The sequence below is a fragment of the Heterodontus francisci genome, chromosome 15 (genome assembly GCF_036365525.1).
Source record: "Heterodontus francisci isolate sHetFra1 chromosome 15, sHetFra1.hap1, whole genome shotgun sequence".
Lineage (NCBI taxonomy): Eukaryota > Metazoa > Chordata > Chondrichthyes > Heterodontiformes > Heterodontidae > Heterodontus > Heterodontus francisci.
Genome location: NC_090385.1, coordinates 103187789 through 103476146, shown reverse-complemented (window position 1 = coordinate 103476146; position 288358 = coordinate 103187789).

Sequence of the window (288358 nt, the reverse complement as noted above, 5' to 3'; positions counted from 1 at the left end):
CTCTTTTACCGTGGCCTGGGTAGCATCTTCTTCCGTGGTAAATATAGCATTCATTGAATACCTCAGCTATTCTCCTTGCCTCCATGTGTAAATCCCCTTTTCGGTCCCGAATCAGCCCTACTCCTCCTTTCACCACCTTTTTACTATTTAAATGCCTATAGAAGACTTTGGGATTCCCTTTGATGTTAGGTGCCAGTCTCTTTTCATAATCCCTCTTTACTTCTCTTATTTGCTTTTTCACTTCCCCTCTGAACCTTCTATATCAGCCTGGTTGTCCATCGTATTATCTATCTGACATCTTTTCTTCTTCTTAATCTCTATCTCTTTTGTCATCCAGGGAATTCTGGTTTTGTTTGCCCAACCTTTCCCCTTCGAGGGAATATACCTTGAATGTGCCCGAACTATCTATCAGAGTCATAGAGTCGTACAGCATAGAAACAGGCCCTTCGGCCCACTGCGTCCATGCCGACCATAATGCCTATCTATACTAATCCCACCTGCCTGCATTAATTCCATATCCCTCTATGCCTTGCTCATTCAAGTACCTGTCCAGATGCCTCTTAAATGTCGCTACTGTTCCCTCCTCCACCACCTCCTCAGGCAGCTCATTCCAGATACTCATTATTCTTTGTGTGAAAAATTTACCCCTTTGATCCCCTTTAAACCTCCTCCCTCTCACCTTAAATCTATGCCCTCTAGTTTTAGTCCCCCCTACCATGGGAAACAGACTCTGCCTATCTACCCTATCTATGCCTCTCATAATTTTATATACCTCTATCATGTCCCCTCTCAGCCTCCTTCGCTCCGGGGAAAACAGACCCAGCCTATCCAATCTCTCTTTATAACTCAAGCCCTCCAAACCAGGCAACATCTTTCTGAATCTTTTCTGCACCCTCTCTAGCTTAATCACATCTTTCCTGTAGTGCGACGACCAGAACTGCACACAGTACTCCAAATGCGGCCTAACCAACGTTATGTACAACTGTAACATGACGTCCCAACTCTTGTACTCAATGCCTCGGCCGATGAAGGCAAGCATGCCATACGCCTTCTTCACCACCCTGTCTACCTGTGTTGCCTCTTTCAGGGAACTATGTTCTTGCACCCCAAGGTCTCTCTGCTCAACAACACTCCCCAGGGCCCTGCCATTCACTGTATCTGTCCTGCCCTGGTTTAACTTCCCAAAATGCATCACTTCACACTTGTCTGCATTAAATTCCATTTGCCAATCCCTTGCCCACTTTCCCAGTTGATCTATAGCCTGTTGTAACCTTAGACAACCTTCTTCACTGTCCACTATACCACCAATTTTGGTGTCATCTGCAAAGTTAATAATCATGCCCCTTACATTCACATCCAAGTCATGAATATATATATATGACAAACAACAGAGGGCCCAGCACCGATCCCTGCAGCACACCACTGTTCACTGGCCTCCAATCTGAAAAACAACCCTCCACTACCACCCTCTGCCTCCTATCACCAAGCCAATTTTGTATCCAATTTGCTAGCTCACTCTGGATCCCATGTGTTTGAACCTTCTGGACCAGCCTACCATGCGGGACCTTGTCAAAGGCCTTGCTAAAGTCCATGTGGACAACGTCCATCGCCCTGCCCTCGTCAATCCTCTTGGTCACCTCCGCGAAAAACTCAATCAAATTCGTGAGACATGATTTCCCATGCACAAAGCCATGCCTTTCCAAATGCATATAAATCCTGTCTCTCAGAATCCCTTCCAATAACTTTCCCACCACTGATGTAAGGCTCACCGGCCTGTAGTTCCCTGGCTTATTCCTGCTGCCATTCTTAAATAAAGGCACAACATTGGGTATCCTCCAGTCTTCCAGTACCTCACCCATGGCTAACGATGATACAAAAATCTCTGCCAGGGCCGCAGCAATCTCCTCCCTTGCTTCCCAGAGCATCCAAGGATACACCTGGTCAGGCCCTGGGGATTTATCCACATTAATGCGCTTCAAGACCTCCAACACCACCTCCTTTGTAATGTTGATATGCTCCAGGATATCTGTGTTCCCTCCCTTGAACTCACTAGCTTCCATGACCTTCTCTGCGGTAAATACGGACGAGAAATATTCATTTAAGACCCCACCCATTTCCCGTGGCTCCACACATAGATTGCTACACTGATCCTTAAGGGGACCTACTCTGTCCCTAGCTACCCTTTTACTCTTAATATACTTATAGAATCTTTTAGGATTCTCCTTTATCCTATTTGCCAGGGAAATCTCATGGCCCCTTTTCACCTTCCTAATTTCCTTCTTAAGTGTATTCCTACATCCCCTATACTCCGCGAGGGACTCACTCGATCCCAGCAGCCGATACCTGACATATGCCTCCTTCTTTGTCCTGACCAGACCCTCAATATCCCTCGTCAACCAAGGTTCCCTAAACTTGCCAGCCTTGCACTTCAACCTAACAGGAACATGCCGGCCCTGAACTCTTCCTATATCACTTTTAAAAGCCTCCCACTTGCCAGACGTCCCTTTACCTGTAAACAGCCTCTCCCATTCAACTTTTGAGAGTTCCTGTCTGATGCTATCGAAATTAGCCTTCCCCCAATTTAGGACTTCAACCTGAGGACCAGTCCTATCCTTTTCCATAACTATCTTGAAGCCAATAGAGTTATGGTCGCTGGTCCCAAAGTGCTCCGCCACTGACACATCTACCACCTGCCCATCCTCATTTCCTAAGAGGAGGTCGAGTGTAGCCCCTTCTCTAGTAGGGCCATCCACATACTGCTTCAGAAAACTATCCTGGACACACTTAACAAATTCTTCCCCATCTAATCCCTTAGCACTAAGGCAGTCCCAGTCAATATTAGGGAAGTTAAAATCACCTACTATTACAACCCTATAATTCCTACACCTATCTGTGATTTCCCTACATATATGCTCCTCCAATTCCCTCTGACTATTGGGGGGCCTGTAGTATAATCCCATCAAAGTGATCACCCCTTTCTTATTTCCAAGTTCTACCCATATGGCCTCGCTGGACATTCCCCCCGGGATATCCTCTCTAAGTACTGACGTGATATCCTCCCTAATCAATAGTGCAACTCCCCCTCCTCTCTTACCTCCAGCTCTGTCACGCCGGAAGGATCGGAACCCCGGAACATTGAGCTGCCAGTCCTGCCCATCCCTCAACCCCGTTTCCGTAATAGCTATATCACAATCCCATGTACCAATCCATGCTCTGAGTTCATCTGCCCTACCTGTAAGGCTTCTTGCATTAAAGTAAATGACGTTAAGCCTACCAGACCTTCCACGCTCCCTGTCCTGCCCCTGCCCGGCCTGTCTACTGGACTTGCTTACTTTAACCTCTACATTTGCCTCAACTATCTCATCGGAGATACTACTACTTTGGGTTCCAACACCCTGCAAGACTAGTTTAAACCCTCCCGAGTAGTCCTAGCAAACCTCCCTGCAAGGATATTGGTCCCCCTCCAGCTTAGATACAACCCGTCCTTCTTGTACAGGTCACCTCTGCACCAGAAGTGATCCCAATGATCCAAGTAGCTGAAGCCCTCCCGCCTACACCAGCTCTTCAGCCACGCATTCATTTGCGTTATCCTCCTATTCCTACCCTCACTAGCACGTGGCACAGGAAGTAATCCTGAGATTACAACCCTAGAGGTCCTGCTTTTTAACCTTCTGCCTAACTCCCTATATTCACTTTGCACGACCTCATCTCTCTTCCTGCCTATGTCGTTAGTACCAATATGGACCACGACCTCTGGCTGCTCACCCTTCCCTTTCAGAATGTCCTGCAGCCGCTCCGAGACATCTTTGACTCTAGCACCAGGGAGGCAACATACCATCCTGGAGTCTCGTTTGTGACCACAGAAACACCTATTTGCACCCCTTACGATAGAATCCCCTATCACTATAGCTCTTCCACCCCTTTTCTTCCCCTGCTGTGCAGCAGAGCCCTCCTTGGTGCCTTGAACTCGGCTGTTGCTGCTTTCCCCTGGGAGGTCATCCCCCCCAATAGTATCCAAAGCGGTATATCTGTTTGAGAGGGGGATGGCCACAGGGGACTCCTGCACTACCTGCCTGCGCCTACTACTCCGTCTGGTGGTCACCCATCTCTTTTCTGCCTGTGCAGCTATTACCTGCGGTGTGACCACCTCACTAAACATGCTATCCACGGCTTCCTCAGCATCACGGATGCTCCACAGTGAATCCACCCGCAGCTCCAGCTCTGTAATGTGGGTAGCCAGTAGCTGCAGATGGATACACTTCCTCAAACATGGTCGTCAGGGACACTGGAAGCGTCCCTGATTTCCCAGATAGAGCAGGAGGAGGATATCACGGGGCTGAGCTCTCCTGCCATGACTTGTCCTTAGGTTAATTAGTTACTCCCTTAATTAAAAAATACTAATTATACTTGGGACCTTGTTCTACCCACTTCAAAGTCCTTAAAAAAAAACTTTAGTAGTACTCACCTTATCACCAGAGATTTTCTCCAACAAAAAAAACAACTTTCCCCTTTTTTTAAGATATTCTAACAGCTGCTACTCACCAACCAATCAGCAGTCAGCTCTTCTCTGACGTCACTGTTTGCCTTTTTTTTCAAAACGCTGGTGCGCTGGAAGAGGTTCGACTGCTCTCTGCTCCCAGAAGGACCTTCTTTGAAGGTAGCCCATTGCTCAGTTACCATTTTTCCTGCCAACATTTGATTCCAATTTATTCAGCCCAGATCCATTTTTACTCCTTTGAAGTTGGCTTTACCCCAGTTAATTATTCTTAATGGTGCCACAGGGATCAGTGCTGGGCCTCAACTTTTTATAATTTATATAAATGACTTGGATGAAGGGACCAAAGGTATGGTTGCTAAATTTGCTGATGACACAGAGATAGGTAGGAAAGTAAGTTCTGAAGAGGACAAAGGGATATAGATCGGTTAAGTGAGTGTGCAAATATCTGGCAAATGGAGTATAATGTGGGAAAATGTGAAATTGTCCATTTTGGCAGGAAGAATAAAAAAGAAGCATATTATCTAAATGGTGAGAGATTGCCGAGCTCTGAGATGCAGAGGGATCTGGGTGTCCTGGTGCATGAATCACAAAAGGTTAGTATGCAGGAAAGCTTACAGAATGTTATAATTTATTGCGAGGGGAATTGAATACAAAAGTAGGGAAGTTATACTTCAGTTATACAGGGCATTGGTGAGACTACATCTGGAATACTGTGTAAAGTATTGGTCTCCTTATTTAAGGAAGGTGTAAATGTGTTGGAAGCAGTTCAGAGAAGGTTTACAAGACTATTACCTGGAATGGGTGGGTTGTCTTATGAGGAAAAGTTGGACAGGCTGGGCTGGTATCAGTTCAGAAGGGTAAGAGGTGACTTTATTGAAACATATCAGATTCTGAGGGGTTTTGACAGGGTGGATGTGGAAAGGATGTTTCCTCTTGTGGGAGAATCTAGAACTAGGGGTCAGCATTTAAAAATAAGGGGTTGCCCATTTAAGGCAGAGATTAGGAGATTTTTTTTCTCTCAGAGGGTTGTGAGTCTTTGGAACTCTCCTCAAAAGGCGGTGGAAGCAGAGTCTTTGAATATCTAGCAATGCAAAACTGGGCATCCATGAGGTGCTGTGGGCCATCAGCAGCAGCAGAATTGTACTCAACCACAATCTGTAACCTCATGACCCGGCATATCCCTCACTGTACCATTACCATCAAGCCAGGAGACCAACCCTGCTTCAATGAAGAGTGCAGGAGGGCATGCCAGGAGCAGCATCAGTCAAATCTCAAAATGAGGTGTCAGCCTGGTGAAGCTACAGCCCAGGACTACTTGCATGCCAAACTGCATAAACAGCATGCAATAGACAGAGCTAAGCAATCCCATAACCAACGGATCAGATCTAAGCTCTCCAGTCCTGCCACATCCAGTCGTGAATGGTGGTGGACAATTAAACAACTAACTGGAGGAGGTGGCTCCACAAATATCCCCATCCTCAATGATGGGAGAGCCCAGCACATCAGTGCAAAAGATAAGGCAGAAGCATTTGCAACAATCTTCAGCCAGAAGTGCCGAGTTGATGATCCATCTCGGCCCCCTCTTGAAGTCCCCAGCAATACAGATGCCAGACTTCAGCCAATTCGATTCACACCGCATGATATCAAGAAACGACTGAAGGCACTGGATACTGCAAAGTTGATGGGTCCTGAAAATATTCCGGCAATAGTACTGAAGACCTATGCTCCAGAACTTGTCACGCCCCGAGCCAAGCTGTTCCAGTATAACTACAACACTGGCATCTAACCTGCAATGTGGAAAATTGCCCAGCTATGTCCTGTACACAAAAAGCAGGACAAGTCCAACCCGGCCAATTACCGCCCCATCAGTCTACTCTCAATCATCAGTAAAGTGATGGAAGGTGTCATCAACAGTGCCATCAAGCAGCACTTGCTTAGCAATAACCTGCTCAGTGATGCTCAGTTTGGGTTCCACCAGGGCCACTCAGCTCCTGACCTCATTACAGCCTTGGTTCAAACATGGACAAAAGAGCTGAACTCAAGAGGTGAGGTGAGAGTGACTGCCCTTGACATCAAGGCAGCATTTGATCGAGTATGGCATCAAGGAGCCCTAGCAAAACTGGAGTCAATGGGAATCAGGGGAAAACTCTCGGCTGGTTGGAGTCATACCTAGTGCAAAGGAAGATGGCTGTGGTTGTTGGAGGTCAATCATCTGAGCTCCAGGACATCACTGCGGGAGTTCCTCAGGGTAGTGTCCTAGGCCCAACCATCTTCAGCTGCTTCATCAATCCTTCTATCATAAGATCAGAAGTGGGGATGTTCGCTGATGATTGTACAATGTTCAGCACCATTCGCGACTCCCCAAATACTGAAGCAGTCCGTGTAGAAATGCAGCAAGACCTGAACAATATCCAGGCTTAGGCTGATAAGTGGCAAGTAACATTTGCACCACACAAGTGCCAGGCAATGACCCTCTCCAACAAGAGAGAATCTAACCATCTCCCCTTGACATTCAATGGCCTTACCATCGCTGAATCCCCCACTATAAACATCCTGGGGTTACCATTGACCAGAAACTGAACTGGAGTAGCCAATAAATACTGTGGCTACAAGAGCAGGTCAGAGGCGAGGAATCCTGAGGCGAGTAACACACCTCCTGACTCCCCAAAGCCTGTCCACCATCGACAAGGCACAAGTCAGGAGTGTGATGGAATACTCTCCACTTGCCGGGATGGGTGCAACTCCAACAACACTCAAGAAGCTTGTCACCATCCAGGACAAAGCAGCCGGCTTGATTGGCACCCCATCCACAAACATTCACTCCACGACCGACACACAGTGGTAGCAGTGTGTACCATCTACAAGATGCACTGCAGCAACGCACCAAGGCTCCTTAGACAGCACCTTCCGAACCCGCGACCTCTACTAACTAGAAGGACAAGAGCAGCAAATATATGGGAACACCACCACCTGCAAGTTCCTGTCCAAGTCACACACCATCCTGACTTGGAACTATAATCACCGTTCCTTCACTGTCGCTGGGTCAAAATCCTGGAACTCCCTTCCTAACAGCACTGTGGGTATACCTACCCCAAATGGACTGCAGTGGTTCAAGAAGGCAGCTCACTACCACCTTCTCAAGGGCAATTAGGGATGGACAAAAATGCTGGCCTGGCCAGTGATGCCTACATCCCATGAATAAATTTAAAAAAAAATTATGGCAGAGGTAGATAGATTCTTGATAAGCAAGGGGGTGAAAGGTTATTGGGAGTATGCGGAAATGTGGAGTTGAGGTTTCAATTAGATCAGCCATGATTTTATTGAATGGCGGAACAGGCTCAAGCGGCCGAGTGACCTACTCCTGCTCCTAATTCCTATGTTCGTCTGTACTCTAGATTGTTCTTTGTTTTTTTCCATAGCCGACCTAAACCTTTTGATACAATGATCACTGTTCCCTAAATTTTCTGCTGGTATTTGATCCAATTGGCCTACCTCATTCCCAAGAATCAGATCCAGCAGTGCCTCCCCTCTCGTTGGACTGGAAACATACTGCTCTAGAAAATTTTCCTGAACACACCTAGTAACTCTTGCCCTTTCTTTCTTCTTTCTTTCCTTTTGGGCCTCCTTATCTCGAGAGACAATGGATACGCGCCTGCAGGTGGTCAGTGGTTTGTGAAGCAGCGCCTGGAGTGGCTATAAAGGCCAATTCTAGAGTGACAGACTCTTCCACAGGTGCTGCAGAGAAATTTGTTTGTCGGGGCTGTTGCACAGTTGGCTCTCCCCTTGCGCCTCTGTCTTTTTTCCTGCCAACTACTAAGTCTCTTCGACTCGCCACATTTTAGCCCCGTCTTTATGACTGCCCGCCAGCTCTGGCGAACGCTGGCAACTGACTCCCACGACTTGTGATCAATGTCACAGGATTTCATGTCGCGTTTGCAGACGTCTTTAAAGCGGAGACGTGGACGGCCGGTGGCGAGCTCGCTGTACAATGTGTCTTTGGGGATCCTGCCATCTTCCATGCGGCTCACATGGCCAAGCCATCTCAAGCGCCGCTGACTCAGTAGTGTGTACAAGCTGGAGATGTTGGCCGCCTCGAGGACTTCTGTGTTGGAGATACGGTCCTGCCACCTGATGCCAAGTATTCTCCAGAGGCAGCGAAGATGGAATGAATTGAGATGTCGCTCTTGGCTGACATACGTTGTCCAGGCCTCGCTGCCGTAGAGCAAGGTACTAAGGACACAGGCCTGATACACTCGGACCTTTGTGTTCCGTGTCAGTGCGCCATTTTCCCACATTTTCTTGGCCAGTCTGGACATAGCAGTGGAAGCCTTTCCCATGCGCTTGTTGATTTCTGCATCTAGAGACAGGTTACTGGTGATAGTTGAGCCTAGGTAGGTGAACTCTTGAACCACTTCCAGAGCGTGGTCGCCAATATTGATGGATGGAACATTTCTGACATCCTGCCCCATGATGTTTGTTTTCTTGAGGCTGATGGTTAGGCCAAATTCATTGCAGGCAGCTGCAAACCTGTCGATGAGACTCATCAGTGTGAGATGTTAAAGCAGCATCGTCAGCAAAGAGGAGTTCCCTGATGAGGACTTTCCGTACTCTTGCCCTTTACACCACAACTATCCCAGTCTATATTCAGATAATTAAAGTTCCTCATTATAATTACTCTATAATTCTTGCACCTCTCTGTAATTTCCTTGAAAATTTGTTCCACTACATATTTTCCCCGGTTGGTGGCCTACAGACTACACCGAGTGATGTAATTGCACCTTTTTTAATCCTTAGCTCTCGCTGAATAGATTCTCTCATTGACCCATTTGAGATATACTCACTCTCAAGCACTGTATTGCTCTCCTTAATCATTCATGCCACTCCTGCCCCTTTTCTTCCTTTTCTATCTTTCCTGGACTCCTTGTATCCAGGGATATTTAACACCCAGTCCTGCTCTTCTTTGAGCCAGGTCTCTGCAATAGCCACAACATCATTTTTTCACATGTCAATCTGCACCTGTAACTCATCAATCTTATTAACCAAACTCCATGCATTCGCATATGTGCACACTAACCCTGATAAAGACTTTATTACTTTATCCCTTACCCTGACCCCACATAATAACTTACTATACCCTACTCGAGAGTGCTATCTATCTCTCCCAGTATTCTGTGCACCTTGGTATTCCTGTCTTATATTTTCACCTGGTTCCCACACCCCTGCCAAGTTAGTTCAAACCCTCCCCAATTGCACTAGTAAATTACCCTGCAAGGAAGTCAGTCCTGCCACTATTATGGTGCAACATGTCCGGACTGTACAGGTCCCATCTCCCCCAGAGCTGGTCCCAATGTTCCAAGAATCTCTGAACACGGGAGTGTCAGTGCTGGACACTGGCTGAACACGGGAGTGTCAGCGCTTGGCACTCTCTGAACACGGGAATGTCAGCGTTGGGCACTGCTGAACACGGGAGTGTCAGCATTGGGCATTCTGAACACGGGAGTGTCAGCATTGGGCATTCTGAACACGGGAGTGTCAGCGCTTGGCACTCGGAACACGGGTGTGTCAGCGTTGGGCACTGTCTGAACACGGGAGTGTCAGCGCTGGGCATTCTGAACACGGGAATGTCAGCGCTTGGCACTCTCTGAACACGGGAATGTCAGCGCTTGGCACTCTCTGAACACGGGAATGTCAGCATTGGGCATTCTGAACACAGGAGTGTCAGCATTGGGCATTCTGAACACGGGAGTGTCAGCGCTTGGCACTCGGAACACGGGAGTGTCAGCGTTGGGCACTGTCTGAACACGGGAGTGTCAGCGCTGGGCATTCTGAACACGGGAGTGTCAGCGCTTGGCACTCTCTGAACACGGGAATGTCAGCGCTTGGCACTCTCTGAACACGGAAATGTCAGCATTGGGCATTCTGAACACAGGAGTGTCAGCATTGGGCATTCTGAACACGGGAGTGTCAGCGCTTGGCACTCGGAACACGGGAGTGTCAGCATTGGGCACTGTCTGAACACAGGAGTGTCAGCGCTGGGCATTCTGAAAACGGGAGTGTCAGCGCTGGGCATTCTGAACACGGGAGTGTCAGCGTTGGGCACTGTCTGAACACGGGAGTGTCAGCGCTGGGCATTCTGAACACGGGAGTGTCAGCGCTGGGCATTCTGAACACGGGAGTGTCAGCGCTGGGCACTCTCTGAACACGGGAATGTCAGCGTTGGGCACTGCTGAACACGGGAGTGTCAGCATTGGGCATTCTGAACACAGGAGTGTCAGCGCTGGGCATTCTGAACATGGGAGTGTCAGCGCTTGGCACTCGGAACACGGGAGTGTCAGCGTTGGGCACTGTCTGAACACGGGAGTGTCAGCGCTGGGCATTCTGAACACGGGAGTGTCAGCGTTGGGCACTCTCTGAACACGGGAGTGTCAGCCCTGGGCACTCTCTGAACATGGGAGTGTCAGCCCTGGGCATTCTGAACACGGGAGTGTCAGCGCTGGGCATTCTGAACACGGGAGTGTCAGCCCTGGGCACTCTGAACACGGGAGTGTCAGCGCTGGGCATTCTGAACACGGGAGTGTCAGCGCTGGGCACTCTGAACACGGGAGTGTCAGCGTTGGGCAATCTCTGAACATGGGAGTGTCAGCCCTGGGCACTCTCTGAACACGGGAGTGTCAGCACTGGGCATTCTGAACACGGGAGTGTCAGCGCTTGGCACTCGGAACACGGGAGTGTCAGCGTTGGGCACTGTCTGAACACAGGAGTGTCAGCGCTGGGCATTCAGAACACGGGAGTGTCAGCGTTGGGCACTCTCTGAACACGGGAGTGTCAGCCCTGGGCACTCTCTGAACATGGGAGTGTCAGCCCTGGGCATTCTGAACACGGGAGTGTCAGCGCTGGGCATTCTGAACACGGGAGTGTCAGCGTTGGGCACTCTGAACACAGGAGTGTCAGCGCTGGGCATTCTGAACACAGGAGTGTCAGCGCTGGGCACTCTCTGAACACGGAAGTGTCAGCGCTGGGCATTCTGAACACCGGAGTGTCAGCGCTTGGCACTCGGAACACGGGAGTGTCAGCGCTGGGCATTCTGAACACGGGAGTGTCAGCGCTGGGCACTCTGAACACGGGAGTGTCAGCGTTGGGCACTCTCTGAACACGGGAGTGTCAGCCCTGGGCACACTCTGAGCACGGGGGTGTCAGCATTTTGGGAGTGACCTTGCTGTGCACTCTCTGAACACGGCGTGTCAGCACTGGGCACTCTCTGGACACTGGAGTCTCAGTGCTGGGCACTCTCTGAACACGGGAGTGTCAGCACTGGGCACTCTCTGGACACTGGAGTCTCAGTGCTGGGCACTCTCTGAACACGGGAGTGTCAGCACTGGGCACTCTCTGGACACTGGAGTCTCAGTGCTGGGCACTCTCTGATCACTGGAGTGTCAGCGCTGGGCACTCTCTGAACACGGGATTCTCAGCGCTGGGCACTCTCTGATCACTGGAGTGTCAGTGCTGGGCACTCTCTGATCACGGGATTGTCAGCACTGGGCACTCTTGAACACGGGATTGTCAGCACTGGGCACTCTCTGAACATGGGAGTCTCAGTGCTGGGCACTCTCTGAACACAGGAGTCTCACCGCTGGGCACTCTCTGAACACAGGAGTCTCAGCGCTGGGCACTCTCTGATCACTGGAGTGTCAGCGCTGGGCACTCTGATCACTGGAGTCTCAGCGCTGGGCACTCTCTGATCACTGGAGTCTCAGCGCTGGGCACTCTCTGATCACTGGAGTGTCAGCGCTGGGCACTCTCTGATCACTGGAGTGTCAGCGCTGGGCACTCTCTGATCACTGGAGTCTCAGCGCTGGGCACTCTCTGATCACTGGAGTGTCAGCGCTGGGCACTCTCTGATCACTGGAGTCTCAGCGCTGGGCACTCTCTGAACAAGGAATTGTCAATGCTGGGCAGCCTCTGAACATGGGATTGTCAGAGTTGTGAACTCTCAACAGGGGAGTATCAGTGTTGAGCTTTTCTGAACACAGGAGTGTCAGCACTGGGCACTCTCTGAACTCGGGAATGTCAGTGTTGTGCACTCTCTGAGCACTGGAGCGTCAGCGCTGTGCACTCTCTGATCACTGGAGTCTCAGCGCTGGGCACTCTCTGAACAAGGAATTGTCAATGCTGGGCAGCCTCTGAACATGGGATTGTCAGAGTTGTGAACTCTCAACAGGGGAGTATCAGTGTTGAGCTTTTCTGAACACAGGAGTGTCAGCGCCAGGCACTCTCTGAACATGGGGGTGTCAGCGCTGGGCAATTTCTGCAGACGGGACTGTCAGCACTGGGCACTCTCTGATCACTGGAGTCTCAGTGCTGGGCACTGTCTGTTCACTGGAGTCTCAGCACTGGGCACTCTTTGAACACGGGAGTCTCAGTGCTGGGCACTGTCTGTTCACTGGAGTCTCAGCACTGGGCACTCTTTGAACACGGGACTCTCAGCACTTTAGGATTAACCGCGCTGTGCACTCTCTGAACACGGCGTGTCAGCGCTGGACATTCTTGGAAGACGGGACTGCCACTGCTGGGCACTTAACACTGAAGTGTCAGCGCCAGGCACTCTCTGATCACTGGAGTGTCAGCGCCAGGCACTCTCTGATCACTGGAGTGTCAGCGCTGGGCAGTCTCTGATCACTGGAGTGTTAGCGCTGGGCATTCTGAACACGGGAGTGTCAGCGCTTGGCACTCGGAACACGGGAGTGTCAGCGTTGGGCACTGTCTGAACACAGGAGTGTCAGCGCTGGGCATTCTGAACACGGGAGTGTCAGCGTTGGGCACTCTCTGAACACGGGAGTGTCAGCCCTGGGTACTCTCTGAACACGGGAGTGTCAGCCCTGGGCACTCTCTGAACATGGGAGTGTCAGCGCTGGGCATTCTGAACACGGGAGTGTCAGCGCTTGGCACTCGGAACACGGGAGTGTCAGCGTTGGGCAATCTCTGAACATGGGAGATCAGCCCTGGGCACTCTCTGAACATGGGAGTGTCAGCGTTGGGCACTGTCTGAACACGGGAGTGTCAGCGCTGGGCATTCTGAACACGGGAGTGTCAGCGCTGGGCATTCTGAACACGGGAGTGTCAGCGCTGGGCACTCTCTGAACACGGGAATGTCAGCGTTGGGCACTGCTGAACACGGGAGTGTCAGCATTGGGCATTCTGAACACAGGAGTGTCAGCGCTGGGCATTCTGAACATGGGAGTGTCAGCGCTTGGCACTCGGAACACGGGAGTGTCAGCGTTGGGCACTGTCTGAACACGGGAGTGTCAGCGCTGGGCATTCTGAACACGGGAGTGTCAGCATTGGGCACTCTCTGAACACGGGAGTGTCAGCCCTGGGCACTCTCTGAACATGGGAGTGTCAGCCCTGGGCATTCTGAACACGGGAGTGTCAGCGCTGGGCATTCTGAACACGGGAGTGTCAGCCCTGGGCACTCTGAACACGGGAGTGTCAGCGCTGGGCATTCTGACCACGGGAGTGTCAGCGCTGGGCACTCTGAACACGGGAGTGTCAGCGTTGGGCAATCTCTGAACATGGGAGTGTCAGCCCTGGGCACTCTCTGAACACGGGAGTGTCAGCACTGGGCATTCTGAACACGGGAGTGTCAGCGCTTGGCACTCGGAACACGGGAGTGTCAGCGTTGGGCACTGTCTGAACACAGGAGTGTCAGCGCTGGGCATTCAGAACACGGGAGTGTCAGCGTTGGGCACTCTCTGAACACGGGAGTGTCAGCCCTGGGCACTCTCTGAACATGGGAGTGTCAGCCCTGGGCATTCTGAACACGGGAGTGTCAGCGCTGGGCATTCTGAACACGGGAGTGTCAGCGTTGGGCACTCTGAACACGGGAGTGTCAGCGCTGGGCATTCTGAACACAGGAGTGTCAGCGCTGGGCACTCTCTGAACACGGAAGTGTCAGCGCTGGGCATTCTGAACACCGGAGTGTCAGCGCTTGGCACTCGGAACACGGGAGTGTCAGCGCTGGGCATTCTGAACACGGGAGTGTCAGCGCTGGGCACTCTGAACACGGGAGTGTCAGCGTTGGGCACTCTCTGAACACGGGAGTGTCAGCCCTGGGCACACTCTGAGCACGGGGGTGTCAGCATTTTGGGAGTGACCTTGCTGTGCACTCTCTGAACACGGCGTGTCAGCACTGGGCACTCTCTGGACACTGGAGTCTCAGTGCTGGGCACTCTCTGAACACGGGAGTGTCAGCACTGGGCACTCTCTGGACACTGGAGTCTCAGTGCTGGGCACTCTCTGAACACGGGAGTGTCAGCACTGGGCACTCTCTGGACACTGGAGTCTCAGTGCTGGGCACTCTCTGATCACTGGAGTGTCAGCGCTGGGCACTCTCTGAACACGGGATTCTCAGCGCTGGGCACTCTCTGATCACTGGAGTGTCAGTGCTGGGCACTCTCTGATCACGGGATTGTCAGCACTGGGCACTCTTGAACACGGGATTGTCAGCACTGGGCACTCTCTGAACATGGGAGTCTCAGTGCTGGGCACTCTCTGAACACAGGAGTCTCACCGCTGGGCACTCTCTGAACACAGGAGTCTCAGCGCTGGGCACTCTCTGATCACTGGAGTGTCAGCGCTGGGCACTCTGATCACTGGAGTCTCAGCGCTGGGCACTCTCTGATCACTGGAGTCTCAGCGCTGGGCACTCTCTGATCACTGGAGTGTCAGCGCTGGGCACTCTCTGATCACTGGAGTGTCAGCGCTGGGCACTCTCTGATCACTGGAGTCTCAGCGCTGGGCACTCTCTGATCACTGGAGTGTCAGCGCTGGGCACTCTCTGATCACTGGAGTCTCAGCGCTGGGCACTCTCTGAACAAGGAATTGTCAATGCTGGGCAGCCTCTGAACATGGGATTGTCAGAGTTGTGAACTCTCAACAGGGGAGTATCAGTGTTGAGCTTTTCTGAACACAGGAGTGTCAGCACTGGGCACTCTCTGAACTCGGGAATGTCAGTGTTGTGCACTCTCTGAGCACTGGAGCGTCAGCGCTGTGCACTCTCTGATCACTGGAGTCTCAGCGCTGGGCACTCTCTGAACAAGGAATTGTCAATGCTGGGCAGCCTCTGAACATGGGATTGTCAGAGTTGTGAACTCTCAACAGGGGAGTATCAGTGTTGAGCTTTTCTGAACACAGGAGTGTCAGCGCCAGGCACTCTCTGAACATGGGGGTGTCAGCGCTGGGCAATTTCTGCAGACGGGACTGTCAGCACTGGGCACTCTCTGATCACTGGAGTCTCAGTGCTGGGCACTGTCTGTTCACTGGAGTCTCAGCACTGGGCACTCTTTGAACACGGGAGTCTCAGTGCTGGGCACTGTCTGTTCACTGGAGTCTCAGCACTGGGCACTCTTTGAACACGGGACTCTCAGCACTTTAGGATTAACCGCGCTGTGCACTCTCTGAACACGGCGTGTCAGCGCTGGACATTCTTGGAAGACGGGACTGCCACTGCTGGGCACTTAACACTGAAGTGTCAGCGCCAGGCACTCTCTGATCACTGGAGTGTCAGCGCCAGGCACTCTCTGATCACTGGAGTGTCAGCGCTGGGCAGTCTCTGATCACTGGAGTGTTAGTGCTGGGCATTCTGAACACGGGAGTGTCAGCGCTTGGCACTCGGAACACGGGAGTGTCAGCGTTGGGCACTGTCTGAACACAGGAGTGTCAGCGCTGGGCATTCTGAACACGGGAGTGTCAGCGTTGGGCACTCTCTGAACACGGGAGTGTCAGCCCTGGGTACTCTCTGAACACGGGAGTGTCAGCCCTGGGCACTCTCTGAACATGGGAGTGTCAGCGCTGGGCATTCTGAACACGGGAGTGTCAGCGCTTGGCACTCGGAACACGGGAGTGTCAGCGCTGGGCAATCTCTGAACACGGGAGTGTCAGCCCTGGGCACTCTCTGAACATGGGAGTGTCAGCCCTGGGCATTCTGAACACGGGAGTGTCAGCGCTGGGCATTCTGAACACGGGAGTGTCAGCGTTGGGCACTCTGAACACGGGAGTGTCAGCGCTGGGCATTCTGAACACAGGAGTGTCAGCGCTGGGCACTCTCTGAACACGGAAGTGTCAGCGCTGGGCATTCTGAACACCGGAGTGTCAGCGCTTGGCACTCGGAACACGGGAGTGTCAGCGCTGGGCATTCTGAACACGGGAGTGTCAGCGCTGGGCACTCTGAACACGGGAGTGTCAGCGTTGGGCACTCTCTGAACACGGGAGTGTCAGCCCTGGGCACACTCTGAGCACGGGGGTGTCAGCATTTTGGGAGTGACCTTGCTGTGCACTCTCTGAACACGGCGTGTCAGCACTGGGCACTCTCTGGACACTGGAGTCTCAGTGCTGGGCACTCTCTGAACAAGGAATTGTCAATGCTGGGCAGCCTCTGAACATGGGATTGTCAGAGTTGTGAACTCTCAACAGGGGAGTATCAGTGTTGAGCTTTTCTGAACACAGGAATGTCAGCGCCAGGCACTCTCTGAACATGGGGGTGTCAGCGCTGGGCAATTTCTGCAGACGGGACTGTCAGCACTGGGCACTCTCTGATCACTGGAGTCTCAGTGCTGGGCACTGTCTGTTCACTGGAGTCTCAGCACTGGGCACTCTTTGAACACGGGAGTCTCAGTGCTGGGCACTGTCTGTTCACTGGAGTCTCAGCACTGGGCACTCTTTGAACACGGGACTCTCAGCACTTTAGGATTAACCGCGCTGTGCACTCTCTGAACACGGCGTGTCAGCGCTGGACATTCTTAGAAGACGGGACTGCCACTGCTGGGCACTTAACACTGAAGTGTCAGCGCCAGGCACTCTCTGATCACTGGAGTGTCAGCGCCAGGCACTCTCTGATCGCTGGAGTGTCAGCGCTGGGCAGTCTCTGATCACTGGAGTGTTAGCGCTGGGCATTCTGAACACGGGAGTGTCAGCGCTTGGCACTCGGAACACGGGAGTGTCAGCGTTGGGCACTGTCTGAACACAGGAGTGTCAGCGCTGGGCATTCTGAACACGGGAGTGTCAGCGTTGGGCACTCTCTGAACACGGGAGTGTCAGCCCTGGGCACTCTCTGAACACGGGAGTGTCAGCCCTGAGCACTCTCTGAACATGGGAGTGTCAGCGCTGGGCATTCTGAACACGGGAGTGTCAGCGCTTGGCACTCGGAACACGGGAGTGTCAGCGTTGGGCAATCTCTGAACATGGGAGTGTCAGCCCTGGGCACTCTCTGAACATGGGAGTGTCAGCCCTGGGCATTCTGAACACGGGAGTGTCCGCGCTGGGCATTCTGAACACGGGAGTGTCAGCGTTGGGCACTCTGAACACGGGAGTGTCAGCGCTGGGCATTCTGAACACAGGAGTGTCAGCGCTGGGCACTCTCTGAACACGGAAGTGTCAGCGCTGGGCATTCTGAACACCGGAGTGTCAGCGCTTGGCACTCGGAACACGGGAGTGTCAGCGCTGGGCATTCTGAACACGGGAGTGTCAGCGCTGGGCACTCTGAACACGGGAGTGTCAGCGTTGGGCACTCTCTGAACACGGGAGTGTCAGCCCTGGGCACACTCTGAGCACGGGGGTGTCAGCATTTTGGGAGTGACCTTGCTGTGCACTCTCTGAACACGGCGTGTCAGCACTGGGCACTCTCTGGACACTGGAGTCTCAGTGCTGGGCACTCTCTGAACACGGGAGTGACAGCACTGGGCACTCTCTGGACACTGGAGTCTCAGTGCTGGGCACTCTCTGAACACGGGAGTGTCAGCACTGGGCACTCTCTGGACACTGGAGTCTCAGTGCTGGGCACTCTCTGAACACGGGAGTGTCAGCACTGGGCACTCTCTGGACACTGGAGTCTCAGTGCTGGGCACTCTCTGAACACGGGAGTGTCAGCACTGGGCACTCTCTGGACACTGGAGTCTCAGTGCTGGGCACTCTCTGGAGTGTCAGCACTGGGCACTCTCTGAACACGGGAGTCTCAGCGCTGGGCACTCTCTGATCACTGGAGTGTCAGTGCTGGGCACTCTCTGATCACTGGATTGTCAGCACTGGGCACTCTTGAACACGGGATTGTCAGCACTGGGCACTCTCTGAACATGGGAGTCTCAGTGCTGGGCACTCTCTGAACACAGGAGTCTCAGCGCTGGGCACTCTCTGAACACAGGAGTCTCAGCGCTGGGCACTCTCTGATCACTGGAGTGTCAGCGCTGGGCACTCTCTGATCACTGGATTCTCAGCGCTGGGCACTCTCTGATCACTGGAGTCTCAGCGCTGGGCACTCTCTGATCACTGGAGTGTCAGCGCTGGGCACTCTCTGATCACTGGAGTGTCAGCGCTGGGCACTCTCTGATCACTGGAGTCTCAGCGCTGGGCACTCTCTGATCACTGGAGTGTCAGCGCTGGGCACTCTCTGATCACTGGAGTCTCAGCGCTGGGCACTCTCTGAACAAGGAATTGTCAATGCTGGGCAGCCTCTGAACATGGGATTGTCAGAGTTGTGAACTCTCAACAGGGGAGTATCAGTGTTGAGCTTTTCTGAACACAGGAGTGTCAGCACTGGGCACTCTCTGAACTCGGGAATGTCAGTGTTGTGCACTCTCTGAGCACTGGAGCGTCAGCGCTGTGCACTCTCTGATCACTGGAGTCTCAGCGCTGGGCACTCTCTGAACAAGGAATTGTCAATGCTGGGCAGCCTCTGAACATGGGATTGTCAGAGTTGTGAACTCTCAACAGGGGAGTATCAGTGTTGAGCTTTTCTGAACACAGGAGTGTCAGCGCCAGGCACTCTCTGAACATGGGGGTGTCAGCGCTGGGCAATTTCTGCAGACGGGACTGTCAGCACTGGGCACTCTCTGATCACTGGAGTCTCAGTGCTGGGCACTGTCTGTTCACTGGAGTCTCAGCACTGGGCACTCTTTGAACACGGGAGTCTCAGTGCTGGGCACTGTCTGTTCACTGGAGTCTCAGCACTGGGCACTCTTTGAACACGGGACTCTCAGCACTTTAGGATTAACCGCGCTGTGCACTCTCTGAACACGGCGTGTCAGCGCTGGACATTCTTAGAAGACGGGACTGCCACTGCTGGGCACTTAACACTGGAGTGTCAGCGCCAGGCACTCTCTGATCACTGGAGTGTCAGCGCCAGGCACTCTCTGATCGCTGGAGTGTCAGCGCTGGGCAGTCTCTGATCACTGGAGTGTCAGTGCTGGGCACTCTGATCACTGGAGTATCACCGCTGGGCACTCTTGAACACGGGATTGTCAGCAGTGGGCACTCTCTGAACATGGGAGTCTCAGTGCTGGGCACTCTCTGAACACAGGAGTCTCAGCGCTGGGCACTCTCTGATCACTGGAGTCTCAGTGCTGGGCACTCTCAGATCACTGGAGTCTCAGCGCTGGGCACTCTCTGATCACTGGAGTCTCAGCGCTGGGCACTCTCTGAACAAGGAATTATCAATGCTGGGCAGCCTCTGAACATGGGATTGTCAGAGTTGTGAACTCTCAACAGGGGAGTATCAGTGTTGAGCTTTTCTGAACACTGGAGTGTCAGCGCCAGGCACTCTCTGATCACTGGAGTGTCAGCACTGGGCACTCTTGAACACGGGATTGTCAGCACTGGGCACTCTCTGAACATGGGAGTCTCAGTGCTGGGCACTCTCTGAACACGGGAGTCTCAGCGCTGGGCACTCTCTGAACACAGGAGTCTCAGCGCTGGGCACTCTCTGATCACTGGAGTGTCACCGCTGGGCACTCTCTGATCACTGGAGTATCACCGCTGGGCACTCTCTGATCACGGGATTGTCAGCACTGGGCACTCTTGAACACGGGATTGTCAGCACTGGGCACTCTCTGAACATGGGAGTCTCACTGCTGGGCACTCTCTGAACACAGGAGTCTCAGCGCTGGGCACTCTCTGATCACTGGAGTGTCAGCGCTGGGCACTCTCTGAACATGGGAGTGTCAACACTGGGCACTCTCTGAACACCGAGTGTCAGCGCTGGGCACTCTCTCAACACCGGCGTGTCAGCCCTGGGCACACTGTTAACATGGGAGTGTCAGCGCTGTGTACACGCTGAACACAGGAGTGACAGCACTGTGCACTCTCTGAACACAGGAGTGTCAACACTGGACACTCTCTGAACATGGGAGTGTCTGCGCTTTGTACATCTGAACACGAGACTGTCAGCACAGTGCACTCTCTGAATATGAGAGTGTCAGAGTGGGGCACGCTCTGAACACGTGTGTCTACACTGAGCACTCTCTGAACAAGGAGTGTCAATGCAGTGCACTCTCTAAACATGGTTGTGTCAACGCTGGACACACCCTGAACACGGGAGTGTGAGCGCGGCATATTCAGAACTCGGAGTGTCAGCATTGTACACTCTCTGAACACGGGAGTGACAGTGCTGGGCACTCTCTGAACACTAAGTGTCATCTCTGGACACTCTCTGAACACGACACTGTCAGCACTGTGCACTCTCTGAGTATGAGAGTGTCAGTGCTGGGCAGTCTCTGAACAAGGATTGTCAGTGCTGTGCACTTTCTGAACACGGGAGTGTCAGCGCTGGAGACCCTGAATATGAGAGTGTCAGCACCGAGCACTCTCTGAACACGGAGTGTCAGCACCGAGCACACTCTGAACACGGGAGTGTCAGCACCGAGCACTCTCTGAACACGGGAGTGTCAGCACCGAGCACTCTCTGAACACGGAGTGTCAGCACCGAGCACACTCTGAACACGGGAGTGTCAGCACCGAGCACTCTCTGAACACGGGAGTGTCAGCGCCGAGCACTCTCTGAACACGGAGTGTCAGCGCCGAGCACTCTCTGAACACGGAGTGTCAGCACCGAGCACTCTATGCACACGGAGTGTCAGCACCGAGCACTCTCTGAACACGGAGTGTCAGCGCCGAGCACTCTCTGAACACGGGAGTGTCAGCGCTGGACATTCTTAGAAGACGGGACTGCCACTGCTGGGCACTTAACACTGAAGTGTCAGCGCCAGGCACTCTCTGATCACTGGAGTGTCAGCGCCAGGCACTCTCTGATCGCTGGAGTGTCAGCGCTGGGCACTCTCTGAACACGGAGTGTCAGCGCCGAGCACTCTCTGAACACGGGAGTGTCAGCACCGAGCACTCTCTGAACACGGGAGTGTCAGCACCGAGCACTCACTGAACACGGAGTGTCTGCGCCGAGCACTCTCTGAACACGGAGTGTCAGCGCCGAGCACTCTCTGAACATGGGAGTGTCAGCGCCGAGCACTCTCTGAACACGGAGTGTCAGCGCCGAGCACTCTCTGAACACGGGAGTGTCAGCACCGAGCACTCTCTGAACACGGGAGTGTCAGCACCGAGCACTCACTGAACACGGGAATGTCAGCGCCGAGCACTGTATGAACACGGAGTGTCAGCGCCGAGCACTCACTGAACACGGGATTGTCAGCACCGAGCACTCTCTGAACACGGAGTGTCAGCACCGAGCACTCTATGCACACGGAGTGTCAGCACCGAGCACTCTCTGAACACGGAGTGTCAGCGCCGAGCACTCTCTGAACACGGGAGTGTCAGCACCGAGCACTCTATGCACTCGGAGTGTCAGCACCGAGCACTCTCTGAACACGGAGTGTCAGCGCCGAGCACTCTCTGAACACGGAGTGTCAGCGCCGAGCACTCTCTGAACACGGGAGTGTCAGCGCCGAGCACTCTCTGAACACGGAGTGTCAGCGCCGGGCACTCTCTGAACACGGAGTGTCAGCACCGAGCACTGTATGAACACGGGAGTGTCAGCACCGAGCACTGTATGAACACGGAGTGTCAGCGCCGAGCACTCACTGAAAACAGGAGTGTCAGCACCGAGCACTCTCTGAACACGGAGTGTCAGCGCCGAGCACTCTCTGAACACGGAGTGTCAGCACCGAGCACTCTCTGAACACGGGAGTGTCAGCGCCGAGCACTCTCTGAACACAGGAGTGTCAGCGCCGAGCACTCTATGAACACGGGAGTGTCAGCACCGAGCACTCTCTGAACACAGGAGTGTCAGCACCGAGCACTGTATGAACACGGGAGTGTCAGCGCCGGGCACTCTCTGAACACGGAGTGTCAGCACCGAGCACTGTATGAACACGGGAGTGTCAGCACCGAGCACTGTATGAACACGGAGTGTCAGCGCCGAGCACCCACTGAAAACAGGAGTGTCAGCACCGAGCACTCTCTGAACACGGAGTGTCAGCGCTGAGCACTCTCTGAACACGGAGTGTCAGCACCGAGCACTCTCTGAACACGGGAGTGTCAGCGCCGAGCACTCTCTGAACACAGGAGTGTCAGCGCCGATCACTCTATGAACACGGGAGTGTCAGCACCGAGCACTCTCTGAACACAGGAGTGTCAGCACCGAGCACTGTATGAACACGGGAGTGTCAGCGCCGAGCACTCTCTGAACACGGAGTGTCAGCGCCGAGCACTCTCTGAACACGGGAGTGTCTGCGCCGGGCACTCTCTGAACACGGAGTGTCAGCACCGAGCAATGTATGAACACGGGAGTGTCAGCACCGAGCACTGTATGAACACGGAGTGTCAGCGCCGAGCACTCACTGAACACGGGAGTGTCAGCACCGAGCACTCTCTGAACACGGAGTGTCAGCGCCGAGCACTCTCTGAACACGGGAGTGTCAGTGCCGAGCACTCTCTGAACACAGGAGTGTCAGCGCCGAGCACTCTCTGAACACGGGAGTGTCAGCGCCGAGCACTCTATGAACACGGGAGTGTCAGCGCCGAGCACTCTCTGAACACGGGAGTGTCAGCGCCGAGCACTCTCTGAACATGGGAGTGTCAGCGCCGAGCACTCTCTGAACACGGGCGTGTCAGCGCCGAGCACTCTCTGAACACAGGAGTGTCAGCGCCGAGCACTCTCTGAGCACGGGAGTGTCAGCACCGAGCACTCTCTGAACACGGGAGTGTCAGCGCCGAGCACTCTCTGAACATGGGAGTGTCAGCGTCGAGCACTCTCTGAACACGGGAGTGTCAGCGCCGAGCACTCTCTGAACACAGGAGTGTCAGCGCCGAGCACTCTCTGAACACAGGAGTGTCAGCGCCGAGCACTCTCTGAACATGGGAGTGTCAGCGCCGAGCACTCTCTGAACACGGGAGTGTCAGCGCCGAGCACTCTCTGAACACAGGAGTGTCAGCGCCGAGCACTCTCTGAACATGGGATGTCAGCGCCGAGCACTCTATGAACACGGAGTGTCAGCGCCGAGCACTCTCTGAACATGGGATGTCAGCGCCGAGCACTCTCTGAACACAGGAGTGTCAGCGCCGAGCACTCTCTGAGCACGGGAGTGTCAGCACCGAGCACTCTCTGAACACAGGAGTGTCAGCGCCGAGCACTCTCTGAACATGGGATGTCAGCGCCGAGCACTCTATGAACACGGAGTGTCAGCGCCGAGCACTCTCTGAACATGGGATGTCAGCGCCGAGCACTCTCTGAACACAGGAGTGTCAGCGCCGAGCACTCTCTGAACACGGGACTGTCAGCGCCGAGCACTCTCTGAGCACGGGAGTGTCAGCGCCGAGCACTCTATGAACACGGGAGTGTCAGCGCCAGCACTCTCTGAGCACAGGAGTGTCAGCGCCGAGCACTCGATGAACACGGGAGTGTCAGCGCCTGGCACTCTCTGAACATGGGAGTGTCAGCGCCAGTACTCTCTGAACACGGGAGTGTCAGCGCCGAGCACTCTCTGAACACGGGAGTGTCAGCGCCAGCACTCTCTGAACACAGGAGTGTCAGCGCCAGCGCTCTCTGAACACGGGAGTGTCAGCGCCGAGCACTCTCTGAACACGGGAGTGTCAGCGCCAGCACTCTCTGAACACAGGAGTGTCAGCGCCAGCGCTCTCTGAACACGGGAGTGTCAGCGCCGAGCACTCTCTGAACACGGGAGTGTCAGCGCCAGCACTCTCTGAACACAGGAGTGTCAGCGCCAGCGCTCTCTGAACACGGGAGTGTCAGCGCCAGCACTCTCTGAACACGGAGTGTCAGCGCTGAGCACTCTCTGAACATGGGATGTCAGCGCCGAGCACTCTCTGAACACGGGAGTGTCTGCGCCAGCACTCTCTGAAGACGGAGTGTCAGCGCCGAGCACTCTCTGAACACGGAGTGTCAGCTCCGAGCACTCTCTGAACACGGAGTGTCAGCACCGAGCACTCTCTGAACACGGGAGTGTCAGCGCCGAGCACTCTCTGAACACAGGAGTGTCAGCGCAGAGCACTCTATGAACACGGGAGTGTCAGCACCGAGCACTCTCTGAACACAGGAGTGTCAGCACCGAGCACTGTATGAACACGGGAGTGTCAGCGCCGGGCACTCTCTGAACACGGAGTGTCAGCACCGAGCACTGTATGAACACGGGAGTGTCAGCACCGAGCACTGTATGAACACGGAGTGTCAGCGCCGAGCACTCACTGAAAACAGGAGTGTCAGCACCGAGCACTCTCTGAACACGGAGTGTCAGCGCTGAGCACTCTCTGAACACGGAGTGTCAGCACCGAGCACTCTCTGAACACGGGAGTGTCAGCGCCGAGCACTCTCTGAACACAGGAGTGTCAGCGCCGATCACTCTATGAACACGGGAGTGTCAGCACCGAGCACTCTCTGAACACAGGAGTGTCAGCACCGAGCACTGTATGAACACGGGAGTGTCAGCGCCGAGCACTCTCTGAACACGGAGTGTCAGCGCCGAGCACTCTCTGAACACGGGAGTGTCTGCGCCGGGCACTCTCTGAACACGGAGTGTCAGCACCGAGCAATGTATGAACACGGGAGTGTCAGCACCGAGCACTGTATGAACACGGAGTGTCAGCGCCGAGCACTCACTGAACACGGGAGTGTCAGCACCGAGCACTCTCTGAACACGGAGTGTCAGCGCCGAGCACTCTCTGAACACGGGAGTGTCAGTGCCGAGCACTCTCTGAACACAGGAGTGTCAGCGCCGAGCACTCTCTGAACACGGGAGTGTCAGCGCCGAGCACTCTATGAACACGGGAGTGTCAGCGCCGAGCACTCTCTGAACACGGGAGTGTCAGCGCCGAGCACTCTCTGAACATGGGAGTGTCAGCGCCGAGCACTCTCTGAACACGGGAGTGTCAGCGCCGAGCACTCTCTGAACACAGGAGTGTCAGCGCCGAGCACTCTCTGAGCACGGGAGTGTCAGCACCGAGCACTCTCTGAACACGGGAGTGTCAGCGCCGAGCACTCTCTGAACATGGGAGTGTCAGCGCCGAGCACTCTCTGAACACGGGAGTGTCAGCGCCGAGCACTCTCTGAACACAGGAGTGTCAGCGCCGAGCACTCTCTGAACACAGGAGTGTCAGCGCCGAGCACTCTCTGAACATGGGAGTGTCAGCGCCGAGCACTCTCTGAACACGGGAGTGTCAGCGCCGAGCACTCTCTGAACACAGGAGTGTCAGCGCCGAGCACTCTCTGAACATGGGATGTCAGCGCCGAGCACTCTATGAACACGGAGTGTCAGCGCCGAGCACTCTCTGAACATGGGATGTCAGCGCCGAGCACTCTCTGAACACAGGAGTGTCAGCGCCGAGCACTCTCTGAGCACGGGAGTGTCAGCACCGAGCACTCTCTGAACACAGGAGTGTCAGCGCCGAGCACTCTCTGAACATGGGATGTCAGCGCCGAGCACTCTATGAACACGGAGTGTCAGCGCCGAGCACTCTCTGAACATGGGATGTCAGCGCCGAGCACTCTCTGAACACAGGAGTGTCAGCGCCAGCACTCTCTGAACACGGGACTGTCAGCGCCGAGCACTCTCTGAGCACGGGAGTGTCAGCGCCGAGCACTCGTTGAACACGGGAGTGTCAGCGCCAGCACTCTCTGAGCACAGGAGTGTCAGCGCCGAGCACTCGATGAACACGGGAGTGTCAGCGCCGAGCACTCTATGAACACGGGAGTGTCAGCGCCAGCACTCTCTGAACACAGGAGTGTCAGCGCCAGCGCTCTCTGAACACGGGAGTGTCAGCGCCGAGCACTCTCTGAACACGGGAGTGTCAGCGCCAGCACTCTCTGAACACAGGAGTGTCAGCGCCAGCGCTCTCTGAACACGGGAGTGTCAGCGCCAGCACTCTCTGAACATGGGATGTCAGCGCCGAGCACTCTCTGAACACGGGAGTGTCAGCGCCAGCACTCTCTGAAGACGGAGTGTCAGCGCCGAGCACTCTCTGAACACGGAGTGTCAGCTCCGAGCACTCTCTGAACACGGAGTGTCAGCACCGAGCACTCTCTGAACACGGGAGTGTCAGCGCCGAGCACTCTCTGAACACAGGAGTGTCAGCGCAGAGCACTCTATGAACACGGGAGTGTCAGCACCGAGCACTCTCTGAACACAGGAGTGTCAGCACCGAGCACTGTATGAACACGGGAGTGTCAGCGCCGGGCACTCTCTGAACACGGAGTGTCAGCACCGAGCACTGTATGAACACGGGAGTGTCAGCACCGAGCACTGTATGAACACGGAGTGTCAGCGCCGAGCACTCACTGAAAACAGGAGTGTCAGCACCGAGCACTCTCTGAACACGGAGTGTCAGCGCTGAGCACTCTCTGAACACGGAGTGTCAGCACCGAGCACTCTCTGAACACGGGAGTGTCAGCGCCGAGCACTCTCTGAACACAGGAGTGTCAGCGCCGATCACTCTATGAACACGGGAGTGTCAGCACCGAGCACTCTCTGAACACAGGAGTGTCAGCACCGAGCACTGTATGAACACGGGAGTGTCAGCGCCGAGCACTCTCTGAACACGGAGTGTCAGCGCCGAGCACTCTCTGAACACGGGAGTGTCTGCGCCGGGCACTCTCTGAACACGGAGTGTCAGCACCGAGCAATGTATGAACACGGGAGTGTCAGCACCGAGCACTGTATGAACACGGAGTGTCAGCGCCGAGCACTCACTGAACACGGGAGTGTCAGCACCGAGCACTCTCTGAACACGGAGTGTCAGCGCCGAGCACTCTCTGAACACGGGAGTGTCAGTGCCGAGCACTCTCTGAACACAGGAGTGTCAGCGCCGAGCACTCTCTGAACACGGGAGTGTCAGCGCCGAGCACTCTATGAACACGGGAGTGTCAGCGCCGAGCACTCTCTGAACACGGGAGTGTCAGCGCCGAGCACTCTCTGAACATGGGAGTGTCAGCGCCGAGCACTCTCTGAACACGGGAGTGTCAGCGCCGAGCACTCTCTGAACACAGGAGTGTCAGCGCCGAGCACTCTCTGAGCACGGGAGTGTCAGCACCGAGCACTCTCTGAACACGGGAGTGTCAGCGCCGAGCACTCTCTGAACACGGGAGTGTCAGCGCCGAGCACTCTCTGAACACGGGAGTGTCAGCGCCGAGCACTCTCTGAACACAGGAGTGTCAGCGCCGAGCACTCTCTGAACACAGGAGTGTCAGCGCCGAGCACTCTCTGAACATGGGAGTGTCAGCGCCGAGCACTCTCTGAACACGGGAGTGTCAGCGCCGAGCACTCTCTGAACACAGGAGTGTCAGCGCCGAGCACTCTCTGAACATGGGATGTCAGCGCCGAGCACTCTATGAACACGGAGTGTCAGCGCCGAGCACTCTCTGAACATGGGATGTCAGCGCCGAGCACTCTCTGAACACAGGAGTGTCAGCGCCGAGCACTCTCTGAGCACGGGAGTGTCAGCACCGAGCACTCTCTGAACACAGGAGTGTCAGCGCCGAGCACTCTCTGAACATGGGATGTCAGCGCCGAGCACTCTATGAACACGGAGTGTCAGCGCCGAGCACTCTCTGAACATGGGATGTCAGCGCCGAGCACTCTCTGAACACAGGAGTGTCAGCGCCAGCACTCTCTGAACACGGGACTGTCAGCGCCGAGCACTCTCTGAGCACGGGAGTGTCAGCGCCGAGCACTCGTTGAACACGGGAGTGTCAGCGCCAGCACTCTCTGAGCACAGGAGTGTCAGCGCCGAGCACTCGATGAACACGGGAGTGTCAGCGCCTGGCACTCTCTGAACATGGGAGTGTCAGCGCCAGTACTCTCTGAACACGGGAGTGTCAGCGCCGAGCACTCTCTGAACACGGGAGTGTCAGCGCCAGCACTCTCTGAACACAGGAGTGTCAGCGCCAGCGCTCTCTGAACACGGGAGTGTCAGCGCCGAGCACTCTCTGAACACGGGAGTGTCAGCGCCAGCACTCTCTGAACACAGGAGTGTCAGCGCCAGCGCTCTCTGAACACGGGAGTGTCAGCGCCGAGCACTCTCTGAACACGGGAGTGTCAGCGCCAGCACTCTCTGAACACAGGAGTGTCAGCGCCAGCGCTCTCTGAACACGGGAGTGTCAGCGCCAGCACTCTCTGAACATGGGATGTCAGCGCCGAGCACTCTCTGAACACGGGAGTGTCAGCGCCGAGCACTCTCTGAACATGGGATGTCAGCGCCGAGCACTCTCTGAACACGGAGTGTCAGCGCCGAGCACTCTCTGAACATGGGATGTCAGCGCCGAGCACTCTCTGAACACGGGAGTGTCAGCGCCAGCACTCTCTGAAGACGGAGTGTCAGCGCCGAGCACTCTCTGAACATGGGATGTCAGCGCCGAGCACTCTCTGAACACGGGAGTGTCAGTGCCGGGCACTCTCTGAACACGGGAGTGTCAGCGCCGAGCACTCTCTGAAGACGGAGTGTCAGCGCCGAGCACTCTCTGAACATGGGATGTCAGCGCCGAGCACTCTCTGAACACGGGAGTGTCAGTGCCGGGCACTCTCTGAACACGGGAGTGTCAGCGCCAGCACTCTCTGAAGACGGAGTGTCAGCGCCGAGCACTCTCTGAACATGGGATGTCAGCGCCGAGCACTCTCTGAACACGGGAGTGTCAGTGCCGGGCACTCTCTGAACACGGGAGTGTCAGCGCCAGCACTCTCTGAAGACGGAGTGTCAGCGCCGGGCACTCTCTGAACACGGGAGTGTCAGCGCCGAGCACTCTATGAACACGGGAGTGTCAGCGCCGAGCACTCTCTGAACACGGGAGTGTCAGCGCCGAGCACTCGATGAACACGGGAGTGTCAGCGCCGAGCACTCTCTGAACACGGGAGTGTCAGCACCGAGCACTCTATGAACACGGGAGTGTCAGCGCCGGGCACTCTCTGAACACGGGAGTGTCAGCGCCGAGCACTCTCTGAACACAGGTGTGTCAGCGCCGAGCACTCGATGAACTCGGGAGTGTCAGCACCGAGCACTCTATGAACACGGGAGTGTCAGCGCCAAGCACTCTCTGAACATGGGAGTGTCAGCGCCAGCACTCTCTGAACATGGGAGTGTCAGCGCCAGCACTCTCTGAACACAGGAGTGTCAGCGCCGAGCACTCTCTGAACATGGGATGTCAGCGCCGAGCACTCTCTGAACACGGAGTGTCAGCGCCGAGCACTCTCTCAACACGGGAGTGTCAGCACCGAGCACTCTCTGAACACGGAGTGTCAGCGCCGAGCACTCTCTGAACACGGGAGTGTCAGCGCCGAGCACTCTCTGAACACAGGAGTGTCAGCGCCGAGCACTCTCTGAACACAGGAGTGTCAGCGCCGAGCACTCTCTGAACATGGGAGTGTCAGCGCCGAGCACTCTCTGAACACGGGAGTGTCAGCGCCGAGCACTCTCTGAACACAGGAGTGTCAGCGCCGAGCACTCTCTGAACATGGGATGTCAGCGCCGAGCACTCTATGAACACGGAGTGTCAGCGCCGAGCACTCTCTGAACATGGGATGTCAGCGCCGAGCACTCTCTGAACACAGGAGTGTCAGCGCCGAGCACTCTCTGAGCACGGGAGTGTCAGCACCGAGCACTCTCTGAACACAGGAGTGTCAGCGCCGAGCACTCTCTGAACATGGGATGTCAGCGCCGAGCACTCTATGAACACGGAGTGTCAGCGCCGAGCACTCTCTGAACATGGGATGTCAGCGCCGAGCACTCTCTGAACACAGGAGTGTCAGCGCCAGCACTCTCTGAACACGGGACTGTCAGCGCCGAGCACTCTCTGAGCACGGGAGTGTCAGCGCCGAGCACTCGTTGAACACGGGAGTGTCAGCGCCAGCACTCTCTGAGCACAGGAGTGTCAGCGCCGAGCACTCGATGAACACGGGAGTGTCAGCGCCTGGCACTCTCTGAACATGGGAGTGTCAGCGCCAGTACTCTCTGAACACGGGAGTGTCAGCGCCGAGCACTCTCTGAACACGGGAGTGTCAGCGCCAGCACTCTCTGAACACAGGAGTGTCAGCGCCAGCGCTCTCTGAACACGGGAGTGTCAGCGCCGAGCACTCTCTGAACACGGGAGTGTCAGCGCCAGCACTCTCTGAACACAGGAGTGTCAGCGCCAGCGCTCTCTGAACACGGGAGTGTCAGCGCCGAGCACTCTCTGAACACGGGAGTGTCAGCGCCAGCACTCTCTGAACACAGGAGTGTCAGCGCCAGCGCTCTCTGAACACGGGAGTGTCAGCGCCAGCACTCTCTGAACATGGGATGTCAGCGCCGAGCACTCTCTGAACACGGGAGTGTCAGCGCCGAGCACTCTCTGAACATGGGATGTCAGCGCCGAGCACTCTCTGAACACGGAGTGTCAGCGCCGAGCACTCTCTGAACATGGGATGTCAGCGCCGAGCACTCTCTGAACACGGGAGTGTCAGCGCCAGCACTCTCTGAAGACGGAGTGTCAGCGCCGAGCACTCTCTGAACATGGGATGTCAGCGCCGAGCACTCTCTGAACACGGGAGTGTCAGTGCCGGGCACTCTCTGAACACGGGAGTGTCAGCGCCGAGCACTCTCTGAAGACGGAGTGTCAGCGCCGAGCACTCTCTGAACATGGGATGTCAGCGCCGAGCACTCTCTGAACACGGGAGTGTCAGTGCCGGGCACTCTCTGAACACGGGAGTGTCAGCGCCAGCACTCTCTGAAGACGGAGTGTCAGCGCCGAGCACTCTCTGAACATGGGATGTCAGCGCCGAGCACTCTCTGAACACGGGAGTGTCAGTGCCGGGCACTCTCTGAACACGGGAGTGTCAGCGCCAGCACTCTCTGAAGACGGAGTGTCAGCGCCGGGCACTCTCTGAACACGGGAGTGTCAGCGCCGAGCACTCTATGAACACGGGAGTGTCAGCGCCGAGCACTCTCTGAACACGGGAGTGTCAGCGCCGAGCACTCGATGAACACGGGAGTGTCAGCGCCGAGCACTCTCTGAACACGGGAGTGTCAGCACCGAGCACTCTATGAACACGGGAGTGTCAGCGCCGGGCACTCTCTGAACACGGGAGTGTCAGCGCCGAGCACTCTCTGAACACAGGTGTGTCAGCGCCGAGCACTCGATGAACTCGGGAGTGTCAGCACCGAGCACTCTATGAACACGGGAGTGTCAGCGCCAAGCACTCTCTGAACATGGGAGTGTCAGCGCCAGCACTCTCTGAACATGGGAGTGTCAGCGCCAGCACTCTCTGAACACAGGAGTGTCAGCGCCGAGCACTCTCTGAACATGGGATGTCAGCGCCAGCACTCTCTGAACACGGAGTGTCAGCGCTGAGCACTCTCTGAACATGGGATGTCAGCGCCGAGCACTCTCTGAACACGGGAGTGTCAGCGCCAGCACTCTCTGAAGACGGAGTGTCAGCGCCGAGCACTCTCTGAACACGGAGTGTCAGCTCCGAGCACTCTCTGAACACGGAGTGTCAGCACCGAGCACTCTCTGAACACGGGAGTGTCAGCGCCGAGCACTCTCTGAACACAGGAGTGTCAGCGCAGAGCACTCTATGAACACGGGAGTGTCAGCACCGAGCACTCTCTGAACACAGGAGTGTCAGCACCGAGCACTGTATGAACACGGGAGTGTCAGCGCCGGGCACTCTCTGAACACGGAGTGTCAGCACCGAGCACTGTATGAACACGGGAGTGTCAGCACCGAGCACTGTATGAACACGGAGTGTCAGCGCCGAGCACTCACTGAAAACAGGAGTGTCAGCACCGAGCACTCTCTGAACACGGAGTGTCAGCGCTGAGCACTCTCTGAACACGGAGTGTCAGCACCGAGCACTCTCTGAACACGGGAGTGTCAGCGCCGAGCACTCTCTGAACACAGGAGTGTCAGCGCCGATCACTCTATGAACACGGGAGTGTCAGCACCGAGCACTCTCTGAACACAGGAGTGTCAGCACCGAGCACTGTATGAACACGGGAGTGTCAGCGCCGAGCACTCTCTGAACACGGAGTGTCAGCGCCGAGCACTCTCTGAACACGGGAGTGTCTGCGCCGGGCACTCTCTGAACACGGAGTGTCAGCACCGAGCAATGTATGAACACGGGAGTGTCAGCACCGAGCACTGTATGAACACGGAGTGTCAGCGCCGAGCACTCACTGAACACGGGAGTGTCAGCACCGAGCACTCTCTGAACACGGAGTGTCAGCGCCGAGCACTCTCTGAACACGGGAGTGTCAGTGCCGAGCACTCTCTGAACACAGGAGTGTCAGCGCCGAGCACTCTCTGAACACGGGAGTGTCAGCGCCGAGCACTCTATGAACACGGGAGTGTCAGCGCCGAGCACTCTCTGAACACGGGAGTGTCAGCGCCGAGCACTCTCTGAACATGGGAGTGTCAGCGCCGAGCACTCTCTGAACACGGGAGTGTCAGCGCCGAGCACTCTCTGAACACAGGAGTGTCAGCGCCGAGCACTCTCTGAGCACGGGAGTGTCAGCACCGAGCACTCTCTGAACACGGGAGTGTCAGCGCCGAGCACTCTCTGAACATGGGAGTGTCAGCGCCGAGCACTCTCTGAACACGGGAGTGTCAGCGCCGAGCACTCTCTGAACACAGGAGTGTCAGCGCCGAGCACTCTCTGAACACAGGAGTGTCAGCGCCGAGCACTCTCTGAACATGGGAGTGTCAGCGCCGAGCACTCTCTGAACACGGGAGTGTCAGCGCCGAGCACTCTCTGAACACAGGAGTGTCAGCGCCGAGCACTCTCTGAACATGGGATGTCAGCGCCGAGCACTCTATGAACACGGAGTGTCAGCGCCGAGCACTCTCTGAACATGGGATGTCAGCGCCGAGCACTCTCTGAACACAGGAGTGTCAGCGCCGAGCACTCTCTGAGCACGGGAGTGTCAGCACCGAGCACTCTCTGAACACAGGAGTGTCAGCGCCGAGCACTCTCTGAACATGGGATGTCAGCGCCGAGCACTCTATGAACACGGAGTGTCAGCGCCGAGCACTCTCTGAACATGGGATGTCAGCGCCGAGCACTCTCTGAACACAGGAGTGTCAGCGCCAGCACTCTCTGAACACGGGACTGTCAGCGCCGAGCACTCTCTGAGCACGGGAGTGTCAGCGCCGAGCACTCGTTGAACACGGGAGTGTCAGCGCCAGCACTCTCTGAGCACAGGAGTGTCAGCGCCGAGCACTCGATGAACACGGGAGTGTCAGCGCCTGGCACTCTCTGAACATGGGAGTGTCAGCGCCAGTACTCTCTGAACACGGGAGTGTCAGCGCCGAGCACTCTCTGAACACGGGAGTGTCAGCGCCAGCACTCTCTGAACACAGGAGTGTCAGCGCCAGCGCTCTCTGAACACGGGAGTGTCAGCGCCGAGCACTCTCTGAACACGGGAGTGTCAGCGCCAGCACTCTCTGAACACAGGAGTGTCAGCGCCAGCGCTCTCTGAACACGGGAGTGTCAGCGCCGAGCACTCTCTGAACACGGGAGTGTCAGCGCCAGCACTCTCTGAACACAGGAGTGTCAGCGCCAGCGCTCTCTGAACACGGGAGTGTCAGCGCCAGCACTCTCTGAACATGGGATGTCAGCGCCGAGCACTCTCTGAACACGGGAGTGTCAGCGCCGAGCACTCTCTGAACATGGGATGTCAGCGCCGAGCACTCTCTGAACACGGAGTGTCAGCGCCGAGCACTCTCTGAACATGGGATGTCAGCGCCGAGCACTCTCTGAACACGGGAGTGTCAGCGCCAGCACTCTCTGAAGACGGAGTGTCAGCGCCGAGCACTCTCTGAACATGGGATGTCAGCGCCGAGCACTCTCTGAACACGGGAGTGTCAGTGCCGGGCACTCTCTGAACACGGGAGTGTCAGCGCCGAGCACTCTCTGAAGACGGAGTGTCAGCGCCGAGCACTCTCTGAACATGGGATGTCAGCGCCGAGCACTCTCTGAACACGGGAGTGTCAGTGCCGGGCACTCTCTGAACACGGGAGTGTCAGCGCCAGCACTCTCTGAAGACGGAGTGTCAGCGCCGAGCACTCTCTGAACATGGGATGTCAGCGCCGAGCACTCTCTGAACACGGGAGTGTCAGTGCCGGGCACTCTCTGAACACGGGAGTGTCAGCGCCAGCACTCTCTGAAGACGGAGTGTCAGCGCCGGGCACTCTCTGAACACGGGAGTGTCAGCGCCGAGCACTCTATGAACACGGGAGTGTCAGCGCCGAGCACTCTCTGAACACGGGAGTGTCAGCGCCGAGCACTCGATGAACACGGGAGTGTCAGCGCCGAGCACTCTCTGAACACGGGAGTGTCAGCACCGAGCACTCTATGAACACGGGAGTGTCAGCGCCGGGCACTCTCTGAACACGGGAGTGTCAGCGCCGAGCACTCTCTGAACACAGGTGTGTCAGCGCCGAGCACTCGATGAACTCGGGAGTGTCAGCACCGAGCACTCTATGAACACGGGAGTGTCAGCGCCAAGCACACTCTGAACATGGGAGTGTCAGCGCCAGCACTCTCTGAACATGGGAGTGTCAGCGCCAGCACTCTCTGAACACAGGAGTGTCAGCGCCGAGCACTCTCTGAACATGGGATGTCAGCGCCGAGCACTCTCTGAACACGGAGTGTCAGCGCCGAGCACTCTCTCAACACGGGAGTGTCAGCACCGAGCACTCTCTGAACACGGAGTGTCAGCGCCGAGCACTCTCTGAACACGGGAGTGTCAGCGCCGAGCACTCTCTGAACACAGGAGTGTCAGCGCCGAGCACTCTCTGAACACAGGAGTGTCAGCGCCGAGCACTCTCTGAACATGGGAGTGTCAGCGCCGAGCACTCTCTGAACACGGGAGTGTCAGCGCCGAGCACTCTCTGAACACAGGAGTGTCAGCGCCGAGCACTCTCTGAACATGGGATGTCAGCGCCGAGCACTCTATGAACACGGAGTGTCAGCGCCGAGCACTCTCTGAACATGGGATGTCAGCGCCGAGCACTCTCTGAACACAGGAGTGTCAGCGCCGAGCACTCTCTGAGCACGGGAGTGTCAGCACCGAGCACTCTCTGAACACAGGAGTGTCAGCGCCGAGCACTCTCTGAACATGGGATGTCAGCGCCGAGCACTCTATGAACACGGAGTGTCAGCGCCGAGCACTCTCTGAACATGGGATGTCAGCGCCGAGCACTCTCTGAACACAGGAGTGTCAGCGCCAGCACTCTCTGAACACGGGACTGTCAGCGCCGAGCACTCTCTGAGCACGGGAGTGTCAGCGCCGAGCACTCGTTGAACACGGGAGTGTCAGCGCCAGCACTCTCTGAGCACAGGAGTGTCAGCGCCGAGCACTCGATGAACACGGGAGTGTCAGCGCCTGGCACTCTCTGAACATGGGAGTGTCAGCGCCAGTACTCTCTGAACACGGGAGTGTCAGCGCCGAGCACTCTCTGAACACGGGAGTGTCAGCGCCAGCACTCTCTGAACACAGGAGTGTCAGCGCCAGCGCTCTCTGAACACGGGAGTGTCAGCGCCGAGCACTCTCTGAACACGGGAGTGTCAGCGCCAGCACTCTCTGAACACAGGAGTGTCAGCGCCAGCGCTCTCTGAACACGGGAGTGTCAGCGCCGAGCACTCTCTGAACACGGGAGTGTCAGCGCCAGCACTCTCTGAACACAGGAGTGTCAGCGCCAGCGCTCTCTGAACACGGGAGTGTCAGCGCCAGCACTCTCTGAACATGGGATGTCAGCGCCGAGCACTCTCTGAACACGGGAGTGTCAGCGCCGAGCACTCTCTGAACATGGGATGTCAGCGCCGAGCACTCTCTGAACACGGAGTGTCAGCGCCGAGCACTCTCTGAACATGGGATGTCAGCGCCGAGCACTCTCTGAACACGGGAGTGTCAGCGCCAGCACTCTCTGAAGACGGAGTGTCAGCGCCGAGCACTCTCTGAACATGGGATGTCAGCGCCGAGCACTCTCTGAACACGGGAGTGTCAGTGCCGGGCACTCTCTGAACACGGGAGTGTCAGCGCCGAGCACTCTCTGAAGACGGAGTGTCAGCGCCGAGCACTCTCTGAACATGGGATGTCAGCGCCGAGCACTCTCTGAACACGGGAGTGTCAGTGCCGGGCACTCTCTGAACACGGGAGTGTCAGCGCCAGCACTCTCTGAAGACGGAGTGTCAGCGCCGAGCACTCTCTGAACATGGGATGTCAGCGCCGAGCACTCTCTGAACACGGGAGTGTCAGTGCCGGGCACTCTCTGAACACGGGAGTGTCAGCGCCAGCACTCTCTGAAGACGGAGTGTCAGCGCCGGGCACTCTCTGAACACGGGAGTGTCAGCGCCGAGCACTCTATGAACACGGGAGTGTCAGCGCCGAGCACTCTCTGAACACGGGAGTGTCAGCGCCGAGCACTCGATGAACACGGGAGTGTCAGCGCCGAGCACTCTCTGAACACGGGAGTGTCAGCACCGAGCACTCTATGAACACGGGAGTGTCAGCGCCGGGCACTCTCTGAACACGGGAGTGTCAGCGCCGAGCACTCTCTGAACACAGGTGTGTCAGCGCCGAGCACTCGATGAACTCGGGAGTGTCAGCACCGAGCACTCTATGAACACGGGAGTGTCAGCGCCAAGCACTCTCTGAACATGGGAGTGTCAGCGCCAGCACTCTCTGAACATGGGAGTGTCAGCGCCAGCACTCTCTGAACACAGGAGTGTCAGCGCCGAGCACTCTCTCAACACGGGAGTGTCAGCACCGAGCACTCTCTGAACACGGAGTGTCAGCGCCGAGCACTCTCTGAACACGGGAGTGTCAGCGCCGAGCACTCTCTGAACACGGGACTGTCAACGCCGAGCACTCTCTGAACACGGAGTGTCAGTGCCAGCACTCTCTGAGCACAGGAGTGTCAGCGCCGAGCACTCGATGAACACGGGAGTGTCAGCGCCTGGCACTCTCTGAACATGGGAGTGTCAGCGCCAGTACTCTCTGAACACGGGAGTGTCAGCGCCGAGCACTCTCTGAACACGGGAGTGTCAGCGCCAGCACTCTCTGAACACATGAGTGTCAGCGCCAGCGCTCTCTGAACACGGGAGTGTCAGCGCCGAGCACTCTCTGAACACGGGAGTGTCAGCGCCAGCACTCTCTGAACACGGAGTGTCAGCGCCGAGCACTCTCTGAACATGGGATGTCAGCGCCGAGCACTCTCTGAACACGGGAGTGTCAGCGCCAGCACTCTCTGAAGACGGAGTGTCAGCGCCGAGCACTCTCTGAACATGGGATGTCAGCGCCGAGCACTCTCTGAACACGGGAGTGTCAGTGCCGGGCACTCTCTGAACACGGAGTGTCAGCGCCGAGCACTCTCTGAACACGGGAGTGTCTGCGCCGGGCACTCTCTGAACACGGAGTGTCAGCACCGAGCAATGTATGAACACGGGAGTGTCAGCACCGAGCACTGTATGAACACGGAGTGTCAGCACCGAGCACTCACTGAACACGGGAGTGTCAGCACCGAGCACTCTCTGAACACGGAGTGTCAGCGCCGAGCACTCTCTGAACACGGAGTGTCAGCGCCGAGCACTCTCTGAACACGGGAGTGTCAGTGCCGAGCACTCTCTGAACACAGGAGTGTCAGCACCGAGCACTCTCTGAACACGGGAGTGTCAGCGCCGAGCACTCTATGAACACGGGAGTGTCAGCGCCGAGCACTCTCTGAACACGGGAGTGTCAGCGCCGAGCACTCTCTGAACACGGGAGTGTCAGCGCCGAGCACTCTCTGAACACAGGAGTGTCAGCGCCGAGCACTCTCTGAGCACGGGAGTGTCAGCACCGAGCACTCTCTGAACACAGGAGTGTCAGCGCCGAGCACTCTCTGAACATGGGATGTCAGCGCCGAGCACTCTATGAACACGGAGTGTCAGCGCCGAGCACTCTCTGAACATGGGATGTCAGCGCCGAGCACTCTCTGAACACAGGAGTGTCAGCGCCAGCACTCTCTGAACACGGGACTGTCAGCGCCGAGCACTCTCTGAGCACGGGAGTGTCAGCGCCGAGCACTCGATGAACACGGGAGTGTCAGCGCCAGCACTCTCTGAGCACAGGAGTGTCAGCGCCGAGCACTCGATGAACACGGGAGTGTCAGCGCCTGGCACTCTCTGAACATGGGAGTGTCAGCGCCAGTACTCTCTGAACACGGGAGTGTCAGCGCCAGCACTCTCTGAACACAGGAGTGTCAGCGCCAGCGCTCTCTGAACACGGGAGTGTCAGCGCCGAGCACTCTCTGAACACGGAGTGTCAGCGCCGAGCACTCTCTGAACATGGGATGTCAGAGCCGAGCACTCTCTGAACACGGGAGTGTCAGCGCCAGCACTCTCTGAAGACGGAGTGTCAGCGCCGAGCACTCTCTGAACATGGGATGTCAGCGCCGAGCACTCTCTGAACACGGGAGTGTCAGTGCCGGGCACTCTCTGAACACGGGAGTGTCAGCGCCGAGCACTCTCTGAAGACGGAGTGTCAGCGCCGAGCACTCTCTGAACATGGGATGTCAGCGCCGAGCACTCTCTGAACACGGGAGTGTCAGTGCCGGGCACTCTCTGAACACGGGAGTGTCAGCGCCAGCACTCTCTGAAGACGGAGTGTCAGCGCCGAGCACTCTCTGAACACGGGAGTGTCAGCGCCGAGCACTCTATGAACACGGGAGTGTCAGCGCTGAGCACTCTCTGAACACGGGAGTGTCAGCGCCGAGCACTCGATGAACCCGGGAGTGTCAGCGCCGAGCACTCTCTGAACACGGGAGTGTCAGCACCGAGCACTCTATGAACACGGGAGTGTCAGCGCCGGGCACGCTCTGAACACGGGAGTGTCAGCGCCGAGCACTCTCTGAACACGGGAGTGTCAGCACCGAGCACTCTATGAACACGGGAGTGTCAGCGCCGGGCACTCTCTGAACACGGGAGTGTCAGCGCCGAGCACTCTCTGAACACAGGTGTGTCAGCGCCGAGCACTCGATGAACTCGGGAGTGTCAGCACCGAGCACTCTATGAACACGGGAGTGTCAGCGCCGAGCACTCTCTGAACACGGGAGTGTCAGCGCCGAGCACTCTCTGAACACAGGAGTGTCAGCGCCGAGCACTCTCTGAGCACGGGAGTGTCAGCACCGAGCACTCTCTGAACACGGGAGTGTCAGCGCCGAGCACTCTCTGAACATGGGAGTGTCAGCGCCGAGCACTCTCTGAACACGGGAGTGTCAGCGCCGAGCACTCTCTGAACACAGGAGTGTCAGCGCCGAGCACTCTCTGAACACAGGAGTGTCAGCGCCGAGCACTCTCTGAACATGGGAGTGTCAGCGCCGAGCACTCTCTGAACACGGGAGTGTCAGCGCCGAGCACTCTCTGAACACAGGAGTGTCAGCGCCGAGCACTCTCTGAACATGGGATGTCAGCGCCGAGCACTCTATGAACACGGAGTGTCAGCGCCGAGCACTCTCTGAACATGGGATGTCAGCGCCGAGCACTCTCTGAACACAGGAGTGTCAGCGCCGAGCACTCTCTGAGCACGGGAGTGTCAGCACCGAGCACTCTCTGAACACAGGAGTGTCAGCGCCGAGCACTCTCTGAACATGGGATGTCAGCGCCGAGCACTCTATGAACACGGAGTGTCAGCGCCGAGCACTCTCTGAACATGGGATGTCAGCGCCGAGCACTCTCTGAACACAGGAGTGTCAGCGCCAGCACTCTCTGAACACGGGACTGTCAGCGCCGAGCACTCTCTGAGCACAGGAGTGTCAGCGCCGAGCACTCGATGAACACGGGAGTGTCAGCGCCTGGCACTCTCTGAACATGGGAGTGTCAGCGCCAGTACTCTCTGAACACGGGAGTGTCAGCGCCGAGCACTCTCTGAACACGGGAGTGTCAGCGCCAGCACTCTCTGAACACAGGACTGTCAGCGCCAGCGCTCTCTGAACACGGGAGTGTCAGCGCCGAGCACTCTCTGAACACGGGAGTGTCAGCGCCAGCACTCTCTGAACACAGGAGTGTCAGCGCCAGCGCTCTCTGAACACGGGAGTGTCAGCGCCGAGCACTCTCTGAACACAGGAGTGTCAGCGCCAGCGCTCTCTGAACACGGGAGTGTCAGCGCCAGCACTCTCTGAACACGGAGTGTCAGCGCCGAGCACTCTCTGAACATGGGATGTCAGCGCCGAGCACTCTCTGAACACGGGAGTGTCAGCGCCAGCACTCTCTGAAGACGGAGTGTCAGCGCCGAGCACTCTCTGAACATGGGATGTCAGCGCCAGCACTCTCTGAGCACAGGAGTGTCAGCGCCGAGCACTCGATGAACACGGGAGTGTCAGCGCCTGGCACTCTCTGAACATGGGAGTGTCAGCGCCAGTACTCTCTGAACACGGGAGTGTCAGCGCCAGCGCTCTCTGAACACAGGAGTGTCAGCGCCAGCGCTCTCTGAACACGGGAGTGTCAGCGCCGAGCACTCTCTGAACACGGAGTGTCAGCGCCGAGCACTCTCTGAACATGGGATGTCAGAGCCGAGCACTCTCTGAACACGGGAGTGTCAGCGCCAGCACTCTCTGAAGACGGAGTGTCAGCGCCGAGCACTCTCTGAACATGGGATGTCAGCGCCGAGCACTCTCTGAACACGGGAGTGTCAGTGCCGGGCACTCTCTGAACACGGGAGTGTCAGCGCCGAGCACTCTCTGAAGACGGAGTGTCAGCGCCGAGCACTCTCTGAACATGGGATGTCAGCGCCGAGCACTCTCTGAACACGGGAGTGTCAGTGCCGGGCACTCTCTGAACACGGGAGTGTCAGCGCCAGCACTCTCTGAAGACGGAGTGTCAGCGCCGAGCACTCTCTGAACACGGGAGTGTCAGCGCCGAGCACTCTATGAACACGGGAGTGTCAGCGCTGAGCACTCTCTGAACACGGGAGTGTCAGCGCCGAGCACTCGATGAACCCGGGAGTGTCAGCGCCGAGCACTCTCTGAACACGGGAGTGTCAGCACCGAGCACTCTATGAACACGGGAGTGTCAGCGCCGGGCACGCTCTGAACACGGGAGTGTCAGCGCCGAGCACTCTCTGAACACGGGAGTGTCAGCACCGAGCACTCTATGAACACGGGAGTGTCAGCGCCGGGCACTCTCTGAACACGGGAGTGTCAGCGCCGAGCACTCTCTGAACACAGGTGTGTCAGCGCCGAGCACTCGATGAACTCGGGAGTGTCAGCACCGAGCACTCTATGAACACGGGAGTGTCAGCGCCGAGCACTCTCTGAACACGGGAGTGTCAGCGCCGAGCACTCTCTGAACACAGGAGTGTCAGCGCCGAGCACTCTCTGAGCACGGGAGTGTCAGCACCGAGCACTCTCTGAACACGGGAGTGTCAGCGCCGAGCACTCTCTGAACATGGGAGTGTCAGCGCCGAGCACTCTCTGAACACGGGAGTGTCAGCGCCGAGCACTCTCTGAACACAGGAGTGTCAGCGCCGAGCACTCTCTGAACACAGGAGTGTCAGCGCCGAGCACTCTCTGAACATGGGAGTGTCAGCGCCGAGCACTCTCTGAACACGGGAGTGTCAGCGCCGAGCACTCTCTGAACACAGGAGTGTCAGCGCCGAGCACTCTCTGAACATGGGATGTCAGCGCCGAGCACTCTATGAACACGGAGTGTCAGCGCCGAGCACTCTCTGAACATGGGATGTCAGCGCCGAGCACTCTCTGAACACAGGAGTGTCAGCGCCGAGCACTCTCTGAGCACGGGAGTGTCAGCACCGAGCACTCTCTGAACACAGGAGTGTCAGCGCCGAGCACTCTCTGAACATGGGATGTCAGCGCCGAGCACTCTATGAACACGGAGTGTCAGCGCCGAGCACTCTCTGAACATGGGATGTCAGCGCCGAGCACTCTCTGAACACAGGAGTGTCAGCGCCAGCACTCTCTGAACACGGGACTGTCAGCGCCGAGCACTCTCTGAGCACGGGAGTGTCAGCGCCGAGCACTCGATGAACACGGGAGTGTCAGCGCCAGCACTCTCTGAGCACAGGAGTGTCAGCGCCGAGCACTCGATGAACACGGGAGTGTCAGCGCCTGGCACTCTCTGAACATGGGAGTGTCAGCGCCAGTACTCTCTGAACACGGGAGTGTCAGCGCCGAGCACTCTCTGAACACGGGAGTGTCAGCGCCAGCACTCTCTGAACACAGGAGTGTCAGCGCCAGCGCTCTCTGAACACGGGAGTGTCAGCGCCGAGCACTCTCTGAACACGGGAGTGTCAGCGCCAGCACTCTCTGAACACAGGAGTGTCAGCGCCAGCGCTCTCTGAACACGGGAGTGTCAGCGCCGAGCACTCTCTGAACACAGGAGTGTCAGCGCCAGCGCTCTCTGAACACGGGAGTGTCAGCGCCAGCACTCTCTGAACACGGAGTGTCAGCGCCGAGCACTCTCTGAACATGGGATGTCAGCGCCGAGCACTCTCTGAACACGGGAGTGTCAGCGCCAGCACTCTCTGAAGACGGAGTGTCAGCGCCGAGCACTCTCTGAACATGGGATGTCAGCGCCGAGCACTCTCTGAACACGGGAGTGTCAGTGCCGGGCACTCTCTGAACACGGGAGTGTCAGCGCCGAGCACTCTCTGAAGACGGAGTGTCAGCGCCGAGCACTCTCTGAACATGGGATGTCAGCGCCGAGCACTCTCTGAACACGGGAGTGTCAGTGCCGGGCACTCTCTGAACACGGGAGTGTCAGCGCCAGCACTCTCTGAAGACGGAGTGTCAGCGCCGAGCACTCTCTGAACATGGGATGTCAGCGCCGAGCACTCTCTGAACACGGGAGTGTCAGTGCCGGGCACTCTCTGAACACGGGAGTGTCAGCGCCAGCACTCTCTGAAGACGGAGTGTCAGCGCCGGGCACTCTCTGAACACGGGAGTGTCAGCGCCGAGCACTCTATGAACACGGGAGTGTCAGCGCCGAGCACTCTCTGAACACGGGAGTGTCAGCGCCGAGCACTCGATGAACACGGGAGTGTCAGCGCCGAGCACTCTCTGAACACGGGAGTGTCAGCACCGAGCACTCTATGAACACGGGAGTGTCAGCGCCGGGCACTCTCTGAACACGGGAGTGTCAGCGCCGAGCACTCTCTGAACACAGGTGTGTCAGCGCCGAGCACTCGATGAACTCGGGAGTGTCAGCACCGAGCACTCTATGAACACGGGAGTGTCAGCGCCGAGCACTCTCTGAACATGGGAGTGTCAGCGCCAGCACTCTCTGAACATGGGAGTGTCAGCGCCAGCACTCTCTGAACACAGGAGTGTCAGCGCCGAGCACTCTCTGAACATGGGATGTCAGCGCCGAGCATTCTCTGAACACGGAGTGTCAGCGCCGAGCACTCTCTCAACACGGGAGTGTCAGCACCGAGCACTCTCTGAACACGGAGTGTCAGCGCCGAGCACTCTCTGAACACGGGAGTGTCAGCGCCGAGCACTCTCTGAACACGGGACTGTCAACGCCGAGCACTCTCTGAACACGGAGTGTCAGTGCCAGCACTCTCTGAGCACAGGAGTGTCAGCGCCGAGCACTCGATGAACACGGGAGTGTCAGCGCCTGGCACTCTCTGAACATGGGAGTGTCAGCGCCAGTACTCTCTGAACACGGGAGTGTCAGCGCCGAGCACTCTCTGAACACGGGAGTGTCAGCGCCAGCACTCTCTGAACACATGAGTGTCAGCGCCAGCGCTCTCTGAACACGGGAGTGTCAGCGCCGAGCACTCTCTGAACACGGGAGTGTCAGCGCCAGCACTCTCTGAACACGGAGTGTCAGCGCCGAGCACTCTCTGAACATGGGATGTCAGCGCCGAGCACTCTCTGAACACGGGAGTGTCAGCGCCAGCACTCTCTGAAGACGGAGTGTCAGCGCCGAGCACTCTCTGAACATGGGATGTCAGCGCCGAGCACTCTCTGAACACGGGAGTGTCAGTGCCGGGCACTCTCTGAACACGGAGTGTCAGCGCCGAGCACTCTCTGAACACGGGAGTGTCTGCGCCGGGCACTCTCTGAACACGGAGTGTCAGCACCGAGCAATGTATGAACACGGGAGTGTCAGCACCGAGCACTGTATGAACACGGAGTGTCAGCACCGAGCACTCACTGAACACGGGAGTGTCAGCACCGAGCACTCTCTGAACACGGAGTGTCAGCGCCGAGCACTCTCTGAACACGGAGTGTCAGCGCCGAGCACTCTCTGAACAGGGGAGTGTCAGTGCCGAGCACTCTCTGAACACAGGAGTGTCAGCGCCGAGCACTCTCTGAACACGGGAGTGTCAGCGCCGAGCACTCTATGAACACGGGAGTGTCAGCGCCGAGCACTCTCTGAACACGGGAGTGTCAGCGCCGAGCACTCTCTGAACACGGGAGTGTCAGCGCCGAGCACTCTCTGAACACAGGAGTGTCAGCGCCGAGCACTCTCTGAGCACGGGAGTGTCAGCACCGAGCACTCTCTGAACACAGGAGTGTCAGCGCCGAGCACTCTCTGAACATGGGATGTCAGCGCCGAGCACTCTATGAACACGGAGTGTCAGCGCCGAGCACTCTCTGAACATGGGATGTCAGCGCCGAGCACTCTCTGAACACAGGAGTGTCAGCGCCAGCACTCTCTGAACACGGGACTGTCAGCGCCGAGCACTCTCTGAGCACGGGAGTGTCAGCGCCGAGCACTCGATGAACACGGGAGTGTCAGCGCCAGCACTCTCTGAGCACAGGAGTGTCAGCGCCGAGCACTCGATGAACACGGGAGTGTCAGCGCCTGGCACTCTCTGAACATGGGAGTGTCAGCGCCAGTACTCTCTGAACACGGGAGTGTCAGCGCCAGCACTCTCTGAACACAGGAGTGTCAGCGCCAGCGCTCTCTGAACACGGGAGTGTCAGCGCCGAGCACTCTCTGAACACGGAGTGTCAGCGCCGAGCACTCTCTGAACATGGGATGTCAGAGCCGAGCACTCTCTGAACACGGGAGTGTCAGCGCCAGCACTCTCTGAAGACGGAGTGTCAGCGCCGAGCACTCTCTGAACATGGGATGTCAGCGCCGAGCACTCTCTGAACACGGGAGTGTCAGTGCCGGGCACTCTCTGAACACGGGAGTGTCAGCGCCGAGCACTCTCTGAAGACGGAGTGTCAGCGCCGAGCACTCTCTGAACATGGGATGTCAGCGCCGAGCACTCTCTGAACACGGGAGTGTCAGTGCCGGGCACTCTCTGAACACGGGAGTGTCAGCGCCAGCACTCTCTGAAGACGGAGTGTCAGCGCCGAGCACTCTCTGAACACGGGAGTGTCAGCGCCGAGCACTCTATGAACACGGGAGTGTCAGCGCTGAGCACTCTCTGAACACGGGAGTGTCAGCGCCGAGCACTCGATGAACCCGGGAGTGTCAGCGCCGAGCACTCTCTGAACACGGGAGTGTCAGCACCGAGCACTCTATGAACACGGGAGTGTCAGCGCCGGGCACGCTCTGAACACGGGAGTGTCAGCGCCGAGCACTCTCTGAACACGGGAGTGTCAGCACCGAGCACTCTATGAACACGGGAGTGTCAGCGCCGGGCACTCTCTGAACACGGGAGTGTCAGCGCCGAGCACTCTCTGAACACAGGTGTGTCAGCGCCGAGCACTCGATGAACTCGGGAGTGTCAGCACCGAGCACTCTATGAACACGGGAGTGTCAGCGCCGAGCACTCTCTGAACATGGGAGTGTCAGCGCCAGCACTCTCTGAACATGGGAGTGTCAGCGCCAGCACTCTCTGAACACAGGAGTGTCAGCGCCGAGCACTCTCTGAACATGGGATGTCAGCGCCGAGCACTCTCTGAACACGGAGTGTCAGCGCCGAGCACTCTCTCAACACGGGAGTGTCAGCACCGAGCACTCTCTGAACACGGAGTGTCAGCGCCGAGCACTCTCTGAACACGGGAGTGTCAGCGCCGAGCACTCTCTGAACACGGGACTGTCAACGCCGAGCACTCTCTGAACACGGAGTGTCAGTGCCAGCACTCTCTGAGCACAGGAGTGTCAGCGCCGAGCACTCGATGAACACGGGAGTGTCAGCGCCTGGCACTCTCTGAACATGGGAGTGTCAGCGCCAGTACTCTCTGAACACGGGAGTGTCAGCGCCGAGCACTCTCTGAACACGGGAGTGTCAGCGCCAGCACTCTCTGAACACATGAGTGTCAGCGCCAGCGCTCTCTGAACACGGGAGTGTCAGCGCCGAGCACTCTCTGAACACGGGAGTGTCAGCGCCAGCACTCTCTGAACACGGAGTGTCAGCGCCGAGCACTCTCTGAACATGGGATGTCAGCGCCGAGCACTCTCTGAACACGGGAGTGTCAGCGCCAGCACTCTCTGAAGACGGAGTGTCAGCGCCGAGCACTCTCTGAACATGGGATGTCAGCGCCGAGCACTCTCTGAACACGGGAGTGTCAGTGCCGGGCACTCTCTGAACACGGAGTGTCAGCGCCGAGCACTCTCTGAACACGGGAGTGTCTGCGCCGGGCACTCTCTGAACACGGAGTGTCAGCACCGAGCAATGTATGAACACGGGAGTGTCAGCACCGAGCACTGTATGAACACGGAGTGTCAGCGCCGAGCACTCACTGAACACGGGAGTGTAAGCACCGAGCACTCTCTGAACACGGAGTGTCAGCGCCGAGCACTCTCTGAACACGGAGTGTCAGCGCCGAGCACTCTCTGAACACGGGAGTGTCAGTGCCGAGCACTCTCTGAACACAGGAGTGTCAGCGCCGAGCACTCTCTGAACACGGGAGTGTCAGCGCCGAGCACTCTATGAACACGGGAGTGTCAGCGCCGAGCACTCTCTGAACACGGGAGTGTCAGCGCCGAGCACTCTCTGAACACGGGAGTGTCAGCGCCGAGCACTCTCTGAACACAGGAGTGTCAGCGCCGAGCACTCTCTGAGCACGGGAGTGTCAGCACCGAGCACTCTCTGAACACAGGAGTGTCAGCGCCGAGCACTCTCTGAACATGGGATGTCAGCGCCGAGCACTCTATGAACACGGAGTGTCAGCGCCGAGCACTCTCTGAACATGGGATGTCAGCGCCGAGCACTCTCTGAACACAGGAGTGTCAGCGCCAGCACTCTCTGAACACGGGACTGTCAGCGCCGAGCACTCTCTGAGCACGGGAGTGTCAGCGCCGAGCACTCGATGAACACGGGAGTGTCAGCGCCAGCACTCTCTGAGCACAGGAGTGTCAGCGCCGAGCACTCGATGAACACGGGAGTGTCAGCGCCTGGCACTCTCTGAACATGGGAGTGTCAGCGCCAGTACTCTCTGAACACGGGAGTGTCAGCGCCAGCACTCTCTGAACACAGGAGTGTCAGCGCCAGCGCTCTCTGAACACGGGAGTGTCAGCGCCGAGCACTCTCTGAACACGGGAGTGTCAGCGCCAGCACTCTCTGAACACGGAGTGTCAGCGCCGAGCACTCTCTGAACATGGGATGTCAGAGCCGAGCACTCTCTGAACACGGGAGTGTCAGCGCCAGCACTCTCTGAAGACGGAGTGTCAGCGCCGAGCACTCTCTGAACATGGGATGTCAGCGCCGAGCACTCTCTGAACACGGGAGTGTCAGTGCCGGGCACTCTCTGAACACGGGAGTGTCAGCGCCGAGCACTCTCTGAAGACGGAGTGTCAGCGCCGAGCACTCTCTGAACATGGGATGTCAGCGCCGAGCACTCTCTGAACACGGGAGTGTCAGTGCCGGGCACTCTCTGAACACGGGAGTGTCAGCGCCAGCACTCTCTGAAGACGGAGTGTCAGCGCCGAGCACTCTCTGAACACGGGAGTGTCAGTGCCGGGCACTCTCTGAACACGGGAGTGTCAGCGCCGAGCACTCTATGAACACGGGAGTGTCAGCGCTGAGCACTCTCTGAACACGGGAGTGTCAGCGCCGAGCACACGATGAACCCGGGAGTGTCAGCGCCGAGCACTCTCTGAACACGGGAGTGTCAGCACCGAGCACTCTATGAACACGGGAGTGTCAGCGCCGGGCACTCTCTGAACACGGGAGTGTCAGCGCCGAGCACTCTCTGAACACAGGAGTGTCAGCGCCGAGCACTCGATGAACACGGGAGTGTCAGCACCGAGCACTCTATGAACACGGGAGTGTCAGCGCCGAGCACTCTCTGAACATGGGAGTGTCAGCGCCAGCACTCTCTGAACATGGGAGTGTCAGCGCCAGCACTCTCTGAACACAGGAGTGTCAGCGCCGAGCACTCTCTGAACATGGGATGTCAGCGCCGAGCACTCTCTGAACACGGAGTGTCAGCGCCGAGCACTCTCTCAACACGGGAGTGTCAGCACCGAGCACTCTCTGAACACGGAGTGTCAGCGCCGAGCACTCTCTGAACACGGGAGTGTCAGCGCCGAGCACTCTCTGAACACGGGACTGTCAACGCCGAGCACTCTCTGAACACGGAGTGTCAGCGCCAGCACTCTCTGAGCACAGGAGTGTCAGCGCCGAGCACTCGATGAACACGGGAGTGTCAGCGCCTGGCACTCTCTGAACATGGGAGTGTCAGCGCCAGTACTCTCTGAACACGGGTGTGTCAGCGCCAGCACTCTCTGAACACATGAGTGTCAGCGCCAGCGCTCTCTCAACACGGGAGTGTCAGCGCCGAGCACTCTCTGAACACGGGAGTGTCAGCGCCAGCACTCTCTGAACACGGAGTGTCAGCGCCGAGCACTCTCTGAACACGGGAGTGTCAGTGCCGAGCACTCTCTGAACACGGGAGTGTCAGCGCCAACACTCTCTGAAGACGGAGTGTCAGCGCCGAGCACTCTCTGAACATGGGATGTCAGCGCCGAGCACTCTCTGAACACGGGAGTGTCAGTGCCGGGCACTCTCTGAACACGGAGTGTCAGCGCCGAGCACTCTCTGAACACGGGAGTGTCAGCGCCGAGCACTCTATGAACACGGCGTGTCAGCGCTGGACATTCTTAGAAGACGGGACTGCCACTGCTGGGCACTTAACACTGAAGTGTCAGCGCCAGGCACTCTCTGATCACTGGAGTGTCAGCGCCAGGCACTCTCTGATCGCTGGAGTGTCAGCGCTGGGCATTCTGAACACGGGAGTGTCAGCGCTTGGGCACTCTCTGAACACGGGAGTGTCAGCCCTGGGCACTGTCTGAACACAGGTGTGTCAGCGCTGGGCATTCTGAACACGGGAGTGTCAGCGTTGGGCACTCTCTGAACACGGGAGTGTCAGCCCTGGGCACTCTCTGAACACGGGAGTGTCAGCGCCGAGCACTCTCTGAACACGGGAGTGTCAGCGCCGAGCACTCTCTGAACACGGGAGTGTCAGCGCCGAGCACTCTCTGAACACGGAGTGTCAGCGCCGAGCACTCTCTGAACACGGAGTGTCAGCGCCGAGCACTCTCTGAACACGGAGTGTCAGCGCCGAGCACTCTATGAACACGGGAGTGTCAGCGCCGAGCACTCTCTGAACACGGAGTGTCAGCGCCGAGCACTCTCTGAACACGGGAGTGTCAGCGCCGAGCACTCTCTGAACACGGAGTGTCAGCGCCGAGCACTCTCTGAACACGGGAGTGTCAGCGCCGAGCACTCTCTGAACATGGGAGTGTCAGCGCCGAGCACTCTCTGAACACGGGAGTGTCAGCGCCGAGCACTCTCTGAACACGGAGTGTCAGCGCCGAGCACTCTCTGAACACGGAGTGTCAGCGCCGAGCACTCTATGAACACGGGAGTGTCAGCGCCGAGCACTCTCTGAACACGGAGTGTCAGCACCGAGCACTCTCTGAACACAGGAGTGTCAGCACCGAGCACTGTATGAACACGGGAGTGTCAGCGCCGGGCACTCTCTGAACACGGAGTGTCAGCACCGAGCACTGTATGAACACGGGAGTGTCAGCACCGAGCACTGTATGAACACGGAGTGTCAGCGCCGAGCACTCACTGAAAACAGGAGTGTCAGCACCGAGCACTCTCTGAACACGGAGTGTCAGCGCTGAGCACTCTCTGAACACGGAGTGTCAGCACCGAGCACTCTCTGAACACGGGAGTGTCAGCGCCGAGCACTCTCTGAACACAGGAGTGTCAGCGCCGATCACTCTATGAACACGGGAGTGTCAGCACCGAGCACTCTCTGAACACAGGAGTGTCAGCACCGAGCACTGTATGAACACGGGAGTGTCAGCGCCGAGCACTCTCTGAACACGGAGTGTCAGCGCCGAGCACTCTCTGAACACGGGAGTGTCTGCGCCGGGCACTCTCTGAACACGGAGTGTCAGCACCGAGCAATGTATGAACACGGGAGTGTCAGCACCGAGCACTGTATGAACACGGAGTGTCAGCGCCGAGCACTCACTGAACACGGGAGTGTCAGCACCGAGCACTCTCTGAACACGGAGTGTCAGCGCCGAGCACTCTCTGAACACGGAGTGTCAGCGCCGAGCACTCTCTGAACACGGGAGTGTCAGTGCCGAGCACTCTCTGAACACAGGAGTGTCAGCGCCGAGCACTCTCTGAACACGGGAGTGTCAGCGCCGAGCACTCTCTGAACACGGGAGTGTCAGTGCCGAGCACTCTCTGAACACAGGAGTGTCAGCGCCGAGCACTCTCTGAACACGGGAGTGTCAGCGCCGAGCACTCTATGAACACGGGAGTGTCAGCGCCGAGCACTCTCTGAACACGGGAGTGTCAGCGCCGAGCACTCTCTGAACATGGGAGTGTCAGCGCCGAGCACTCTCTGAACACGGGAGTGTCAGCGCCGAGCACTCTCTGAACACAGGAGTGTCAGCGCCGAGCACTCTCTGAGCACGGGAGTGTCAGCACCGAGCACTCTCTGAACATGGGAGTGTCAGCGCCGAGCACTCTCTGAACACGGGAGTGTCAGCGCCGAGCACTCTCTGAACACAGGAGTGTCAGCGCCGAGCACTCTCTGAACACAGGAGTGTCAGCGCCGAGCACTCTCTGAACATGGGAGTGTCAGCGCCGAGCACTCTCTGAACACGGGAGTGTCAGCGCCGAGCACTCTCTGAACACAGGAGTGTCAGCGCCGAGCACTCTCTGAACATGGGATGTCAGCGCCGAGCACTCTATGAACACGGAGTGTCAGCGCCGAGCACTCTCTGAACATGGGATGTCAGCGCCGAGCACTCTCTGAACACAGGAGTGTCAGCGCCAGCACTCTCTGAACACGGGACTGTCAGCGCCGAGCACTCTCTGAGCACGGGAGTGTCAGCGCCGAGCACTCGATGAACACGGGAGTGTCAGCGCCAGCACTCTCTGAGCACAGGAGTGTCAGCGCCGAGCACTCGATGAACACGGGAGTGTCAGCGCCTGGCACTCTCTGAACATGGGAGTGTCAGCGCCAGTACTCTCTGAACACGGGAGTGTCAGCGCCGAGCACTCTCTGAACACGGGAGTGTCAGCGCCAGCACTCTCTGAACACAGGAGTGTCAGCGCCAGCGCTCTCTGAACACGGGAGTGTCAGCGCCGAGCACTCTCTGAACACGGGAGTGTCAGCGCCAGCACTCTCTGAACACGGAGTGTCAGCGCCGAGCACTCTCTGAACATGGGATGTCAGCGCCAGCACTCTCTGAACACGGAGTGTCAGCGCCGAGCACTCTCTGAACACGGGAGTGTCAGCGCCAGCAGTCTCTGAACACGGGAGTGTCAGCGCCGAGCACTCTCTGAACACGGGAGTGTCAGCGCCGAGCACTCTCTGAACACGGAGTGTCAGCGCCGAGCACTCTCTGAACACGGGAGTGTCAGTGCCGGGCACTCTCTGAACACGGGAGTGTCAGCGCCAGCACTCTCTGAAGACGGAGTGTCAGCGCCGAGCACTCTCTGAACATGGGATGTCAGCGCCGAGCACTCTCTGAACACGGGAGTGTCAGTGCCAGCACTCTCTGAAGACGGAGTGTCAGCGCCGGGCACTCTCTGAACACGGGAGTGTCAGCGCCAGCACTCTCTGAAGACGGAGTGTCAGCGCCGAGCACTCTCTGAACACGGGAGTGTCAGTGCCGGGCACTCTCTGAACACGGGAGTGTCAGCGCCGAGCACTCTATGAACACGGGAGTGTCAGCGCCGAGCACTCTCTGAACACGGGAGTGTCAGCGCCGAGCACTCGATGAACACGGGAGTGTCAGCGCCGAGCACTCTCTGAACACGGGAGTGTCAGCACCGAGCACTCTCTGAACACGGAGTGTCAGCGCCGAGCACTCTCTGAACACGGAGTGTCAGCGCCGAGCACTCTCTGAACACGGAGTGTCAGCGCCGAGCACTCTATGAACACGGGAGTGTCAGCGCCGAGCACTCTCTGAACACGGAGTGTCAGCGCCGAGCACTCTCTGAACACGGGAGTGTCAGCGCCGAGCACTCTCTGAACACGGAGTGTCAGCGCCGAGCACTCTCTGAACACGGGAGTGTCAGCGCCGAGCACTCTCTGAACATGGGAGTGTCAGCGCCGAGCACTCTCTGAACACGGGAGTGTCAGCGCCGAGCACTCTCTGAACACGGAGTGTCAGCGCCGAGCACTCTCTGAACACGGAGTGTCAGCGCCGAGCACTCTATGAACACGGGAGTGTCAGCGCCGAGCACTCTCTGAACACGGAGTGTCAGCACCGAGCACTCTCTGAACACAGGAGTGTCAGCACCGAGCACTGTATGAACACGGGAGTGTCAGCGCCGGGCACTCTCTGAACACGGAGTGTCAGCACCGAGCACTGTATGAACACGGGAGTGTCAGCACCGAGCACTGTATGAACACGGAGTGTCAGCGCCGAGCACTCACTGAAAACAGGAGTGTCAGCACCGAGCACTCTCTGAACACGGAGTGTCAGCGCTGAGCACTCTCTGAACACGGAGTGTCAGCACCGAGCACTCTCTGAACACGGGAGTGTCAGCGCCGAGCACTCTCTGAACACAGGAGTGTCAGCGCCGATCACTCTATGAACACGGGAGTGTCAGCACCGAGCACTCTCTGAACACAGGAGTGTCAGCACCGAGCACTGTATGAACACGGGAGTGTCAGCGCCGAGCACTCTCTGAACACGGAGTGTCAGCGCCGAGCACTCTCTGAACACGGGAGTGTCTGCGCCGGGCACTCTCTGAACACGGAGTGTCAGCACCGAGCAATGTATGAACACGGGAGTGTCAGCACCGAGCACTGTATGAACACGGAGTGTCAGCGCCGAGCACTCACTGAACACGGGAGTGTCAGCACCGAGCACTCTCTGAACACGGAGTGTCAGCGCCGAGCACTCTCTGAACACGGAGTGTCAGCGCCGAGCACTCTCTGAACACGGGAGTGTCAGTGCCGAGCACTCTCTGAACACAGGAGTGTCAGCGCCGAGCACTCTCTGAACACGGGAGTGTCAGCGCCGAGCACTCTCTGAACACGGGAGTGTCAGTGCCGAGCACTCTCTGAACACAGGAGTGTCAGCGCCGAGCACTCTCTGAACACGGGAGTGTCAGCGCCGAGCACTCTATGAACACGGGAGTGTCAGCGCCGAGCACTCTCTGAACACGGGAGTGTCAGCGCCGAGCACTCTCTGAACATGGGAGTGTCAGCGCCGAGCACTCTCTGAACACGGGAGTGTCAGCGCCGAGCACTCTCTGAACACAGGAGTGTCAGCGCCGAGCACTCTCTGAGCACGGGAGTGTCAGCACCGAGCACTCTCTGAACATGGGAGTGTCAGCGCCGAGCACTCTCTGAACACGGGAGTGTCAGCGCCGAGCACTCTCTGAACACAGGAGTGTCAGCGCCGAGCACTCTCTGAACACAGGAGTGTCAGCGCCGAGCACTCTCTGAACATGGGAGTGTCAGCGCCGAGCACTCTCTGAACACGGGAGTGTCAGCGCCGAGCACTCTCTGAACACAGGAGTGTCAGCGCCGAGCACTCTCTGAACATGGGATGTCAGCGCCGAGCACTCTATGAACACGGAGTGTCAGCGCCGAGCACTCTCTGAACATGGGATGTCAGCGCCGAGCACTCTCTGAACACAGGAGTGTCAGCGCCAGCACTCTCTGAACACGGGACTGTCAGCGCCGAGCACTCTCTGAGCACGGGAGTGTCAGCGCCGAGCACTCGATGAACACGGGAGTGTCAGCGCCAGCACTCTCTGAGCACAGGAGTGTCAGCGCCGAGCACTCGATGAACACGGGAGTGTCAGCGCCTGGCACTCTCTGAACATGGGAGTGTCAGCGCCAGTACTCTCTGAACACGGGAGTGTCAGCGCCGAGCACTCTCTGAACACGGGAGTGTCAGCGCCAGCACTCTCTGAACACAGGAGTGTCAGCGCCAGCGCTCTCTGAACACGGGAGTGTCAGCGCCGAGCACTCTCTGAACACGGGAGTGTCAGCGCCAGCACTCTCTGAACACGGAGTGTCAGCGCCGAGCACTCTCTGAACATGGGATGTCAGCGCCAGCACTCTCTGAACACGGAGTGTCAGCGCCGAGCACTCTCTGAACACGGGAGTGTCAGCGCCAGCAGTCTCTGAACACGGGAGTGTCAGCGCCGAGCACTCTCTGAACACGGGAGTGTCAGCGCCGAGCACTCTCTGAACACGGAGTGTCAGCGCCGAGCACTCTCTGAACACGGGAGTGTCAGTGCCGGGCACTCTCTGAACACGGGAGTGTCAGCGCCAGCACTCTCTGAAGACGGAGTGTCAGCGCCGAGCACTCTCTGAACATGGGATGTCAGCGCCGAGCACTCTCTGAACACGGGAGTGTCAGTGCCAGCACTCTCTGAAGACGGAGTGTCAGCGCCGGGCACTCTCTGAACACGGGAGTGTCAGCGCCAGCACTCTCTGAAGACGGCGTGTCAGCGCCGAGCACTCTCTGAACACGGGAGTGTCAGTGCCGGGCACTCTCTGAACACGGGAGTGTCAGCGCCGAGCACTCTATGAACACGGGAGTGTCAGCGCCGAGCACTCTCTGAACACGGGAGTGTCAGCGCCGAGCACTCGATGAACACGGGAGTGTCAGCGCCGAGCACTCTCTGAACACGGGAGTGTCAGCACCGAGCACTCTATGAACACGGGAGTGTCAGCGCCGGGCACTCTCTGAACACGGGAGTGTCAGCGCCGAGCACTCTCTGAACACAGGTGTGTCAGCGCCGAGCACTCGATGAACTCGGGAGTGTCAGCACCGAGCACTCTATGAACACGGGAGTGTCAGCGCCGAGCACTCTCTGAACATGGGAGTGTCAGCGCCAGCACTCTCTGAACATGGGAGTGTCAGCGCCAGCACTCTCTGAACACAGGAGTGTCAGCGCCGAGCACTCTCTGAACATGGGATGTCAGCGCCGAGCACTCTCTGAACACGGAGTGTCAGCGCCGAGCACTCTCTCAACACGGGAGTGTCAGCACCGAGCACTCTCTGAACACGGAGTGTCAGCGCCGAGCACTCTCTGAACACGGGAGTGTCAGCGCCGAGCACTCTCTGAACACGGGACTGTCAACGCCGAGCACTCTCTGAACACGGAGTGTCAGTGCCAGCACTCTCTGAGCACAGGAGTGTCAGCGCCGAGCACTCGATGAACACGGGAGTGTCAGCGCCTGGCACTCTCTGAACACGGGAGTGTCAGCACCGAGCACTCTCTGAACACGGAGTGTCAGCACCGAGCACTCTATGCACACGGAGTGTCAGCACCGAGCACTCTCTGAACACGGAGTGTCAGCGCCGAGCACTCTCTGAACACGGGAGTGTCAGCACCGAGCACACTATGCACACGGAGTGTCAGCACCGAGCACTCTCTGAACACGGAGTGTCAGCGCCGAGCACTCTCTGAACACGGAGTGTCAGCGCCGAGCACTCTCTGAACACGGGAGTGTCAGCGCCGAGCACTCTCTGAACACGGAGTGTCAGCGCCGGGCACTCTCTGAACACGGAGTGTCAGCACCGAGCACTGTATGAACACGGGAGTGTCAGCACCGAGCACTGTATGAACACGGAGTGTCAGCACCGAGCACTCACTGAAAACAGGAGTGTCAGCACCGAGCACTCTCTGAACACGGAGTGTCAGCGCCGAGCACTCTCTGAACACGGAGTGTCAGCACCGAGCACTCTCTGAACACGGGAGTGTCAGCGCCGAGCACTCTCTGAACACAGGAGTGTCAGCGCAGAGCACTCTATGAACACGGGAGTGTCAGCACCGAGCACTCTCTGAACACAGGAGTGTCAGCACCGAGCACTGTATGAACACGGGAGTGTCAGCGCCGGGCACTCTCTGAACACGGAGTGTCAGCACCGAGCACTGTATGAACACGGGAGTGTCAGCACCGAGCACTGTATGAACACGGAGTGTCAGCGCCGAGCACTCACTGAAAACAGGAGTGTCAGCACCGAGCACTCTCTGAACACGGAGTGTCAGCGCTGAGCACTCTCTGAACACGGAGTGTCAGCACCGAGCACTCTCTGAACACGGGAGTGTCAGCGCCGAGCACTCTCTGAACACAGGAGTGTCAGCGCCGATCACTCTATGAACACGGGAGTGTCAGCACCGAGCACTCTCTGAACACAGGAGTGTCAGCACCGAGCACTGTATGAACACGGGAGTGTCAGCGCCGAGCACTCTCTGAACACGGAGTGTCAGCGCCGAGCACTCTCTGAACACGGGAGTGTCTGCGCCGGGCACTCTCTGAACACGGAGTGTCAGCACCGAGCAATGTATGAACACGGGAGTGTCAGCACCGAGCACTGTATGAACACGGAGTGTCAGCGCCGAGCACTCACTGAACACGGGAGTGTCAGCACCGAGCACTCTCTGAACACGGAGTGTCAGCGCCGAGCACTCTCTGAACACGGGAGTGTCAGTGCCGAGCACTCTCTGAACACAGGAGTGTCAGCGCCGAGCACTCTCTGAACACGGGAGTGTCAGCGCCGAGCACTCTATGAACACGGGAGTGTCAGCGCCGAGCACTCTCTGAACATGGGAGTGTCAGCGCCGAGCACTCTCTGAACACGGGAGTGTCAGCGCCGAGCACTCTCTGAACACAGGAGTGTCAGCGCCGAGCACTCTCTGAGCACGGGAGTGTCAGCACCGAGCACTCTCTGAACACAGGAGTGTCAGCGCCGAGCACTCTCTGAACATGGGATGTCAGCGCCGAGCACTCTATGAACACGGAGTGTCAGCGCCGAGCACTCTCTGAACATGGGATGTCAGCGCCGAGCACTCTCTGAACACAGGAGTGTCAGCGCCGAGCACTCGATGAACACGGGAGTGTCAGCGCCTGGCACTCTCTGAACATGGGAGTGTCAGCGCCGAGCACTCTCTGAACACGGGAGTGTCAGCGCCAGCACTCTCTGAACACAGGAGTGTCAGCGCCAGCGCTCTCTGAACACGGGAGTGTCAGCGCCGAGCACTCTCTGAACACGGGAGTGTCAGCGCCAGCACTCTCTGAACACGGAGTGTCAGCGCCGAGCACTCTCTGAACATGGGATGTCAGCGCCGAGCACTCTCTGAACACGGGAGTGTCAGCGCCAGCACTCTCTGAAGACGGAGTGTCAGCGCCGAGCACTCTCTGAACATGGGATGTCAGCGCCGAGCACTCTCTGAACACGGGAGTGTCAGTGCCGGGCACTCTCTGAACACGGGAGTGTCAGCGCCGAGCACTCTCTGAAGACGGAGTGTCAGCGCCGAGCACTCTCTGAACATGGGATGTCAGCGCCGAGCACTCTCTGAACACGGGAGTGTCAGTGCCGGGCACTCTCTGAACACGGGAGTGTCAGCGCCAGCACTCTCTGAAGACGGAGTGTCAGCGCCGAGCACTCTCTGAACATGGGATGTCAGCGCCGAGCACTCTCTGAACACGGGAGTGTCAGTGCCGGGCACTCTCTGAACACGGGAGTGTCAGCGCCAGCACTCTCTGAAGACGGAGTGTCAGCGCCGAGCACTCTCTGAACACGGGAGTGTCAGTGCCGGGCACTCTCTGAACACGGGAGTGTCAGCGCCGAGCACTCTATGAACACGGGAGTGTCAGCGCCGAGCACTCTCTGAACACGGGAGTGTCAGCGCCGAGCACTCGATGAACACGGGAGTGTCAGCGCCGAGCACTCTCTGAACACGGGAGTGTCAGCACCGAGCACTCTATGAACACGGGAGTGTCAGCGCCGGGCACTCTCTGAACACGGGAGTGTCAGCGCCGAGCACTCTCTGAACACAGGTGTGTCAGCGCCGAGCACTCGATGAACTCGGGAGTGTCAGCACCGAGCACTCTATGAACACGGGAGTGTCAGCGCCGAGCACTCTCTGAACATGGGAGTGTCAGCGCCAGCACTCTCTGAACATGGGAGTGTCAGCGCCAGCACTCTCTGAACACAGGAGTGTCAGCGCCGAGCACTCTCTGAACATGGGATGTCAGCGCCGAGCACTCTCTGAACACGGAGTGTCAACGCCGAGCACTCTCTCAACACGGGACTGTCAGCACCGAGCACTCTCTGAACACGGAGTGTCAGCGCCGAGCACTCTCTGAACACGGGAGTGTCAGCGCCGAGCACTCGATGAACACGGGAGTGTCAGTGCCAGCACTCTCTGAGCACAGGAGTGTCAGCGCCGAGCACTCGATGAACACGGGAGTGTCAGCGCCTGGCACTCTCTGAACATGGGAGTGTCAGCGCCAGTACTCTCTGAACACGGGAGTGTCAGCGCCGAGCACTCTCTGAACACGGGAGTGTCAGCGCCAGCACTCTCTGAACACATGAGTGTCAGCGCCAGCGCTCTCTGAACACGGGAGTGTCAGCGCCGAGCACTCTCTGAACACGGGAGTGTCAGCGCCAGCACTCTCTGAACACGGAGTGTCAGCGCCGAGCACTCTCTGAACATGGGATGTCAGCGCCGAGCACTCTCTGAACACGGGAGTGTCAGCGCCAGCACTCTCTGAAGACGGAGTGTCAGCGCCGAGCACTCTCTGAACATGGGATGTCAGCGCCGAGCACTCTCTGAACACGGGAGTGTCAGCGCCGAGCACTCTCTGAACACGGGAGTGTCTGCGCCGGCCACTCTCTAAACACGGAGTGTCAGCGCCGAGCACTCTCTGAACACGGGAGTGTCTGCGCCGGGCACTCTCTGAACACGGAATGTCAGCACCGAGCAATGTATGAACACGGGAGTGTCAGCACCGAGCACTGTATGAACACGGAGTGTCAGCGCCGAGCACTCACTGAACACGGGAGTGTCAGCACCGAGCACTCTCTGAACACGGAGTGTCAGCGCCGAGCACTCTCTGAACACGGAGTGTCAGCGCCGAGCACTCTCTGAACACGGGAGTGTCAGTGCCGAGCACTCTCTGAACACAGGAGTGTCAGCGCCGAGCACTCTCTGAACACGGGAGTGTCAGCGCCGAGCACTCTATGAACACAGGAGTGTCAGCGCCGAGCACTCTCTGAACACGGGAGTGTCAGCGCCGAGCACTCTCTGAACACGGGAGTGTCAGCGCCGAGCACTCTCTGAACACAGGAGTGTCAGCGCCGAGCACTCTCTGAGCACGGGAGTGTCAGCACCGAGCACTCTCTGAACACAGGAGTGTCAGCGCCGAGCACTCTCTGAACATGGGATGTCAGCGCCGAGCACTCTATGAACACGGAGTGTCAGCGCCGAGCACTCTCTGAACACGGGAGTGTCAGCGCCAGCACTCTCTGAACACGGGAGTGTCAGCGCTGAGCACTCTCTGAACATGGGATGTCAGCGCCGAGCACTCTCTGAACACAGGAGTGTCAGCGCCGAGCACTCTCTGAACATGGGATGTCAGCGCCGAGCACTCTCTGAACACAGGAGTGTCAGCGCCAGCACTCTCTGAACACGGGACTGTCAGCGCCGAGCACTCTCTGAGCACAGGAGTGTCAGCGCCGAGCACTCGATGAACACGGGAGTGTCAGCGCCAGCACTCTCTGAGCACAGGAGTGTCAGCGCCGAGCACTCGATGAACACGGGAGTGTCAGCGCCTGGCACTCTCTGAACATGGGAGTGTCAGCGCCAGTACTCTCTGAACACGGGAGTGTCAGCGCCGAGCACTCTCTGAACACGGAGTGTCAGCGCCGAGCACTCTCTGAACACGGGAGTGTCAGCGCCAGTACTCTCTGAACACGGGAGTGTCAGCGCCAGCACTCTCTGAACACAGGAGTGTCAGCGCCAGCGCTCTCTGAACACGGGAGTGTCAGCGCCAGCACTCTCTGAACACAGGAGTGTCAGCGCCAGCACTCTCTGAACACAGGAGTGTCAGCGCCTGGCACTCTCTGAACATGGGAGTGTCAGCGCCAGTACTCTCTGAACACGGGAGTGTCAGCGCCAGCACTCTCTGAACACAGGAGTGTCAGCGCCAGCGCTCTCTGAACACGGGAGTGTCAGCGCCGAGCACTCTCTGAACACGGGAGTGTCAGCGCCAGCACTCTCTGAACACGGAGTGTCAGCGCCGAGCACTCTCTGAACATGGGATGTCAGAGCCGAGCACTCTCTGAACACGGGAGTGTCAGCGCCAGCACTCTCTGAAGACGGAGTGTCAGCGCCGAGCACTCTCTGAACATGGGATGTCAGCGCCGAGCACTCTCTGAACACGGGAGTGTCAGTGCCGGGCACTCTCTGAACACGGGAGTGTCAGCGCCGAGCACTCTCTGAAGACGGAGTGTCAGCGCCGAGCACTCTCTGAACATGGGATGTCAGCGCCGAGCACTCTCTGAACACGGGAGTGTCAGTGCCGGGCACTCTCTGAACACGGGAGTGTCAGCGCCAGCACTCTTTGAAGACGGAGTGTCAGCGCCGAGCACTCTCTGAACATGGGATGTCAGCGCCGAGCACTCTCTGAACACGGGAGTGTCAGTGCCGGGCACTCTCTGAACACGGGAGTGTCAGCGCCAGCACTCTCTGAAGACGGAGTGTCAGCGCCGAGCACTCTCTGAACACGGGAGTGTCAGTGCCGGGCACTCTCTGAACACGGGAGTGTCAGCGCCGAGCACTCTATGAACACGGGAGTGTCAGCGCTGAGCACTCTCTGAACACGGGAGTGTCAGCGCCGAGCACTCGATGAACCCGGGAGTGTCAGCGCCGAGCACTCTCTGAACACGGGAGTGTCAGCGCCGGGCACTCTCTGAACACGGGAGTGTCAGCGCCGAGCACTCTCTGAACACGGGAGTGTCAGCGCCGAGCACTCTCTGAACACAGGAGTGTCAGCGCCGAGCACTCGATGAACACGGGAGTGTCAGCACCGAGCACTCTATGAACACGGGAGTGTCAGCGCCGAGCACTCTCTGAACATGGGAGTGTCAGCGCCAGCACTCTCTGAACATGGGAGTGTCAGCGCCAGCACTCTCTGAACACAGGAGTGTCAGCGCCGAGCACTCTCTGAACATGGGATGTCAGCGCCGAGCACTCTCAGAACACGGAGTGTCAGCGCCGAGCACTCTCTCAACACGGGAGTGTCAGCACCGAGCACTCTCTGAACACGGAGTGTCAGCGCCGAGCACTCTCTGAACACGGGAGTGTCAGCGCCGAGCACTCTCTGAACACGGGACTGTCAACGCCGAGCACTCTCTGAACACGGAGTGTCAGCGCCAGCACTCTCTGAGCACAGGAGTGTCAGCGCCGAGCACTCGATGAACACGGGAGTGTCAGCGCCTGGCACTCTCTGAACATGGGAGTGTCAGCGCCAGTACTCTCTGAACACGGGTGTGTCAGCGCCAGCACTCTCTGAACACATGAGTGCCAGCGCCAGCGCTCTCTGAACACGGGAGTGTCAGCGCCGAGCACTCTCTGAACACGGGAGTGTCAGCGCCAGCACTCTCTGAACACGGAGTGTCAGCGCCGAGCACTCTCTGAACACGGGAGTGTCAGTGCCGAGCACTCTCTGAACACGGGAGTGTCAGCGCCAACACTCTCTGAAGACGGAGTGTCAGCGCCGAGCACTCTCTGAACATGGGATGTCAGCGCCGAGCACTCTCTGAACACGGGAGTGTCAGTGCCGGGCACTCTCTGAACACGGGAGTGTCAGCGCCAGCACTCTCTGAAGACGGAGTGTCAGCGCCGAGCACCCTCTGAACACGGGAGTGTCAGCGCCGAGCACTCGATGAACACGGGAGTGTCAGCGCCGAGCACTCTCTGAACACGGGAGTGTCAGCACCGAGCACTCTATGAACACGGGAGTGTCAGCGCCGGGCACTCTCTGAACACGAGAGTGTCAGCGCCGAGCACTCTCTGAACACAGGAGTGTCAGCGCCGAGCACTCGATGAACACGGGAGTGTCAGCACCGAGCACTCTATGAACACGGGAGTGTCAGCGCCGAGCACTCTCTGAACATGGGAGTGTCAGCGCCAGCACTCTCTGAACATGGGAGTGTCAGCGCCAGCACTCTCTCAACACAGGAGTGTCAGCGCCGAGCACTCTCTGAACATGGGATGTCAGCGCCGAGCACTCTCTGAACAAGGAGTATCAGCGCCGAGCACTCTCTCAACACGGGAGTGTCAGCACCGAGCACTCTCTGAACACGGAGTGTCAGCGCCGAGCACTCTCTGAACACGGGAGTGTCAGCGCCGAGCACTCTCTGAACACGGGACTGTCAACGCCGAGCACTCTCTGAACACGGAGTGTCAGCACCGAGCACTCTCTGAACACGGAGTGTCCGCACCGTGCACTCTCTGAATACGGAGTGTCAGCGCCGAGCACTCTCTGAACACGGGAGTGTCAGCGCCGAGCACTCTCTGAACACGGGAGTGTCAGCGCCAGCACTCTCTGAACACGGAGTGTCAGCACCGAGCACTCTCTGAACACGGAGTGTCAGCACTGTGCACTCTCTGAACACGGAGTGTCAGCGCCGAGCACTCTCTGAACACGGGAGTGTCAGCGCCGAGCACTCTCTGAACACGGGAGTGTCAGCGCCGAGCACTCTATGAACACGGGAGTGTCAGCGCAGAGCACTCTCTGAACACGGGAGTGTCAGCGCCGAGCACTCTATGAACACGGGAGTGTCAGCGCTGAGCACTCTCTGAACACGGGAGTGTCAGCGCCGGGCACTCTCTGAACATGGGAGTGTCAGCGCCGAGCACTCTCTGAACATGGGAGTGTCAGCGCCGAGCACTCTCTGAACACGTTGTGTCAGCGCCGAGCACTCTCTGAACATGGGAGTGTCAGCGCCGAGCACTCTATGAACACGGAGTGTCAGCGCCGAGCACTCTCTGAACACGGAGTGTCAGCGCCGAGCACTCTATGAACACGGAGTGTCAGCGCGGAGCACTCTCTGAACACGGGAGTGTCAGCGCCGAGCACTCTCTGAACACGGAGTGTCAGCGCCGAGCACTGTCTAAACACGGGAGTGTCAGCGCAGAGCGCTCTCTGAATACGGGAGTGTCAGCGCCGGGCACTCTCTGAACACGGGAGTGTCAGCGCCGGGCACTCTCTGAACACGGGTGTGTCAGCGCCGGGCACTCTCTGAACACGGGAGTGTCAGCGCCGGGCACTCTCTGAACACAGGAGTGTCAGCGCCGAGCACTCTCTGAACACGGGAGTGTCAGCGCCGAGCACTCGATGAACACGGGAGTGTCAGCGCCGAGCACTCTCTGAACACGGGAGTGTCAGCACCGAGCACTCTATGAACACGGGAGTGTCAGCGCCGGGCACTCTCTGAACACGGGAGTGTCAGCGCCGAGCACTCTCTGAACACAGGAGTGTCAGCGCCGAGCACTCGATGAACACGGGAGTGTCAGCACCGAGCACTCTATGAACACGGGAGTGTCAGCGCCGAGCACTCTCTGAACATGGGAGTGTCAGCGCCAGCACTCTCTGAACATGGGAGTGTCAGCGCCAGCACTCTCTGAACACAGGAGTGTCAGCGCCGAGCACTCTCTGAACATGGGATGTCAGCGCCGAGCACTCTCTGAACACAGAGTGTCAGCGCCGAGCACACTCTCAACACGGGAGTGTCAGCACCGAGCACTCTCTGAACACGGAGTGTCAGCGCCGAGCACTCTCTGAACACGGGAGTGTCAGCGCCTAGCACTCTCTGAACACGGGACTGTCAACGCCGAGCACTCTCTGAACACGGAGTGTCAGCGCCAGCACTCTCTGAGCACAGGAGTGTCAGCGCCGAGCACTCGATGAACACGGGAGTGTCAGCGCCTGGCACTCTCTGAACATGGGAGTGTCAGCGCCAGTACTCTCTGAACACGGGAGTGTCAGCGCCGAGCACTCTCTGAACACGGGAGTGTCAGCGCCAGCACTCTCTGAACACATGAGTGTCAGCGCCAGCGCTCTCTGAACACGGGAGTGTCAGCGCCGAGCACTCTCTGAACTCGGGAGTGTCAGCGCCAGCACTCTCTGAACACGGAGTGTCAGCGCCGAGCACTCTCTGAACATGGGATGTCAGCGCCGAGCACTCTCTGAACACGGGAGTGTCAGCGCCAGCACTCTCTGAAGACGGAGTGTCAGCGCCGAGCACTCTCTGAACACGGGAGTGTCTGCGCCGGGCACTCTCTGAACACGGAATGTCAGCACCGAGCAATGTATGAACACGGGAGTGTCAGCACCGAGCACTGTATGAACACGGAGTGTCAGCGCCGAGCACTCACTGAACACGGGAGTGTCAGCACCGAGCACTCTCTGAACACGGAGTGTCAGCGCCGAGCACTCTCTGAACACGGAGTGTCAGCGCCGAGCACTCTCTGAACACGGGAGTGTCAGTGCCGAGCACTCTCTGAACACAGGAGTGTCAGCGCCGAGCACTCTCTGAACACGGGAGTGTCAGCGCCGAGCACTCTATGAACACAGGAGTGTCAGCGCCGAGCACTCTCTGAACACGGGAGTGTCAGCGCCGAGCACTCTCTGAACACGGGAGTGTCAGCGCCGAGCACTCTCTGAACACAGGAGTGTCAGCGCCGAGCACTCTCTGAGCACGGGAGTGTCAGCACCGAGCACTCTCTGAACACAGGAGTGTCAGCGCCGAGCACTCTCTGAACATGGGATGTCAGCGCCGAGCACTCTATGAACACGGAGTGTCAGCGCCGAGCACTCTCTGAACACGGGAGTGTCAGCGCCAGCACTCTCTGAACACGGGAGTGTCAGCGCTGAGCACTCTCTGAACATGGGATGTCAGCGCCGAGCACTCTCTGAACACAGGAGTGTCAGCGCCGAGCACTCTCTGAACATGGGATGTCAGCGCCGAGCACTCTCTGAACACAGGAGTGTCAGCGCCAGCACTCTCTGAACACGGGACTGTCAGCGCCGAGCACTCTCTGAGCACGGGAGTGTCAGCGCCGAGCACTCGATGAACACGGGAGTGTCAGCGCCAGCACTCTCTGAGCACAGGAGTGTCAGCGCCGAGCACTCGATGAACACGGGAGTGTCAGCGCCTGGCACTCTCTGAACATGGGAGTGTCAGCGCCAGTACTCTCTGAACACGGGAGTGTCAGCGCCGAGCACTCTCTGAACACGGAGTGTCAGCGCCGAGCACTCTCTGAACACGGGAGTGTCAGCGCCAGTACTCTCTGAACACGGGAGTGTCAGCGCCAGCACTCTCTGAACACAGGAGTGTCAGCGCCAGCGCTCTCTGAACACGGGAGTGTCAGCGCCAGCACTCTCTGAACACAGGAGTGTCAGCGCCAGCACTCTCTGAACACAGGAGTGTCAGCGCCTGGCACTCTCTGAACATGGGAGTGTCAGCGCCAGTACTCTCTGAACACGGGAGTGTCTGCGCCAGCACTCTCTGAACACAGGAGTGTCAGCGCCAGCGCACTCTGAACACGGGAGTGTCAGCGCCGAGCACTCTCTGAACACGGGAGTGTCAGCGCCAGCACTCTCTGAACACGGAGTGTCAGCGCCGAGCACTCTCTGAACATGGGATGTCAGAGCCGAGCACTCTCTGAACACGGGAGTGTCAGCGCCAGCACTCTCTGAAGACGGAGTGTCAGCGCCGAGCACTCTCTGAACATGGGATGTCAGCGCCGAGCACTCTCTGAACACGGGAGTGTCAGTGCCGGGCACTCTCTGAACACGGGAGTGTCAGCGCCGAGCACTCTCTGAAGACGGAGTGTCAGCGCCGAGCACTCTCTGAACATGGGATGTCAGCGCCGAGCACTCTCTGAACACGGGAGTGTCAGTGCCGGGCACTCTCTGAACACGGGAGTGTCAGCGCCAGCACTCTCTGAAGACGGAGTGTCAGCGCCGAGCACTCTCTGAACATGGGATGTCAGCGCCGAGCACTCTCTGAACACGGGAGTGTCAGTGCCGGGCACTCTCTGAACACGGGAGTGTCAGCGCCAGCACTCTCTGAAGACGGAGTGTCAGCGCCGAGCACTCTCTGAACACGGGAGTGTCAGTGCCGGGCACTCTCTGAACACGGGAGTGTCAGCGCCGAGCACTCTATGAACACGGGAGTGTCAGCGCTGAGCACTCTCTGAACACGGGAGTGTCAGCGCCGAGCACTCGATGAACCCGGGGGTGTCAGCGCCGAGCACTCTCTGAACACGGGAGTGTCAGCGCCGGGCACTCTCTGAACACGGGAGTGTCAGCGCCGAGCACTCTCTGAACACGGGAGTGTCAGCGCCGAGCACTCTCTGAACACAGGAGTGTCAGCGCCGAGCACTCGATGAACACGGGAGTGTCAGCACCGAGCACTCTCTGAACACGGGAGTGTCAGCGCCGAGCACTCTCTGAACACGGGAGTGTCAGCGCCAGCACTCTCTGAACACGGAGTGTCAGCGCCGAGCACTCTCTGAACACGGGAGTGTCAGTGCCGAGCACTCTCTGAACACGGGAGTGTCAGCGCCAACACTCTCTGAAGACGGAGTGTCAGCGCCGAGCACTCTCTGAACATGGGATGTCAGCGCCGAGCACTCTCTGAACACGGGAGTGTCAGTGCCGGGCACTCTCTGAACACGGGAGTGTCAGCGCCAGCACTCTCTGAAGACGGAGTGTCAGCGCCGAGCACCCTCTGAACACGGGAGTGTCAGCGCCGAGCACTCGATGAACACGGGAGTGTCAGCGCCGAGCACTCTCTGAACACGGGAGTGTCAGCACCGAGCACTCTATGAACACGGGAGTGTCAGCGCCGGGCACTCTCTGAACACGAGAGTGTCAGCGCCGAGCACTCTCTGAACACAGGAGTGTCAGCGCCGAGCACTCGATGAACACGGGAGTGTCAGCACCGAGCACTCTATGAACACGGGAGTGTCAGCGCCGAGCACTCTCTGAACATGGGAGTGTCAGCGCCAGCACTCTCTGAACATGGGAGTGTCAGCGCCAGCACTCTCTCAACACAGGAGTGTCAGCGCCGAGCACTCTCTGAACATGGGATGTCAGCGCCGAGCACTCTCTGAACAAGGAGTATCAGCGCCGAGCACTCTCTCAACACGGGAGTGTCAGCACCGAGCACTCTCTGAACACGGAGTGTCAGCGCCGAGCACTCTCTGAACACGGGAGTGTCAGCGCCGAGCACTCTCTGAACACGGGACTGTCAACGCCGAGCACTCTCTGAACACGGAGTGTCAGCACCGAGCACTCTCTGAACACGGAGTGTCCGCACCGTGCACTCTCTGAATACGGAGTGTCAGCGCCGAGCACTCTCTGAACACGGGAGTGTCAGCGCCGAGCACTCTCTGAACACGGGAGTGTCAGCGCCAGCACTCTCTGAACACGGAGTGTCAGCACCGAGCACTCTCTGAACACGGAGTGTCAGCACTGTGCACTCTCTGAACACGGAGTGTCAGCGCCGAGCACTCTCTGAACACGGGAGTGTCAGCGCCGAGCACTCTCTGAACACGGGAGTGTCAGCGCCGAGCACTCTATGAACACGGGAGTGTCAGCGCAGAGCACTCTCTGAACACGGGAGTGTCAGCGCCGAGCACTCTATGAACACGGGAGTGTCAGCGCTGAGCACTCTCTGAACACGGGAGTGTCAGCGCCGGGCACTCTCTGAACATGGGAGTGTCAGCGCCGAGCACTCTCTGAACATGGGAGTGTCAGCGCCGAGCACTCTCTGAACACGTTGTGTCAGCGCCGAGCACTCTCTGAACATGGGAGTGTCAGCGCCGAGCACTCTATGAACACGGAGTGTCAGCGCCGAGCACTCTCTGAACACGGAGTGTCAGCGCCGAGCACTCTATGAACACGGAGTGTCAGCGCGGAGCACTCTCTGAACACGGGAGTGTCAGCGCCGAGCACTCTCTGAACACGGAGTGTCAGCGCCGAGCACTGTCTAAACACGGGAGTGTCAGCGCAGAGCGCTCTCTGAATACGGGAGTGTCAGCGCCGGGCACTCTCTGAACACGGGAGTGTCAGCGCCGGGCACTCTCTGAACACGGGTGTGTCAGCGCCGGGCACTCTCTGAACACGGGAGTGTCAGCGCCGGGCACTCTCTGAACACAGGAGTGTCAGCGCCGAGCACTCTCTGAACACGGGAGTGTCAGCGCCGAGCACTCGATGAACACGGGAGTGTCAGCGCCGAGCACTCTCTGAACACGGGAGTGTCAGCACCGAGCACTCTATGAACACGGGAGTGTCAGCGCCGGGCACTCTCTGAACACGGGAGTGTCAGCGCCGAGCACTCTCTGAACACAGGAGTGTCAGCGCCGAGCACTCGATGAACACGGGAGTGTCAGCACCGAGCACTCTATGAACACGGGAGTGTCAGCGCCGAGCACTCTCTGAACATGGGAGTGTCAGCGCCAGCACTCTCTGAACATGGGAGTGTCAGCGCCAGCACTCTCTGAACACAGGAGTGTCAGCGCCGAGCACTCTCTGAACATGGGATGTCAGCGCCGAGCACTCTCTGAACACAGAGTGTCAGCGCCGAGCACACTCTCAACACGGGAGTGTCAGCACCGAGCACTCTCTGAACACGGAGTGTCAGCGCCGAGCACTCTCTGAACACGGGAGTGTCAGCGCCTAGCACTCTCTGAACACGGGACTGTCAACGCCGAGCACTCTCTGAACACGGAGTGTCAGCGCCAGCACTCTCTGAGCACAGGAGTGTCAGCGCCGAGCACTCGATGAACACGGGAGTGTCAGCGCCTGGCACTCTCTGAACATGGGAGTGTCAGCGCCAGTACTCTCTGAACACGGGAGTGTCAGCGCCGAGCACTCTCTGAACACGGGAGTGTCAGCGCCAGCACTCTCTGAACACATGAGTGTCAGCGCCAGCGCTCTCTGAACACGGGAGTGTCAGCGCCGAGCACTCTCTGAACTCGGGAGTGTCAGCGCCAGCACTCTCTGAACACGGAGTGTCAGCGCCGAGCACTCTCTGAACATGGGATGTCAGCGCCGAGCACTCTCTGAACACGGGAGTGTCAGCGCCAGCACTCTCTGAAGACGGAGTGTCAGCGCCGAGCACTCTCTGAACACGGGAGTGTCTGCGCCGGGCACTCTCTGAACACGGAATGTCAGCACCGAGCAATGTATGAACACGGGAGTGTCAGCACCGAGCACTGTATGAACACGGAGTGTCAGCGCCGAGCACTCACTGAACACGGGAGTGTCAGCACCGAGCACTCTCTGAACACGGAGTGTCAGCGCCGAGCACTCTCTGAACACGGAGTGTCAGCGCCGAGCACTCTCTGAACACGGGAGTGTCAGTGCCGAGCACTCTCTGAACACAGGAGTGTCAGCGCCGAGCACTCTCTGAACACGGGAGTGTCAGCGCCGAGCACTCTATGAACACAGGAGTGTCAGCGCCGAGCACTCTCTGAACACGGGAGTGTCAGCGCCGAGCACTCTCTGAACACGGGAGTGTCAGCGCCGAGCACTCTCTGAACACAGGAGTGTCAGCGCCGAGCACTCTCTGAGCACGGGAGTGTCAGCACCGAGCACTCTCTGAACACAGGAGTGTCAGCGCCGAGCACTCTCTGAACATGGGATGTCAGCGCCGAGCACTCTATGAACACGGAGTGTCAGCGCCGAGCACTCTCTGAACACGGGAGTGTCAGCGCCAGCACTCTCTGAACACGGGAGTGTCAGCGCTGAGCACTCTCTGAACATGGGATGTCAGCGCCGAGCACTCTCTGAACACAGGAGTGTCAGCGCCGAGCACTCTCTGAACATGGGATGTCAGCGCCGAGCACTCTCTGAACACAGGAGTGTCAGCGCCAGCACTCTCTGAACACGGGACTGTCAGCGCCGAGCACTCTCTGAGCACGGGAGTGTCAGCGCCGAGCACTCGATGAACACGGGAGTGTCAGCGCCAGCACTCTCTGAGCACAGGAGTGTCAGCGCCGAGCACTCGATGAACACGGGAGTGTCAGCGCCTGGCACTCTCTGAACATGGGAGTGTCAGCGCCAGTACTCTCTGAACACGGGAGTGTCAGCGCCGAGCACTCTCTGAACACGGAGTGTCAGCGCCGAGCACTCTCTGAACACGGGAGTGTCAGCGCCAGTACTCTCTGAACACGGGAGTGTCAGCGCCAGCACTCTCTGAACACAGGAGTGTCAGCGCCAGCGCTCTCTGAACACGGGAGTGTCAGCGCCAGCACTCTCTGAACACAGGAGTGTCAGCGCCAGCACTCTCTGAACACAGGAGTGTCAGCGCCTGGCACTCTCTGAACATGGGAGTGTCAGCGCCAGTACTCTCTGAACACGGGAGTGTCTGCGCCAGCACTCTCTGAACACAGGAGTGTCAGCGCCAGCGCACTCTGAACACGGGAGTGTCAGCGCCGAGCACTCTCTGAACACGGGAGTGTCAGCGCCAGCACTCTCTGAACACGGAGTGTCAGCGCCGAGCACTCTCTGAACATGGGATGTCAGAGCCGAGCACTCTCTGAACACGGGAGTGTCAGCGCCAGCACTCTCTGAAGACGGAGTGTCAGCGCCGAGCACTCTCTGAACATGGGATGTCAGCGCCGAGCACTCTCTGAACACGGGAGTGTCAGTGCCGGGCACTCTCTGAACACGGGAGTGTCAGCGCCGAGCACTCTCTGAAGACGGAGTGTCAGCGCCGAGCACTCTCTGAACATGGGATGTCAGCGCCGAGCACTCTCTGAACACGGGAGTGTCAGTGCCGGGCACTCTCTGAACACGGGAGTGTCAGCGCCAGCACTCTCTGAAGACGGAGTGTCAGCGCCGAGCACTCTCTGAACATGGGATGTCAGCGCCGAGCACTCTCTGAACACGGGAGTGTCAGTGCCGGGCACTCTCTGAACACGGGAGTGTCAGCGCCAGCACTCTCTGAAGACGGAGTGTCAGCGCCGAGCACTCTCTGAACACGGGAGTGTCAGTGCCGGGCACTCTCTGAACACGGGAGTGTCAGCGCCGAGCACTCTATGAACACGGGAGTGTCAGCGCTGAGCACTCTCTGAACACGGGAGTGTCAGCGCCGAGCACTCGATGAACCCGGGGGTGTCAGCGCCGAGCACTCTCTGAACACGGGAGTGTCAGCGCCGGGCACTCTCTGAACACGGGAGTGTCAGCGCCGAGCACTCTCTGAACACGGGAGTGTCAGCGCCGAGCACTCTCTGAACACAGGAGTGTCAGCGCCGAGCACTCGATGAACACGGGAGTGTCAGCACCGAGCACTCTATGAACACGGGAGTGTCAGCGCCGAGCACTCTCTGAACATGGGAGTGTCAGCGCCAGCACTCTCTGAACATGGGAGTGTCAGCGCCAGCACTCTCTGAACACAGGAGTGTCAGCGCCGAGCACTCTCTGAACATGGGATGTCAGCGCCGAGCACTCTCTGAACACGGAGTGTCAGCGCCGAGCACTCTCTCAACACGGGAGTGTCAGCACCGAGCACTCTCTGAACACGGAGTGTCAGCGCCGAGCACTCTCTGAACACGGGAGTGTCAGCGCCGAGCACTCTCTGAACACGGGACTGTCAACGCCGAGCACTCTCTGAACACGGAGTGTCAGCGCCAGCACTCTCTGAGCACAGGAGTGTCAGCGCCGAGCACTCGATGAACACGGGAGTGTCAGCGCCTGGCACTCTCTGAACATGGGAGTGTCAGCGCCAGTACTCTCTGAACACGGGTGTGTCAGCGCCAGCACTCTCTGAACACATGAGTGCCAGCGCCAGCGCTCTCTGAACACGGGAGTGTCAGCGCCGAGCACTCTCTGAACACGGGAGTGTCAGCGCCAGCACTCTCTGAACACGGAGTGTCAGCGCCGAGCACTCTCTGAACACGGGAGTGTCAGTGCCGAGCACTCTCTGAACACGGGAGTGTCAGCGCCAACACTCTCTGAAGACGGAGTGTCAGCGCCGAGCACTCTCTGAACATGGGATGTCAGCGCCGAGCACTCTCTGAACACGGGAGTGTCAGTGCCGGGCACTCTCTGAACACGGGAGTGTCAGCGCCAGCACTCTCTGAAGACGGAGTGTCAGCGCCGTGCACTCTCTGAACATGGGATGTCAGCGCCGAGCACTCTCTGAACACGGGAGTGTCAGTGCCGGGCACTCTCTGAACACGGGAGTGTCAGCGCCGAGCACTCTCTGAACACGGGAGTGTCAGCGCCGAGCACCCTCTGAACACGGGAGTGTCAGCGCCGAGCACTCGATGAACACGGGAGTGTCAGCGCCGAGCACTCTCTGAACACGGGAGAGTCAGCGCCGGGCACTCTCTGAACACGAGAGTGTCAGCGCCGAGCACTCTCTGAACACAGGAGTGTCAGCGCCGAGCACTCGATGAACACGGGAGTGTCAGCACCGAGCACTCTATGAACACGGGAGTGTCAGCGCCGAGCACTCTCTGAACATGGGAGTGTCAGCGCCAGCACTCTCTGAACATGGGAGTGTCAGCGCCAGCACTCTCTCAACACAGGAGTGTCAGCGCCGAGCACTCTCTGAACATGGGATGTCAGCGCCGAGCACTCTCTGAACAAGGAGTATCAGCGCCGAGCACTCTCTCAACACGGGAGTGTCAGCACCGAGCACTCTCTGAACACGGAGTGTCAGCGCCGAGCACTCTCTGAACACGGGAGTGTCAGCGCCGAGCACTCTCTGAACACGGGACTGTCAACGCCGAGCACTCTCTGAACACGGAGTGTCAGCACCGAGCACTCTCTGAACACGGAGTGTCCGCACCGTGCACTCTCTGAATACGGAGTGTCAGCGCCGAGCACTCTCTGAACACGGGAGTGTCAGCGCCGAGCACTCTCTGAACACGGGAGTGTCAGCGCCAGCACTCTCTGAACACGGAGTGTCAGCACCGAGCACTCTCTGAACACGGAGTGTCAGCACTGTGCACTCTCTGAACACGGAGTGTCAGCGCCGAGCACTCTCTGAACACGGGAGTGTCAGCGCCGAGCACTCTCTGAACACGGGAGTGTCAGCGCCGAGCACTCTATGAACACGGGAGTGTCAGCGCAGAGCACTCTCTGAACACGGGAGTGTCAGCGCCGAGCACTCTATGAACACGGGAGTGTCAGCGCTGAGCACTCTCTGAACACGGGAGTGTCAGCGCCGGGCACTCTCTGAACATGGGAGTGTCAGCGCCGAGCACTCTCTGAACATGGGAGTGTCAGCGCCGAGCACTCTCTGAACACGTTGTGTCAGCGCCGAGCACTCTCTGAACATGGGAGTGTCAGCGCCGAGCACTCTATGAACACGGAGTGTCAGCGCCGAGCACTCTCTGAACACGGAGTGTCAGCGCCGAGCACTCTATGAACACGGAGTGTCAGCGCGGAGCACTCTCTGAACACGGGAGTGTCAGCGCCGAGCACTCTCTGAACACGGAGTGTCAGCGCCGAGCACTGTCTAAACACGGGAGTGTCAGCGCAGAGCGCTCTCTGAATACGGGAGTGTCAGCGCCGGGCACTCTCTGAACACGGGAGTGTCAGCGCCGGGCACTCTCTGAACACGGGTGTGTCAGCGCCGGGCACTCTCTGAACACGGGAGTGTCAGCGCCGGGCACTCTCTGAACACAGGAGTGTCAGCGCCGAGCACTCTCTGAACACGGGAGTGTCAGCGCCGAGCACTCGATGAACACGGGAGTGTCAGCGCCGAGCACTCTCTGAACACGGGAGTGTCAGCACCGAGCACTCTATGAACACGGGAGTGTCAGCGCCGGGCACTCTCTGAACACGGGAGTGTCAGCGCCGAGCACTCTCTGAACACAGGAGTGTCAGCGCCGAGCACTCGATGAACACGGGAGTGTCAGCACCGAGCACTCTATGAACACGGGAGTGTCAGCGCCGAGCACTCTCTGAACATGGGAGTGTCAGCGCCAGCACTCTCTGAACATGGGAGTGTCAGCGCCAGCACTCTCTGAACACAGGAGTGTCAGCGCCGAGCACTCTCTGAACATGGGATGTCAGCGCCGAGCACTCTCTGAACACGGAGTGTCAGCGCCGAGCACACTCTCAACACGGGAGTGTCAGCACCGAGCACTCTCTGAACACGGAGTGTCAGCGCCGAGCACTCTCTGAACACGGGAGTGTCAGCGCCTAGCACTCTCTGAACACGGGACTGTCAACGCCGAGCACTCGATGAACACGGAGTGTCAGCGCCAGCACTCTCTGAGCACAGGAGTGTCAGCGCCGAGCACTCGATGAACACGGGAGTGTCAGCGCCTGGCACTCTCTGAACATGGGAGTGTCACCGCCAGTACTCTCTGAACACGGGAGTGTCAGCGCCGAGCACTCTCTGAACACGGGAGTGTCAGCGCCAGCACTCTCTGAACACATGAGTGTCAGCGCCAGCGCTCTCTGAACACGGGAGTGTCAGCGCCGAGCACTCTCTGAACTCGGGAGTGTCAGCGCCAGCACTCTCTGAACACGGAGTGTCAGCGCCGAGCACTCTCTGAACATGGGATGTCAGCGCCGAGCACTCTCTGAACACGGGAGTGTCAGCGCCAGCACTCTCTGAAGACGGAGTGTCAGCGCCGAGCACTCTCTGAACATGGGATGTCAGCGCCGAGCACTCTCTGAACACGGGAGTGTCAGTGCCGGGCACTCTCTGAACACGGAGTGTCAGCGCCGAGCACTCTCTGAACACGGGAGTGTCTGCGCCGGGCACTCTCTGAACACGGAGTGTCAGCACCGAGCAATGTATGAACACGGGAGTGTCAGCACCGAGCACTGTATGAACACGGAGTGTCAGCGCCGAGCACTCACTGAACACGGGAGTGTCAGCACCGAGCACTCTCTGAACACGGAGTGTCAGCGCCGAGCACTCTCTGAACACGGAGTGTCAGCGCCGAGCACTCTCTGAACACGGGAGTGTCAGTGCCGAGCACTCTCTGAACACAGGAGTGTCAGCGCCGAGCACTCTCTGAACACGGGAGTGTCAGCGCCGAGCACTCTATGAACACGGGAGTGTCAGCGCCGAGCACTCTCTGAACACGGGAGTGTCAGCGCCGAGCACTCTCTGAACATGGGAGTGTCAGCGCCGAGCACTCTCTGAACACGGGAGTGTCAGCGCCGAGCACTCTCTGAACACAGGAGTGTCAGCGCCGAGCACTCTCTGAGCACGGGAGTGTCAGCACCGAGCACTCTCTGAACACAGGAGTGTCAGCGCCGAGCACTCTCTGAACATGGGATGTCAGCGCCGAGCACTCTATGAACACGGAGTGTCAGCGCCGAGCACTCTCTGAACATGGGATGTCAGCGCCGAGCACTCTCTGAACACAGGAGTGTCAGCGCCAGCACTCTCTGAACACGGGACTGTCAGCGCCGAGCACTCTCTGAGCACGGGAGTGTCAGCGCCGAGCACTCGATGAACACGGGAGTGTCAGCGCCAGCACTCTCTGAGCACAGGAGTGTCAGCGCCGAGCACTCGATGAACACGGGAGTGTCAGCGCCTGGCACTCTCTGAACATGGGAGTGTCAGCGCCAGTACTCTCTGAACACGGGAGTGTCAGCGCCGAGCACTCTCTGAACACGGGAGTGTCAGCGCCAGCACTCTCTGAACACAGGAGTGTCAGCGCCAGCGCTCTCTGAACACGGGAGTGTCAGCGCCGAGCACTCTCTGAACACGGGAGTGTCAGCGCCAGCACTCTCTGAACACGGAGTGTCAGCGCCGAGCACTCTCTGAACATGGGATGTCAGCGCCGAGCACTCTCTGAACACGGGAGTGTCAGCGCCAGCACTCTCTGAAGACGGAGTGTCAGCGCCGAGCACTCTCTGAACATGGGATGTCAGCGCCGAGCACTCTCTGAACACGGGAGTGTCAGTGCCGGGCACTCTCTGAACACGGGAGTGTCAGCGCCGAGCACTCTCTGAAGACGGAGTGTCAGCGCCGAGCACTCTCTGAACATGGGATGTCAGCACCGAGCACTCTCTGAACACGGGAGTGTCAGTGCCGGGCACTCTCTGAACACGGGAGTGTCAGCGCCAGCACTCTCTGAAGACGGAGTGTCAGCGCCGAGCACTGTCTAAACACGGGAGTGTCAGCGCAGAGCGCTCTCTGAACACGGGAGTGTCAGCGCCGGGCACTCTCTGAACACGGGAGTGTCAGCGCCGGGCACTCTCTGAACACGGGTGTGTCAGCGCCGGGCACTCTCTGAACACGGGAGTGTCAGCGCCGGGCACTCTCTGAACACGGGAGTGTCAGCGCCGAGCACTCACTGAACACGGGAGTGTCAGCGCCGAGCACTCGATGAACACGGGAGTGTCAGCGCCGAGCACTCTCTGAACACGGGAGTGTCAGCACCGAGCACTCTATGAACACGGGAGTGTCAGCGCCGGGCACTCTCTGAACACGGGAGTGTCAGCGCCGAGCACTCTCTGAACACAGGAGTGTCAGCGCCGAGCACTCGATGAACACGGGAGTGTCAGCACCGAGCACTCTATGAACACGGGAGTGTCAGCGCCGAGCACTCTCTGAACATGGGAGTGTCAGCGCCAGCACTCTCTGAACATGGGAGTGTCAGCGCCAGCACTCTCTGAACACAGGAGTGTCAGCGCCGAGCACTCTCTGAACATGGGATGTCAGCGCCGAGCACTCTCTGAACACGGAGTGTCAGCGCCGAGCACTCTCTCAACACGGGAGTGTCAGCACCGAGCACTCTCTGAACACGGAGTGTCAGCGCCGAGCACTCTCTGAACACGGGAGTGTCAGCGCCGAGCACTCTCTGAACACGGGACTGTCAACGCCGAGCACTCTCTGAACACGGAGTGTCAGCGCCAGCACTGTCTGAGCACAGGAGTGTCAGCGCCGAGCACTCGATGAACACGGGAGTGTCAGCGCCTGGCACTCTCTGAACATGGGAGTGTCAGCGCCAGTACTCTCTGAACACGGGAGTGTCAGCGCCGAGCACTCTCTGAACACGGGAGTGTCAGCGCCAGCACTCTCTGAACACATGAGTGTCAGCGCCAGCGCTCTCTGAACACGGGAGTGTCAGCGCCGAGCACTCTCTGAACACGGGAGTGTCAGCGCCAGCACTCTCTGAACACGGAGTGTCAGCGCCGAGCACTCTCTGAACATGGGATGTCAGCGCCGAGCACTCTCTGAACACGGGAGTGTCAGCGCCAGCACTCTCTGAAGACGGAGTGTCAGCGCCGAGCACTCTCTGAACATGGGATGTCAGCGCCGAGCACTCTCTGAACACGGGAGTGTCAGTGCCGGGCACTCTCTGAACACGGAGTGTCAGCGCCGAGCACTCTCTGAACACGGGAGTGTCTGCGCCGGGCACTCTCTGAACACGGAGTGTCAGCACCGAGCAATGTATGAACACGGGAGTGTCAGCACCGAGCACTGTATGAACACGGAGTGTCAGCGCCGAGCACTCACTGAACACGGGAGTGTCAGCACCGAGCACTCTCTGAACACGGAGTGTCAGCGCCGAGCACTCTCTGAACACGGAGTGTCAGCGCCGAGCACTCTCTGAACACGGGAGTGTCAGCGCCGAGCACTCTATGAACACGGGAGTGTCAGCGCCGAGCACTCTCTGAACACGGGAGTGTCAGCGCCGAGCACTCTCTGAACATGGGAGTGTCAGCGCCGAGCACTCTCTGAACACGGGAGTGTCAGCGCCGAGCACTCTCTGAACACAGGAGTGTCAGCGCCGAGCACTCTCTGAGCACGGGAGTGTCAGCACCGAGCACTCTCTGAACACAGGAGTGTCAGCGCTGAGCCCTCTCTGAACATGGGATGTCAGCGCCGAGCACTCTATGAACACGGAGTGTCAGCGCCGAGCACTCTCTGAACATGGGATGTCAGCGCCGAGCACTCTCTGAACACAGGAGTGTCAGCGCCAGCACTCTCTGAACACGGGACTGTCAGCGCCGAGCACTCTCTGAGCACGGGAGTGTCAGCGCCGAGCACTCGATGAACACGGGAGTGTCAGCGCCTGGCACTCTCTGAACATGGGAGTGTCAGCGCCAGTACTCTCTGAACACGGGAGTGTCAGCGCCGAGCACTCTCTGAACACGGGAGTGTCAGCGCCAGCACTCTCTGAACACAGGAGTGTCAGCGCCAGCGCTCTCTGAACACGGGAGTGTCAGCGCCGAGCACTCTCTGAACACGGGAGTGTCAGCGCCAGCACTCTCTGAACACGGAGTGTCAGCGCCGAGCACTCTCTGAACATGGGATGTCAGCGCCGAGCACTCTCTGAACACGGGAGTGTCAGCGCCAGCACTCTCTGAAGACGGAGTGTCAGCGCCGAGCACTCTCTGAACATGGGATGTCAGCGCCGAGCACTCTCTGAACACGGGAGTGTCAGTGCCGGGCACTCTCTGAACACGGGAGTGTCAGCGCCGAGCACTCTCTGAAGATGGAGTGTCAGCGCCGAGCACTCTCTGAACATGGGATGTCAGCGCCGAGCACTCTCTGAACACGGGAGTGTCAGTGCCGGGCACTCTCTGAACACGGGAGTGTCAGCGCCAGCACTCTCTGAAGACGGAGTGTCAGCGCCGAGCACTCTCTGAACATGGGATGTCAGCGCCGAGCACTCTCTGAACACGGGAGTGTCAGTGCCGGGCACTCTCTGAACACGGGAGTGTCAGCGCCAGCACTCTCTGAAGACGGAGTGTCAGCGCCGAGCACTCTCTGAACACGGGAGTGTCAGTGCCGGGCACTCTCTGAACACGGGAGTGTCAGCGCCGAGCACTCTATGAACACGGGAGTGTCAGCGCCGAGCACTCTCTGAACACGGGAGTGTCAGCGCCGAGCACTCGATGAACACGGGAGTGTCAGCGCCGAGCACTCTCTGAACACAGGAGTGTCAGCACCGAGCACTCTATGAACACGGGAGTGTCAGCGCCGGGCACTCTCTGAACACGGGAGTGTCAGCGCCGAGCACTCTCTGAACACAGGAGTGTCAGCGCCGAGCACTCGATGAACACGGGAGTGTCAGCACCGAGCACTCTATGAACGCGGGAGTGTCAGCGCCGAGCACTCTCTGAACATGGGAGTGTCAGCGCCAGCACTCTCTGAACATGGGAGTGTCAGCGCCAGCACTCTCTGAACACAGGAGTGTCAGCGCCGAGCACTCTCTGAACATGGGATGTCAGCGCCGAGCACTCTCTGAACACGGAGTGTCAGCGCCGAGCACTCTCTCAACACGGGAGTGTCAGCACCGAGCACTCTCTGAACACGGAGTGTCGGCGCCGAGCACTCTCTGAACACGGGAGTGTCAGCGCCGAGCACTCTCTGAACACGGGACTGTCAACGCCGAGCACTCTCTGAACACGGAGTGTCAGCGCCAGCACTCTCTGAGCACAGGAGTGTCAGCGCCGAGGACTCGATGAACACGGGAGTGTCAACGCCTGGCACTCTCTGAACATGGGAGTGTCAGCGCCAGTAATCTCTGAACACGGGTGTGTCAGCGCCGAGCACTCTCTGAACACGGGAGTGTCAGCGCCAGCACTCTCTGAACACATGAGTGTCAGCGCCAGCGCTCTCTGAACACGGGAGTGTCAGCGCCGAGCACTCTCTGAACACGGGAGTGTCAGCGCCAGCACTCTCTGAACACGGAGTGTCAGCGCCGAGCACTCTCTGAACATGGGATGTCAGCGCCAGCACTCTCTGAACATGGGAGTGTCAGCGCCAGCACTCTCTGAACACAGGAGTGTCAGCGCCGAGCACTCTCTGAACATGGGATGTCAGCGCCGAGCACTCTCTGAACACGGAGTGTCAGCGCCGAGCACTCTCTCAACACGGGAGTGTCAGCACCGAGCACTCTCTGAACACGGAGTGTCGGCGCCGAGCACTCTCTGAACACGGGAGTGTCAGCGCCGAGCACTCTCTGAACACGGGACTGTCAACGCCGAGCACTCTCTGAACACGGAGTGTCAGCGCCAGCACTCTCTGAGCACAGGAGTGTCAGCGCCGAGGACTCGATGAACACGGGAGTGTCAACGCCTGGCACTCTCTGAACATGGGAGTGTCAGCGCCAGTAATCTCTGAACACGGGTGTGTCAGCGCCGAGCACTCTCTGAACACGGGAGTGTCAGCGCCAGCACTCTCTGAACACATGAGTGTCAGCGCCAGCGCTCTCTGAACACGGGAGTGTCAGCGCCGAGCACTCTCTGAACACGTGAGTGTCAGCGCCAGCACTCTCTGAACACGGAGTGTCAGCGCCGAGCACTCTCTGAACATGGGATGTCAGCGCCGAGCACTCTCTGAACACGGGAGTGTCAGCGCCAGCACTCTCCGAAGACGGAGTGTCAGCGCCGAGCACTCTCTGAACATGGGATGTCAGCGCCGAGCTCTCTCTGAACACGGGAGTGTCAGTGCCGGGCACTCTCTGAACACGGGAGTGTCAGCGCCGAGCACTCTCTGAAGACGGAGTGTCAGCGCCGAGCACTCTCTGAACATGGGATGTCAGCGCCGAGCACTCTCTGAACACGGGAGTGTCAGTGCCGGGCACTCTCTGAACACGGGAGTGTCAGCGCCAGCACTCTCTGAAGACGGAGTGTCAGCGCCGAGCACTCTCTGAACATGGGATGTCAGCGCCGAGCACTCTCTGAACACGGGAGTGTCAGTGCCGGGCACTCTCTGAACACGGGAGTGTCAGCGCCGAGCACTCTATGAACACGGGAGTGTCAGCGCCGAGCACCCTCTGAACACGGGAGTGTCAGCGCCGAGCACTCGATGAACACGGGACTGTCAGCGCCGAGCACTCTCTGAGCACGGGAGTGTCAGCGCCGAGCACTCGATGAACACGGGAGTGTCAGCGCCAGCACTCTCTGAGCACAGGAGTGTCAGCGCCGAGCACTCTCTGAACATGGGAGTGTCAGCGCCAGTACTCTCTGAACACGGGAGTGTCAGCGCCGAGCACTCTCTGAACACGGGAGTGTCAGCGCCGAGCACTCGATGAACACGGGAGTGTCAGCACCTGGCACTCTCTGAACATGGGAGTGTCAGCGCCAGTACTCTCTGAACACGGGAGTGTCAGCGCCGAGCACTCTCTGAACACGGGAGTGTCAGCGCCAGCACTCTCTGAACACAGGAGTGTCAGCGCCAGCGCTCTCTGAACACGGGAGTGTCAGCGCCGAGCACTCTCTGAACACGGGAGTGTCAGCGCCAGCACTCTCTGAACACGGAGTGTCAGCGCCGAGCACTCTCTGAACACGGGAGTGTCAGCGCCAGCACTCTCTGAAGACGGAGTGTCAGCGCCGAGCACTCTCTGAACATGGGATGTCAGCGCCGAGCACTCTCTGAAGACGGAGTGTCAGCGCCGAGCACTCTCTGAACATGGGATGTCAGCGCCGAGCACTCTCTGAACACGGGAGTGTCAGTGCCGGGCACTCTCTGAACACGGGAGTGTCAGCGCCAGCACTCTCTGAAGACGGAGTGTCAGCGCCGAGCACTCTCTGAACATGGGATGTCAGCGCCGAGCACTCTCTGAACACGGGAGTGTCAGTGCCGGGCACTCTCTGAACACGGGAGTGTCAGCGCCAGCACTCTCTGAAGACGGAGTGTCAGCGCCGAGCACTCTCTGAACACGGGAGTGTCAGTGCCGGGCACTCTCTGAACACGGGAGTGTCAGCGCCGAGCACTCTATGAACACGGGAGTGTCAGCGCCGAGCACTCTCTGAACACGGGAGTGTCAGCGCCGAGCACTCGATGAACACGGGAGTGTCAGCGCCGAGCACTCTCTGAACACGGGAGTGTCAGCACCGAGCACTCTATGAACACGGGAGTGTCAGTGCCGGGCACTCTCTGAACACGGGAGTGTCAGCGCCGGGCACTCTCTGAACACGGGTGTGTCAGCGCCGGGCACTCTCTGAACACGGGAGTGTCAGCGCCGGGCACTCTCTGAACACAGGAGTGTCAGCGCCGAGCACTCTCTGAACACGGGAGTGTCAGCGCCGAGCACTCGATGAACACGGGAGTGTCAGCGCCGAGCACTCTCTGAACACGGGAGTGTCAGCACCGAGCACTCTATGAACACGGGAGTGTCAGCGCCGGGCACTCTCTGAACACGGGAGTGTCAGCGCCGAGCACTCTCTGAACACAGGAGTGTCAGCGCCGAGCACTCGATGAACACGGGAGTGTCAGCACCGAGCACTCTATGAACACGGGAGTGTCAGCGCCGAGCACTCTCTGAACATGGGAGTGTCAGCGCCAGCACTCTCTGAACATGGGAGTGTCAGCGCCAGCACTCTCTGAACACAGGAGTGTCAGCGCCGAGCACTCTCTGAACATGGGATGTCAGCGCCGAGCACTCTCTGAACACGGAGTGTCAGCGCCGAGCACACTCTCAACACGGGAGTGTCAGCACCGAGCACTCTCTGAACACGGAGTGTCAGCGCCGAGCACTCTCTGAACACGGGAGTGTCAGCGCCTAGCACTCTCTGAACACGGGACTGTCAACGCCGAGCACTCTCTGAGCACAGGAGTGTCAGCGCCAGCACTCTCTGAGCACAGGAGTGTCAGCGCCGAGCACTCGATGAACACGGGAGTGTCAGCGCCTGGCACTCTCTGAACATGGGAGTGTCAGCGCCAGTACTCTCTGAACACGGGAGTGTCAGCGCCGAGCACTCTCTGAACACGGGAGTGTCAGCGCCAGCACTCTCTGAACACATGAGTGTCAGCGCCAGCGCTCTCTGAACACGGGAGTGTCAGCGCCGAGCACTCTCTGAACTCGGGAGTGTCAGCGCCAGCACTCTCTGAACACGGAGTGTCAGCGCCGAGCACTCTCTGAACATGGGATGTCAGCGCCGAGCACTCTCTGAACACGGGAGTGTCAGCGCCAGCACTCTCTGAAGACGGAGTGTCAGCGCCGAGCACTCTCTGAACATGGGATGTCAGCGCCGAGCACTCTCTGAACACGGGAGTGTCAGTGCCGGGCACTCTCTGAACACGGAGTGTCAGCGCCGAGCACTCTCTGAACACGGGAGTGTCTGCGCCGGGCACTCTCTGAACACGGAGTGTCAGCACCGAGCAATGTATGAACACGGGAGTGTCAGCACCGAGCACTGTATGAACACGGAGTGTCAGCGCCGAGCACTCACTGAACACGGGAGTGTCAGCACCGAGCACTCTCTGAACACGGAGTGTCAGCGCCGAGCACTCTCTGAACACGGAGTGTCAGCGCCGAGCACTCTCTGAACACGGGAGTGTCAGTGCCGAGCACTCTCTGAACACAGGAGTGTCAGCGCCGAGCACTCTCTGAACACGGGAGTGTCAGCGCCGAGCACTCTATGAACACGGGAGTGTCAGCGCCGAGCACTCTCTGAACACGGGAGTGTCAGCGCCGAGCACTCTCTGAACATGGGAGTGTCAGCGCCGAGCACTCTCTGAACACGGGAGTGTCAGCGCCGAGCACTCTCTGAACACAGGAGTGTCAGCGCCGAGCACTCTCTGAGCACGGGAGTGTCAGCACCGAGCACTCTCTGAACACAGGAGTGTCAGCGCCGAGCACTCTCTGAACATGGGATGTCAGCGCCGAGCACTCTATGAACACGGAGTGTCAGCGCCGAGCACTCTCTGAACATGGGATGTCAGCGCCGAGCACTCTCTGAACACAGGAGTGTCAGCGCCAGCACTCTCTGAACACGGGACTGTCAGCGCCGAGCACTCTCTGAGCACGGGAGTGTCAGCGCCGAGCACTCGATGAACACGGGAGTGTCAGCGCCAGCACTCTCTGAGCACAGGAGTGTCAGCGCCGAGCACTCGATGAACACGGGAGTGTCAGCGCCTGGCACTCTCTGAACATGGGAGTGTCAGCGCCAGTACTCTCTGAACACGGGAGTGTCAGCGCCGAGCACTCTCTGAACACGGGAGTGTCAGCGCCAGCACTCTCTGAACACAGGAGTGTCAGCGCCAGCGCTCTCTGAACACGTGAGTGTCAGCGCCGAGCACTCTCTGAACACGGGAGTGTCAGCGCCAGCACTCTCTGAACACGGAGTGTCAGCGCCGAGCACTCTCTGAACATGGGATGTCAGCGCCGAGCACTCTCTGAACACGGGAGTGTCAGCGCCAGCACTCTCTGAAGACGGAGTGTCAGCGCCGAGCACTCTCTGAACATGGGATGTCAGCGCCGAGCACACTCTGAACACGGGAGTGTCAGTGCCGGGCACTCTCTGAACACGGGAGTGTCAGCGCCGAGCACTCTCTGAAGACGGAGTGTCAGCGCCGAGCACTCTCTGAACATGGGATGTCAGCGCCGAGCACTCTCTGAACACGGGAGTGTCAGTGCCGGGCACTCTCTGAACACGGGAGTGTCAGCGCCAGCACTCTCTGAAGACGGAGTGTCAGCGCCGAGCACTGTCTAAACACGGGAGTGTCAGCGCAGAGCGCTCTCTGAACACGGGAGTGTCAGCGCCGGGCACTCTCTGAACACGGGAGTGTCAGCGCCGGGCACTCTCTGAACACGGGTGTGTCAGCGCCGGGCACTCTCTGAACACGGGAGTGTCAGCGCCGGGCACTCTCTGAACACGGGAGTGTCAGCGCCGAGCACTCACTGAACACGGGAGTGTCAGCGCCGAGCACTCGATGAACACGGGAGTGTCAGCGCCGAGCACTCTCTGAACACGGGAGTGTCAGCACCGAGCACTCTATGAACACGGGAGTGTCAGCGCCGGGCACTCTCTGAACACGGGAGTGTCAGCGCCGAGCACTCTCTGAACACAGGAGTGTCAGCGCCGAGCACTCGATGAACACGGGAGTGTCAGCACCGAGCACTCTATGAACACGGGAGTGTCAGCGCCGAGCACTCTCTGAACATGGGAGTGTCAGCGCCAGCACTCTCTGAACATGGGAGTGTCAGCGCCAGCACTCTCTGAACACAGGAGTGTCAGCGCCGAGCACTCTCTGAACATGGGATGTCAGCGCCGAGCACTCTCTGAACACGGAGTGTCAGCGCCGAGCACTCTCTCAACACGGGAGTGTCAGCACCGAGCACTCTCTGAACACGGAGTGTCAGCGCCGAGCACTCTCTGAACACGGGAGTGTCAGCGCCGAGCACTCTCTGAACACGGGACTGTCAACGCCGAGCACTCTCTGAACACGGAGTGTCAGCGCCAGCACTCTCTGAGCACAGGAGTGTCAGCGCCGAGCACTCGATGAACACGGGAGTGTCAGCGCCTGGCACTCTCTGAACATGGGAGTGTCAGCGCCGAGCACTCGATGAACACGGGACTGTCAGCGCCGAGCACTCTCTGAGCACGGGAGTGTCAGCGCCGAGCACTCGATGAACACGGGAGTGTCAGCGCCAGCACTCTCTGAGCACAGGAGTGTCAGCGCCGAGCACTCTCTGAACATGGGAGTGTCAGCGCCAGTACTCTCTGAACACGGGAGTGTCAGCGCCGAGCACTCTCTGAACACGGGAGTGTCAGCGCCGAGCACTCGATGAACACGGGAGTGTCAGCACCTGGCACTCTCTGAACATGGGAGTGTCAGCGCCAGTACTCTCTGAACACGGGAGTGTCAGCGCCGAGCACTCTCTGAACACGGGAGTGTCAGCGCCAGCACTCTCTGAACACAGGAGTGTCAGCGCCAGCGCTCTCTGAACACGGGAGTGTCAGCGCCGAGCACTCTCTGAACACGGGAGTGTCAGCGCCAGCACTCTCTGAACACGGAGTGTCAGCGCCGAGCACTCTCTGAACACGGGAGTGTCAGCGCCAGCACTCTCTGAAGACGGAGTGTCAGCGCCGAGCACTCTCTGAACATGGGATGTCAGCGCCGAGCACTCTCTGAAGACGGAGTGTCAGCGCCGAGCACTCTCTGAACATGGGATGTCAGCGCCGAGCACTCTCTGAACACGGGAGTGTCAGTGCCGGGCACTCTCTGAACACGGGAGTGTCAGCGCCAGCACTCTCTGAAGACGGAGTGTCAGCGCCGAGCACTCTCTGAACATGGGATGTCAGCGCCGAGCACTCTCTGAACACGGGAGTGTCAGTGCCGGGCACTCTCTGAACACGGGAGTGTCAGCGCCAGCACTCTCTGAAGACGGAGTGTCAGCGCCGAGCACTCTCTGAACACGGGAGTGTCAGTGCCGGGCACTCTCTGAACACGGGAGTGTCAGCGCCGAGCACTCTATGAACACGGGAGTGTCAGCGCCGAGCACTCTCTGAACACGGGAGTGTCAGCGCCGAGCACTCGATGAACACGGGAGTGTCAGCGCCGAGCACTCTCTGAACACGGGAGTGTCAGCACCGAGCACTCTATGAACACGGGAGTGTCAGTGCCGGGCACTCTCTGAACACGGGAGTGTCAGCGCCGGGCACTCTCTGAACACGGGTGTGTCAGCGCCGGGCACTCTCTGAACACGGGAGTGTCAGCGCCGGGCACTCTCTGAACACAGGAGTGTCAGCGCCGAGCACTCTCTGAACACGGGAGTGTCAGCGCCGAGCACTCGATGAACACGGGAGTGTCAGCGCCGAGCACTCTCTGAACACGGGAGTGTCAGCACCGAGCACTCTATGAACACGGGAGTGTCAGCGCCGGGCACTCTCTGAACACGGGAGTGTCAGCGCCGAGCACTCTCTGAACACAGGAGTGTCAGCGCCGAGCACTCGATGAACACGGGAGTGTCAGCACCGAGCACTCTATGAACACGGGAGTGTCAGCGCCGAGCACTCTCTGAACATGGGAGTGTCAGCGCCAGCACTCTCTGAACATGGGAGTGTCAGCGCCAGCACTCTCTGAACACAGGAGTGTCAGCGCCGAGCACTCTCTGAACATGGGATGTCAGCGCCGAGCACTCTCTGAACACGGAGTGTCAGCGCCGAGCACACTCTCAACACGGGAGTGTCAGCACCGAGCACTCTCTGAACACGGAGTGTCAGCGCCGAGCACTCTCTGAACACGGGAGTGTCAGCGCCTAGCACTCTCTGAACACGGGACTGTCAACGCCGAGCACTCTCTGAACACGGAGTGTCAGCGCCAGCACTCTCTGAGCACAGGAGTGTCAGCGCCGAGCACTCGATGAACACGGGAGTGTCAGCGCCTGGCACTCTCTGAACATGGGAGTGTCAGCGCCAGTACTCTCTGAACACGGGAGTGTCAGCGCCGAGCACTCTCTGAACACGGGAGTGTCAGCGCCAGCACTCTCTGAACACATGAGTGTCAGCGCCAGCGCTCTCTGAACACGGGAGTGTCAGCGCCGAGCACTCTCTGAACTCGGGAGTGTCAGCGCCAGCACTCTCTGAACACGGAGTGTCAGCGCCGAGCACTCTCTGAACATGGGATGTCAGCGCCGAGCACTCTCTGAACACGGGAGTGTCAGCGCCAGCACTCTCTGAAGACGGAGTGTCAGCGCCGAGCACTCTCTGAACATGGGATGTCAGCGCCGAGCACTCTCTGAACACGGGAGTGTCAGTGCCGGGCACTCTCTGAACACGGAGTGTCAGCGCCGAGCACTCTCTGAACACGGGAGTGTCTGCGCCGGGCACTCTCTGAACACGGAGTGTCAGCACCGAGCAATGTATGAACACGGGAGTGTCAGCACCGAGCACTGTATGAACACGGAGTGTCAGCGCCGAGCACTCACTGAACACGGGAGTGTCAGCACCGAGCACTCTCTGAACACGGAGTGTCAGCGCCGAGCACTCTCTGAACACGGAGTGTCAGCGCCGAGCACTCTCTGAACACGGGAGTGTCAGTGCCGAGCACTCTCTGAACACAGGAGTGTCAGCGCCGAGCACTCTCTGAACACGGGAGTGTCAGCGCCGAGCACTCTATGAACACGGGAGTGTCAGCGCCGAGCACTCTCTGAACACGGGAGTGTCAGCGCCGAGCACTCTCTGAACATGGGAGTGTCAGCGCCGAGCACTCTCTGAACACGGGAGTGTCAGCGCCGAGCACTCTCTGAACACAGGAGTGTCAGCGCCGAGCACTCTCTGAGCACGGGAGTGTCAGCACCGAGCACTCTCTGAACACAGGAGTGTCAGCGCCGAGCACTCTCTGAACATGGGATGTCAGCGCCGAGCACTCTATGAACACGGAGTGTCAGCGCCGAGCACTCTCTGAACATGGGATGTCAGCGCCGAGCACTCTCTGAACACAGGAGTGTCAGCGCCAGCACTCTCTGAACACGGGACTGTCAGCGCCGAGCACTCTCTGAGCACGGGAGTGTCAGCGCCGAGCACTCGATGAACACGGGAGTGTCAGCGCCAGCACTCTCTGAGCACAGGAGTGTCAGCGCCGAGCACTCGATGAACACGGGAGTGTCAGCGCCTGGCACTCTCTGAACATGGGAGTGTCAGCGCCAGTACTCTCTGAACACGGGAGTGTCAGCGCCGAGCACTCTCTGAACACGGGAGTGTCAGCGCCAGCACTCTCTGAACACAGGAGTGTCAGCGCCAGCGCTCTCTGAACACGTGAGTGTCAGCGCCGAGCACTCTCTGAACACGGGAGTGTCAGCGCCAGCACTCTCTGAACACGGAGTGTCAGCGCCGAGCACTCTCTGAACATGGGATGTCAGCGCCGAGCACTCTCTGAACACGGGAGTGTCAGCGCCAGCACTCTCTGAAGACGGAGTGTCAGCGCCGAGCACTCTCTGAACATGGGATGTCAGCGCCGAGCACACTCTGAACACGGGAGTGTCAGTGCCGGGCACTCTCTGAACACGGGAGTGTCAGCGCCGAGCACTCTCTGAAGACGGAGTGTCAGCGCCGAGCACTCTCTGAACATGGGATGTCAGCGCCGAGCACTCTCTGAACACGGGAGTGTCAGTGCCGGGCACTCTCTGAACACGGGAGTGTCAGCGCCAGCACTCTCTGAAGACGGAGTGTCAGCGCCGAGCACTGTCTAAACACGGGAGTGTCAGCGCAGAGCGCTCTCTGAACACGGGAGTGTCAGCGCCGGGCACTCTCTGAACACGGGAGTGTCAGCGCCGGGCACTCTCTGAACACGGGTGTGTCAGCGCCGGGCACTCTCTGAACACGGGAGTGTCAGCGCCGGGCACTCTCTGAACACGGGAGTGTCAGCGCCGAGCACTCACTGAACACGGGAGTGTCAGCGCCGAGCACTCGATGAACACGGGAGTGTCAGCGCCGAGCACTCTCTGAACACGGGAGTGTCAGCACCGAGCACTCTATGAACACGGGAGTGTCAGCGCCGGGCACTCTCTGAACACGGGAGTGTCAGCGCCGAGCACTCTCTGAACACAGGAGTGTCAGCGCCGAGCACTCGATGAACACGGGAGTGTCAGCACCGAGCACTCTATGAACACGGGAGTGTCAGCGCCGAGCACTCTCTGAACATGGGAGTGTCAGCGCCAGCACTCTCTGAACATGGGAGTGTCAGCGCCAGCACTCTCTGAACACAGGAGTGTCAGCGCCGAGCACTCTCTGAACATGGGATGTCAGCGCCGAGCACTCTCTGAACACGGAGTGTCAGCGCCGAGCACTCTCTCAACACGGGAGTGTCAGCACCGAGCACTCTCTGAACACGGAGTGTCAGCGCCGAGCACTCTCTGAACACGGGAGTGTCAGCGCCGAGCACTCTCTGAACACGGGACTGTCAACGCCGAGCACTCTCTGAACACGGAGTGTCAGCGCCAGCACTCTCTGAGCACAGGAGTGTCAGCGCCGAGCACTCGATGAACACGGGAGTGTCAGCGCCTGGCACTCTCTGAACATGGGAGTGTCAGCGCCAGTACTCTCTGAACACGGGAGTGTCAGCGCCGAGCACTCTCTGAACACGGGAGTGTCAGCGCCAGCACTCTCTGAACACATGAGTGTCAGCGCCAGCGCTCTCTGAACACGGGAGTGTCAGCGCCGAGCACTCTCTGAACACGGGAGTGTCAGCGCCAGCACTCTCTGAACACGGAGTGTCAGCGCCGAGCACTCTCTGAACATGGGATGTCAGCGCCGAGCACTCTCTGAACACGGGAGTGTCAGCGCCAGCACTCTCTGAAGACGGAGTGTCAGCGCCGAGCACTCTCTGAACATGGGATGTCAGCGCCGAGCACTCTCTGAACACGGGAGTGTCAGTGCCGGGCACTCTCTGAACACGGAGTGTCAGCGCCGAGCACTCTCTGAACACGGGAGTGTCTGCGCCGGGCACTCTCTGAACACGGAGTGTCAGCACCGAGCAATGTATGAACACGGGAGTGTCAGCACCGAGCACTGTATGAACACGGAGTGTCAGCGCCGAGCACTCACTGAACACGGGAGTGTCAGCACCGAGCACTCTCTGAACACGGAGTGTCAGCGCCGAGCACTCTCTGAACACGGAGTGTCAGCGCCGAGCACTCTCTGAACACGGGAGTGTCAGTGCCGAGCACTCTCTGAACACAGGAGTGTCAGCGCCGAGCACTCTCTGAACACGGGAGTGTCAGCGCCGAGCACTCTATGAACACGGGAGTGTCAGCGCCGAGCACTCTCTGAACACGGGAGTGTCAGCGCCGAGCACTCTCTGAACATGGGAGTGTCAGCGCCGAGCACTCTCTGAACACGGGAGTGTCAGCGCCGAGCACTCTCTGAACACAGGAGTGTCAGCGCCGAGCACTCTCTGAGCACGGGAGTGTCAGCACCGAGCACTCTCTGAACACAGGAGTGTCAGCGCTGAGCCCTCTCTGAACATGGGATGTCAGCGCCGAGCACTCTATGAACACGGAGTGTCAGCGCCGAGCACTCTCTGAACATGGGATGTCAGCGCCGAGCACTCTCTGAACACAGGAGTGTCAGCGCCAGCACTCTCTGAACACGGGACTGTCAGCGCCGAGCACTCTCTGAGCACGGGAGTGTCAGCGCCGAGCACTCGATGAACACGGGAGTGTCAGCGCCTGGCACTCTCTGAACATGGGAGTGTCAGCGCCAGTACTCTCTGAACACGGGAGTGTCAGCGCCGAGCACTCTCTGAACACGGGAGTGTCAGCGCCAGCACTCTCTGAACACAGGAGTGTCAGCGCCAGCGCTCTCTGAACACGGGAGTGTCAGCGCCGAGCACTCTCTGAACACGGGAGTGTCAGCGCCAGCACTCTCTGAACACGGAGTGTCAGCGCCGAGCACTCTCTGAACATGGGATGTCAGCGCCGAGCACTCTCTGAACACGGGAGTGTCAGCGCCAGCACTCTCTGAAGACGGAGTGTCAGCGCCGAGCACTCTCTGAACATGGGATGTCAGCGCCGAGCACTCTCTGAACACGGGAGTGTCAGTGCCGGGCACTCTCTGAACACGGGAGTGTCAGCGCCGAGCACTCTCTGAAGACGGAGTGTCAGCGCCGAGCACTCTCTGAACATGGGATGTCAGCGCCGAGCACTCTCTGAACATGGGATGTCAGAGCCGAGCACTCTCTGAACACGGGAGTGTCAGCGCCAGCACTCTCTGAAGACGGAGTGTCAGCGCCGAGCACTCTCTGAACATGGGATGTCAGCGCCGAGCACTCTCTGAACACGGGAGTGTCAGTGCCGGGCACTCTCTGAACACGGGAGTGTCAGCGCCAGCACTCTCTGAAGACGGAGTGTCAGCGCCGAGCACTCTCTGAACACGGGAGTGTCAGTGCCGGGCACTCTCTGAACACGGGAGTGTCAGCGCCGAGCACTCTATGAACACGGGAGTGTCAGCGCCGAGCACTCTCTGAACACGGGAGTGTCAGCGCCGAGCACTCGATGAACACGGGAGTGTCAGCGCCGAGCACTCTCTGAACACAGGAGTGTCAGCACCGAGCACTCTATGAACACGGGAGTGTCAGCGCCGGGCACTCTCTGAACACGGGAGTGTCAGCGCCGAGCACTCTCTGAACACAGGAGTGTCAGCGCCGAGCACTCGATGAACACGGGAGTGTCAGCACCGAGCACTCTATGAACGCGGGAGTGTCAGCGCCGAGCACTCTCTGAACATGGGAGTGTCAGCGCCAGCACTCTCTGAACATGGGAGTGTCAGCGCCAGCACTCTCTGAACACAGGAGTGTCAGCGCCGAGCACTCTCTGAACATGGGATGTCAGCGCCGAGCACTCTCTGAACACGGAGTGTCAGCGCCGAGCACTCTCTCAACACGGGAGTGTCAGCACCGAGCACTCTCTGAACACGGAGTGTCGGCGCCGAGCACTCTCTGAACACGGGAGTGTCAGCGCCGAGCACTCTCTGAACACGGGACTGTCAACGCCGAGCACTCTCTGAACACGGAGTGTCAGCGCCAGCACTCTCTGAGCACAGGAGTGTCAGCGCCGAGGACTCGATGAACACGGGAGTGTCAACGCCTGGCACTCTCTGAACATGGGAGTGTCAGCGCCAGTACTCTCTGAACACGGGTGTGTCAGCGCCGAGCACTCTCTGAACACGGGAGTGTCAGCGCCAGCACTCTCTGAACACATGAGTGTCAGCGCCAGCGCTCTCTGAACACGGGAGTGTCAGCGCCGAGCACTCTCTGAACACGGGAGTGTCAGCGCCAGCACTCTCTGAACACGGAGTGTCAGCGCCGAGCACTCTCTGAACATGGGATGTCAGCGCCGAGCACTCTCTGAACACGGGAGTGTCAGCGCCAGCACTCTCCGAAGACGGAGTGTCAGCGCCGAGCACTCTCTGAACATGGGATGTCAGCGCCGAGCTCTCTCTGAACACGGGAGTGTCAGTGCCGGGCACTCTCTGAACACGGGAGTGTCAGCGCCGAGCACTCTCTGAAGACGGAGTGTCAGCGCCGAGCACTCTCTGAACATGGGATGTCAGCGCCGAGCACTCTCTGAACACGGGAGTGTCAGTGCCGGGCACTCTCTGAACACGGGAGTGTCAGCGCCAGCACTCTCTGAAGACGGAGTGTCAGCGCCGAGCACTCTCTGAACATGGGATGTCAGCGCCGAGCACTCTCTGAACACGGGAGTGTCAGTGCCGGGCACTCTCTGAACACGGGAGTGTCAGCGCCGAGCACTCTATGAACACGGGAGTGTCAGCGCCGAGCACACTCTCAACACGGGAGTGTCAGCACCGAGCACTCTCTGAACACGGAGTGTCAGCGCCGAGCACTCTCTGAACACGGGAGTGTCAGCGCCTAGCACTCTCTGAACACGGGACTGTCAACGCCGAGCACTCTCTGAACACGGAGTGTCAGCGCCAGCACTCTCTGAGCACAGGAGTGTCAGCGCCGAGCACTCGATGAACACGGGAGTGTCAGCGCCTGGCACTCTCTGAACATGGGAGTGTCAGCGCCAGTACTCTCTGAACACGGGAGTGTCAGCGCCGAGCACTCTCTGAACACGGGAGTGTCAGCGCCAGCACTCTCTGAACACATGAGTGTCAGCGCCAGCGCTCTCTGAACACGGGAGTGTCAGCGCCGAGCACTCTCTGAACTCGGGAGTGTCAGCGCCAGCACTCTCTGAACACGGAGTGTCAGCGCCGAGCACTCTCTGAACATGGGATGTCAGCGCCGAGCACTCTCTGAACACGGGAGTGTCAGCGCCAGCACTCTCTGAAGACGGAGTGTCAGCGCCGAGCACTCTCTGAACATGGGATGTCAGCGCCGAGCACTCTCTGAACACGGGAGTGTCAGTGCCGGGCACTCTCTGAACACGGAGTGTCAGCGCCGAGCACTCTCTGAACACGGGAGTGTCTGCGCCGGGCACTCTCTGAACACGGAGTGTCAGCACCGAGCAATGTATGAACACGGGAGTGTCAGCACCGAGCACTGTATGAACACGGAGTGTCAGCGCCGAGCACTCACTGAACACGGGAGTGTCAGCACCGAGCACTCTCTGAACACGGAGTGTCAGCGCCGAGCACTCTCTGAACACGGAGTGTCAGCGCCGAGCACTCTCTGAACACGGGAGTGTCAGTGCCGAGCACTCTCTGAACACAGGAGTGTCAGCGCCGAGCACTCTCTGAACACGGGAGTGTCAGCGCCGAGCACTCTATGAACACGGGAGTGTCAGCGCCGAGCACTCTCTGAACACGGGAGTGTCAGCGCCGAGCACTCTCTGAACATGGGAGTGTCAGCGCCGAGCACTCTCTGAACACGGGAGTGTCAGCGCCGAGCACTCTCTGAACACAGGAGTGTCAGCGCCGAGCACTCTCTGAGCACGGGAGTGTCAGCACCGAGCACTCTCTGAACACAGGAGTGTCAGCGCCGAGCACTCTCTGAACATGGGATGTCAGCGCCGAGCACTCTATGAACACGGAGTGTCAGCGCCGAGCACTCTCTGAACATGGGATGTCAGCGCCGAGCACTCTCTGAACACAGGAGTGTCAGCGCCAGCACTCTCTGAACACGGGACTGTCAGCGCCGAGCACTCTCTGAGCACGGGAGTGTCAGCGCCGAGCACTCGATGAACACGGGAGTGTCAGCGCCAGCACTCTCTGAGCACAGGAGTGTCAGCGCCGAGCACTCGATGAACACGGGAGTGTCAGCGCCTGGCACTCTCTGAACATGGGAGTGTCAGCGCCAGTACTCTCTGAACACGGGAGTGTCAGCGCCGAGCACTCTCTGAACACGGGAGTGTCAGCGCCAGCACTCTCTGAACACAGGAGTGTCAGCGCCAGCGCTCTCTGAACACGTGAGTGTCAGCGCCGAGCACTCTCTGAACACGGGAGTGTCAGCGCCAGCACTCTCTGAACACGGAGTGTCAGCGCCGAGCACTCTCTGAACATGGGATGTCAGCGCCGAGCACTCTCTGAACACGGGAGTGTCAGCGCCAGCACTCTCTGAAGACGGAGTGTCAGCGCCGAGCACTCTCTGAACATGGGATGTCAGCGCCGAGCACACTCTGAACACGGGAGTGTCAGTGCCGGGCACTCTCTGAACACGGGAGTGTCAGCGCCGAGCACTCTCTGAAGACGGAGTGTCAGCGCCGAGCACTCTCTGAACATGGGATGTCAGCGCCGAGCACTCTCTGAACACGGGAGTGTCAGTGCCGGGCACTCTCTGAACACGGGAGTGTCAGCGCCAGCACTCTCTGAAGACGGAGTGTCAGCGCCGAGCACTGTCTAAACACGGGAGTGTCAGCGCAGAGCGCTCTCTGAACACGGGAGTGTCAGCGCCGGGCACTCTCTGAACACGGGAGTGTCAGCGCCGGGCACTCTCTGAACACGGGTGTGTCAGCGCCGGGCACTCTCTGAACACGGGAGTGTCAGCGCCGGGCACTCTCTGAACACGGGAGTGTCAGCGCCGAGCACTCACTGAACACGGGAGTGTCAGCGCCGAGCACTCGATGAACACGGGAGTGTCAGCGCCGAGCACTCTCTGAACACGGGAGTGTCAGCACCGAGCACTCTATGAACACGGGAGTGTCAGCGCCGGGCACTCTCTGAACACGGGAGTGTCAGCGCCGAGCACTCTCTGAACACAGGAGTGTCAGCGCCGAGCACTCGATGAACACGGGAGTGTCAGCACCGAGCACTCTATGAACACGGGAGTGTCAGCGCCGAGCACTCTCTGAACATGGGAGTGTCAGCGCCAGCACTCTCTGAACATGGGAGTGTCAGCGCCAGCACTCTCTGAACACAGGAGTGTCAGCGCCGAGCACTCTCTGAACATGGGATGTCAGCGCCGAGCACTCTCTGAACACGGAGTGTCAGCGCCGAGCACTCTCTCAACACGGGAGTGTCAGCACCGAGCACTCTCTGAACACGGAGTGTCAGCGCCGAGCACTCTCTGAACACGGGAGTGTCAGCGCCGAGCACTCTCTGAACACGGGACTGTCAACGCCGAGCACTCTCTGAACACGGAGTGTCAGCGCCAGCACTCTCTGAGCACAGGAGTGTCAGCGCCGAGCACTCGATGAACACGGGAGTGTCAGCGCCTGGCACTCTCTGAACATGGGAGTGTCAGCGCCAGTACTCTCTGAACACGGGAGTGTCAGCGCCGAGCACTCTCTGAACACGGGAGTGTCAGCGCCAGCACTCTCTGAACACATGAGTGTCAGCGCCAGCGCTCTCTGAACACGGGAGTGTCAGCGCCGAGCACTCTCTGAACACGGGAGTGTCAGCGCCAGCACTCTCTGAACACGGAGTGTCAGCGCCGAGCACTCTCTGAACATGGGATGTCAGCGCCGAGCACTCTCTGAACACGGGAGTGTCAGCGCCAGCACTCTCTGAAGACGGAGTGTCAGCGCCGAGCACTCTCTGAACATGGGATGTCAGCGCCGAGCACTCTCTGAACACGGGAGTGTCAGTGCCGGGCACTCTCTGAACACGGAGTGTCAGCGCCGAGCACTCTCTGAACACGGGAGTGTCTGCGCCGGGCACTCTCTGAACACGGAGTGTCAGCACCGAGCAATGTATGAACACGGGAGTGTCAGCACCGAGCACTGTATGAACACGGAGTGTCAGCGCCGAGCACTCACTGAACACGGGAGTGTCAGCACCGAGCACTCTCTGAACACGGAGTGTCAGCGCCGAGCACTCTCTGAACACGGAGTGTCAGCGCCGAGCACTCTCTGAACACGGGAGTGTCAGTGCCGAGCACTCTCTGAACACAGGAGTGTCAGCGCCGAGCACTCTCTGAACACGGGAGTGTCAGCGCCGAGCACTCTATGAACACGGGAGTGTCAGCGCCGAGCACTCTCTGAACACGGGAGTGTCAGCGCCGAGCACTCTCTGAACATGGGAGTGTCAGCGCCGAGCACTCTCTGAACACGGGAGTGTCAGCGCCGAGCACTCTCTGAACACAGGAGTGTCAGCGCCGAGCACTCTCTGAGCACGGGAGTGTCAGCACCGAGCACTCTCTGAACACAGGAGTGTCAGCGCTGAGCCCTCTCTGAACATGGGATGTCAGCGCCGAGCACTCTATGAACACGGAGTGTCAGCGCCGAGCACTCTCTGAACATGGGATGTCAGCGCCGAGCACTCTCTGAACACAGGAGTGTCAGCGCCAGCACTCTCTGAACACGGGACTGTCAGCGCCGAGCACTCTCTGAGCACGGGAGTGTCAGCGCCGAGCACTCGATGAACACGGGAGTGTCAGCGCCTGGCACTCTCTGAACATGGGAGTGTCAGCGCCAGTACTCTCTGAACACGGGAGTGTCAGCGCCGAGCACTCTCTGAACACGGGAGTGTCAGCGCCAGCACTCTCTGAACACAGGAGTGTCAGCGCCAGCGCTCTCTGAACACGGGAGTGTCAGCGCCGAGCACTCTCTGAACACGGGAGTGTCAGCGCCAGCACTCTCTGAACACGGAGTGTCAGCGCCGAGCACTCTCTGAACATGGGATGTCAGCGCCGAGCACTCTCTGAACACGGGAGTGTCAGCGCCAGCACTCTCTGAAGACGGAGTGTCAGCGCCGAGCACTCTCTGAACATGGGATGTCAGCGCCGAGCACTCTCTGAACACGGGAGTGTCAGTGCCGGGCACTCTCTGAACACGGGAGTGTCAGCGCCGAGCACTCTCTGAAGACGGAGTGTCAGCGCCGAGCACTCTCTGAACATGGGATGTCAGCGCCGAGCACTCTCTGAACACGGGAGTGTCAGTGCCGGGCACTCTCTGAACACGGGAGTGTCAGCGCCAGCACTCTCTGAAGACGGAGTGTCAGCGCCGAGCACTCTCTGAACATGGGATGTCAGCGCCGAGCACTCTCTGAACACGGGAGTGTCAGTGCCGGGCACTCTCTGAACACGGGAGTGTCAGCGCCAGCACTCTCTGAAGACGGAGTGTCAGCGCCGAGCACTCTCTGAACACGGGAGTGTCAGTGCCGGGCACTCTCTGAACACGGGAGTGTCAGCGCCGAGCACTCTATGAACACGGGAGTGTCAGCGCCGAGCACTCTCTGAACACGGGAGTGTCAGCGCCGAGCACTCGATGAACACGGGAGTGTCAGCGCCGAGCACTCTCTGAACACAGGAGTGTCAGCACCGAGCACTCTATGAACACGGGAGTGTCAGCGCCGGGCACTCTCTGAACACGGGAGTGTCAGCGCCGAGCACTCTCTGAACACAGGAGTGTCAGCGCCGAGCACTCGATGAACACGGGAGTGTCAGCACCGAGCACTCTATGAACGCGGGAGTGTCAGCGCCGAGCACTCTCTGAACATGGGAGTGTCAGCGCCAGCACTCTCTGAACATGGGAGTGTCAGCGCCAGCACTCTCTGAACACAGGAGTGTCAGCGCCGAGCACTCTCTGAACATGGGATGTCAGCGCCGAGCACTCTCTGAACACGGAGTGTCAGCGCCGAGCACTCTCTCAACACGGGAGTGTCAGCACCGAGCACTCTCTGAACACGGAGTGTCGGCGCCGAGCACTCTCTGAACACGGGAGTGTCAGCGCCGAGCACTCTCTGAACACGGGACTGTCAACGCCGAGCACTCTCTGAACACGGAGTGTCAGCGCCAGCACTCTCTGAGCACAGGAGTGTCAGCGCCGAGGACTCGATGAACACGGGAGTGTCAACGCCTGGCACTCTCTGAACATGGGAGTGTCAGCGCCAGTACTCTCTGAACACGGGTGTGTCAGCGCCGAGCACTCTCTGAACACGGGAGTGTCAGCGCCAGCACTCTCTGAACACATGAGTGTCAGCGCCAGCGCTCTCTGAACACGGGAGTGTCAGCGCCGAGCACTCTCTGAACACGGGAGTGTCAGCGCCAGCACTCTCTGAACACGGAGTGTCAGCGCCGAGCACTCTCTGAACATGGGATGTCAGCGCCGAGCACTCTCTGAACACGGGAGTGTCAGCGCCAGCACTCTCCGAAGACGGAGTGTCAGCGCCGAGCACTCTCTGAACATGGGATGTCAGCGCCGAGCTCTCTCTGAACACGGGAGTGTCAGTGCCGGGCACTCTCTGAACACGGGAGTGTCAGCGCCGAGCACTCTCTGAAGACGGAGTGTCAGCGCCGAGCACTCTCTGAACATGGGATGTCAGCGCCGAGCACTCTCTGAACACGGGAGTGTCAGTGCCGGGCACTCTCTGAACACGGGAGTGTCAGCGCCAGCACTCTCTGAAGACGGAGTGTCAGCGCCGAGCACTCTCTGAACATGGGATGTCAGCGCCGAGCACTCTCTGAACACGGGAGTGTCAGTGCCGGGCACTCTCTGAACACGGGAGTGTCAGCGCCGAGCACTCTATGAACACGGGAGTGTCAGCGCCGAGCACCCTCTGAACACGGGAGTGTCAGCGCCGAGCACTCGATGAACACGGGACTGTCAGCGCCGAGCACTCTCTGAGCACGGGAGTGTCAGCGCCGAGCAGTCGATGAACACGGGAGTGTCAGCGCCAGCACTCTCTGAGCACAGGAGTGTCAGCGCCGAGCACTCTCTGAACATGGGAGTGTCAGCGCCAGTACTCTCTGAACACGGGAGTGTCAGCGCCGAGCACTCTCTGAACACGGGAGTGTCAGCGCCGAGCACTCGATGAACACGGGAGTGTCAGCACCTGGCACTCTCTGAACATGGGAGTGTCAGCGCCAGTACTCTCTGAACACGGGAGTGTCAGCGCCGAGCACTCTCTGAACACGGGAGTGTCAGCGCCAGCACTCTCTGAACACAGGAGTGTCAGCGCCAGCGCTCTCTGAACACGGGAGTGTCAGCGCCGAGCACTCTCTGAACACGGGAGTGTCAGCGCCAGCACTCTCTGAACACGGAGTGTCAGCGCCGAGCACTCTCTGAACACGGGAGTGTCAGCGCCAGCACTCTCTGAAGACGGAGTGTCAGCGCCGAGCACTCTCTGAACATGGGATGTCAGCGCCGAGCACTCTCTGAAGACGGAGTGTCAGCGCCGAGCACTCTCTGAACATGGGATGTCAGCGCCGAGCACTCTCTGAACACGGGAGTGTCAGTGCCGGGCACTCTCTGAACACGGGAGTGTCAGCGCCAGCACTCTCTGAAGACGGAGTGTCAGCGCCGAGCACTCTCTGAACATGGGATGTCAGCGCCGAGCACTCTCTGAACACGGGAGTGTCAGTGCCGGGCACTCTCTGAACACGGGAGTGTCAGCGCCAGCACTCTCTGAAGACGGAGTGTCAGCGCCGAGCACTCTCTGAACACGGGAGTGTCAGTGCCGGGCACTCTCTGAACACGGCAGTGTCAGCGCCGAGCACTCTATGAACACGGGAGTGTCAGCGCCGAGCACTCTCTGAACACGGGAGTGTCAGCGCCGAGCACTCGATGAACACGGGAGTGTCAGCGCCGAGCACTCTCTGAACACGGGAGTGTCAGCACCGAGCACTCTATGAACACGGGAGTGTCAGTGCCGGGCACTCTCTGAACACGGGAGTGTCAGCGCCGAGCACTCTCTGAACACAGGAGTGTCAGCGCCGAGCACTCGATGAACACGGGAGTGTCAGCACCGAGCACTCTATGAACACGGGAGTGTCAGCGCCGAGCACTCTCTGAACATGGGAGTGTCAGCGCCAGCACTCTCTGAACATGGGAGTGTCAGCGCCAGCACTCTCTGAACACAGGAGTGTCAGCGCCGAGCACTCTCTGAACATGGGATGTCAGCGCCAAGCACTCTCTGAACACGGAGTGTCAGCGCCGAGCACTCTCTCAACACGGGAGTGTCAGCACCGAGCACTCTCTGAACACGGAGTGTCAGCGCCGAGCACTCTCTGAACACGGGAGTGTCAGCGCCGAGCACTCTCTGAACACGGGACTGTCAACGCCGAGCACTCTCTGAACACGGAGTGTCAGCGCCAGCACTCTCTGAGCACAGGAGTGTCAGCGCCGAGCACTCGATGAACACGGGAGTGTCAGCGCCTGGCACTCTCTGAACATGGGAGTGTCAGCGCCAGTACTCTCTGAACACGGGTCTGTCAGCGCCGAGCACTCTCTGAACACGGGAGTGTCAGCGCCAGCACTCTCTGAACACATGAGTGTCAGCGCCAGCGCTCTCTGAACACGGGAGTGTCAGCGCCGAGCACTCTCTGAACACGGGAGTGTCAGCGCCAGCACTCTCTGAACACGGAGTGTCAGCGCCGAGCACTCTCTGAACATGGGATGTCAGCGCCGAGCACTCTCTGAACACGGGAGTGTCAGCGCCAGCACTCTCTGAAGACGGAGTGTCAGCGCCGAGCACTCTCTGAACATGGGATGTCAGCGCCGAGCACTCTCTGAACACGGGAGTGTCAGTGCCGGGCACTCTCTGAACACGGGAGTGTCAGCGCCGAGCACTCTCTGAAGACGGAGTGTCAGCGCCGAGCACTCTCTGAACATGGGATGTCAGCGCCGAGCACTCTCTGAACACGGGAGTGTCAGTGCCGGGCACTCTCTGAACACGGGAGTGTCAGCGCCAGCACTCTCTGAAGACGGAGTGTCAGCGCCGAGCACTCTCTGAACATGGGATGTCAGCGCCGAGCACTCTCTGAACACGGGAGTGTCAGTGCCGGGCACTCTCTGAACACGGGAGTGTCAGCGCCGAGCACTCTATGAACACGGGAGTGTCAGCGCCGAGCACCCTCTGAACACGGGAGTGTCAGCGCCGAGCACTCTCTGAACACGGGAGTGTCAGCACCGAGCACTCTATGAACTCGGGAGTGTCAGCGCCGGGCACTCTCTGAACACGAGAGTGTCAGCGCCGAGCACTCTCTGAACACAGGAGTGTCAGCGCCGAGCACTCGATGAACACGGGAGTGTCAGCACCGAGCACTCTATGAACACGGGAGTGTCAGCGCCGAGCACTCTCTGAACATGGGAGTGTCAGCGCCAGCACTCTCTGAACATGGGAGTGTCAGCGCCAGCACTCTCTGAACACAGGAGTGTCAGCGCCGAGCACTCTCTGAACATGGGATGTCAGCGCCGAGCACTCTCTGAACAAGGAGTGTCAGCGCCGAGCACTCTCTCAACACGGGAGTGTCAGCACCGAGCACTCTCTGAACACGGAGTGTCAGCGCCGAGCACTCTCTGAACACGGGAGTGTCAGCGCCGAGCACTCTCTGAACACGGGACTGTCAATGCCGAGCACTCTCTGAACACGGAGTGTCAGCACCGAGCACTCTCTGAACACGGAGTGTCCGCACCGTGCACTCTCTGAATACGGAGTGTCAGCGCCGAGCACTCTCTGAACACGGGAGTGTCAGCGCCGAGCACTCTCTGAACACGGGAGTGTCAGCGCCAGCACTCTCTGAACACGGAGTGTCAGCACCGAGCACTCTCTGAACACGGAGTGTCAGCACTGTGCACTCTCTGAACACGGAGTGTCAGCGCCGAGCACTCTCTGAACACGGGAGTGTCAGCGCCGAGCACTCTCTGAACACGGGAGTGTCAGCGCCGAGCACTCTATGAACACGGGAGTGTCAGCGCCGAGCACTCTCTGAACACGGGAGTGTCAGCGCCGAGCACTCTATGAACACGGGAGTGTCAGCGCTGAGCACTCTCTGAACACGGGAGTGTCAGCGCCGGGCACTCTCTGAACATGGGAGTCAGCGCCGAGCACTCTCTGAACATGGGAGTGTCAGCGCCGAGCACTCTCTGAACACGTTGTGTCAGCGCCGAGCACTCTCTGAACATGGGAGTGTCAGCGCCGAGCACTCTATGAACACGGAGTGTCAGCGCCGAGCACTCTCTGAACACGGAGTGTCAGCGCCGAGCACTCTATGAACACGGAGTGTCAGCGCCGAGCACTCTCTGAACACGGGAGTGTCAGCGCCGAGCACTCTCTGAACACGGAGTGTCAGCGCCGAGCACTGTCTAAACACGGGAGTGTCAGCGCCGAGCACTCTATGAACACGGGAGTGTCAGCGCCGGGCACTCTCTGAACACGGGAGTGTCAGCGCCGAGCACTCTCTGAACACGGAGTGTCAGCGCCGAGCACTCTCTGAACACGGAGTGTCAGCACCGAGCACTCTCTGAACACGGATTGTCAGCACCGTGCACTCTCTGAACACTGAGTGTCAGCGCCAAGCACTCTCTGAACACGGGAGTGTCTGCGCCGACCACTGTCTGAACACGGGAGTGTCAGTGCCGAGCACTCTCTGAACACGGGAGTGTCAGCGCCGAGCACTCTCTGAACATGGGAGTGTCAGCGCCGAGCACTCTATGAACACGGGAGTGTCAGCGCCGAGCACTCTATGAACACGGGAGTGTCAGCGCCGGGCACTCTCTGAACACGGGAGTGTCAGCGCCGAGCACTCTCTGAACACAGGAGTGTCAGCGCCGAGCACTCGATGAACACGGGAGTGTCAGCACCGAGCACTCTATGAACACGGGAGTGTCAGCGCCGAGCACTCTCTGAACATGGGAGTGTCAGCGCCAGCACTCTCTGAACATGGGAGTGTCAGCGCCAGCACTCTCTGAACACAGGAGTGTCAGCGCCGAGCACTCTCTGAACATGGGATGTCAGCGCCGAGCACTCTCTGAACACGGAGTGTCAGCGCCGAGCACTCTCTCAACACGGGAGTGTCAGCACCGAGCACTCTCTGAACACGGAGTGTCAGCGCCGAGCACTCTCTGAACACGGGAGTGTCAGCGCCGAGCACTCTCTGAACACGGGACTGTCAACGCCGAGCGCTCTCTGAACACGGAGTGTCAGCACCGAGCACTCTCTGAACACGGAGTGTCCGCACCGTGCACTCTCTGAATACGGAGTGTCAGCGCCGAGCACTCTCTGAACACGGGAGTGTCAGCGCCGAGCACTCTCTGAACACGGGAGTGTCAGCGCCAGCACTCTCTGAACACGGAGTGTCAGCACCGAGCACTCTCTGAACACGGAGTGTCAGCACTGTGCACTCTCTGAACACGGAGTGTCAGCGCCGAGCACTCTCTGAACACGGGAGTGTCAGCGCCGAGCACTCTCTGAACACGGGAGTGTCAGCGCCGAGCACTCTATGAACACGGGAGTGTCAGCGCCGAGCACTCTCTGAACATGGGAGTGTCAGCGCCAGCACTCTCTGAACATGGGAGTGTCAGCGCCAGCACTCTCTGAACACAGGAGTGTCAGCGCCGAGCACTCTCTGAACATGGGATGTCAGCGCCGAGCACTCTCTGAACACGGAGTGTCAGCGCCGAGCACTCTCTCAACACGGGAGTGTCAGCACCGAGCACTCTCTGAACACGGAGTGTCAGCGCCGAGCACTCTCTGAACACGGGAGTGTCAGCGCCGAGCACTCTCTGAACACGGGACTGTCAACGCCGAGCACTCTCTGAACACGGAGTGTCAGCACCGAGCACTCTCTGAACACGGAGTGTCCGCACCGTGCACTCTCTGAATACGGAGTGTCAGCGCCGAGCACTCTCTGAACACGGGAGTGTCAGCGCCGAGCACTCTCTGAACACGGGAGTGTCAGCGCCTGGCACTCTCTGAACATGGGAGTGTCAGCGCCAGTACTCTCTGAACACGGGAGTGTCAGCGCCGAGCACTCTCTGAACACGGGAGTGTCAGCGCCAGCACTCTCTGAACACAGGAGTGTCAGCGCCAGCGCTCTCTGAACACGGGAGTGTCAGCGCCGAGCACTCTCTGAACACGGGAGTGTCAGCGCCAGCACTCTCTGAACACGGAGTGTCAGCGCCGAGCACTCTCTGAACACGGGAGTGTCAGCGCCAGCACTCTCTGAAGACGGAGTGTCAGCGCCGAGCACTCTCTGAACATGGGATGTCAGCGCCGAGCACTCTCTGAAGACGGAGTGTCAGCGCCGAGCACTCTCTGAACATGGGATGTCAGCGCCGAGCACTCTCTGAACACGGGAGTGTCAGTGCCGGGCACTCTCTGAACACAGGAGTGTCAGCGCCAGCACTCTCTGAAGACGGAGTGTCAGCGCCGAGCACTCTCTGAACATGGGATGTCAGCGCCGAGCACTCTCTGAACACGGGAGTGTCAGTGCCGGGCACTCTCTGAACACGGGAGTGTCAGCGCCAGCACTCTCTGAAGACGGAGTGTCAGCGCCGAGCACTCTCTGAACACGGGAGTGTCAGTGCCGGGCACTCTCTGAACACGGGAGTGTCAGCGCCGAGCACTCTATGAACACGGGAGTGTCAGCGCCGAGCACTCTCTGAACACGGGAGTGTCAGCGCCGAGCACTCGATGAACACGGGAGTGTCAGCGCCGAGCACTCTCTGAACACGGGAGTGTCAGCACCGAGCACTCTATGAACACGGGAGTGTCAGTGCCGGGCACTCTCTGAACACGGGAGTGTCAGCGCCGAGCACTCTCTGAACACAGGAGTGTCAGCGCCGAGCACTCGATGAACACGGGAGTGTCAGCACCGAGCACTCTATGAACACGGGAGTGTCAGCGCCGAGCACTCTCTGAACATGGGAGTGTCAGCGCCAGCACTCTCTGAACATGGGAGTGTCAGCGCCAGCACTCTCTGAACACAGGAGTGTCAGCGCCGAGCACTCTCTGAACATGGGATGTCAGCGCCGAGCACTCTCTGAACACGGAGTGTCAGCGCCGAGCACTCTCTCAACACGGGAGTGTCAGCACCGAGCACTCTCTGAACACGGAGTGTCAGCGCCGAGCACTCTCTGAACACGGGAGTGTCAGCGCCGAGCACTCTCTGAACACGGGACTGTCAACGCCGAGCACTCTCTGAACACGGAGTGTCAGCGCCAGCACTCTCTGAGCACAGGAGTGTCAGCGCCGAGCACTCGATGAACACGGGAGTGTCAGCGCCTGGCACTCTCTGAACATGGGAGTGTCAGCGCCAGTACTCTCTGAACACGGGTCTGTCAGCGCCGAGCACTCTCTGAACACGGGAGTGTCAGCGCCAGCACTCTCTGAACACATGAGTGTCAGCGCCAGCGCTCTCTGAACACGGGAGTGTCAGCGCCGAGCACTCTCTGAACACGGGAGTGTCAGCGCCAGCACTCTCTGAACACGGAGTGTCAGCGCCGAGCACTCTCTGAACATGGGATGTCAGCGCCGAGCACTCTCTGAACACGGGAGTGTCAGCGCCAGCACTCTCTGAAGACGGAGTGTCAGCGCCGAGCACTCTCTGAACATGGGATGTCAGCGCCGAGCACTCTCTGAACACGGGAGTGTCAGTGCCGGGCACTCTCTGAACACGGGAGTGTCAGCGCCGAGCACTCTCTGAAGACGGAGTGTCAGCGCCGAGCACTCTCTGAACATGGGATGTCAGCGCCGAGCACTCTCTGAACACGGGAGTGTCAGTGCCGGGCACTCTCTGAACACGGGAGTGTCAGCGCCAGCACTCTCTGAAGACGGAGTGTCAGCGCCGAGCACTCTCTGAACATGGGATGTCAGCGCCGAGCACTCTCTGAACACGGGAGTGTCAGTGCCGGGCACTCTCTGAACACGGGAGTGTCAGCGCCGAGCACTCTATGAACACGGGAGTGTCAGCGCCGAGCACCCTCTGAACACGGGAGTGTCAGCGCCGAGCACTCTCTGAACACGGGAGTGTCAGCACCGAGCACTCTATGAACTCGGGAGTGTCAGCGCCGGGCACTCTCTGAACACGAGAGTGTCAGCGCCGAGCACTCTCTGAACACAGGAGTGTCAGCGCCGAGCACTCGATGAACACGGGAGTGTCAGCACCGAGCACTCTATGAACACGGGAGTGTCAGCGCCGAGCACTCTCTGAACATGGGAGTGTCAGCGCCAGCACTCTCTGAACATGGGAGTGTCAGCGCCAGCACTCTCTGAACACAGGAGTGTCAGCGCCGAGCACTCTCTGAACATGGGATGTCAGCGCCGAGCACTCTCTGAACAAGGAGTGTCAGCGCCGAGCACTCTCTCAACACGGGAGTGTCAGCACCGAGCACTCTCTGAACACGGAGTGTCAGCGCCGAGCACTCTCTGAACACGGGAGTGTCAGCGCCGAGCACTCTCTGAACACGGGACTGTCAATGCCGAGCACTCTCTGAACACGGAGTGTTAGCACCGAGCACTCTCTGAACACGGAGTGTCCGCACCGTGCACTCTCTGAATACGGAGTGTCAGCGCCGAGCACTCTCTGAACACGGGAGTGTCAGCGCCGAGCACTCTCTGAACACGGGAGTGTCAGCGCCAGCACTCTCTGAACACGGAGTGTCAGCACCGAGCACTCTCTGAACACGGAGTGTCAGCACTGTGCACTCTCTGAACACGGAGTGTCAGCGCCGAGCACTCTCTGAACACGGGAGTGTCAGCGCCGAGCACTCTCTGAACACGGGAGTGTCAGCGCCGAGCACTCTATGAACACGGGAGTGTCAGCGCCGAGCACTCTCTGAACACGGGAGTGTCAGCGCCGAGCACTCTATGAACACGGGAGTGTCAGCGCTGAGCACTCTCTGAACACGGGAGTGTCAGCGCCGGGCACTCTCTGAACATGGGAGTCAGCGCCGAGCACTCTCTGAACATGGGAGTGTCAGCGCCGAGCACTCTCTGAACACGTTGTGTCAGCGCCGAGCACTCTCTGAACATGGGAGTGTCAGCGCCGAGCACTCTATGAACACGGAGTGTCAGCGCCGAGCACTCTCTGAACCCGGAGTGTCAGCGCCGAGCACTCTATGAACACGGAGTGTCAGCGCCGAGCACTCTCTGAACACGGGAGTGTCAGCGCCGAGCACTCTCTGAACACGGAGTGTCAGCGCCGAGCACTGTCTAAACACGGGAGTGTCAGCGCCGAGCACTCTATGAACACGGGAGTGTCAGCGCCGGGCACTCTCTGAACACGGGAGTGTCAGCGCCGAGCACTCTCTGAACACGGAGTGTCAGCGCCGAGCACTCTCTGAACACGGAGTGTCAGCACCGAGCACTCTCTGAACACGGATTGTCAGCACCGTGCACTCTCTGAACACTGAGTGTCAGCGCCAAGCACTCTCTGAACACGGGAGTGTCTGCGCCGACCACTGTCTGAACACGGGAGTGTCAGTGCCGAGCACTCTCTGAACACGGGAGTGTCAGCGCCGAGCACTCTCTGAACATGGGAGTGTCAGCGCCGAGCACTCTCTGAACACGGGAGTGTCAGCGCCGAGCACTCTATGAACACGGGAGTGTCGGCGCCGGGCACTCTCTGAACACGGGAGTGTCAGCGCCGAGCCCTCTCTGAACACAGGAGTGTCAGCGCCGAGCACTCGATGAACACGGGAGTGTCAGCACCGAGCACTCTATGAACACGGGAGTGTCAGCGCCGAGCACTCTCTGAACACGGGAGTGTCAGCGCCAGCACTCTCTGAACACGGAGTGTCAGCGCCGAGCACTCTCTGAACACGGGAGTGTCAGCGCCAGCACTCTCTGAAGACGGAGTGTCAGCGCCGAGCACTCTCTGAACATGGGATGTCAGCGCCGAGCACTCTCTGAAGACGGAGTGTCAGCGCCGAGCACTCTCTGAACATGGGATGTCAGCGCCGAGCACTCTCTGAACACGGGAGTGTCAGTGCCGGGCACTCTCTGAACACGGGAGTGTCAGCGCCAGCACTCTCTGAAGACGGAGTGTCAGCGCCGAGCACTCTCTGAACATGGGATGTCAGCGCCGAGCACTCTCTGAACACGGGAGTGTCAGTGCCGGGCACTCTCTGAACACGGGAGTGTCAGCGCCAGCACTCTCTGAAGACGGAGTGTCAGCGCCGAGCACTCTCTGAACACGGGAGTGTCAGTGCCGGGCACTCTCTGAACACGGGAGTGTCAGCGCCGAGCACTCTATGAACACGGGAGTGTCAGCGCCGAGCACTCTCTGAACACGGGAGTGTCAGCGCCGAGCACTCGATGAACACGGGAGTGTCAGCGCCGAGCACTCTCTGAACACGGGAGTGTCAGCACCGAGCACTCTATGAACACGGGAGTGTCAGTGCCGGGCACTCTCTGAACACGGGAGTGTCAGCGCCGAGCACTCTCTGAACACAGGAGTGTCAGCGCCGAGCACTCGATGAACACGGGAGTGTCAGCACCGAGCACTCTATGAACACGGGAGTGTCAGCGCCGAGCACTCTCTGAACATGGGAGTGTCAGCGCCAGCACTCTCTGAACATGGGAGTGTCAGCGCCAGCACTCTCTGAACACAGGAGTGTCAGCGCCGAGCACTCTCTGAACATGGGATGTCAGCGCCGAGCACTCTCTGAACACGGAGTGTCAGCGCCGAGCACTCTCTCAACACGGGAGTGTCAGCACCGAGCACTCTCTGAACACGGAGTGTCAGCGCCGAGCACTCTCTGAACACGGGAGTGTCAGCGCCGAGCACTCTCTGAACACGGGACTGTCAACGCCGAGCACTCTCTGAACACGGAGTGTCAGCGCCAGCACTCTCTGAGCACAGGAGTGTCAGCGCCGAGCACTCGATGAACACGGGAGTGTCAGCGCCTGGCACTCTCTGAACATGGGAGTGTCAGCGCCAGTACTCTCTGAACACGGGTCTGTCAGCGCCGAGCACTCTCTGAACACGGGAGTGTCAGCGCCAGCACTCTCTGAACACATGAGTGTCAGCGCCAGCGCTCTCTGAACACGGGAGTGTCAGCGCCGAGCACTCTCTGAACACGGGAGTGTCAGCGCCAGCACTCTCTGAACACGGAGTGTCAGCGCCGAGCACTCTCTGAACATGGGATGTCAGCGCCGAGCACTCTCTGAACACGGGAGTGTCAGCGACAGCACTCTCTGAAGACGGAGTGTCAGCGCCGAGCACTCTCTGAACATGGGATGTCAGCGCCGAGCACTCTCTGAACACGGGAGTGTCAGTGCCGGGCACTCTCTGAACACGGGAGTGTCAGCGCCGAGCACTCTCTGAAGACGGAGTGTCAGCGCCGAGCACTCTCTGAACATGGGATGTCAGCGCCGAGCACTCTCTGAACACGGGAGTGTCAGTGCCGGGCACTCTCTGAACACGGGAGTGTCAGCGCCAGCACTCTCTGAAGACGGAGTGTCAGCGCCGAGCACTCTCTGAACATGGGATGTCAGCGCCGAGCACTCTCTGAACACGGGAGTGTCAGTGCCGGGCACTCTCTGAACACGGGAGTGTCAGCGCCGAGCACTCTATGAACACGGGAGTGTCAGCGCCGAGCACCCTCTGAACACGGGAGTGTCAGCGCCGAGCACTCTCTGAACACGGGAGTGTCAGCACCGAGCACTCTATGAACTCGGGAGTGTCAGCGCCGGGCACTCTCTGAATACGAGAGTGTCAGCGCCGAGCACTCTCTGAACACAGGAGTGTCAGCGCCGAGCACTCGATGAACACGGGAGTGTCAGCACCGAGCACTCTATGAACACGGGAGTGTCAGCGCCGAGCACTCTCTGAACATGGGAGTGTCAGCGCCAGCACTCTCTGAACATGGGAGTGTCAGCGCCAGCACTCTCTGAACACAGGAGTGTCAGCGCCGAGCACTCTCTGAACATGGGATGTCAGCGCCGAGCACTCTCTGAACAAGGAGTGTCAGCGCCGAGCACTCTCTCAACACGGGAGTGTCAGCACCGAGCACTCTCTGAACACGGAGTGTCAGCGCCGAGCACTCTCTGAACACGGGAGTGTCAGCGCCGAGCACTCTCTGAACACGGGACTGTCAATGCCGAGCACTCTCTGAACACGGAGTGTCAGCACCGAGCACTCTCTGAACACGGAGTGTCCGCACCGTGCACTCTCTGAATACGGAGTGTCAGCGCCGAGCACTCTCTGAACACGGGAGTGTCAGCGCCGAGCACTCTCTGAACACGGGAGTGTCAGCGCCAGCACTCTCTGAACACGGAGTGTCAGCACCGAGCACTCTCTGAACACGGAGTGTCAGCACTGTGCACTCTCTGAACACGGAGTGTCAGCGCCGAGCACTCTCTGAACACGGGAGTGTCAGCGCCGAGCACTCTCTGAACACGGGAGTGTCAGCGCCGAGCACTCTATGAACACGGGAGTGTCAGCGCCGAGCACTCTCTGAACACGGGAGTGTCAGCGCCGAGCACTCTATGAACACGGGAGTGTCAGCGCTGAGCACTCTCTGAACACGGGAGTGTCAGCGCCGGGCACTCTCTGAACATGGGAGTCAGCGCCGAGCACTCTCTGAACATGGGAGTGTCAGCGCCGAGCACTCTCTGAACACGTTGTGTCAGCGCCGAGCACTCTCTGAACATGGGAGTGTCAGCGCCGAGCACTCTATGAACACGGAGTGTCAGCGCCGAGCACTCTCTGAACACGGAGTGTCAGCGCCGAGCACTCTATGAACACGGAGTGTCAGCGCCGAGCACTCTCTGAACACGGGAGTGTCAGCGCCGAGCACTCTCTGAACACGGAGTGTCAGCGCCGAGCACTGTCTAAACACGGGAGTGTCAGCGCCGAGCACTCTATGAACACGGGAGTGTCAGCGCCGGGCACTCTCTGAACACGGGAGTGTCAGCGCCGAGCACTCTCTGAACACGGAGTGTCAGCGCCGAGCACTCTCTGAACACGGAGTGTCAGCACCGAGCACTCTCTGAACACGGATTGTCAGCACCGTGCACTCTCTGAACACTGAGTGTCAGCGCCAAGCACTCTCTGAACACGGGAGTGTCTGCGCCGACCACTGTCTGAACACGGGAGTGTCAGTGCCGAGCACTCTCTGAACACGGGAGTGTCAGCGCCGAGCACTCTCTGAACATGGGAGTGTCAGCGCCGAGCACTCTATGAACACGGGAGTGTCAGCGCCGAGCACTCTATGAACACGGGAGTGTCAGCGCCGGGCACTCTCTGAACACGGGAGTGTCAGCGCCGAGCACTCTCTGAACACAGGAGTGTCAGCGCCGAGCACTCGATGAACACGGGAGTGTCAGCACCGAGCACTCTATGAACACGGGAGTGTCAGCGCCGAGCACTCTCTGAACATGGGAGTGTCAGCGCCAGCACTCTCTGAACATGGGAGTGTCAGCGCCAGCACTCTCTGAACACAGGAGTGTCAGCGCCGAGCACTCTCTGAACATGGGATGTCAGCGCCGAGCACTCTCTGAACACGGAGTGTCAGCGCCGAGCACTCTCTCAACACGGGAGTGTCAGCACCGAGCACTCTCTGAACACGGAGTGTCAGCGCCGAGCACTCTCTGAACACGGGAGTGTCAGCGCCGAGCACTCTCTGAACACGGGACTGTCAACGCCGAGCACTCTCTGAACACGGAGTGTCAGCACCGAGCACTCTCTGAACACGGAGTGTCCGCACCGTGCACTCTCTGAATACGGAGTGTCAGCGCCGAGCACTCTCTGAACACGGGAGTGTCAGCGCCGAGCACTCTCTGAACACGGGAGTGTCAGCGCCAGCACTCTCTGAACACGGAGTGTCAGCACCGAGCACTCTCTGAACACGGAGTGTCAGCACTGTGCACTCTCTGAACACGGAGTGTCAGCGCCGAGCACTCTCTGAACACGGGAGTGTCAGCGCCGAGCACTCTCTGAACACGGGAGTGTCAGCGCCGAGCACTCTATGAACACGGGAGTGTCAGCGCCGAGCACTCTCTGAACATGGGAGTGTCAGCGCCAGCACTCTCTGAACATGGGAGTGTCAGCGCCAGCACTCTCTGAACACAGGAGTGTCAGCGCCGAGCACTCTCTGAACATGGGATGTCAGCGCCGAGCACTCTCTGAACACGGAGTGTCAGCGCCGAGCACTCTCTCAACACGGGAGTGTCAGCACCGAGCACTCTCTGAACACGGAGTGTCAGCGCCGAGCACTCTCTGAACACGGGAGTGTCAGCGCCGAGCACTCTCTGAACACGGGACTGTCAACGCCGAGCACTCTCTGAACACGGAGTGTCAGCACCGAGCACTCTCTGAACACGGAGTGTCCGCACCGTGCACTCTCTGAATACGGAGTGTCAGCGCCGAGCACTCTCTGAACACGGGAGTGTCAGCGCCGAGCACTCTCTGAACACGGGAGTGTCAGCGCCAGCACTCTCTGAACACGGAGTGTCAGCACCGAGCACTCTCTGAACACGGAGTGTCAGCACTGTGCACTCTCTGAACACGGAGTGTCAGCGCCGAGCACTCTCTGAACACGGGAGTGTCAGCGCCGAGCACTCTCTGAACACGGGAGTGTCAGCGCCGAGCACTCTATGAACACGGGAGTGTCAGCGCCGAGCACTCTCTGAACACGGGAGTGTCAGCGCCGAGCACTCTATGAACACGGGAGTGTCAGCGCCGGGCACTCTCTGAACATGGGAGTGTCAGCGCCGAGCACTCTCTGAACATGGGAGTGTCAGCGCCGAGCACTCTCTGAACACGTTGTGTCAGCGCCGAGCACTCTCTGAACATGGGAGTGTCAGCGCCGAGCACTCTATGAACACGGAGTGTTAGCGCCGAGCACTCTCTGAACACGGAGTGTCAGCGCCGAGCACTCTATGAACACGGAGTGTCAGCGCCGAGCACTCTCTGAACACGGGAGTGTCAGCGCCGAGCACTCTCTGAACACGGAGTGTCAGCGCCGAGCACTCTCTGAACACGGAGTGTCAGCGCCGAGCACTGTCTAAACACGGGCGTGTCAGCGCCGAGCACTCTATGAACACGGGAGTGTCAGCGCCGGGCACTCTCTGAACTCGGGAGTGTCAGCGCCGAGCACTCTCTGAACACGGAGTGTCAGCGCCGAGCACTCTCTGAACACGGAGTGTCAGCACCGAGCACTCTCTGAACACGGATTGTCAGCACCGTGCACTCTCTGAACACTGAGTGTCAGCGCCAAGCACTCTCTGAACACGGGAGTGTCAGCGCCGACCACTGTCTGAACACGGGAGTGTCAGTGCCGAGCACTCTCTGAACACGGGAGTGTCAGCGCCGAGCACTCTCTGAACACGGGAGTGTCAGCGCCGAGCACTCTATGAACACGGGAGTGTCAGCGCCGAGCACTCTCTGAACACGGGAGTGTCAGTGCCGAGCACTCTCTGAACACGGGAGTGTCAGCGCCGAGCACTCTCTGAACACGGGAGTGTCAGCGCCGAGCACTCTATGAACACGGGACTGTCAGCACCGAGCACTCTCTGAACACGGATTGTCAGCACCGTGCACTCTCTGAACACTGAGTGTCAGCGCCAAGCACTCTCTGAACACGGAGTGTCAGCACCGAGCACTCTATGAACACTGAGTGTCAGCACCGAGCACTCTCTGAACTCGGAGTGTCAGCGCCGAGCACTCTCTGAACACGGGAGTGTCAGCGCCTAGCACTCTCTGAACATGGGAGTGTCAGCACCGAGCACTCTATGAACACGGAGTGTCAGCGCCGAGCACTCTCTGAACACGGGAGTGTCAGCGCCGAGCACTCTCTTGACATGAGAGTGTCAGCGCCGAGCACTCTATGAACACGGGAGTGTCAGCGCCGAGCACTCTCTGAACATGGGAGTGTCGGCACCGAGCACTCTTTGTACACGGAGTGTCAGCGCCGAGCACTCTCTGAACACAGGAGTGTCAGCGCCGAGCACTCTCTGAACATGGGAGTGTCAGCGCCGAGCACTAACTGAACACGGGAGTGTCAGCGCTGAGCACTCTCTGAACACGGGTGTGTCAGCGCCGAGCACTCTATGAAAACGGGAGTGTCAGCGCCGAGCACTCTCTGAACACGGGAGTGTCAGCGCCGAGCACTCTCTGAACACGGGTGTGTCAGCGCCGAGCACTCTACGAACACGGGAGTGTCAGCGCCGAGCACTCTCTGAACACGGGTGTGTCAGCGCCGAGCACTCTATGAACACGGGTGTTTCAGCGCCGAGCACTCTATGAACACGGGACTGTCAGCGCCGAGCACTCTCTGAACACGGGAGTGTCAGCGCCGAGCACTCTCTGAACACGGAGTGTCAGCGCCGAGCACTCTCTGAACACAGGAGTGTCAGCACCGAGCACTCTATGAACACGGGAGTGTCAGCGCCGAGCACTCTCTGAACACGGGTGTGTCAGCGCCGAGCACTCTACGAACACGGGAGTGTCAGCGCCGAGCACTCTCTGAACACGGGTGTGTCAGCGCCGAGCACTCTATGAACACGGGTGTTTCAGCGCCGAGCACTCTATGAACACGGGACTGTCAGCGCCGAGCACTCTCTGAACACGGGAGTGTCAGCGCCGAGCACTCTCTGAACACGGAGTGTCAGCGGCGAGCACTGTATGAACACGGTAGTGTCAGCGCCGAGCACTCTATGAACACGGAGTGTCAGCACCGAGCACTCTCTGAACACGGGAGTGTCAGCGCCGAGCACTCTATGAACACGGAGTGTCAGCGCCGAGCACTCTCTGAACACAGGAGTGTCAGCGCCGGGCACTCTCTGAACACGGGAGTGTCAGCGCCGAGCACTCTCTGAACACGGAGTGTCAGCGCCGAGCACTCTCTGAACACGGAGTGTCAGCACCGAGCACTCTCTGAACACGGATTGTCAGCACCGTGCACTCTCTGAACACTGAGTGTCAGCGCCAAGCACTCTCTGAACACGGGAGTGTCAGCGCCGACCACTGTCTGAACACGGGAGTGTCAGTGCCGAGCACTCTCTGAACACGGGAGTGTCAGCGCCGAGCACTCTCTGAACACGGGAGTGTCAGCGCCGAGCACTCTATGAACACGGGAGTGTCAGCGCCGAGCACTCTCTGAACACGGGAGTGTCAGTGCCGAGCACTCTCTGAACACGGGAGTGTCAGCGCCGAGCACTCTCTGAACACGGGAGTGTCAGCGCCGAGCACTCTATGAACACGGGAGGGTCAGCGCCGAGCACTCTCTGATCACGGGAGTGTCAGCGCCGGGCACTCTCTGAACACGGAGTGTCAGCACCGAGCACTCTATGAACACTGAGTGTCAGCGCCGAGCACTCTCTGAACACGGAGTGTCAGCGCCGAGCACTCTCTAAACACGGGAGTGTCAGCGCCGAGCACTCTCTGAACATGGGAGTGTCAGCACCGAGCACTCTATGAACACGGAGTGTCAGCGCCGAGCACTCTCTGAACACGGGAGTGTCAGCGCCGAGCACTCTCTTGACATGAGAGTGTCAGCGCCGAGCACTCTATGAACATGGGAGTGTCAGCGCCGAGCACTCTCTGAACATGGGAGTGTCGGCACCGAGCACTCTTTGTACACGGAGTGTCAGCGCCGAGCACTCTCTGAACACAGGAGTGTCAGCGCCGAGCAGTCTCTGAACATGGGAGTGTCAGCGCCGAGCACTAACTGAACACGGGAGTGTCAGCGCTGAGCACTCTCTGAACACGGGTGTGTCAGCGCCGAGCACTCTATGAAAACGGGAGTGTCAGCGCCGAGCACTCTCTGAACACGGAGTTTCAGCTCCGAGCACTCTCTGAACACAGGAGTGTCAGCACCGAGCACTCTATGAACACGGGAGTGTCAGCGCCGAGCACTCTCTGAACACGGGTGTGTCAGCGCCGAGCACTCTACGAACACGGGAGTGTCAGCGCCGAGCACTCTCTGAACACGGGTGTGTCAGCCCCGAGCACTCTATGAACACGGGTGTGTCAGCGCCGAGCACTCTATGAACACGGGACTGTCAGCGCCGAGCACTCTCTGAACACGGGAGTGTCAGCGCCGAGCACTCTCTGAACACGGAGTGTCAGCGGCGAGCACTGTATGAACACGGTAGTGTCAGCGCCGAGCACTCTATGAACACGGAGTGTCAGCACCGAGCACTCTCTGAACACGGGAGTGTCAGCGCCGAGCACTCTATGAACACGGAGTGTCAGCGCCGAGCACTCTCTGAACACAGGAGTGTCAGCGCCGAGCACTCTATGAACACGGAGTGTCAGCGCCGAGCACTCTCTGAACACGGAGTGTCAGCGCCGAGCACTCTATGAACACGGAGTGTCAGCGCCGAGCACTCTCTGAACACAGGAGTGTCAGCGCCGAGCACTCTATGAACACGGAGTGTCAGCGCCGAGCACTCTCTGAACACAGGAGTGTCAGCGCCGAGCCCTCTATGAACACGGAGTGTCAGCGCCGAGCACTCTCTGAACACGGAGTGTCAGCGCCGGGCACTCTCTGAACACGGGAGTGTCAGCGCCGGGCACTCTCTGAACACGGGAGTGTCAGCGCCGGGCATTCTCTGAACACGGGAGTGTCAGCGCCGGGCACTCTCTGAACACGGGAGTGTCAGCGCCGGGCACTCTCTGAACACGGACTGTCAGCGCCGGGCACTCTCTGAACACGGGAGTGTCAGCGCAGAGCGCTCTCTGAACACGGGAGTGTCAGCGCCGGGCACTCTCTGAACACGGGAGTGTCAGCGCCGGGCACTCTCTGAACACGGGTGTGTCAGCGCCGGGCACTCTCTGAACACGGGAGTGTCAGCGCCGGGCACTCTCTGAACACGGGAGTGTCAGCGCCGAGCACTCTCTGAACACGGGAGTGTCAGCGCCGAGCACTCGATGAACACGGGAGTGTCAGCGCCGAGCACTCTCTGAACACGGGAGTGTCAGCACCGAGCACTCTATGAACACGGGAGTGTCAGCGCCGGGCACTCTCTGAACACGGGAGTGTCAGCGCCGAGCACTCTCTGAACACAGGAGTGTCAGCGCCGAGCACTCGATGAACACGGGAGTGTCAGCACCGAGCACTCTATGAACACGGGAGTGTCAGCGCCGAGCACTCTCTGAACATGGGAGTGTCAGCGCCAGCACTCTCTGAACATGGGAGTGTCAGCGCCAGCACTCTCTGAACACAGGAGTGTCAGCGCTGAGCACTCTCTGAACATGGGATGTCAGCGCCGAGCACTCTCTGAACACGGAGTGTCAGCGCCGAGCACTCTCTCAACACGGGAGTGTCAGCACCGAGCACTCTCTGAACACGGAGTGTCAGCGCCGAGCACTCTCTGAACACGGGAGTGTCAGCGCCGAGCACTCTCTGAACACGGGACTGTCAACGCCGAGCACTCTCTGAACACGGAGTGTCAGCGCCAGCACTCTCTGAGCACAGGAGTGTCAGCGCCGAGCACTCGATGAACACGGGAGTGTCAGCGCCTGGCACTCTCTGAACATGGGAGTGTCAGCGCCAGTACTCTCTGAACACGGGAGTGTCAGCGCCGAGCACTCTCTGAACACGGGAGTGTCAGCGCCGAGCACTCTCTGAACACGGGAGTGTCAGCGCCAGCACTCTCTGAACACAGGAGTGTCAGCGCCAGCGCTCTCTGAACACGGGAGTGTCAGCGCCGAGCACTCTCTGAACACGGGAGTGTCAGCGCCAGCACTCTCTGAACACGGAGTGTCAGCGCCGAGCACTCTCTGAACATGGGATGTCAGCGCCGAGCACTCTCTGAACACGGGAGTGTCAGCGACAGCACTCTCTGAAGACGGAGTGTCAGCGCCGAGCACTCTCTGAACATGGGATGTCAGCGCCGAGCACTCTCTGAACACGGGAGTGTCAGTGCCGGGCACTCTCTGAACACGGGAGTGTCAGCGCCGAGCACTCTCTGAAGACGGAGTGTCAGCGCCGAGCACTCTCTGAACATGGGATGTCAGCGCCGAGCACTCTCTGAACACGGGAGTGTCAGTGCCGGGCACTCTCTGAACACGGGAGTGTCAGCGCCAGCACTCTCTGAAGACGGAGTGTCAGCGCCGAGCACTCTCTGAACATGGGATGTCAGCGCCGAGCACTCTCTGAACACGGGAGTGTCAGTGCCGGGCACTCTCTGAACACGGGAGTGTCAGCGCCGAGCACTCTATGAACACGGGAGTGTCAGCGCCGAGCACTCTCTGAACACGGGAGTGTCAGCGCCGAGCACTCGATGAACACGGGAGTATCAGCGCCGAGCACTCTCTGAACACGGGAGTGTCAGCACCGAGCACTCTATGAACACGGGAGTGTCAGCGCCGGGCACTCTCTGAACACGGGAGTGTCAGCGCCGAGCACTCTCTGAACACAGGAGTGTCAGCGCCGAGCACTCGATGAACACGGGAGTGTCAGCGCCGAGCACTCTCTGAACACGGAGTGTCAGCGCCGAGCACTCTCTGAACACGGAGTGTCAGCGCCGAGCACTGTCTAAACACGGGCGTGTCAGCGCCGAGCACTCTATGAACACGGGAGTGTCAGCGCCGGGCACTCTCTGAACACGGGAGTGTCAGCGCCGAGCACTCTCTGAACACGGAGTGTCAGCGCCGAGCACTCTCTGAACACGGAGTGTCAGCACCGAGCACTCTCTGAACACGGATTGTCAGCACCGTGCACTCTCTGAACACTGAGTGTCAGCGCCAAGCACTCTCTGAACACGGGAGTGTCAGCGCCGACCACTGTCTGAACACGGGAGTGTCAGTGCCGAGCACTCTCTGAACACGGGAGTGTCAGCGCCGAGCACTCTCTGAACACGGGAGTGTCAGCGCCGAGCACTCTATGAACACGGGAGTGTCAGCGCCGAGCACTCTCTGAACACGGGAGTGTCAGTGCCGAGCACTCTCTGAACACGGGAGTGTCAGCGCCGAGCACTCTCTGAACACGGGAGTGTCAGCGCCGAGCACTCTATGAACACGGGACTGTCAGCGCCGAGCACTCTCTGATCACGGGAGTGTCAGCGCCGGGCACTCTCTGAACACGGAGTGTCAGCACCGAGCACTCTATGAACACTGAGTGTCAGCACCGAGCACTCTCTGAACTCGGAGTGTCAGCGCCGAGCACTCTCTGAACACGGGAGTGTCAGCGCCGAGCACTCTCTGAACATGGGAGTGTCAGCACCGAGCACTCTATGAACACGGAGTGTCAGCGCCGAGCACTCTCTGAACACGGGAGTGTCAGCGCCGAGCACTCTCTTGACATGAGAGTGTCAGCGCCGAGCACTCTATGAACACGGGAGTGTCAGCGCCGAGCACTCTCTGAACATGGGAGTGTCGGCACCGAGCACTCTTTGTACACGGAGTGTCAGCGCCGAGCACTCTCTGAACACAGGAGTGTCAGCGCCGAGCACTCTCTGAACATGGGAGTGTCAGCGCCGAGCACTAACTGAACACGGGAGTGTCAGCGCTGAGCACTCTCTGAACACGGGTGTGTCAGCGCCGAGCACTCTATGAAAACGGGAGTGTCAGCGCCGAGCACTCTCTGAACACGGGAGTGTCAGCGCCGAGCACTCTCTGAACACGGGTGTGTCAGCGCCGAGCACTCTACGAACACGGGAGTGTCAGCGCCGAGCACTCTCTGAACACGGGTGTGTCAGCGCCGAGCACTCTATGAACACGGGTGTTTCAGCGCCGAGCACTCTATGAACACGGGACTGTCAGCGCCGAGCACTCTCTGAACACGGGAGTGTCAGCGCCGAGCACTCTCTGAACACGGAGTGTCAGCGCCGAGCACTCTCTGAACACAGGAGTGTCAGCACCGAGCACTCTATGAACACGGGAGTGTCAGCGCCGAGCACTCTCTGAACACGGGTGTGTCAGCGCCGAGCACTCTACGAACACGGGAGTGTCAGCGCCGAGCACTCTCTGAACACGGGTGTGTCAGCGCCGAGCACTCTATGAACACGGGTGTTTCAGCGCCGAGCACTCTATGAACACGGGACTGTCAGCGCCGAGCACTCTCTGAACACGGGAGTGTCAGCGCCGAGCACTCTCTGAACACGGAGTGTCAGCGGCGAGCACTGTATGAACACGGTAGTGTCAGCGCCGAGCACTCTATGAACACGGAGTGTCAGCACCGAGCACTCTCTGAACACGGGAGTGTCAGCGCCGAGCACTCTATGAACACGGAGTGTCAGCGCCGAGCACTCTCTGAACACAGGAGTGTCAGCGCCGGGCACTCTCTGAACACGGGAGTGTCAGCGCCGAGCACTCTCTGAACACGGAGTGTCAGCGCCGAGCACTCTCTGAACACGGAGTGTCAGCACCGAGCACTCTCTGAACACGGATTGTCAGCACCGTGCACTCTCTGAACACTGAGTGTCAGCGCCAAGCACTCTCTGAACACGGGAGTGTCAGCGCCGACCACTGTCTGAACACGGGAGTGTCAGTGCCGAGCACTCTCTGAACACGGGAGTGTCAGCGCCGAGCACTCTCTGAACACGGGAGTGTCAGCGCCGAGCACTCTATGAACACGGGAGTGTCAGCGCCGAGCACTCTCTGAACACGGGAGTGTCAGTGCCGAGCACTCTCTGAACACGGGAGTGTCAGCGCCGAGCACTCTCTGAACACGGGAGTGTCAGCGCCGAGCACTCTATGAACACGGGAGGGTCAGCGCCGAGCACTCTCTGATCACGGGAGTGTCAGCGCCGGGCACTCTCTGAACACGGAGTGTCAGCACCGAGCACTCTATGAACACTGAGTGTCAGCGCCGAGCACTCTCTGAACACGGAGTGTCAGCGCCGAGCACTCTCTAAACACGGGAGTGTCAGCGCCGAGCACTCTCTGAACATGGGAGTGTCAGCACCGAGCACTCTATGAACACGGAGTGTCAGCGCCGAGCACTCTCTGAACACGGGAGTGTCAGCGCCGAGCACTCTCTTGACATGAGAGTGTCAGCGCCGAGCACTCTATGAACATGGGAGTGTCAGCGCCGAGCACTCTCTGAACATGGGAGTGTCGGCACCGAGCACTCTTTGTACACGGAGTGTCAGCGCCGAGCACTCTCTGAACACAGGAGTGTCAGCGCCGAGCAGTCTCTGAACATGGGAGTGTCAGCGCCGAGCACTAACTGAACACGGGAGTGTCAGCGCTGAGCACTCTCTGAACACGGGTGTGTCAGCGCCGAGCACTCTATGAAAACGGGAGTGTCAGCGCCGAGCACTCTCTGAACACGGAGTTTCAGCTCCGAGCACTCTCTGAACACAGGAGTGTCAGCACCGAGCACTCTATGAACACGGGAGTGTCAGCGCCGAGCACTCTCTGAACACGGGTGTGTCAGCGCCGAGCACTCTACGAACACGGGAGTGTCAGCGCCGAGCACTCTCTGAACACGGGTGTGTCAGCCCCGAGCACTCTATGAACACGGGTGTGTCAGCGCCGAGCACTCTATGAACACGGGACTGTCAGCGCCGAGCACTCTCTGAACACGGGAGTGTCAGCGCCGAGCACTCTCTGAACACGGAGTGTCAGCGGCGAGCACTGTATGAACACGGTAGTGTCAGCGCCGAGCACTCTATGAACACGGAGTGTCAGCACCGAGCACTCTCTGAACACGGGAGTGTCAGCGCCGAGCACTCTATGAACACGGAGTGTCAGCGCCGAGCACTCTCTGAACACAGGAGTGTCAGCGCCGAGCACTCTATGAACACGGAGTGTCAGCGCCGAGCACTCTCTGAACACGGAGTGTCAGCGCCGAGCACTCTATGAACACGGAGTGTCAGCGCCGAGCACTCTCTGAACACAGGAGTGTCAGCGCCGAGCACTCTATGAACACGGAGTGTCAGCGCCGAGCACTCTCTGAACACAGGAGTGTCAGCGCCGAGCCCTCTATGAACACGGAGTGTCAGCGCCGAGCACTCTCTGAACACGGAGTGTCAGCGCCGGGCACTCTCTGAACACGGGAGTGTCAGCGCCGGGCACTCTCTGAACACGGGAGTGTCAGCGCTGGGCATTCTCTGAACACGGGAGTGTCAGCGCCGGGCACTCTCTGAACACGGGAGTGTCAGCGCCGGGCACTCTCTGAACACGGACTGTCAGCGCCGGGCACTCTCTGAACACGGGAGTGTCAGCGCAGAGCGCTCTCTGAACACGGGAGTGTCAGCGCCGGGCACTCTCTGAACACGGGAGTGTCAGCGCCGGGCACTCTCTGAACACGGGTGTGTCAGCGCCGGGCACTCTCTGAACACGGGAGTGTCAGCGCCGGGCACTCTCTGAACACGGGAGTGTCAGCGCCGAGCACTCTCTGAACACGGGAGTGTCAGCGCCGAGCACTCGATGAACACGGGAGTGTCAGCGCCGAGCACTCTCTGAACACGGGAGTGTCAGCACCGAGCACTCTATGAACACGGGAGTGTCAGCGCCGGGCACTCTCTGAACACGGGAGTGTCAGCGCCGAGCACTCTCTGAACACAGGAGTGTCAGCGCCGAGCACTCGATGAACACGGGAGTGTCAGCACCGAGCACTCTATGAACACGGGAGTGTCAGCGCCGAGCACTCTCTGAACATGGGAGTGTCAGCGCCAGCACTCTCTGAACATGGGAGTGTCAGCGCCAGCACTCTCTGAACACAGGAGTGTCAGCGCTGAGCACTCTCTGAACATGGGATGTCAGCGCCGAGCACTCTCTGAACACGGAGTGTCAGCGCCGAGCACTCTCTCAACACGGGAGTGTCAGCACCGAGCACTCTCTGAACACGGAGTGTCAGCGCCGAGCACTCTCTGAACACGGGAGTGTCAGCGCCGAGCACTCTCTGAACACGGGACTGTCAACGCCGAGCACTCTCTGAACACGGAGTGTCAGCGCCAGCACTCTCTGAGCACAGGAGTGTCAGCGCCGAGCACTCGATGAACACGGGAGTGTCAGCGCCTGGCACTCTCTGAACATGGGAGTGTCAGCGCCAGTACTCTCTGAACACGGGAGTGTCAGCGCCGAGCACTCTCTGAACACGGGAGTGTCAGCGCCAGCACTCTCTGAACACAGGAGTGTCAGCGCCAGCGCTCTCTGAACACGGGAGTGTCAGCGCCGAGCACTCTCTGAACACGGGAGTGTCAGCGCCAGCACTCTCTGAACACGGAGTGTCAGCGCCGAGCACTCTCTGAACATGGGATGTCAGCGCCGAGCACTCTCTGAACACGGGAGTGTCAGCGACAGCACTCTCTGAAGACGGAGTGTCAGCGCCGAGCACTCTCTGAACATGGGATGTCAGCGCCGAGCACTCTCTGAACACGGGAGTGTCAGTGCCGGGCACTCTCTGAACACGGGAGTGTCAGCGCCGAGCACTCTCTGAAGACGGAGTGTCAGCGCCGAGCACTCTCTGAACATGGGATGTCAGCGCCGAGCACTCTCTGAACACGGGAGTGTCAGTGCCGGGCACTCTCTGAACACGGGAGTGTCAGCGCCAGCACTCTCTGAAGACGGAGTGTCAGCGCCGAGCACTCTCTGAACATGGGATGTCAGCGCCGAGCACTCTCTGAACACGGGAGTGTCAGTGCCGGGCACTCTCTGAACACGGGAGTGTCAGCGCCGAGCACTCTATGAACACGGGAGTGTCAGCGCCGAGCACTCTCTGAACACGGGAGTGTCAGCGCCGAGCACTCGATGAACACGGGAGTATCAGCGCCGAGCACTCTCTGAACACGGGAGTGTCAGCACCGAGCACTCTATGAACACGGGAGTGTCAGCGCCGGGCACTCTCTGAACACGGGAGTGTCAGCGCCGAGCACTCTCTGAACACAGGAGTGTCAGCGCCGAGCACTCGATGAACACGGGAGTGTCAGCACCGAGCACTCTATGAACACGGGAGTGTCAGCGCCGAGCACTCTCTGAACATGGGAGTGTCAGCGCCAGCACTCTCTGAACATGGGAGTGTCAGCGCCAGCACTCTCTGAACACAGGAGTGTCAGCGCCGAGCACTCTCTGAACATGGAATGTCAGCGCCGAGCACTCTCTGAACACGGAGTGTCAGCGCCGAGCACTCTCTCAACACGGGAGTGTCAGCACCGAGCACTCTCTGAACACGGAGTGTCAGCGCCGAGCACTCTCTGAACACGGGAGTGTCAGCGCCGAGCACTCTCTGAACACGGGACTGTCAACGCCGAGCACTCTCTGAACACGGAGTGTCAGCACCGAGCACTCTCTGAACACGGAGTGTCCGCACCGTGCACTCTCTGAATACGAGTGTCAGCGCCGAGCACTCTCTGAACACGGGAGTGTCAGCGCCGAGCACTCTCTGAACACGGGAGTGTCAGCGCCAGCACTCTCTGAACACGGAGTGTCAGCACCGAGCACTCTCTGAACACGGAGTGTCAGCACTGTGCACTCTCTGAACACGGAGTGTCAGCGCCGAGCACTCTCTGAACACGGGAGTGTCAGCGCCGAGCACTCTCTGAACATGGGATGTCAGCGCCGAGCACTCTCTGAACACGGGAGTGTCAGCGCCAGCACTCTCTGAAGACGGAGTGTCAGCGCCGAGCACTCTCTGAACATGGGATGTCAGCGCCGAGCACTCTCTGAACACGGGAGTGTCAGTGCCGGGCAGTCTCTGAACACGGGAGTGTCAGCGCCGAGCACTCTCTGAAGACGGAGTGTCAGCGCCGAGCACTCTCTGAACATGGGATGTCAGCGCCGAGCACTCTCTGAACACGGGAGTGTCAGTGCCGGGCACTCTCTGAACACGGGAGTGTCAGCGCCAGCACTCTCTGAAGACGGAGTGTCAGCGCCGAGCACTCTCTGAACATGGGATGTCAGCGCCGAGCACTCTCTGAACACGGGAGTGTCAGTGCCGGGCACTCTCTGAACACGGGAGTGTCAGCGCCGAGCACTCTATGAACACGGGAGTGTCAGCGCCGAGCACCCTCTGAACACGGGAGTGTCAGCGCCGAGCACTCTCTGAACACGGGAGTGTCAGCACCGAGCACTCTATGAACTCGGGAGTGTCAGCGCCGGGCACTCTCTGAACACGAGAGTGTCAGCGCCGAGCACTCTCTGAACACAGGAGTGTCAGCGCCGAGCACTCGATGAACACGGGAGTGTCAGCACCGAGCACTCTATGAACACGGGAGTGTCAGCGCCGAGCACTCTCTGAACATGGGAGTGTCAGCGCCAGCACTCTCTGAACATGGGAGTGTCAGCGCCAGCACTCTCTGAACACAGGAGTGTCAGCGCCGAGCACTCTCTGAACATGGGATGTCAGCGCCGAGCACTCTCTGAACAAGGAGTGTCAGCGCCGAGCACTCTCTCAACACGGGAGTGTCAGCACCGAGCACTCTCTGAACACGGAGTGTCAGCGCCGAGCACTCTCTGAACACGGGAGTGTCAGCGCCGAGCACTCTCTGAACACGGGACTGTCAATGCCGAGCACTCTCTGAACACGGAGTGTCAGCACCGAGCACTCTCTGAACACGGAGTGTCCGCACCGTGCACTCTCTGAATACGGAGTGTCAGCGCCGAGCACTCTCTGAACACGGGAGTGTCAGCGCCGAGCACTCTCTGAACACGGGAGTGTCAGCGCCAGCACTCTCTGAACACGGAGTGTCAGCACCGAGCACTCTCTGAACACGGAGTGTCAGCACTGTGCACTCTCTGAACACGGAGTGTCAGCGCCGAGCACTCTCTGAACACGGGAGTGTCAGCGCCGAGCACTCTCTGAACACGGGAGTGTCAGCGCCGAGCACTCTATGAACACGGGAGTGTCAGCGCCGAGCACTCTCTGAACACGGGAGTGTCAGCGCCGAGCACTCTATGAACACGGGAGTGTCAGCGCTGAGCACTCTCTGAACACGGGAGTGTCAGCGCCGGGCACTCTCTGAACATGGGAGTGTCAGCGCCGAGCACTCTCTGAACATGGGAGTGTCAGCGCCGAGCACTCTCTGAACACGTTGTGTCAGCGCCGAGCACTCTCTGAACATGGGAGTGTCAGCGCCGAGCACTCTATGAACACGGAGTGTCAGCGCCGAGCACTCTCTGAACACGGAGTGTCAGCGCCGAGCACTCTATGAACACGGAGTGTCAGCGCCGAGCACTCTCTGAACACGGGAGTGTCAGCGCCGAGCACTCTCTGAACACGGAGTGTCAGCGCCGAGCACTGTCTAAACACGGGAGTGTCAGCGCCGAGCACTCTATGAACACGGGAGTGTCAGCGCCGGGCACTCTCTGAACACGGGAGTGTCAGCGCCGAGCACTCTCTGAACACGGAGTGTCAGCGCCGAGCACTCTCTGAACACGGAGTGTCAGCACCGAGCACTCTCTGAACACGGATTGTCAGCACCGTGCACTCTCTGAACACTGAGTGTCAGCGCCAAGCACTCTCTGAACACGGGAGTGTCTGCGCCGACCACTGTCTGAACACGGGAGTGTCAGTGCCGAGCACTCTCTGAACACGGGAGTGTCAGCGCCGAGCACTCTCTGAACATGGGAGTGTCAGCGCCGAGCACTCTATGAACACGGGAGTGTCAGCGCCGAGCACTCTATGAACACGGGAGTGTCAGCGCCGGGCACTCTCTGAACACGGGAGTGTCAGCGCCGAGCACTCTCTGAACACAGGAGTGTCAGCGCCGAGCACTCGATGAACACGGGAGTGTCAGCACCGAGCACTCTATGAACACGGGAGTGTCAGCGCTGAGCACTCTCTGAACATGGGAGTGTCAGCGCCAGCACTCTCTGAACATGGGAGTGTCAGCGCCAGCACTCTCTGAACATGGGAGTGTCAGCGCCAGCACTCTCTCAACACAGGAGTGTCAGCGCCGAGCACTCTCTGAACATGGGATGTCAGCGCCGAGCACTCTCTGAACAAGGAGTATCAGCGCCGAGCACTCTCTCAACACGGGAGTGTCAGCACCGAGCACTCTCTGAACACGGAGTGTCAGCGCCGAGCACTCTCTGAACACGGGAGTGTCAGCGCCGAGCACTCTCTGAACACGGGACTGTCAACGCCGAGCACTCTCTGAACACGGAGTGTCAGCACCGAGCACTCTCTGAACACGGAGTGTCCGCACCGTGCACTCTCTGAATACGGAGTGTCAGCGCCGAGCACTCTCTGAACACGGGAGTGTCAGCGCCGAGCACTCTCTGAACACGGGAGTGTCAGCGCCAGCACTCTCTGAACACGGAGTGTCAGCACCGAGCACTCTCTGAACACGGAGTGTCAGCACTGTGCACTCTCTGAACACGGAGTGTCAGCGCCGAGCACTCTCTGAACACGGGAGTGTCAGCGCCGAGCACTCTCTGAACATGGGATGTCAGCGCCGAGCACTCTCTGAACACGGGAGTGTCAGCGCCAGCACTCTCTGAAGACGGAGTGTCAGCGCCGAGCACTCTCTGAACATGGGATGTCAGCGCCGAGCACTCTCTGAACACGGGAGTGTCAGTGCCGGGCACTCTCTGAACACGGGAGTGTCAGCGCCGAGCACTCTCTGAAGACGGAGTGTCAGCGCCGAGCACTCTCTGAACATGGGATGTCAGCGCCGAGCACTCTCTGAACACGGGAGTGTCAGTGCCGGGCACTCTCTGAACACGGGAGTGTCAGCGCCAGCACTCTCTGAAGACGGAGTGTCAGCGCCGAGCACTCTCTGAACATGGGATGTCAGCGCCGAGCACTCTCTGAACACGGGAGTGTCAGTGCCGGGCACTCTCTGAACACGGGAGTGTCAGCGCCGAGCACTCTATGAACACGGGAGTGTCAGCGCCGAGCACCCTCTGAACACGGGAGTGTCAGCGCCGAGCACTCTCTGAACACGGGAGTGTCAGCACCGAGCACTCTATGAACTCGGGAGTGTCAGCGCCGGGCACTCTCTGAACACGAGAGTGTCAGCGCCGAGCACTCTCTGAACACAGGAGTGTCAGCGCCGAGCACTCGATGAACACGGGAGTGTCAGCACCGAGCACTCTATGAACACGGGAGTGTCAGCGCCGAGCACTCTCTGAACATGGGAGTGTCAGCGCCAGCACTCTCTGAACATGGGAGTGTCAGTGCCAGCACTCTCTGAACACAGGAGTGTCAGCGCCGAGCACTCTCTGAACATGGGATGTCAGCGCCGAGCACTCTCTGAACAAGGAGTGTCAGCGCCGAGCACTCTCTCAACACGGGAGTGTCAGCACCGAGCACTCTCTGAACACGGAGTGTCAGCGCCGAGCACTCTCTGAACACGGGAGTGTCAGCGCCGAGCACTCTCTGAACACGGGACTGTCAATGCCGAGCACTCTCTGAACACGGAGTGTCAGCACCGAGCACTCTCTGAACACGGAGTGTCCGCACCGTGCACTCTCTGAATACGGAGTGTCAGCGCCGAGCACTCTCTGAACACGGGAGTGTCAGCGCCGAGCACTCTCTGAACACGGGAGTGTCAGCGCCAGCACTCTCTGAACACGGAGTGTCAGCACCGAGCACTCTCTGAACACGGAGTGTCAGCACTGTGCACTCTCTGAACACGGAGTGTCAGCGCCGAGCACTCTCTGAACACGGGAGTGTCAGCGCCGAGCACTCTCTGAACACGGGAGTGTAAGCGCCGAGCACTCTATGAACACGGGAGTGTCAGCGCCGAGCACTCTCTGAACACGGGAGTGTCAGCGCCGAGCACTCTATGAACACGGGAGTGTCAGCGCTGAGCACTCTCTGAACACGGGAGTGTCAGCGCCGGGCACTCTCTGAACATGGGAGTGTCAGCGCCGAGCACTCTCTGAACATGGGAGTGTCAGCGCCGAGCACTCTCTGAACACGTTGTGTCAGCGCCGAGCACTCTCTGAACATGGGAGTGTCAGCGCCGAGCACTCTATGAACACGGAGTGTCAGCGCCGAGCACTCTCTGAACACGGAGTGTCAGCGCCGAGCACTCTATGAACACGGAGTGTCAGCGCCGAGCACTCTCTGAACACGGGAGTGTCAGCGCCGAGCACTCTCTGAACACGGAGTGTCAGCGCCGAGCACTGTCTAAACACGGGAGTGTCAGCGCCGAGCACTCTATGAACACGGGAGTGTCAGCGCCGGGCACTCTCTGAACACGGGAGTGTCAGCGCCGAGCACTCTCTGAACACGGAGTGTCAGCGCCGAGCACTCTCTGAACACGGAGTGTCAGCACCGAGCACTCTCTGAACACGGATTGTCAGCACCGTGCACTCTCTGAACACTGAGTGTCAGCGCCAAGCACTCTCTGAACACGGGAGTGTCTGCGCCGACCACTGTCTGAACACGGGAGTGTCAGTGCCGAGCACTCTCTGAACACGGGAGTGTCAGCGCCGAGCACTCTCTGAACATGGGAGTGTCAGCGCCGAGCACTCTATGAACACGGGAGTGTCAGCGCCGAGCACTCTATGAACACGGGAGTGTCAGCGCCGGGCACTCTCTGAACACGGGAGTGTCAGCGCCGAGCACTCTCTGAACACAGGAGTGTCAGCGCCGAGCACTCGATGAACACGGGAGTGTCAGCACCGAGCACTCTATGAACACGGGAGTGTCAGCGCTGAGCACTCTCTGAACATGGGAGTGTCAGCGCCAGCACTCTCTGAACATGGGAGTGTCAGCGCCAGCACTCTCTGAACACAGGAGTGTCAGCGCCGAGCACTCTCTGAACATGGGATGTCAGCGCCGAGCACTCTCTGAACACGGAGTGTCAGCGCCGAGCACTCTCTCAACACGGGAGTGTCAGCACCGAGCACTCTCTGAACACGGAGTGTCAGCGCCGAGCACTCTCTGAACACGGGAGTGTCAGCGCCGAGCACTCTCTGAACACGGGACTGTCAACGCCGAGCACTCTCTGAACACGGAGTGTCAGCACCGAGCACTCTCTGAACACGGAGTGTCCGCACCGTGCACTCTCTGAATACGGAGTGTCAGCGCCGAGCACTCTCTGAACACGGGAGTGTCAGCGCCGAGCACTCTCTGAACACGGGAGTGTCAGCGCCAGCACTCTCTGAACACGGAGTGTCAGCACCGAGCACTCTCTGAACACGGAGTGTCAGCACTGTGCACTCTCTGAACACGGAGTGTCAGCGCCGAGCACTCTCTGAACACGGGAGTGTCAGCGCCGAGCACTCTCTGAACACGGGAGTGTCAGCGCCGAGCACTCTATGAACACGGGAGTGTCAGCGCCGAGCACTCTCTGAACATGGGAGTGTCAGCGCCAGCACTCTCTGAACATGGGAGTGTCAGCGCCAGCACTCTCTGAACACAGGAGTGTCAGCGCCGAGCACTCTCTGAACATGGGATGTCAGCGCCGAGCACTCTCTGAACACGGAGTGTCAGCGCCGAGCACTCTCTCAACACGGCAGTGTCAGCACCGAGCACTCTCTGAACACGGAGTGTCAGCGCCGAGCACTCTCTGAACACGGGAGTGTCAGCGCCGAGCACTCTCTGAACACGGGACTGTCAACGCCGAGCACTCTCTGAACACGGAGTGTCAGCACCGAGCACTCTCTGAACACGGAGTGTCCGCACCGTGCACTCTCTGAATACGGAGTGTCAGCGCCGAGCACTCTCTGAACACGGGAGTGTCAGCGCCGAGCACTCTCTGAACACGGGAGTGTCAGCGCCAGCACTCTCTGAACACGGAGTGTCAGCACCGAGCACTCTCTGAACACGGAGTGTCAGCACTGTGCACTCTCTGAACACGGAGTGTCAGCGCCGAGCACTCTCTGAACACGGGAGTGTCAGCGCCGAGCACTCTCTGAACACGGGAGTGTCAGCGCCGAGCACTCTATGAACACGGGAGTGTCAGCGCCGAGCACTCTCTGAACACGGGAGTGTCAGCGCCGAGCACTCTATGAACACGGGAGTGTCAGCGCTGAGCACTCTCTGAACACGGGAGTGTCAGCGCCGGGCACTCTCTGAACATGGGAGTGTCAGCGCCGAGCACTCTCTGAACATGGGAGTGTCAGCGCCGAGCACTCTCTGAACACGTTGTGTCAGCGCCGAGCACTCTCTGAACATGGGAGTGTCAGCGCCGAGCACTCTATGAACACGGAGTGTCAGCGCCGAGCACTCTCTGAACACGGAGTGTCAGCGCCGAGCACTCTATGAACACGGAGTGTCAGCGCCGAGCACTCTCTGAACACGGGAGTGTCAGCGCCGAGCACTCTCTGAACACGGAGTGTCAGCGCCGAGCACTCTCTGAACACGGAGTGTCAGCGCCGAGCACTGTCTAAACACGGGCGTGTCAGCGCCGAGCACTCTATGAACACGGGAGTGTCAGCGCCGGGCACTCTCTGAACACGGGAGTGTCAGCGCCGAGCACTCTCTGAACACGGAGTGTCAGCGCCGAGCACTCTCTGAACACGGAGTGTCAGCACCGAGCACTCTCTGAACACGGATTGTCAGCACCGTGCACTCTCTGAACACTGAGTGTCAGCGCCAAGCACTCTCTGAACACGGGAGTGTCAGCGCCGACCACTGTCTGAACACGGGAGTGTCAGTGCCGAGCACTCTCTGAACACGGGAGTGTCAGCGCCGAGCACTCTCTGAACACGGGAGTGTCAGCGCCGAACACTCTATGAACACGGGAGTGTCAGCGCCGAGCACTCTCTGAACACGGGAGTGTCAGTGCCGAGCACTCTCTGAACACGGGAGTGTCAGCGCCGAGCACTCTCTGAACACGGGAGTGTCAGCGCCGAGCACTCTATGAACACGGGAGTGTCAGCGCCGAGCACTCTCTGATCACGGGAGTGTCAGCGCCGGGCACTCTCTGAACACGGAGTGTCAGCACCGAGCACTCTATGAACACTGAGTGTCAGCGCCGAGCACTCTCTGAACTCGGAGTGTCAGCGCCGAGCACTCTCTGAACACGGGAGTGTCAGCGCCGAGCACTCTCTGAACATGGGAGTGTCAGCACCGAGCACTCTATGAACACGGAGTGTCAGCGCCGAGCACTCTCTGAACACGGGAGTGTCAGCGCCGAGCACTCTCTTGACATGAGAGTGTCAGCGCCGAGCACTCTATGAACACGGGAGTGTCAGCGCCGAGCACTCTCTGAACATGGGAGTGTCGGCACCGAGCACTCTTTGTACACGGAGTGTCAGCGCCGAGCACTCTCTGAACACAGGAGTGTCAGCGCCGAGCACTCTCTGAACATGGGAGTGTCAGCGCCGAGCACTAACTGAACACGGGAGTGTCAGCGCTGAGCACTCTCTGAACACGGGTGTGTCAGCGCCGAGCACTCTATGAAAACGGGAGTGTCAGCGCCGAGCACTCTCTGAACACGGAGTTTCAGCGCCGAGCACTCTCTGAACACAGGAGTGTCAGCACCGAGCACTCTATGAACACGGGAGTGTCAGCGCCGAGCACTCTCTGAACACGGGTGTGTCAGCGCCGAGCACTCTACGAACACGGGAGTGTCAGCGCCGAGCACTCTCTGAACACGGGTGTGTCAGCGCCGAGCACTCTATGAACACGGGTGTTTCAGCGCCGAGCACTCTATGAACACGGGACTGTCAGCGCCGAGCACTCTCTGAACACGGGAGTGTCAGCGCCGAACACTCTCTGAACACGGAGTGTCAGCGGCGAGCACTGTATGAACACGGTAGTGTCAGCGCCGAGCACTCTATGAACACGGAGTGTCAGCACCGAGCACTCTCTGAACACGGGAGTGTCAGCGCCGAGCACCCTATGAACACGGAGTGTCAGCGCCGAGCACTCTCTGAACACAGGAGTGTCAGCGCCGGGCACTCTCTGAACACGGGAGTGTCAGCGCCGAGCACTCTCTGAACACGGAGTGTCAGCGCCGAGCACTCTCTGAACACGGAGTGTCAGCACCGAGCACTCTCTGAACACGGATTGTCAGCACCGTGCACTCTCTGAACACTGAGTGTCAGCGCCAAGCACTCTCTGAACACGGGAGTGTCAGCGCCGACCACTGTCTGAACACGGGAGTGTCAGTGCCGAGCACTCTCTGAACACGGGAGTGTCAGCACCGAGCACTCTCTGAACACGGGAGTGTCAGCGCCGAGCACTCTATGAACACGGGAGTGTCAGCGCCGAGCACTCTCTGAACACGGGAGTGTCAGTGCCGAGCACTCTCTGAACACGGGAGTGTCAGCGCCGAGCAATCTCTGAACACGGGAGTGTCAGCGCCGAGCACTCTATGAACACGGGAGTGTCAGCGCCGAGCACTCTCTGATCACGGGAGTGTCAGCGCCGGGCACTCTCTGAACACGGAGTGTCAGCACCGAGCACTCTATGAACCCTGAGTGTCAGCGCAGAGCATTCTCTGAACACGGAGTGTCAGCGCCGAGCACTCTCTGAACACGGGAGTGTCAGCGCCGAGCACTCTCTGAACATGGGAGTGTCAGCACCGAGCACTCTATGAACACGGAGTGTCAGCGCCGAGCACTCTCTGAACACGGGAGTGTCAGCGCCGAGCACTCTCTTGACATGAGAGTGTCAGCGCCGAGCACTCTATGAACACGGGAGTGTCAGCGCCGAGCACTCTCTGAACATGGGAGTGTCGGCACCGAGCACTCTTTGTACACGGAGTGTCAGCGCCGAGCACTCTCTGAACACAGGAGTGTCAGCGCCGAGCACTCTCTGAACATGGGAGTGTCAGCGCCGAGCACTAACTGAACACGGGAGTGTCAGCGCTGAGCACTCTCTGAACACGGGTGTGTCAGCGCCGAGCACTCTATGAAAACGGGAGTGTCAGCGCCGAGCACTCTCTGAACACGGAGTTTCAGCGCCGAGCACTCTCTGAACACAGGAGTGTCAGCACCGAGCACTCTATGAACACGGGAGTGTCAGCGCCGAGCACTCTCTGAACACGGGTGTGTCAGCGCCGAGCACTCTACGAACACGGGAGTGTCAGCGCCGGGCACTCTCTGAACACGGGAGTGTCAGCGCCGGGCATTCTCTGAACACGGGAGTGTCAGCGCCGGGCACTCTCTGAACACGGGAGTGTCAGCGCCGGGCACTCTCTGAACACGGACTGTCAGCGCCGGGCACTCTCTGAACACGGGAGTGTCAGCGCAGAGCGCTCTCTGAACACGGTAGTGTCAGCGCCGGGCACTCTCTGAACACGGGAGTGTCAGCGCCGGGCACTCTCTGAACACGGGTGTGTCAGCGCCGGGCACTCTCTGAACACGGGAGTGTCAGCGCCGGGCACTCTCTGAACACGGGAGTGTCAGCGCCGAGCACTCTCTGAACACGGGAGTGTCAGCGCCGAGCACTCGATGAACACGGGAGTGTCAGCGCCGAGCACTCTCTGAACACGGGAGTGTCAGCACCGAGCACTCTATGAACACGGGAGTGTCAGCGCCGGGCACTCTCTGAACACGGGAGTGTCAGCGCCGAGCACTCTCTGAACACAGGAGTGTCAGCGCCGAGCACTCGATGAACACGGGAGTGTCAGCACCGAGCACTCTATGAACACGGGAGTGTCAGCGCCGAGCACTCTCTGAACATGGGAGTGTCAGCGCCAGCACTCTCTGAACATGGGAGTGTCAGCGCCAGCACTCTCTGAACACAGGAGTGTCAGCGCCGAGCACTCTCTGAACATGGGATGTCAGCGCCGAGCACTCTCTGAACACGGAGTGTCAGCGCCGAGCACTCTCTCAACACGGGAGTGTCAGCACCGAGCACTCTCTGAACACGGAGTGTCAGCGCCGAGCACTCTCTGAACACGGGAGTGTCAGCGCCGAGCACTCTCTGAACACGGGACTGTCAACGCCGAGCACTCTCTGAACACGGAGTGTCAGCGCCAGCACTCTCTGAGCACAGGAGTGTCAGCGCCGAGCACTCGATGAACACGGGAGTGTCAGCGCCTGGCACTCTCTGAACATGGGAGTCTCAGCGCCAGTACTCTCTGAACACGGGAGTGTCAGCGCCGAGCACTCTCTGAACACGGGAGTGTCAGCGCCAGCACTCTCTGAACACAGGAGTGTCAGCGCCAGCGCTCTCTGAACACGGGAGTGTCAGCGCCGAGCACTCTCTGAACACGGGAGTGTCAGCGCCAGCACTCTCTGAACACGGAGTGTCAGCGCCGAGCACTCTCTGAACATGGGATGTCAGCGCCGAGCACTCTCTGAACACGGGAGTGTCAGCGCCAGCACTCTCTGAAGACGGAGTGTCAGCGCCGAGCACTCTCTGAACATGGGATGTCAGCGCCGAGCACTCTCTGAACACGGGAGTGTCAGCGCCGAGCACTCTCTGAAGACGGAGTGTCAGCGCCGAGCACTCTCTGAACATGGGATGTCAGCGCCGAGCACTCTCTGAACACGGGAGTGTCAGTGCCGGGCACTCTCTGAACACGGGAGTGTCAGCGCCAGCACTCTCTGAAGACGGAGTGTCAGCGCCGAGCACTCTCTGAACATGGGATGTCAGCGCCGAGCACTCTCTGAACACGGGAGTGTCAGTGCCGGGCACTCTCTGAACACGGGAGTGTCAGCGCCGAGCACTCTATGAACACGGGAGTGTCAGCGCCGAGCACTCTCTGAACACGGGAGTGTCAGCGCCGAGCACTCGATGAACACGGGAGTGTCAGCGCCGAGCACTCTCTGAACACGGGAGTGTCAGCACCGAGCACTCTATGAACACGGGAGTGTCAGCGCCGGGCACTCTCTGAACACGGGAGTGTCAGCGCCGAGCACTCTCTGAACACAGGAGTGTCAGCGCCGAGCACACGATGAACACGGGAGTGTCAGCACCGAGCACTCTATGAACACGGGAGTGTCAGCGCCGAGCACTCTCTGAACATGGGAGTGTCAGCGCCAGCACTCTCTGAACATGGGAGTGTCAGCGCCAGCACTCTCTGAACACAGGAGTGTCAGCGCCGAGCACTCTCTGAACATGGAATGTCAGCGCCGAGCACTCTCTGAACACGGAGTGTCAGCGCCGAGCACTCTCTCAACACGGGAGTGTCAGCACCGAGCACTCTCTGAACACGGAGTGTCAGCGCCGAGCACTCTCTGAACACGGGAGTGTCAGCGCCGAGCACTCTCTGAACACGGGACTGTCAACGCCGAGCACTCTCTGAACACGGAGTGTCAGCACCGAGCACTCTCTGAACACGGAGTGTCCGCACCGTGCACTCTCTGAATACGGAGTGTCAGCGCCGAGCACTCCCTGAACACGGGAGTGTCAGCGCCGAGCACTCTCTGAACACGGGAGTGTCAGCGCCAGCACTCTCTGAACACGGAGTGTCAGCACCGAGCACTCTCTGAACACGGAGTGTCAGCACTGTGCACTCTCTGAACACGGAGTGTCAGCGCCGAGCACTCTCTGAACACGGGAGTGTCAGCGCCGAGCACTCTCTGAACACGGGAGTGTCAGCGCCGAGCACTCTATGAACACGGGAGTGTCAGCGCCGAGCACTCTCTGAACACGGGAGTGTCAGCGCCGAGCACTCTATGAACACGGGAGTGTCAGCGCTGAGCACTCTCTGAACACGGGAGTGTCAGCGCCGGGCACTCTCTGAACATGGGAGTGTCAGCGCCGAGCACTCTCTGAACATGGGAGTGTCAGCGCCGAGCACTCTCTGAACACGTTGTGTCAGCGCCGAGCACTCTCTGAACATGGGAGTGTCAGCGCCGAGCACTCTATGAACACGGAGTATCAGCGCCGAGCACTCTCTGAACACGGAGTGTCAGCGCCGAGCACTCTATGAACACGGAGTGTCAGCGCCGAGCACTCTCTGAACACGGGAGTGTCAGCGCCGAGCACTCTCTGAACACGGAGTGTCAGCGCCGAGCACTCTCTGAACACGGAGTGTCAGCGCCGAGCACTGTCTAAACACGGGAGTGTCAGCGCCGAGCACTCTATGAACACGGGAGTGTCAGCGCCGGGCACTCTCTGAACACGGGAGTGTCAGCGCCGAGCACTCTCTGAACACGGAGTGTCAGCGCCGAGCACTCTCTGAACACGGAGTGTCAGCACCGAGCACTCTCTGAACACGGATTGTCAGCACCGTGCACTCTCTGAACACTGAGTGTCAGCCCCGAGCACTCTCTGAACACGGGAGTGTCAGCGCCGACCACTGTCTGAACACGGGAGTGTCAGTGCCGAGCACTCTCTGAACACGGGAGTGTCAGCGCCGAGCACTCTCTGAACACGGGAGTGTCAGCGCCGAGCACTCTATGAACACGGGAGTGTCAGCGCCGAGCACTCTATGAACACGGGAGTGTCAGCGCTGAGCACTCTCTGAACACGGGAGTGTCAGCGCCGGGCACTCTCTGAACATGGGAGTGTCAGCGCCGAGCACTCTCTGAACATGGGAGTGTCAGCGCCGAGCACTCTCTGAACACGTTGTGTCAGCGCCGAGCACTCTCTGAACATGGGAGTGTCAGCGCCGAGCACTCTATGAACACGGAGTATCAGCGCCGAGCACTCTCTGAACACGGAGTGTCAGCGCCGAGCACTCTATGAACACGGAGTGTCAGCGCCGAGCACTCTCTGAACACGGGAGTGTCAGCGCCGAGCACTCTCTGAACACGGAGTGTCAGCGCCGAGCACTCTCTGAACACGGAGTGTCAGCGCCGAGCACTGTCTAAACACGGGAGTGTCAGCGCCGAGCACTCTATGAACACGGGAGTGTCAGCGCCGGGCACTCTCTGAACACGGGAGTGTCAGCGCCGAGCACTCTCTGAACACGGAGTGTCAGCGCCGAGCACTCTCTGAACACGGAGTGTCAGCACCGAGCACTCTCTGAACACGGATTGTCAGCACCGTGCACTCTCTGAACACTGAGTGTCAGCGCCGAGCACTCTCTGAACACGGGAGTGTCAGCGCCGACCACTGTCTGAACACGGGAGTGTCAGTGCCGAGCACTCTCTGAACACGGGAGTGTCAGCGCCGAGCACTCTCTGAACACGGGAGTGTCAGCGCCGAGCACTCTATGAACACGGGAGTGTCAGCGCCGAGCACTCTCTGAACACGGGAGTGTCAGTGCCGAGCACTCTCTGAACACGGGAGTGTCAGCGCCGAGCACTCTCTGAACACGGGAGTGTCAGCGCCGAGCACTCTATGAACACGGGAGTGTCAGCGCCGAGCACTCTCTGAACACGGGAGTGTCAGCGCCGGGCACTCTCTGAACACGGAGTGTCAGCACCGAGCACTCTATGAACACTGAGTGTCAGCGCCGAGCACTCTCTGAACACGGAGTGTCAGCGCCGAGCACTCTCTGAACACGGGAGTGTCAGCGCCGAGCACTCTCTGAACATGGGAGTGTCAGCACCGAGCACTCTATGAACACGGAGTGTCAGCGCCGAGCACTCTCTGAACACGGGAGTGTCAGCGCCGAGCACTCTCTGGACATGAGAGTGTCAGCGCCGAGCACTCTATGAACACGGGAGTGTCAGCGCCGAGCACTCTCTGAACATGGGAGTGTCGGCACCGAGCACTCTTTGTACACGGAGTGTCAGCGCCGAGCACTCTCTGAACACAGGAGTGTCAGCGCCGAGCACTCTCTGAACATGGGAGTGTCAGCGCCGAGCACTAACTGAACACGGGAGTGTCAGCGCTGAGCACTCTCTGAACACGGGTGTGTCAGCGCCGAGCACTCTATGAAAACGGGAGTGTCAGCGCCGAGCACTCTCTGAACACGGAGTTTCAGCGCCGAGCACTCTCTGAACACAGGAGTGTCAGCACCGAGCACTCTATGAACACGGGAGTGTCAGCGCCGAGCACTCTCTGAACACGGGTGTGTCAGCGCCGAGCACTCTATGAACACGGGAGTGTCAGCGCCGAGCACTCTCTGAACACGGGTGTGTCAGCGCCGAGCACTCTATGAACACGGGTGTGTCAGCGCCTAGCACTCTATGAACACGGGACTGTCAGCGCCGAGCACTCTCTGAACACGGGAGTGTCAGCGCCGAGCACTCTCTGAACACGGAGTGTCAGCGGCGAGCACTGTATGAACACGGTAGTGTCAGCGCCGAGCATTCTATGAACACGGAGTGTCAGCACCGAGCACTCTCTGAACACGGGAGTGTCAGCGCCGAGCACTCTATGAACACGGAGTGTCAGCGCCGAGCACTCTCTGAACACAGGAGTGTCAGCGCCGAGCACTCTATGAACACGGAGTGTCAGCGCCGAGCACTCTCTGAACACGGAGTGTCAGCGCCGAGCACTCTATGAACACGGAGTGTCAGCGCCGAGCACTCTCTGAACACGGGAGTGTCAGCGCCAGCACTCTCTGAAGACGGAGTGTCAGCGCCGAGCACTCTCTGAACATGGGATGTCAGCGCCGAGCACTCTCTGAACACGGGAGTGTCAGTGCCGGGCACTCTCTGAACACGGGAGTGTCAGCGCCGAGCACTCTCTGAAGACGGAGTGTCAGCGCCGAGCACTCTCTGAACATGGGATGTCAGCGCCGAGCACTCTCTGAACACGGGAGTGTCAGTGCCGGGCACTCTCTGAACACGGGAGTGTCAGCGCCAGCACTCTCTGAAGACGGAGTGTCAGCGCCGAGCACTCTCTGAACATGGGATGTCAGCGCCGAGCACTCTCTGAACACGGGAGTGTCAGTGCCGGGCACTCTCTGAACACGGGAGTGTCAGCGCCGAGCACTCTATGAACACGGGAGTGTCAGCGCCGAGCACTCTCTGAACACGGGAGTGTCAGCGCCGAGCACTCTCTGAACACGGGAGTGTCAGCGCCGAGCACTCGATGAACACGGGAGTGTCAGCACCGAGCACTCTATGAACACGGGAGTGTCAGCGCCGAGCACTCTCTGAACATGGGAGTGTCAGCGCCAGCACTCTCTGAACATGGGAGTGTCAGCGCCAGCACTCTCTGAACACAGGAGTGTCAGCGCCGAGCACTCTCTGAACATGGAATGTCAGCGCCGAGCACTCTCTGAACACGGAGTGTCAGCGCCGAGCACTCTCTCAACACGGGAGTGTCAGCACCGAGCACTCTCTGAACACGGAGTGTCAGCGCCGAGCACTCTCTGAACACGGGAGTGTCAGCGCCGAGCACTCTCTGAACACGGGACTGTCAACGCCGAGCACTCTCTGAACACGGAGTGTCAGCACCGAGCACTCTCTGAACACGGAGTGTCCGCACCGTGCACTCTCTGAATACGGAGTGTCAGCGCCGAGCACTCTCTGAACACGGGAGTGTCAGCGCCGAGCACTCTATGAACACGGGAGTGTCAGCGCCGAGCACTCTCTGAACACGGGAGTGTCAGCGCCGAGCACTCTATGAACACGGGAGTGTCAGCGCTGAGCACTCTCTGAACACGGGAGTGTCAGCGCCGGGCACTCTCTGAACATGGGAGTGTCAGCGCCGAGCACTCTCTGAACATGGGAGTGTCAGCGCCGAGCACTCTCTGAACACGTTGTGTCAGCGCCGAGCACTCTCTGAACATGGGAGTGTCAGCGCCGAGCACTCTATGAACACGGAGTGTCAGCGCCGAGCACTCTCTGAACACGGAGTGTCAGCGCCGAGCACTCTATGAACACGGAGTGTCAGCGCCGAGCACTCTCTGAACACGGGAGTGTCAGCGCCGAGCACTCTCTGAACACGGAGTGTCAGCGCCGAGCACTCTCTGAACACGGAGTGTCAGCGCCGAGCACTGTCTAAACACGGGAGTGTCAGCGCCGAGCACTCTATGAACACGGGAGTGTCAGCGCCGGGCACTCTCTGAACACGGGAGTGTCAGCGCCGAGCACTCTCTGAACACGGAGTGTCAGCGCCGAGCACTCTCTGAACACGGAGTGTCAGCACCGAGCACTCTCTGAACACGGATTGTCAGCACCGTGCACTCTCTGAACACTGAGTGTCAGCGCCGAGCACTCTCTGAACGCGGGAGTGTCAGCGCCGACCACTGTCTGAACACGGGAGTGTCAGTGCCGAGCACTCTCTGAACACGGGAGTGTCAGCGCCGAGCACTCTATGAACACGGGAGTGTCAGCGCCGAGCACTCTCTGAACACGGGAGTGTCAGTGCCGAGCACTCTCTGAACACGGGAGTGTCAGCGCCGAGCACTCTCTGAACACGGGAGTGTCAGCGCCGAGCACTCTATGAACACGGGAGTGTCAGCGCCGAGCACTCTCTGAACACGGGAGTGTCAGCGCCGGGCACTCTCTGAACACGGAGTGTCAGCACCGAGCACTCTATGAACACTGAGTGTCAGCGCCGAGCACTCTCTGAACACGGAGTGTCAGCGCCGAGCACTCTCTGAACACGGGAGTGTCAGCGCCGAGCACTCTCTGAACATGGGAGTGTCAGCACCGAGCACTCTATGAACACGGAGTGTCAGCGCCGAGCACTCTCTGAACACGGGAGTGTCAGCGCCGAGCACTCTCTGGACATGAGAGTGTCAGCGCCGAGCACTCTATGAACACGGGAGTGTCAGCGCCGAGCACTCTCTGAACATGGGAGTGTCGGCACCGAGCACTCTTTGTACACGGAGTGTCAGCGCCGAGCACTCTCTGAACACAGGAGTGTCAGCGCCGAGCACTCTCTGAACATGGGAGTGTCAGCGCCGAGCACTAACTGAACACGGGAGTGTCAGCGCTGAGCACTCTCTGAACACGGGTGTGTCAGCGCCGAGCACTCTATGAAAACGGGAGTGTCAGCGCCGAGCACTCTCTGAACACGGAGTTTCAGCGCCGAGCACTCTCTGAACACAGGAGTGTCAGCACCGAGCACTCTATGAACACGGGAGTGTCAGCGCCGAGCACTCTCTGAACACGGGTGTGTCAGCGCCGAGCACTTTATGAACACGGGAGTGTCAGCGCCGAGCACTCTCTGAACACGGGTGTGTCAGCGCCGAGCACTCTATGAACACGGGTGTGTCAGCGCCTAGCACTCTATGAACACGGGACTGTCAGCGCCGAGCACTCTCTGAACACGGGAGTGTCAGCGCCGAGCACTCTCTGAACACGGAGTGTCAGCGGCGAGCACTGTATGAACACGGTAGTGTCAGCGCCTAGCATTCTATGAACACGGAGTGTCAGCACCGAGCACTCTCTGAACACGGGAGTGTCAGCGCCGAGCACTCTATGAACACGGAGTGTCAGCGCCGAGCACTCTCTGAACACAGGAGTGTCAGCGCCGAGCACTCTATGAACACGGAGTGTCAGCGCCGAGCACTCTCTGAACACGGAGTGTCAGCGCCGAGCACTCTATGAACACGGAGTGTCAGCGCCGAGCACTCTCTGAACACAGGAGTGTCAGCGCCGAGCACTCTATGAACACGGAGTGTCAGCGCCGAGCACTCTCTGAACACAGGAGTGTCAGCGCCGAGCACTCTATGAACACGGAGTGTCAGCGCCGAGCACTCTCTGAACACGGAGTGTCAGCGCCGGGCACTCTCTGAACACGAGAGTGTCAGCGCCGGGCACTCTCTGAACACGGGAGTGTCAGCGCCGGGCATTCTCTGAACACGGGAGTGTCAGCGCCGGGCACTCTCTGAACACGGGAGTGTCAGCGCCGGGCACTCTCTGAACACGGACTGTCAGTGCCGGGCACTCTCTGAACACGGGAGTGTCAGCGCAGAGCGCTCTCTGAACACGGGAGTGTCAGCGCCGGGCACTCTCTGAACACGGGAGTGTCAGCGCCGGGCACTCTCTGAACACGGGTGTGTCAGCGCCGGGCACTCTCTGAACACGGGAGTGTCAGCGCCGGGCACTCTCTGAACACGGGAGTGTCAGCGCCGGGCACTCTCTGAACACGGAGTGTCAGCGCCGGGCACTCTCTGATCACGGGAGTGTCAACGCGGAGCGCTCTCTGAACACGGGAGTGTGCTGTGCGTTCTCTGAAGCTGTGAGTGTTAGTGCTTTGTCATGCCTTAACATGTGTTCGTGCTGTGTGTTCTCTGAACCTATGAATGTTCCTGCTGTGTGTTGTCTGAATCTGTGATTGTTAACGCGCTGCATTTTCTGAACGTGTGCGTGTTCTTGCTGTTTGTTCTCTGAATCTGCGAGAGTTTGTGTTGTGTGTTCTCTGAACCTGTGAGTGTTCGTGTTGTGCATTCCCTGAACCTGTGAGTATTCATGCTGTGTGTCTCTGAACCTGTTCGTGTTGGCCCTGAGCCTTCTCTGAACCTTTGAGTGCTAGCGCTGTGTGTCTCTGAAGCTGTGAGTGTTGGTGTTCTGCATTCTCTGAACTTGTGAGTGTTCGTGTTGTGTGTTCTCTGATCCAGTGAGTGCCAGTGTTATGCAGTCTCTGAATCTGTGCGTTTTAGCGCTGTGTTTTCTCTGAACCTGTGAGTATTAGTGTTGTGTGTTGTCTGAATCTGCATGTGTTAGTTTTGTGCATTCTCTGAACCTGTGAGTGTTAGTCCTGTGCATCTCTTAACCTGTGAGTGTTAGCACTGTGGGTTTTCTGAACCTATGTGTGTTAGTCTTTGTGTTCTCTAATCTGTGAGTGTTAGTGTTTTGTGCATTCTCTGAACCTGTGAGCATTAGTCTTGTGTATTATCTGAATCGGCAAGTGTTAGTCTTGTGTGTTCTCTGAACCTGTGAGTGTTTGTGTTATGTGTTGTCTGAGCCGGTGAGTGTCAGTGTTGCACATTCTCTGAACCTGTGAGTGTAGTGTTGTGTGTTCCTGAACTTGTCAGTGTGTTAGTGCTGTGTGTTCTTTGAACTGAGTGTTAGCAGTGTGAATTCTCTGACCTGCGAGTGTTCGTCTTGTGCATTTCCTGAACCTGTGAGTGTTAGCACTGTGTGTTCTCTGACCTGTGACTGTTCATGTTGTGCATTCTCTGAACCTATGATTGTTAGTGCTGTGTTTTCTCTGAACCTGTGAGTGTTAGCGTTGTAGGTTCTGTAACCTGTGAGTGTTAGTGTTTTGTACATTCTCTGAACCTGTGAGCATTTGCCTTGTGTATTATTTGAATCTGCGAGTGTTAGTATTGTGTGCTCTCTGATCCTGTGAGTGTTGTGTTGAGCATTCTCTGAACCTATGAGTGTTAGAGTTCTGTGTTTTCTGAACTTGTGACTGTTAGTGCCCTTGGTTCTCTGAACTGTGAGTCTTTGCACTCTGTTCTCTGAACCTGTATATGTTAGCGCTGTGTGTTGTCTGAACTGTGAGTGTTAGTGTTGTGTGTTCGCTGAACCTGTGAGTGTTAGTGTTGTGTGTTGTCTGAACCTGTGAGTGTTAGTGTTGTGAACTCTCTGAACCTGTGAGTGTTAGTGTTGTGCATCTCTGAACCTGTGAGTCTTTGCACTCTGGTTTGTCTGAACCTGCGAGTATAAGCACTGTGTGTTCTCTGAAACTCTGAAGGTTTCTCTGTGTATTCTCTGGACTCTGAGTGTTCACACTGTGTGTTGTCTGAACCTGTGAGTGTTATTGTTGTGTGTTCTCTGAACTGTTAGTGTTCATGTTGTAAATTCTCTCAACCTGTGACTGTTAGTTCTCTCTGTTCCTCTGAACCTGTGTGTTTCAGCACTGTGCATTCTCTGAACCTTTGAGTGTTAGTGCTCTTTGTTCTCTGGACTGCGAGTGCGACCACTCTGTATTCTCTGAACCCATGACTGTTATCGCTGTGTGATCTCTGAACCTGTGAATGTTAGTGTTGTGTGTTCTCTGAACTGTGAGTGTTAGCACTGCGTGTTCTCTGCACCTGTGAGTGTTAGCACTGCGTGTTCTCTGCACCTGTGACTGTCAACACTGTGTGTTCGCTAACCCTGTGAGTGTTTGTGTTGTGCGTTCTTTGAACCTGTGAGTGGTAGTGTTGTGCATTCTCTGACTATGTGAGTGTTAACGCAGTGTGTTCTCTAACCTGTGAGTGTTCGTGCTGGGTGCTCTCTGAACTGTAAATGTGAGCACTGTGAATTCTCTGAACCTGGGAGTGTTAGTGTTGTGCATTCTATGAACCTGTGATTGTTCGTATTGTGCATTGCATGAACCTGTGAGTGTTAATGCTGTGTGTTCTCTGAACCTTTGAGTGTTAGCACGTGGCATTCTCTGAACTGTGAGTATTCGTATTGTGAATTCTTTGAAGCTGTGAGTGTTAGCGCAGTGTGTTCTCTGAACCTGTGATTGCTAGTGTTGTGCATTCTCTGACCCTGTGAGTGTAAGGGCAGTATGTTCTCTGAACCTGTGATTGTTAGTGCTGTATGTTCTATGAGTGTTGGTGTTCTGCATTCTCTGAACTTGTGAGTGTTAGTGTTGTGTGTACTCTGAACCAGTGAGTGCCAGTGTTATGCAGTCTCTGAATCTGTGCATTTTAGCACTGTGTTTTCTCTGAACCTGTGAGTATTAGCGTTGTGTGTTGTCTGAATCTGCGAGGTGTTAGTTTTGTGCATTCTCTGAACCTGACTATTAGCACTGTGTGTCTCTGAACCTGTTCGTGTTAGAACTGTGCCTTCTCTGAACCTTTGAGTGTTAGAATTATGTGTTTTCTGAACCTGTGAGTGTTAGAGCCGTTGTTCTCTGAACTGTGAGTCTTTGCACTCTGTGTGCTCTGAACCTCTGAAGGTTACTCTTGTGTGTTCTCTGAACCTGTATATGTTAGCACTGTGTGTTCTCTGAACTTTGAGTGTTAGTGCTGTGTGTTGTCTGAACCTGTGAGTGTTAGTGTTGTGAACTCTCTGAACCTGTGAGTGTTAGTGCTGTGTGTTCTCTGAACCTGTGAGTGTTAGTGCTGTGTGTTGTCTGAACCTGTGAGTGTTAGTGCTGTGCATCTCTGAACCTGTGAGTGTTAGTCTTGTGTGTTCTCTGAACCTGTGAGTGTTAGTGCTGTGTGTTGTCTGAACCTGTGAGTGTTAGTGTTGTGAACTCTCTGAACCTGTGAGTGTTAGTGCTGTGCATCTCTGAACCTGTGAGTGTTAGTGTGTGTTCTCTGAACCTGTGAGTGTTCGCACTGTGTGTTCTCTGAACCTGTGAGTGTTAGTCTTGTGTATAATCTGAATCTGTGAGTGTTAGTCTTGTGTGTTCTCTGAACCTGTGAGTGTTAGTGCTGTGTGTTGTCTGAACCTGTGAGTGTTAGTGTGTGTTCTCTGAACCTGTGAGTGTTCGCACTGTGTGTTCTCTGAACCTGTGAGTGTTAGTCTTGTGTATAATCTGAATCTGTGAGTGTTAGTCTTGTGTGTTCTCTGAACCTGTGAGTGTTAGTGCTGTGTGTTGTCTGAACCTGTGAGTGTTAGTGTGTGTTCTCTGAACCTGTGAGTGTTCGCACTGTGTGTTCTCTGAACCTGTGAGTGTTAGTCTTGTGTATTATCTGAATCTGTGAGTGTTAGTCTTGTGTGTTCTCTGAACCTGTGAGTGTTAGTGCTGTGTGTTCTCTGAACCTGTGAGTGTTAGTCTTGTGTATTACCTGAATCTGTGAGTGTTAGTCTTGTGTGTTCTCTGAACCTGTGAGTGTTAGTGCTGTGTGTTGTCTGAACCTGTGAGTGTTAGTGTTGTGAACTCTCTGAACCTGTGAGTGTTAGTCTTGTGTATTACCTGAATCTGTGAGTGTTAGTCTTGTGTGTTCTCTGAACCTGTGAGTGTTAGTGCTGTGTGTTGTCTGAACCTGTGAGTGTTAGTGTTGTGAACTCCCTGAACCTGTGAGTGTTAGTCTTGTGTATTATCTGAATCTGTGAGTGTTAGTCTTGTGTGTTCTCTGAACCTGTGAGTGTTAGTGCTGTGTGTTGTCTGAACCTGTGAGTGTTAGTGTTGTGAACTCTCTGAACCTGTGAGTGTTAGTCTTGTGTATTATCTGAATCTGTGAGTGTTAGTCTTGTGTGTTCTCTGAACCTGTGAGTGTTAGTGCTGTGTGTTGTCTGAACCTGTGAGTGTTAGTGTTGTGAACTCTCTGAACCTGTGAGTGTTAGTCTTGTGTATTACCTGAATCTGTGAGTGTTAGTCTTGTGTGTTCTCTGAACCTGTGAGTGTTAGTGCTGTGTGTTGTCTGAACCTGTGAGTGTTAGTGTTGTGAACTCTCTGAACCTGTGAGTGTTAGTCTTGTGTGTTCTCTGAACCTGAGTGTTAGTGCTGTTTGATCTTTGAACAGTGAGTGTTAGTATTGTGCATTCTCTGAACCTGTGAGTGTTAGTGCTGTGCGTCTCTCAACTATGAATGTTGTGTTGACCATTCTCTGAACCTATGAGTGTTAGTGTTGTATATTTCTGAGTGAGTGTTAGTGCCCTTGGTTCTCTGAACTGTGAGTCTTTCCACTCTGTGTTCTCTGAACCTCTGATGTTTACTCTTGTGTGTTCTCTGAACATGTATTTGTTAGCACTGTGTGTTCTCTGAACTGTGAATGTGAGCACTGTGAATTCTCTGAATCTTCTCTGAGCCTGGACAGCCAAGAGCGACATCTCAATTCATTCCATCGTCGCTGCCTCTGGAGAATCCTTGTCATCAGGTGGCAGGACCGTATCTCCAACACAGAAGTCCTTGAGGCGGCCAATATCCCCAGCATATACACCCTACTGAGCCAACGGCGCTTGAGATGGCTTGGCCGTGTGAGCCGCATGGAAGATGGCAGGATCCCCAAGGACACATTGTACAGCGAGCTCGTCACTGGTATCAGACCCACCGGCCGTCCATGTCTCCACTTTAAAAATGTTTGCAAATGCGACATGAAGTCCTGTGACATTGATCACAAGTCGTGGGAGTCAGTTGCCAGTGAACGCCAGAGCTGGTGGGCAGCCATAATGGCGGGGCTGAAGTGTGGCGAGTCGAAGAGATTTAGCAGTTGGCAGGAAAAAAGACAGAAGCGCAAGGGGAGAGCCAACTGTGTAACAGCCCCAACAACCAATTTTATATGCAGCACCTGTGGAAGCGTTTGTCACTCTAGAATTGGCCTTTATAGCCACTCCAGGTGCTGCTTCACAAACCACTGACCACCTCCAGGCACTTACCCATTGTCTCTCGAGACAAGGAGGCCAAAGAAGAAGATGAGTGTCAGTGCTGTTTGTTCTCTGAACTGTAGTGCGAGCACTGTGTGTTCTCTGAACCTGTGAGTGTCAACACTGTGTGTTCTCTGACCCTGTGAGTGTTAGTGTTGTGTGTTCTCTGGACTGTGAGTGTGAGCACTGTGTGTTCTCTGCACCTGTGAGTATCAATACTGTGTGTTTGCTGAACCTTTGAATGTTAATGTTGTGCATTCTCTGAACCTGTGAGTGTTACTGTTGTGTGTTCTTTGAACCTGTGAGTGGTAGTGTTGTGCATTCCCTGACCGTGTGAGTGTTCGCGCTGTTTGTTCTCTGAACTGTGAGAGTTAGCGCTGTGTGTTCTTTGGACTGTTGTGTGTTATTTGAACCGGTGCATGTTAGTGTTGTGCATTCTCTGAACCTGTGAGTGTTAGCACTTTGCATTCTTTGAACATGAATGTCAGCGCTGTGTCTTCTCTAAACCTGTGAGTGCTCGTGTTGTGTGTTCGCTGAACTGTGTGTTAGCATTGTGTGTTCTTTGAACCTGTGAGTGTTAGCACTGTGTGTTCTCTGGACTGTGAGTGTGAGCACTGTGTGTTCTGTGAACCTGAGTGTTAGTATTGTGTGTTCTCTGAACTGTGAGTGTTTGTGCTGTGTGTTCTCTGAATCTATGAACGTGAGCACTGTGAATTCTCAGAATCTGGGAGTATTAGTGTTATGCATTCTCTGTTACCACTTTGCATTCTTTGAACCTGCCAGTGTTAGCGCTGTTTGTTCTCTGGATTGTGAGTGCGAGCACTCTGTATTCTCTGAACCTGTGAGTGTTGGTGTTGTGTGTTCTCTGAACCTGTGAGTGTTAGTGTTGTGTGTTCTCTGAACCTGTGTGTGTTAGTGTTGTGTGTTCTCTGAACCTGTGAGTGTTAGTGTTGTGTGTTCTCTGAACCTGTGAGTGTTAGTGTTGTGTGTTCTCTGAACCTATGAGTGTTAGTGCTGTGTGTTTTGTGCACCTGTGAGTGTTTGTATTGTGTGTTTTCTGCACCTGTGAGTGTCAACACTATGTGTTCGCTGAACCGGTGAGTGTTCGTGTTGTGCATTCTCAGAACCTGTGAGTGTTAGTGCTGTGTCTTCTTTGAACTGTGAGTGTTTGCACTGTTTGTTTCTGAACATGTATGTGTTAGTATTGTGCATTCTCTGAAGCTGTGAGTGTTCATGCTGTGTGTTTTCTGAACCTTGTGAGTGTTAGTGCTGTCCGTTCTAGAACTGTGTGTGTTAGCACTGTTTGTTTTCTGAGCTGTGAGTGTTAGTGCTCTGCATTCTCTGAACCTGTGAGAGTTAGCACTGTGTGTTTTCTGGATCTGCTAGTGTGAGTGTTGTGTGTTGTCTGAACCTGTGCGTGTTCGTGTTGTGCATTCTCTGAACCTGTGAATGTTAGTGCTGTGTCTTCTCTGAACCTGTGAATGTTAATGCTGTGTGTTCTCTGAACCTGTCAGTGCCAGTGTTGTGTACTGTCTGAATCTGTGAGTGTTCCTTTTGTGAATTCTCTGAACCTGTGAGTGTTGGTGTTCTGTGTTCTCTGAACCTGTACGTGTTGTGCATTCTCTGAAGCTGTGAGTGTTAGTGTTGTGTGTTCTCTGGACCTACAGTCATCAAGTCATAGAGTTATACAGCACAGAAGCAGGCCCTTCGGCCCATCGTGTCCGTGCCAGCCATCAGGCATCTATCTATTCTAATTCCATTTTCCAGCACTTGGCCCCAGCCTTGTATGCTGTGGCGTTTCAAGTGCTCATCCATTTCAAATTCCATTTGACACTACTCCACCCATCTTACCAGCCGATTTATATCGTCCTGTAATCTAAGGCTTTCCTCCCCACGATCCCACCAATTTTCGTGTCATCTGCGAATTTAATTATCATACCTCCTATATTCACGTCTAAATCATTAATGTACACCACAAACAGCAAGGGTCCCAGCATCAATCCCTGTGGTACGCCACTGGTCACAGGCTTCCACTCGCAAAAACAACCCTCAACCATCACCCTCTGTTTCCTGTCACCAAGCCAATTTGGATCCAATTTGCCAAATTGCCCTGGATCCCATGGGCTCTTACCTTCTTAACCAATCTCCCAAGAGGGACCTTATCAAAAGCCTTACTGAAGTCCATGTAGACTACATCTTATCCTCATCAAGTTAGTTAGACACGATCTCCCTGATTAATCCCTGCCTCTCCAAGTGGAGATTAATCCTGTCCCTCAGAATTTTTTCCAATAGTTTCCCAACCACTGATGCTAGACTCACCGGCCTGTAATTAACTGGTTTATCCCTGCTACCTTTCTTGAATAATGGTACCACATTCGCTGTCCTTCAGTCCTCTGGCACCTCTCCCGTGGCCAGAGAGGATTTGGAAATTTGTGTGAAAGCCCCTGCTATCTCCTCCCTTACCTCACACAACAGCCTAGGATACATCTCATCTGGGCCTGGGGATTTATCTACTTTTAAGCCCGCTAAAACAGCTAATACTTCCTCCATTTCAATGTTAATATGTTCAAGTATATCACAATCCCCTTCCCTGATCTCTACACCTACATCGGCGTCCTCCGCACTGAAAACAGATGAAAAGTAATCATTTAAAACCTCACCTATGTCCTCTGGCTCCACACACAGATTGCCACTTTGGTCCCTAATGAGCCCTACTCTTTCCCTGGTTATCCTCTTGCCCTTAATATACTTATAAAACGCCTTAAGATTTTCCTTTATATTGAACGCCAATGTTTTTTCATGTCCCCTCTTTGCTCTCCTAATTACTTTTTTAAGTACCCCCTACACTTTCTATACTCCTCTAGTGCCTCTGCTGTTTGCAGTGCTCCAAATCTGCTATAAGCCTCCTTTTTTTCCCTGATCCAATACTCTATATCCCTTGACGTCCAGGGTTCCCTGGACTTGATGGTCCTACCTTTCACCTTAACGGGTACATGTTGATTCTGAACCCTCATTATTTCCTCTTTGAACAACTCCCACTGGCCTGATGTAGACTTTCCTACAAGTAGCTGCTCCCAGTCCACTTTGGCCAGATCCTGTTTTATCAAATTGAAATCGGCCTTCCCCCAATTCAGTACCTTTATTTCTGGCCCGTCTTTGTCCTTTTCCATAACTACCTTAAATCTTACAGAGTTATGGTCACTATCCCTGAAATGCTCCCCCACTGATACTTCTACCACTTGACCAGCTCCATTCCCTAGGATTAGGTCCAGTACTGCCCCTTCTCTTGTAGGACATTCTTCGTACTAGCTCAAAACGCTCTCCTGTATGCATTTTAAGAATTCTTCCCCATTTAAGCTTTTGCACTAAGACTATCCCAGTTGATATTAGGTAAGTTGAAATCCTCTACTATTATTACCCTGTTATTTTTACACCTGTCTGAGATTTACCTACATATCTGTTCCTCTATCTCTCCCTGACTGTTTGGAGGTCTGTAGTACACAAGTGATTGCCCCACTTTTGTTCTTAAGTTCTACCCATATGGCCTGATTTGAGGAACCTTCTAAGATATCATCTCTCCTTACTGCAGTAATTGAGTCCTTGATCAACAGTGCAATACCACCTCCTCTTTTATCCCTCCCCTATCATGCCTGAAGATTCTATACCCTGGAATATTGAGTTGTCGGTCCTGCCCCTCCCTCAGCTATGTCTCTGTGATAGCAATAATATCATAATCCCACGTGCTAATCAATGCCCTCAATTCATCTGCCTTATTAGTAATACTCGTTACATTAAAGTATATGCAATCCAGCCTTGCATTTTTCACTTGTGCCTTAACAGGTCTATATTTGCTCTGCCTTCCAGACTGACTCAGTTTCTCTTCTATATTTGGCTGTGCCTCACCCCCTACTGTACCTCCACTCTGTATCCCATCTCCCTGCCAAATTAGTTCAAAACCCCTCCCCCCAACAGCACGAGCAAACCTCCCAGCAAGGATGTTGGTCCCGTTCTGGTTCAGGTGCAACCCGTCCAACTTGTACAGGTCCCACCTTTGCCAGAAACAGAATCAGTGATCCAGGAACCTAAAGCCCTCCCTCCTGCACCAACCATCTCCTCAGCCATGCATTCATCTGCTCAATCCTCCTATTCCTATACTCGCTAGCACATGGCACAGGGAATAATCCAGAGATTACAACCTGAAAGGTCCTGCTTTTTAATCTGCTACCCTAGCTCCCTCAATTCTTGTTGCAGCACCTCATCCCTCTTTCTACCTATGTCATTGTACCAATGTGTACCATGACCTCTGACTGCACCCCCTCCCCCTTTAGAATGTCCTGCAGCCGCTCCATGACATCCTTGGCCTTGCACTAGAGAGGCAACATACCATCCTGGTGTCTCGTTTGCGGCCACAGAAACGCCTATTTGCACCCCTTATGATAGAATCCCCTATCACTATAGCTCTTCCATCCCTTTTCCACCCCTGCTGTGCAGCAGAGCCCTCCGTGGTGCCACGAACTTGGCTGCTGCTGCTTTCCCCTGGGAGGTCATTTCCCCCCCAACAGTAGCCAAAGCGGTTTATCTGTTTGAGAGGGGGATGGCCACAGGGGACTCCTGCACTACCTGCCTGCACCTACTATTCCATCTGGTGGTCACCCATCCCTTTTCTGCCTGTGCAGCCATTACCTGCGGGGTGACCACCTCACTAAACATGCTATCCATGATGTTCTCAGCATCGCGGATGCTCCACAGTAAATCCACCCACAGCTCCAGCTCTGTAATGCGGGTAGTCAGTAGCTGCAGATGGATACACTTCCTGCACATATGGTCGTCAGGGACACTGGAAGCGTCCTTGATTTCCCACATAGCGTAGGAGGAGCAGATCACGGGGCTGAGCTCTCTTGCCATGACTTATCTTTAGATTAATTAGTTACTCCCTTAATTAAAAAATACTAATTACACGAGGAGCCTTGTTCTACCCACTACAATCTAAAGTCCTTAATAAGTTACACTGAATTAAAAAAAACACTTTAGTAGTACCTTATCACTAGCGGTTTTTTTTTCAACAAATAAAAACTTTCCCCTTATTTTTTAAGCTATTTAAATGCACTAACAGCTGCTACTCACCCAACCAATCACCTTGCAGATTTCCCGTGATGTCACTAAGTTTCTTTTCGAGTCTCTGCCTGCGCCGAGAGGGAGAACAGGTCCACCAGCTGCCGCCAATCCTGTCTTCAGGTAAGTGAGGGCCTCGAGCCCCATGCTCTCTTTTACAGCTGCCACTCCGCATCAGCTTCCGCCAGGTTCGCCAGCCGCCGCCGCTCCTGTCTTCAGCTATGTCAGAGTTCTGTGAACTTTGTGTGTTAGCACTGTGTGTTGTCTGAACTGTGAGTGTTAGCACTGTGTGTTCTCTGAACTGTGAGTGTTAGTGTTGGGTGTTCTCTGAACCTGTGAATGTTTGTGTTGTGCATTCTCTGAACCTGTGAGTGTTAGCACTTTACATTCTATGAACCTGAGTGTGAGCACTGTGTCTTCTCTAAACATGTGAGTGTTAGTGTTGTGTGTTCTCTGAACTGTGAGTGTTAGTATTGTGTGTTCTCTGCACCTGTGAGTGTTAACACTGTGTGTTCGCTGAACCTGCGAGTGTTCGTGTTGTGCATTCTCTTCCTGTAAGTGTTAGTGTTGTGTGTTCTCTGAACCTGTGAGTGTTCATGCTGTGTGTTCTCTGAACTGTGAGCATGAGCACTGTGAATTTTCTGAACCTGGGGGTGTTAGTGTTGTGCATTCCCTAAACCTGTGAGTATTACTGTTCTGTGTTTCTGAACATGTGAGTGGTAGTGCTCTGCATTCCCTGAACCTGTGAGTGTTAGTGCTGTTTGTTTCTGAACCGGTGCATGTTAGTGTTGTGCATTCTCTGAACCTGTGAGTGTTAGCGCTTTGCATTCTCTGAACCTGTCATTGTTAGCACTGTATGTTCTCTGGACTGTGAGTGCGAGCACTCAGTATTCTCTCAACAGTGAGTGTTAGTGTTGTGTTCTCTGAACTGTGAGTGTTAGCACTGTATATTCTCTGGACTGTGCGTGTGAGTACTGTGTGTTCTCTGCACCTGTGAGTGTCAACACTATGTGTTCGCTGAACCAGTGAGTGTTCGTGTTGTGCATTCTCAGAACCTGTGAGTGTTAGTGGTGTGCATTCTCTGAACCTGTGAATGTTAGTGCTGTTTGTTCTCTGAACATGTGACTGTCAGTGTTGTGTACTGTCTGAATCTGTGAGTGTTCCTGTAGTAAATTCTCTGAACCTGTGCGTGTTACTGTTGTGTACTGTCTAAACCTGTGAGTGTTCGTGTTGTGCATTCTCTGAAGCTGTGAGTGTTAGTGTTGTGTGTTCTCTGAAGCTAGACTCATCGAGTCATAGAGTTATACAGCACAGAAACAGGCCCTTCGGCCCATCGTGTCCGTGCCAGCCATCAAGCACCTATCTATTCTAATCCCATTTTCCAGCACTTGCCCATAGCCTTGTATACTATGGCATTTCAAGTGCTCATTTAAATACTTGTTAAATGTTGTGATGGTTCCTGCCTCTATCACCCCTTCAGGCAGCGTGTTCCAGATTCCAACCATCCTCTGGATGAAAAATTTTTTCCTCAAATCCTCTCTAAACCTCCTGCCCCTTACCTTAAATCTATGCCCCTTTGTTACTGACACCTCCGCCAAGGGAAAAAGTTTCTTCCTATCCAACCTATCAATGCCCCTCATAATTTTGTATCCCTCAATCAGGTCCTCCTTCAGTCTTCTCTGCTCTAAGGAAAACAACCCTAGCTTTTTCTAGACTCTCTTCATAGCTGAAATGCTCCAGCCCAGGTGACATCCTGGTGTATCTCCGCTGCACCCTCTCCAATGCAATCACATCCTTCCTATAGTGTGACGACCAGAACTGTACACAGCAATGCAGCTGTGGCCTAACTAGCATTTTATACAGCTCGATCATAACCTCCCTGTTCTTATATTCTATGCCTCGGTTAATAAAGGCATGTATCCCATATGCCTACTAACCACCTTATCTGCCTGTGCTGCTGCCTTCAGTGATCTATGGACAAGTACACCAAGGTCCCTCTGACCCTCTGTACTTCCTAGGGTCCTTCCTACCATCCATTGTATATTCCATTGCCTTGTTAGTCTTCCCAAAATGCATCACCTCACACTTCTCAGGATTAAATTCCATCTGCCAGTGCTCTGCCCATTTTACCAGCTCATGTATATCGTCCTGTAATCTAAAGCTTTCCTCCTCACTATTTACGACACCACCAATTTCCGTATGATCTGCGAGCTTACTGATCATACCTCCTATACTCATGTCTAAATCATTAATGTACACCACAAACAGCAAGGGTCCCAACACCGATCCCTGTGGTACACCACTGGTCACAGGCTTCCACTCGCAAAAATAACCCTCTGCCTCCTGCCTCTAAACCAATTGTAATATCAATTTGCCACATTGCCCTGGATCCCATGGGCTCTTACCTTCTTGACCAATCTTCCATGCGGGACCTTATCAAAAGCCTCACTGATGTCCATGTAGATGATCCTCATCTACATACCTAGTCACCTCCTCGAAAAGTTCAATCAAATTTGTTAGGCATGATCTCCCCCTGACAAAATAATGCTGACTATCCTTGATTAATCCCTGCCTCTCCAAGTGGAGATTAATCTTGTCATAGTCATAGAGTCATAGAGAGATACAGCACTGAAACAGGCCCTTCGGCCCACCGAGTCTATGCCGACCATCACCCACCCATTTATACTAATCCTATATTAATCCCTTATTCCATACCACATCCCCTCCTACATTAATCCCATATTCCCTACCACATTCCTGCTACATTAATCCCATATTTCCTACCATCTACCTACACTAGGGGCAATTTACAATGGCCAATTTACAATGTCCCTCAGAAATTTTTCCAATAATTTCCCCACCACTGATGTTAGACTTTCAATGGCCTGTAATTTCCTGATTTATCCCTTCTTGAATAATGGTACCACATTTGCCATCCTCCAGTCCTCTGGCACCTCTCCTGTAGTGAGAGAGGATTTGAAAATTTGTTTCAGAGCTCCTGTAATCTCCTCCCTTGCCTCACATAGCAGCCGGGATACATCTCATCTGGGCCTGGGGATTTATCCACTTTTAAGTCTGCTAAAACCTCTAAGACCTCCTCCCTTTCAATGCTAATGTTCGTGTTGTGCATTCTCTGAACCTGTGAGTGTTAGTGTTGCACTTTCTGTGAACCTGTGAGTGTTAGCACTGTGCATTCTCTGAACCTGTGATTGTTAGTACTGTGTGTTCTCTAAACCTGTGAGTGTTAGTGCCGTGTGTTCTCTGAACCTTTGACTGTTGCTGTTGTGTATTGTCTGAACCTGTGTGTTAGTGTTGTGTGTTCTCTGAACCTGTGAGTGTTAATGTTGTGCATTCTCTGAGCTGTGAGTGTTTCTGCTGTGCGTTCTCTGAACCTGTGAATGTTAGTGTTGTGCATTCTCTGACCGTGTGAGTGTTGGCGCTGTTTGTTCTCTGAACTGTGAGTGTTTGCACTGTGTGTTCTCTGAAACTCTGAGTTTTAGTGCTGTGTGTTCTCTGAAACTGTGAGTGTGAGCAATGTGAATTCTCTTAACCTGCAAGTGTTAGAATTGTGCATTCTCTGAAATTGTGAGTGTTAGCACTTTGTATTTTCTGAACTGTGAGTGTTTGTGTTGTGTGTTCTCTGAACCTGTGCGTGCCAGTGTTGTGTTTTGTCTGAATCTGCAAGAGTTTGTGTTGTCCATTCTCTGAACTTGTGAGTATGGGTGTTGTGTGTTCTCTGAACCTGTGAGTGTTAGTCTTGTGTTTTATCTAAACCCGTGAGTGTTACCACTGTGTGTTCTCTGAACTATGAGTGTTCGTGATGTGCTTTCTCTGAATCTGTGAGTGTTAGTATTGTGCATTCTCTGACCATGTGAGTGTTAGCTTTGTGTGTTCTCTGAACTGTGAGTGTTTGCACTGTGTGTTCTCTGAACCTGTGAGTTCATGCTGTCTGTTCTCTGAACTGAGAGTGTGAGCATTGTGAATTTTCTGAACCTGTGAGTGTTAGTTTTTTGCATTCCCTCAACCTGTGAGTGTTATTACTGTGTGTTCTCCGAATTGTGAGTGTTTCAGCTGTGCGTGTCTGTGTTTTGCATTCTCTGAACCTGTGAGTGTTATTGCTGTGTGTTCTCTGAACTCTTGAGTCTGTGCGCTGTGAATTCTCTGAACCTGCGAGTGTTAGTCTTGTGCAGTCTGTCCAACCTTTCCTCATAAAACAACCCTCTCATTCCTGATATCATTCTAGTAAACCTCCTCTGAGCTGCCTTCAACGCATTCACATCCTTCCTTAAATAAGGAAACCAAAACTGCACACAGTATTGAGATGTGGGCCCACCAATGCCCTGTATAACTGAAGCATAACATCCTTACTTTTATTTTCAATTCTTCTCATAATAAAGGATAGCATTCCATTAGCCTTCTTTATTACTTGCTGTATCTGTGCACTAACTTTTTGTGACTCATGCACTAGAACACCAAGATCCCTCTGCACCTTGGAGTTCTGCAGTCGTTCGCCGTTTAAGAAATACTCTGCTTTTTTATTCTTCCTGCCAGAGTGAACAACTTCACATTTTCCCACATTACACTCCATTTGCTAGATTTTTGCCCACTCACTCAACCTATCTATATCTGTCTGCAAGCTCCTTATGTCCTCTTCACAACATACTTTCCTACCTATCTTTGTGTCATCTGCAAATTTAGCTACCATGCCATCGCTCCCCTCATCTAAGTCATTGATATAAATTGTAAAAAGTTGAGGCCCCAGCACAGACCCCTGCAGGACTCCACTCGTCACATCCTGCCAATTGGAAAAGGACCCATTTCTGCATACTCTCTGTTTTCTGCCAGCCAGCCAATCTTCTATCCATGCTAATATGTTACCCCCTACACCATGAGCTCCTACTTTGCACAGTAATCTTTTATGTGGCACTTTGTCAAGTGCCTTCTGGAAATTTAAGTACAGTACGTCCCCCGAATGAATAATAAAATTTTTTTTAGAAAGGCTGGCTGTAATTAAAGTTGGTAACTCACTTGGACTGGATGGGATGTATCCAAGTATCCTGAGGGAACTTCGTGAGGAAATTGTGGAAGTACTGGCCACAATCTTCTAATCCTCCTGAGATACAGGGGTGGTGGCAGAGGACTGGAGAATTGCAAATGTTGCACCTTTGTTCAAATAAAAGCAACTACAGGGCAGTCAGTTTAACCTCAATGCTGGGAAAGCTTTTAGAAATGATAATCCAGACAAAATAAACTGTCACTTGGACAAATGTGGATTAATTAAGGAAACCTAGTCATGTTTAACTAACTTGATTGTGTTTTCTGGTGAAGTAACAGAGGGAATAGATGAAGATAACGTGGTTCATGTGGTATACATGGACTTCCAAGGCATTTGATAAAATGCCACATAATAGGCTTGCAGCAAGGTTGAAGACCATGGATTAAAAGTGATAGTTGCAGCATGGATAGGAAGTTGGCTGAATGACAGGAAACAGAGAGTAGTGGTGAACAGTTGTCTTTCAGATTTGAGGAAGGTATATAGTGGGGTTCTTAATATATATTAATAACCTAGACTTGGGGTATACAGGAATTTTCAAAATTTGCAGATGACACAAACCTTGGAAGTATTGTGGACTGTGAAGAGGATGGCAATAGACTTTAAGAGAACATAGGCAGGTGAAATGGGCAGACAAGTGGCAGATGAAATTTAATGCAGAGAAGTGTGAAGTGATTTATTTTGTATGAAGAACGAGCAAAGGCAATAGAAAACAAAGGGAACAGTTCTAAAAAGGGTGTGCACAACTCATTGAAGATGGCAGGCAGGTTGAGAAAGTGGTGGAAAAGGTCTTCCACATCCTGGGCTTTATAAATAGAGGCAGAGTGTACAAAAGCAAGGAAGTTATGATGAACCTTTATAAAACACTGGTTTGGCCTCAACTGGAGTACTGTGTCTAATTCTGGGCACCACACTTTTGGAAGAATGTGAAGGCTTTAGAGAGGGTTCAGAAAAGATTTAAGAAAATAGTTCAAGGGATGAGAGACTTCATGTGGACAAAATGGAGAAGTTGGCGCTGTTCTCTTTAGAAAAGAGAAGATTGAGAGGAGATTTGATAGATGTGTTCAAATTCATGAGAGGTCCAGAGAGAAACTGTTTCCCTTGGTGGAATGGTAGAGAACCAGAGGATGACAATATTAGGTGAAAGGAAAAAGAACTAACTACGACATAAGGGAAAATTATGTAGTGAGTGGTCAGGATATGGAATGCACTGCCTGAGAGCATGGCAGAGGCAGATCCAATCATGACTTTCAAAAGAGAATTGGATAAGCACCAGTCGTGATAAGATTTGCAGGGCTATGGGGAAAAGGCAGGGGAATGGAACTAGCTGAGTTGCTCTTGCAGAGCTCTGGCATGGACACGATGGGCCAAATGGCCACCTCCTGTGCTATAACCATTCTCTGATTAGAGGGAGACAGCGCGTCTATCCCATACATAAGGAAACCAGCTTACAGAATAACTCATTTATTACATTGGACATTGCCCATTTACACATGTGCACTTAACAGCCCAGAGACAATGTAAAGTCACCACCCCCTCCCACCCCACCTTGAGCCGTAGTCACAAACTTTAGCTTGTGTTTTTCCCGTAATGCCCCTGGTAGCATATGAGAAACTATCCCTCTGTTTGGTTCCTAATTTTCCCCATTGTTTAAGCAGGAGCTGACTGAACACCAAGCTAGCTCTCAAAGGAAAATCATCTCCTGTCTCTCAAACTATCTGATAAAATAAATAATGGATTCTTGCTCCTCTTGCTATCCGAGTTCACCAATATCAGGTCCCACAATGGTCACTCTACGAATGTAGAAATTGACCATTTGTGTTTGACCCAATCACAAGCTCCTGGCAAGAACACAATGTGCTCCCAACTGTGATCTACTCCACAGTACATCAGAGCTATCAATGTCCTCCACATCAGAACATCACCGCTTGCAGTCCTGCTTACAGAGTACCGCACTAATCTTCTACAGGTTCTGTTACAGATTCACTATAATGTGAATGATCTTCTGAAGCAGTCAGAGCAGAAAAGTGACAGTTTCTGAGCCTCACTTCCTCCTGGTGCTGCCTAGGTGGGAAGTGCCCCTGTGTTCTGTGGGTTCAACCTGGGGGAATGAATCCCCAGGGCACCCATCCCTGCTTATTCCATGTCCCAATGTGAACCTTGTTTATTGGGGGTTGACAAGTATAATGAAGAAGATCACAGCCTGTGGAATATCCATCTGACCCATCCCAGCTATAGTCTGTTTCCTGCAATGTATAGTCAATACTTGATTTGGTCTCCTTGCTTCCAGACTCATTTCTTAAACCACAGATGCACCAGTGTATTGGATGGTCAGAGAGACATGACCTTTGTTTCAGGTGTGCTGCACCTGTCCTGAAACTGAAGTTTCTGGAGCTGTTCAGGACTGGCCAGATTCTTCAGCAAGCTGTTCTCCTGCTCCAGCTTTGAGTTCTTCTCCACCAGCTCTTTGATCTGCTCCTTCAGCACCCTGACTTCCTCCTGCACCGCAAATATTAGGTGAGTCTTCACCAGGTCCTGCAACGTAACAGCGTCTGGTCACAGCTACTGTTAGTACAAAAACCATCTACATGAAACCTATAACATGAGGAGGCTATTTAGCTCCTCTAGCCTGTTCTGCCATTCAATGGGATCATATCTGATCTGTGACCTAACTCCAGGTACCCACCTTTGACCTATATCCCTAATACCTTTGGTTAACAAAAATATTATCAATCACAGATTTAAAATTAACAATTGATCTATCATCAACTGCTATTTGTGAAAGAGAGTTCCAAACTTCTAGTTGCGTGTAGAAATGTTTTCTAACTTTAGTTCTATTTTTAGGCTTTGTCCCCTAGTCCAAGATTCCCCAACCAGCAGAAATATTTTCTGTCTATCTGCCTTATCTGTTCCCCTCAATATCTTGAAAATTCGATCAAATCACCCCTGAATCTTCTAATTTCCAGGGAATATAGTCTAATTTGTATAATCTTTCCTTATGATTTAACCCTTGGAGTCCAGGTAAATTCTGGGAACTCTGGCACGCTCCCTCCAAGGCCAATATATCCTTCCTAAGGTGTGTTCCTCAGAATTGAACACAGTACTCCAGGTATGGTCTAACTAGGCTCTGTATAGCTGTAGCATAACTTCTACCCCTTGTATCCTAACCCTCTGGATATAAAAGCCAGTATTCCATTAGCTTTTTTGATTATTTTCTGTACTTGTCCAGATGTTTTATTGATCTATGCATATGGACCACTAAGTCTCTTTGGACTTCTGCTCTTTCTAGCTTTTCTCCATTGAGAAAGCACCTTGTTCTATCCTTTTTAGGTCTGAAGTGGATGACCTCATACTTGCCTACATTGAAATCCATTTGCCACCGTTTTGTCCATTCACTTAATCTAGTAATATCGCTTTGTAGTTTTATGCTTCCACCTACATTGCTTACAATGCCACCTATCTTTGTGTCATCGACAAACTTGGATATCTATCCCATCATTTAAGTCGTTAATAAATATGGTCAAGTTCCCTGTGGAACACCACTAGTCATATCCTGCCATTACTCTCTGTCTCCTGCTGTTCAACTAATTTCCTAACCAGGTCAATAATTTGTCTTAAATTCCATGGGCTTCAACTTTAGCTGACAGTCTCTTATAAGCAACTTTATTGAATGCCTTCCGGAAGTCCATATAAATAACATCCCCAGGCATTCTCCTGTCCATTAGTCACCTCTTCAAAAAATTCAATCAGGTTCAGCAGGAATGGCCTGCCCTTTACAAATCCATGGTGGCTATCTGATAAGCTGAACATTTTCAAAGGTTTATAGTAACTCTATCCTTACTTATGAACTCTAGTAATTTCCCCATAACATGTTAGGCTAACTAATTTGTGATTCCCTGGTTTCCCTCTCTCACCCTTCTTAAATAGTGGAGTAAAATGCATAATTTTCTAAAGGAAAATTTTCTAACTTTCGTAAAGGAATGGCAAGAACTTTGGAGAATCATAGTTACAGCATCTTCTTCCTTTAAAATCCTGGGATAGAAGCCATCTGGTCCTGGTAATTTGTCTCTCTTTAGTGCCTTTATTTTCTTCATTACTGTTAGTTTTAGTGAGTTCTTGTCAATTCACCATGAGTTATTTGGGGATATCTGTCATGCTTACCTCTTCATCTATATATACTAACACAAAGTAATTATTCAACTTGTCAGGTGTTTCCTTATTTTCATTGCCATTATCTGTTTTTAGGAGGCCCAAATTGCTTTTAATTATCCTCTTTTTCATGATTTTGTGTTGATTTTGATATCCCTTGCAAGATTCTTTTCATACTCTCTTTTTGTAGCTCTGTTTGTTTTGTTACTTGGGTCACAGTTACTGTTGGCATATAATCTACAGTGCCAGTCTGGGGGAGGAGGGAATAATGGTGAGGCATAGGGAACCTGTGGGAGAGGAGGAATGACCCGGGAGTACAGGAAATCCAGGAATGTGGTCGTGGAGGGAGTTGAACTTGGGAGTCGGGGAAAAGGGAGAAAATGATGATGACACTGTTGTTGGGGACATTGTGGATGAGGACACTAGATGGGGACACTGTTGAGCTGAGAATGTAAATGGGGATAACATCTAATTGACAATGGGGATACTCTCTCACTGACACTGTAAATGAATAATGAAAATAGAAAATGCTGGAAACACTCAGCAGATCATGCAGCAACTGTGGAGAGTGAAACAGGGTTCACATTTCGGGTTGATGGCCTTTCATCAGAACTGGGAAAAGTTAGAGATGTAATAGGTTTTAAGCAAGTACCGAGCCAGTGAAAGGGGAATTGTGGGACTAAGAACAAAAGGGACAGTCTGTGATAGGGTGGAAGGCAGGAGATATTAAATGATAAAAGGGTTGATGGTGCAGGGCCAAAGGGAGTGAAACATAGTGTCATGCAGGCTCCACCTGCCAAGAATGAGACACACATTATTTTGCCACATGAACATTAAAACTTAAAATTGCTGCTTGGAAGAAAAGAGGCCTATTACAAGGGGTTGTCTAGCCCCTGACTGGAAAGACATCTGTATAGTAACAGACAGTGCTTGGAATGGACAAAGGGGCCACTCCCTGCTCCAATTTAAACCACAATAGACTTTTGATTATCAGATGTTGAAGGTGGAGAGGCTAGCATTCCAGGTTAACTGCTAAGATGGCTGAATACACCAACAGACATGGTCAGACCAGTTCAGTCACATGACTAATTGACTGTTGGAGTTTTTTGAATTTGAACTTACCACAGAGAATTTGAATTCAGAAAGCTGTTTGCTCCTGGACTGAAAAGATATCTCTCTTGTCTGCTCCCATCTCTTTCTCACTGAAGACCCATTGAAGACGCATGAACCCCAAGAGAGAAAAAGTCTCATAGAGTGAACAAGGTTTAAAAAGAATACTGGGCCCCAATGAAAAGCAAGACTACTTATAAGCAAGAACTACAGCAAGCTCGAAGTAAAAACCCCTCTTCAGAGATTGCCTCAAACATTTTTACTTTATTTTTCTTCTGCTCTTTTCTGTCTCTATTTGCATGTGTGTATCGCATCTGCATGCTAATGTGGCTGCATCGTGTATCTGTAGGCGTTAACCCAATTAGAGTTTAAGTTTAATAAAATTTCACTTTTCATCTTTAAACTTAAGAAAACCTGTTTGTGCTGGTTTCTTTGCCTGAGAATTGGAAAGCGGTGAACAAGGATTCATCAAGTGGGAGCTAAAAGCAGGGTGTGTTTAAAATTAAATCCTGTTACATGAGACCAGGTGAAGGCTAAAAGGGAACCCTAGACTTCTTTCTTACCTGGTCGTAACAGAAATGTGGGGGCTAGCATCTGGAATTGACCCACAGACAAACGAGAGAAATTGGAATTGGGAAGCCAAATTGTTCCCAATCAAAAAAGAGCACATTCTCAAGATAGGTGTTTCATTGTGGTTGTGTGTGATTGAATACTAACATGTCTGCAACTAAAGCTAGTAGTTCTCCAAGCCAGGGTGAAGTAACTTGGGATAAGTTAAAAGCACTGTCTGTGGAGGAGTTGAGGAAAATGGCTGAGCAGTGTGGGATCACTGTACGTGGCAAGGCTAGGAAGTCCGAACGCATAAGGCTAGTGGCTAATCATTTTTCCCTTGAATCTGAAGAAGCAGAAACAGGATTCGAAGTAGACCTAGACAGAGTACTGCTAGCAAAGTTACAATTGGAACAAAGGAAACTTGAATTAGAAGACAGGGAAAGAGAAAGAGAGACAGGAAAAAGAGAGAGACAGGAAAGGGTTAAAGAGAGGGCCTTCCAAAAAGAACGTGAAGAAAAAGAGAGAGAGAGAAGACAGAAAGAAAGACAGGAGAAGGAAAGAGACAGGAGAGAGAGAGGAAGGAAGAATATTCCAAAAAGAATGCGAAGAAAGAGAGCTGAAGCTGCTTGAGTTAACCGGGGGGGGGGAGTGGGGGGGGCTGGCGACTGAGTAACCCCAGTGAAAGCATGGCCAATATGGAGGAGGATAATTCAAGGCTGGGTACAAAATTGTTAAAACTAACTCATCTAATTCCAAAATGCAATAAGAAAGATGTGGAGGCATTTTCTATGTCCTTTGAGAAACTGGCAAGGCAGCTAAAATGACCGGCTGAGACCTGGCCTCTTTTACTGCAAAGCAAGCTAACTGGAAAAGCCTATGAGGTTTAGTCCCTGTTGCCAGATTACAGCTCATCAAATTATGAACTGACCAAAAATTCTATCCTCCGGGCATATGAATTAGTACCCGAAGCCTATCGCCAAAAGTTTAGAACGCTCAAAAATCAAGCTAATCAAACTTATCTGGAGTTTGAAAGAAGTAAGCAGATGGCTTTTGACCAGTGGCTGAGGGCTCTTAAAATACAGTTCAGCAATAAGAATCTCAGGGAAGTAATTCTGTTAGAGGAATTTAAAAACTCTCTCCCACACTTCCTAAAGACCCATGTAGAGGAGCAGCAGGTCCAGAGAGCCTGGCAAGTGGCCGTTCTGGCTCATGAGTTTGCTTTAATTTATAATTATCACCACAAATCCGAAAAGAACAAAGGGTGGGAAGTTCATAGAAGCCCAGGCAGTTGTGGGAGAGAAAGAAAAGCAGGAGACACAGAGGGCACTCCTCCAGCCAAAAAAGGTGCTGAGAGCAAGAGTGAGCTTCCATTGTAATAAAGCAGGGCATTTAAAAGCTGACCGCTGAAAACTAGAGGGAAAACCGATAGGATTGATCAGGGCACATCTGCTCAGTGAAGAAGGGACCCTAAAGGAAAGCACGGCAGAACAAGCTGTGGCTTTAACTGCAGTAAGAGTGAGACACAGGAAGCTTACTACTACAAGTGCAAGAAAATTTAATAGGGTTCCTAAGGTTTGTCAGGGTTTTGTGTCTGAAGGGAGAGTAACCCCATCTCCCTCGAGTGGGGCAAGCAAGCCCATAGTAATTCTGAGGGACACAGGGGCCACTGGATCCCTTTTACTGGGAAAAGGTGTGCCCTTTCCCCCAGAGAGTGCAGTGAACAGCAGAATGGTGGTGAATGATATTGGAGGGCATTGTATGCATCTGGATGGAGTGCGACCTAGTTTAGGCACCGGTGACTGTAGGGATTGTCCCTAGTTTGCCTGTGGACGGGATTGACCTGCTCCTAGGTAATGATCTGGCGGGGGTGAAGGTGGCAGCCCCCCAGTAGTGAAAGAAAGACCACAGGAGGTCAGAGAGACAGGGCAGTGGTGAGACGGTCCCCTGCAGTTTCCCTGAATGTGTAGTGATCAAACCAGCTCCCCCAGAGGAGAGTGCACTGGCACTGCATGCAGATAAGGTCTGCCTGTCTGAAGACCCAGGGAGTGAATTAAATAAATTTTCCCTAGCTGAGGCTCAGCAAACCGACTCAGTGCTGCGAGAGTCAGCACAGGCTGCCCAGTCTGAAAGTGAAGCAGAGGGAGTCCCTGACTGCTACTATTTAAAGAGTGAGTTACTGATGTGGAAATGGAGTTCTCCTCACAGACCTGAGAGCAAGGAGTGGACAGTAGTTCACTAGTTAATGGTGCTGCAGAAGTATCGGAGAGAAATATTAAGAAGAGCCCACGAGACTCCAGTGGGAGTACATACCAGTATACGAAAGACCAAAGCCCACATGAGACAGCAATTTGACTAGCCAAAACTCCATAAAGATGTGGTGGAATACTGCAGGAGTTGCCACATGTGCCAGGTTGAGGGGAAACACCAACCTACAGTGAAATCTGCACCCCTGAGTCCTGTACCAGTGTTAGGAGGACCCTCCAGCAGATGGCTGATGAACTGTAAGGGATCCTCGCCAAGAACAAAAGGGGACAGGTAGGCACAAGGCTGGCAAAAGTTTAGAAAGGGAAGAGGAAAAAGTGACCAAGAGGGCAGGTTAAAGGAATTCCTGGAGGAATCCCAGATGAAAACCCCTACTGTCCAGTCAACCAACCCCAAACAATGTGAAAAGTTAGATCCCACATCCTCCAATGTAAATGCAGACACTAGAAGCACCCTACCAGAGTTTCTAATAGCATTTACAGGAACCTGCAGAAACAAAGAAAGAGCTCTAGGGGGCACAGAAACCATAAGGGTGATGCCTCACCTAGTTGAAGTGCCACAGGGGAGTGCAGTAGAGTCTGCACACATACCTGCAGGCAGGAGTGTACCAGCGAACAAAAGGGAGATTTGCGAAGAATCCTCCCCCACAGTCAGAAAAATAGCGAACCATCCATCCTCTGAAGTCAAAAGCCTTTGCATGATTCAGCAAAACACTGAAAAAGAGTTCAGGATAGACCCGCCCACTACTGACTCTTTAAAAAAAATCCTCAGCAGGAACAAAGACCCTAGGCAGTCATGGCAATGGGCGAACTGAAGAAAAATTTCCCCAAAGAACCACATGGTTACTGGGATGCCAAAAAGGGGAAATTAAAGCAGCACTGCCACCAAGAGAAGATAGGCAATTTTAACAAGCTTTCGGAATTGTGACTGAATGGGGATGAATGCGAGAAATGCATGCTTTTTTTCTATATCTTACATTTTTCTCGACCCTTTTAATGAAATGCAGCTTTTCTCAAATTGCATTTCATTCCAGTGGGTCTGAAGGTGTCATGCAGGTCCCCACCTGCCAAGAATGAGGCACATTAATTTCGCCACATGGACATTAAATTTTAAATTGTTGCTGGGAAAAAGAGAAGGCCTGTGACAAGGGGTTGCCAGTCCCCTGGCTGGAAAGACATTTTTGCATAGTAACAGACAGTGCTTGTAGACAAAGGAGCTACTCCCTGCTCCAATTCAATTCACAAACAGATGTGGTCAGATAGGTTAGTCACATGACTGTTGCAGAGTTTGAACTGAGAGTTTTAAATTGGAGAGACAGTGTTTGAACTGGCATAAAGCAGAATGCTCCTGGACTGAAGAAGACCTCCTGTTTGCCTGTCTGCTCCCATCTCTTTCTCACGGAACTCCAACCACTGAGGACACATGAACCAAGAGAGAAAAGCCTCCGACATTGAACAAGGTTTAAGAAGAATACTGGGCCCCAACGAAAAGTAAGATCCACCTACAATCGAGGCTCTACAGTGAGCTTAAAGACCTGTAACAAAAACTCTTCATATATTACCTCAAACTTTTCCACTTTATTTCTTCTCTTTTCTGTCCCTATCTGCATGTGTGCATCGCGCATGCATGCTAGCATGGGCGCGTCGTGTAACCGTAGACTTTAACCCAATTAGAGTTTAAGTTTAATAACATTTCATTTTTCTTCTTTAAACCTAAGAAAACCTGTTTGTGCTGGTTTCTTTGCCTTATAATTGGAAAACGGTGAACAAGGATTCACCAAGGGGGAGCTAAAGACACAGAGTGTTTAAAATTAAATCTTGTTACAGTAAGACCAGGTGAAGGCTGAAAGGGAACCCTAGACCTCTTTCTCACTGGTTGTAACACTATGGTCATGCATTGGAGGTGAAAGATGAGGATGGCCCAGAGCAAACTCCTTGTAGGTTTGATTTGGCAAAGAATATACAAGTTAGAGCCCATGGAATAAAAGGGACAGTGGCAGCATGGATACAAAATTGGCTGAGTGACAGGAAACATTGTTTTTTGGTCTGAAGGAAAGTTAATAGAGGGTTTTCCAGTGGTCAGTGTTAGGACCCCTGCTTTTCTTGATATATATTAATGACCTAGTCTTGCGTGCACAGGACATAGGTAGTTAGTTTGATCTTAGAGTAGGTTAAAGGTTCGGCACAACATCGAGGCCGAAGGGCCTGTACTGTGCTGTACTGTTCTATGTTTTATGTTCTATATGTTATATAATTTCAAAACGTGAGAATGACACAAAACTGGGAAGTATTGTGAACTGTGAGAAGGATAGCAATAATCTTCAAGAGAACATAGACAGGCTGGTGGAATGGCAAATAAGTGGCAAATGAAATTTAATTCATTTTGGTAGGAAGAACGAGGTGAGACAATATAAATTAAAGGGTACAATTCTAAAGCAGGTGCAGGAGCAGAAGGATCTGGAGTATATGTGCACCTATCATTGAAGGGCGCAAACAAGTTGAGAAAGCGGTTATAAAGCATATGGGATCCTGGGCTTTACAAATAGAGGCATAGAGGACAAAAACAAGGAAGTCATGATAAGCCAGTGGAAAATAAGGTTCAGCCTTATTTTGTCCAAATCTGGGCATTCAACTACGAGGGAAGTTAAGGCACTAGAGAGGATGCAGAAAAGATTCATGAGAATGGTTCCAGGGATGAGGAATTTCAGTTATGTGGATAGGTTGGAGAAGCTTGGGCTGTTCTCCTTAAAGATGAGAATATTAAGAGGAGATTTGATAAAGGTGTTCAAAATCATAAGGGGTCTAGACAGAGTAGATAGTGAGAAACTGTTCCCATTGGCTGAAGGATCCGGAAGCAGAGGACACAGATTTAAGGTGATTGGCAAAAGAAGCAGCGGCAACATGAGAAGAAGCTTTTTTATGCAGCGAGTGGTTAGGATCTGGAATGCCTGAGAGTGTGGTGGAGACATATTCAACTGAGGTCTTCAAAAAGGGAACTGGATAATTATCTGAAGATAATGGGGAAAAGGCAGGGGAGTGGGACTAGGCGAGTTGCTCTGCAGAGAGCTGGCACAGACACGATGGGCCAAATGACCTTCTGTGTCGGACCATTCTAATGATTATGTACTGAATACTTTGCAATCATCAGTGACCATCTGACCTTATGATGGAGGGAATCTCATTGATGAAGCAGCTGAAGATGGTTGGGCCTAGGAAACTGCCCTGAGGAACTCCTGCAGTGATGTCCTGGGACTGAGATGATCGACTTCCAACAACCCCAGCCATCGTCCTTTGTGCTAAGTGTGAACCCAACCTGTGGAGAGTTTTCCCCCGATTCCCATTATCTTCAATTTTGCTAGGGCCACACTCGGTCAAAAGCTGCCTTGATGTCAAGGACTGTCAGTATCATCTCATCTCTTGAATTCAGTATGTTTGGACCAAGGCTGTAATAAGATCTGGAGCTGAGTGGCCCTACTGGAACCCAAACTGAGCATCAGTGAGCAGGTTATTGCTGAGTAAATGCTGCTTGATATTACTGTCAATGACACCTCCCATCAGTTTGCTGATGATTGGGAGTAGACTGATGGAATGCGAATTGGCCGGACATACCTGGGCAATTGTGCACAGGACATACCTGGGCAATTGTGCACATTTTTGCGTAGATGCCAATATTGTAGCTGTACTGGAATAGCTTGACTAGGTGTGCAGCTAGTTCTGTAGCACAAGTCTTCAATACTATTGCCGGAATGTTGTCAGGGCCCATAACCTTGGCAGTATCCAGTGCCTTCAGCCGTTTCTTGATATCATGTGGAGTGAATCGGATTGGAGGAAGATTGGCATCTGTGATGCTGGGGTTCTCAGGAGGAGGCTGAGATGGATCATCTACTTGGCACTTCTGGCTGAAGATTGTTCAAAAACTTCAGCCTTATCTTTTGCACTCACGTCCTGGACTCCCATATCATTGAGGATGGGGATATTTGTGGAGTCTTCTCCTCCTGTTAGTTGTTTAATTCTCCACCATCATTCATGACTGGATGTGGCAGGACTGCAGAGCTTTGGTTATGGGATCGCTTAACTCTGTCTATGGCATGCTGTTTCTGCTGTTTGGCATGCATGTAGTCCTGTGTTGTAGTTTCACCAGGTTAGTACTTCATTTTTAGGTATGCCTGGTGTGGTTAATTAAAACAGTTAAAGATAGTATCAAACTTAAAGATAAAGCATATAGTTGCACAAAGATGGGTGGCAGGTCAGAAGATTGGACAGAATATAAAAAACAGCAAAGATTGACTAAAAGATTGATAAGGAAAGTAAAATTAGAGTATGAGAGAAAGCTAGCTAGAAATATAAAGACAGATAGTAAGAGTTTCTATAGATACTTAAAAAAGAAAAGAGTTAACAAAGTTAACTTTGGTCCTGGTGAATTAATAATGGATAATAAGGAGAATGCAGATGAATTGAACAGGTGTTTTGCATCGGTCTTCACTATCGAGGATTCAAGTAACAACCCAGCATTATCTGTAAGTCAGGAAATGGAAGGGAGGGAGGAACTGAAGAAAATTACAATCAATAGGGAAGTGGTACTGAACAAATTTTTTTTATATTTTTTTATTTATGTTATTTATTTATTTATTTATTTTTTAATTTAACACAGTGGCGCAGTGGTTAGCACCGCAGCCTCACAGCTCCAGCGACCCGGCTTCAATTCTGGCTACTGCCTGTGTGGAGTTTGCATGGGTTTTCTCCGGGTGCTCTGGTTTCCTCCCACAGCCAAAAGACTTGCAGGTTGGTAGGTAAATTGGCCATTATAAATTGCCCCAAGTATAGGTAGGTGGTAGGGGAATATAGGGACAGGTGAGGATGTGGTAGGAATATGGGATTAGTGTAGGATTAGTATAAATGCCCTCAATGCAGCCCAGCCTCTACCAGTCATGGATGAGCTGGACATACAGCCAACCAAATCGGAACTCAGTGATGCCATTGATTCTCTAGCCAGCGGAAAAGCCCCTGGGAAGGACAGCATTACCCCTGAAATAATCAAGAGTGCCAAGCCTGCTATACTCTCAGCACTACATGAACTGCTATGCCTGTGCTGGGACGAGGGAGCAGTACCCCAGGACATGCGCGATGCCAACATCATCACCCTCTATAAAAACAAAGGTGACCGCAGTGACTGCAACAACTACCGTGGAATCTCCCTGCTCAGCATAGTGGGGAAAGTCTTTGCTCGAGTCGCTCTGAACAGGCTCCAGAAGCTGGCCGAGCGCGTCTACCCTGAGGCACAGTGTGGCTTTCGTGCAGAGAGATCGACCATTGACATGCTGTTCTCCCTTCGTCAGATACAGGAGAAATGCCATGAACAACAGATGCCCCTCTACATTGCTTTCATTGATCTCACCAAAGCCTTTGACCTCGTCAGCAGACGTGGTCTCTTCAGACTACTAGAAAAGATCGGATGTCCACCAAAGCTACTAAGTATCATCTCCTCATTCCATGACAATATGAAAGGCACAATTCAACATGGTGGCTCCTCATCAGAGCCCTTTCCTATCCTGAGTGGTGTGAAACAAGGCTGTGTTCTCGCACCCACACTTTTTGGGATTTTCTTCTCCCTGCTGCTTTCACATGCGTTCAAATCCTCTGAAGAAGGAATTTTCCTCCACACAAAATCAGGGGGCAGGTTGTTCAACCTTGCCCGTCGAAGAGCGAAGTCCAAAGTACGGAAAGTCCTCATCAGAGAACTCCTCTTTGCTGACGATGCTGCTTTAACATCTCACACTGAAGAGTGCCTGCAGAGTCTCATCGATAGGTTTGCGGCTGCCTGCAATGAATTTGGCCTAACCATCAGCCTCAAGAAAACGAACATCATGGGGCAGGATGTCAGAAATGCTCCATCCATCAATATTGGCGACCACGTTCTGGAAGTGGTTCAAGAGTTCACCTACCTAGGCTCAACTATCACCAGTAACCTGTCTCGAGATGCAGAAATCAACAAGCGCATGGGTAAGGCTTCCACTGCTATGTCCAGACTGGCCAAGAGAGTGTGGGAAAATGGCGCACTGACACGGAACACAAAAGTCCGAATGTATCAGGCCTGTGTCCTCAGTACCTTGCTCTACGGCAGCGAGGCCTGGACAACGTATGCCAGCCAAGAGCGACGTCTCAATTCATTCCATCTTCGCTGCCTTCGGAGAATACTTGGCATCAGGTGGCAGGACTATATCTGCAACACAGAAGTCCTTGAAGCGGCCAACACCCCCAGCTTATACACACTACTGAGTCAGCGGCGCTTGAGATGGCTTGGCCATGTGAGCCGCATGGAAGATGGCAGGATCCCCAAAGACACATTGTACAGCGAGCTCGCCACTGGTATCAGACCCACCGGCCGTCCATGTCTCCGCTATAAAGACGTCTGCAAACGCGACATGTAATCGTGTGACATTGATCACAAGTCGTGGGAGTCAGTTGCCAGCATTCGCCAGAGCTGGTGGGCAGCCATAAAGACAGGGCTAAATTGTGGCGAGTCGAAGAGACTTAGTAGTTGGCAGGAAAAAAGACAGAGGCGCAAGGGGAGAGCCAACTGTGCAACAGCCCCGACAAACAAATTTCTCTGCAGCACCTGTGGAAGAGCCTGTCACTCCAGAATTGGCCTTTATAGCCACTCCAGGCGCTGCTTCACAAACCACTGACCACCTCCAGGCACGTATCCATTGTCTCTCGAGACAAAAGAAGAAGTATAAATGGGTGGTTAATGGTCAGCACAGACTCGGTGGGCCGAAGGGCCTGTTTCAGTGCTGTATCTTTAAATCAAATCAAATCAAATTGTTGGAGCTGCGGGCAGACAAGTCCCCAGGTCCTGATGGATTTCATCCTAGTATCTTAAAAGAAATGGCTAGTGAGATAGTTGATGCATTAGTTTTAATATTCCAAAATTCCCTAGATTCAGGGAAGGTTCCGTTAGACTGGAAAATAGCGATTGTAACTCCTTTATTCAAAAAGGGATGGAGACAAAAAGCAGGAACCTACAGTCCAGTTAGCTGAACATCTGTCTTAGGGAAAATGTTATAAGCTATTATTAAAGACGTTATAGCAGGGCACTTAGAAAATTTGAAGGTAATCGGGCAGAGTCAGCATGGTTTTGTGAAAGGGAAATCATGTTAAACCAATTGATTGGAGTTCTTTGAGAGAGTTACATGTGCTATGGATGAAGGGGAACAGGTGGATGTATTGTACTTAGATTTCCAGAAGGCATTTGATAAGGTGCCACATCAAAGGTTATTGCAAAAAATAAAAGCTCCTGGTGTAGGGGATAACATATTGGCATGGATAGAAGATTGGCTAGCTAACAGGAAACAGAGAGTAGACATAAATGGGTCATTTTCTGGTTGGCATGATATAATGAGTGGTGTGCCACAGGGATCAGGGCTGGGGCCTTTTAAATAAAGTCATTTATATAAATGACTTATAAGAAGGGACCAAAGGTATGGTTGCTAAATTTGCTGATGACACAAAGATAGGTGGGTAAGTAGGTTGTGAAGAGGACATAAGGAGGCTACAAAGGGATATGGATAGGTTAGGTGAGTGCGCAAAAATCTGTCAGATGGAGTATAATGTGGGAAAATGCAAAGTTGTTCATTTTGACAGGAAGAATAACAAAGAAGCATATTATCTAAATGGTGAGAGATTGCCAAGCTGAGATGCAGAGCGATCTGGGTGTCCTAGTGCATGAATCGCAAAAGGTTAGTATGCAGATACAGCACGTAATTAGGAAAGCTAATAGAATGTTATCATTTATCGCGAGGGGAATTGAATATAAAAGTAAGAAGGTTATGCTTCAGTTATACAGAATATTGGTGAGACCACATCTGGGGTACTGTGTACAGTATTGGTCTCCTTATTTAAGGAAGGATGTAAATGCATTGGAAGCAGTTCAAAGAAAGTTTACTTGCAGCTGTCTTATGAGGAAAGATTGGACAGGCTAAGCTTGTATCTGCTGGAATTTAGAAGAGTAAGAGGTGACTTTATTGAAACATATAAGATTCTGAGGGGTTTTGACAGGGTGGATGTGGAAGAGTCTTGAACCAGCGGCCACTGTTTAAAAATAAGGTTCGCTCATTTAAGACAGGGATGAGGAGAATTTTTTTCTCTCAGAGGGTCGTGAGTCTTTGGAACTCTCTTCCTCAAAAGACAGTGGAAGCAGAGTCTTTGAATATGTTTAAGGCAGAGATAGATTGTAGATAGCTGTAGATATAGTGGATGCGCTAGCTATGATTTTCCAAAATTCCTTAGATTCAGGAATGGTCCCATCAGATTGGAAGTTGACAAATGTTACACTGCTTTACAAGATAGGAGGGAGAGAGAAAACAGGGGACTACAGGCCAGTTAGCCTCACATCATTCATTGAGAAAATGCTGGAATCTATTATTAAGGAAGTCTTAACAGTGCACTTCTGATTAGACTAAGTCAACATGGTTTTGCTAAAATCCTGTTTGACAAATTTATTCGAGTTTTTGAGGATGTAACTAATACGGTAGATAAAGGGGAACCAGTAGATGTAGTATACCTGAATTTCCAAAAGGCATTTGATAAGGTGCCACACAAAAGGTTAATTGGCAAGATAAGGACTCATGGTAACATGTTAGCATGGACAGATGATTGGTTAACAGATGGGAAGTAACGAGTGGGCATAAACGGGACATTTCCAAGTTAGCAGGCAGTAAATAGTGGAGTGCCGCAAGGATCAGTGCTGGGGCCTCAGCTATTTACAATCTATATTAATGATAAAGAGATAGGGAGTAATGTATCTAAGATTGCTGATGATACAAAGGTTGGTGGAAAGCTAAGCTGTGGGCAGGACACAGAGAGGCTGCAAAGAGATATAGCCAGGTTAAGTGAGTGGACAACAAGATGGCAAATGGAGTATAATACAGGGAAGTGTGAAGTTATTCACTTTAGTCATAAGGATAGAAAAGGAAATTTTTTTTTTTAAAGTTGTGTAACTTGTAAGTGTTGATGTTCAAGAGACTTGGGTGTGCTTGTACAAGGTACACAGAAAGTTAACATGCAGGTACAGCAAGCAATTAGGAAGGCAAATGGCATGTTGGCCTTTATTACAAGGGGATTTGAGTACAGGAATAAAGGAAGTATTGCTACAATTGTACAGGGTTTTGGTGAGGCCACATCTGAAATACTGTGTGCGCTTCTGGTCTGCACTTTTAAGAAAGGATATACTTGCATTGGAGGCGGCACAGCGAAGGTTCACAAGATTGGTCCCTGGGATGATTACAGATGCCCATGATTACAGACTAAGTAAATTGGGCCCATATTCTCTGGAGTTTAGAAGAGTAAGAGGTGATCTCATTAAAACATATTCTAAAGGGGCTGAATAGGGTAGACACAGATTGTTTCTAATGGTCGGGGAATGTAAAACACGGGGGCACAGTCTCAGGATAAGGGGCTGATTATTTAGGACTGAGATGAGGAGAAATTACTTCACTTAAAGGGTTGTGAATCTTCGAAATTCTCTACCCCAGAGGATTGTGGATGCTCCATCGTTGAATACATTTAAGGCTGGGATAGACAGATTTTTGGTTTCTCAGGGAATTAAGGGATATGGCAAGTGGGCGGGAAAGTGGAGTTGAGGCCTAAGATCAGCCACGATCGTTTTGAATGGCGGAGCAGGCTTGATGGGCCAGATAATCCACTCCTGCTCCATTTCTTGTCTTCTTGTGAGCTGACACTGTAGATGGGGAGTATGGAGTTTACACGAAAGATGGGGACAGTGTGTACAATGGGAGTAGCTCTGTCTCTGACTCCCAGTCTGTAGCTTACCATTGCCTGCTCAATCCTGCTGTCGATAGCGACGATACCCGCTCCTGAGGCACTATCACAGAAAGAAGAAAATAAAATAAATGAATTTAGTTTCACTCAACAGGTTTGTAGACATGCCTCTCATGTTTTCTCCATAAAATGAAGCCAGTCTGCATTGCTGAGAAGACCCTGCACTTTAGAAAAAGATGGGTGGATTTGCAGTGACACCAGCTTCCTGTCCTCTGCTGGGAGGAGGTTGGAAGGAGAGAGAGGCTGGAGCATGGAGGGGGAAGGAGAGGCTGGATAGTCAAGGAGGTAGGGAGAGGGAGAGGCTGGAGTGGGGAAGAGGGAGGGAGAGCCTGGAAAGAGGCAGAGGGCAAAGGGAGAGAGAGGCTGGAGTGACCTCATCTGTAGACCTGCTAACTTCACATTTTCAGTGACGTAGCGTCTGCTCCAGGTGATTTGATGCTTTGGCACCATTGATCCTCCAGGATAGGTTTGTGTCTGTGTGGGTCACTCCATGGTCACTCCGAGTGTGTACCTGTGTAGGGTCACTCCATGGTCACTCCATGTGTATGTCTGTCAGTGTTCAATCCATGGTCACTGCGAGTGTGTGTCTGTGTGGGGTCACTCCATGGTTACTCCGTGTGTATGTCTGTTTGGGGTCACTCCATGGTCACTGTGAGTGTATGTCTGTCAGTGTTCAATCCATGGTCACTGCGAGTGTGTGTCTGTGTGGGGTCACTCCATGGTCACTCCGAGTGCGTGGCTGTGTCCTGCAGGCTGAGTTTAAGGAGGAGCGAGATTAGCGAGCAGGACTTCAAAGGTAGTAATCTCTGGGTTACTCCCAAGGTCACGTGCTAGTGAGTATAGAAATTGGAAAGTAGACCAGGTGAATGCGTGGCTGGAGAGATAGTGCAGGAGGGAGGGCTTCAGATTTCTGGGACATTGGGATCAGTTCTGGGGAAGGTGGAACCTGTACAAGCCAGACGGTCGAGACCTGAATAGGACTGCGACCAACATCCTTGCAGGAAGGTTTGTTAGTGCTGTCTAAACTATTTTGGCAGGGGGATGGGAACCTGAATGCAGTCTGAAATAGTACAATTTCAGGGCAGGGAACAGGAAGCAGAAAATTAGTGAGTGACTCTGAAAGACAGAAGAAGCAAAGGTTGAAAAGTGTACAGCACAGGAATTTGGCATTTATTTAAAGGCAAGGAGTATAGTAAATAAAGTCAATGAGCTGAGGGCACAGATAGACACATGGCAACACTATATTGTTGCTATAATGGAAACTTGTCCTAAAGAGGAGCAAGAATGGCAGCTCAACTTCCCTGGATATAGACTTTTCAGGCAGGAAAGAAAGGGAGATGAAAAAGGAGGGGGGTGTATAGTGAGGAAAGATATTAGCTCTGACGATGTGGAATCTGTATGGGTAGAGCTGAGAAACACTAAGTGGCAAAAAAAGTTAATGGGGGTTGTATATAGACCCCCAAACTGTAGTGGTGATGTTGGGAATGGCACTAAACAGGAAATTAGAGATGCATGCAATAAAGGAACATCTGTAATTATGGGTGACTTTAATCTGCATATAGATTGGGCAAATGAAATTAGTCACAATACCATAGAGGAGGAATTCTTGGAATGTATATGGGATGGTTTTCTGGACCAATACGTTGAGGAACCAACTAGACAACAGGCCATTCTAGACTGGGTATTGTGTAATGACAGAGGAATAATTGACAATCTAGTGGTGCGAGACCCCTTGAGGACGAGCAACCATAATATGTTAGAATTCTTCATCAAGATGGAGAGTGACGTAGTTGATTCTGAGACAAGGGTCCTGAATCTTAGTAAAGGAAACTACGAAGGTATGAGGCGCGAGTTGGCCAATGACGGATTGGGAAACGTTACTTAAAGGGATGACAGTGGATGACAGATGGCAATGGCAATGGCAAACATTTAAAGAGCGCATGGATGAACTGCAACAATTGTTTATCTCTGTCTGGTGCAAAAGTAAAACGGGAAAGGTAGCCAAACCATGGCTTACAAGGGAAATTAGAGATAGCATTAGATCGAAGGAAGAGGCATATAAATCTGCCAGGAAAAACAACAGACCTGAGGATTGGGAGCAGTTTAGAATTCAGCAAAGGAGGACCAAGGGATTGATTAAGAAGGGGAAAATAGAGTACGACAGCAAGCTTGCGGGGAACGTAAAAACTGACTGTAAAAGTTTCTATAGGTATGTGAAGAGAAAACGATTGGTGAAGACAAATGTAGGTCCCTTACAGTCAGAAACAGGGGAATTTATTATGGGGAATAAAGAAACGGCTGACCAACTAAATGCAAACTTTGGTTCTGTCTTCACAAAGGAGGACATAAATATCATACCAGAAATGTTGGGGAACACAGGGCTTAGTGAGAGAGAGGAACTGAAAGAAATCAGTATTCGTAGAGAAATGGTGTTGGTGAAATTGATGGGATTGAGGCCGATAAACCCCCAGGGCCTGATGGTCTGCATCCCAGAGTACTTAAGGAAGTGGCCCTAGAAATAGTGGATGCATTGGTGGTCATCTTCCAAGATTCTATAGACTCTGGAACAGTCCCTACAGATTGGAGGGTAGCTAATGTAACCCCACTATTTAAAAGGGAGGTAGCGAGAAAGCAGGGAACTATAGACAGGCGGCCTGACGTCGGTAGTGGGGAAAATTCTAGAGTCCATGATCAAAGATTTTATAGCAGAGCACGTGGAGAACAGTGGTGGAATCAGACAGAGTCAGCATGGATTTACAAAAGGGAAATCACGCTTGACAAATCTACTAGAATTCTTCGAGGATGTAACTAGTAGAGTTGATGAAGGGGAGTCAGTGGATGTGGTTTATTTGGACTTTCTGAAGACTTTCTACAAAGTCCCACGTAAGAGATGAGCATGTAAAATTAAAGTGCATGGGATTGGGGGTAATGTATTGTGATGGATAGAAAATTGGTTGGCGGACAGGAAACAAAGAGTAGGGATAAATGGGTCTTTTTCTGAATGGCAGGCAGTGACTAGTGGGGTACCGTAGGGATCGGTTCTCGGACCCCAGCTATTCACAATATACATTAATGATTTAGATGAGGGAATTAAATGTAATATCTTCAAATTTGCAGATGACACGAAACTGGGTGGGAAGGTGAGTTGTGAGGAGGATGCAGAAAGGCTTCAGTGTGATTTGGACAAGTTGAGTGAGTGGGCAAATGCATGGCAGATGCAGTATAATGTGAATAAATGTGAGGTTATCCATTTTTGTAGCAAAAACAGGAAGGCAGATTATTATCTGAATGGCTATAAACTGAGAGAGGGGAATATACAACAAGACCTAGGTGTTCTCATACACCAGTCGCTGAAGGTAAGCATGCAGGTGCAACAGGTGGTAAAAAAGGCAAATGGCATCTTGGCCTTCATAGCGAGAGGGTACGAGTACAGAAGCAGGGATGTCTTGCTGCAATAGTACAGGGCCTTGGTGAGGCCACACCTGGAATATTGTGTGAAGTTTTGGTCTCCTTATCTGAGGAAGGATGTTCTTACTATAGAGGGAGTGCAGCGAAGGTTTACCAGACTGATTCCTGGGATGGTGAGACTGACATATGAGGAGAGATTGAGTCGATTAGGATAATATTCGCTGGAGTTCAGAAGAGTGAGGGGGGATCTCATAAAAACCTATAAAATTCGAACACGACTTGACAGGGTAGATGCAAGAAGGATGTTCCCAATGGTGGGGGAGTCCAGAACCAGGGTCACAGTCTAAGGATACGGGGTAAACCTTTCAGGACTGAGATGAGGAGAAATGTCTTCATCCAGAGAGTGGTGAGCCTGTGGAATTAGCTACCACAGAACACAGTTGAGGCCAAAACATTGAATGTTTTCAAAACGGAGTTAGACATAGCTCTTGGGGCGAAAGGGATCAAAGGGTATGGGACGAAAGCGGGAACAGGTTACTGAGTTGGATGATCAGCCATGATCATAATGAATGGCGGAGCAGGCTTGAAGGGCCAAATGGCCTACTCCAGCTCCTATTTTCTATGTTTCTATGTGTAGCATTATTAGTTAAGGAACCAATAACAGCTTTGAGGAGGAATGATATGTGAAATGAATCATCAAAAGAGGCCATATGGGTGGAACGCAGAAATTAAAAAGGGGCAGCCACACTACTAGGAGTGTACTATAGATCCCCAAATAGTAGGAGGTAGATTGAAGAACAAATATGTAGGCAAATTTCTGAGTGCAAAAACTATAGGGCAATAATAGGTGGGGATTTCAACAACCCCAGTATCAACTGGGATATAAATAGTGTGAAGGGCACAGAGGGAACAAAATTCTTGAACTGCTTTGGCAAACCTTTTTAGCCAGCACATAACAAGCCGAACGAGAAGGGGCGCAATTCTAGATTTAGTATTCGGTAATGAAGCTGGGCAAGTGGATGAAGTAACAGTGGGTAACCATTTTGGAGATACTGACCATAATACAATTAGTTTTAGCATAATCCTGGAAAAGGACAAAGATAAAACAGGAGTAAAGGTTCTAAATCGGGGGAAGGCAAATTTTCCGAAACTGAGAGGTGACATGGTGAAAGTGGACTGGATACAGCTACTTGAAAGAAAATCAGTGGCAAACTAGTGGGAGGCATTCAAAAGCAAGATACTACAGGCACAGTGTAGGCATGTCCCCACAAAGATAAAGGGCGGTACTGCCAAATCTTGAGCCCCCTGGTTATCTAGAAGTTTACAGGGCAGGAAAGCAGAAAAAGAAAGTTTATGACGATCACAAAAATGGTCATACTTTAGAAAGCCTAGAGGAGTATAGAAAGCGCAGGGGTGAAGTAAAAAGGAAATTGGAAAAGCAAACAGAGGACATGAAAAATTATTGGCAGGTAGAATCAAGGAAAACTCAAAAATGTTTTGTCAGTACATTCAGAGCAAGAAGATGTACGAAGGAACTTATGCTTGGATGCAGAAGATGTGGGCAGGGTTCTTCATGAGTTTTTTGTCTCTGTCTTCACAAAGGAGAGGGTTGGTGCAGACATTAAAGAGGAGGAGTGTGAAATATTAGATACAATAAGCATAATGAGAGAGAAAATGCTAGAGGATCTGGCATCCTTGAAAGTGGATAAATCGCTAAGGCCAGATGGATTGCATCCCAGGTTGTTAAAGGAAGTCAGGGAGGAAATAGTGGATGCGCTAAGGATCATCTTCAAATTCTCTCAAGATATAGGCGAGGTACCAGACAATTGGAGGTCTGCGAACGTTGTACCATTGTTTAAAAAGGGTGCAAGGAATAGGCCAAATAATTATAGGCCGGTCAGTCTGACCTCGGTGGTGGGTAAATTATTAGAATCAATTCTGAGGGACAGGATAAACTGCCACTTGGAAAGGCGCAGATTAATCAGGGATAGTCAGAATGGATTTGTTAGGGAAAGGTCATGTCTTACTAACAATTGAGTTGTTTGAGGAAGTAACAAGGGGAATTGATGAGGGTAGTGCAATGCGTGTGGTCCACATGGATTTTAGCTAGGCATTTGACAAGGTCCCACATGGCAGACTGGTCAGTAAAATGAAAGCCCATTGGATACAGGGGCATTTGGCAGATTGGATCCAGAATTGGCTCAGTGACATGAAACAAAGGGTAGGAGTCGACAGATGTTTTTGTGAATGGAAAGCGGTTTCCAGTGGCATTCCAATGGGCTCAGTGTTGGGTCCCTTGCTGTTTGTGGTATATATTAATAATTTGGACTTAAATGTGGGAGGCATGATTGGAAATTTGCTGATCACACAAAAGTTGGTCGTGTAGTTGATAGTGAAGAGGATAGCTGTATACTGCAGAATGATATCAATGGTTTGGTTGAGTGGGCGGAAAGGTGGTAAATGGAATTCAATCCAGAGAAGTATGAGGTCATGCATTTGTAGAGGGCAAATAAAGCGAGGGAATACACAATAAATGGGAGGATATTGAGAGAGGTAGAAGAAGTGAGAGACCTTGGAGTGTATGTCCACAGGTCCCTGAAGGTGGCAGGACAGTTAGATAGAGTGGTGTCAAAGGCATTCTGAATGCTTTATTGGCCGAGGTATAGAATACAAAAGCAAGGATGTAATGCTAGAACTGCATAAAATGCTGGTTAGGCCACAAAGGCATTCTGTAATTATGTTCACATTACAGAAAGGACATAATTGTTCTGGAGAGAGTACAGAGGAGATTTACAAGAATGTTACCAGGGCTCAAAAGTTGCAGCTATGAGGAAAGACTGGATAAGCTAGGGCTGTTTTCTGAAGAATAGTGGAGGCTGAGGGGTGACTTAATTGAGATGTACAAAATTATGAGGGGCCTACATAGAGTAGACAGGAAGGACCTGTTTCCCCTCGCGGAGAGGTCAATTACGAGGGGGCACAGATTTAAGGTAGAAGGATTAGAGGGGACATGAGGAAAAACTTTTTCACCCAGAGGATAGTGGATGTCTAGAGTTCGTCAGGAATGGTGATGGAGGCAGAAACCCTCAACTCATTTAAAAGATACCTAGACATGCACTTGAAGTGCTGTAACCTGCAAGGCTATGGACCAGGTGATGGGAGGTGGGATTAGATTGGTCGGTTAGTTTGTTCGGCTGTCACAGACATGATGACCTGAATGGCCTCCTTCTGTGTCATAATTTATCTATGGTTCTATGGTGTGGGGTCACTCCACATGTGTGTCTGAGATTGTGAAAAGTTATTATGGAAACATGATGTTTTGTTCTCTCTCTCTCTGCTCTCTCTTGATCTTTTTTCTCTCCCTCTCTTTGTATCCCCTTTTTCTTTTTCGATGTCCCCTCTCTGTGTTCTCCCTCTCTCTCCCACTCTGTGTTACCCCTCTTATTGTGTCCCCCTCTATCTCTCTGTCTCCTCCTCCTCCTCTCTCTTCCTTCCCCCCGCCCAAACAACCCCTGCTTTCTCTCAGCAAATATTTTTTGCCCTACACAATCATCATCCAGACTGTCCTGTACTGAAATATTCCATTTTGGAGATTCGGAGAGAAGTAGCAGGAGAGGTGATTCGGAGGCAAATCAGAAATTGAAAAGTGACAACAGAGTGACGTCAAAAGCAATAGAGAGCGTGTGAAAACAGAAGCCAGCTGGGGTGTGTGTACCAGTAAGCTTTTAATTTAATCGAATTAATCAAATATAAAGTAAGACTTGATTGATTCATTGGTATAAAAACTAAAAGCTAAGTCGTATTTTAGAGTTTACCATATAGAGAGAAAGCGAACCCAACAATGTGTTGCATGCAATCCCACCAAGCCACGAGTGAAGTTAAGATACAAAAGGAAAGGAAATGTTTAGTACCTGTGGTGAGGCTAAAATGCTGTATGAGGGAAAAAAAGAGGAAAAATTTGTGTGTAAGCTTATCTTTGTGTAATTTACGTTTCCTGTTTCCTATCTATGTGTGTCTGCAAATCAGTGTCTAGTAAGGGTCAGTTAACCCTCTATGACAGGGTTGTCCAACCTTTTCGGGCGGAGGGCCACACTGCGATTTTTGCTTGGCCCAGGGTGCCGGTGAGAAAATTTCAAAATTTATCTTAATAAACATCAACAAATGTGCATTTTTGTGAAGAAGCTGTCAATGAGAAGACTAATTTATTGACTTACTTTCTCATCACTATATTGAAAACTGATTGAGTGACATACCTGGCATTGATTTTTCTTTAATAAGCAATCAATCTCCACTCGATGTAGTGATGTAGAGTATTCTGGACAGATGTCCACCTTTCAGGAGAGACCTTGATCTCTCATCCTCATCTCCCCGAGGTGTGTGTGTGTGTGTGTGTGCCTCATTCTCTCTTCCCTTCTTCTCCTCCTCTCTAGGACGAGGGGATACAGATTGAAAGTTTTGTGCAAAAGATGCAAGGGGAATAAGAGGAAGCACCTTCTTACGCAGCGGGTGGTAATGACCTGGAACTCGCTGCCCACAAGGGTGGTAGAAGTGGAGACGATCAATGATATCAAAAGGAGATTGGATGGCCACCTGAGAGAAATAGATGTGCAGGGCTATGGGGATTGAGCCATGGAGTGGGACTGACTGCATAGCTCTGTGGAGAGCTGGCATGAGCTCGATGAACAGAATGGCCTTCTTCTGTGCCGTAAGTAAATGATTCTTTGACTCTCTCTCCTCCCTCTGTCTCTCTCTCTCTCCCCCCTCTCTCTGTCTCCCTCTCCCCACACCCCCAACCCCCCACGTCTCCGGTGTTCCCTGCTCTGTGTTCCCTGGGAAGCCACTTAGGACACTGATGAGGAATCTTTGGAATTCTCTACTCCAGAAAGCTGTGGAAGCTCAGTCATTGAGTATATTTAAAGCAGACATAAGGAGATAAGGGGATAGTGTGGGAAAAAGGCATTGAAGTGGATGATCAGCCATGATCATATTGAATGGCAGGACAGGCTTGATGGGATGAATGGCTTTCTCGGGCGACTATATTCCTATGTTCCTACATCATCCCTCCTCATAGCTGTGATAGTTTCTTTGACCAAAATTGCCACTCCCTCTCTTTTCTTATCCCCTTCCCTATCATGTCTGAAAACCCTGTAACCAGGAACGTTGAGCTGCCATTCTTGTCCCTTGTAAAGTCAGGTTTCTGTTTTTACTTTTTGAGGAAAAAAAACGTCAATGAGGATTGAGAGCTGGAGTAAAAGGGAAGTGCAATTTAAAGAAACTAAAAAAAAAATTAAACTAAAATAAAACCTCAGTGAGGATTGAGAGCTGGAGTAAAAAGGGAAGTGCAATTTAAATAAACTAAAAAACTGAAATAAAACCTCAGTGAGGATGGAGAGCTGGAGTAAAAAGGGAGTGCAATTTAAATAAACTAAAAAACTGAAATAAAACCTCAGTGAGGATTGAGAGCTGGAGTAAAAAGGGAAGTGCAATTTAAATAAACTAAAAAACTGAAATAAAACCTCAGTGAGGATTGAGAGCTGGAGTAAAAAGGGAAGTGCAATTTAAATAAACTAAAAAACTGAAATAAAACCTCAGTGAGGATTGAGAGCTTGAGTAAAAAGGGAAGTGCAATTTAAATAAACTAAAAAACTGAAATAAAATCTCAGTGAGGATTGAGAGCTGGAGTAAAAAGGGAAGTGCAATTTAAATAAACAAAAAAACTGAAATAAAACCTCAGTGAGGATTGAGAGCTGCAGTAAAAAGGGAAGTGCAATTTAAATAAACTAAAAAACTGAAATAAAACCTCAGTGAGGATTGAGAGCTGGAGTAAAAAGGGAAGTGCAATTTAAATAAAGTAAAAAACTGAAATAAAACCTCACTGAGGATTGAGAGCTGGAGTAAAAGGGAAGTGCAATTTAAATAAACTAAAAAACTGAAATAAAACCTCACTGAGGATTGAGAGCTGGAGTAAAAGGGAAGTGCAATTTAAATAAACTAAAAAACTGAAATAAAACCTCAGTGAGGATTGAGAGCTGCAGTAAAAAGGGAAGTGCAATTTAAATAAACTAAAAAACTGAAATAAAACCTCACTGAGGATTGAGAGCTGGAGTAAAAGGGAAGTGCAATTTAAATAAACTAAAAAACTGAAATTAAACCTCAGTGAGGATTGAGAGCTGGAGTAAAAAGGGAAGTGCAATTTAAATAAACTAAAAAACTGAAATAAAATCTCAGTGAGGATTGAGAGCTGGAGTAAAAAGGGAAGTGCAATTTAAATAAACAAAAAAACTGAAATAAAACCTCAGTGAGGATTGAGAGCTGCAGTAAAAAGGGAAGTGCAATTTAAATAAACTAAAAAACTGAAATAAAACCTCAGTGAGGATTGAGAGCTGGAGTAAAAAGGGAAGTGCAATTTAAATAAAGTAAAAAACTGAAATAAAACCTCAGTGAGGATTGAGAGCTGGAGTAAAAAGGGAAGTGCAATTTAAATAAACTAAAAAACTGAAATAAAACCTCAGTGAGGATTGAGAGCTGGAGTAAAAAGGGAAGTGCAATTTAAATAGACTAAAAAACTGAAATAAAACCTCAGTCAGGATTGAGAGCTTGAGTAAAAAGGGAAGTGCAATTTAAATAAACTAAAAAACTGAAATAAAACCTCAGTGAGGATTGAGAGCTGCAGTAAAAAGGGAAGTGCAATTTAAATAAAGTAAAAAACTGAAATAAAACCTCAGTGAGGATTGAGAGCTTGAGTAAAAAGGGAAGTGCAATTAAAATAAACTAAAAAACTGAAATAAAACCTCAGTGAGGATTGAGAGCTTGAGTAAAAAGGGAAGTGCAATTTAAATAAACTAAAAAACTGAAATAAAACCTCAGTGAGGATTGAGAGCTGGAGTAAAAAGGGAAGTGCAATTTAAATAGACTAAAAAACTGAAATAAAACCTCACTGAGGATTGAGAGCTGGAGTAAAAAGTGAAGTGCAATTTAAATAAAGTAAAAAACTGAAATAAAACCTCACTGAGGATTGAGAGATGGAGTAAAAAGGGAAGTGCAATTAAAATAAACTAAAAAACTGAAATAAAACCTCAGTGAGGATTGAGAGCTTGAGTAAAAAGGGAAGTGCAATTTAAATAAACTAAAAAACTGAAATAAAACCTCAGTGAGGATTGAGAGCTGGAGTAAAAAGGGAAGTGCAATTTAAATAGACTAAAAAACTGAAATAAAACCTCACTGAGGATTGAGAGCTGGAGTAAAAAGTGAAGTGCAATTTAAATAAAGTAAAAAACTGAAATAAAACCTCACTGAGGATTGAGAGATGGAGTAAAAAGGGAAGTGCAATTTAAATAGACTAAAAAACTGAAATAAAACCTCAGTGAGGATTGAGAGCTTGAGGAAAAAGGGAAGTGCAATTTAAATAGACCAAAAAACTGAAATAAAACCTCAGTGAGGATTGAGAGCTTGACTAAAAAGGGAAGTGCAATTTAAATAGACTAAAAAACTGAAATAAAACCTCAGTGAAGATGGAGAGCTTGAATAAAAAGGGAAGTGCAATTTAAATAAAGAAAAAAACTGAAATAAACCCTCACTGAGGATTGAGAGCTGGAGTAAAAAGGGAAGTGCAATTTAAATAAACTTAAAAACTGAAATAAAACCTCAGTGAGGATTGAGAGCTGGAGTAAAAAGGGAAGTGCAATTTAAATAAACTAAAAAACTGAAATAAAACCTCAGTGAGGATTGAGAGCTTGAGTAAAAAGGGAAGTGCAATTTAAATAAACTAAAAAACTGAAATAAAACCTCAGTGAGGATTGAGAGCTGCAGTAAAAAGGGAGGTGCAATTTAAATAAACTAAAAAACTGAAATAAAACCTCAGTGAGGATTGAGAGCTTGAGTAAAAAGGGAAGAGCAATTTAAATAAACTAAAAAACTGAAATAAAACCTCAGTGAGGATTGAGAGCTGCAGTAAAAAGGGAAGTGCAATTTAAATAAACTAAAAAACTGAAATAAAACCTCAGTGAGGATTGAGAGCTGGAGTAAAAAGGGAAGTGCAATTTAAATAAACTAAAAAACTGAAATAAAACCTCAGTGAGGATTGAGAGCTTGTGTAAAAAGGGAAGTGCAATTTAAATAAAGTAAAAAACTGAAATAAAACCTCAGTGAGGATTGAGAGCTGCAGTAAAAAGGGAAGTGCAATTTAAATAAACTAAAAAACTGAAATAAAACCTCAATGAGGATTGAGAGCTGGAGTAAAAAGGGAAGTGCAATTTAAATAAACCAAAAAACTGAAATAAAACCTCAGTCAGGATTGAGAGCTTGAGTAAAAAGGGAAGTGCAATTTAAATAAACTAAAAAACTGAAATAAAACCTCAGTGAGGATTGAGAGCTGGAGTAAAAAGGGAAGTGCAATTTAAATAAAGTAAAAAACTGAAATAAAACCTCAGTGAGGATTGAGAGCTTGAGTAAAAAGGGAAGTGCAATTAAAATAAACTAAAAAACTGAAATAAAACCTCAGTGAGGATTGAGAGCTTGAGTAAAAAGGGAAGTGCAATTTAAATAGACTAAAAAACTGAAATAAAACCTCAGTGAGGATTGAGAGCTTGAGAAAAAGGGAAGTGCAATTTAAATAAACTAAAAAACTGAAATAAAACCTCAGTGAGGATTGAGAGCTTGAGTAAAAAGGGAAGTGCAATTTAAATAAAGTAAAAAACTGAAATAAAACCTCAGTGAGGATTGAGAGCTTGAGTAAAAAGGGAAGTGCAATTTTAATAAAGTAAAAAACTGAAATAAAACCTCACTGAGGATTGAGAGCTGGAGTAAAAAGTGAAGTGCAATTTAAATAAAGTAAAAAACTGAAATAAAACCTCACTGAGGATTGAGAGCTGGAGTAAAAAGGGAAGTGCAATTTAAATAGACTAAAACACTGAAATAAAACCTCAGTGAGGATTGAGAGCTTGAGTAAAAAGGGAAGTGCAATTTAAATAAACTAAAAAACTGAAATAAAACCTCAATGAGGATTGAGAGCTTGAGTAAAAAGGGAAGTGCAATTTAAATAGACTAAAAAACTGAAATAAAACCTCAGTGAGGATTGAGAGCTTGAGTAAAAAGGGAAGTGCAATTTAAATAAAGTAAAAAACTGAAATAAAACCTCAGTGAGGATTGAGAGCTGGAGTAAAAAGGGAAGTGCAATTTAAATAAAGTAAAAAACTGAAATAAAACCTCAGTGAGGATTGAGAGCTGGAGTAAAAAGTGAAGTGCAATTTAAATAAAGTAAAAAACTGAAATAAAACCTCACTGAGGATTGAGAGCTGGAGTAAAAAGGGAAGTGCAATTTAAATAGACTAAAAAACTGAAATAAAACCTCAGTGAGGATTGGGAGCTTGAGTAAAAAGGGAAGTGCAATTTAAATAAACTAAAAAATTGAAATAAAACCTCACTGAGTATTGAGAGCTTGAGTAAAAAGGGAAGTGCAATTTAAATAAAGTAAAAAACTGAAATAAAACCTCAGTGAGGATTGAGAGCTGGAGTAAAAAGGGAAGTGCAATTTAAATAAAGTACAAAACTGAAATAAAACCTCAGTGAGGATTGAGAGCTTGAGTAAAAAGTGAAGTGCAATTTAAATAAAGTAAAAAACTGAAATAAAACCTCACTGAGGATTGAGAGCTGGAGTAAAAAGGGAAGTGCAATTTAAATAGACTAAAAAACTGAAATAAAACCTCAGTGAGGATTGAGAGCTGCAGTAAAAAGGGAAGTGCAATTTAAATAAAGTAAAAAACTGAAATAAAACCTCAGTGAGGATTGAGAGCTTGAGTAAAAAGGGAAGTGCAATTTAAATAGACCAAAAAACTGAAATAAAACCTCAGTGAGGATTGAGAGCTTGACTAAAAAGGGAAGTGCAATTTAAATAGACTAAAAAACTGAAATAAAACCTCAGTGAAGATTGAGAGCTTGAGTAAAAAGGGAAGTGCAATTTAAATAAACTAAAAAACTGAAATAAAACCTCAGTGAGGATTGAGAGCTTGAGTAAAAAGGGAAGTGCAATTTAAATAAACTAATAAACTGAAATAAAACCTCAGTGAGGATTGAGAGCTGCAGTAAAAAGGGAAGTGCAATTTAAATAAACTAAAAAACTGAAATAAAACCTCACTGAGGATTGAGAGCTGGAGTAAAAAGGGAAGTGCAATTTAAATAAACTAAAAAACTGAAATAAAACCTCAGTCAGGATTGAGAGCTTGAGTAAAAAGGGAAGTGCAATTTAAATAAACTAAAAAACTGAAATAAAACCTCAGTGAGGATTGAGAGCTGCAGTAAAAAGGGAAGTGCAATTTAAATAAACTAAAAAACTGAAATAAAACCTCACTGAGGATTGAGAGCTGGAGTAAAAAGGGAAGTGCAATTTAAATAAACTAAAAAACTGAAATAAAACCTCAGTCAGGATTGAGAGCTTGAGTAAAAAGGGAAGTGCAATTTAAATAAACTAAAAAACTGAAATAAAACCTCAGTGAGGATTGAGAGCTGCAGTAAAAAGGGAAGTGCAATTTAAATAAAGTAAAAAACTGAAATAAAACCTCAGTGAGGATTGAGAGCTTGAGTAAAAAGGGAAGTGCAATTAAAATAAACTAAAAAACTGAAATAAAACCTCAGTGAGGATTGAGAGCTTGAGTAAAAAGGGAAGTGCAATTTAAATAGACTAAAAAACTGAAATAAAACCTCAGTGAGGATTGAGAGCTGGAGTAAAAAGGGAAGTGCAATTTAAATAGACTAAAAAACTGAAATAAAACCTCACTGAGGATTGAGAGCTGGAGTAAAAAGTGAATTGCAATTTAAATAAAGTAAAAAACTGAAATAAAACCTCACTGAGGATTGAGAGCTGGAGTAAAAAGGGAAGTGCAATTTAAATAGAGTAAAAAACTGAAATAAAACCTCAGTGAGGATTGAGAGCTTGAGTAAAAAGGGAAGTGCAATTTAAATAAACTAAAAAACTGAAATAAAACCTCAGTGAGGATTGAGAGCTTGAGTAAAAAGGGAAGTGCAGTTTAAATAGACCACAAAACTGAAATAAAACCTCAGTGAGGATTGAGAGCTTGACTAAAAAGGGAAGTGCAATTTAAATAGACTAAAAAACTGAAATAAAACCTCAGTGAAGATTGAGAGCTTGAATAAAAAGGGAAGTGCAATTTAAATAAAGAAAAAAACTGAAATAAACCCTCACTGAGGATTGAGAGCTGGAGTAAAAAGGGAAGTGCAATTTAAATAAACTTAAAAACTGAAATAAAACCTCAGTGAGGATTGAGAGCTGGAGTAAAAAGGGAAGTGCAATTTAAATAAACTAAAAAACTGAAATAGAACCTCAGTGAGGATTGAGAGCTTGAGTAAAAAGGGAAGTGCAATTTAAATAAACTAAAAAACTGAAATAAAACCTCAGTGAGGATTGAGAGCTGCAGTAAAAAGGGAAGTGCAATTTAAATAAACTAAAAAACTGAAATAAAACCTCAGTGAGGATTGAGAGCTTGAGTAAAAAGGGAAGTGCAATTTAAATAAACTAAAAAACTGAAATAAAACCTCAGTGAGGATTGAGAGCTGCAGTAAAAAGGGAAGTGCAATTTAAATAAACTAAAAAACTGAAATAAAACCTCACTGAGGATTGAGAGCTGGAGTAAAAAGGGAAGTGCAATTTAAATAAACTAAAAAACTGAAATAAAACCTCAGTCAGGATTGAGAGCTTGAGTAAAAAGGGAAGTGCAATTTAAATAAACTAAAAAACTGAAATAAAACCTCAGTGAGGATTGAGAGCTGGAGTAAAAAGGGAAGTGCAATTTTAATAAAGTAAAAAACTGAAATAAAACCTCAGTGAGGATTGAGAGCTTGAGTAAAAAGGGAAGTGCAATTAAAATAAACTAAAAAACTGAAATAAAACCTCAGTGAGGATTGAGAGCTTGAGTAAAAAGGGAAGTGCAATTTAAATAACTAAAAAACTGAAATAAAACCTCAGTGAGGATTGAGAGCTGGAGTAAAAAGGGAAGTGCAATTTAAATAGACTAAAAAACTGAAATAAAACCTCACTGAGGATTGAGAGCTGGAGTAAAAAGTGAAGTGCAATTTAAATAAAGTAAAAAACTGAAATAAAACCTCACTGAGGATTGAGAGCTGGAGTAAAAAGGGAAGTGCAATTTAAATAGACTAAAAAACTGAAATAAAACCTCAGTGAGGATTGAGAGCTTGAGTAAAAAGGGAAGTGCAATTTAAATAAAGTAAAAAACTGAAATAAAACCTCAGTGAGGATTGAGAGCTTGAGTAAAAAGGGAAGTGCAATTTAAATAGACCAAAAAACTGAAATAAAACCTCAGTGAGGATTGAGAGCTTGACTAAAAAGGGAAGTGCAATTTAAATAGACTAAAAAACTGAAATAAAACCTCAGTGAAGATTGAGAGCTTGAGTAAAAAGGGAAGTGCAATTTAAATAAAGAAAAAAACTGAAATAAACCCTCACTGAGGATTGAGAGCTGGAGTAAAAAGGGAAGTGCAATTTAAATAAACTTAAAAACTGAAATAAAACCTCAGTGAGGATTGAGAGCTGGAGTAAAAAGGGAAGTGCAATTTAAATAAACTTAAAAACTGAAATAAAACCTCAGTGAGGATTGAGAGCTTGAGTAAAAAGGGAAGTGCAATTTAAATAAACTAAAAAACTGAAATAAAACCTCAGTGAGGATTGAGAGCTGGAGTAAAAAGGGAAGTGCAATTTTAATAAAGTAAAAAACTGAAATAAAACCTCAGTGAGGATTGAGAGCTTGAGTAAAAAGGGAAGTGCAATTAAAATAAACTAAAAAACTGAAATAAAACCTCAGTGAGGATTGAGAGCTTGAGTAAAAAGGGAAGTGCAATTTAAATAAAGTAAAAAACTGAAATAAAACCTCAGTGAGGATTGAGAGCTTGAGTAAAAAGGGAAGTGCAATTTAAATAGACCAAAAAACTGAAATAAAACCTCAGTGAGGATTGAGAGCTTGACTAAAAAGGGAAGTGCAATTTAAATAGACTAAAAAACTGAAATAAAACCTCAGTGAAGATTGAGGGCTTGAGTAAAAAGGGAAGTGCAATTTAAGTAAAGAAAAAAACTGAAATAAACCCTCACTGAGGATTGAGAGCTGGAGTAAAAAGGGAAGTGCAATTAAAATAAACTAAAAAACTGAAATAAAACCTCAGTGAGGATTGAGAGCTTGAGTAAAAAGGGAAGTGCAATTTAAATAAACTAAAAAACTGAAATAAAACCTCAGTGAGGATTGAGAGCTTGAGTAAAAAGGGAAGTGCAATTTAAATAAACTAAAAAACTGAAATAAAACCTCAGTGAGGATTGAGAGCTTGAGTAAAAAGGGAAGTGCAATTTAAATAAACTAAAAAACTGAAATAAAACCTCAGTGAGGATTGAGAGCTTGAGTAAAAAGGGAAGTGCAATTTAAATAAACTAAAAAACTGAAATAAAACCTCAGTGAGGATTGAGAGCTTGAGTAAAAAGGGAAGTGCAATTAAAATAAACTAAAAAACTGAAATAAAACCTCAGTGAGGATTGAGAGCTTGAGTAAAAAGGGAAGTGCAATTTAAATAAACTTAAAAACTAAAATAAAACCTCAGTGAGGATTGAGAGCTGGAGTAAAAAGGGAAGTGCAATTTAAATAAACTAAAAAACTGAAATAAAACCTCAGTGAGGATTGAGAGCTTGAGTAAAAATGGAAGTGCAATTTAAATAAACTAAAAAACTGAAATAAAACCTCAGTGAGGATTGAGAGCTGCAGTAAAAAGGGAAGTGCAATTTAAATAAACTAAAAAACTGAAATAAAACCTCACTGAGGATTGAGAGCTGGAGTAAAAAGGGAAGTGCAATTTAAATAAACTAAAAAACTGAAATAAAACCTCACTGAGGATTGAGAGCTGGAGTAAAAAGGGAAGTGCAATTTAAATAAACTAAAAAACTGAAATAAAACCTCAGTCAGGATTGAGAGCTTGAGTAAAAAGGGAAGTGCAATTTAAATAAACTAAAAAACTGAAATAAAACCTCAGTGAGGATTGAGAGCTGCAGTAAAAAGGGAAGTGCAATTTAAATAAAGTAAAAAACTGAAATAAAACCTCAGTGAGGATTGAGAGCTTGAGTAAAAAGGGAAGTGCAATTAAAATAAACTAAAAAACTGAAATAAAACCTCAGTGAGGATTGAGAGCTTGAGTAAAAAGGGAAGTGCAATTTAAATAGACTAAAAAACTGAAATAAAACCTCAGTGAGGATTGAGAGCTGGAGTAAAAAGGGAAGTGCAATTTAAATAGACTAAAAAACTGAAATAAAACCTCACTGAGGATTGAGAGCTGGAGTAAAAAGTGAAGTGCAATTTAAATAAAGTAAAAAACTGAAATAAAACCTCACTGAGGATTGAGAGCTGGAGTAAAAAGGGAAGTGCAATTTAAATAGAGTAAAAAACTGAAATAAAACCTCAGTGAGGATTGAGAGCTTGAGTAAAAAGGGAAGTGCAATTTAAATAAACTAAAAAACTGAAATAAAACCTCAGTGAGGATTGAGAGCTTGAGTAAAAAGGGAAGTGCAGTTTAAATAGACCACAAAACTGAAATAAAACCTCAGTGAGGATTGAGAGCTTGACTAAAAAGGGAAGTGCAATTTAAATAGACTAAAAAACTGAAATAAAACCTCAGTGAAGATTGAGAGCTTGAATAAAAAGGGAAGTGCAATTTAAATAAAGAAAAAAACTGAAATAAACCCTCACTGAGGATTGAGAGCTGGAGTAAAAAGGGAAGTGCAATTTAAATAAACTTAAAAACTGAAATAAAACCTCAGTGAGGATTGAGAGCTGGAGTAAAAAGGGAAGTGCAATTTAAATAAACTAAAAAACTGAAATAAAACCTCAGTGAGGATTGAGAGCTTGAGTAAAAAGGGAAGTGCAATTTAAATAAACTAAAAAACTGAAATAAAACCTCAGTGAGGATTGAGAGCTGCAGTAAAAAGGGAAGTCCAATTTAAATAAACTAAAAAACTGAAATAAAACCTCAGTGAGGGTTGAGAGCTTGAGTAAAAAGGGAAGTGCAATTTAAATAAACTAAAAAACTGAAATAAAACCTCAGTGAGGATTGAGAGCTGCAGTAAAAAGGGAAGTGCAATTTAAATAAACTAAAAAACTGAAATAAAACCTCACTGAGGATTGAGAGCTGGAGTAAAAAGGGAAGTGCAATTTAAATAAACTAAAAAACTGAAATAAAACCTCAGTCAGGATTGAGAGCTTGAGTAAAAAGGGAAGTGCAATTTAAATAAACTAAAAAACTGAAATAAAACCTCAGTGAGGATTGAGAGCTGGAGTAAAAAGGGAAGTGCAATTTAAATAAAGTAAAAAACTGAAATAAAACCTCAGTGAGGATTGAGAGCTGGAGGAAAAAGGGAAGTGCAATTTAAATAGACTAAAAAACTGAAATAAAACCTCACTGAGGATTGAGAGCTGGAGTAAAAAGTGAAGTGCAATTTAAATAAAGTAAAAAACTGAAATAAAACCTCACTGAGGATTGAGAGCTGGAGTAAAAAGGGAAGTGCAATTTAAATAGACTAAAAAACTGAAATAAAACCTCAGTGAGGATTGAGAGCTTGAGTAAAAAGGGAAGTGCAATTTAAATAAAGTAAAAAACTGAAATAAAACCTCAGCGAGGATTGAGAGCTTGAGTAAAAAGGGAAGTGCAATTTAAATAGACCAAAAAACTGAAATAAAACCTCAGTGAGGATTGAGAGCTTGACTAAAAAGGGAAGTGCAATTTAAATAGACTAAAAAACTGAAATAAAACCTCAGTGAAGATTGAGAGCTTGAGTAAAAAGGGAAGTGCAATTTAAATAAAGAAAAAAACTGAAATAAACCCTCACTGAGGATTGAGAGCTGGAGTAAAAAGGGAAGTGCAATTTAAATAAACTTAAAAACTGAAATAAAACCTCAGTGAGGATTGAGAGCTGGAGTAAAAAGGGAAGTGCAATTTAAATAAACTAAAAAACTGAAATAAAACCTCAGTGAGGATTGAGAGCTTGACTAAAAAGGGAAGTGCAATTTAAATAGACTAAAAAACTGAAATAAAACCTCAGTGAAGATTGAGAGCTTGAATAAAAAGGGAAGTGCAATTTAAATAAAGAAAAAAACTGAAATAAACCCTCACTGAGGATTGAGAGCTGGAGTAAAAAGGGAAGTGCAATTTAAATAAACTTAAAAACTGAAATAAAACCTCAGTGAGGATTGAGAGCTGGAGTAAAAAGGGAAGTGCAATTTAAATAAACTAAAAAACTGAAATAGAACCTCAGTGAGGATTGAGAGCTTGAGTAAAAAGGGAAGTGCAATTTAAATAAACTAAAAAACTGAAATAAAACCTCAGTGAGGATTGAGAGCTGCAGTAAAAAGGGAAGTGCAATTTAAATAAACTAAAAAACTGAAATAAAACCTCACTGAGGATTGAGAGCTGGAGTAAAAAGGGAAGTGCAATTTAAATAAACTAAAAAACTGAAATAAAACCTCAGTGAGGATTGAGAGCTGCAGTAAAAAGGGAAGTGCAATTTAAATAAACTAAAAAACTGAAATAAAACCTCACTGAGGATTGAGAGCTGGAGTAAAAAGGGAAGTGCAATTTAAATAAACTAAAAAACTGAAATAAAACCTCAGTCAGGATTGAGAGCTTGAGTAAAAAGGGAAGTGCAATTTAAATAAACTAAAAAACTGAAATAAAACCTCAGTGAGGATTGAGAGCTGGAGTAAAAAGGGAAGTGCAATTTTAATAAAGTAAAAAACTGAAATAAAACCTCAGTGAGGATTGAGAGCTTGAGTAAAAAGGGAAGTGCAATTAAAATAAACTAAAAAACTGAAATAAAACCTCAGTGAGGATTGAGAGCTTGAGTAAAAAGGGAAGTGCAATTTAAATAACTAAAAAACTGAAATAAAACCTCAGTGAGGATTGAGAGCTGGAGTAAAAAGGGAAGTGCAATTTAAATAGACTAAAAAACTGAAATAAAACCTCACTGAGGATTGAGAGCTGGAGTAAAAAGTGAAGTGCAATTTAAATAAAGTAAAAAACTGAAATAAAACCTCACTGAGGATTGAGAGCTGGAGTAAAAAGGGAAGTGCAATTTAAATAGACTAAAAAACTGAAATAAAACCTCAGTGAGGATTGAGAGCTTGAGTAAAAAGGGAAGTGCAATTTAAATAAAGTAAAAAACTGAAATAAAACCTCAGTGAGGATTGAGAGCTTGAGTAAAAAGGGAAGTGCAATTTAAATAGACCAAAAAACTGAAATAAAACCTCAGTGAGGATTGAGAGCTTGACTAAAAAGGGAAGTGCAATTTAAATAGACTAAAAAACTGAAATAAAACCTCAGTGAAGATTGAGAGCTTGAGTAAAAAGGGAAGTGCAATTTAAATAAAGGAAAAAACTGAAATAAACCCTCACTGAGGATTGAGAGCTGGAGTAAAAAGGGAAGTGCAATTTAAATAAACTTAAAAACTGAAATAAAACCTCAGTGAGGATTGAGAGCTGGAGTAAAAAGGGAAGTGCAATTTAAATAAACTAAAAAACTGAAATAAAACCTCAGTGAGGATTGAGAGCTTGAGTAAAAAGGGAAGTGCAATTTAAATAAACTAAAAAACAGAAATAAAACCTCAGTGAGGATTGAGAGCTGCAGTAAAAAGGGAAGTGCAATTTAAATAAAGTAAAAAACTGAAATAAAACCTCAGTGAGGATTGAGAGCTGGAGTAAAAAGGGAAGTGCAATTAAAATAAACTAAAAAACTGAAATAAAACCTCAGTGAGGATTGAGAGCTTGAGTAAAAAGGGAAGTGCAATTTAAATAAACTAAAAAACTGAAATAAAACCTCAGTGAGGATTGAGAGCTTGAGTAAAAAGGGAAGTGCAATTTAAATAAACTAAAAAACTGAAATAAAACCTCAGTGAGGATTGAGAGCTTGAGTAAAAAGGGAAGTGCAATTTAAATAAACTAAAAAACTGAAATAAAACCTCAGTGAGGATTGAGAGCTTGAGTAAAAAGGGAAGTGCAATTTAAATAAACTAAAAAACTGAAATAAAACCTCAGTGAGGATTGAGAGCTTGAGTAAAAAGGGAAGTGCAATTAAAATAAACTAAAAAACTGAAATAAAACCTCAGTGAGGATTGAGAGCTTGAGTAAAAAGGGAAGTGCAATTTAAATAAACTTAAAAACTAAAATAAAACCTCAGTGAGGATTGAGAGCTGGAGTAAAAAGGGAAGTGCAATTTAAATAAACTAAAAAACTGAAATAAAACCTCAGTGAGGATTGAGAGCTTGAGTAAAAATGGAAGTGCAATTTAAATAAACTAAAAAACTGAAATAAAACCTCAGTGAGGATTGAGAGCTGCAGTAAAAAGGGAAGTGCAATTTAAATAAACTAAAAAACTGAAATAAAACCTCACTGAGGATTGAGAGCTGGAGTAAAAAGGGAAGTGCAATTTAAATAAACTAAAAAACTGAAATAAAACCTCACTGAGGATTGAGAGCTGGAGTAAAAAGGGAAGTGCAATTTAAATAAACTAAAAAACTGAAATAAAACCTCAGTCAGGATTGAGAGCTTGAGTAAAAAGGGAAGTGCAATTTAAATAAACTAAAAAACTGAAATAAAACCTCAGTGAGGATTGAGAGCTGCAGTAAAAAGGGAAGTGCAATTTAAATAAAGTAAAAAACTGAAATAAAACCTCAGTGAGGATTGAGAGCTTGAGTAAAAAGGGAAGTGCAATTAAAACAAACTAAAAAACTGAAATAAAACCTCAGTGAGGATTGAGAGCTTGAGTAAAAAGGGAAGTGCAATTTAAATAGACTAAAAAACTGAAATAAAACCTCAGTGAGGATTGAGAGCTGGAGTAAAAAGGGAAGTGCAATTTAAATAGACTAAAAAACTGAAATAAAACCTCACTGAGGATTGAGAGCTGGAGTAAAAAGTGAAGTGCAATTTAAATAAAGTAAAAAACTGAAATAAAACCTCACTGAGGATTGAGAGCTGGAGTAAAAAGGGAAGTGCAATTTAAATAGAGTAAAAAACTGAAATAAAACCTCAGTGAGGATTGAGAGCTTGAGTAAAAAGGGAAGTGCAATTTAAATAAACTAAAAAACTGAAATAAAACCTCAGTGAGGATTGAGAGCTTGAGTAAAAAGGGAAGTGCAGTTTAAATAGACCACAAAACTGAAATAAAACCTCAGTGAGGATTGAGAGCTTGACTAAAAAGGGAAGTGCAATTTAAATAGACTAAAAAACTGAAATAAAACCTCAGTGAAGATTGAGAGCTTGAATAAAAAGGGAAGTGCAATTTAAATAAAGAAAAAAACTGAAATAAACCCTCACTGAGGATTGAGAGCTGGAGTAAAAAGGGAAGTGCAATTTAAATAAACTTAAAAACTGAAATAAAACCTCAGTGAGGATTGAGAGCTGGAGTAAAAAGGGAAGTGCAATTTAAATAAACTAAAAAACTGAAATAAAACCTCAGTGAGGATTGAGAGCTTGAGTAAAAAGGGAAGTGCAATTTAAATAAACTAACAAACTGAAATAAAACCTCAGTGAGGATTGAGAGCTGCAGTAAAAAGGGAAGTCCAATTTAAATAAACTAAAAAACTGAAATAAAACCTCAGTGAGGGTTGAGAGCTTGAGTAAAAAGGGAAGTGCAATTTAAATAAACTAAAAAACTGAAATAAAAACTCAGTGAGGATTGAGAGCTGCAGTAAAAAGGGAAGTGCAATTTAAATAAACTAAAAAACTGAAATAAAACCTCACTGAGGATTGAGAGCTGGAGTAAAAAGGGAAGTGCAATTTAAATAAACTAAAAAACTGAAATAAAACCTCAGTCAGGATTGAGAGCTTGAGTAAAAAGGGAAGTGCAATTTAAATAAACTAAAAAACTGAAATAAAACCTCAGTGAGGATTGAGAGCTGGAGTAAAAAGGGAAGTGCAATTTAAATAAAGTAAAAAACTGAAATAAAACCTCAGTGAGGATTGAGAGCTGGAGGAAAAAGGGAAGTGCAATTTAAATAGACTAAAAAACTGAAATAAAACCTCACTGAGGATTGAGAGCTGGAGTAAAAAGTGAAGTGCAATTTAAATAAAGTAAAAAACTGAAATAAAACCTCACTGAGGATTGAGAGCTGGAGTAAAAAGGGAAGTGCAATTTAAATAGACTAAAAAACTGAAATAAAACCTCAGTGAGGATTGAGAGCTTGAGTAAAAAGGGAAGTGCAATTTAAATAAAGTAAAAAACTGAAATAAAACCTCAGCGAGGATTGAGAGCTTGAGTAAAAAGGGAAGTGCAATTTAAATAGACCAAAAAACTGAAATAAAACCTCAGTGAGGATTGAGAGCTTGACTAAAAAGGGAAGTGCAATTTAAATAGACTAAAAAACTGAAATAAAACCTCAGTGAAGATTGAGAGCTTGAGTAAAAAGGGAAGTGCAATTTAAATAAAGAAAAAAACTGAAATAAACCCTCACTGAGGATTGAGAGCTGGAGTAAAAAGGGAAGTGCAATTTAAATAAACTTAAAAACTGAAATAAAACCTCAGTGAGGATTGAGAGCTGGAGTAAAAAGGGAAGTGCAATTTAAATAAACTAAAAAACTGAAATAAAACCTCAGTGAGGATTGAGAGCTTGAGTAAAAAGGGAAGTGCAATTTAAATAAACTAAAAAACTGAAATAAAACCTCAGTGAGGATTGAGAGCTGCAGTAAAAAGGGAAGTGCAATTTAAATAAAGTAAAAAACTGAAATAAAACCTCAGTGAGGATTGAGAGCTTGAGTAAAAAGGGAAGTGCAATTTAAATAGACCAAAAAACTGAAATAAAACCTCAGTGAGGATTGAGAGCTTGACTAAAAAGGGAAGTGCAATTTAAATAGACTAAAAAACTGAAATAAAACCTCAGTGAAGATTGAGAGCTTGAGTAAAAAGGGAAGTGCAATTTAAATAAAGAAAAAAACTGAAATAAACCCTCACTGAGGATTGAGAGCTGGAGTAAAAAGGGAAGTGCAATTAAAATAAACTAAAAAACTGAAATAAAACCTCAGTGAGGATTGAGAGCTTGAGTAAAAAGGGAAGTGCAATTTAAATAAACTAAAAAACTGAAATAAAACCTCAGTGAGGATTGAGAGCTTGAGTAAAAAGGGAAGTGCAATTTAAATAAACTAAAAAACTGAAATAAAACCTCAGTAAGGATTGAGAGCTTGAGTAAAAAGGGAAGTGCAATTTAAATAAACTAAAAAACTGAAATAAAACCTCAGTGAGGATTGAGAGCTTGAGTAAAAAGGGAAGTGCAATTTAAATAAACTAAAAAACTGAAATAAAACCTCAGTGAGGATTGAGAGCTTGAGTAAAAAGGGAAGTGCAATTAAAATAAACTAAAAAACTGAAATAAAACCTCAGTGAGGATTGAGAGCTTGAGTAAAAGGGGAAGTGCAATTTAAATAAACTTAAAAACTAAAATAAAACCTCAGTGAGGATTGAGAGCTGGAGTAAAAAGGGAAGTGCAATTTAAATAAACTAAAAAACTGAAATAAAACCTCAGTGAGGATTGAGAGCTTGAGTAAAAATGGAAGTGCAATTTAAATAAACTAAAAAACTGAAATAAAACCTCAGTGAGGATTGAGAGCTGCAGTAAAAAGGGAAGTGCAATTTAAATAAACTAAAAAACTGAAATAAAACCTCACTGAGGATTGAGAGCTGGAGTAAAAAGGGAAGTGCAATTTAAATAAACTAAAAAACTGAAATAAAACCTCACAGAGGATTGAGAGCTGGAGTAAAAAGGGAAGTGCAATTTAAATAAACTAAAAAACTGAAATAAAACCTCAGTCAGGATTGAGAGCTTGAGTAAAAAGGGAAGTGCAATTTAAATAAACTAAAAAACTGAAATAAAACCTCAGTGAGGATTGAGAGCTGCAGTAAAAAGGGAAGTGCAATTTAAATAAAGTAAAAAACTGAAATAAAACCTCAGTGAGGATTGAGAGCTTGAGTAAAAAGGGAAGTGCAATTTAAATAAACTAAAAAACTGAAATAAAACCTCAGTGAGGATTGAGAGCTTGAGTAAAAAGGGAAGTGCAATTTAAATAGACTAAAAAACTGAAATAAAACCTCAGTGAGGATTGAGAGCTGGAGTAAAAAGGGAAGTGCAATTTAAATAGACTAAAAAACTGAAATAAAACCTCACTCAGGATTGAGAGCTGGAGTAAAAAGTGAAGTGCAATTTAAATAAAGTAAAAAACTGAAATAAAACCTCACTGAGGATTGAGAGCTGGAGTAAAAAGGGAAGTGCAATTTAAATAGAGTAAAAAACTGAAATAAAACCTCAGTGAGGATTGAGAGCTTGAGTAAAAAGGGAAGTGCAATTTAAATAAACTAAAAAACTGAAATAAAACCTCAGTGAGGATTGAGAGCTTGAGTAAAAAGGGAAGTGCAGTTTAAATAGACCACAAAACTGAAATAAAACCTCAGTGAGGATTGAGAGCTTGACTAAAAAGGGAAGTGCAATTTAAATAGACTAAAAAACTGAAATAAAACCTCAGTGAAGATTGAGAGCTTGAATAAAAAGGGAAGTGCAATTTAAATAAAGAAAAAAACTGAAATAAACCCTCACTGAGGATTGAGAGCTGGAGTAAAAAGGGAAGTGCAATTTAAATAAACTTAAAAACTGAAATAAAACCTCAGTGAGGATTGAGAGCTGGAGTAAAAAGGGAAGTGCAATTTAAATAAACTAAAAAACTGAAATAAAACCTCAGTGAGGATTGAGAGCTTGAGTAAAAAGGGAAGTGCAATTTAAATAAACTAAAAAACTGAAATAAAACCTCAGTGAGGGTTGAGAGCTTGAGTAAAAAGGGAAGTGCAATTTAAATAAACTAAAAAACTGAAATAAAACCTCAGTGAGGATTGAGAGCTGCAGTAAAAAGGGAAGTGCAATTTAAATAAACTAAAAAACTGAAATAAAACCTCACTGAGGATTGAGAGCTGGAGTAAAAAGGGAAGTGCAATTTAAATAAACTAAAAAACTGAAATAAAACCTCAGTCAGGATTGAGAGCTTGAGTAAAAAGGGAAGTGCAATTTAAATAAACTAAAAAACTGAAATAAAACCTCAGTGAGGATTGAGAGCTGGAGTGAAAAGGGAAGTGCAATTTAAATAAAGTAAAAAACTGAAATAAAACCTCAGTGAGGATTGAGAGCAGGAGGAAAAAGGGAAGTGCAATTTAAATAGACTAAAAAACTGAAATAAAACCTCACTGAGGATTGAGAGCTGGAGTAAAAAGTGAAGTGCAATTTAAATAAAGTAAAAAACTGAAATAAAACCTCACTGAGGATTGAGAGCAGGAGTAAAAAGGGAAGTGCAATTTAAATAGACTAAAAAACTGAAATAAAACCTCAGTGAGGATTGAGAGCTTGAGTAAAAAGGGAAGTGCAATTTAAATAAAGTAAAAAACTGAAATAAAACCTCAGCGAGGATTGAGAGCTTGAGTAAAAAGGGAAGTGCAATTTAAATAGACCAAAAAACTGAAATAAAACCTCAGTGAGGATTGAGAGCTTGACTAAAAAGGGAAGTGCAATTTAAATAGACTAAAAAACTGAAATAAAACCTCAGTGAAGATTATGAGCTTGAGTAAAAAGGGAAGTGCAATTTAAATAAAGAAAAAAACTGAAATAAACCCTCACTGAGGATTGAGAGCTGGAGTAAAAAGGGAAGTGCAATTTAAATAAACTTAAAAACTGAAATAAAACCTCAGTGAGGATTGAGAGCTGGAGTAAAAAGGGAAGTGCAATTTAAATAAACTAAAAAACTGAAATAAAACCTCAGTGAGGATTGAGAGCTTGAGTAAAAAGGGAAGTGCAATTTAAATAAACTAAAAAACTGAAATAAAACCTCAGTGAGGATTGAGAGCTGCAGTAAAAAGGGAAGTGCAATTTAAATAAACTAAAAAACTGAAATAAAACCTCAGTGAGGATTGAGAGCTTGAGTAAAAAGGGAAGTGCAATTTAAATAAACTAAAAAACTGAAATAAAACCTCAGTGAGGATTGAGAGCTGCAGTAAAAAGGGAAGTGCAATTTAAATAAACTAAAAAACTGAAATAAAACCTCACTGAGGATTGAGGGCTGGAGTAAAAAGGGAAGTGCAATTTAAATAAACTAAAAAACTGAAATAAAACCTCAGTGAGGATTGAGAGCTTGAGTAAAAAGGGAAGTGCAATTTAAATAAACTAAAAAACTGAAATAAAACCTCAGTGAGGATTGAGAGCTGTAGTAAAAAGGGTAGTGCAATTTAAATAAAGTAAAAAACTGAAATAAAACCTCAGTGAGGATTGAGAGCTTGAGTAAAAAGGGAAGTGCAATTTAAATAAACTAAAAAACTGAAATAAAACCTCAGTGAGGATTGAGAGCTTGAGTAAAAAGGGAAGTGCAATTTAAATAAACTAAAAAACTGAAATAAAACCTCAGTGAGGATTGAGAGCTGGAGTAAAAAGGGAAGTTCAATTTAAATAGATTAAAAAACTGAAATAAAACCTCAGTGAGGATTGAGAGCTTGAGTAAAAAGGGAAGTGCAATTTAAATAAAGTTAAAAACTGAAATAAAACCTCAGTGAGGATTGAGAGCTGGAGTAAAAAGGGAAGTGCAATTTAAATAAACTAAAAAACTGAAATAAAACCTCAGTGAGGATTGAGAGCTGGAGTAAAAAGGGAAGTGCAATTGAAATAGACTAAAAAACTGAAATAAAACCTCAGTGAGGATTGAGAGCTGGAGTAAAAAGGGAAGTGCAATTTAAATAAACTAAAAAACTGAAATAAAACCTCAGTGAGGATTGAGAGCTGGAGTAAAAAGGGAAGTGCAATTTAAATAAACTAAAAAACTGAAATAAAACCTCAGTGAGGATTGAGAGCTGCAGTAAAAAGGGAAGTGCAATTTAAATAAACTAAAAAACTGAAATAAAACCTCAGTGAGGATTGAGAGCTGGAGTAAAAAGGGAAGTGCAATTTAAATAAACTAAAAAACTGAAATAAAACCTCAGTGAGGATTGAGAGCTTGAGTAAAAAGTTAAGTGCAATTTAAATAAACTAAAACACTGAAATAAAACCTCAGTGAGGATTGAGAGCTGCAGTAAAAAGGGAAGTGCAATTTAAATAAACTAAAAAACTGAAATAAAACCTCAGTGAGGATTGAGAGCTTGAGTAAAAAGGGAAGTGCAATTTAAATAAAGTAAAAAACTGAAATAAAACCTCACTGAGGATTGAGAACTGGAGTAAAAAGGGAAGTGCAATTTAAATAAACTAAAAAACTGAAATAAAACCTCAGTGAAGATTGAGAGCTGGAGTAAAAAGGGAAGTGCAATTTAAATAAACTAAAAAACTGAAATAAAATCTCAGTGAGGATTGAGAGCTGGAGTAAAAAGGGAAGTGCAATTTAAATAAACTAAAAAACTGAAATAAAACCTCAGTGAGGATTGAGAGCTGGAGTAAAAAGGGAAGTGCAATTTAAATAAACTAAAAAACTGAAATAAAACCTCAGTGAGGATTGAGAGCTGGAGTAAAAAGGGAAGTGCAATTTAAATAAACTAAAAAACTGAAATAAAACCTCAGTGAGGATTGAGAGCTGGAGTAAAAAGGGAAGTGCAATTTAAATAAACTAAAAAACTGAAATTAAACCTCAGTGAGGATTGAGAGCTGGAGTAAAAAGGGAAGTGCAATTTAAATAAACTAAAAAACTGAAATAAAACCTCAGTGAGGATTGAGAGCTGGAGTAAAAAGGGAAGTGCAATTTAAATAGACTAAAAAACTGAAATAAAACCTCAGTGAGGATTGAGAGCTTGAGTAAAAAGGGAAGTGCAATTTAAATAAACTAAAAAACTGAAATAAAACCTCAGTGAAGATTGAGAGCTGGAGTAAAAAGGGAAGTGCAATTTAAATAAACTAAAAAACTGAAATAAAATCTCAGTGAGGATTGAGAGCTGGAGTAAAAAGGGAAGTGCAATTTAAATAAACTAAAAAACTGAAATAAAATCTCAGTGAGGATTGAGAGCTGGAGTAAAAAGGGAAGTGCAATTTAAATAAACTAAAAAACTGAAATAAAACCTCAGTGAGGATTGAGAGCTGGAGTAAAAAGGGAAGTGCAATTTAAATAAACTAAAAAACTGAAATAAAACCTCAGTGAGGATTGAGAGCTGGAGTAAAAAGGGAAGTGCAATTTAAATAAACTAAAAAACTGAAATAAAACCTCAGTGAGGATTGAGAGCTGGAGTAAAAAGGGAAGTGCAATTTAAATAAACTAAAAAACTGAAATTAAACCTCAGTGAGGATTGAGAGCTGGAGTAAAAAGGGAAGTGCAATTTAAATAAACTAAAAAACTGAAATAAAACCTCAGTGAGGATTGAGAGCTGGAGTAAAAAGGGAAGTGCAATTTAAATAGACTAAAAAACTGAAATAAAACCTCAGTGAGGATTGAGAGCTTGAGTAAAAAGGGAAGTGCAATTTAAATAAACTAAAAAACTGAAATAAAACCTCAGTGAAGATTGAGAGCTGGAGTAAAAAGGGAAGTGCAATTTAAATAAACGAAAAAACTGAAATAAAACCTCACTGAGGATTGAGAGCTTGAGTAAAAAGGGAAGTGCAATTTAATTAAAATAAAAAACTGAAATAAAACCTCAGTGAAGATTGAGAGCTGGAGTAAAAAGGGAAGTGTTATTTAAATAAACTAAAAAACTGAAATAAAATCTCAGTGAGGATTGAGAGCTGGAGTAAAAAGGGAAGTGCAATTTAAATAAACTAAAAAACTGAAATAAAACCTCAGTGAGGATTGAGAGCTGGAGTAAAAAGGGAAGTGCAATTTAAATAAACTAAAAAACTGAAATAAAACCTCAGTGAGGATTGAGAGCTGGAGTAAAAAGGGAAGTGCAATTTAAATAAACTAAAAAACTGAAATAAAACCTCAGTGAGGATTGAGAGCTGGAGTAAAAACGGAAGTGCAATTTAAATAAACTAAAAAACTGAAATAAAACCTCAGTGAGGATTGAGAGCTGGAGTAAAAAGGGAAGTGCAATTTATATAAACTAAAAAACTGAAATAAAACCTCAGTGAGGATTGAGAGCTGGAGTAAAAAGGGAAGTGCAATTTAAATAAACTAAAAAACTGAAATAAAACCTCAGTGAGGATTGAGAACTGCAGCAAAAACGGAAGTGCAATTTAAATAAACTAAAAAACTGAAATAAAACCTCAGTGAGGATTGAGAGCTTGAGTAAAAAGGGAAGTGCAATTTAAATAAACTAAAAAACTGAAATAAAACCTCAGTGAGGATTGAGAGCTTGAATAAAAAGGGAAGTGCAATTTAAATAAACTAAAAAACTGAAATAAAACCTCAGTGAGGATTGAGAGCTTGAGTAAAAAGGGAAGTGCAATTTATATAAACTAAAAAACTGAAATAAAACCTCAGTGAGGATTGAGAGCTTGAGTAAAAAGGGAAGTGCAATTTAAATAAAGTAAAAAACTGAAATAAAATCTCACTGAGGATTGAGAGCTGGAGTAAAAAGGGAAGTGCAATTTAAATAAACTAAAAAACTGAAATAAAACCTCAGTGAAGATTGAGAGCTGGAGTAAAAAGGGAAGTGCAAGTTAAATAAACTAAAAAACTGAAATAAAATCTCAGTGAGGATTGAGAGCTGGAGTAAAAAGGGAAGTGCAATTTAAATAAACTAAAAAACTGAAATAAAACCTCAGTGAGGATTGAGAGCTGGAGTAAAAAGGGAAGTGCAATTTAAATAAACTAAAAAACTGAAATAAAACCTCAGTGAGGATTGAGAGCTGGAGTAAAAAGGGAAGTGCAATTTAAATAAACTAAAAAACTGAAATTAAACCTCAGTGAGGATTGAGAGCTGGAGTAAAAAGGGAAGTGCAATTTAAATAAACGAAAAAACTGAAATAAAACCTCACTGAGGATTGAGAGCTTGAGTAAAAAGGGAAGTGCAATTTAAATAAAATAAAAAACTGAAATAAAACCTCAGTGAAGATTGAGAGCTGGAGTAAAAAGGGAAGTGCAATTTAAATAAACTAAAAAACTGAAATAAAATCTCAGTGAGGATTGAGAGCTGGAGTAAAAAGGGAAGTGCAATTTAAATAAACTAAAAAACTGAAATAAAACCTCAGTGAGGATTGAGAGCTGGAGTAAAAAGGGAAGTGCAATTTAAATAAACTAAAAAACTGAAATAAAACCTCAGTGAGGATTGAGAGCTGGAGTAAAAAGGGAAGTGCAATTTAAATAAACTAAAAAACTGAAATAAAACCTCAGTGAGGATTGAGAGCTGGAGTAAAAACGGAAGTGCAATTTAAATAAACTAAAAAACTGAAATAAAACCTCAGTGAGGATTGAGAGCTGGAGTAAAAAGGGAAGTGCAATTTATATAAACTAAAAAACTGAAATAAAACCTCAGTGAGGATTGAGAGCTTGAGTAAAAAGGGAAGTGCAATTTAAATAAACTAAAAAACTGAAATAAAACCTCAGTGAGGATTGAGAACTGCAGCAAAAACGGAAGTGCAATTTAAATAAACAAAAAAACTGAAATAAAACCTCAGTGAGGATTGAGAGCTTGAGTAAAAAGGGAAGTGCAATTTAAATAAACTAAAAAACTGAAATAAAACCTCAGTGAGGATTGAGAGCTTGAATAAAAAGGGAAGTGCAATTTAAATAAACTAAAAAACTGAAATAAAACCTCAGTGAGGATTGAGAGCTTGAGTAAAAAGGGAAGTGCAATTTATATAAACTAAAAAACTGAAATAAAACCTCAGTGAGGATTGAGAGCTTGAGTAAAAAGGGAAGTGCAATTTAAATAAAGTAAAAAACTGAAATAAAACCTCACTGAGGATTGAGAGCTGGAGTAAAAAGGGAAGTGCAATTTAAATAAACTAAAAAACTGAAATAAAACCTCAGTGAAGATTGAGAGCTGGAGTAAAAAGGGAAGTGCAAGTTAAATAAACTAAAAAACTGAAATAAAATCTCAGTGAGGATTGAGAGCTGGAGTAAAAAGGGAAGTGCAATTTAAATAAACTAAAAAACTGAAATAAAACCTCAGTGAGGATTGAGAGCTGGAGTAAAAAGGGAAGTGCAATTTAAATAAACTAAAAAACTGAAATAAAACCTCAGTGAGGATTGAGAGCTGGAGTAAAAAGGGAAGTGCAATTTAAATAAACTAAAAAACTGAAATTAAACCTCAGTGAGGATTGAGAGCTGGAGTAAAAAGGGAAGTGCAATTTAAATAAACTAAAAAACTGAAATAAAACCTCAGTGAGGATTGAGAGCTGGAGTAAAAAGGGAAGTGCAATTTAAATAAACTAAAAAACTGAAATAAAACCTCAGTGAGGATTGAGAGCTGGAGTAAAAAGGGAAGTGCAATTTAAATAAACTAAAAAACTGAAATAAAACCTCAGTGAGGATTGAGAGCTGGAGTAAAAAGGGAAGTGCAATTTAAATAAACTAAAAAACTGAAATAAAACCTCAGTGAGGATTGAGAGCTTGAGTAAAAAGGGAAGTGCAATTTAAATAAACTAAAAAACTGAAATAAAACCTCAGTGAGGATTGAGAGCTTGAGTAAAAAGGGAAGTGCAATTTAAATAAACTAAAAAACTGAAATAAAACCTCAGTGAGGATTGAGAACTGCAGCAAAAACGGAAGTGCAATTTAAATAAACTAAAAAACTGAAATAAAACCTCAGTGAGGATTGAGAGCTTGAGTAAAAAGGGAAGTGCAATTTAAATAAACTAAAAAACTGAAATAAAACCTCAGTGAGGATTGAGAGCTTGAATAAAAAGGGAAGTGCAATTTAAATAAACTAAAAAACTGAAATAAAACCTCAGTGAGGATTGAGAGCTTGAGTAAAAAGGGAAGTGCAATTTATATAAACTAAAAAACTGAAATAAAACCTCAGTGAGGATTGAGAGCTTGAGTAAAAAGGGAAGTGCAATTTAAATAAAGTAAAAAACTGAAATAAAACCTCACTGAGGATTGAGAGCTGGAGTAAAAAGGGAAGTGCAATTTAAATAAACTAAAAAACTGAAATAAAACCTCAGTGAAGATTGAGAGCTGGAGTAAAAAGGGAAGTGCAAGTTAAATAAACTAAAAAACTGAAATAAAATCTCAGTGAGGATTGAGAGCTGGAGTAAAAAGGGAAGTGCAATTTAAATAAACTAAAAAACTGAAATAAAACCTCAGTGAGGATTGAGAGCTGGAGTAAAAAGGGAAGTGCAATTTAAATAAACTAAAAAACTGAAATAAAACCTCAGTGAGGATTGAGAGCTGGAGTAAAAAGGGAAGTGCAATTTAAATAAACTAAAAAACTGAAATTAAACCTCAGTGAGGATTGAGAGCTGGAGTAAAAAGGGAAGTGCAATTTAAATAAACGAAAAAACTGAAATAAAACCTCACTGAGGATTGAGAGCTTGAGTAAAAAGGGAAGTGCAATTTAAATAAAATAAAAAACTGAAATAAAACCTCAGTGAAGATTGAGAGCTGGAGTAAAAAGGGAAGTGCAATTTAAATAAACTAAAAAACTGAAATAAAATCTCAGTGAGGATTGAGAGCTGGAGTAAAAAGGGAAGTGCAATTTAAATAAACTAAAAAACTGAAATAAAACCTCAGTGAGGATTGAGAGCTGGAGTAAAAAGGGAAGTGCAATTTAAATAAACTAAAAAACTGAAATAAAACCTCAGTGAGGATTGAGAGCTGGAGTAAAAAGGGAAGTGCAATTTAAATAAACTAAAAAACTGAAATAAAACCTCAGTGAGGATTGAGAGCTGGAGTAAAAACGGAAGTGCAATTTAAATAAACTAAAAAACTGAAATAAAACCTCAGTGAGGATTGAGAGCTGGAGTAAAAAGGGAAGTGCAATTTATATAAACTAAAAAACTGAAATAAAACCTCAGTGAGGATTGAGAGCTGGAGTAAAAAGGGAAGTGCAATTTAAATAAACTAAAAAACTGAAATAAAACCTCAGTGAGGATTGAGAACTGCAGCAAAAACGGAAGTGCAATTTAAATAAACTAAAAAACTGAAATAAAACCTCAGTGAGGATTGAGAGCTTGAGTAAAAAGGGAAGTGCAATTTAAATAAACTAAAAAACTGAAATAAAACCTCAGTGAGGATTGAGAGCTTGAATAAAAAGGGAAGTGCAATTTAAATAAACTAAAAAACTGAAATAAAACCTCAGTGAGGATTGAGAGCTTGAGTAAAAAGGGAAGTGCAATTTATATAAACTAAAAAACTGAAATAAAACCTCAGTGAGGATTGAGAGCTTGAGTAAAAAGGGAAGTGCAATTTAAATAAAGTAAAAAACTGAAATAAAACCTCACTGAGGATTGAGAGCTGGAGTAAAAAGGGAAGTGCAATTTAAATAAACTAAAAAACTGAAATAAAACCTCAGTGAAGATTGAGAGCTGGAGTAAAAAGGGAAGTGCAAGTTAAATAAACTAAAAAACTGAAATAAAATCTCAGTGAGGATTGAGAGCTGGAGTAAAAAGGGAAGTGCAATTTAAATAAACTGAAAAACTGAAATAAAACCTCAGTTAGGATTGAGAGCTGGAGTAAAAAGGGAAGTGCAATTTAAATAAACTAAAAAACTGAAATAAAACCTCAGTGAGGATTGAGAGCTGGAGTAAAAAGGGAAGTGCAATTTAAATAAACTAAAAAACTGAAATTAAACCTCAGTGAGGATTGAGAGCTGGAGTAAAAAGGGAAGTGCAATTTAAATAAACTAAAAAACTGAAATAAAACCTCAGTGAGGATTGAGAGCTGGAGTAAAAAGGGAAGTGCAATTTAAATAAACTAAAAAACTGAAATAAAACCTCAGTGAGGATTGAGAGCTGGAGTAAAAAGGGAAGTGCAATTTAAATAAACTAAAAAACTGAAATAAAACCTCAGTGAGGATTGAGAGCTGGAGTAAAAAGGGAAGTGCAATTTAAATAAACTAAAAAACTGAAATAAAACCTCAGTGAGGATTGAGAGCTTGAGTAAAAAGGGAAGTGCAATTTAAATAAACTAAAAAACTGAAATAAAACCTCAGTGAGGATTGAGAGCTTGAGTAAAAAGGGAAGTGCAATTTAAATAAACTAAAAAACTGAAATAAAACCTCAGTGAAGATTGAGAGCTGGAGTAAAAAGGGAAGTGCAATTTAAATAAACTAAAAAACTGAAATTAAACCTCAGTGAGGATTGAGAGCTGGAGTAAAAAGGGAAGTGCAATTTAAATAAACTAAAAAACTGAAATAAAACCTCAGTGAGGATTGAGAGCTGGAGTAAAAAGGGAAGTGCAATTTAAATAAACTAAAAAACTGAAATAAAACCTCAGTGAGGATTGAGAGCTGGAGTAAAAAGGGAAGTGCAATTTAAATAAACTAAAAAACTGAAATAAAACCTCAGTGAGGATTGAGAGCTGGAGTAAAAAGGGAAGTGCAATTTAAATAAACTAAAAAACTGAAATAAAACCTCAGTGAGGATTGAGAGCTTGAGTAAAAAGGGAAGTGCAATTTAAATAAACTAAAAAACTGAAATAAAACCTCAGTGAGGATTGAGAGCTTGAGTAAAAAGGGAAGTGCAATTTAAATAAACTAAAAAACTGAAATAAAACCTCAGTGAGGATTGAGAGCTGGAGTAAAAAGGGAAGTGCAATTTAAATAAACTAAAAAACGGAAATAAAACCTCAGTGAAGATTGAGAGCTGGAGTAAAAAGGGAAGTGCAATTTAAATAAACTAAAAAACTGAAATAAAACCTCAGTGAGGATTGAGAGCTGGAGTAAAAAGTGAAGTGCAATTTAAATAAACTAAAAAACTGAAATAAAACCTCAGTGAGGATTGAGAGCTGGAGTAAAAAGGGAAGTGCAATTTAAATAAACTAAAAAACTGAAATAAAACCTCAGTGAGGATTGAGAGCTTGAGTAAAAAGGGAAGTGCAATTTAAATAAACTAAAAAACTGAAATAAAACCTCAGTGAAGATTGAGAGCTGGAGTAAAAAGGGAAGTGCAATTTAAATAAACTAAAAAACTGAAATAAAATCTCAGTGAGGATTGAGAGCTGGAGTAAAAAGGGAAGTGCAATTTAAATAAACTAAAAAACTGAAATAAAACCTCAGTGAGGATTGAGAGCTGGAGTAAAAAGGGAAGTGCAATTTAAATAAACTAAAAAACTGAAATAAAACCTCAGTGAGGATTGAGAGCTGGAGTAAAAAGGGAAGTGCAATTTAAATAAACTAAAAAACTGAAATAAACCCTCAGTGAGGATTGAGAGCTTGAGTAAAAAGGGAAGTGCAATTTAAATAAACTAAAAAACTGAAATAAAACCTCACTGAGGATTGAGAGCTTGAGTAAAAAGGGAAGTGCAATTTAAATAAACTAAAAAACTGAAATAAAACCTCAGTGAAGATTGAGAGCTGGAGTAAAAAGGGAAGTGCAATTTAAATAAACTAAAAAACTGAAATAAAACCTCACTGAGGATTGAGAGCTTGAGTAAAAAGGGAAGTGCAATTTAAATAAACTAAAAAACTGAAATAAAACCTCAGTGAAGATTGAGAGCTGGAGTAAAAAGGGAAGTGCAATTTAAATAAACTAAAAAACTGAAATAAAATCTCAGTGAGGATTGAGAGCTGGAGTAAAAAGGGAAGTGCAATTTAAATAAACTAAAAAACTGAAATAAAACCTCAGTGAGGATTGAGAGCTGGAGTAAAAAGGGAAGTGCAATTTAAATAAACTAAAAAACTGAAATAAAACCTCAGTGAGGATTGAGAGCTTGAGTAAAAAGGGAAGTGCAATTTAAATAAACTAAAAAACTGAAATAAAACCTCAGTGAGGATTGAGAGCTGGAGTAAAAAGGGAAGTGCAATTTAAATAAACTAAAAAACTGAAATAAAACCTCAGTGAGGAGTGAGAGCTGGAGTAAAAAGGGAAGTGCAATTTAAATAAACTAAAAAACTGAAATACAACCTCAGTGAGGATTGAGAGCTGGAGTAAAAAGGGAAGTGCAATTTAAATAAACTAAAAAACTGAAATAAAACCTCAGTGAGGATTGAGAGCTGGAGTAAAAAGGGAAGTGCAATTTAAATAAACTAAAAAACTGAAATAAAACCTCAGTGAGGATTGAGAGCTGGAGTAAAAAGGGAAGTGCAATTTAAATAAACTAAAAAACTGAAATAAAACCTCAGTGAGGATTGAGAGCTGGAGTAAAAAGGGAAGTGCAATTTAAATAAACTAAAAAACTGAAATAAAACCTCAGTGAGGATTGAGAGCTGGAGTAAAAAGGGAAGTGCAATTTAAATAAACTAAAAAACTGAAATTAAACCTCAGTGAGGATTGAGAGCTGGAGTAAAAAGGGAAGTGCAATTTAAATAAACTAAAAAACTGAAATAAAACCTCAGTGAGGATTGAGAGCTGGAGTAAAAAGGGAAGTGCAATTTAAATAAACTAAAAAACTGAAATAAAACCTCAGTGAGGATTGAGAGCTGGAGTAAAAAGGGAAGTGCAATTTAAATAAACTAAAAAACTGAAATAAAACCTCAGTGAGGATTGAGAGCTGGAGTAAAAAGGGAAGTGCAATTTAAATAAACTAAAAAACTGAAATAAAACCTCAGTGAGGATTGAGAGCTTGAGTAAAAAGGGAAGTGCAATTTAAATAAACTAAAAAACTGAAATAAAACCTCAGTGAGGATTGAGAGCTTGAGTAAAAAGGGAAGTGCAATTTAAATAAACTAAAAAACTGAAATAAAACCTCAGTGAAGATTGAGAGCTGGAGTAAAAAGGGAAGTGCAATTTAAATAAACTAAAAAACTGAAATTAAACCTCAGTGAGGATTGAGAGCTGGAGTAAAAAGGGAAGTGCAATTTAAATAAACTAAAAAACTGAAATAAAACCTCAGTGAGGATTGAGAGCTGGAGTAAAAAGGGAAGTGCAATTTAAATAAACTAAAAAACTGAAATAAAACCTCAGTGAGGATTGAGAGCTGGAGTAAAAAGGGAAGTGCAATTTAAATAAACTAAAAAACTGAAATAAAACCTCAGTGAGGATTGAGAGCTGGAGTAAAAAGGGAAGTGCAATTTAAATAAACTAAAAAACTGAAATAAAACCTCAGTGAGGATTGAGAGCTTGAGTAAAAAGGGAAGTGCAATTTAAATAAACTAAAAAACTGAAATAAAACCTCAGTGAGGATTGAGAGCTTGAGTAAAAAGGGAAGTGCAATTTAAATAAACTAAAAAACGGAAATAAAACCTCAGTGAAGATTGAGAGCTGGAGTAAAAAGGGAAGTGCAATTTAAATAAACTAAAAAACTGAAATAAAACCTCAGTGAGGATTGAGAGCTGGAGTAAAAAGTGAAGTGCAATTTAAATAAACTAAAAAACTGAAATAAAACCTCAGTGAGGATTGAGAGCTGGAGTAAAAAGGGAAGTGCAATTTAAATAAACTAAAAAACTGAAATAAAACCTCAGTGAGGATTGAGAGCTTGAGTAAAAAGGGAAGTGCAATTTAAATAAACTAAAAAACTGAAATAAAACCTCAGTGAAGATTGAGAGCTGGAGTAAAAAGGGAAGTGCAATTTAAATAAACTAAAAAACTGAAATAAAATCTCAGTGAGGATTGAGAGCTGGAGTAAAAAGGGAAGTGCAATTTAAATAAACTAAAAAACTGAAATAAAACCTCAGTGAGGATTGAGAGCTGGAGTAAAAAGGGAAGTGCAATTTAAATAAACTAAAAAACTGAAATAAAACCTCAGTGAGGATTGAGAGCTGGAGTAAAAAGGGAAGTGCAATTTAAATAAACTAAAAAACTGAAATAAACCCTCAGTGAGGATTGAGAGCTTGAGTAAAAAGGGAAGTGCAATTTAAATAAACTAAAAAACTGAAATAAAACCTCACTGAGGATTGAGAGCTTGAGTAAAAAGGGAAGTGCAATTTAAATAAACTAAAAAACTGAAATAAAACCTCAGTGAAGATTGAGAGCTGGAGTAAAAAGGGAAGTGCAATTTAAATAAACTAAAAAACTGAAATAAAACCTCACTGAGGATTGAGAGCTTGAGTAAAAAGGGAAGTGCAATTTAAATAAACTAAAAAACTGAAATAAAACCTCAGTGAAGATTGAGAGCTGGAGTAAAAAGGGAAGTGCAATTTAAATAAACTAAAAAACTGAAATAAAATCTCAGTGAGGATTGAGAGCTGGAGTAAAAAGGGAAGTGCAATTTAAATAAACTAAAAAAACTGAAATAAAACCTCAGTGAGGATTGAGAGCTGGAGTAAAAAGGGAAGTGCAATTTAAATAAACTAAAAAACTGAAATAAAACCTCAGTGAGGATTGAGAGCTTGAGTAAAAAGGGAAGTGCAATTTAAATAAACTAAAAAACTGAAATAAAACCTCAGTGAGGATTGAGAGCTGGAGTAAAAAGGGAAGTGCAATTTAAATAAACTAAAAAACTGAAATAAAACCTCAGTGAGGAGTGAGAGCTGGAGTAAAAAGGGAAGTGCAATTTAAATAAACTAAAAAACTGAAATACAACCTCAGTGAGGATTGAGAGCTGGAGTAAAAAGGGAAGTGCAATTTAAATAAACTAAAAAACTGAAATAAAACCTCAGTGAGGATTGAGAGCTGGAGTAAAAAGGGAAGTGCAATTTAAATAAACTAAAAAACTGAAATAAAACCTCAGTGAGGATTGAGAGCTGGAGTAAAAAGGGAAGTGCAATTTAAATAAACTAAAAAACTGAAATAAAACCTCAGTGAGGATTGAGAGCTGGAGTAAAAAGGGAAGTGCAATTTAAATAAACTAAAAAACTGAAATAAAACCTCAGTGAGGATTGAGAGCTGGAGTAAAAAGGGAAGTGCAATTTAAATAAACTAAAAAACTGAAATAAAACCTCAGTGAGGATTGAGAGCTGGAGTAAAAAGGGAAGTGCAATTTAAATAAACTAAAAAACTGAAATAAAACCTCAGTGAGGATTGAGAGCTTGAGTAAAAAGGGAAGTGCAATTTAAATAAACTAAAAAACTGAAATTAAACCTCAATGAGGATTGAGAGCTTGAGTAAAAAGGGAAGTGCAATTTAAATAAACTAAAAAACTGAAATAAAACCTCAGTGAGGATTGAGAGCTGGAGTAAAAAGGGAAGTGCAATTTAAATAAACTAAAAAACTGAAATAAAACCTCAGTGAAGATTGAGAGCTGGAGTAAAAAGGGAAGTGCAATTTAAATAAACTAAAAAACTGAAATAAAACCTCAGTGAGGATTGAGAGCTGGAGTAAAAAGGGAAGTGCAATTTAAATAAACTAAAAAACTGAAATAAAACCTCAGTGAGGATTGAGAGCTGGAGTAAAAAGGGAAGTGCAATTTAAATAAACTAAAAAACTGAAATAAAACCTCAGTGAGGATTGAGAGCTTGAGTAAAAAGGGAAGTGCAATTTAAATAAACTAAAAAACTGAAATAAAACCTCACTGAGGATTGAGAGCTTGAGTAAAAAGGGAAGTGCAATTTAAATAAACTAAAAAACTGAAATAAAACCTCAGTAAAGATTGAGAGCTGCAGTAAAAAGGGAAGTGCAATTTAAATAAACTAAAAAACTGAAATAAAATCTCAGTGAGGATTGAGAGCTGGAGTAAAAAGGGAAGTGCAATTTAAATAAACTAAAAAACTGAAATAAAACCTCAGTGAGGATTGAGAGCTGGAGTAAAAAGGGAAGTGCAATTTAAATAAACTAAAAAACTGAAATAAAACCTCAGTGAGGATTGAGAGCTGTAGTAAAAAGGGAAGTGCAATTTAAATAAACTAAAAAACTGAAATAAAACCTCAGTGAGGATTGAGAGCTGGAGTAAAAAGGGAAGTGCAATTTAAATAAACTAAAAAACTGAAATAAAACCTCAGTGAGGATTGAGAGCTGGAGTAAAAAGGGAAGTGCAATTTATATAAACTAAAAAACTGAAATAAAACCTCAGTGAGGATTGAGAGCTGGAGTAAAAAGGGAAGTGCAATTTATATAAACTAAAAAACTGAAATAATACCTCAGTGAGGATTGAGAGCTGGAGTAAAAAGGGAAGTGCAATTTAAATAAACTAAAAAACTGAAATAAAACCTCAGTGAGGATTGAGAGCTGGAGTAAAAAGGGAAGTGCAATTTATATAAACTAAAAAACTGAAATAATACCTCAGTGAGGATTGAGAGCTGGAGTAAAATGGGAAGTGCAATTTAAATAAACTAAAAAACTGAAATAAAACCTCAGTGAGGATTGAGAGCTGGAGTAAAAAGGGAAGTGCAATTTAAATAAACTAAAAAACTGAAATAAAACCTCAGTGAGGATTGAGAGCTGGAGTAAAAAGGGAAGTGCAATTTATATAAACTAAAAAACTGAAATAAAACCTCAGTGAGGATTGAGAGCTGGAGTAAAAAGGGAAGTGCAATTTATATAAACTAAAAAACTGAAATAATACCTCAGTGAGGATTGAGAGCTGGAGTAAAAAGGGAAGTGCAATTTAAATAAACTAAAAAACTGAAATAAAACCTCAGTGAGGATTGAGAGCTGGAGTAAAAAGGGAAGTGCAATTTATATAAACTAAAAAACTGAAATAATACCTCAGTGAGGATTGAGAGCTGGAGTAAAAAGGGAAGTGCAATTTAAATAAACTAAAAAACTGAAATAAAACCTCAGTGAGGATTGAGAGCTGGAGTAAAAAGGGAAGTGCAATTTAAATAAACTAATAAACTGAAATAAAACCTCAGTGAGGATTGAGAGCTGGAGTAAAAAGGGAAGTGCAATTTAAATAAACTAAAAAACTGAAATAAAACCTCAGTGAGGATTGAGAGCTTGAGTAAAAAGGGAAGTGCAATTTAAATAAACTAAAAAACTGAAATAAAACCTCAGTGAAGATTGAGAGCTGGAGTAAAAAGGGAAGTGCAATTTAAATAAACTAAAAAACTGAAATTAAACCTCAGTGAGGATTGAGAGCTGGAGTAAAAAGGGAAGTGCAATTTAAATAAACTAAAAAACTGAAATAAAACCTCAGTGAGGATTGAGAGCTGGAGTAAAAAGGGAAGTGCAATTTAAATAAACTAAAAAACTGAAATAAAACCTCAGTGAGGATTGAGAGCTGGAGTAAAAAGGGAAGTGCAATTTAAATAAACTAAAAAACTGAAATAAAACCTCAGTGAGGATTGAGAGCTGGAGTAAAAAGGGAAGTGCAATTTAAATAAACTAAAAAACTGAAATAAAACCTCAGTGAGGATTGAGAGCTTGACTAAAAAGGGAAGTGCAATTTAAATAAACTAAAAAACTGAAATAAAACCTCAGTGAGGATTGAGAGCTTGAGTAAAAAGGGAAGTGCAATTTAAATAAACTAAAAAACTGAAATAAAACCTCAGTGAGGATTGAGAGCTGGAGTGAAAAGGGAAGTGCAATTTAAATAAACTAAAAAACTGAAATAAAACCTCAGTGAAGATTGAGAGCTGGAGTAAAAAGGGAAGTGCAATTTAAATAAACTAAAAAACTGAAATAAAACCTCAGTGAGGATTGAGAGCTGGAGTAAAAAGGGAAGTGCAATTTAAATAAACTAAAAAACTGAAATAAAACCTCAGTGAGGATTGAGAGCTGGAGTAAAAAGGGAAGTGCAATTTAAATAAACTAAAAAACTGAAATAAAACCTCAGTGAGGATTGAGAGCTTGAGTAAAAAGGGAAGTGCAATTTAAATAAACTAAAAAACTGAAATAAAACCTCAGTGAGGATTGAGAGCTGGAGTAAAAAGGGAAGTGCAATTTAAATAAACTAAAAAACTGAAATAAAACCTCACTGAGGATTGAGAGCTTGAGTAAAAAGGGAAGTGCAATTTAAATAAACTAAAAAACTGAAATAAAACCTCAGTGAAGATTGAGAGCTGGAGTAAAAAGGGAAGTGCAATTTAAATAAACTAAAAAACTGAAATAAAATCTCAGTGAGGATTGAGAGCTGGAGTAAAAAGGGAAGTGCAATTTAAATAAACTAAAAAACTGAAATAAAACCTCAGTGAGGATTGAGAGCTGGAGTAAAAAGGGAAGTGCAATTTAAATAAACTAAAAAACTGAAATAAAACCTCAGTGAGGATTGAGAGCTGGAGTAAAAAGGGAAGTGCAATTTAAATAAACCAAAAAGCTGAAATAAAACCTCAGTGAGGATTGAGAGCTTGAGTAAAAAGGGAAGTGCAATTTAAATAAACTAAAAAACTGAAATCAAACCTCACTGAGGATTGAGAGCTGGAGTAAAAAGGGAAGTGCAATTTAAATAAACTAAAAAACTGAAATAAAACCTCAGTGAAGATTGAGAGCTGGAGTAAAAAGGGAAGTGCAATTTAAATAAACTAAAAAACTGAAATAAAACCTCACTGAGGATTGAGAGCTTGAGTAAAAAGGGAAGTGCAATTTAAATAAACTAAAAAACTGAAATAAAACCTCAGTGAAGATTGAGAGCTGGAGTAAAAAGGGAAGTGCAATTTAAATAAACTAAAAAACTGAAATAAAATCTCAGTGAGGATTGAGAGCTGGAGTAAAAAGGGAAGTGCAATTTAAATAAACTAAAAAACTGAAATAAAACCTCAGTGAGGATTGAGAGCTGGAGTAAAAAGGGAAGTGCAATTTAAATAAACTAAAAAACTGAAATAAAACCTCAGTGAGGATTGAGAGCTGGAGTAAAAAGGGAAGTGCAATTTAAATAAACTAAAAAACTGAAATTAAACCTCAGTGAGGATTGAGAGCTGGAGTAAAAAGGGAAGTGCAATTTAAATAAACTAAAAAACTGAAATAAAACCTCAGTGAGGATTGAGAGCTGGAGTAAAAAGGGAAGTGCAATTTAAATAAACTAAAAAACTGAAATAAAACCTCAGTGAGGATTGAGAGCTGGAGTAAAAAGGGAAGTGCAATTTAAATAAACTAAAAAACTGAAATACAACCTCAGTGAGGATTGAGAGCTGGAGTAAAAAGGGAAGTGCAATTTAAATAAACTAAAAAACTGAAATAAAACCTCAGTGAGGATTGAGAGCTGGAGTAAAAAGGGAAGTGCAATTTAAATAAACTAAAAAACTGAAATAAAACCTCAGTGAGGATTGAGAGCTGGAGTAAAAAGGGAAGTGCAATTTAAATAAACTAAAAAACTGAAATAAAACCTCAGTGAGGATTGAGAGCTGGAGTAAAAAGGGAAGTGCAATTTAAATAAACTAAAAAACTGAAATAAAACCTCAGTGAGGATTGAGAGCTGGAGTAAAAAGGGAAGTGCAATTTAAATAAACTAAAAAACTGAAATAAAACCTCAGTGAGGATTGAGAGCTGGAGTAAAAAGGGAAGTGCAATTTAAATAAACTAAAAAACTGAAATAAAACCTCAGTGAGGATTGAGAGCTTGAGTAAAAAGGGAAGTGCAATTTAAATAAACTAAAAAACTGAAATAAAACCTCAGTGAGGATTGAGAGCTTGAGTAAAAAGGGAAGTGCAATTTAAATAAACTAAAAAACTGAAATAAAACCTCAGTGAGGATTGAGAGCTGGAGTAAAAAGGGAAGTGCAATTTAAATAAACTAAAAAACTGAAATAAAACCTCAGTGAGGATTGAGAGCTGGAGTAAAAAGGGAAGTGCAATTTAAATAAACTAAAAAACTGAAATAAAACCTCAGTGAGGATTGAGAGCTGGAGTAAAAAGGGAAGTGCAATTTAAATAAACTAAAAAACTGAAATAAAACCTCAGTGAGGATTGAGAGCTGGAGTAAAAAGGGAAGTGCAATTTAAATAAACTAAAAAACTGAAATAAAACCTCAGTGAGGATTGAGAGCTGGAGTAAAAAGGGAAGTGCAATTTAAATAAACTAAAAAACTGAAATAAAACCTCAGTGAGGATTGAGAGCTTGAGTAAAAAGGGAAGTGCAATTTAAATAAACTAAAAAACTGAAATAAAACCTCAGTGAGGATTGAGAGCTTGAGTAAAAAGGGAAGTGCAATTTAAATAAACTAAAAAACTGAAATAAAACCTCAGTGAGGATTGAGAGCTGGAGTGAAAAGGGAAGTGCAATTTAAATAAACTAAAAAACTGAAATAAAACCTCAGTGAAGATTGAGAGCTGGAGTAAAAAGGGAAGTGCAATTTAAATAAACTAAAAAACTGAAATAAAACCTCAGTGAGGATTGAGAGCTGGAGTAAAAAGGGAAGTGCAATTTAAATAAACTAAAAAACTGAAATAAAACCTCAGTGAGGATTGAGAGCTGGAGTAAAAAGGGAAGTGCAATTTAAATAAACTAAAAAACTGAAATAAAACCTCAGTGAGGATTGAGAGCTTGAGTAAAAAGGGAAGTGCAATTTAAATAAACTAAAAAACTGAAATAAAACCTCAGTGAGGATTGAGAGCTGGAGTAAAAAGGGAAGTGCAATTTAAATAAACTAAAAAACTGAAATAAAACCTCACTGAGGATTGAGAGCTTGAGTAAAAAGGGAAGTGCAATTTAAATAAACTAAAAAACTGAAATAAAACCTCAGTGAAGATTGAGAGCTGGAGTAAAAAGGGAAGTGCAATTTAAATAAACTAAAAAACTGAAATAAAACCTCAGTGAGGATTGAGAGCTGGAGTAAAAAGGGAAGTGCAATTTAAATAAACTAAAAAACTGAAATAAAACCTCAGTGAGGATTGAGAGCTGGAGTAAAAAGGGAAGTGCAATTTAAATAAACTAAAAAACTGAAATAAAACCTCAGTGAGGATTGAGAGCTTGAGTAAAAAGGGAAGTGCAATTTAAATAAACTAAAAAACTGAAATAAAACCTCACTGAGGATTGAGAGCTTGAGTAAAAAGGGAAGTGCAATTTAAATAAACTAAAAAACTGAAATAAAACCTCAGTGAAGATTGAGAGGTGGAGTAAAAAGGGAAGTGCAATTTAAATAAACTAAAAAACTGAAATAAAACCTCACTGAGGATTGAGAGCTTGAGTAAAAAGGGAAGTGCAATTTAAATAAACTAAAAAACTGAAATAAAACCTCAGTGAAGATTGAGAGCTGGAGTAAAAAGGGAAGTGCAATTTAAATAAACTAAAAAACTGAAATAAAATCTCAGTGAGGATTGAGAGCTGGAGTAAAAAGGGAAGTGCAATTTAAATAAACTAAAAAACTGAAATAAAACCTCAGTGAGGATTGAGAGCTGGAGTAAAAAGGGAAGTGCAATTTAAATAAACTAAAAAACTGAAATAAAACCTCAGTGAGGATTGAGAGCTGGAGTTAGAAGGGAAGTGCAATTTAAATAAACTAAAAAACTGAAATAAAACCTCAGTGAGGATTGAGAGCTTGAGTAAAAAGGGAAGTGCAATTTAAATAAACTAAAAAACTGAAATAAAACCTCAGTGAGGATTGAGAGCTGGAGTAAAAAGAGAAGTGCAATTTAAATAAACTAAAAAACTGAAATAAAACCTCAGTGAGGATTGAGAGCTTGAGTAAAAAGGGAAGTGCAATTTAAATAAACTAAAAAACTGAAATAAAACCTCAGTGAGGATTGAGAGCTGGAGTAAAAAGGGAAGTGCAATTTAAATAAACTAAAAAACTGAAATAAAACCTCAGTGAGGATTGAGAGCTTGAGTAAAAAGGGAAGTGCAATTTAAATAAACTAAAAAACTGAAATAATACCTCAGTGAAGATTGAGAGCTGGAGTAAAAAGGGAAGTGCAATTTAAATAAACTAAAAAACTGAAATAAAACCTCAGTGAGGATTGAGAGCTGGAGTAAAAAGGGAAGTGCAACTTAAATAAACTAAAAAACTGAAATAAAACCTCAGTGAGGATTGAGAGCTGGAGTAAAAAGGGAAGTGCAATTTAAATAAACTAAAAAACTGAAATAAAACCTCAGTGAGGATTGAGAGCTGTAGTAAAAAGGGAAGTGCAATTTAAATAAACTAAAAAACTGAAATAAAACCTCAGTGAGGATTGAGAGCTGGAGTAAAAAGGGAAGTGCAATTTAAATAAACTAAAAAACTGAAATAAAACCTCAGTGAGGATTGAGAGCTGGAGTAAAAAGGGAAGTGCAATTTATATAAACTAAAAAACTGAAATAATACCTCAGTGAGGATTGAGAGCAGGAGTAAAAAGGGAAGTGCAATTTAAATAAACTAAAAAACTAAAATAAAACCTCAGTGAGGATTGAGAGCTTGAGTAAAAAGGGAAGTGCAATTTAAATAAACTAAAAAACTGAAATAAAACCTCAGTGAGGATTGAGAGCTTGAATAAAAAGGGAAGTGCAATTTAAATAAACTAAAAAACTGAAATAAAACCTCAGTGAGGATTGAGAGCTTGAGTAAAAAGGGAAGTGCAATTTATATAAACTAAAAAACTGAAATAAAACCTCAGTGAGGATTGAGAGCTGGAGTAAAAAGGGAAGTGCAATTTAAATAAACTAAAAAACTGAAATAAAATCTCAGTGAGGATTGAGAGCTGGAGTAAAAAGGGAAGTGCAATTTAAATAAACTAAAAAACTGAAATAAAACCTCAGTGAGGATTGAGAGCTTGAGTAAAAAGGGAAGTGCAATTTAAATAAACTAAAAAACTGAAATAAAACCTCAGTGAGGATTGAGAGCTTGAGTAAAAAGGGAAGTGCAATTTAAATAAACTAAAAAACTGAAATAAAACCTCACTGAGGATTGAGAGCTTGAGTAAAAAGGGAAGTGCAATTTAAATAAACTAAAAAACTGAAATAAAACCTCAGTGAAGATTGAGAGCTGGAGTAAAAAGGGAAGTGCAATTTAAATAAACTAAAAAACTGAAATAAAATCTCAGTGAGGATTGAGAGCTGGAGTAAAAAGGGAAGTGCAACTTAAATAAACTAAAAAACTGAAATAAAACCTCAGTGAGGATTGAGAGCTGGAGTAAAAAGGGAAGTGCAATTTAAATAAACTAAAAAACTGAAATAAAACCTCAGTGAGGATTGAGAGCTGTAGTAAAAAGGGAAGTGCAATTTAAATAAACTAAAAAACTGAAATAAAACCTCAGTGAGGATTGAGAGCTGGAGTAAAAAGGGAAGTGCAATTTAAATAAACTAAAAAACTGAAATAAAACCTCAGTGAGGATTGAGAGCTGGAGTAAAAAGGGAAGTGCAATTTATATAAACTAAAAAACTGAAATAATACCTCAGTGAGGATTGAGAGCTGGAGTAAAAAGGGAAGTGCAATTTAAATAAACTAAAAAACTAAAATAAAATCTCAGTGAGGATTGAGAGCTGGAGTAAAAAGGGAAGTGCAACTTAAATAAACTAAAAAACTGAAATAAAACCTCAGTGAGGATTGAGAGCTGGAGTAAAAAGGGAAGTGCAATTTAAATAAACTAAAAAACTGAAATAAAACCTCAGTGAGGATTGAGAGCTGTAGTAAAAAGGGAAGTGCAATTTAAATAAACTAAAAAACTGAAATAAAACCTCAGTGAGGATTGAGAGCTGGAGTAAAAAGGGAAGTGCAATTTAAATAAACTAAAAAACTGAAATAAAACCTCAGTGAGGATTGAGAGCTGGAGTAAAAAGGGAAGTGCAATTTATATAAACTAAAAAACTGAAATAATACCTCAGTGAGGATTGAGAGCTGGAGTAAAAAGGGAAGTGCAATTTAAATAAACTAAAAAACTAAAATAAAACCTCAGTGAGGATTGAGAGTTGGAGCAAAAACGGAAGTGCAATTTAAATAAACTAAAAAACTGAAATAAAACCTCAGTGAGGATTGAGAGCTTGAGTAAAAAGGGAAGTGCAATTTAAATAAACTAAAAAACTGAAATAAAACCTCAGTGAGGTTTGAGAGCTTGAATAAAAAGGGAAGTGCAATTTAAATAAACTAAAAAACTGAAATAAAACCTCAGTGAGGATTGAGAGCTTGAGTAAAAAGGGAAGTGCAATTTATATAAACTAAAAAACTGAAATAAAACCTCAGTGAGGATTGAGAGCTTGAGTAAAAAGGGAAGTGCAATTTAAATAAAGTAAAAAACTGAAATAAAACCTCAGTGAGGATTGAGAGCTGGAGTAAAAAGGGAAGTGCAATTTAAATAAACTAAAAAACTGAAATAAAACCTCAGTGAAGATTGAGAGCTGGAGTAAAAAGGGAAGTGCAATTTAAATAAACTAAAAAACTGAAATAAAATCTCAGTGAGGATTGAGAGCTGGAGTAAAAAGGGAAGTGCAATTTAAATAAACTAAAAAACTGAAATAAAACCTCAGTGAGGATTGAGAGCTGGAGTAAAAAGGGAAGTGCAATTTAAATAAACTAAAAAACTGAAATAAAACCTCAGTGAGGATTGAGAGCTGGAGTAAAAAGGGAAGTGCAATTTAAATAAACTAAAAAACTGAAATTAAACCTCAGTGAGGATTGAGAGCTGGAGTAAAAAGGGAAGTGCAATTTAAATAAACTAAAAAACTGAAATAAAACCTCAGTGAGGATTGAGAGCTGGAGTAAAAAGGGAAGTGCAATTTAAATAAAGTAAAAAACTGAAATAAAACCTCAGTGAGGATTGAGAGCTTGAGTAAAAAGGGAAGTGCAATTTAAATAAACTAAAAAACTGAAATACAACCTCAGTGAGGATTGAGAGCTGGAGTAAAAAGGGAAGTGCAATTTAAATAAACTAAAAAACTGAAATAAAACCTCAGTGAGGATTGAGAGCTGGAGTAAAAAGGGAAGTGCAATTTAAATAAACTAAAAAACTGAAATAAAACCTCAGTGAGGATTGAGAGCTGGAGTAAAAAGGGAAGTGCAATTTAAATAAACTAAAAAACTGAAATACAACCTCAGTGAGGATTGAGAGCTGGAGTAAAAAGGGAAGTGCAATTTAAATAAACTAAAAAACTGAAATAAAACCTCAGTGAGGATTGAGAGCTGGAGTAAAAAGGGAAGTGCAATTTAAATAAACTAAAAAACTGAAATAAAACCTCAGTGAGGATTGAGAGCTGGAGTAAAAAGGGAAGTGCAATTTAAATAAACTAAAAAACTGAAATAAAATCTCAGTGAGGATTGAGAGCTGGAGTAAAAAGGGAAGTGCAATTTCAATAAACTAAAAAACTGAAATAAAACCTCACTGAGGATTGAGAGCTGGAGTAAAAAGGGAAGTGCAATTTAAATAAACTAAAAAACTGAAATAAAACCTCAGTGAGGATTGAGAGCTGGAGTAAAAAGGGAAGTGCAATTTAAATAAACTAAAAAACTGAAATTAAACCTCAGTGAGGATTGAGAGCTGGAGTAAAAAGGGAAGTGCAATTTAAATAAACTAAAAAACTGAAATAAAACCTCAGTGAGGATTGAGAGCTGGAGTAAAATGGGAAGTGCAATTTAAATAAACTAAAAAACTGAAATAAAACCTCAGTGAGGATTGAGAGCTGGAGTAAAAAGGGAAGTGCAATTTAAATAAACTAAAAAACTGAAATACAACCTCAGTGAGGATTGAGAGCTGGAGTAAAAAGGGAAGTGCAATTTAAATAAACTAAAAAACTGAAATAAAACCTCAGTGAGGATTGAGAGCTGGAGTAAAAAGGGAAGTGCAATTTAAATAAACTAAAAAACTGAAATAAAACCTCAGTGAGGATTGAGAGCAGGAGTAAAAAGGGAAGTGCAATTTAAATAAACTAAAAAACTGAAATAAAACCTCAGTGAGGATTGAGAGCTGGAGTAAAAAGGGAAGTGCAATTTATATAAACTAAAAAACTGAAATAAAACCTCAGTGAGGATTGAGAGCTGGAGTAAAAAGGGAAGTGCAATTTAAATAAACTAAAAAACTGAAATAAAACCTCAGTGAGGATTGAGAGCTGGAGCAAAAACGGAAGTGCAATTTAAATAAACTAAAAAACTGAAATAAAACCTCAGTGAGGATTGAGAGCTGGAGTAAAAAGGGAAGTGCAATTTAAATAAACTAAAAAACTGAAATAAAACCTCAGTGAGGATTGAGAGCTGCAGTAAAAAGGGAAGTGCAATTTATATAAACTAAAAAACTGAAATAAAACCTCAGTGAGGATTGAGAGCTTGAGTAAAAAGGGAAGTGCAATTTAAATAAAGTAAAAAACTGAAATAAAACCTCAGTGAGGATTGAGAGCTGGAGTGAAAAGGGAAGTGCAATTTAAATAAACTAAAAAACTGAAATAAAACCTCAGTGAGGATTGAGAGCTGGAGTAAAAAGGGAAGTGCAATTTAAATAAACTAAAAAACTGAAATAAAACCTCAGTGAGGATTAAGAGCTGGAGTAAAAAGGGAAGTGCAATTTAAATAAACTAAAAAACTGAAATAAAACCTCAGTGAGGATTGAGAGCTGGAGTAAAAAGGGAAGTGAAATTAAAAAAAGTAAAAAACTGAAATAAAACCTCAGTGAGGATTGAGAGCTTGAGTAAAAAGGGAAGTGCAATTTAAATAAACTAAAAAACTGAAATAAAACCTCAGTGAGGATTGAGAGCTTGAGTAAAAAGGGAAGTGCAATTTAAATAAACTAAAAATCTGAAATAAAACCTCAGTGAGGATTGAGAGCTGGAGTAAAAAGGGAAGTGCAATTTAAATAAACTAAAAAACTGAAATAAAACCTCAGTGAAGATTGAGAGCTGGAGTAAAAAGGGAAGTGCAATTTAAATAAACTAAAAAACTGAAATAAAACCTCAGTGAGGATTGAGAGCTTGAGTAAAAAGGGAAGTGCAATTTAAATAAACTAAAAAACTGAAATAAAACCTCAGTGAGGATTGAGAGCTGGAGTAAAAAGGGAAGTGCAATTTAAATAAACTAAAAAACTGAAATAAAACCTCACTGAGGATTGAGAGCTTGAGTAAAAAGGGAAGTGCAATTTAAATAAACTAAAAAACTGAAATAAAACCTCAGTGAAGATTGAGAGCTGGAGTAAAAAGGGAAGTGCAATTTAAATAAACTAAAAAACTGAAATAAAATCTCAGTGAGGATTGAGAGTTGGAGTAAAAAGGGAAGTGCAATTTAAATAAACTAAAAAACTGAAATAAAACCTCAGTGAGGATTGAGAGCTGGAGTAAAAAGGGAAGTGCAATTTAAATAAACTAAAAAACTGAAATAAAACCTCAGTGAGGATTGAGAGCTGGAGTAAAAAGGGAAGTGCAATTTAAATAAACTAAAAAACTGAAATAAAATCTCAGTGAGGATTGAGAGCTGGAGTAAAAAGGGAAGTGCAATTTAAATAAACTAAAAAACTGAAATAAAATCTCAGTGAGGATTGAGAGCTGGAGTAAAAAGGGAAGTGCAATTTAAATAAACTAAAAAACTGAAATAAAACCTCAGTGAAGATTGAGAGCTGGAGTAAAAAGGGAAGTGCAATTTAAATAAACTAAAAAACTGAAATAAAACCTCAGTGAGGATTGAGAGCTTGAGTAAAAAGGGAAGTGCAATTTAAATAAACTAAAAAACTGAAATAAAACCTCAGTGAGGATTGAGAGCTGGAGTAAAAAGGGAAGTGCAATTTAAATAAACTAAAAAACTGAAATAAAACCTCACTGAGGATTGAGAGCTTGAGTAAAAAGGGAAGTGCAATTTAAATAAACTAAAAAACTGAAATAAAACCTCAGTGAAGATTGAGAGCTGGAGTAAAAAGGGAAGTGCAATTTAAATAAACTAAAAAACTGAAATAAAATCTCAGTGAGGATTGAGAGTTGGAGTAAAAAGGGAAGTGCAATTTAAATAAACTAAAAAACTGAAATAAAACCTCAGTGAGGATTGAGAGCTGGAGTAAAAAGGGAAGTGCAATTTAAATAAACTAAAAAACTGAAATAAAACCTCAGTGAGGATTGAGAGCTGGAGTAAAAAGGGAAGTGCAATTTAAATAAACTAAAAAACTGAAATAAAATCTCAGTGAGGATTGAGAGCTGGAGTAAAAAGGGAAGTGCAATTTAAATAAACTAAAAAACTGAAATAAAACCTCAGTGAGGATTGAGAGCTGGAGTAAAAAGGGAAGTGCAATTTATATAAACTAAAAAACTGAAATAAAACCTCAGTGAGGATTGAGAGCTGGAGTAAAAAGGGAAGTGCAATTTAAATAAACTAAAAAACTGAAATAAAACCTCAGTGAGGATTGAGAGCTGGAGCAAAAACGGAAGTGCAATTTAAATAAACTAAAAAACTGAAATAAAACCTCAGTGAGGATTGAGAGCTTGAGTAAAAAGGGAAGTGCAATTTAAATAAACTAAAAAACTGAAATAAAACCTCAGTGAGGATTGAGAGCTTGAATAAAAAGGGAAGTGCAATTTAAATAAACTAAAAAACTGAAATAAAACCTCAGTGAGGATTGAGAGCTTGAATAACAAGGGAAGTGCAATTTATATAAACTAAAAAACTGAAATAAAACCTCAGTGAGGATTGAGAGCTTGAGTAAAAAGGGAAGTGCAATTTAAATAAAGTAAAATACTGAAATAAAACCTCACTGAGGATTGAGAGCTGGAGTAAAAAGGGAAGTGCAATTTAAATAAACTAAAAAACTGAAATAAAACCTCAGTGAAGATTGAGAGCTGGAGTAAAAAGGGAAGTGCAATTTAAATAAACTAAAAAACTGAAATAAAATCTCAGTGAGGATTGAGAGCTGGAGTAAAAAGGGAAGTGCAATTTAAATAAACTAAAAAACTGAAATAAAACCTCAGTGAGGATTGAGAGCTGGAGTAAAAAGGGAAGTGCAATTTAAATAAACTAAAAAACTGAAATAAAACCTCAGTGAGGATTGAGAGCTGGAGTAAAAAGGGAAGTGCAATTTAAATAAACTAAAAAACTGAAATAAAACCTCAGTGAGGATTGAGAGCTGGAGTAAAAAGGGAAGTGCAATTTAAATAAACTAAAAAACTGAAATAAAACCTCACTGAGGATTGAGAGCTTGAGTAAAAAGGGAAGTGCAATTTAAATAAACTAAAAAACTGAAATAAAACCTCAGTGAAGATTGAGAGCTGGAGTAAAAAGGGAAGTGCAATTTAAATAAACTAAAAAACTGAAATAAAATCTCAGTGAGGATTGAGAGTTGGAGTAAAAAGGGAAGTGCAATTTAAATAAACTAAAAAACTGAAATAAAACCTCAGTGAGGATTGAGAGCTGGAGTAAAAAGGGAAGTGCAATTTAAATAAACTAAAAAACTGAAATAAAACCTCAGTGAGGATTGAGAGCTGGAGTAAAAAGGGAAATGCAATTTAAATAAACTAAAAAACTGAAATAAAATCTCAGTGAGGATTGAGAGCTGGAGTAAAAAGGGAAGTGCAATTTAAATAAACTAAAAAACTGAAATAAAATCTCAGTGAGGATTGAGAGCTGGAGTAAAAAGGGAAGTGCAATTTAAATAAACTAAAAAACTGAAATAAAACCTCAGTGAAGATTGAGAGCTGGAGTAAAAAGGGAAGTGCAATTTAAATAAACTAAAAAACTGAAATAAAACCTCAGTGAAGATTGAGAGCTGGAGTAAAAAGGGAAGTGCAATTTAAATAAACTAAAAAACTGAAATAAAACCTCAGTGAGGATTGAGAGCTTGAGTAAAAAGGGAAGTGCAATTTAAATAAACTAAAAAACTGAAATAAAACCTCAGTGAGGATTGAGAGCTGGAGTAAAAAGGGAAGTGCAATTTAAATAAACTAAAAAACTGAAATAAAACCTCACTGAGGATTGAGAGCTTGAGTAAAAAGGGAAGTGCAATTTAAATAAACTAAAAAACTGAAATAAAACCTCAGTGAAGATTGAGAGCTGGAGTAAAAAGGGAAGTGCAATTTAAATAAACTAAAAAACTGAAATAAAATCTCAGTGAGGATTGAGAGTTGGAGTAAAAAGGGAAGTGCAATTTAAATAAACTAAAAAACTGAAATAAAACCTCAGTGAGGATTGAGAGCTGGAGTAAAAAGGGAAGTGCAATTTAAATAAACTAAAAAACTGAAATAAAACCTCAGTGAGGATTGAGAGCTGGAGTAAAAAGGGAAGTGCAATTTAAATAAACTAAAAAACTGAAATAAAATCTCAGTGAGGATTGAGAGCTGGAGTAAAAAGGGAAGTGCAATTTAAATAAACTAAAAAACTGAAATAAAATCTCAGTGAGGATTGAGAGCTGGAGTAAAAAGGGAAGTGCAATTTAAATAAACTAAAAAACTGAAATAAAACCTCAGTGAAGATTGAGAGCTGGAGTAAAAAGGGAAGTGCAATTTAAATAAACTAAAAAACTGAAATAAAACCTCAGTGAGGATTGAGAGCTTGAGTAAAAAGGGAAGTGCAATTTAAATAAACTAAAAAACTGAAATAAAACCTCAGTGAGGATTGAGAGCTGGAGTAAAAAGGGAAGTGCAATTTAAATAAACTAAAAAACTGAAATAAAACCTCACTGAGGATTGAGAGCTTGAGTAAAAAGGGAAGTGCAATTTAAATAAACTAAAAAACTGAAATAAAACCTCAGTGAAGATTGAGAGCTGGAGTAAAAAGGGAAGTGCAATTTAAATAAACTAAAAAACTGAAATAAAATCTCAGTGAGGATTGAGAGTTGGAGTAAAAAGGGAAGTGCAATTTAAATAAACTAAAAAACTGAAATAAAACCTCAGTGAGGATTGAGAGCTGGAGTAAAAAGGGAAGTGCAATTTAAATAAACTAAAAAACTGAAATAAAACCTCAGTGAGGATTGAGAGCTGGAGTAAAAAGGGAAGTGCAATTTAAATAAACTAAAAAACTGAAATAAAATCTCAGTGAGGATTGAGAGCTGGAGTAAAAAGGGAAGTGCAATTTAAATAAACTAAAAAACTGAAATAAAACCTCAGTGAGGATTGAGAGCTGGAGTAAAAAGGGAAGTGCAATTTATATAAACTAAAAAACTGAAATAAAACCTCAGTGAGGATTGAGAGCTGGAGTAAAAAGGGAAGTGCAATTTAAATAAACTAAAAAACTGAAATAAAACCTCAGTGAGGATTGAGAGCTGGAGCAAAAACGGAAGTGCAATTTAAATAAACTAAAAAACTGAAATAAAACCTCAGTGAGGATTGAGAGCTTGAGTAAAAAGGGAAGTGCAATTTAAATAAACTAAAAAACTGAAATAAAACCTCAGTGAGGATTGAGAGCTTGAATAAAAAGGGAAGTGCAATTTAAATAAACTAAAAAACTGAAATAAAACCTCAGTGAGGATTGAGAGCTTGAATAACAAGGGAAGTGCAATTTATATAAACTAAAAAAACTGAAATAAAACCTCAGTGAGGATTGAGAGCTTGAGTAAAAAGGGAAGTGCAATTTAAATAAAGTAAAATACTGAAATAAAACCTCACTGAGGATTGAGAGCTGGAGTAAAAAGGGAAGTGCAATTTAAATAAACTAAAAAACTGAAATAAAACCTCAGTGAAGATTGAGAGCTGGAGTAAAAAGGGAAGTGCAATTTAAATAAACTAAAAAACTGAAATAAAATCTCAGTGAGGATTGAGAGCTGGAGTAAAAAGGGAAGTGCAATTTAAATAAACTAAAAAACTGAAATAAAACCTCAGTGAGGATTGAGAGCTGGAGTAAAAAGGGAAGTGCAATTTAAATAAACTAAAAAACTGAAATAAAACCTCAGTGAGGATTGAGAGCTGGAGTAAAAAGGGAAGTGCAATTTAAATAAACTAAAAAACTGAAATAAAACCTCAGTGAGGATTGAGAGCTGGAGTAAAAAGGGAAGTGCAATTTAAATAAACTAAAAAACTGAAATTAAACCTCAGTGAGGATTGAGAGCTGGAGTAAAAAGGGAAGTGCAATTTAAATAAACTAAAAAACTGAAATAAAACCTCAGTGAGGATTGAGAGCTTGAGTAAAAAGGGAAGTGCAATTTAAATAAACTAAAAAACTGAAATAAAACCTCAGTGAGGATTGAGAGCTGGAGTAAAAAGGGAAGTGCAATTTATATAAACTAAAAAACTGAAATAAAACCTCAGTGAGGATTGAGAGCTGGAGTAAAAAGGGAAGTGCAATTTAAATAAACTAAAAAACTGAAATAAAACCTCACTGAGGATTGAGAGCTTGAGTAAAAAGGGAAGTGCAATTTAAATAAACTAAAAAACTGAAATAAAACCTCAGTGAAGATTGAGAGCTGGAGTAAAAAGGGAAGTGCAATTTAAATAAACTAAAAAACTGAAATAAAATCTCAGTGAGGATTGAGAGTTGGAGTAAAAAGGGAAGTGCAATTTAAATAAACTAAAAAACTGAAATAAAACCTCAGTGAGGATTGAGAGCTGGAGTAAAAAGGGAAGTGCAATTTAAATAAACTAAAAAACTGAAATAAAACCTCAGTGAGGATTGAGAGCTGGAGTAAAAAGGGAAGTGCAATTTAAATAAACTAAAAAACTGAAATAAAATCTCAGTGAGGATTGAGAGCTGGAGTAAAAAGGGAAGTGCAATTTAAATAAACTAAAAAACTGAAATAAAACCTCAGTGAGGATTGAGAGCTGGAGTAAAAAGGGAAGTGCAATTTATATAAACTAAAAAACTGAAATAAAACCTCAGTGAGGATTGAGAGCTGGAGTAAAAAGGGAAGTGCAATTTAAATAAACTAAAAAACTGAAATAAAACCTCAGTGAGGATTGAGAGCTGGAGCAAAAACGGAAGTGCAATTTAAATAAACTAAAAAACTGAAATAAAACCTCAGTGAGGATTGAGAGCTTGAGTAAAAAGGGAAGTGCAATTTAAATAAACTAAAAAACTGAAATAAAACCTCAGTGAGGATTGAGAGCTTGAATAAAAAGGGAAGTGCAATTTAAATAAACTAAAAAACTGAAATAAAACCTCAGTGAGGATTGAGAGCTTGAATAACAAGGGAAGTGCAATTTATATAAACTAAAAAACTGAAATAAAACCTCAGTGAGGATTGAGAGCTTGAGTAAAAAGGGAAGTGCAATTTAAATAAAGTAAAATACTGAAATAAAACCTCACTGAGGATTGAGAGCTGGAGTAAAAAGGGAAGTGCAATTTAAATAAACTAAAAAACTGAAATAAAACCTCAGTGAAGATTGAGAGCTGGAGTAAAAAGGGAAGTGCAATTTAAATAAACTAAAAAACTGAAATAAAATCTCAGTGAGGATTGAGAGCTGGAGTAAAAAGGGAAGTGCAATTTAAATAAACTAAAAAACTGAAATAAAACCTCAGTGAGGATTGAGAGCTGGAGTAAAAAGGGAAGTGCAATTTAAATAAACTAAAAAACTGAAATAAAACCTCAGTGAGGATTGAGAGCTGGAGTAAAAAGGGAAGTGCAATTTAAATAAACTAAAAAACTGAAATAAAACCTCAGTGAGGATTGAGAGCTGGAGTAAAAAGGGAAGTGCAATTTAAATAAACTAAAAAACTGAAATTAAACCTCAGTGAGGATTGAGAGCTGGAGTAAAAAGGGAAGTGCAATTTAAATAAACTAAAAAACTGAAATAAAACCTCAGTGAGGATTGAGAGCTTGAGTAAAAAGGGAAGTGCAATTTAAATAAACTAAAAAACTGAAATAAAACCTCAGTGAGGATTGAGAGCTGGAGTAAAAAGGGAAGTGCAATTTATATAAACTAAAAAACTGAAATAAAACCTCAGTGAGGATTGAGAGCTGGAGTAAAAAGGGAAGTGCAATTTAAATAAACTAAAAAACTGAAATAAAACCTCAGTGAGGATTGAGAGCTGGAGCAAAAACGGAAGTGCAATTTAAATAAACTAAAAAACTGAAATAAAACCTCAGTGAGGATTGAGAGCTTGAGTAAAAAGGGAAGTGCAATTTAAATAAACTAAAAAACTGAAATAAAACCTCAGTGAGGATTGAGAGCTTGAATAAAAAGGGAAGTGCAATTTAAATAAACTAAAAAACTGAAATAAAACCTCAGTGAGGATTGAGAGCTTGAATAACAAGGGAAGTGCAATTTATATAAACTAAAAAACTGAAATAAAACCTCAGTGAGGATTGAGAGCTTGAGTAAAAAGGGAAGTGCAATTTAAATAAAGTAAAATACTGAAATAAAACCTCACTGAGGATTGAGAGCTGGAGTAAAAAGGGAAGTGCAATTTAAATAAACTAAAAAACTGAAATAAAACCTCAGTGAAGATTGAGAGCTGGAGTAAAAAGGGAAGTGCAATTTAAATAAACTAAAAAACTGAAATAAAATCTCAGTGAGGATTGAGAGCTGGAGTAAAAAGGGAAGTGCAATTTAAATAAACTAAAAAACTGAAATAAAACCTCAGTGAGGATTGAGAGCTGGAGTAAAAAGGGAAGTGCAATTTAAATAAACTAAAAAACTGAAATAAAACCTCAGTGAGGATTGAGAGCTGGAGTAAAAAGGGAAGTGCAATTTAAATAAACTAAAAAACTGAAATAAAACCTCAGTGAGGATTGAGAGCTGGAGTAAAAAGGGAAGTGCAATTTAAATAAACTAAAAAACTGAAATTAAACCTCAGTGAGGATTGAGAGCTGGAGTAAAAAGGGAAGTGCAATTTAAATAAACTAAAAAACTGAAATAAAACCTCAGTGAGGATTGAGAGCTTGAGTAAAAAGGGAAGTGCAATTTAAATAAACTAAAAAACTGAAATAAAACCTCAGTGAGGATTGAGAGCTGGAGTAAGAAGGGAAGTGCAATTTAAATAAACTAAAATACTGAAATACAACCTCAGTGAGGATTGAGAGCTGGAGTAAAAAGGGAAGTGCAATTTAAATAAACTAAAAAACTGAAATAAAACCTCAGTGAGGATTGAGAGCTTGAATAAAAAGGGAAGTGCAATTTAAATAAACTAAAAAACTGAAATAAAACCTCAGTGAGGATTGAGAGCTGGAGCAAAAACGGAAGTGCAATTTAAATAAACGAAAAAACTGAAATAAAACCTCAGTGAGGATTGAGAGCTTGAGTAAAAAGGGAAGTGCAATTTAAATAAACTAAAAAACTGAAATAAAACCTCAGTGAGGATTGAGAGCTTGAATAAAAAGGGAAGTGCAATTTAAATAAACTAAAAAACTGAAATAAAACCTCAGTGAGGATTGAGAGCTTGATTAAAAAGGGAAGTGCAATTTATATAAACTAAAAAACTGAAATAAAACCTCAGTGAGGATTGAGAGCTTGAGTAAAAAGGGAAGTGCAATTTAAATAAAGTAAAAAACTGAAATAAAACCTCAGTGAGGATTGAGAGCTGGAGTAAAAAGGGAAGTGCAATTTAAATAAACTAAAAAACTGAAATAAAACCTCAGTGAGGATTGAGAGCTTGAGTAAAAAGGGAAGTGCAATTTAAATAAACTAAAAAACTGAAATAAAACCTCAGTGAGGATTGAGAGCTTGAATAAAAAGGGAAGTGCAATTTAAATAAACTAAAAAACTGAAATAAAACCTCAGTGAGGATTGAGAGCTTGAGTAAAAAGGGAAGTGCAATTTATATAAACTAAAAAACTGAAATAAAACCTCAGTGAGGATTGAGAGCTTGAGTAAAAAGGGAAGTGCAATTTAAAAAATGTAAAAAACTGAAATAAAACCTCACTGAGGATTGAGAGCTGGAGTAAAAAGGGAAGTGCAATTTAAATAAACTAAAAAACTGAAATAAAACCTCAGTGAAGATTGAGAGCTGGAGTAAAAAGGGAAGTGCAATTTAAATAAACTAAAAAACTGAAATAAAACCTCAGTGAGGATTGAGAGCTGGAGTAAAAAGGGAAGTGCAATTTAAATAAACTAAAAAACTGAAATAAAACCTCAGTGAGGATTGAGAGCTGGAGTAAAAAGGGAAGTGCAATTTAAATAAACTAAAAAACTGAACTAAAACCTCAGTGAGGATTGAGAGCTGGAGTAAAAAGGGAAGTGCAATTTAAATAAACTAAAAAACTGAAATAAAACCTCAGTGAGGATTGAGAGCTGGAGTAAAAAGGGAAGTGCAATTTAAATAAACTAAAAAACTGAAATAAAACCTCAGTGAGGATTGAGAGCTGGAGTAAAAAGGGAAGTGCAATTTAAATAAACTAAAAAACTGAAATTAAACCTCAGTGAGGATTGAGAGCTGGAGTAAAAAGGGAAGTGCAATTTAAATAAACTAAAAAACTGAAATAAAACCTCAGTGAGGATTGAGAGCTTGAGTAAAAAGGGAAGTGCAATTTAAATAAACTAAAAAACTGAAATAAAACCTCAGTGAGGATTGAGAGCTGGAGTAAAAAGGGAAGTGCAATTTATATAAACTAAAAAACTGAAATAAAACCTCAGTGAGGATTGAGAGCTGGAGTAAAAAGGGAAGTGCAATTTAAATAAACTAAAAAACTGAAATAAAACCTCACTGAGGATTGAGAGCTTGAGTAAAAAGGGAAGTGCAATTTAAATAAACTAAAAAACTGAAATAAAACCTCAGTGAAGATTGAGAGCTGGAGTAAAAAGGGAAGTGCAATTTAAATAAACTAAAAAACTGAAATAAAATCTCAGTGAGGATTGAGAGTTGGAGTAAAAAGGGAAGTGCAATTTAAATAAACTAAAAAACTGAAATAAAACCTCAGTGAGGATTGAGAGCTGGAGTAAAAAGGGAAGTGCAATTTAAATAAACTAAAAAACTGAAATAAAACCTCAGTGAGGATTGAGAGCTGGAGTAAAAAGGGAAGTGCAATTTAAATAAACTAAAAAACTGAAATAAAATCTCAGTGAGGATTGAGAGCTGGAGTAAAAAGGGAAGTGCAATTTAAATAAACTAAAAAACTGAAATAAAACCTCAGTGAGGATTGAGAGCTGGAGTAAAAAGGGAAGTGCAATTTATATAAACTAAAAAACTGAAATAAAACCTCAGTGAGGATTGAGAGCTGGAGTAAAAAGGGAAGTGCAATTTAAATAAACTAAAAAACTGAAATAAAACCTCAGTGAGGATTGAGAGCTGGAGCAAAAACGGAAGTGCAATTTAAATAAACTAAAAAACTGAAATAAAACCTCAGTGAGGATTGAGAGCTTGAGTAAAAAGGGAAGTGCAATTTAAATAAACTAAAAAACTGAAATAAAACCTCAGTGAGGATTGAGAGCTTGAATAAAAAGGGAAGTGCAATTTAAATAAACTAAAAAACTGAAATAAAACCTCAGTGAGGATTGAGAGCTTGAATAACAAGGGAAGTGCAATTTATATAAACTAAAAAACTGAAATAAAACCTCAGTGAGGATTGAGAGCTTGAGTAAAAAGGGAAGTGCAATTTAAATAAAGTAAAATACTGAAATAAAACCTCACTGAGGATTGAGAGCTGGAGTAAAAAGGGAAGTGCAATTTAAATAAACTAAAAAACTGAAATAAAACCTCAGTGAAGATTGAGAGCTGGAGTAAAAAGGGAAGTGCAATTTAAATAAACTAAAAAACTGAAATAAAATCTCAGTGAGGATTGAGAGCTGGAGTAAAAAGGGAAGTGCAATTTAAATAAACTAAAAAACTGAAATAAAACCTCAGTGAGGATTGAGAGCTGGAGTAAAAAGGGAAGTGCAATTTAAATAAACTAAAAAACTGAAATAAAACCTCAGTGAGGATTGAGAGCTGGAGTAAAAAGGGAAGTGCAATTTAAATAAACTAAAAAACTGAAATAAAACCTCAGTGAGGATTGAGAGCTGGAGTAAAAAGGGAAGTGCAATTTAAATAAACTAAAAAACTGAAATTAAACCTCAGTGAGGATTGAGAGCTGGAGTAAAAAGGGAAGTGCAATTTAAATAAACTAAAAAACTGAAATAAAACCTCAGTGAGGATTGAGAGCTTGAGTAAAAAGGGAAGTGCAATTTAAATAAACTAAAAAACTGAAATAAAACCTCAGTGAGGATTGAGAGCTGGAGTAAAAAGGGAAGTGCAATTTATATAAACTAAAAAACTGAAATAAAACCTCAGTGAGGATTGAGAGCTGGAGTAAAAAGGGAAGTGCAATTTAAATAAACTAAAAAACTGAAATAAAACCTCAGTGAGGATTGAGAGCTGGAGCAAAAACGGAAGTGCAATTTAAATAAACTAAAAAACTGAAATAAAACCTCAGTGAGGATTGAGAGCTTGAGTAAAAAGGGAAGTGCAATTTAAATAAACTAAAAAACTGAAATAAAACCTCAGTGAGGATTGAGAGCTTGAATAAAAAGGGAAGTGCAATTTAAATAAACTAAAAAACTGAAATAAAACCTCAGTGAGGATTGAGAGCTTGAATAACAAGGGAAGTGCAATTTATATAAACTAAAAAACTGAAATAAAACCTCAGTGAGGATTGAGAGCTTGAGTAAAAAGGGAAGTGCAATTTAAATAAAGTAAAATACTGAAATAAAACCTCACTGAGGATTGAGAGCTGGAGTAAAAAGGGAAGTGCAATTTAAATAAACTAAAAAACTGAAATAAAACCTCAGTGAAGATTGAGAGCTGGAGTAAAAAGGGAAGTGCAATTTAAATAAACTAAAAAACTGAAATAAAATCTCAGTGAGGATTGAGAGCTGGAGTAAAAAGGGAAGTGCAATTTAAATAAACTAAAAAACTGAAATAAAACCTCAGTGAGGATTGAGAGCTGGAGTAAAAAGGGAAGTGCAATTTAAATAAACTAAAAAACTGAAATAAAACCTCAGTGAGGATTGAGAGCTGGAGTAAAAAGGGAAGTGCAATTTAAATAAACTAAAAAACTGAAATAAAACCTCAGTGAGGATTGAGAGCTGGAGTAAAAAGGGAAGTGCAATTTAAATAAACTAAAAAACTGAAATTAAACCTCAGTGAGGATTGAGAGCTGGAGTAAAAAGGGAAGTGCAATTTAAATAAACTAAAAAACTGAAATAAAACCTCAGTGAGGATTGAGAGCTTGAGTAAAAAGGGAAGTGCAATTTAAATAAACTAAAAAACTGAAATAAAACCTCAGTGAGGATTGAGAGCTGGAGTAAGAAGGGAAGTGCAATTTAAATAAACTAAAATACTGAAATACAACCTCAGTGAGGATTGAGAGCTGGAGTAAAAAGGGAAGTGCAATTTAAATAAACTAAAAAACTGAAATAAAACCTCAGTGAGGATTGAGAGCTTGAATAAAAAGGGAAGTGCAATTTAAATAAACTAAAAAACTGAAATAAAACCTCAGTGAGGATTGAGAGCTGGAGCAAAAACGGAAGTGCAATTTAAATAAACGAAAAAACTGAAATAAAACCTCAGTGAGGATTGAGAGCTTGAGTAAAAAGGGAAGTGCAATTTAAATAAACTAAAAAACTGAAATAAAACCTCAGTGAGGATTGAGAGCTTGAATAAAAAGGGAAGTGCAATTTAAATAAACTAAAAAACTGAAATAAAACCTCAGTGAGGATTGAGAGCTTGATTAAAAAGGGAAGTGCAATTTATATAAACTAAAAAACTGAAATAAAACCTCAGTGAGGATTGAGAGCTTGAGTAAAAAGGGAAGTGCAATTTAAATAAAGTAAAAAACTGAAATAAAACCTCAGTGAGGATTGAGAGCTGGAGTAAAAAGGGAAGTGCAATTTAAATAAACTAAAAAACTGAAATAAAACCTCAGTGAGGATTGAGAGCTTGAGTAAAAAGGGAAGTGCAATTTAAATAAACTAAAAAACTGAAATAAAACCTCAGTGAGGATTGAGAGCTTGAATAAAAAGGGAAGTGCAATTTAAATAAACTAAAAAACTGAAATAAAACCTCAGTGAGGATTGAGAGCTTGAGTAAAAAGGGAAGTGCAATTTATATAAACTAAAAAACTGAAATAAAACCTCAGTGAGGATTGAGAGCTTGAGTAAAAAGGGAAGTGCAATTTAAAAAATGTAAAAAACTGAAATAAAACCTCACTGAGGATTGAGAGCTGGAGTAAAAAGGGAAGTGCAATTTAAATAAACTAAAAAACTGAAATAAAACCTCAGTGAAGATTGAGAGCTGGAGTAAAAAGGGAAGTGCAATTTAAATAAACTAAAAAACTGAAATAAAACCTCAGTGAGGATTGAGAGCTGGAGTAAAAAGGGAAGTGCAATTTAAATAAACTAAAAAACTGAAATAAAACCTCAGTGAGGATTGAGAGCTGGAGTAAAAAGGGAAGTGCAATTTAAATAAACTAAAAAACTGAACTAAAACCTCAGTGAGGATTGAGAGCTGGAGTAAAAAGGGAAGTGCAATTTAAATAAACTAAAAAACTGAAATAAAACCTCAGTGAGGATTGAGAGCTGGAGTAAAAAGGGAAGTGCAATTTAAATAAACTAAAAAACTGAAATAAAACCTCAGTGAGGATTGAGAGCTGGAGTAAAAAGGGAAGTGCAATTTAAATAAACTAAAAAACTGAAATTAAACCTCAGTGAGGATTGAGAGCTGGAGTAAAAAGGGAAGTGCAATTTAAATAAACTAAAAAACTGAAATAAAACCTCAGTGAGGATTGAGAGCTTGAGTAAAAAGGGAAGTGCAATTTAAATAAACTAAAAAACTGAAATAAAACCTCAGTGAGGATTGAGAGCTGGAGTAAAAAGGGAAGTGCAATTTATATAAACTAAAAAACTGAAATAAAACCTCAGTGAGGATTGAGAGCTGGAGTAAAAAGGGAAGTGCAATTTAAATAAACTAAAAAACTGAAATAAAACCTCAGTGAGGATTGAGAGCTGGAGCAAAAACGGAAGTGCAATTTAAATAAACTAAAAAACTGAAATAAAACCTCAGTGAGGATTGAGAGCTTGAGTAAAAAGGGAAGTGCAATTTAAATAAACTAAAAAACTGAAATAAAACCTCAGTGAGGATTGAGAGCTTGAATAAAAAGGGAAGTGCAATTTAAATAAACTAAAAAACTGAAATAAAACCTCAGTGAGGATTGAGAGCTTGAATAACAAGGGAAGTGCAATTTATATAAACTAAAAAACTGAAATAAAACCTCAGTGAGGATTGAGAGCTTGAGTAAAAAGGGAAGTGCAATTTAAATAAAGTAAAATACTGAAATAAAACCTCACTGAGGATTGAGAGCTGGAGTAAAAAGGGAAGTGCAATTTAAATAAACTAAAAAACTGAAATAAAACCTCAGTGAAGATTGAGAGCTGGAGTAAAAAGGGAAGTGCAATTTAAATAAACTAAAAAACTGAAATAAAATCTCAGTGAGGATTGAGAGCTGGAGTAAAAAGGGAAGTGCAATTTAAATAAACTAAAAAACTGAAATAAAACCTCAGTGAGGATTGAGAGCTGGAGTAAAAAGGGAAGTGCAATTTAAATAAACTAAAAAACTGAAATAAAACCTCAGTGAGGATTGAGAGCTGGAGTAAAAAGGGAAGTGCAATTTAAATAAACTAAAAAACTGAAATAAAACCTCAGTGAGGATTGAGAGCTGGAGTAAAAAGGGAAGTGCAATTTAAATAAACTAAAAAACTGAAATTAAACCTCAGTGAGGATTGAGAGCTGGAGTAAAAAGGGAAGTGCAATTTAAATAAACTAAAAAACTGAAATAAAACCTCAGTGAGGATTGAGAGCTTGAGTAAAAAGGGAAGTGCAATTTAAATAAACTAAAAAACTGAAATAAAACCTCAGTGAGGATTGAGAGCTGGAGTAAGAAGGGAAGTGCAATTTAAATAAACTAAAATACTGAAATACAACCTCAGTGAGGATTGAGAGCTGGAGTAAAAAGGGAAGTGCAATTTAAATAAACTAAAAAACTGAAATAAAACCTCAGTGAGGATTGAGAGCTGGAGCAAAAACGGAAGTGCAATTTAAATAAACGAAAAAACTGAAATAAAACCTCAGTGAGGATTGAGAGCTTGAGTAAAAAGGGAAGTGCAATTTAAATAAACTAAAAAACTGAAATAAAACCTCAGTGAGGATTGAGAGCTTGAATAAAAAGGGAAGTGCAATTTAAATAAACTAAAAAACTGAAATAAAACCTCAGTGAGGATTGAGAGCTTGATTAAAAAGGGAAGTGCAATTTATATAAACTAAAAAACTGAAATAAAACCTCAGTGAGGATTGAGAGCTTGAGTAAAAAGGGAAGTGCAATTTAAATAAAGTAAAAAACTGAAATAAAACCTCAGTGAGGATTGAGAGCTGGAGTAAAAAGGGAAGTGCAATTTAAATAAACTAAAAAACTGAAATAAAACCTCAGTGAGGATTGAGAGCTTGAGTAAAAAGGGAAGTGCAATTTAAATAAACTAAAAAACTGAAATAAAACCTCAGTGAGGATTGAGAGCTTGAATAAAAAGGGAAGTGCAATTTAAATAAACTAAAAAACTGAAATAAAACCTCAGTGAGGATTGAGAGCTTGAGTAAAAAGGGAAGTGCAATTTATATAAACTAAAAAACTGAAATAAAACCTCAGTGAGGATTGAGAGCTTGAGTAAAAAGGGAAGTGCAATTTAAAAAATGTAAAAAACTGAAATAAAACCTCACTGAGGATTGAGAGCTGGAGTAAAAAGGGAAGTGCAATTTAAATAAACTAAAAAACTGAAATAAAACCTCAGTGAAGATTGAGAGCTGGAGTAAAAAGGGAAGTGCAATTTAAATAAACTAAAAAACTGAAATAAAACCTCAGTGAGGATTGAGAGCTGGAGTAAAAAGGGAAGTGCAATTTAAATAAACTAAAAAACTGAAATAAAACCTCAGTGAGGATTGAGAGCTGGAGTAAAAAGGGAAGTGCAATTTAAATAAACTAAAAAACTGAACTAAAACCTCAGTGAGGATTGAGAGCTGGAGTAAAAAGGGAAGTGCAATTTAAATAAACTAAAAAACTGAAATAAAACCTCAGTGAGGATTGAGAGCTGGAGTAAAAAGGGAAGTGCAATTTAAATAAACTAAAAAACTGAAATTAAACCTCAGTGAGGATTGAGAGCTGGAGTAAAAAGGGAAGTGCAATTTAAATAAACTAAAAAACTGAAATAAAACCTCAGTGAGGATTGAGAGCTGGAGTAAAAAGGGAAGTGCAATTTAAATAAACTAAAAATCTGAAATAAAACCTCAGTGAGGATTGAGAGCTGGAGTAAAAAGGGAAGTGCAATTTAAATAAACTAAAAAACTGAAATTAAACCTCAGTGAGGATTGAGAGCTGGAGTAAAAAGGGAAGTGCAATTTAAATAAACTAAAAAACTGAAATAAAACCTCAGTGAGGATTGAGAGCTGGAGTAAAAAGGGAAGTGCAATTTAAATAAACTAAAAAACTGAAATAAAACCTCAGTGAGGATTGAGAGCTGGAGTAAAAAGGGAAGTGCAATTTAAATAAACTAAAAAACTGAACTAAAACCTCAGTGAGGATTGAGAGCTGGAGTAAAAAGGGAAGTGCAATTTAAATAAACTAAAAAACTGAAATAAAACCTCAGTGAGGATTGAGAGCTGGAGTAAAAAGGGAAGTGCAATTTAAATAAACGAAAAAACTGAAATACAACCTCAGTGAGGATTGAGAGCTGGAGTAAAAAGGGAAGTGCAATTTAAATAAACTAAAAAACTGAAATAAAACCTCAGTGAGGATTGAGAGCTTGAATAAAAAGGGAAGTGCAATTTAAATAAACTAAAAAACTGAAATAAAACCTCAGTGAGGATTGAGAGCTTGAGTAAAAAGGGAAGTGCAATTTAAATAAAGTAAGAAACTGAAATAAAACCTCACTGAGGATTGAGAGCTGGAGTAAAAAGGGAAGTGCAATTTAAATAAACTAAAAAACTGAAATAAAACCTCAGTGAAGATTGAGAGCTGGAGTAAAAAGGGAAGTGCAATTTAAATAAACTAAAAAACTGAAATAAAATCTCAGTGAGGATTGAGAGCTGGAGTAAAAAGGGATGTGCAATTTAAATAAACTAAAGAACTGAAATAAAACCTCAGTGAGGATTGAGAGCTGGAGTAAAAAGGGAAGTGCAATTTAAATAAACTAAAAAACTGAAATAAAACCTCAGTGAGGATTGAGAGCTGGAGCAAAAAGGGAAGTGCAATTTAAATAAACTAAAAAACTGAAATAAAACCTCAGTGAGGATTGAGAGCTGGAGCAAAAAGGGAAGTGCAATTTAAATAAACTAAAAAACTGAAATAAAACCTCAGTGAGGATTGAGAGCTGGAGTAAAAAGGGAAGTGCAATTTAAATAAACTAAAAAACTGAAATAAAACCTCAGTGAGGATTGAGAGCTGGAGTAAAAAGGGAAGTGCAATTTCAATAAACTAAAAAACTGAAATAAAACCTCAGTGAGGATTGAGAGCTGGAGTAAAAAGGGAAGTGCAATTTAAATAAACTAAAAAACTGAAATACAACCTCAGTGAGGATTGAGAGCTGGAGTAAAAAGGGAAGTGCAATTTAAATAAACTAAAAAACTGAAATAAAACCTCAGTGAGGATTGAGAGCTGGAGTAAAAAGGGAAGTGCAATTTAAATAAACTAAAAAACTGAAATAAAACCTCAGTGAGGATTGAGAGCTGGAGTAAAAAGGGAAGTGCAATTTAAATAAAGTATAAAACTGAAATAAAACCTCAGTGAGGATTGAGAGCTGGAGTAAAAAGGGAAGTGCAATTTAAATAAACTAAAAAACTGAAATATAACCTCAGTGAGGATTGAGAGCTGGAGTAAAAAGGGAAGTGCAATTTAAATAAACTAAAAAACTGAAATAAAACCTCAGTGAGGATTGAGAGCTGGAGTAAAAAGGGAAGTGCAATTTAAATAAACTAAAAAACTGAAATACAACCTCAGTGAGGATTGAGAGCTGGAGTAAAAAGGGAAGTGCAATTTAAATAAACTAAAAAACTGAAATAAAACCTCAGTGAGGATTGAGAGCTGGAGTAAAAAGGGAAGTGCAATTTAAATAAACTAAAAAACTGAAATAAAACCTCAGTGAGGATTGAGAGCTGGAGTAAAAAGGGAAGTGCAATTTAAATAAAGTATAAAACTGAAATAAAACCTCAGTGAGGATTGAGAGCTGGAGTAAAAAGGGAAGTGCAATTTAAATAAACTAAAAAACTGAAATAAAACCTCAGTGAGGATTGAGAGCTGGAGTAAAAAGGGAAGTGCAATTTAAATAAACTAAAAAACTGAAATAAAACCTCAGTGAGGATTGAGAGCTGGAATAAAAAGGGAAGTGCAATTTAAATAAACTAAAAAACTGAAATAAAACCTCAGTGAGGATTGAGAGCTGGAGTAAAAAGGGAAGTGCAATTTAAATAAACTAAAAAACTGAAATCAAACCTCAGTGAGGATTGAGAGCTTGAGTAAAAAGGCAAGTGCAATTTAAATAAACTAAAAAACTGAAATAAAACCTCAGTGAGGATTGAGAGCTGGAGTAAAAAGGGAAGTGCAATTTAAATAAACTAAAAAACTGAAATATAACCTCAGTGAGGATTGAGAGCTGGAGTAAAAAGGGAAGTGCAATTTAAATAAACTAAAAAACTGAAATAAAACCTCAGTGAGGATTGAGAGCTGGAATAAAAAGGGAAGTGCAATTTAAATAAACTAAAAAACTGAAATAAAACCTCAGTGAGGATTGAGAGCTGGAGTAAAAAGGGAAGTGCAATTTAAATAAACTAAAAAACTGAAATCAAACCTCAGTGAGGATTGAGAGCTTGAGTAAAAAGGCAAGTGCAATTTAAATAAACTAAAAAACTGAAATAAAACCTCAGTGAGGATTGAGAGCTGGAGTAAAAAGGGAAGTGCAATTTAAATAAACTAAAAAACTGAAATAAAACTTCACTGAGGATTGAGAGCTTGAGTAAAAAGGGAAGTGCAATTTAAATAAACTAAAAAACTGAAATAAAATCTCAGTGAAGATTGAGAGCTGGAGTAAAAAGGGAAGTGCAATTTAAATAAACTAAAAAACTGAAATAAAATCTCAGTGAGGATTGAGAGCTGGAGTAAAAAGGGAAGTGCAATTTAAATAAACTAAAAAACTGAAATAAAACCTCAGTGAGGATTGAGAGCTGGAGTAAAAAGGGAAGTGCAATTTAAATAAACTAAAAAACTGAAATAAAACCTCAGTGAGGATTGAGAGCTTGAGTAAAAAGGGAAGTGCAATTTAAATAAACTAAAAAACTGAAATAAAACCTCAGTGAGGATTGAGAGCTGGAGTAAAAAGGGAAGTGCAATTTAAATAAACTAAAAAACTGAAATAAAACCTCAGTGAGGATTGAGAGCTGGAGTAAAAAGGGAAGTGCAATTTAAATAAACTAAAAAACTGAAATAAAACCTCAGTGAGGATTGAGAGCTGGAGTAAAAAAGGAAGTGCAATTTAAATAAACTAAAAAACTGAAATAAAACCTCAGTGAGGATTGAGACCTGTAGTAAAAAGGGAAGTGCAATTTAAATAAACTAAAACACTGAAATAAAACCTCAGTGAGGATTGAGAGCTGGAGTAAAAAGGGAAGTGCAATTTAAATAAACTAAAAAACTGAAATAAAACCTCAGTGAGGATTGAGAGCTGGAGTAAAAACGGAAGTGCAATTTAAATAAACTAAAAAACTGAAATAAAACCTCAGTGAGGATTGAGAGCTGGAGTTAAAAGGGAAGTGCAATTTAAATAAACTAAAAAACTGAAATAAAACCTCAGTGAGGATTGAGAGCTGGAGTAAAAAGGGAAGTGCAATTTAAATAAACTAAAAAACTGAAATAAAACCTCAGTGAGGATTGAGAGCTGCAGTAAAAGGGAAGTGCAATTTAAATAAACTAAGGGTTTTTATAATTCTACATTAAATCATGATAACTAGCCAGGATCACAATAGACATTTGGGAACATTATCCTGAACAAAATTGTCAAAGAAAAGGGATTTTTTGAGATTGGATACTACGAATAGCAATTTGAAAATAAACAGTTTGGTTCTGAGACAGCTCAGGTGTTTTAAGCTCGAACTGACAAATTGAGGAGATTTGGAAAACAAAGGGTGGTGACATCATTACACATCCATTGAAAACCTTTGCCCTGTCCTCTTTCAAACAAGCTGAGATGTTACCCCTTTCTGCTAGCAGCTGAAGCTCACCAAACAACTTTTAAGGTTGCGAATGGAAATTTATTTACATTCGGCATTCTAAGATTTGAAGTTTCTGAACTATCAGATATGTCCAGATGAACTAACCGATTCAGCCCCGAGAAGGGATCTTTTGTGTTTATTTTTCACAGGTTGACAAGATTTGCAGCAGCTTCAAAAATTAAAATTTATTTTTAAAAAAAGCATGGTGATAATTTGGATTAAAAACTTTGTTTTTTTTAAAAAAAAGGGATTGACCTTAACGGATTCCGACTGTTTGTTATCATTGGATATCTTTCGAGACAAATTGTTTGTAATTAGTTTACAGCCAAATTCCAGCCCAACTGTAAACACATGTCTCTGACAAATCCATTTTAAAACCATCAAGCCGAGACATAATTGTTTTTGATATTGAAATTGATAAAATTAATTGATATGAATTGCTATTCCAGACACTCAAAAGGGAAGTTACCTGACGTTTAAGAGAATAAACAAACTTTAATTTTTGGAATAAAAGTTAATGGAAAGACAGTCTCGTGGTGTCTGAGTATCGAGGACGAATTCTTTATTTGAAGATAAATAAATTGAACATATTGTCAGTCAATGACATCACTATTTGAATTTGGGATAATATATACATATAAAAACAATATCAGTATAATTTGGTGAGTTACCTATAAATATTAAAAGACCATCTAAGGTAAAGAATAAGCAAACATGCATAATCTGTTGTTTTAATTGTATGTACTTATATGCTGGTGAATGGCCAACAGCATCATTGCCAACAGGTCATTGCCTGAAAAGTGGACTGCAACACCGCACCAAACAGCACGACAAAAAAAGGAAAGAAGGTACCAGCCCTTCACTTTGCAAGCTGGGACGTCAGAACTATGTGTCCTGGCCTGTCGGAAGACCTTACACAAATCAACGATTCTCGGAAGACTGCCATCATTAACAACGAGCTCAGTAGACTCAATGTGGACATTGCAGCACTTCAGGAGACACGCCTCCCTGCGAGTGGATCTCTAAGAGAGCAAGACTACACCTTCTTCTGGCAGGGTAGGGATCATGAAGAACCAAGACAGCATGGAGTGGGCTTCGCCATCAGAAACACTTTGCTCAGCATGATAGAGCCACCTTCAAATGGCTCAGAACACATACTGTCCATCCGACTGCTCACCACCTCTGGTCCAGTACACCTACTCAGTATCTATGCTCCAACACTCTGCTCCCCACCTGAAGCTAAAGACCAGTTCTACAAGGAACTCCATAATATCATTAGTAGCATCCCAAACACAGAACACCTGTTCCTGCTGGAGGACTTTAATGCCACACTAAACCCTGTCACCAGGTTTCATGGAGGCACCCAAGATCACGTCATTGGCACCAGCTGGACCTCATCGTCACAAGGTTCAAATCACACGCAGCTTCCACAGTGCAAACTGTGACACCGGCCACTCCCTGGTGTGCAGCAAGGTTAGACTCAAACCAAAGAAGTTGCATCACTCCAAGCAGAAGGGCCGCCCACGCATCAACACTAACAGAATTTCTCATCCACAGCTGTTACATTAGTTTCTAAATTCACTTGAAAAATCCCTTCAAAACACTCCGACAGGGGATGCAAAGACCAAGTGGGCCCACATCAGAGATGCCATCTATGACTCAGCTATGACCGCCTATGGCAAACGTGTGAAGCAGAATGCAGACTGGTTTCAATCTCATTTTGAAGAGCTGGAACCTGTCATAGCCACTAAGCGCATTGTACTGTTGAACTACAAGAAAGCCCCCAGAGAGTTAACATCCGTAGCACTTAAAGCAGCCAGAAGCACTGCACAAAGAACAGCCAGGCGCTGCGCAAATGACTACGAGCAACACCTTTGCAGTCATATTCAGCTGGCCTCCGACACCGGAAACATCAGAGGAATGTATGATGGCATTAAGAGAGCTTTTGGGCCAACCATCAAGAAGATCGCACCCCCCCCCCCCTCAAATCTAAATCAGGGGACACAATCACTGGCCAATGCAAGCAAATGGACTGCTGGGTGGAGCACTACCTAGAACTGTACTCCAGGGAAAATGTTGTCACTGACACTGCCCTCAATGCAGCCCAGTCTCTGCCAGTCATTGATGAGCTGGACGAACAGCCAACAAAATCGGAACTCAGTGATGCCATTGATTCTCTAGCCATTGGAAAAGCCCCTGGGAAGGACGGCATTACCCCTGAAATAATCAAGAGTGCCAAGCCTGCTATACTCTCAGCACTCCATGAACTGCTTTGCCTGTGCTGGGATGAGGGAGCAGTACCACAGGACATGCGCGATGCCAATATCATCACCCTCTATAAGAACAAGGGTGACCGCGGTGACTGCAACAACTACCATGGAATCTCCCTGCTCAGCATAGTGGGGAAAGTCTTTGCTCGAGTCGTTTTAAACAGGCTCCAGAAGCTGGCTGAGCGTGTCTACCCTGAGGCACAGTGTAGCTTTCGTGCAGAGATCCACCATTGACATGCTGTTCTCCCTTTGCCAGCTACAGAAGAAATGCCGCAAACAACAGATACCCCTCTATGTTGTTTTCATAGATCTCACCAAAGCCTTTGACCTCGTCAGCAGACGCGGTCTCTTCAGACTACTAGAAAAGATCGGATGTCCACCAAAGCTACTAAGTATCATCACCTCATTCCATGACAATATGAAAGGCACAATTCAGCATTGCGACGCCTCATCAGACCCCTTTCCTATCTTGAGTGGCGTGAAACAGGGCTGTGTTCTCGCACCTACACTGTTTGGGATCTTCTTCTCCCTGCTGCTCTCACATGCTCAAGTCTTCAGAAGAAGGAATTTTCCTCCACACAAGATCAGGGGGCAGGTTGTTCAACCTTGCCCGTCTAAGAGCGAAGACCAAAGTACTGAAAGTCCTCATCAGGGAACTCCTCTTTGCTGACGATGCTGCATTAACATCTCCCACTGAAGAGTGTCTGCAGAGACTCATTGACAGGATTTCGGCTGCCTGCAACGAATTTGGCCTAACCATCAGCCTCAAGAAAACGAACATCATGGGACAGGACGTCAGAAATGCTCCATCCATCAATATCGGCGACCGCGCTCTGGAAGTGGTTCAAGAGTTCACCTACCTAGGCTCAACTATCACCAGTAACCTGTCTCTTGAAGCAGAAATCAACAAACGCATGGGACAGGCGTCCGCTGCTATGTCCAGACTGGCCAAGAGAGTGTGGGAAAATGGCGCACTGACACGGAACACAAAAGTCCAAGTGTGTTGGTCGGAGTGTGTAGGTTGGTCGGCACAGACTTGGTGGGCTGAAGGGCCTGTTTCAGTGCTGTATCTCTAAATAAAGGGCAGAGCCAACTGTGTAACAGCCCCGACAACCAATTTTATCTGCAGCACCTGTGGAAGAGTCTGTCACTCTAGAATTTGTCTTTATAGCCACTCCAGGCACAGCTTCACAAACAACTGACCACCTCCAGGCACTTACCCATTGTCTCTCGAGACAAGGAGGCCAAAGAAGAAGAAAAAGAAAAACTTATATGCTAATATCTTAAGAATTAACAGCACTTCTGTAAAAGAGTAAGGAATGTTATTGAGTGCAGATGGGAAGATAGTGTTAAATCTGGGGAGTGTCAATGAATAACCGGGGCCATAGATTTAAGGTAAAGGGCAGGAGGTTTAGAGGGGATTTGAAGAAAAAAAACTTTCACTCAGAGGGTGGTTGGAATCTGGAACGCACTGCCTGAAGAGGTGGTAGAGGCAGGAACCCTCACAACATTTAAGACGTATTTAGATGAGCACTTGAAACGCCATAGCATACAAGGCTACGGACCAAGTGCTGGAAAATTGGATTAGAATAGTTCGGTGCTTGATGGCCGGCACAGATATGATGGGCCGAAGGGCCACTAAAACATCACAGTCTGCGACTTCAGGCAGCTGCCAGGACTAAAGATGGCGCTGCTCAAATAATCATACGAAGGCAACCTAACCTAAACACATGGCAGCACACAATGGCATTACATCTCCTGTGCTTGCAGGGGAAGGTGCCATGGAAACGGGATGAGGTGGTGGGGGTAATGGAGGAGTGAACCTGGGTGTCGCGGAGGGAACGACCTCTTCAGAATGCTGACAGGGGAAGAGAGGGGAAGATGCCTTTGGTAGTGGCATCATGTTGGAGGTGGCGGAAAACACTCCTTTCAGGTGAAGCAGCAATTTACTTGTACTTCTTTCAATGTAGTATACCGTATTCGCTGCTCACGATGTGGTCTCCTCTACACTGGGGAGACCAAACAGAGACTGGGTGACTGCTTTGCAGAACACCTCTGCTCAGTCGGAACGCATGACCCCGAACTTCCGGTTGCTTGCCATTTCAACACATCCCCCTGCACTCATACTCACATCTCTGTCCTGGGCTTGCTGCAGTGTTCCAGTGAACATCAACGCAAGCTCGAGGAACAGCATCTCATTTACCGATTAGACACGCTACAGCCTGCTGGACTGAACATTGAGTTCAATAATTTCAGAGCATGACGGGCCCCCCATTTTACTTTTATTTTTAGTTATTTTTTCTTTTTTACATTTTTTAACATTTTTTTTGTATGTTTATTTCATTTCATCTTAGTTTGTTCAGTTTGCTTACCCACTGTTTTTTTTCATGTTTGTATTTGCTGCTGTTCAATCTTCAGTCCATTAACACCCTATCTGTACTAATGCTTTGTCTTTCAACACACCATTAACATATTGTTTGCCTTTGCTCCATGACCTTTTGGTCAGCTATTCTGTGACCTTGTCCAATATACACCTTCTCCTTTGTTATCTTTCCCCACCCCCACTTTACTTGCTTATAACCTTTGACATTTCTAATATCAGTGACCCGAAATGTTAACTCTGCTTCTCTCTCCACAGATGCTGCCAGACCTGCTGAGTATTTCCAGCATTTCTTGTTTTTATTTCTTGTACCAGTGTGGTTTTATAGCTCGTGACCTAAGTCTTGCAATTAAATTAAAAGCAAACCTCAAATCTTACACAGATACCTGATCCACATCATTCCCAAGAATCAAGTTTAGCAGTGCCTCTCTGAGATTTGCCGACATATCTGCTCCTCTATCTCTTCCTGACTGTTTGAAGGCCTGTGGTACACTCCCAGCAAAGTGATTGCCCCCTTTTTGTTTTTAAGTTCTACCCATATGGTCGAATTTGAGGAACCTTCTAAGATATCATCCCTCCTTACTGCAGTAATTGAGTCCTTGATCAATAGTGCAATGCCACCTCCTCTTTTACCCCTCCCCTGTCTCGCCTGTAGATTCTATACCCTGGAATATTGAGTTGCCGGTCCTGCCCCTCCCTCAGCTATGTCTCTGTGATAGCAATAATATCATAATCCCATGTGTTAATCAATGCCCTCAATTCATCTGCCTTATTAGTAATACTCCTTGCATTAAAGTATATCCAATCCAGCCTTGCATTTTTCTCTTGTGCTTTAACAGGTCTATATTTGCTCTGCCTTCCAGACTGACTCAGTTTCTCTTCTATATTTGATTGTGCATCACCCCCTACTGTACCTGCACTCTGTATCCTATCCCCCTGCCAAATTAGTTTAAACCCGCACCCCACCCCCCACCCCCCCACAACAACAGTAGCAAGCCTCCCAGCAAGGGTGTTGGTCCCGTTCCGGTTCAGGTGCAACCCGTCCAACTTATACAGGCCCCACATTTGCCAGAAACAGACCCAGTGGTCCAGGAAACTAAAGCCCTCCCTCCTGCACCATCTCCTCAGCCACACATTCATCTGCTGTATCCTGCTATTCCTATACTCACCAGCACGTGGCACAGGGAGTAATCCAGAGATTACAACCTGAAAGGTCCTACTTTTTAATCTGCTACCTAGCTGCCTAAATTCTTGTTGCAGGACCTCATCCCTCTTTCTATCTACGTCATTGGTACCAATGTGTATCACGACCTCTGACTACACTCCCTCCCCCTTCAGAATGTCCTGCAGCCGCTCCATGACATCCTTGACCCTAGCACCAGGGAGGTAACATACCATCCTGGAGTCACATTTGCGGCCACAGAAATGCTTATCTGTACCCCTTACAATGGAATCCCCTATCACTATAGCTCTTCCACTCCTTTTGCTCCCCTCTTGTGCAGCTGAGCCACCCGTGGTGCCACAGACTTGGCTCTTGTTGCATTCCCCTGAGAAGCTATCTCCCCCAACAGTATCCAAAGTGGAAAATCTGTTAGATAGAGATATGGACCCAGGGGACTCCTGCACTACCTGCCTAGTTCTTCTACTCTGCCTGGTGGCCACCCATTCCCTTTCTGCCTGAGCAGTCTTTACCTCCCTGTATGTGCTATCCATGATGATCGCAGCCTCGTGGATGCTCCACAGTATCTCCAGCTGCCGCTCCAGATCCAAAACACCGATTTCGAGTAGCTGCAGCTGGAGACACTTCCTGCACACATGTCAGCCCTGGACACTGGAAGTGTCCCTGACTTCCCACATGCACAGGAGGAGCACTCCACATTGCCGAGCTGCCCTGCCATGACTTACCCTCAATTTGTCCCCTTAAATTACCCAAAAATTAGATTATTTGCACTAGGGACCTTGATTTCCTAAAAATAAAACTACCCACTATATTAAAAAAACTGTAGACCTTTCCCTTTACTTTGGTTATTTGCAAAACTATTTAGAGTTCTTGTGCAGGTCTGGAATCACATGTCGGCCAGGCCAGGTTAAGGTGGCAGATTTCCTTTCCTAAAGGACATTAGTGAACCAGATGGGTTTTTACAACAATCCCAATGGTTTCATGGTCACCATTAGACTTGCTTTTAGTTCCAGATTTATTAATTGAACTTAAATTTCACCATCAGCTGTTTCTGGAGCATTAGCTTGGGCCTCTAAATTACTAGTCCAGTGACATTATCACTACGCCACCGCCTCCACATTTGGGGTTGCTGTTTGTAAGGAGGAAGCATCAAGTGCGGGAGAAGCAGAGATGGAAGTTGTGGGCCTAAAAAGGATGATCCAAGCCTAAGACAGCAACAGGACAGGAGGAAGGTTGAGGAGCAGTGAAGAACTGAGTGAGGTCTGGTGGAGCAAGGTATCAGAGAGCAGAGAAAGGGAAGGTAAGAAGAGGGGAAGGAGACAGGAGAGAAGAGGGACTGTAACAGTGATGCATTTGGGCCTAGAGTAGCAGACAAACTCTAAGGGACACTAAAAGAAGTGGGACGGAAACCCAAAGCCAGGAGAGATTGCAAACTATAGGGTGGAGCTGTGCTGGGCAGTAAGAGGACAAAACTCGTAGCAGCAAATGCAGACACACAGGGAGCCTGTTTTGATGTGAATGCATTAAATGCACTTTACAAAGAATTATTTTTGAACTTGACATTCCAGCTGACTGCCCCTGTGTCTGGAAAACTGAAGCCAATACTCCATAGCAGCTGAATCAGGCTCAGCCTGAACAATGAGATGGACAGTTCTTCAGGATTCACAAAGAGAGCTTTGTCAGTGCAACAATATCACTGAGCTCCACAACAAACAGCAGTCTATATGCTGGCTGGACTCAGAGGTTGGCTAATCTATGACAAGTGGCTCATCACCCGATTCTCGAAAGCCTGTCCATCATCTACAAGACAAGCCAGGACTGTGATGGAATACTCTCCACTTGCCTTAATAAGTGTAGCTCCAACACTCAAGAAGGTTTAGATAAGGTGGACAAAGATAAGCTGTTCCCATTGGCTGATGGTTCAGGAACTAGAAGACACATATTTCAGATTTTGGGCAAAAGATTTGAGGCAGCACTTTTTTTTACACAGTGAGTGTCAATGATCTGGAACGCAGCCTATGAGGATGGTGGAAATGAAAACAATGAATGATTTCAAAAGGAATTTGGGTGGACGTGAGGGAAATAGACTTGCAGGGCTAAAGGGTTAGAGCGGGGGAATGGGACTAACTGGATTGCTCTACAGAGAGCTGGTATGGACTCAAATGGCCTCCTTCTATGCCGTTATGACTGTAAAACTGATACCTTCCAGAAATAAACAGCCTGCTTGATCAGCACCTCATTCAACCACCTTAAACATTCACTACATCCACCACTGGTGCACCATGTTTGTAATATGGATCGCCCAGCAGCTCTCCTTCAACAGCACCTTCCAAACCCTTGACCGCTGCTACCTAAAAGAATATGGACAGCAGGCGCATGTGAACACTGCCACCAGGTTCCCCACCAAGTCACATACCAACGTGACTTGGAAATACATCACCGTTCCTTCATTGTTGATAGGTTTCATAGCATCTGTCCTTTAAAATCCTCATTCTCTACCGCCCACTCAAGTACCAAGTTTCTCACTGCTTTCCTCCCTCAGCTTCTGCTCTGATAACTTCTCCCACAGTGATTTCAAGCTCCATCTCTACTCATCATGCTCTCTTTTTTGAGCTCACTGCTCTTCTATCCTCCCTAAATCTCTCCCTCCTTATAAACCTACCTATATTCACAGACATCCCCTTGCCATTATGTCAATCACAGGTCTCTCATCACTTTCTTGTATTGTTCTCCACTCACATCCCCCTTTCCCTTCCAAACCCTACTTCCTCTTGTATCCACCTGAAACAAACCTTACTTACACCCGAACTTTCAAAATCCCAACTGTCTGACCTTTGGCTCTCCATTCAACATGATATTCCTGCAGCAATCGATCTGCTCAATCACACCCTCCAATCTGTCTTTGATGCCCTTATCCCCACGTAAACCATTACTCCCTCTCACCCTGGTAAGGCCTGCAACTCTGCTCCCTAAATTTCAAGGGATGCAGATTTGAACATTTGTGGTGGATAACTAGTTTGGCAATTCATCACAAGATTTGTTTGGACCTCAAGGGCCTGCTCTTCTCTTCCAAAACTGCTCACTTCACCACCATCCATCTTCTTAAACCCCTCTCCCGACTCCCAGTGCCCTCACCGCCAACAAGTGGAGGAAGCTCATATGAATCTTGTGACAAAGATTCATATCATCCATTCAGTTGTTTCTGCTGTTTCCCCCCTTTCTCCTAGCTCACCAGATCAAAATTCCTCTAAGGATAACCCCCCGCCCTAGCCATGAGTTTGCATATTTCTCCAGTTTCTCTCCTATCATCTCTCCTACCCTCTCCAAACCATTTTACCCATTAAACTCAACTCTGCTCTCTTGATCCTATGATAGAGATTCCTCAGCAGTTTTTTCAGGAGGTGACAGTTCAGATTAAGGTTGGGGGGTGCTGTGGCAGGACTTCATGCTCTTTTATAGGAACATCGGAAACAGGAGCAGGAGGAGGCCATTCGGCTCATTGAACCTGCTTCGCCATTTAAACAGATCATGACTGATCATGTATCTCCACGCCATTTTTCCCCACTATCTCCATATCCCTTGATGTTGTTAGTATTTGAAAATCTATTGATTTCTGTCTTAAACATGTTGAACGATTGATCTTCCATACCCTCTGGGGTAGAGAATTCCACAGATTCACCATCCTCTGAGTAAAGAAATCCCTCCTCATCTCAGTCTTAATTGGCCTGCCCCTTATTCTGAGACTGTGTCCCCTTGTTCTGGACTCACCAGCCAGAGGAAACATCCCACCCACATCTACTCTGTCATGCCCTGTAAGAATTTTATAAGTTTCAATGAGATCACCTCTCATTCTTCGAAACTCTAGAGAATACAGGCCCAGTTTCTGCAATCTCTCCTCATAAGACAATCCCAGGGATTAGTCTGGTGAACCTCTATTGCACTCCCTCTATGACAAGTATATCATTCCCTAGATAAGGAGACTAAAACAGTTTACAATACTCCATGTGCTGTCTCGCCAATGTTTTATGCAATTGAAGCAATACATCTTTACTCCTGTAATCAAATCCCCTTGCAATGAAGGCCAAAATAACATATATAATATTTATAATGTATCTAGACTTCCAAAAGGCCTTTGATAAAGTATTGCATGAGCGGCTGCTTTGAGCTGACATAGAAGGACATAGTTTAGAAATTGGCGAAAGTACATAATTCACTGGAAACACATTCTCAATAGTAAAACGCTAGGTTCACAGAACACACCAAAACAGGAGGAATTGTGGACACAGTGGACCCTCATTGATGACCAGGTGTTGTATATTGGAAGGACAAGCTGGATGGGATAGGACTTACCCAAGCGAATCTTTGGCAGATCTGCATTGTTTTAGTCACTGCTATACGGTGGGAATCACCAGATCGAGGCTGCTCCCCAGTGTGAACTGTAAATCTCACCAGTTTTACATTTTATGTCTGCACTGATGGTGACTGAAGCTCCTTATTCAGAGCAAAAGGTTAATAAATTATTCCATTTATTTCAGGTGGAACCACACATCTTGTTTGGGTCTGAAACTAGTGTCTTAATCTTAAATAAAGCCAATTACAAGGGTAAGAAGGCAGGGTTAGCTAAAGTGGACTGGGAAAATAGGTTAAAACACAAGACAAGAGATAAACAGTGGCAGAAATGTAAAGAGATATTTCAAAATTCACAACAAAGATATATTCCATTGAGAAAGAAAGACTATAAGGAGGATGTACCACCCGTGGCTAACTAAGGAAGTTAAGGATGGTATCAAATTGAAAGAAAAGATATACAGTGCTGCAAAGATTAGTGGTAGGGCAGAAGATTGGGAAAATTTTAGAAACCAGCAGAGGATGGCCCAAAAAGGGAGAAATTAAAGTATGAGAGTAAAATAACAAGAAATATAAAAACAGACAGTAAAAGCTTCTACAAGTACATATAAAAGAGTAGCTAAAGTAAATGTTGATCCTTAGAGATTGAGACTGGGGACTTAATAATGGGAAACAAGGAAATGGCAGAGACTTTGAACAAGTATTTTGTTTCTGTCTTCACAGTAGAAGACACAAAAAGCATCCCAAGAATAGCAGAAAACCATTGCGGCACAGTGGTGCAGTGGTTAGCACCACAGCCTCACAGCTCCAGCGACCCGGGTTCGATTCCGGGTACTGCCTGTGTGGAGTTTGCAAGTTCTCCCTGTGTCTGCGTGGGTTTTCTCCGGGTGCTCCGGTTTCCTCCCACAAGCCAAAAGACTTGCAGGTTGGTAGGTAAATTGGCCATTATAAATTGCCCCTAGTATAGGTAGGTGGTAGGGAAATATAGGGACAGGTGGGGATGTGGTAGGAATATGGGATTAGTGCAGGATTAGTATAAATGGGTGGTTGATGGTCGGCACAGACTCGGTGGGCCGAAGGGCCTGTTTCAGTGCTGTATCACTAAACTAAAAAGAGGAAAAAGGGAGGGAGGAACTTCAGACTATCACAAGAGAAAAAGCATGAGGAAAATTAATGGGACAAAAGGCTAACAAGTTCCCTGATGGCCTGCATCTTAGGGTCTTAAAAGAAGTGGCTGCAGAGATAGTGGATGGATTGGTTGTAATCTTCCAAAATTCTCCAGATCCTGAAAGGTCCCAGCAGATTGGTTAACTGCAAATGTAACACCTCTATTCAAGGAAGGAGGGAGACAGAAAGCAGGAAACTATAGAGCAGTTATCCTAACTTCTGTCATTGGGAAAATGCTAGAATCTATTGTTAAGGTGTAGTAACAGGACATTTAGAAAATCATAATATAATCAGGCAAAGTCAACATGGTTTTATGAAAGGGAAATCATGTTTTACAAATTTATTAGAGTTCTTTGAGGATGGAAAGGGGTATCAGCAGATGTAGTGTTTTTAGATTCCCAAAAGGCATTCAATAAGGTGCCACATAAAAAGTCACGATACAAGATAAGAGCTCATGGTAAGAGGTAATATATTAGCATGGAGAGAGGATTGGCTAACTAACAGGAAACAGAGAGGTGGGGTAAATGGGACATTTTTCAGTTAGCAAACTGTAACTAATGGAGTGCCACAGGGGTCAGTGCTGGGGCCTCAATTATTTACGAGCTATTTTAATGACTTGGATGAAGGGACTGAATGTATTGCAGCCAAATATGCTTATGATACAAAGATAGGTAGGAAAGCAAGTTGTGAAGAGGACAAAGAATCTGCAAAGGAATATCGATAGGTTAAGTGAGTGGGCAAAAATTTGACAAATGGAGTATAATGTGGGAAAATGTGAACTTGTCCACTTAGGTAGAATAGGGAAGCAGAATATTATTTAAATGGATAGAGACTGCAGAATGCTATGGTACAGCGGGAGCTGGGTGTCTTTGTACATGAACCATAAAAGTTAGCATGCAGATACAGCAAATAAATAGGAACGTAAATGGAATGTTAGCCTTTATTGCAAGGGGGCTGGAGTATATAAGTAGGGAAGCCTTGCTACAACTGTACAGGGCATTGATGAGACCACAGGCCATAGACCTGAAATGCTAACTCTGCTTCTCTCTTCACGGATGCTGCCTGACCTGTTGAGTATTTTCAGTATTATTATATTGGTGAGACCACACCTAGAGTACTGTGTACAATATTGGTGTCCTTACTGGAGGAGGGATATACTTGCATTAAAAGCAGGTCAGCAAAGGTTCACTAGGCTGATTCCAGATGAAGGTGTTGTCTTATGAGGAAAGGCTGAACAGGTTGGGATTATACTCATTGGAGTTTAGAAGAATGAAAGGTGATCTTATTGAAACATTAAATTCTGAGGGGATTTGACAGGATAGATGCTGAGAAGATGTTTGCCCTCATGGAGGAATCTACAACTGGGAGGCACAGTTTCAAAATAAGGGGTCTCCCCTTTAAGACAGAGGTTAGGAGGAATTACTTCTCTGAGGGGTCGTTAATCTTTGGAATTCTCTTCCTCAGAGCAGTGGAGGCTGGGTCATTGAATATAGTCAAGGCTGAGTTAGACAGATTTTTGATCTACAAGGGATTCAGGGATTATTGAGGGTTGTGGGAGGGGGTGGGGGGGGGAATGGTGGTGGGTGGAAGCAGCAGGAAAGTGGAGTTAAGGCCACAATCAGATCAGCCATGATCTTATTGAATGGCGGAGCAGGTTTGAGGGGCCAGATGGTCTACTGTTGCTCCTATTTCTTATACAAATTTACACAGAAGCAAAATAAATCAGTTGAGCAATAACATATCTTTTGAATTCAAAATAACAATTGTTTATTTGAAACTCTTGGACACTGTTCCACTATTGCTAAATTGAACCCTGCATTGAGTATACTATGTTGAATCAGAGGGAGATAGAAGAGCAGATATGCAGACAAATCTCTGAGAAGTGCAAGAACAACAGGGCAGTAATAGTAGGGGATTTTAATTACCCCAATATTAACTGGGATAGTTTTAGTGTGAAAGGAATTGAGGGAGCAGAATTCTTCAGGTGCATTCAGGATAACATTGTTGTCCAGTATGTAGCAAGTCCAACAAGAGAGGGTGCAGATTTAAACTTAGTTTTAGGAAATGAAGATGGGCAGGTGGAAGGAGTGGCAGTGGGAGAGCATTTTGGTGGAAGTGATCATAATTCAGTCAGTTTTAACATAATTATGGAAAAGGACAAGGATAGAACAGGAGTTAGAATTCTTAATTGGAACAAGGCCAATTTTACTAAACTGAGGAGTGATTTAGCAAATCAGCTACTTGAAGGTAAATCAGTGTCAGAACAGTGGGAGGCATTCAAAGGGGAGATTCAAGGAGTTCAGGGTAAACATGGTCCCACAAAGAAAAAGGGTGAGGCGGCCAAATCTAGAGCTCCATGGATGGCAAGGAGCCTGCAGAGTAAGATAAGGCAGAAAAGAAAAGCTTATGTCCGACACCGAGAACTCAATACTATAGAAAGCTGAGAGGAGTATAGAAAGTGGAGGGGTGAAATCAAAAAGGAAATTAGGAAAGCAAAGAGAGGGCATGCAAGAATATTGACAAGTATAATCAAGGTAAACCCAAACATGTTTTATCAATACATTAAGAGTAAGAGGATAACTAAAGAGAGAGTAGTGACCATAAAAGACCAAAAAGGTAACCTGTATACAGGAGCAGAAGATATTGGTATGGTTCTTAATGAATACTTTGCATCTGTCTTCACAAAAGAGGGGGACAATGCAGATATTGTAGTTAAGGAGGAAGAGTGTGAAGTATTGGATGTGATAAACATTAGGGAGAGAGGATGTATTAATGGGATTAGCATCCTTGAAAGTTGATAAATCACCAGGGCCAGATGAAATTTATCCTAGGCTGTTAAAAGAAGCAAGAAATAACGGAGGTTTTGACCATCATTTTCCAGTCCTCACTGGATACAGGTGTGGTGCCGGAGGACTGGAGAATTGCTAACGTTGTACCTCTGTTTAAAAAGGGAGCGAAAGAAAGACCGAATAATTACAGGCCAGTCAGTCTAACCTCAGTAGTGGGAAAATTATTGGAATCTAATTCTGAGACACAGGATAGACAGTCACTTAGAAAAGCACAGGTTAATCAAGGATAGTCAGCATGGATTTGTTAAGGGAAGATCTTGTTTGACCAACTTGATCAAATTTTTTGAAGCAGTAACAAGGAAGATAGATGAGGTAGTGCAGTTGATGTGGTCTACATGGATTTTAGCAATCTTTTGACAAGGTCCCACATGGCAGACTGGTTAAAAAAATAAAATCCCATGGGATCCAGGGAAATGCAGCAAGGTGGATACAAAATTGGCTCAGTGGCAGGAAACAAAGGGTAATTGTTGACAGCTGTTTTAGCAACTGGAGGGCCTTTTCCAGTGGAGTTCCGCAGGGCTCAGTACTGGGTCCCCTGCTTTTTGTGGTGTATATTAACGATTTGGCCGTAAATGTAGGGGGCATGATCAAGAAGTTTGCAGACAACACAAAGATTGGCCATGTGGTAGATAGCAAGGAGAATAGCTGTAGGCTGCAGGAAGATATTGATGATCTAGTCAGATGGGCAGAAAAGTGGCAAATGGAATTCAACTTGGAGAAGTGTGAGGTGATGCATTTGGGGAGGTTAAACAAGACAAAGGAATGCACGATTAATGGAAAAATACTGAGAAGTGTAGAGGAAGTGAGGGAACTTGGAGTGAATGTCCACAGATCCCTGAAGGTAGCAGGACAGGTCATAGAGTCAGAGTTATACAGCACAGAAACAGGCCCTTCGGCCCATCGTGTCTGTGCCAGTCATCAAGCACCCATCTAATCTAATCCCATTTTCCTGCACTTGACCTGTAGCCTTGTATGCTATGACATTTCAAGTGTTCATCTAAATACTTCTTAAATGTTGTGAGGGTTCCTGCCTCTACCACCCCTTCAGGCAGTGCGTTCCAGATTCCAACCACCCTCTGGGTGATAAATGTTTTCCTCAAATCCCCTCTAAACCTCCTGCTCCTTACCTTAAACATCGATAGTTAGTTTTACATAATTATGGAAAAGGACAGAGACAGAACAGGAGTTAAAGTTCTTAATTGGGGTAAGGCAATCATGGAATTTAACCCAGAGAAGTGTGACATGATGCATTTGGGGAGGTCAAACAAGGCAAAGGAATACACAATAAATGGGAGGATACTGAGAGGTGTAGAGGAAGTGAGGGACCTTGGAATGAATGTCTACAGATCCCAAAAGGTAGCAGGACAGGTTGATAAAGGTGGTTAAGAAGGCATATGGAATCCTTGCCTTTATTAGCTGAGGTATAGAATACCTCATAGTGGTGCAGTGGTTAGCACTGCAGCCTCACAGCTCCAGGGACCCATGTTCGATTCTGGGTACTGCCTGTGCGGAGTTTGCAAGTTCTACCTGTGACCGCGTGGGTTTTCGCCGGGTGCTCCGGTTTCCTCCCACAGCCAAAGACTTGCAGGTTGATAAGTAAATTGGCCATTATAAATTGCCCCTAGTATAGGTAGGAGGATATAGGGAATGTGGGGATGTGGTTGGAATATGGGATTAATGTCGGATTAGTATAAATGGTCGGCACAGACTTGGTGGGCCGAAGGGCCTGTTTCAGTGCTGTATCTCTAAATAAAATAAATAAGAGCAGGGAGGTTATGCTGGAACTGTATAAAACATCAGTTATGCCACAACTTGAGTACTGTGTGGTACTCATTACAGAAAGGATATAATTGCACTAGAGAGGGTACAGAGGAGATTTACGAGGATTTTTTATTTATTTTATTTAGAGATACAGCACTGAAATAGGCCCTTCAGCCCACCAAGTCTGTGTTGACCAACAACCACCCATTTATACTAATTGTACATTAATCCCATATTCCCTACCACATCCCCACCATTCTCCTACCACCTACCTACACTAGGGGCAATTTACAATGGCCAATTTACCTATCAACCTGCAAGTCTTTGGCTGTGGGAGGAAACCGGAGCACCCAGCAGAAACCCACACAGTCACAGGGAGAACTTGCAAACTCCGCACAGGCAGTACCCAGAACTGAACTCAGGTCGCTGGAGCTATGAGGCTGTGGTGCTAACCACTGCACCACTGTGCCTGTCCTATTGCCAGGACTGGAAAATTGCAGCTATGAGGAAAGATTGGATAGGCTGGGGTTGTTCTCCTTGGAACAGAGAAGGCTGAGGGGAGATCTGATTAAAATGTATAAAATTGTGAGGGGCCTGGATAGGGTGTATGGGAAGGGTCTATTCAACTTAGCAGAGCAATCAGGAATGCAAGCTTGATAAAGGTAGAAGGATTCATTGTGAAGACTCAAGGATAGTTGATAAGGGGGCCTGGGAAACATCACAAGATGATCAGGGGGCTTGCTATGAGCTGATGCCTAATGAGTAATCTAATTGGTAATATGTGTAATGTATGTAATCAATAACCGTTATGATTGGATTATGTCCAGCCAGGATGGGCTGAGTAACTGTTTGAAAAATGTATAAGTATGGATGATTTTCCTTTGTTCGGTGGAGAGGCATCTGGACAGCCCAGTGAGCTGCTCCCCGCTGGCGTAACTCAATAAACTGTTTGACATTGGAGCAGACCTGAGTGTTGAGTGATTCTTTTAGATTCATTCCCGCTAACAATTGGTGTAGTCAGCAGGATCAGGTGTAAGTCAGCTCCTCTGTAACCCCAAAGGGGCCAAGGGGGAGTTGGCTGGAGCCTGATCCCAAACTTGAGAACAGGATTCAGCAGTTGCTTGATGCCATCAGGAATACTGGGTGAGTATCTTTAAAGCTTATCCCGGGGCTGGGTGGTGTTTCGCGACCGACGAATGCCAAGTTTGTGAACAGGATCTGACCAATGGTCAAATGGTGGTAGGTAGTTCGTTAAGATACGTAGGCACTGTCGAGAAGGGTTTGGAATATATGTATGCATATATATATCATAAGCTTGTTGTGTGAAATACTGACAGACTTGTGACCCGACAGTTAGCCAGGAGACGGTCCACTACAAGTTGCGGACCTCTGAGAGTAGATTTCGAACGGTTCTAATCCTACCCAAGCCTGGCCAGTGAAAAGATAGAGCTCGAGCGGGGACCAGAGGGTTCCCTTACGTGTTATTTGGCAGTTCAGAACAAGAAACTTATCGATAAGATGATTAAATCTAATTGGAATCCCCACGACCCTGCTGCAAAACAAAGGGAGTGGTGACAAAAAGAAGAAAATCATTCACTATGTTTATGGCAGAGTGACATAAAAGACTATGTTTTAGAGTAAAAACAAGTTGCTGTGTCTTTGATTCAACTGTGAGAATGTTGGAAGCGTCCACGAATGAATTGAATATCTGGGATGTACAGCTTGTGTTCTGTGGAACTTGTGTTCTGTAGAACTGACTGTCATTAACTCTTTGTTGTCTGGCTTTAATGTTGAAAGCATGAGTCTATTAAGTTGTTTGGAATTGAATGAGTGTGAAAAGTGATTGTTGAGTGTGTTCATTTCGATTTAAGATTGTGCACCCAGGAATGGGATATAAAATTGAATTATATTTTAAGGTAAAATTTTATTTTGATTTTAAAAGTTGGTTTTGCAACTGTGAAAAGGCAATGAACAATTTTCTAAGAGATAAGCTTCAGCCTTGAAGGTCTGAAGATGTTTGGCAGAAATCCAATTTGAAGTTTACAGCTCCTGCTTTAATTGGAGTTCCAGTTTAAAATCTGTTCTAGTTTTTTGGAGTTTAAATTAAAGACATGTTTTACTGACTGTTTTAAGTAGCAAATGTCAGGAATTGGATATTGGTTTAAGGGAGAGAAGGATAAACAAAGGAGATATAGGAAAGAAATCCTGTTTAAAGTTTGTGTAAGGAGTTGGTGTTAAATATTTTGTGTTCAGAATGTTAAATAACTTTTCCTTTAGTTTTTGGTTTTATTACAGGCATTTGAAAAGGCGCCTGAAGAACAAGAAAAATGACGTAATTTACCTATCTTTTAAAAAATCACGTGCTATTCTGTTCTGTGTGTAGTTAATAAGTATTATAAGTTAATAAGTCTGAATTAAATTAATACTGTTAAGGTTAACTAACCTGTTAAGTTGAGGAAAACTTTAAATGTTCATTGACGTGAATTGGAATTTGGAATCATCTTTGTTATGTAAAAAAAATCCTTGGATTAGAAATCTCTTACAAAAAATGCTAAAAATTTGGAAACAATTGGAGTTTAATCTAAAATGCTGTATTTCCTGATGGAGATGCTTTCCTTTGAAGTTGATAATGTTACAAATGATTTTGTTGTTTTCAAACCTGAAGGATACCAAAAGGATTGAAAAAAAATAGATTAAAATGGAGTGTATTTCTTTTCAATCAGAAAAAAAGGTTCCGTAAAGGGACACAGCCGAGAATGTTTTGCTCCGCCCCCTTGGAGACAAACCAAGAGATTAACCCTGCTGCAACTATCTTTATCAATGAGACAAAGTGCTTGAGAAGGAGAAATAGTTGCAAGCACTTCTGTCTTTACTAAAAAAAATGCAATATCACCAAGTCTGGGCATAAAAAATTGGAATCGATAAACAAAATTAGATTGATATGAGTGGTTATTTAAAGCATTCAAAGGGAAATTTACTGTTATTTGAATTTGGAATAATCTGAGATGTCGAAAATCCAGCTTTAATTTGGCAAGTTATTTAAGGAATTAAAATGTCATCTAAGGTAAAAAAAAAAATCAAACAATATATAGTAATGTCTGGAATCAAATGGAAATGTTTGATTTCTGTTTTAAGGAAATATGAATATTGATTGTAAAGGTTCTCCAGGGCTCAAAATGAAATAGAATTATAATTAATAGGAATTGGCAATTAGATCTGGCTGATGCAAGAGCTAATAAAGGAATTCTGGGGATAAACAAATGGTGAAATTAGAATTCAAACAGCTAAATTAATATAGTATGAAATTTCCAAGAAGTCGAGAATTTTCCAGTGAAAGTCAGGAAAATGTAGACAGGCAATTGATAGTTTTCTCTTGGAGATATGAGTTTTTAAGAGAGCCACATTTGAAAGTCTGGCCATTTTTGATCTTTTGATAAGATCACCTGATGAACGGGTCTCAAACATGTTTACTGACTTGAGAAACAGCATGGCATGAAATGTTTAATGCAGCCAGTGCAGTGAGACAACTCACATAGAGAAAATGACTTTATAATAATCAGGATAAATTAAACACCTTAATAATGACAGGAAGGGCAATGAGGTTGCCAGGGGATGTCGTAGTAGGTAGTGAGGAAATAGGACCCTCAAGAGAAAGGGTTAAAAGATTTTTGAAGGAATTGTGCAGACAACTGCACAAGGTGAGGCAGGAGGTTCTATGGAAACATGAAAGAGGAACAGACAAAGGTGCCTGTTGTGGGAGACAAAGTAATGGTAAAGGGAAGGGCCAATGGAAACATTGGTCCCAACTGAAGGTATATAAAGACAACAGCAAATGATAGACAGCCCACATTTGGCTCAGCTGGCCGAGAGGAAGGGGACACTGGACAACCAGAGTGTACCCAGTGATCCCAGACTGTGAGTTGGGTAAATCCACCGGGGTGGGAATGGTCCTGATGATCCTTATAGTCACACAGGACTCTGGGCTATTCCCCCACTACCAAGTGGAAAATATTGGGGTTGTACGTGATAACACCTCCCTCCGATACTATCTAACTGAAGCCTCTGCCATACTTAGAAATAACACGCTATATGGAATTTCACTTACGGGATGTAAGCAGAGGGGAGATATTACAGTATGTCCCCACCCAGTGGGACAGGGAGAATTGGATGAATGTGGGTTTAATCGAACAAATGGTTGTGTCGTAGAGGTCACGCCTGCCCCCAAGCATTTTGCAAGGACAGGCTACGGAGGTAAAGGGAAATATTGCGTTTCCACTACAGAAAGTTTCTGTCGTTACAATAATCTACAATGCCCCATTCCATTTTCTAATTTTTGCTTTATGCCTTTACGACCAGTCACGATAGGACAAGCCCGAATTATCCAGGTTCGGCGCAGAGGTACCAAGACCATTAATGTCACCGATTATCTCCATGACCACCTACAGGATTACGAGGAACCAGAGCCAGCCCCCATCCCACACCTAGCTGAGGCACTGAGGGAATTAAGGCTCAGCGTGGGCCAATCTGTAAAAATCTACCACCAACTGCAGACAACAATCAAAAGGCTAGAGGAAGATACAGATACAGAATTGCAGGAACAGAGTTGGTGGGAGCAAATTTGGGATTGGAGGATGAATTTGAATATCCACCCTTGGATTAGGATAATTTCTCATGTGCTAGTTGGAATACAGTTAATACGGGCCATAATATGGGGCATGCTAGCTTGCCGATCATACAGGCGCCATGTGCAGCGAAGGAGGATGAAAACCAGAGCAAAGGCAAGGGAGACAATTTGTCTACCTAGAGGGCTAAGTCAGGTGGATCACATTAATTTGATATAATGTGACCGGAATTCCTGAAATCACATGACTGGCCAGCACGTTCGAGGCAGGGAATACCGGATGAGTAAAAAAAAAACAACATAATAAGTAGTGTCGGTTGAGGAGACTAGGGTTAGTCTCCTACCGAAAGGGGGGATTGTTGAAGGACACTCCCAAGCGCAGAGGCATCTGCAGCAAATATTATAATGTTTAAATGTTATTTGAGTAAGTAGATTCATATAATCCTAGTGAATATATATATATATATATATATATATATATATACTCATATACAAGTTGAAAGTATAGCCACATATTGTTACAAAATGGAGTACTTACCCAAGGCACTGTGGGAACAAGATTGGCTAAGTCATATCCCTGAGAATGGAACTGTGAGACACAGACAGTTAGGCTGACCAAGCAGGGCCCCTCATATCATGTATAAGACAGCTGCTTTGTGTAACTGCAGACTGCACAAAGCAATCAGGAATGCAAGCTTGATAAAGGTAAAAGGATTCATTGTGAAGACTCAAGGATAGTTGATAAGGGGGTCTGGGAAACATCACAAGATGATCAGGGGGCTTGCTATGAGCTGATCACAGAGCCACATGATGCCTAATGAGTAATCTAATTGGTAATATGTGTAATGTATGTAATCAATAACCATTATGATTGGATTATGTCCAGCCAGGATGGGCTGAGTAACTGTTTGAAAAATGTATAAGTATGGATGATTTTCCTTTGTTCAGTGGAGAGGCATCTGGACAGCCCAGTGACCTGCTCCCCACTGGCGTAACTCAATAAACTGTTTGACATTGGAGCAGACCTGAGTGTCGAGTGATTCTTCTAGATTCTTTCCCACTAACAACATTAAGAGCAAGAGGGTAACTAAGGAAAGGGTAGGGCCTATCAGAGATGTACAAGGGAACTTGTGTGTGGATGCAGAAGATGTGGGCAGGGTTCTTAATGAGTTTTTTGTCTCTGTCTTTACAAAGGAGAGGGATGATGCAGACATTGTAGTTAAAGAGGAGGAATGTGAAATATTAGATACGATAAGCATAAATGAAAGAGGAAGTAGTAGAGGGTCTGACATTCTTGAAAGTGCATAAATGGCTAGGGCCGGATGGATTGCATCCCAGGTTGTTAAAGGTGGATGCGCTGAGGATCTTCAAATCCTCACTAGATACAGGTGAGGTACTAGACGATTGGAGGTCTGTGAACATTGTACCATTGTTTAAAGAGGGTGCGGGGGATAGACCAAATAATTATAGGCCGGTCAGTCTGACCTCAGTGTTAGAATAGATTCTGAGGGACAGGATAAACTGCCACTTAGAAAGGCACTGATTAATCAGGGATAGTCAGCATGGATTTTTCAGGGAAGGTCATGTCTTACTAAGTTCATTGAGTTTTTTGAGGAAGTATAAAGGAGGATTGATGAGGGTAGTGCAGTGGATATGGTCCACATGGATTTTAGTAAGGCATTTGACAAGGTCCCGCATGGCAGACTGGTCAGTAAAATAAAAGCCCATGGGATACAGGAGAATGTGGCAGGTTGGATCCAGAATTGGCTCAGGGCCAGGAAACAAAGGGTAGTGGTTGACGGATGTTTTTGCGAATGGAAAGCGGTTTCCATTGGGCTCAGTGTTGGGTCCCTTGCTGTTTGTGGTATATATTAATGATTTGGGCTTAAATGTGGGAGGCATGACTGGGAAATTTGCTGATGACACAAAAATTGGTCGTGTGGTTGATAGAGAAGAGGATAGCTGTAGACTCCAGAATGATATCAATGGTTTGGTTGAGTGGGTGGAAAAGTGGCAAATGGAATTCAATCCAGAGAAGTGTAAGGTAATGCATTTGGGGAGGGCAAATAAAGCGAGGGAATACACAATAAATGGGAGGATATTGAGAGGGGTAGAAGTAGTGAGAGATCTTGGAGTGCATGTCCATAGGTTCCTGAAGGTGGCAGGACAGGTAGATAGAGTGGCATATGGAATGCTTTCCTTTATTGGAAGAGGTATAGAGTTCAAAAGCAGGGATGTAATTCTGGAACTGTATAAAATGATAGTTAAGCTACAGTTGTAGTATTGTGTATAGTTTTGGTCACCACATTACAGGAAGGACATAGTTGCTCTGGAGAGAGTACAGAGGAGATTTACAAGAATGTTGCCAGGGCTTGAAAGTTGCAATCTATGAGGAAAGATTGGATAGGCTAGGGTTGTTTTCCTTAGGAGGCCGAGTGGTGACTTAATAGAGGTGTACAGAATTATGAGGCGCCTAGATAGAGTAGACAGGAAGGACCTGGTTCCCCTAGTGGAGAGGTCAATTGCTGGGCGCACAGATTTAAGGTGATTGGTAGAAGGTCTTAATATGCGGAGCATTCACAATAAGGTAGATGAATTAACAGCGCAAATAGATATAAATGGTTATGATATAGTTGCGATTACGGAGACATGGCTGCAAGGTGACCAAGGATGGGAATTGAACATCCAGGGGCATTCAATATTTAGGAAGGACAGACAGAAAGGGAACGGATCTGGGGTAGCGTTGTTAGTAAAGGAGGAAATCAATGCAATAGTGAGGAGGATATTGGCTTGGAAAAGTCATGATGTGGAATCTGTGTGGGTGGAGCTAAGAAACACCAAGGGGCAGAAAACGTTGTTGGGAGTTTGTCTATAGGCCCCAAACAGGAGTGGAGATGCAAGGGATGGCATTAAACAGGAATTTGGAGAAGCATGTAATAAGGGTACAACTGTAATCATGGGTGACTTTAATCTACAAATAGATTGGTCAAACCAAATTTGCAATAATACTGTGGAGGAGGATTTCCTGGAGTGTGTACATGACGATTTTTTAGACTAATATGTTGAGGAACCAACTAGAGAACAGGTTATCCTAGACTGGATATTGTGCAATGAGGAAGGATTAAGTAACAATGTTGTTGTGTGGGGTCCCTTAGGGAGGCGCAACCATAACATAATAGAATTAATTATTAAGATGGAGAGTGGAGTAGTTGAATCCGAAACTAGGGTCCTGAATCTAAATAAAGGAAACTACGAAGGTATAAGGTGTGAGTTGGCTATGGTAGATTGGGGAACTTCACTAAAACGGTTGACGGTGGATGGGAAATGGATAATATTGTAAAAATATGTGCATGAATTACAACAATTATTCATTCCTTTCTGGCACAAAAATAAAACTGGAAAGGTGGCTCAACCGTGGCTTACAAAAGAAATTAGGGATAGTATTAGATCCAAAGAGGAGACATATAAAATTGCCAGAAAAAGCAGCAAGTCTGAGAATTGGGAGCAGTTTAGAATTCAGCAAGGGAGGACAAAGAGGTTGATTAAGTGGGTGAAAATAGAGTATGAGAGTAAACCTACGGGGAACATAAAAACTGACTGTAAAAGCTTCTATAAATATGTGAAGACAAAAAGATTAGTGAAGACAAATGTAGGTCCCTTACAGTCAGAAACAGGGGAAATTATAATGGGGAACAATGAAATGGCAGAACAATTAAACACATACTTTGGTTCTGTCTTCACAAAGGAGGACACAAATTACCTCCCAGAAATATTAGGGAACTGAGGGTCAAATGAGAAGGAGGAACTGAAGGAAATCAGTCTTCTTCTTTGGCCTCCTTGTCTTGAGAGACAATGGGTAAGCGCCTGGAGGTGGTCAGTGGTTTGTGGAGCAGCGCCTGGAGTGGCTATAAAGGCCAATTCTAGAGTGACAGACTCTTCCACAGGTGCTGCAGATAAAATTGGTTGTTGGGGCCGTCACACAGTTGGCTCTCCCCTTGCACTTCTGTCTTTTTTCCTGCCAACTGCTAAGTCTCTTCAACTCGCCACTCTTTAGCCCCGACTTTATGGCTGTCCACCAGCTCTGGCGATCATTGGCAACTGACTCCCACGACTTGTGGTCAATGTCACAGGACTTCATGTCGCATTTGCAAACATCTTTAAAGCGGAGATATGGACGGCCGGTGGGTCTGATACCAGTGACGAGCTAACCGTACAATGTGTCCTTGGGGATCCTGCCATCTTCCATGCGGCTCACATGACCAAGCCATCTCAGGCGCTGCTGGCTCAGTAGGGTGTATATACTGGGGATGTTGGCCGCCTCGAGGACTTCTGCATTGGAGATACGGTCCTGCCACCCGATGCCAAGGATTCTCCGGAGGCAGCAAAGATGGAATGAGTTGAGATGTCGCTCTTGGCTGACATATGTTGTCCAGGCCTCGCTGCCGTGGAGCAAGGTGCTGAGGACACAGGCTTGAAACACTTGGACTTTTGTGTTTCGTGTCAGTGTGCCATTTTCCCACACTCTCTTGGTCAGTCTGGACACATAGCACTGGACGCCTTTCCCGTGCGCTTGTTGATTTCTGCATCGAGAGACATGTTACTGGTGATAGTTGAGCCTAAGTAGGTGAACTCTTGAACCACTTCCAGAAGTGGTCGCCGATATTGATAGATGGAGCATTTCTGACGTCCTGGCCCATGCTATTCGTTTTCTTGAGGCTGATGGTTAGGCCAAATTTGTTGCAAGCAGCCGCAATCCTGTCGATGAGTCTCTGCAGACACTCTTCTGTGTGGGATGTTAATGCAGCATCGTCAGCAAAGAGGAGTTCCCTGATGAGGATTTTCCGTACTTTGGTCTTCACTCTTAGATGGGCTGATCTTGTGTGGAGGAAAATTCCTTCTTCTGAAGACTTGAATGCATGTGAGAGCAGCAGGGAGAAGAAGATCCCAAACAGTGTAGGTGCGAGAACACAGCCCTGTTTCACGCCACTCAGGATAGGAAAGGTGTCTGATGAGGTGCCGCCATGCTGAATTGTGCCTTTCATATTGTCATGGAATGAGGTGATGATACTTAGCAGCTTTGGTGGACATCCGATCTTTTCTAGTAGTCTGAAGAGACCACGTCTGCTGACGAGGTCAAAGGCTTTGGTGAGATCTATGAAAGCAATGTAGAGGGGTATCTGTTGTTCACGGCATTTCTCCTGTAGCTGGCGAAGGGAGAACAGCATGTCAATGGTGGATCTCTCTGCTCGAAAGCTGCACTGTACCTCAGGGTAGACACGCTCAGCCAGCTTCTGGAGTCTGTTTGAAACGACTCGAGTGAAGACTTTCCTCACTATGCTGAGCAGGGAGATTCCACGGTAGTTGTTGCAGTCACCGCGGTCACCCTTGTTCTTATAGAGGGTGATGATATTGGCATCGCGCATGTCCTGTGGTACTGCTCCCTCATCCCAGCACAGGCAAAGCAGTTCATGGAGTGCTGAGAGTATAGCAGGCTTGGCACTCTTGATTATTTCAGGAGTCATGTCGTCCTTTCCAGGGGTGTTTCCACTGGCTAGTGAATCAATGGCATCATCGAGTTCCGATTTAGTTGGCTGTTTGTCCAGCTCATCCATGACTGGCAGAGACTGGGCTGCATTGAGGGCGGTCTCAGTGACAACATTTTCCCTGGAGTACAGTTCTAGGTAGTGCTTCACCCAGCGGTCCATTGCTTGTGTTGGTCAGTGATCGTGTCCCCTGATTTAGACTTGAGGAGGGGGTGATTTTGATGGTTGGCCCAAAAGCTCTCTTAATGCCATCATACATTCCTCTGATATTTCCTGTGTCGGAGGCCAGCTGAATATGACTGCATAGGTGTTGCCAGTAGTCATTTGCGCAGCGCCTGGCTGTTCTTTGTGCAGCGCTTCTGGTTGCTTTAAGCGCTACGGATGTTAACTCGCTGGGGGCTTTCTTGTAGTTCAACAGTGCAATGGAAGGCAGCGCAGGAGTCCCCTGCGGTCATCTCCCTCCAAAACAAGTATACCGTTTTGGATACTGTTGAGGGAGATGGCTCACCAGGGGAAGGCAGCAGTAGCCAGGTCCATGGCACCGTGGCTGGCTCTGCTGTTCCGAAGGGCGGGAAAAAGAGTGGAAGGGCTATAGTCGTAGGGGATTCGATTGTAAGGGGAGTAGATAGGCGGTTCTGTGGTCGAAAACGAGGCTCCCGAATGGTATGTTGCCTCCCAGGTGCACGGGTCAGGGACGTCTCAGATCGGCTGCAGAACATTCTAAAGGGGGAGGGTGAACAGCCAGTTGTCATTGTGCACATAGGCACTAATGATATAGGTAAAAAACGGGATGAGGTCCTACATGCAGAGTTTAGGGAGTTAGGAGCCAAGTTAAAAAGTAGGACCTCAAAGGTAGTAATCTCAGGATTACTACCAGTGCCACGTGATAGTCAGAGTAAAAATGAAAGGATAGTCAGGATGAATGCGTGGCTTGAGAGATGGTGCAGGAAGGAGGGGTTCAGATTTGTGGGACATTGGGACCGGTTCTGGGGGAGGTGGGACTATTACAAATTGGACGGTCTGCACCTGGGCCGGACTGGAACCAATGTCCTTGGAGGTGCTTTTGCTAACGCTGTTGGGGAGGGTTTAAACTAATGTGGCAGGGGGATGGGAACCAATTGAGGTCAGTTGACAGTAAGGAGGTAGTAACAAAAGCCTGTAAGGAACTAGATAATGAAGTCAGTGTGACTAAGGGGAAGAGCAGGCAAGGAGCAGATGATGAATATAAAGGGACTGGTGGTCTGAGGTGCATTTGTTTTAATGCAAGAAGTGTAGTAGGTAAGGCAGATGAACTTAGGGCTTGGATTAGTACCTGGGAGTATGATGTTATTGCTATTACTGAGACTTGGTTGAGGGAAGGGCATGATTGGCAACTAAATATCCCAGGATATCGATGCTTCAGGCGGGATAGAGAGGGAGGTAAAAGGGGTGGAGGAGTTGCATTACTGGTCAAAGAGGATATCACAGCTGTGCTGAAGGAGGGCACTATGGAGGACTCGAGCAGTGAGGCAATATGGACAGAACTCAGAAATAGGAAGGGTGCGGTAACAATGTTGGGGCTGTACTACAGGCCTCCCAACAGCGAGCGTGAGATAGAGGTACAAATATGTAAACAGATTATGGAAAGATGTAGGAGCAACAGGGTGGTGGTGATAGGAGATTTTAATTTTCCCAACATTGACTGGGATTCGCTTAGTGTTAGAGGTCCAGATGGAGCAGAATTTGTAAGGAGCATCCAGGAGGGTTTTCTAGAGCAGTATGTAAATAGTCCAACTCGGGAAGGGGCCATACTGGACCTGGTGTTGGGGAATGAGCCCGGCCAGGTTGTTGAAGTTTCAGTAGGGGACTACTTTGGGAATAGTGATCACAATTCCGTAAGCTTTAAAATACTCATGGACAAAGACGAGAGTGGTCCAAAAGGGAGAGTGCTAAATTGGGGGAAGGCCAACTACACCAAAATTCGGCAGGAGCTGGGAAATGTAGATTGGGAGCAGCTGTTTGAAGGTAAATCCACATGTGATATGTGGGAGGCTTTTAAAGAGAGGTTGATTAGCGTGCAGGAGAGACATGTTCCTGTGAAAATGAGGGATAGAAATGGCAAGATTAGGGAACCATGGATGACAGGTGAAATTGTGAGACTAGCTAAGAGGAAAAAGGAAGCATACATAAGGTCTAGGCGGCTGATGAAAGACGAAGCTTTGAAAGAATATCGGGAATGTAGGACCAATCTGAAACGAGGAATTAAGAGGGCTAAAAGGGGTCATGAAATATCTTTAGCAAACAGGGTTAAGGAAAATCCCAAAGCCTTTTATTCATATATAAGGAGAAAGAGGGTAACTAGAGAAAGGATTGGCCCACTAAAGGACAAAGGAGGAATGTTATGCTTGGACTCAGAGAAAATGGGTGAGATTCTAAACGAGTACTTTGCATCGGTATTCACCGAGGAGAGGGACATGACGGATGTTGAGGTTAGGAACAGATGTTTGATTACTCTAGGTCAAGTCGGCATAAGGAGGGAGGAAGTGTTGGGTATTCTAAAGGGCATTAAGGTGGACAAGTCCCCAGGTCCGGATGGGATCTATCCCAGGTTACTGAGGGAAGCGAGAGAGGAAATAGCTGGGGCCTTAACAGATATCTTTGCAGCATCCTTAAACACGGGTGAGGTCCCGGAGGACTGGAGAATTGCTAATGTTGTCCCCTTGTTTAAGAAGGGTAGCAGGGATAATCCAGGTAATTATAGACCGGTGAGCCTGACGTCAGTGGTAGGGAAGCTGCTGGAGAAGATACTGAGGGATAGGATCTATTCCCATTTGGAAGAAAATGGGCTCATCAGTGATAGGCAACATGGTTTTGTGCAGGGAAGGTCATGTCTTACCAACTTAATAGAATTCTTTGTGGAAGTGACAAAGTTGATTGATGAGGGAAGGGCTGTCGATGTCATATACATGGACTTCAGTAAGGCGTTTGATAAGGTTCCCCATGGCAGGCTGATGGAGAAAGTGAAGGCGCTTGGGGTCCAAGGTGTACTAGCTAGATGGATAAAGAACTGGCTGGGCAACAGGAGACAGAGAGTAGCAGTAGAAGGGAGTTTCTCAAAATGGAGACGTGTGACCAGTGGTGTTCCACAGGGATCCGTGCTGGGACCACTGTTGTTTGTGATATACATTAATGATTTGGAGGAAAGTATAGGTGGACTGATTAGCAAATTTGCAGACGACACTAAGATTGGTGGAGTAGCAGATAGTGAAGGGGACTGTCAGAGAATACAGCAGAATATAGATAGATTGGAGAGTTGGGCAGAGAAATGGCAGATGGAGTTCAATCAGGGCAAATGCGAGGTGATGCATTTTGGAAGATCCAATTCAAGAGTGAACTATACAGTAAATGGAAAAGTCCTGGGGAAAATTGATGTCCAGAGAGATTTGGGTGTTCAGGTCCACTGTTCCCTGAAGGTGGCAACGCAGGTAAATAGAGTGGTCAAGAAGGCATACGGCATGCTTTCCTTCATCGGACGGGGCATTGAGTACAAGAGTTGGCAGGTCATGTTACAGTTGTATAGGACTTTGGTTCGGCCACATTTGGAATACTGCGTACAGTTCTGGTCGCCACATTATCAAAAGGATGTGGATGCTTTGGAGAGGGTGCAGAGGAGGTTCACCAGGATGTTGCCTGGTATGGAGGGCGCTAGCTATGAAGAGAGGTTGAGCAGATTAGGATTATTTTCATTAGAAAGACGGAGGTTGAGGGGGGACCTGATTGAGGTGTACAAAATCATGAGAGGTATAGACAGGGTGGATAGCAAGAGGCTTTTTCCCAGAGTGGGGGTTTCAATTACTAGAGGACACGAGTTCAAAGTGAAAGGGGAAAAGTTTAGGGGGGATATGCGTGGAAAGTTCTTTACGCAGAGGGTGGTGGGCACCTGGAACGCATTGCCAGCGGAGGTGGTAGATGCGGGCACGATGGAGTCTTTTAAGATGTATCTAGACAGATACATGAATGGGCAGGAAGAAAAGAGATACAGAACCTTAGAAAATAGGCGACATGTTTAGAGAGAGGATCTGGATCGGCGCAGGCTTGGAGGGCCGAAGGGCCTGTTCCTGTGCTGTAATTATCTTTGTTCTTTGTTCTTTGTTTGACAGGTTCCAGCTCTTCAAAGTGAGATTGAAACCAGTCTGCATTCTGCTTCTCACGTTTGCCAAAAGTGGTCATTGCTGAGTCATAGATGACATCTCTTTTTTTTTCATCTCTGATGTGGGCCCACTTGGTCTCTGCATCCCCTGCAGGAGTGCTTTGAAGGGCTTTTCCAAGTGAATTTAAAAACTTATGTGATAGCTGTGGATAAGAAATTCTGTTAGTGTTGATGCGCGGGCAGCCCTTCTGCTTGGAGTGATGGAGCTTCTTTGGTTTGAGTCTAACTTAGTTGCACATCAGGGAGTGGTCGGTGTCACAGTCTGCACTGTGGAAGCAGCGTGTATTAGTAAAAAAATAGTGCTAGCGAAACTAATGGGGTTAAAGACTGACAAATCCCCACAGCCTGATAATCTACATCCCAGAGTACTAAAGGAAGTGGCCCTGGAAATAGTGGATGCACTGGTGGTCATCTTCCAAAATTCTATAGACTCTGGAGCAGTTCCTACAGATTGGAGGATGGCAAATGTAACCCCACTATTTAAAAAAAGGAGGGAGAAAAAAAACAGGTAACTACAGCCCAGTTAGCCTTACATCAGTAGTGGGGAAAATGCTAGAGTCTATTATAAAGGATGTGATAGCAGAACACCTGAAAAGCACAAACTGGATTGGACAAAGTCAGCATGGGTTTACGAAAGGGAAATCATGCTTAACTAATCTATGAGTTTTTTTGAGGATGTAACTAGTAGAACAGATGAGGGAAAACAAGTGGATGTGGTGTATTTGGATTTTCAGAGGCTTTTGATAAGGTCCCACATAAGAGTGTAATATTGAAGCACATGGGATTGGGGGTAATATACTGGCATGGATTGAGAATTGGTTGACAGACAGGAAACAGAGAGTAGGAATAAACGGGTATTTTTCTGGGTGGCAGGCAGTGACTAGTGGGGTACCGCAGGGATCAGTACTTGGGCCCCAGCTATTTACAATATATATTAATGACTTGGGTGAGGGAACTAAATGTAACATTTCCAAGTTTGCAGACGACACAAAGCTGGGGGGGAATGTGAGCTGTGAGGAGGATGCAAAGAGGCTCCAATGTGATTTGGACAAGGTGGGTGAGTGGGCAAATGCATGGCAGATGCAGTATAATGTGGATAAATGTGAGGTTATCCACCTTGGTTGTAAAAACAGAAAGGCAGATTATCTGAATGGTGATAGATTGGGTCGACTAGACCTAAATTCATTAGAGTTTAGACGAATGAGAGGGGATCTCATAGAAACCTATAAAATTCTAACAGGACTAGACAGGCTAGATGCAGGGAGGATGTTCCCGATGGCTGGGGAGTCCAGAACCAGGGGTCACAGTCTCAGGATACGGGCTATGCCATTTAGAACCGAGATGAAGAGAAATTTCTTCACTCAGAGGGTGGTGAACCTGTGGAATTCTCTACTGCAGAAGGCAGTGGAGGCTAAATCATTAAATATATTCAAGAAGGAGATAGATATATTTCTTAATGCCAAAGGGATCAAGGGATATGGGGAGAAAGCGGGAACAGGGTACTGAATTAGACGATCAGCCATGATCTTTTTTGAATAGCAGAGCAGGCCCGAAGGGCTGAATGGCCTACTCCTGCTCCTATTTTCTATGTCTATGTTTCTACTCCTTCATCACCATCCCTGGGTATGTCCTATCCTATTGGCAGGACAGACCCACCAGTGGTGGTGGCGCAGTGGTATACTGTCAGGCTGGTGGTGGTGGAGGAGTTGCCCTGGGAGTCCTCAACAATCAACTCCAGACCCCATGAAGTTTCATGGCATCAGGTTAAACACGGGCAAGAAAACTTCCTGCTGATTACCACCTACTGCCCTCCCTCAGCCGATGAATCAGTACTCCTCCATCTTGAGCAACACTTGGAAGAAGCACTGAGGGTAGCAAGGGCACAGAACGTTCTCTGGGTGGGAGGCCACATTTATCGGCAAGAGTGACTCAGTACCATCATAGAGTCATTACGGCACAGAAGGTAGCCATTTGGCCTATCAAGTCCATGCTGGCTCTTACCTGGCATGTCCCATTCGCTGCTCTATCCCCATAGTCCTGCAACTTTATTTCTCTCAAGCACCTATCCAGTTTCCTTTTGAAATTATTGATTGCCTCAGAGGATGGTGGATGTTGAAACAATGAGTTCCAGCTTGTTACCAATTGCTTTGTAAATAAGATCTTCCTCACATCCACCACTGTATCTTTTAGCCAAAATCTTAAATCTGTGTCTCCTAGCCTCATACCATCAGTTAATGGGAACAGCTTTTCTTTGTCATAATCTTGTGCACCCCTATCAGATCTCCCCTCTACCTTTTTTCCTCCAAGGAGAACAACCCCAGCTTCTCCAACCTAACCATTAGTTCTCAGGTCTCACCCCAACATTGTATGGACAGTTCTGATGAAACATTAATTCTGCTTCTCTCTCCACAGATGCTGCCTGACCTGCTGAGTATTTTCAGCACTTTGTTTTTATTGCAGGTACAGTAAAGTTAGGTACAGAGTAAAGCTGTCTCTGCACTGTCTCAATCACTCCCAGGGCAGTTACAGCATGGGTTAGATACAGAGTAAAGCTGTCTCTACACTGACCCATCTAACACTGCAAGGTCAGATAACAGTAAAGTTCTTGATATACTGTTCCATGAAACAACATCAGGACAGGTACAGCACGGGTTAGATACAGAGTAAAGCTCCCTCTACACTGTCCAATGAAACATTTCCAGAGCAGGAACAATATCCTTCTGATTGTGAACAATGACACTCCTTGGGTGTGTACAGATACATCACTGAGAGTGATCAGGGACATTAATGTGGTTAATACATCTATGTTAAACTATGAGAATTTGCATAATCAGTGCATTCACTGAATTCCTTTGTGTGGTTCTTATAGCAGAGAACTGGCCAGGAACTGAGGAACATCACATCAGAAAGCATTGACACCAGAATACTATCATTGTCATTGAACTAGTTTGTAAAGCTCTAACTCAATGACAGCAGCTGCAGTTAAGATTACTCACCCATCCCTCTTGCGGAAAAGACTTGGGGAGTAGGGAGGCTGGAATGTCATGTTGCTTTGGGAGACAGTTGTTGTGAAGTCTGGACTTTGAGAGTAGAGTCAGATCACAAAGCGGAGGCATTGCAGAGAGATGGAGAGAAGGTGGAGCATGTGGGGGCTGAGTTCGGAGCATGCGCTCTTCTGTAATTGCAGTTTAATTTCTCCTATGTGTGTTTTGGCAGATGCCACAAGCCATGTGACTGAAGCAGGATGTAAATGTAAAGAAGAGAATGAAGGCATTCTATATTGTACAGTGGGCCAGAGCAGATTCTTGGGTAAACACATTGTGTGTACAAAACAAAGCATAAAACATCCACTTTATATCCAACCACATTACAATTGAATAAAAGGCTGATTCTGAGCAGTCACTGAACACAGACACTCACACTAGCACGCTGGCCCCAGCACCCTGCACACTCACCCTAATCCAGCACACTCAAACACCTCGCACACTCACACCTGCAGGCAGCACACACACTCATCCAACACACTCTGAGCAGCAGGTTGCACATGCACACAGCACCCTGCGATCAATTGGCAGATAGCCATTCACTAAAATCAGCAGGAGACAGTCTGATCCACAACTGTTTTATTATCAATCCCAGGTCAGAACAAATACCAGTTTCTACTCTTCCCTTCCTGGACTAACTCCTGTCCAGAAGTAACTGCCTGACTGGGGAAAAAACCCAGCCCTTAATTACAAGTTGCAGTGAGCATCACCTGCTCTCTATTAACTTTGAAGCAAGTCCTGGTTGATTAAAAGGGACCAGCATTTTCAACATTGTCAGATTCCCCGTCTTTTAAGAAGAGAAAAAAAATATTTATATATGTTTTTTCTTTCCCTCCAGATTCCCAAACGTTATATAGTGAGGTGTCCTCTTCTAGAACCGTTAACAACTTTTTCAGTAGAAGCATTCCACTTAGTGAAACAGTCTGATAGCTGATGACTAGTATTTACCCATCTTCGCTTAGAGATTTCTTTCCTTTCCAACATTTGCTTTAAACTGTCTACGTCTATCCTCAGCACTTTTTCATTTACACATTTTGTAGAACGTACATTATCCCACAGGGAATCGATTATCTTTGTAACATTCTATTGCTATTGTCCTTTCAGTCTCTTTTTTATATGACATTTCTACCAAGATCTTGGATAAATTGAAAGCCATGTCAACAGCATCAACGAGTGCAAGAGTTTCAGCGACTAGTGTGCTCTTCATCACTCTTATCTCCTTGGCTTCCCATGCCAAAAGTCAACTTTTCCCATTCTCTCCCACAAGGGATATCACAAACCCTTCTGCACTGGAAAGTCCATCACCAAGGTTTGCAGGCGAGGCATCACTAAAATGATTTCCTACTTTTGGGATCACCCAAAGCTGGGAACTTTAGTATACACTTTTCTATTTTTAAAATTTTTAAAGTTTTGTTTACCCTCAAGGTGTCCTCAACCTTTGGATTTTTCGTCACATGACTAAGTTCTAGCACATCAAAACTTGCATCTGGTCCTGTCTGTGTGGCTAAATGATTGAGCTGTCTGACGAGACTCCTCAAATGTTCGAGTTCACCCTTGGACGCTGCGTCTTTCTGTCCGGATCTGGTGTGATAGTTGTGATGGAATTGACATTTTCCAAGTAGGAATGTTGGTGTGAAATTACATCTAACTCACTCACTGCTTTATCTCCAAACCTGCATATTTAAAAGCCCCAGAAGCTTAACTGCCAATTTTAAATTCTTTCCCAATTTGATGGACGTTCTTTTCCAACTCATTCATGCCATCCCACAAAAAATCGTCCACATGCATCATAAAGATGCCCAAAGGTTTTCCATTATAGTGCCAAAAAAACATTGCAGGCTCCGCTTTCAGTTGTGAACACCCTAACTGTAACACAACTGCCCTCACTGAAAAATAGCACACCCAGGAAGTGTCATTTAAGCCATAATACTTCCAGAGCTTCCCTTCTCAGTCTGATGCTTCCTTCGGAGGCTGGAGAAACATCTCTCTGAAGCAGGTCACCCTGAAGGGAAGCTGCTTTGATATCTATGGACTTGCAAAACTTCCAAGAATAGGTTGCTAAAATGGTCAAAAAGATGCTCAATCAACTTTCCTGCTGTGGGAGCATCTACCCCGATATCTTTATCCCCCAAGCGCTCCTCAAAACCTCTGGCCACCAACTGAGCCTTATAGGTCCCATCTGGTAGGACCTTTTCTGTACAGATCTGTGTGATAGAGCAGGTTGGCCTCAATCTGCAACCTGTGAATATACCCCAAAATCTGCCCAACTTCCTAAATTAATTTAGCTTCTCTTATCGCCCTATCTTCTAATCTGTTAGCAGCGACAAACATCTCTTGATCACGGGAACTTCTGCTTCTGTCCTTTTTCCGAGAAGGCCCTGCACTATCCATGCTACACCGTCACCTCGTCAGGCTGTGGCCTCTTCTCTCTTGTTGAGGTCTCTCTGGTCTACTATCAGAATGTCTACTAGAGATCCTTTCCACCTGACGCGATCTTTTCCTCCTCCCAGACGTATCTCCTGAATCATTACTCAAATTGGAGCTATGTTTTCTTATTCTCCATCCTTGAACTCTCTTTTGCCAATCCATGGCCTTCACTTTATGTCCCTCTTCTTGGACATGTAACCAATTTTTGTATTTGCCCATAGACTTCCCTGTTCGTCCAACGAGAGTAGCCTCCCTCTAATTATCTGACCCTTCTGGCTGGTACACCACCGGGAACCTACTTTAGGCAAACAATCCCTGGATGAGATTGATTCTTCTTGTTCTTCATGATCAGCACGTGTTTGGTATCTATTTCTTGAGCTCTCAGAGCCTGCCCCTCGGGCTCAAAACCGTAGAATACATGGGCATGCGATGTACAAGGTGCCTCCTGATCATCCCCTTCTCCCACATTCAGTGTTTGAAAATTCACAACACATCCCTATTACTCGAAGAATGTGCTTTTATAGTCTGATTCCCATGTTGTATTATTAGAGTTTTCCCGTCACGTCCTACAATTTTCCCCGGACCACTCCATTCCCATTGCCCTTCTCTTTTATAACAAACAAGGTCGCCAGAACGGATGTCTTCTCCAGATTGTCTTACATGATATCTTAATGCTTCGATCTTTTTCTGATGCTTCAGCTTTGATAAACACCCTCCTGCCAGCAGGTAGCACATTTAGTTGGGTGGAGAAAATAAAGCTAATAGTCGTTCCCTCGAAGGCTGGAGGACCGTCACAAAGTATAGGAACATAGGAGCAGGAGTAGGCCGTTCAGCCCATCAAGCCCATTCAATACCATCATGGCTGATCATCCACTTCAATGCCTTTTCCCAGACTATCCCCTTTGTCATTGGCATTTAGAAATCTGTCAATCTCTGCTTTAAACATACTCAATGACTGAACTTCCACAGCCCTCGGGGTAGAGAATTCCAAAGATTCACAATCCTCTGAGTCAAGAAATTTCTCCTCATCTCTGTCCTAAGTGGCTTCCCCCTTATTTTGAAATTGCGTCCCCTGGTTCTAGACTCCCCAACCAGGAGAAACATCTTAGCTGCATCTACCCTGTCTATCCCTTTAAGTATTTTGTCGGTTTCAATGAGATCATCTCTCATTCTTTGAAACTCTGGAGAATACAGGCCCAGTTTCCCCAATCTCTCCTCATAGGACAGTCCCACCATCCTGGGAACAAGTCTGGTGAATCTTCATTGCACTCCATCTATGGCAATAATATCCTTCCTAAGGTATGGGGACCAAAACTGCACACAGTACTCCAGGTGCTGTCTAACCAAGGTTCTATGGAAGGCAATTTTGAATTATGGCCATAGACCAATTGGCATGGGCTATAACCCCCCCCAGCATTTGTAAATAAGGTTTTGCATGGACTACCCATACCAGAGCCATTTGCAGCTTGATTGATTGCCAGTATCTTGTGTAACATTTCATCAACTATCGCATGATTTATTTCACGCAAGCCATTGCTGAATAGACTTTCAGCAGCAGTGTTCATCACTACAATATTTAAGTTCTCACACATATCCTTAAATTTGTCATTTGCAAATTCCCCTCTGTTATCTGTTCGAAATTTTGTTGGATTTCAAGGTCCGTGCCAACCCATTTTTCCATAACTTTATCCACTATCGTCCGTTTGTCCTTGTTGTTTATTACATATACTGCACCTAGTTGCCATATCTACAAAATGTAACAGATAAATACTTTGATCCTTGTCCCACACTTCAAGGCCCATGGGCACCACTTCAGTAAATTCCCGGGTAATGGGACACTCACAACCGGGCATGGCGGTGTCTTCCAATATTTAATACATATGTCACATTGAGATGTGATCTGTTCACCATGGGATTCATATTCTTTACCCACAACTCCAGCATCCTTCAACAGTAGCTTTAACTTTTGTGCTGAAGGATAAGCAAATTGTCTGTACAACTTCCAGATAATTCTCCTCTCGTCAGCCAGACTCTTGTCTCCAGACGTCAAGATTACTTCTTGAACTTCTTGGCGAGAAAAGCTCAGTTTCCTCAATGGAATACAATAATGTCCTGATCCAGTGAATTGTAAATTTACAGTTTTCCCAAAGACAAACGCTTTGTCATTCTCCATGTCCCATCTCATCTTCACTTTTTTCATCAAAGATTTACTCAGCAACAGCAGTATGTCACTCTGAACCACATCAGTGCTGATGAGATTATACATTCCTACTATTTCAGATGGGAGGACCACTCTCTTTAAAAACATTAACATATTATCATCCCCAAACCTAAAGCAAGTAGAGACATAGAGTCATAGAGTTGTACAGCATAGAAACAGGCCCTTCGGCCCACCGTGTCCATGCCGACCATAATGCCCATCTATACTAATCCCACCTACCTGCATTAATTCCATATCCCTCTATGCCTTGCTCATTCAAGTACCTGTCCAGATGCCTCTTAAATGTTGCTACTGTTCCTGCCTCCACCTCCTCCTCAGGCAGCTCATTCCAGATACCCACTATTCTTTGTGTGAAAAATTTACCCGTTTGATCCCATTTAAACCTCCTCCCTCTCACCTTAAATCTATGCCCTTTTCGTTGTGCAGCTTTTCCAGGAGCACAGGCATTGCGAGCGAGGAGTGAACAGCTGGGAAGTCAATTTCATCGGGAGTTTCGGTGGAGCAGGGACTGCTGGGTAAGTAGAAACCTATATATTTGGGCTGTGTAAATTCTCTTACCTTTTCGTTGTGCAGCTTTTCCAGGAGCACAGGCATTGCGAGCGAGGAGTGAACAGCTGGGAAGTCAATTTCATCGGGAGTTTCGGTGGAGCAGGGACTGCTGGGTAAGTAGAAACCTATATATTTGGGCTGTTTCTGAACCCGAGACACTACTCTTGTAGTGTCTCCCACCTGCCCTCCTCCTCTTATCAAAAAAAAGGACTCGGTTGTGTGTAGGTAAGGTAAGGCTTTTTCTATTTCTCTTCTTGTTTTATCGTGTGATTGGTTAAAAACATGGGAATTTAGAATAGTGGGAATGGAGGTTAAGGCAGTTGAATGTTCCTCCTGCAGAATGTGGGAGGTAAGGGTCGCCAAGGGTGTCCCTGCTGACTGCATCTGCGGGAAGTGCACCCAGCTCCAGCTCCTCGAGGACCGCGTTAGGGAACTGGAGCTGGAGCTGGAGGAACTTCGGATCATTCGGGAGGCGGAGGGGATTATTGAGAGGAGTTATCGGGAGGCAGTCACACCTCAGGTAAAAGAAGAAGGCAGATGGGTTACCATCAGGGGAAGGAGAGGGAACCAGCAGGCAGTGCAGGGATCCCCTGTGGCCGTTTCCCTCAA